Source organism: Falco peregrinus, chromosome 5, assembly GCF_023634155.1.
Source record: "Falco peregrinus isolate bFalPer1 chromosome 5, bFalPer1.pri, whole genome shotgun sequence".
Lineage (NCBI taxonomy): Eukaryota > Metazoa > Chordata > Aves > Falconiformes > Falconidae > Falco > Falco peregrinus.
The window spans coordinates 60,486,802-60,775,159 of NC_073725.1; the positions used below are offsets into that span (position 1 = coordinate 60,486,802).

The 288,358-nt window shown below is 40.4% G+C and overlaps 2 protein-coding genes across 5 annotated transcripts; one reads left to right on the forward strand and one right to left on the reverse strand.

Annotated features, from left to right (window-relative positions):
- Positions 1 to 5,115: 5,115 nt before the first annotated feature.
- On the forward strand, positions 5,116 to 146,022 carry ADCYAP1R1 (ADCYAP receptor type I). 4 transcript variants are annotated; one of them, XM_055806718.1, is made up of 17 exons: positions 5,116 to 5,403; positions 38,075 to 38,242; positions 60,420 to 60,525; positions 88,693 to 88,800; positions 102,806 to 102,841; positions 103,484 to 103,525; positions 105,337 to 105,440; positions 105,998 to 106,095; positions 106,613 to 106,745; positions 108,933 to 109,086; positions 112,540 to 112,600; positions 116,722 to 116,791; positions 118,833 to 118,924; positions 132,952 to 133,035; positions 138,945 to 139,074; positions 139,297 to 139,338; positions 145,159 to 146,022. In XM_055806718.1, the coding sequence occupies exons 2-17, from the start codon at positions 38,192 to 38,194 to the stop codon at positions 145,366 to 145,368; spliced, it is 1,521 nt and encodes a 506-aa protein (XP_055662693.1). In that variant the 5' UTR covers positions 5,116 to 5,403; positions 38,075 to 38,191; the 3' UTR covers positions 145,369 to 146,022. The 4 variants fall into 4 exon arrangements, with proteins under 4 accessions (XP_055662693.1, XP_055662694.1, XP_055662696.1 ...); XM_055806719.1 differs by having other exon boundaries at positions 145,172 to 146,022; XM_055806721.1 differs by lacking the exon at positions 132,952 to 133,035.
- A 13,381-nt stretch (positions 146,023 to 159,403) lies between these two features.
- LOC101924295 (vasoactive intestinal polypeptide receptor-like) lies at positions 159,404 to 191,377 on the reverse strand. The gene is made up of 14 exons (XM_027791778.2): positions 191,362 to 191,377; positions 190,490 to 190,554; positions 180,713 to 180,812; positions 176,940 to 177,047; positions 176,099 to 176,208; positions 173,224 to 173,321; positions 171,598 to 171,730; positions 170,998 to 171,151; positions 168,999 to 169,059; positions 167,038 to 167,107; positions 166,076 to 166,167; positions 165,115 to 165,244; positions 163,721 to 163,762; positions 159,404 to 161,246 (listed from the first exon to the last, which is right to left on the reverse strand). Exons 1-14 carry the CDS (start codon positions 191,375 to 191,377, stop codon positions 161,058 to 161,060), a joined length of 1,368 nt encoding a protein of 455 aa, XP_027647579.2. The 3' UTR covers positions 159,404 to 161,057.
- Between the last annotated feature and the right edge of the window lie 96,981 nt (positions 191,378 to 288,358).

The window sequence follows — 288,358 nt, forward strand, 5'->3', positions numbered from 1 at the left end:
ATATTTATATCGGAGTCAGATGAAGTGCCTGGTGACCGGAAAAAGGGAAATTTGCACCCATTTTAAAAGCAGTAGAAAGGAGAACCCTGGGAACTACTGACCTGAGCCCCACCTCTGTGCCTGGGAAGACCAGGGAACAGATCCTCCTAGAAGCTCTGCTGAGGCACACGGAGGACAGGGAGGTGACTCAAGGCAGCCAGCACAGCTTCACCAAGGGCAAGTCCTGCCTCACCAGCCTACTGGCCTTCTGTGGTGGAGTGAGTACACCAGTAGAAAAGGGAAGAGCTACGGATGCCATCTATCTGGGCTTCTGCAAGGCCTTTGACACAGTCCCACACACCATCCTTCTCTCTAAATCAGAGAAATAGGGATTGGAGGGGTGGGCTGTTCAGTGGATGAGGAACTGGTTGGATGGTTGCATTGAGAGACAAGTGGTCAAGAGCTCAATGTCCAGATGGAGATTGGTGAAAGTGGTGTCTCTTGGGGGTCCATATTGGGCCCAGACTGTTTAATGTCTTCATCAGTGGCATGGCCAGTGGGATTGAGTGCACCCTCAGCAAGTTTGTAGGTGACACCAAGCTCTGTGGTGCAGTTGACATGCCTGAGGGATGGGATGCCGCCTGAGGGACCTGGACAAGAACAGGTTAGCCTTGCCTGCACTGTAAACCAATTTTAATGTGTGTTCTCCCCTCATTTTTCTAAGTAGTTAACTACAGCATCTTTGCAGAAGAACATGTGTGAGCGAAGTGAGGGGAGTTGGTGAGGGAAGGTTGCAGTTGTTCTCCAATAAACCTCATTACAGTGCTGGGGGAGGCAAAGAAAGGCTCCATACGGGAATCAAGGAGGTTGATTCAATTAAATTCCCTTTGAGGAATTTGATCAACAGCCTCCTGTCCAGTCAGCTGGGAGTGAATTTACAGCACTTCAGCTTCTTACTAGTGGCTGCTATGCCACCTTCCAGCAGCCTGAGGTACACATCTCTGTGGGCTATGCTGCCTTACATTAACTAAAAGGTAAAAGTAAGAATACAACAGGATACCTGCTGCTCTTTAAGTTCACACTTGAAGATACTGCCTTCTAACACAGTGATGTAGACCTTTGCCTACACACCAAGTATGTCCCAGTTAATCATAGCAAGTGGGGTATTTAGCATTCTGCATTCTTCCCGTCTGTGGACACAGTTCCACTCATAGAAATGTCTTAAAACAGTACAGCTCGTTTTAACAGCTAGCAAGGGAACACATTACTGTCATTGTCTGCATAAATAGCTGTTTTCTCCTACTCTCTGCCTCCACCAGATCTTGTCCTCAGGAACCAGGAGATGTCTCTTTCTCACTGTTAGAAATCTACTGGTTGGTAGGAAGTGACTGAGGAATATGCAGAGCAGAGGGCTTCATCTGGCATGAGGGATTTCTCAACCTCACACCTCAGCACAGGAGATCTTTCTTTTCCTCTGGGCCTTTTTTTGATCCCCAGTACAGCTGATCATCACATCAGGGGATCTGCAGGCCAATAGGGTATGGCAGGTGGGATCTCAGGGTAGGTGGGAGGCTGTGGCACTATCCAGGGGTAGTTCTTGTCCTGGCAGAGGAGAAGCTGCCAGATGGGTGAGTCTCAGTATTTCAGGCTTGTCAGCTTGATAGTGAAAGAGGAATTAATCTCATTAAACCTTAGACGTCTACTTTGTGGGTGTTGCCAAGCTGGGCTAGTGCTCCCCTTGTGTCTGATGTCTGTGGAGAGAAACAGGTACATTTAGGACACAGTTCCTCCAAGCTTTCAATATCTCCTTGGGATGAGATGGATCTTGCCTTATATTCCTGTGACTGCACTGATCAGATCTGACCTTACTATGAAGGGAGAGATGGTTAGCCCATGCAGACCTAGCTATTCGGTTAACTAAATCACACCTGAGGTGTCAAAATAAAAGAACAACGACAAGGACCTTCCAGCAAAATACCTTTAACCCAGTCTCAATACACACTCCAGCAGCCAGCTTGCCCATGTCTTGCCCCTGTGCAGGATGGCAGATGGATGGCTCTCTAGGTCATTCAGCAGTAGCTCACATTTTTCTCTCAGGAAGCCGTCTCCTGCCCCTGTCAGTCTCTCAGGCCAGCCAGGGTAATGGCTATGATGCTTTACACACACTTAAATGATGAAAATCTATTTAATAGATGGCTCGTGAGGATAATAGTAAAGCCTTGTTTGCCTGAAAATGGCTTAATTGTTTTCTCCTAAAGAAAAGTGTCTTCTTCAGAGAACAAAGTTCTTAGGTAGACTCTCCTGATTACTTCAGTAAGAAACCTGGTATGAATATCAGCTGAGATCATCTAGGGCAGTCCAACTGCAGCTGGATATGGGCCACTAGATGATTCTTTTGGCCCATTGCCCTTCTCCGGGGAAGGAGAGGGAGCAGATGTTGGAGCAGCACATAATGTATGAACAGCTGGGAGCCTTATTCCATGCTTAGTAACCCAAGACAACATTTCACAGTGGGGCTTCTGGTTTTTGAGGTAGGACTGCCATAAATTCTGGAAGTTTTGAGGTGACACAGCTGGGGTTTTGTTGTGGGTTTGGTTTTTTTGCAGGGGGAAGAGATTCTTTAGGTCTGTAGAGCAAACATAGATGTTTTTTCATGAGTAGAACAAACAATTTGCTGTAGAGGTTTCTTTGTCCCACACCTTACCCTTTAGGATGCAGAAAAATAAGGCTTGCTGAGATACACTTGACTAACAACTCGGTGTCTGATTTAATTAATCTTGACTCCCTCAACATTTCATGAAAATATAGTCAGGTGTTTTATACTATGGAGACAGACAAAGTAGGTACAATAGATGACATCCTAGTAGTGCCTCTCTCATTCATGACTGTATAGAGTACACAGGCTGAATATCTCAGCTATACAATGTAAATATCTACATCTTTTGTCTGTTTTCTTTTGTTCCTGTCGTATTTAGTGAGGTTACTGAAAGCTGTGAGATGCGGCTAGAGAAGATGGCATAACTGGCAGAAAATGTGAAAAGGGAAGCTTTGAAAAGTCTAGCTGATTCTTTTTACTGCCCCATGGTGCTGGAATAAAACCAGAGCTGAATGCATTCACAATGTGTCTGTGCATGCTTTTCTGAAGAGAAGGCATCTCTGCAGCCAGGGGGCTGTTACGGTGCCAAGGGGCTGGGAGCAAGGCTGTCTGGTCTAGTGCTGCTCTTGTGGAGCTATGCCCCTCGGGCTCCTGCACCTGGACTGAGAGCCACAGGGACTGTAAAGTACAAGTAAGTAATTGGGTCAGGGATTTTTACACTGGACAGGTAATGGATTTAGATGTTTTTATGACCAAATTGCTTTTTTTGTCTCCTTTGTTTAATCTAGGAGCAGGGTAAAGGCATGGAGGATTTTATATTAATATACACGCAAAGGAAAATGGAAGATGGGAGATGCAGAAAATGAAGGGCAATGGGTAAAAGATAAGCAGAGGAAAGGGCTTCTACAAGAGGAAGAGCAACAGTGTCACTATCCCAGGTGCTGTGAAATTTCAGGGTAATTTGAAAAGCCTCATCATCAGGCAGCCGCTCTTACAGTGCGGGTGTCTGAGAATTTGGGGAAGGACAGGGGCATTCAGCATGTCAAGTGCTTGACATGGGTCTGTGGGGCCTGAGAGCAGCATGGCTGGCAACAGCAAAAGCAGTGTGGTGCCAAGTGTCTCCACGGGATGCCCTGGCAGAGGGCTCCTCGAGGCCTGCTGTAGATGTTTACCGAGCATTTCCCAGGTCTGGGGAGCTTCCCCTTGAGTGCTACCCTCTCCAGCCAGGAGCAGCGACTGAATACTTTTGTGCGCTTACCTTGCAGGAGTCATGTGCCACCCCATTCTTTTCCAGATACAAGTCCCAGGAACGAGCTGGACATCCCTTAGGCTCTTGCTAATCGTCTCAGCACTCTCTACAGCTCCACTTCACTGGTTTTCCTGCAACAGGTACCACTCCTGCACTGCCTTTGCAGGAATGCTGTTGCTGTGTAGCTCTGAGGCAATGCAGGACAGTGCAGATGCTGCTGTTCCTGTGCAGTCACTTCCCTTCCTGTGTGTGTGTCTGCTGTGGGAGGGGAGGAGATGCTTTCCACAAGCTCAGAGGGCTCATCCTGGACACGGGCCACCTGCCTATCCGCAAATACCATCACCAAAATGATGCTTCCAGGTGAAATTCCTGCTCCACTTCCCCTCCATTCCCCTCCCTGACAACTCCAGCTACTTTATAATTTTTTCTTTTTGCAATCAACTATTCTGCAGCTCAGGGAGAAATTGCCTCCCTTCTCCCTCGCTCCCACAGCCCCCTCTCCCTTCCAGCAGCAATGCCGTCCTCCTTCCTATCACCGCGTTTTGCTGACCTTGTCACACTAATTAAAAAAAAAAAAAATCTCTAGGACGGCAGAAACGGTGCTTAGGTGACAAGGAGAAAGAATTTGGGGGAGGTAGGAGGAGGAAAGGGAATGGGGGTGGGGGGGTGTTTGATTTAAGAAATTTAATTTGAATAAACCCCTCCTCCTGCTCCTCCTCATTGGTTTCCTTTTCTTCCTCCATAGTAATGAGACCAGGCAAGGACAAGCTATTGGTTCCATATCCCCGTTCCTTTCCTCAGGCACTTGGGGGAGGAGGTGTTTGCATTTCTCCGCAGGACCAGCTCGCTTTGCAGAGCATTGTCTGGCTGTGAGAATCACACACACACACACACACACAGAAACACAGGGGCGAGCACACCGTAGCCTTGACTCGCAGGCAGAGCATCTGATCCAGTTTGGAGACCGTCCTCCTCCCCCATCCCACCCCCTACTTCCCGAGCACATATAATCTCCACTAAAAAAAAAAAAAAAAAAAAAAAAAGGGGGGGGGGAAGTCAGGGGGAAAAAAAGAAAAGTTTGCAGATCTCCTCTCTCCCTTCTTGATTTGTTTGCTTTTGGGTGGGGGTGTTGGCTTTTGGTGTTTTGGTTGGGGTGTTTGGTTTGGTTTTGGGGTTTTTTTTGGCTTTTTTTTTTTTTTTTTTTTTTTGTGGTTTGGGTTGTTTGGTGGGGTTTTTTTTGGTTTTGTTTTTGGGTTTTTTTGTTGTTTTTAATTTAGCTATGGCAAATTCCTTCACGGCCAGGAGCTGGCCCATCCCCTGAGCAAAGGCAGCCTGGACATGACCGGCAGGCGAGGGAGGAGGAATTTGGATTCCCTTCGGAGGCGCCGACCCCTCCTCCGCCCGGTGCGAGCGAGGCGGGGGGAGCCCGGCCGCGGCCGCTCACTTCCAGCGCGGGCAGCCGGCGCTGGCCAGCTCCTGCCGGGGACCCGGCCAGTGTCCCCCGCGGCTGGCTCCCACGCCGCCCGGGCACCGAGGGGATGCAGCATCTCCAGCGCCGGGACGGATCCGTGCTGCAATGGTAAGTCCTTTTCGTCGGCCTCTCCCCCTCCTCCAGCAGGGGTAGCATCGCGCCGGCTCCGGGTACCGGGGTGGCAGCGGCTGCCCGGCTTTGCCCCGCTCGGGCCGGGTACCGGGGGGCAGCGGGTACCGGGGGGCAGCGGCAGCCCGGCTCTGCCCCGCTCGGGCCGATCCTGAGATGCCCAAGCGCCGGCTCCCGCAGCCGGCGAGGGAAAAGGAACCGCCGGCTTGTCTTAGAGTGACATTGATTTATCGGCTGTTCCCTCATCTTCCCCAGGACCTGGGAATACTTCTTTTGGAGGGGACTAGCATGCAGGCTTTCTGTCTTCAGCCAGAACTGCAGGCTTTGAGGATGCGTCCGCGAGATAGATTTGGTTCTTTTCAAACACATAAATCTCCTTTCGCAAGTGGTGACAGGTTAACGTGCTCGGTATGGGGATCACGTCTGTTTTTAACACAATATGGCTGGTAAATAAAACCTGATTGCTAACAGACCCGGTGCTGCTGTTGGCATTTTCGAGCTCAAGGCTCCCTTTGCAGTTCTGCATCTTCACCTGCCGCAGAAACTCTGATTCACCCTTCAAGCAGTGCACCAGGACTTCGCCGTTTTTACTGTGGGGCAGTAGTAAAAATTGCCTTAATTTGCCTTTGACCTCTGCTTGCATGCCTCTGTGCACTTCTCCTTATCAGTATTTGAACAGCTGGTTCTAGTAATATCTTTATGTAAAGCACATCTTAAGTCAGAGAGACAGCATACAGGACAGTGCTTACCGCTGGGCTGTGGATTGAACACGGGCACAGTTCAGGTGTGTATTGGAATCTGAAGAGTTTAGGGCTAAGGAGAGAAATGCAGCATGCTGTTCAGGACTGGCAAATGCATGGAAAAAAGAAAAGAGAGGTGGTTTTGTTTAGTGTCATGCCGGTGTTTATGGCTAGACGAGCATCCCACTTACACAGAAGCAGGTTTGGATGAACTCCCTGGAAGTCAGTGGCTTTCCTCTGCATCTAATCGGCTGGTAAACAGAAGCCTTTAGCTTGAAGAATATATTGCAGTAGCACTAGAGGTAATTATAATTATAATAACAATAATAAATTTTCGACAAAGTGAAAAAGGCAGCAAAGTGACCTGATTCTTTCCTAGGGTATTATGGATTACTGTCTGTCTTGTGTATTTTAATTACATTGCAAGTTTTGGACTGGTATGGCAATATGCGGTGTAACTGAAGCAGCTTTTTGGGTGGTGTTTGGGTTTTTTGTTTGTGGGGTTAGGTGGTTTTTTTTGTTTCGGTTTGGGGTGGGTTTTTTTTTTGGTTTTGGTTTTTTTTTTCATCTGTTGGAGTCAACAAACAGCAAATGGATTTTCCTTTGCTGCTATTTGGGTACACAGCCATCTCACTTCTCCATTCAACCTATGCAACACTGGTCAGGTGTGGGGGGGAAATGTTTCCTTGGCTAGCATACAGTAATCAAAAGGCATGTATGGTTACTTAGGGTTACTGTCAGTGACAGCATGAAGGCAAACTCCTTACAGTGAGAGTGATACAGTTACAGAGAAAGAATGCATTATACAAACACCTATACTTGGCTAAAACATAACACCCTGGAGCTGCCTTGAAAGAAGTTGTCCTATGGGTTGAGGCAATACTGCTCCAGAGTTTGATGAATAATTAAGGAAAGCTATTCAGTGCAGTAATGGGAGTTGGATTAAAGTTGACGTATCTGCTTGCATGTCGATTACAGTTCTGGGTTATGGTCTCCTACCTTCCCCCCCCTTCTATGTGCTGAGGGCAATGTCTGCTGCTTTGTTGTTCATTCAGGGCAGCTACAATACACATATTTGTCTTTAAACAGGGAACTAGCTTTGTGATAGCTTCTTGGCTTCAGCCTTCCATTATTTGTTGGGGTCTCTGAAAGAAAAGAGGAGGGGGTCCTTCTTCCCCATAGATTTAAGATGTCTGCTGTTTGCATGCTGGTGCCACAGCCGCATGTAGGTCTCTAGATCTTCTGTTGTCAGTGTATGTGTGAAGCTTGTAAACACGAAGGCAGAAGCTTTGTTGTGGGATGCTACCAGGGAGAGAAAACCCGAGATTTCTGAGATTGTGGGCTGCACTGTTGATCACGTTCAGACCTTTGTTCATCACATCTCTCTTCATTTGGCTGACTGAGCCAGCATCCTGGAGATATTTTTTCTGGGGTTGAGTTCCATATGTGCCTACGCCTTTGTTAAGTTGAGACCCATGTCCCCAAGCTGATTCATTTCAATGTAGCAGATTTTGTTTTCCTTTCCTTCCTTCTGAGCACACTTAGTACAAACAGTCTAATTCCTAAATTAGCTCAGATTATCTTTTAATGAAACCAGAGTATTTGAGTTAAGAAGCACTGAGAAAAAGTAAACTCAGGACAGGATCATGCTTTAAATCATATCTGGCATTAAGATGGGCAGAAATGTCATGTCTTACAGTTAATCCTGATTTAACAGAAGTGTTATTTATTTGCCAGAGTTCTCAGGAGAGGTAAACTGATATCAGCTTATAGAAGTCAGTGGAGGTACTGAATTTTATTTCACCCACCCCACTACTTGGCCCAGAGAGTGCAGCCTCAACCTTTAAGTCGGCAAAGTGTATTTTTGTGTTGGCTTATGTTTCTTTGTTTCCATCCCCTTTCTTTCCACATGCAGCCATCCCATATCACTTGTGAAGACAGTGGGGGTGGGATTCAGTACATGCCGCAGTCAACAGGATTTTGGAGTGAGTTTTCCACACCAGTGCAGAAGTGGAACAACTCTACTGAAAGGGATGCAAATGCACCAGTGACTAACTTCCTCTTTTTTCCTATCTAGAACTTTAAAGTCATCTTTGTTCGTAATGTATCATCAAGGACAGCAACACCACTCTGTTTCGGAGTATCCTGCTACCCAATATATACAGCATCCTATGATGGGATACTTTTCCAGTTCCCTCAGTGCTGAATTTGTTTGTTCTTAAAAATGCTCTGCATACAGAAAGGTATTTGGTAGTCTTCCACAATGCTAACAAGTACTAGAATTCATGTGTCTGTGGTAGCTGTTGAAACGCTGTTTGGATTGTAACTGAGTGGACACAAATATATGGGAAGAAAGCCAGACTTTTTTGCAGAGTACTTCACGGCAGAATGTCAAGCCCTCACCCCATTGCTTTGCTTGTGCTTTATTCTCTGACCACCTTTGCTCTCTCAGTTTATTGATCTGTCTTCTTAGGCTTGAACTTTTATCTCCACAAGGCAAACTAGGAACTTTTTGTTGTTTAAACCTTGTTTACGTAACTCATTGCTGTTCATTGATTGTATCTCTATGCAAGCTAATGGGCTGATCTGTAGAGTAGCAGGACTAATAATTTCAGGGTAGAACTTCTCAGGAGGCACTAAATCATTCCATCTCCTGAAGAAAAGGTAGAAGCCTTGTCACACAGAGCATTTAAAGCTAACATGGCTGTTGTGCTAAGGAGTATTCCCTTGGAAAGGGATTCCTTGGAAAGGAAATATTCCCTGCAGAAATACACAGACGCAGTTACAGTGACTCTTGTTTGCTACTCTGGTTCTTTCTACAGTTGAATCCAAATTTTTCTGAGATAATCATCCCATAGAATGAGCTGCTTTGCATTTGCCATTAGAATTTATCTGCTCTGGAGACATCCTGACAGTCTCATTCCTGCTCATTCAGGTGTCACATTTTACTCTTGGATGGTTTAAGGTAGGACTATATTCTGAAACTGCTCTGATCTATTTAATAGACAGACTGTTTCAGAAATAAAGTTTTAAAAGGTATTTAAACCTCTGCTTAATACCACTGTTTAAAAAAAGGCAAAAAAAAACCACAAAAAAAACCCAACCCAAAACTCCAAACCCAACAAAATAATTCTAGTTTTTCTTAGCATAACTCATAATTCACTCTAGTGCTAAAGGGGCAAATATTTATCTGGTCTAACTCTTCTTCACAATAGTTATGACAATAGCAATAATAATAATAATTTATTTTCTAATATTTTGGGAATATTGAAGTCTAAGTACTCCTTACTGAATATACAACCTTCTGCCACATACCTTTGCAGGTTTGTCCATCCCATGTTGATGCATTTCACAAAGAAGCCTCAATCACAGTGGCTTTTGCACTCCATTAGAGATGATTGGGTCATGATTGCTCAGGAGCTGCAAATGGAAGGATAATTATAGTCCCTTATCTGTGATTTGTTGGGCCTGCTAAATGGAGCTGAGGATTAGGGCAGGAAAAGCCCTTTTAATCTGCATGGTGGGTTAATAGGCTAGATATTTTTATTTTTATTCTTTAGTTCTGCAGAATGAGGCAAGTTTTGCTACTTTCATTTCCTGCAGGGGACAGTATATTGTCCTAGCTGATTGGGTGGGGATTCTTAAGGAAAAATGCCCTACTGAAGGGAAATGTGACAGAATCAAGTTCTTTCATAGGGAGTAGATGTATCCTTAGGTCCATCTCTGAGGAGTGAAGGAGGTATAAATTTCCATATTCTCAAGGGGAAAACTTGGCCCCAAAGGATGCCCTGGCAAAATTACCATTCATTTCATGTGGAGGAAGGCTTTCTCGCTCAGAAGTGTTAAGCAGCCTGGGTGATGTTCATCTACTCTCACTTAAGCATCTGAAAACTAGGTGGTCATATCCAAGCTAATCACCCCAATCCACTATATGTGGGGAGGGTGGTTCATCTCATCCTGAAGTCAGCTGAATCACCCCATGGAGGCTCTTGCAGCAGCATCCACATCCAAAGTCAGTGGGATTAATCTTTCTGTAGTATCTCGGAGTGTAATTCCTCTCTTGCTCTCATCTGTGCTCAGGTGAAGACTGGTAATTTTTTGCTAGCTCATAGCAATAGCAAATTGTGATAGATGTTAATCTTTCTAAAAAGCCCAAGCTCTCTGTGGTAGCCCCCACATCTTCCTCACCCATATCTTCCCTTTATTCAACCAATGGCAGTCTCAGGCTGTCCGTTGCAGGGAGAATTCATGCCATGTGTCCCAGGCAACATCCTATCTATTTGTCTTTTTTTCTTTTAATTATTATTCATTGCTTATTTTAAATCTCAGTGGGTTCCTTCTGCGTGTATCAACACTTTCTGTCTTCAGAGCATCTCCAATTACAAAGACAGATTTGCCAACTGAAGCTTGTATATAATTTTGTGAACGGGGGGAATACATCAACACAGGCACACATCTAGGATGGCAACATGATTTTCTGCAGGCAGATGCAAGCTTGTTTTGCTTGTTCTCTGAGCTAGCCAGAAACTGTGCAATGCTCCAAGCTTCATCTAATACACCCTACTTGTGAATAGCTACACTGTAAGTTGCAAGAAGATGGAGATGAATGCTGACTGGACCTTATTAGCTTAGGGTTGCACCTTGTGAAGTACATTTTGACCAGCTTGGAGCACTTGACATGCTTAGGATTACATGATCTAAAAGCCGGCTTTTTGCCATAAATCAATAGCTCGATGCTTTTTTTTAATAATACATCTACCCTCTGTCCTAAGCTAACAAAATCCCCCAGTCAGTTGAAAAATTGATTTAACTAGCACCTTCCTCCTTAACTATGACATTTAAAAATATTTACTGAAATCCACATAATGAAAAAAAATATATCTGAACCTCCCAGAACACATTGATCAGTAGACTGGAATTAAAGTTGCAGTAGTAAGAGATACCCTTCTCCACTGCAGAAAGAAACTATATTTATTTAGAAAGGCAGTTTAAAAAAGCTAAGATATCCTTAACTATTAATTCTTTTTCCTGGAATGGTAAGACTTTATTAAGTCACAGCATTTCTGTTTCTGCTCTTACTGTCGCATTTTTGAAGTAGGTTTATAGAAGCTTTTTTCATTTCTAGCAAAACCATAAAATGGAACATTATGGTCATAAGTAAAAAGCATTTCCTTTTAAAAAGCAATTTTTTTTTTTGTAATAAGGACATTTATATGTGTATCTAAAACCTTAAAATAATGTAACTAGTACCAAAAGTCAAATATGAGCTTGGGCTTAGTACATTTCTGAGATGCTGGACACACAACAGAACTTCCTCTCTTAAGAGCTGGCCTAGAAACAAATTATATAAAAAAGCCAGCACAAGTGCATTATGTAAAAGCCCAAGTTAAAGTTAGTAAAGTTACTCATTTCCTGTGTTTTAGAGAGCTGGATCTTTGGATTCCTTCCAGGAGTTTTGTGCTCTAACTTAAGATGCAAAGGAGATGAGAGAGCATCAGAAATACCGCAGATGCTTAAGCTCTTCATGACTAAGGCTGTGAATGTGTCACAGCTGTCACTGGAGCCTTGGATTCCACAATCCACACTCATTCATTCGAGTTGCGTGGAGTTTGACATCTTGGGTGGTTTTGTGCTAGTGAATGGGTTAGTTAGCCAAGATGATTATGTACAGTGGGCGAACAGCTGGAACAAACTTCATCAGAGAATAGTACTCGGTGACTGCAGAGGAGAGAGCAGCATGAAAAGCCATCATGAGCCATGTTGAAGTTGTTTCTCTGCAGCAGTCAAGTCTCTGGACACTGCTCTGCATTCTCTTGCTTTTTGTTCTCCGACTTGTTTTTTGTACCACAGCTGGGTGTAGCACTGATGGTCATGGAAAAGAGCCTTCAAAGACTACAAAAGTCTGCATGTTATTCAGAAAAGGAGAAGAAATTAATGTCACCAATGTTTTGGTTCCCCCAGCAAGTGTACCCCTGACAGATTTTTACCTCTGGCATTCAGCTTACTCCCTTTCCTCTGTTTGGAAGACTTGCATGTCTTTTTTTGCTAGGATTGTTTCTACCATGCTGACCAGAAATGGGATTCAAGTCATAGATTAAGACACCTAAAGATAGGTGTGTGTTTTGAAATGGTTACCCGTACCTAAGGACAAAAGCCTCTGCTATAGTCAAAGGAGATTTAGGACATGGTTCAGCCCCCTGAACATAGGTGTTAGGTGCCATCTGAGGTTCCCTGGGGTATCTAAGATCTACCAGGGATCTGTAGGTACGATGCTTATGTACACCACATCTTTTACCCTCCGTATAAAGGCAGGTAAAATACCCTGGGGCATTGGTGACACCAAACACCAGCATTCAGGCTACTGATTCTGGCCCCAGGCCAATGCCTGATGTTGAGATAAACATAGGTATCTACTATAGAGTGAGCTCTGTAACTCATTAGCTTGGAAAGTCTTCAATAAATGCCACGGAGACAGTTTAATCTGCAGTCTAAATCCTGTCCTGGGTTTCTGATCCCTCCTGGTGATTTCAAATGAGACTGCTCAAATCTTGGCCTCAGTGCTCTTACCCCACACAGAAGGAGTTCAGCTGATTTTCATATACTCTGATGCAGGACTTGGAAATGCCCTTTGGTATTGCTGTCTTGGGACATCACAGTTAAGATACTGAACCACAAAAGAATTACTACATTGCAGGTCTATCTGTATAGCTCCACATTGTTCCTGGAATTATTTTCCCTGAGGTACCTTGAGACTGCATTCACCTTTCTCCAGATTCAACTACCACAAGCAGCTCCTGTGACAGAATAATCTAGAACATGTTTTTCTTCCTACATAATTTCATGGATACATAGAATGGTTTGAGTCAGAAGGGACCTTAAAGATCACCTAGTTCCAGCCCCCTGCCACGCGCAGGACCACCACCCCCCCCCCCCGCCCCCAGCCCCGGTGGCTCCCAGCCCCGTCCAGCCTGGCCTTGGGCACTGCCAGGGCTGGGGCACCCACAGCTGCTCTGGGCAGCGTGTGCTGGTGCCTCGCTGCCCTCGCAGGGAAGGATTTCTTGCTAATGTCTCATCTAAATCTACCTCCTCTTAGTTTAAAACCATTACCTGTTGTCCTGTTGCAAAATGCCCTGCTAAAAACTCTGTCCCCATCTTTCTTATAAGCCCTCTTTAAGTACTGAACGGCAGCTATAAGGTCTCTCTTAGAGCCTTCTCTTCTCCAGGTTGAACAACCTCAACTCTCTCAGCCGTTTCTCACAGGGAAGGGTTTCCATCCTTCTGATCATATTTGTGGCCCCCCTCTGGCCCCCCTCCAGCAGGTCCGTGTCTTTCCTGTGCTGAGAACTCCAGAGCTGGACACAGCACTGCAGGGGGGTTCTCACCGGAGCGGAGCAGAGCGGGAGAATCCCTTCCCTCGACCTGCTGTCCATGCTGCTCGTGATGCAGCCCAGGATTTGCTTGGCCCCCTGGGCTGTGAGCGCACATTGTCAGGCCATGTTGAGCTTTTTGCCCACCAGCACCCCCAAGTCCTTCTCCTCAGGGCAGCCTCAATCCATTCTCTGCCCAGCCTGTACTGATACTGGGGGTTGCCCCATCCCAGGCGCAGGACTTTGCACCTTTACAGCTGAAATATTCTCAGCCTATGCTTCATCTTTTATTATGTTGCCTTGTACAGCTCACTAGTCCATGCTGGCTCTGTCCTGTTACCTTAGACATTGTCCCTCCATCCATACATCATCACTGTCCTAATCTCAAGCAGGGGAAAAGGTCAATCCATGGCAGCTGTGCCATGATCTGATGTCAGTTTACATTCCTTATGACAGCCTGACTGAATATTCTCATTTTATCTTGGCACTTCTGGGTGTCCAAGACACAGATCTTTTGCTGTCCAACTTTCTTTCCCCTGTTACTTCTGACTAAATGACTGTATATTATATGCTGCCTTTATAGGCAGTGGAGTCCAGATCTCAATTTTTTTGATCCCAAGTAGGTTTCTAAAATAATTCATGTAAATTGGGCGTCCTTTTTACCTCCATTAACTATGTGGGAATACTGGACAGTGAGTGCTGTGGAAGAGCCAGGTAAGCTAGACAAGATGATCTAAAAAATTTAAATGAGATCTACTGACTTAATCTGAATTGGCCAGATTGAAGACTATGCAGGCATGTCTGACTGCATGTCCAAGCTAATCCATATCACTCTCTTTAGCAACATGTACAAACTTGCATTTTGTAAATCAGCTTTGAGAGCTTTAACCCGAAATGTTAGAGCTTGTGAATCATGGGCTGGTTCCAACCTGTAAAATTTTTCTATGCTTTCTGCTGTGTCCTTGCCATTTCCAAAATGCATCACCCTAGTGTGCTACTACTTCTGTGTGTCCCTGAAAAATCACCAGCTTTAATGCCTCAGTATTTACGTTTAGCCTGGAACAGGTGAAAGGTCAGCCTGGAGATATAACCCGTACAACAGAAAACAATGTGCCTTTGTATCAGGAATGACAAAGATGAAGATGACAGACTTGAAGATGGCTGAACTTATCTTGCTGTTTCACGTCTCTGCAACTGCTCTCAGCATAAAATAATCTCCATCTTTCCTCAAAATGCATCTCAAGACTTAGCTTCCTTGGCTGGTGGAGCAACTTAGATCAGAATGTTGTCCATCATCCTGCTGCCTTAACTTTCAGCACTTCTAAACATTGTATTAACCTTTGTAGCAGTTTTTTCTCCTCTAAGATCAAGAAGGCTCAGAAAAATGACTGACGTAAGGGAACACAAAGAAAAAAAAATCTAACAACATGCTCTAAATTGAACTGGTAGTAGTGACATCATCTGAGGCTGACCTTAGCCTTCCACAAAGACTTAGTCCCTAAAAAGATATAAATTCCTCTGTGCTCAGCGAAATGAACCATACTGATTTGCCATCCCATTTAATAATCACATGAGCAAAAGAGCAAACAAATGCACATTTCTCCAAGTACTTTCTGCTCCCTTAAGTGCCAAGTTTGTCCAGTACCCTTTTTGCTGTGTGCCCTCTTTGTTCAACTGGGATTCAAGCTTTTCTTACCAATGTTGTGACTTCAGCCAACATTAAAATGAGATCCATGGCTGGCAGCTCTGTATTATCGTGCCTGGCTTTACGAAATGTTCTGTACAATTCCACACCTTATTCTTTGTCATCTATATCTGTAGACTACTGTCTTTAGCGACCCCATAAGTAACAACAGAAAGCAGGCAAAGTTCAGTGTGACTTACGCATTGCTCCACCTGTTATTTTGCATTTTAGCTTCCCATGAGCAGTTTTGGAAGAGCTCCTACACAATGTTTTGCAATGAGCTAAGGGAAGGAACCATTGTTATTAATGTCAGCAATGTTGAAATGTTTGTCAAGTATATTCTTCTTGCTTGTTGCAACTTGGCCTTGCTACAATACCATTGAATCAACAAGATGACCCTGATTTCTTAATATGTCTGTCAGTAGACAGTCTACTAATGTTATTTTAATTCTTTTAAAGTAAATAATTTAAATAAATCAGTCTATATATTGAAACCTGTTTGTTCATTTGGTGATTTCTCCAACATGTTGCTCCAATAACAATGAAGCTCCATTGCAAAAGTGCAACACCTTATGCAAGACTCCTGGAGAGCTTACAGTTTAAATAAATTCCTACAATATATCTACCTGAGATACATCGAAGAAGCATAAGAATATAGGGTTCAATTAATTTTTTACCTGAAACAGTAATTTAAAATAAATCAGATGATGCCCCCAAATGATGTTTTTTCTCCACTCTCCATTAAGGGAGTCTGCGATCACTTGGTTATCTACAAACATCCACAATGTATATGTTTGAAGTTACTGGAGGGAAATCCGCTTTGATTTGCATAAAGACATAGAGAAAATTTGAATAAAAGCTGACAGCTGAGTACAATTTCTCTGAGGTTTTGTGTACTGTTGCTATCAAAACAATCTCTTAACCCTCTTTACAATACAAAGGCCTTCCATGTAAAGGATGAGGCACTAGGGTTAATAGATTTAAAGTAAAAAAAAGGTAAATATATATATATGTATGTATGTATTTCCTTCATAGATTTAGAGAATTTAAAAGTGGATACTTACTCTTCTTCTCCCAAAGGATTTCTTGAAAGTATCACTGTCATTATCCTAAATTGGTAGTTAACGAGGAATAAGCTGTGGAAAACTCACAACCTCAGAGCTCTTAGGTGCTCAGAGAAGCACAGACCCATTGCCAAACATTTATCAATTGCTTAGGTATTGCAATGTGCCTTTTTATTTTTATTATAGGGAAAGTCAGAAATTTCTGTTGTCTTTTCAAGATAAAACACAACTCCCTCTACATGGAAGAAATAGTTTTCAGTAAGATCTGTTCAGCAATGGTGCATTTGCTAGACTTAGCATTGGCATGAATACCAATTAGACTGAAAATGGTTAGGAAAACATAATCATTTACAATGCTGTAGTATGGGAGGGAAACAGGAAGAATCTGCAGTAACCAGGAGAATCTGATTTCCAAATGAGTTTCTCTCTATGCAGTGTTTAATAAATAGGATATATAAGAAATAAAGGCAAACACCACAATTACAAACAATGCTCAGGGAAAATCATGGCCCAGAGGGTGTTCTCATAGGCAGTTTGGGTGAGGCCAGTTTAATTTGTGGTAAAGCAGTTTAACAGGATGGGTAAAAATGATTACATGTTACTTGACCTCAAGGTCAAGGAACAGTCCCAGACCCTATGTATTTAGCAGTGTAGCTGTAACATTAAAATCTGGGGTTTTTTCCTCTTCTGCTATGAAACCACCATTGGTGGCTGTTGGCTACTCAGTTTGCTTCTGTGAGCTCCTTATACACAAGCAAGGAGCTGACAAAACACTTTGATAAAAAGATAGATGATGAATTCAACATAAAAGCAAAGGCTCCTGGCTGGCTGGGCACGTAGATTTTTACCTTGGTAAAGGGTTGCTCTGTGGTTATTGAATTGTTGCCATTGACAGATGGATTCATTGTAGTCCAGCTGTTTACTTGGACATAACAGTTTTGCTTTTAGACCTTTTAAGCACTTTTGGTCTAGAGGCCATAGAAAGGAGCGTTACAGAGAGCCAGGTTACACTTTTTACACAAGAGGAAGTGGAAGAGAAGAGTAGAGACTGCAAGGAGCTAGGGGCCGCACCAGAAGTAAACTTATCTACTGGGAGATGTTCTGGTTCCTGGGGAAACGTAACTGTACATGAGACCTCCTTGACACTGCCAAGGAACCTTAGGAAGTGGGATCTGACATGGACTCCCGTCAGTGGTAATGAGAAAGTATTTTCAAAGCTCAAATGCTCTGAAATGTTTTTATATTGGTGAAGTCTTGCCATGTATTCTATTTGGACCATTGTCTGTAAGTCTTGGCTGAGTCCCTGGAAATTAGAGCAAATGATTCTGTTCCATAGTTGCTGCCTGTTATAAGCTATGTCTCTTTTCAATGGATTTAACTGCTATTTCATTTGCAGTCTGCAGGAGAACTGGTGACAGGGGATATCTGTGTGCATGCTCCTGTTTGAATGTGTTTCAGCAGAATATGTTGTTCATCAAGTTCTTCGGGATACAAGGGGCTCTAGGACTATGGAATACATTGGCTGTGCCAATGCTGAGAAATTAAAAACCACTAGGGAACATCCTGGACCTCTCAAATTTGGTCACTAAACTGTTATTAGATTATTATTAAATTAATGTTAAATTATTTGCATGGCATGTTGAAAGGGTTTGCAGACAGGTCAGCTAAGATTCTTCTTTATAATGCCTGCTCATGGTTCAGAGATTATCAAATTCCGTATATCATTCCCAACAGGCAGTTTGTGGATGGCTACTCTATTTGAAGGGATGAAAAGGTTAAATAACCTATACATACCCTCTTGACCTCAATGCAAAAAAAAGCATGCATCTAAATTATTGGAGGGGCAGGGGAAGAGGGGGTGAAGTATGGCTGAAAACACGACCACAAGTGAACAGACAGAAAAAATTCTGCCTTGTGCCTCCCACATTCCCTAGCTCCTGTGCTGCTTTAGGTCTCCTAACCGTGCTGTTGGACTGTAGCGGGGAGTATCTTAAGGCAAAATCCCTTGGCTTAGTCATGGCTTTGTTTTGATATCTCATGTTGTGGCAAATCTGGACTATGGCTTTTCTGGAGCATTAGAGTTCAATCTGCTTGTGAAGTAAGGACTCAGCTGAGACAGAGCAGGAGAGAGCTCCCTTGGTGGGCAGAACTGATTCTCCAGAAAGCTGGGAAGCATGTTGAAAGAGAGAGCTGGCTGCACATCAAAGCGTCTGTATACTCAACTTGCAGATTCCTAGGAAGTTGTTTCCTTAGTGACAATAACAACAAGAACAATTTTAGAGTATTTTCTTCATGCCTGTTTTAGTGTTTGAGATATGTTCAGATGTCAAAGATTACAAATGGCACTTCTCTGCAGAAAGGGGTTTTTTTTTGGTTGTTTTTCTTTTTTCTAGCTTACACATAGGAATTCTTGTTTAGAATAGGGATCTGTCTGTCTAATACTGTTAGTATTTTTAAATCCACAGACACCGTGGGAGCTAAAGGAACAGATCTTGCAGGATTCTTAATATGCCTAGTAAATGGTAGCAAGTTGGGAGGTTATCTCTGTAGTGTGAGTGCTATGGGCCTTGTAGTCTAGACATGAAGCTTACCCAACTCCAATGACAAGGTGCTCACCCACTCTCAAAACCAGGCTTCTAACAGGAAAGAGTAGGAAAGTGAGTGACATAGTAAAACACAACATTGTGTTTAAGAAACAAATCTTGACATAAGCCAGCAACCTCTGTATTTGCCACTATACACAGTAGATTTTGAAAACAAATTTTGGAACCTGTTTTTTGGGGAAAAAAAAGATAAATTAACTGCAGAATGGGACTGCTCTACCAATGAGACTAATTTCTTGGTTTAGTGTATGCTGAAAAAACCTGGTAGGATGAACACCCAAGACCCTGAGCATGAGCACAATCAGAGGAATTTAGTGTTGATTTCCAAGAAAAACAAGACTGACTGAAACTGGCACCAAAAAATGCAGTTTGGAACCTGGGAGAACTTTTAGAGGTTGCGAGGTGCCAGTGAAACAGAGGCATAACAAGGAAAAAAGTAAAAGGATTTGCAAGCTATGCCAGAAGGAAATCCTAAGGAGTGAAACCATGAAGATGGTACTAAAGAGCAAATTCTATTATCATGTCTGAATTAGGAGTGCAGTCAGTATAGGATTCCTCTTTAACCAAAGAAGAGAGCTAGGCATCTGCAAAGAGTGACTGAAGTCAGAATATGATTCATGCAATGGAGGTGTCTGACTTTTTATTAACAATGGAATTTAAAATATCTCTGCCTATAATTTAAATGCTAATAATTAACTGGAGCGAGCTCCAGTCCTGGTGACCAGAAGCAGTACAGTCAGTTTACTCACACCACATGATACTTTCTTTGTTCAGGACATTACAAAACTATAAATAATATTCAGTGTCATGATAAGCTTTAGTTTTCCTCCCTCCGTCAAGGTAGTGGGCCTTAACACTGTGTGTGTGTGCATTTCCAAATGTGTTTTTAACTTCTGTTCAATTCTGACACAGTAAATCATGATTAAATTATCAATTGTATAAACTTGTTCAGAATGCATCATATGGCATGGTATAATATAGCAAAATGAATTTTAAAATATTAATTAAAATATACATCCATTTAAAATCTTCCTGAAATACCTTCCCCAGTTACCAAAAAGAATTTCCAAACTGTATGTCCCAAATCAGTTATCATCAACCTTTCTTTTGGGGAAAAAAAAGCTAAAAATATAAATGACAAATGGAAATAGTACTTACGACTAAAATATAGATTGGCTATTTGCTATTTTAACACTTTGATTTGAACCATTAATTTCAATGGAAATCCCTGATAACTAAGCGGCAAGGTTAATTAAACTCAAAGTCCTGTTTTGGAGTGCTTCTGCTGATAGTCACATTTCACACCAGTGTTTTGGAGCCAAATTTCAGTCTCTCTAGTGAACTGTTCATTGCTCTTATGCAACTACTTTTTTCAGTAACTCACCATTGTTCAGTGGTTCCAGCCTAGACTTAAATTTTTATCCTTTCATCAAAAATCTGATCAGGTTTGACTTGGCTCTGAAAGACACGGATGATAAAATCTGAGATTACAAACTGTGCACTGCATGTGTATTTTACATTAAACCACTCAGTAGTATCTAAGAAAATGAAAGTGATTTTTCTTAGCTTCAGCCTTCCGGGCTCTTTCATGGGTGAATGTATTAGAGCAGAATACCAAATTAGGAATTAAAAGCTTTACTAGGTTAAATCACAGAAAACCCACATGGGATGCAAAATGATACGTTAGTTATGTATTGAGGAAAGGGGAAGTAAGTGGGATGAAAAAAAAGAACCACAATAAGAGTTTAACAAATTAAACTGAAAATGGACCATTTAATGTACAGGATAAGAACACATTGATTAAATGGCAAATGAAATAGCAGGAGAATATGGTGCATATTTCTTACTGAAAAATGTTTCTCATCACAAAATTAGAATATATGCATGACGAAGACCTTTTTTCACCTGCTCTATCAGTAGTGGCAGAAGGAATCTACTAGTTGATAGTCAAAGTTATGAGCATCAGGAGTAAGGAATAATACATACATGAAAAAGGAAAAAAACACCACCCAAACAGTTGTGTATGGGAAGACCTTGGGTTTATGAGTTCTGTTGTCTGAAGTCTACGCTACGGCTGTGACGTCCTGTAGCTGTCTGAAGACATGACCACCTTTAGCCAAGTCCACCATCTTGTCACCACCTCTTGAATCTGCCAGCTGAGTGCCTGGTGTGAGTGCTTCCTAACCTGATTGAATCACATTGACCTTGGTTAGAAAAGCCTTATTATTTAAGCTAACCCAATTTATTTGGAGGAAATTGGGTTAGGCAACGCTCCTAGGATCAGCTCGGCAGGCAGATTGGAGGCAGTGCAGCACGGATTAGTGTCTCTAAGCTAACTGGGAGTAATGTTCTTTTCAGCATGGCTACAGCTGCAGAGAGATGTCCACAGCCTAATGCAAGTGTCAAGAGCTGGCAGTTGTTCGAAGCACTCCTTGGGGATTTATACACGTTGGTTGGCATCTCATTTCTACAGAGGATCAGCAGAAGGAAAGAATTCATGTTTTCATGGAGAAATCAACTACCTTTCAGCTAATGCAAATGAGTTCTATTAGCTTGCTGGAAAATAATCAAAAAGGAAAACATTTTGAAAGAATAATAAAGAGAATTTTGTGTTATTGCCTATATTGGTGATCAGAGGAGATACAGCTGGTATTCAGAGCTAAATTAATCCTGTGTGTATTGGTGATACTGGAGCTATCTAGACATGAAGTACAGGATGCCCTCAGTTCTCACTCATGTCACTTAGCAGAAGTTGCTACATTTGTTGTCAGAAATGTGGGTCTTTTATTTGCTTTATATCTTTGTTGACAAGCAAAATAGGAGTGGTAAGCCTAGGGCAAATATGCACTATATTTTAGTTGAAGATATATTCTTCAACTATTCAACAACTTCAGTCTATTGAATTGTTGATAAAATAATCTTAAAAGACTGCCTTCAGGATGACTTTACATGTGTAAGCAAACTGGGGAGGGTTTTTTTGCTTTGGGAAACAAATTAAAAGGTCAGAGTTAAAAAAACCCCACGTTCATTTCTATTTTAGAGACATGCTGATCTGTTTTAGAAGGCAAAAAAGGTGCTGGCCTATTGAACTGGAGCTGGATGACTGGCACCAAATAACATATTACTGTACTTGGGATTTATTCACCTACATGTTTATGACCTGGAAGTCCTACTGTTATGGTCTGGTTTAGAGGGTTTTTTTGGCAGAATCATTTCAATTTAATTCTGCATTATTTTGATTTAAAATTATGATTATTTTCATTACTGGCTTGAAGACAATACAGAATACCACCAGTCCTTTGCAGAACATAACCCAGAATTATTTCCATAAAACCTGTGCTACTGCCCATCAAGGAAGATTTTGTGACCAATTAGAGCCAAGCAATGCTGGATGAAATTAAACAGTCTAAAGGACATCTAAATCCATGCCACAAAAGTTTGGTTTCAGCTAAGTGGGAGACATGCACACACCCAAAATGTGCAAAATATTATTGGAAAAATTATTCTCTGCCTCACACAGTGTTTTCATTTCATGGCTGTTTCTGAATAAAGCAGCCCTCAATAAAACATCCAGTTCTTTGGCCATGTCTAATGGCAGCCAAGCTGTGCCCTGGAAAGTCCTCTAGTTCATTGTGCAGTGACTGGGTACCAGCCTATCCTGACTCCCTCACAAAATTCATTCTGCTTGTCCAAAACAAACTCACACTGTGCCGACTTCAGGTTATCAGACATTTCATTTTATTTGCCAAGAAAGGATCGTTCTTTTCTTTTATGTGTCCCTACCCTGGTCTCCTCAGCGAGTTACACATTTCAGAGCAACATACAAACTCATCCCATGCTTCATTTAGTCCCGCTGACAACAAACTCTAGGGACAGAAGTGAACTCTAGGACGTGGTGAAAGAAATACCAAAAAATGTGAACTCACTTTTCTACTGCATGTGAAAGATTATTTTTCTTTGTGTGTGATTTTTTTGTTGTTTTGGGGGATTTATGTTTGTGCCTTTTTTTTTTTTTTTTTTTCTTCCCTGGTGCCTCAAATGAAATGCCGGTCTTTGCTGCAGATACCCTCACAGGGAACAGCAACAAGAGACCCTAAGATGCCAGTTCACTTGTCTGGGCTGAGCCAGAAAATAAATGTAAAGGTAATTCATAGTTATTCAGAGCTACCACTGCCTAGTTCCTAAGGTTGCTTCCATGTTTAAAAGCAAGGATGCCTCAGAGGTTCTCTGGCTATTAACCACTGCACAGATGAACCATTCAGCTCTGGTGTATGTTTTCTAGCTGGCTCTCATATGTCACTGGTGGTCTTTCCTTTACTTTTGTTGTCCTGGTCCATCTTTAATTCCCTACCTTACTGGCAATGAGAAAAGCCAAGAAGACTACTTGCATGCAGCTCTCTGCCATCTGCAGGCATGAGGGTCATTAATAATGCAGCCTGCAGAAATGAGGGCTTTGGGACATCTTTATTTCTCATCTTAATAAATTGCATCCTTCGGAGTCTGCTGAAGTGGATCTCCCAGTGCTAGAGATCAATATAGCTTTCCCCTTCCAAGGCTGCTTTTCTTTTTAAAATGTTTTTGTCAAGTGCTGAGTAGGATGGGCAGGTACGGTGTTTTTGTGAGAAACCAACCTGTGAAGCGGTGCCTGCCCACAGCGATGTTATTGTGGTTATTTTAAGAGCTTAGAAGAAATCCTCTCCACAGAGCATAAAGGGAAATAGGAGAATAATGGAGAACTGCTGTATTATACACTACAGTGAAGTTGTGAAATCTTTGGCCAAATCTTTTGACCTAATAAGTTTCCAAAGGGTCAAAGTTTCATCCCTGAAGTCCTTGAAAGGCACATGATGATCATCACCATGATTGAGCCATACCAGCACTTTAAGGCACAGATTTTAGTTAGTTTTTCTCAGCAGCTAACATAAATATCTTTGCATGACTGCATCACCTGCTTCTCAAGCCGCTGTTCCTTCCGTGTCATTTCTGCTGAGCTTTAATTACAAATTTAACTCAAGATGGGTGCAGAGGGAGACCTGAACAGAGTTTAGACTTGGTCTAATGTGTGGAAAGTGAAGGGAGGAGGTTAAACAACAAGAAAAAAACTTCTGTTACTGAATACTTAATGTTATTTGACCTTAATTTGCTGCCCAATATAAGATGCCACTAATCAGCTGAGTGTAGCTTTGGCAAACTTTTACTGTTTGGGCTGAAATGTTTTATGCTGTGTGTCTGTCTTAAATCTCTCTCTTCCTTTCCCTTGCTTCCTCTCTCTCTCCTTCCTGAAAGAAAACATAGAGATATAGGGCACAATTCATCTGATGCTCTGAGATACATAATTTAGGATGATCTAACTTGTGCTCTGAGCTCTACTGGATGTGCTGGCTATGTCTCAGTGACTATACAAGGAATCTGTGGAAAGTAGCTCATTTTCAGAGGGATACATTTTAATGAAATAACTCTCATCCAAGGCTCTGAAAGAGCACCCATGGGGAAGAAGCATTTTCACTGTGCCTTTGAAACATGAGTCAACCTATTTAAAACTGAGCAGTGGGCACTTTGGAGAAGGCAAGGATTTCAGCCTGATTGAATTTACATCCTTGTATCCTAGGTTTTACTGGTGTGCATGACAATAAAATGTCAAAGCTAGCCAATGGAAAGCAATAACATTTTGGTTGTCTTCTGGGCCACATGGAATATTCCAGTTCCACATGATTTTTGAAGGAAAATGTGAATCATACCAAGTTAGTTGCATCTGATCTGATGACCATCCTGTCAACTTTATCACCACACATCTTACTATCTACAGTCAGGGTTTTCAGCTTTTACCTCAACAGCCAAGTTCAATATGGCAAAATAACTCACTTTTTTAATGGAGCCCATTGACTTCTGTTCACACAGCCTCTGTATATAAGAAGAAACCTGCTGTAGTAGATTGGAGTTCCACAGAAGTAACAACAGTGCTATAATGGATACAACTGATCTCTTCTAGTTGTGTTTTTGTGCATTTCTTTTGTTTGTTTTTGGATATCTCTTGAATTAATAGAAAAGGAGAACATATACCTTGGCTAAAAAATTTTGCATGTAATTGTATGTTTATGTGTGTATGTGTGTTTATATTGAACTGTTTTGATCCTGAATTGTTCAAATCCTCCCAGGTATTCACTTAGGGCCATATTATGCCACCTTATAGGGCACCATAGGGCCAACTTATCATGGAAATCCATGAGCAGATCACGAAGATGAATACAGAAATCATCAGTTTAATCACAGTCTGAGAAGGTGATTAAAGGGAAATGAATAATTTCCATTTATTTGTATTTACTTTTTTCCTAGGGGTGGCAGTGCTGTATTTTTTCTAGAAGCAGTTTAATTCAGAATAATAGTGAAGCAGTGGTGTATGAATTAAGCTGAATGTTTACATTATCCAGATTTTAGTTTTTAAAAAGTAATGTCCCTAAGAAGCTTCACTGCTGTAAGTCATGGGTATTCATACCTTTTTAAGGCACTGGGCACCCTGAAATGTGACCTTGGCTAAGATATCTTAACTACTGTGAACCACGGCTTGGTAAATCAGTTTTACAGTGTGGAATAACTGTGCAATGCTACCCAGGTTATTAGGTTTTCTTTTTCAAAAGGCAAACTATCTAGAGACAAGGTAAGAGAGAGGGCTGAAAGGGTTGGAGTTACCTGCAACATCCTCACTGTGTCACCTGAGTGTCCTTGCTTCATGAGACAGGATGCAAAGGTCTTTGTGACCTGCTGAAATAAAGAAAAAAAAAATAGAAAAAAGAAGTCCATAACATTTCCTCTAGACTCATTTCTTTCTATGTCAGACCAAAGGACTGTGTGTGTACTTACACCTTGCGTGTAAGTAGGAGCTTTCCTAGGAAGGACTGAACTCCCTTGCCTGTCCATATGTCTAAGCTACCATCAGCCTCAGCACCCACTACCAAAAAAGCTCTGCAGCCTTCACTGCCTCCAGACTACAGGGAGCAGGAAAGACCAAGAACACGTTGCAGTCTCCTCCTGAGACACGAGTTCACTCTGTGCTTTAAGGTGGCTGGATGGGAGCCAGCTGTGAGTCAGAGGCCATGTGACTGGGAACCTATGTCTATTAGCACTGCAATAATCTACATATCAGTCGATTTACAAAATATTCACGTTACATAAAGTCCTCCTTTTTTGATTATCCTCCTACTTCTGGAAAGTACTTCCAGGGCCTCTTTCTGCTGATGGTCCAAAGCTTTCTTCTAATTCCCAGCTTAACATCTTCTTGTCCCAACAGACTTTAATTTCAATTGCTTTTCTTCCTCTTTTGTTTATACTTCTGCTATGCTTTTGGCTGTCCCTACTCGACAGAGTCTTCTGAGCTAATCAAACTGGTTTTCTGCTTTATTAGCTCTTTCTTTGCAGCACAGTGTCCCAGAGCAAGGCAAACCCATGTGCTGCTGAGGTGAATTGCTCATCTTTTGTTCACTGCAGAGGGAGCTAGGGGAAACTAGCTTGGATATAGATGTTTCACTTTTAGACAGCCAAATTTATGTGACATGAATTCCATCTCTGGTGTTGCAAGAACATGTGCTGTGGAAGGTCCTAATATTGTCCAAATGTAGTGAGTCCATTAACCAGAAGATGGGATACAGCTGGGCAAACTTAGGCTGTTTGAGGTGCAACAAAAAAGAGGACAATAGGATATGTAGGTGGAAAAAAAAGGAATTATGCAACTTGCTAATGCTTATGCAGTGACTTAACCTTATCCTTCAGTGTAGGAATGAAACTGCTGGGGGGGTGGGGGGCAAATATTTTCATGTTCCTAAGGAGAGAAGAGGCAGAGTTGTATTCTCAGGCTTGTTCTGGGACACATTTCCCTGAGAATTGGACATTATGAGCTTGAAGAATCGCAGTTGTAAGGGGATCATTTTCTCTATCCAGCAATAAATCAGGAAACATATTATAGCTGAGGTTTTGGGTTTTGTTGTTTGGTTTTTTTCAAGATGGGCTGAACCTTGGCCCATGAAAGCTTTCTATGTTGTTGTTTAGAAGTGTAGTGGAGGCCTATGGATATTCATCTGGGACATCACCATAGGTCGCCAGGTCAGAATGCTCAAAGAAGTACATGCTGTTGTATGCAGAATGGCTCTGCTGTTTGCATTGAAAAATGAGAAGTTCATATAAGGCAAAGAAAGATCATTTGGTCATCCTTTCTGAACACCCTGGCAATTTTTCCATACTTCCAAGCATCAGTCTTTCAATGCCAAGGTTATATCAGACTGTTTTCTGCACACCACCACATATTTATTCCTTTGGCATCAGGCAATTGCTCGTTGTATTTACCACCTTTCAAAGTAACAGGTAACTCCCTTTCATTGCTTATTTTACTACTATGGCTCTGCTTTCAGATGAGCAGGGTAGACTTGTTTCCCAGAGACAATATGATGTTGGTGTGCTGTTACTGCAGTTCAGAGACTGTCTCGCCCATGGGTCCATCACCAGCTATAGGGCCTGGAGTCTGCCTGTACTAAATAATGGAATGCCTTGTTAAAGATACCCCTGATATTTCCTCACAGCTGAGAGCACGTAGTACCTTGCACAGCGACTACCTTGGGTCTGGGGAGAAATGATAGTTTCATAATGGCAGCTTTATCTCAAGATAATCAGTTCAGCACATCAACAAAGCTAATTAAGGGTGTTAAGAGTGGCATCGCACTCCAGTAAATATATTATTTTGAGTTGAGTTTGAAGGTGCTATAGAAGTACTGCACTTAGGATGCTTTTCAGACACAATGGGAGTAAAGGGCTTTGGTCCAGAGGTGCATTTTTCTGCTTTTACTCTTTCCTCTGGCTGTGACAGATGTCTGCTCAACAGTGACACTGTTGAGCAGACATATATCCAGCCATATATGTTCAAAGCAGAGAGTGATGGCGATGTTGATGGATGGTTAAAAAAGAGTTCTTACAAGTTCCTATGTAATACTGAAAAACAATAGTGAAAGCTATAGCCAGGGCAGAAAATGCAGATCACCACTTGAGGAAAGCAAATGAATCAAGTAGCTCTTGCAAAACTTTGATATGCCAGATAAAGAACACATTTTACCGGTAGCAGAGTAATGATTTTGAAGGACTTTGCCAAGCAGCACTTAAGCTCTGCTGGAATGGAGCAGCACGTAGTTACCTCTATGTTTCCATATTAGTTGTATATTAGCTATAAAGTTCCACATACACCACAGATGCTTCAAAAGAGTAATTGGCCTGCCTATGAAGATGAAAATTTCTCATATAATTTTTTACTTTACCTACTAATGCTTCTTAAATGCATGGTAGTTTATAAATATTTCCCTGCGACTGAGTATCTGTGGTCTTTAGTTAAAAAAGTCATGCCATTTCACCAGGTCTCTGGGGACGTCAACAACATAAGGCCACAATAAATCTGATAGATAATACAATAGAGAAAATAATTCCAATCAAGGCAAGAACTGCTGCATGCATTTTATGGGTGATGTTACATGGGAAATCTGCCAAGAATAGCAATCGTATGCACAGGGAGGGATGAATTGTGTTCCATAGTCTCTGCTTTCATAAGTCTATAGCTGCTCTAGTTGCAAAGACAAGCTAGAAAATCCTGATCTGTAGATGAATGATCCATTCATGTATGCCTGAATTTTCAGAAAACCTGAAGCAACAGTTCCAACAGACGTCCAAAGTCATTATAATGTCAAAATACTCAGATAGCTAGAAGAATTCTTTAGATGTCAATGACCTTCAAAGTTTTATCATACCCCTATGGGTGAAGCAGCATAATATAAAGGAGAAGAATTGTTATATCATTTTTTTTTTTTAACTTATAAAAGCCAGGCATTTTAACTGGAGTTTGTTTAAAAACCTCAAGTGCTGCTTAGTTTTACACACCATGTCCAGAAAGGCATAAAATTTCAAAGTTTAAGAAAGGCTGGGTTTTATGGTCACACATATGAACGGATGAGATATAGTGAATTTGGATTTTCAAAAATTTTTTGATAATATTCTTACTGAAGAAAGCAGGCATCAGCTGGGATCAGAAGAGCCGAGTGGCTCACATGACTGATTTACTTTGATTTAACACATTTCCAAACATATGCTTACCTATGGTAACTTCTTATGTGAGTTCTTTGCCTATGGTGAACGCAGAAGAATGAAACTTAGCTTACCAACAAAACAACCAAAACTAAATGATCCTGCCTTGAATTTGATGTAAACCAAGAGCTACATACATATTTACTGTGCATCATCTCTGGCATAATAAGTTTGCAAGCTGTAAAAGTTTTGCTATGTGTCTGACCCCTAAATAAAGGGAAAACAAAGCAGCAAGAGTGTACAACTCTTTCTCAAAAGTAATACTGAATGCCACAAGGAGCTATGCTAGCCTAATCTGGTGTAAGGTCTGAAAGTGAACAATGTGATAGCAAAATTTGCAAATGATCAAGAAATGTATCCAATCTTCAGAAAGTGTAAATTGGGATATCTTTCTTAAATTAGCTGAGTGACGCTCATTAAATCTGTTCTAGAATAGTTTTGAGAGGTTTTTTTAAATGTTAGGAAAATTCTATAAAGCTAGAGGACTAGGAAATTCAAGAGCTGTCAGGTTATACAGAAATGATAAGGAGCGTACTTTGTAAGGACAAATTATAATACTCTTACATCTTCAGGGAATATCAATTTAATTGAAACCATTCAAAGAAAAAGAAAAAAAAACCACACTCCACCAAAATTATAATCAGGGACAGCTGAAATAAAACATACATGGAAGTTATTAGGTTGTGTTAATAAAAGGAATAAAGATAGTACTGAAAATAACAAAAGGCCATGACACAGATGGAAGTCAGTGATCTGTTTTGCTTACCATTAGTGCCTTGGTGTCTGAAATGTTGGATATGGAATTTTCTTTGTTTGCCCTCATCGGCCTTAGTAAGCAGAGGAATGAAAAATAGACTCTTTCCAGGCAGTAACTCTTGTTGTCCAAAATTAGTTATCTAGCATTAGGGTATAGAATTGCTCCCTGAGGATACTTACCATACTTACCTCTTCTCCACTGACTGTAAAGAGAGCCTGGGTAGACCGGGCTGAACTATAATGTCTAACTTTTGAATGTGACCAATGCTGTTTAACGTTTTCATTAATGATGGGATGATGGAGCAGGGTGCACATTCAGAAAGTTTGGGAGGAGTGGTTGGTCATACTGTTATTCAGAGGGAACTAGACAGGCTGAAGAAATAGGCAGAGAGGAATTCAAGAAAGATAAATGTGAAGTCCTGCACCTGGAGAGCAAAAATTCTATGCACATGGACAAGCTGGGGATCAGCTGGCTGGAAAGCAGTTTTGCAGAGAAGGACCTAAGGCTCTTGGTGAACATGAAGCAGATCCTGAGCCAGTAATGTGCCCTTGTGGCAAAGAAGGCCAAAAGCATCATAAACTGCATGAGAAAAAGTATAGGCAGCATGCCAGGGGAGTTGATCCTTCTCTCTCTCAGCCCAGTGAGACACATCTGGAATGCTGGGTCGAGTGCCAGACTGTGAGTACAAGAGGGACATGAACACACTGCAGTGAGTCCTGCGCAGAGCCACAAAGATGATTAAGGAATCAGGAGGAGAGTCTGAAAGAGCTGGGCTAGCTGTTCAGCCTAGAGAAGACTCAGGGGGATTTTATTAATGTGTAAAAAGACCCAGGCTCCCCTCAGTGGTGGCCAGCAGCAGGACAAGAGGCAACAAGCACAAATATATAGGAAATACAACTGCAAGATAACAAAACACTTTTCTATTGTTAGAATGGTCAAGTACTAGAACAGGTTGTGCAGGGAGCTCATGGAATCTCAACATTTGGAGATAATCAGAACCTGATTGGAAATGGGTTTTGGATAACCTAAGCTACCTGCTCTAGCTGACCCTGCTTTGAGCAGGGATGTTGGACTAAACAATCTCCAGGGTTCCTTGCCAACCCCCAGTTCTGTGAATCCCCTGATCTGTTATTCTTCTTGCAAAACTGCATTGCTCTGATTTCTTTCCTACACAAGTCCTCACAGAAGACAATGAAATTGATAATCCTACTTCAAGTAGAAATATTCAACCACCTGGACTCTCATATACATACAGGAGTCACAGCACCTGCAGTTTACCAATTCCTATTTTTGTAATCACATCTTTATCTTCATTTTTAGAAAGGGAGGACTAGAAAAATTCATAGGTGTTTTCTGCATGCTGTGCAAGGAAAAACAGAATTAACCCCCCCCATATTCCTCCAGATAGAAAAAAGACTATTGCTGAGCATTACTGACAGACTTGGTTATTCTTTAACACTGAAGTGTCTAAGCCAGGCAGCAGGTTGAATATGTTTCTTTCAACTATTTCCATGCAAAATTACTGCCAGCACTGTATCAGCTCTTTTTTAAAAATTTTGTTTCCTGAAGTCAAAAGCAACAATTTTCTTGAGCAGTGAAAACACTGGATATTAGAAGAGACTACCGGTTTACATCTGTCATTAACGGACAGTTTGCAGCACTTGACTCCACATCAGTTTGTCTTAGAATGATGGCTAGATATCCTACAGTCTCCATTCCTCCTTGTGGACAATCCTGTGACAAAATCCAGGTTCCTGGTTGTAGCTCTTTCAGGTGAAAGGGTGGCATTTCTGCCTAAGAGCCCCAGGATATTCACGTGGACCTGAGAAGTGCTCACTCATTCCTTTCTGTAGAGGGATGAAGGCAGTGGGTTGATCAGCATTGATAACATGCAGCTGTGGCCTGGCCTCGAAGGCAGTGGGTTGATTGACATGGATGATGTGCAGGTGTAGGTCGTTCCCCCTAAGTAGTTAAATAGCTCTGAGGAGTGGGGGAGAGGGAGTTGGATGGAGGAGATGAGACAGTATGGTCTGACCTATAGAGGAAGGAGAAACAGTGTGGACAGTAGACTCTGACTGATGGTAAAGCCTTGTTGCAGCCTGATAGCTTGCTTGTGCTGCAACACCTTTCTGAAAATCCACATCTTAGACCTCCTGCTGTAGCTGCCCTTCAAATCCTGTTTTGTGATTGACAACAGACATGGTGAGTGGAAACAAGGAGACTAGGGACTCTTCCAGTGAAGCATACAAAGGGATAAAAGTGAATAAATGACTCTTTGATTTTTAAAAGAAAGATAGAGTTAGATTCTCAGCTGCTGTGATCCATGCAGATACTTTAATTTCAGTGAATTTACAAAGATTAATGAAAGTAAATGAAAACAACCCAAAATAATTAAACTCCAAGAAATGAGAAGTGGTATATTAAAGATACTAGAAAGGCTACAATGTTAATCTTTTTGTTTGCTCTGATAAGATTGCTTTTTACAGGCTAGTTTCTAAAGGAAACTTTAGAGCTCTTGCAGTCTGATATTTAGTTAAATTTTCTTTTAGTTTTTCTGTTATCTTAAATATTTCAGTATCAATGTTTTGACACCCTAAACAGTCTAATTCCTTCTCAAGCCTTTATGGTAGGTCAAACTTTGCTATGTTGGGTTTCATATTGCTGAATTGTATACTTCAGAAAAGACTGGAAGTGGGGTTATTCTGTACGAATTTAGATATCCACAATGTATATGTCAACATATGAGGTAGCTGTTAAGAATTCCTTCACACTTAGGGAAGAGAAGTAGAAAGTATAAAGTACATACCTAAAATAGGTCAGACAATTTGCTTCCTTCATATATCTACTTTCCTCTGTTGACTACATAAAAAAAGACTTGACAATGAGCTCATATGTGAGTATGTGTCTTCTAGGTTTCTAAAATTAGGTGGTGTCCCAAGTCTCTGATGGGCTATTTCCCCAACCTGCTTATTTCTTGCTAGCAACTGTCTCAGTTGGCATGAGGAAGGTTCACCATGCCATTTAACATAAATTATGAAGCTGTTATGCTACATTTGGGAAGTTTTAGGAGGGAAATAATAAAATGCACTGGATTTCACACTTGGTATTGAAAGATTGTAGAAGACAGAGGATCATCTATATCAGTATAATTACTTGTTCATATATAAGCCAAAGATGCCCATCTGGCTAACTTTGTGCCATAAACAACTGTGGAGTTCCCTTCCTTGGGAAGAACTTTGAAATGCCAAGGGAGCGGTCTGTGAGCCAGACTGACTGGTGAGGGCTGGAGTATTCTCCTCAGCACCTTTTTTCCTTTGCACCCCAATGTTCTCTACCCATGTGTGTTCTGCATAGGGAAATATTCCTCATGTCACTAGGAAGTACTGGGGTAACTGTGGAATGAGTGACTTTGTGCAACATAGAGTATTCAATGTGCAGAAGCTCGGTTGATCCTGCATGTTGTCAGAAGCTTTCAGATTTCCACACTTGTGTAGTGGCTTGGTGTGCAGGAGAAGGATGTGGGCAGCCTTGACTAGACACAAAATTAAGATTAATTAAGTAATGAACTTGCATTTGATAACTGCTGGTCTAAGCCATTGTGGGTCAGCTTTGAAATTTATTGCCTTCTTTCCAAACCACTGGCATGCATCCCAGAGGACCATACCAAGGAGCCTAGCAGATCAGCTTGTTTCTTTCTTTTGGGTGAGAATGCAGTTAACAGCTCATAACTGCCTTATAAAGTCACTAAAAATCATCTTTCATTCATCCTACATGGGTATGTGCTGTCTAAGATGCTGCATAACAGTTCCACCCATTACCTGAGATGGTGAGGTTTTGTTAAGAGGGAACCCACAAGGTGCTGCAGTTACTGGGGGTATCCCTGCTTTTGACAGGGAGAGCCTGCAGAACTGTCTGGTAACAGTTCCTGCACTTCCTACTACTAAAAATAGTCATGTGGTAGCTTTCCCAAAGGGTATCTTGGGAAAGAAAAAGTCTTCTCAAGAAGTCAACATGTAGAGCTAGTCTTGGTTAGCTCACTTCTGACAGCGGGAGCCCTGACTTCAGAACAAGGCAGTATTTGCAAAACAACTGAAAAGAATAACTGATATGACAGGTAGTGATGTATGGCCCCCTGGGAGTGGGCACATCCTACTTGGGAAGGACTCGCTCTCTGTTTTTGTTGGTTACTGACATAATGTTTTGTACTTTACACTTGAGAGCTTCTGACTGTGTAATTCTCCTCATCATCCTTTAGGCTTCCGTAAATTAGTCCACATATGAGCTAAGCACTCCAGAGCTCCTTTTTAGATAGGGGAAAAACGGGCACTTGTAGCAGAATGGGTTTTGTCAAAGTTTTTCCAACCTGCCCTTGGAGTACCTCACCACTGAATAATACAAAGAATCTGCTGTGGCACTGAAAGTGTCTACAGTGGACAAATCAATCCACCTTTGTAGGTGATGAATTTTTTTCCTTAAGTCATTATGTGACCAAAACAAGTCCTTTTTTTGGCTGAGTGTTTTTTTCCTTCTTCGTATGTTTCAGCCATGCTTGAAATAGCTCCCTGAAGCCCAGTGCCTCTTAGTAACAATCAACTGATTTTCATTGTCAGAGACTTCAACAGTTCTTCTGTTTCATCAGAGATAAGTGAAGTTTTTTTTTTTTATATTGGGGAACTGTTTGCATAACTGAAATGTGCAGCCCCCATGCTATTGGCTGTTCTGACTTCTCCAATTTTAATTACAGTAGCAGATGCAGGTAAAACAACAACATGGAGCACTAGTAGCTCTAATTTTCTAATGAAATTACAGGACTTGGCTACCAGTGACATCAGAAAACAATATGATAATTCAAGCATTCTTTCCAAATCCCATATTCATATCTTTATTTCTTTTTCCCCAGTACTGAATGGAAATGCTTTAAGAGCATTGCCTGTATTTTTAAAAAGTTTATTTTTCTAGTATATGATTGTGAGATAACAAGCCTTTTATTGGTAGTATGTGGACTCTGCACCTATGTTTATCATACATGCTAGGAGCTGCTAAACAATATATACAAGTTCACTTCAGGTCTAGGGCATAAGTTCACAGAACTGGCAGTTGTTATTACCTAATAAACACTTAAGTCTCTGTGGGCGATATGAAGGCCTCAGCCCAGTTTTTGATGCAGGTTTCCATGACTACCTTGAAGGCAAAAATGAAGTCAATTCTTTTACTTTTTCGGCAAAATGTGAAAGAAAGTCAATGAGATGCTTTGCAGATGTTCTTGTCTTCTCTTTAGAAGTTTTTTAAAAACTAAGATAAAACAGAAAGCATCCACTCCACATCTCCAACCTAGTGAATGTCAGGGAAAAGTAAAACAGGATCTTCAAATATTGGAAACAATGTATTCTAGCAGTTACCACTTCCTCATGGGGTATCTGTCCATCTCTTTAGTCAGGCATCTCGTACCCCTCCACTGTATTTAAATCTTATTTTTTCTGATGCATTACAGTAGCAGAACCCAAGGATAGAATTCAGTCTCCACATCACTCCCGCCTTTCTGGAATGGCCTGCACACAAGAGTGCAAATGATCAAGAAATAATTTCAAATCCAATGTCTGCTAATGCATCTTTTGTTTTTCTGTTGCTTCTGTTAATGGAGTGACTTTCTTTTTCCATCTCCTCACTGCTGAATGTCACCATGGATGTTTGCTGTCCTCCTCAGCTGAGATCTTATCAGTCCCTCATTATTTGATAAACCATCAGAAATACAGTTAAGTAATTAAATTCTGTACCAGAGCAGAGCAAAATTGACTGATTGAGTGAGGATGGAAGAAAGCAGATCAGTTTAGAGGGAATTTTATAAATCATTGTTCTCCATTTAGTCAGGGTCTTGATAGAGAAGACAAAAATTTAAAGAGCTTAATTTTCCTTCTTTTATTTTTTAATTGAAAGACTCCCTCCTTTCGAAATGCTAGTGTCTTGGCAGTATGTTGCAGTCAGTAAAAAAATTGAGTGTCCTGTGATCATAAAAGTTCTTTTACATTTGCCTTTGTCATTTTTTGTTTACTTTCTGTTTTCTTCTCAGTCTTTTCTCTGTTATATTTCCTCGCATTCCCTCTGATATTTTAAATGTTTTTCCAATGTACCCTTGTTTTATTCTTTCTCTAATTGTTTGTGTCCCTGGTTTGTTATTATCTATGATCCCTTTTCTTTTCTCAAATATTTACTTACTTTGTTTAAACATTTCTCTAGCTGTGAAGATGTATGTCAGTTGTGTTTATGCCTGTGGAGGTCATAGGTGATGGTATGTAGGAAACCTACATCAAACAAGAAGATTTTACAAGGGGCCTCAGCATTCAAAAGCTTCATTTGCACTTTGAAATAAAACAGATGAGACACCATTCTCTGGCTCCAAGACAAACTGGTGTGGCACAGCTCATGCCAATGGGGCTAAACTCTCATACCTTCCTGAAGCAGAGAGCTTGCACCTAAACTGCTGTAGACATTGCCAAAGGACTGCTGGCTGAGCTTACCTTGGAGGAATTAAGTCTATAGGGTAGAGATGCACTGAAGGGGTGTGGTGGGTTGACTTTGGCTGGACACCAGATGCCCACCAAGCCGCTGTGTCACTGCCCTCCTCAGCTGGGCAGGGCAGAGGAACTGCACCCCAGGCTGCTGGGCCGGGGTATGGGCAGGGACATCCCTCAGCAATGGCTGTCGTGGGCAAAACAGGCTCAGCGTGGGGAAACCGCTTCATTCATTACCCATCAAATCACAGCCAGATAATGAGGAATGAAACAAAATCTTGAAAACACTTCCCCCCCCCCCCTCCCCTCTCTTCTTCCCGGGCTCAACTTTGCTCCCCATTTCTCTCCCTGCTCCCCATCAGCAGCACTGGGGCTGGGGAATGGGGCTGGGGTCCGTCCATCACGTGCTGTCGCTGCCACCCCTTCTTCTGCAGGGACAGGGCTCCTCACCCCCTGCTCTGCCTCAGTGGGAGTCCCCCCCATGAGTGCCGTCCCTCAAGCCCAGCTTGCCCCAGAGGTGTCCCCGCAGGGTCCCCAGCCCTGCCAGCAGCCTGGCCCCAGCAGCACAGCAGCACTGGGGGAGTCCCTGCCTACCCCTGCCCTGGCGTGGGGGGCTGCAGGGCCGCTGCTCCCACACAGTCTCGCTGCTGCCCTGGCTGCAATCGCACAGGTTCCCCCCTGAAATCTCTTCTCCCCCTGGCGCTGCCACTGTGGTGGCTGGGCTGGGCCTAGGCCGGCTGGCATTGGCTCCTCGGGCACGGGGGAAGGTTCTGGCACCTTCTCACAGACGCTGCCCTGCAGCCCCCACTGCCAACACCTTGCCATGCAAACCTGATACAAGGTGATCCATCTCAGGCAAGGGAGAACCGGGGAAACACAACTAGTGAATATGAAAGTATAACTCCATGTTAAAAACTAAAAACCTGGCTGTAGGTAGGGCACCAAAGGAGATCTCTGTGTCACCAGGATACCAAGACCTGAAGCAGGATGGTGTTTTACGCTGTTATGAGGATTGCATCCAGCCAGAGATTAAGACAAGAGAGGTTCTCTTAAAGGAAAAAATGTTTGAGGAACCATCATGATTTGGAACGAGTGGGAATGTTTAAACACTGTTTTATGGTGGGAGGTGCTAGGACAAAGCTAATGTCAGGTGCAGAATTGTGTTATATCCTGGCCACCTGTCTAGCTTCTTGGCAGAGACCAAGCAATGGAAGTCACAGACATGCATGACCTTGTCATCCACATAAGTCAGTCCTGTCTAATGTCACGGATGAATCTTTAGCCCGGCTGTGTAATTCATTCTTTTGCACCTCTGTTGCTGAGTTCTCAAAAAGCTATCAGGCTGTTAACAGCTCTGGTCATGGATTTTGTTATCTGAACAAGAGATCTCTGGGAGTAAATTATCATGTCATGCAGTCTCCTAAAAAAGCCCCCAGACAGTTGTGCTTTTGAGACACTACTGAAAATCATGACGGGCAAAATCATGACTTCAGAAATGAAGCAGACAATTAGGTCCTTTTTCTGGTTAAAAATAATCCATCATATCATTTCCTTGGGGTACAATCTAGGTCTTCCCAGCTACAGAACCTTTTTCAGTAGTTTCTATGATACAAGTTACTCATCATACAGACATTGGCTTTGAATTAAGTATCCAAGACCATCTATAGCACCTATCATAGCAGCAATCCAGACAAGTATGGTTGATCTCTAATGTACAGCTCACAGTTCAAGTGCTGGGTTCTCTGTTTTCTGTTCATTTCTTTTTCATTCTCTTCATGTTTTCCGTATTTGTAATAATGTTCCTCTTTCACTGCAGAGATCTGAGCCTTGACGTGAAGACCTTAACAAAAAGATCTTCAGAGAGTGTGTGCTTCAGCCCTAACAATAGTATTAACAAGCAAAACGTGACCAAAGCTGAACATTAAGAGAGACGATGGCTGTCAATTGGAAGATCTGCTTCTTCGCTCTCATATTGCTTCCAGTGGTAAGGAAAGATTTTTTGATTTCCATTGTACTGATATACTGGTCTGAAGGCCAGCACTTGCTGAGAGTGAAGGATCTGTTGCTGACACCGATTCTGGCTTTTCTGTGTGACCGCATAGCCTACATAAAGACTTTCCCTACTTTATGGATGCCCATCCTGTAGAAGGGCAAGTCAGTTCCTTGAGGGGATTTGTTCACTGTTTGTACTTGAGATTAAGAATAAAATAAGGTAATAATTTTTTTTAAAAAAGTGGGGTTTCTGTTTCAAATCTGTTGGTTTAAGATATTTTTTTTTTTCAGGCAAAGGGAATAAAGTTAGAGCTTCCCATCAGCCTGGTGAAACCTAAGCCTTGAGATATTTCAGCCAGTGCTTTTGGGTGCTTTTATTTTCAGAAGACCAATTTCAAGTAACCATAACCTCTAAAGATACAGGCACTCAAATTGTTTGGTCACATTCTTGAAGATCTTCAACTCTTTATGAAGATTATAGGGATTTTTTTTCATTGTAACTCTTTACTTACTATGTAACATGTTATCCCGCGAATCACTCAGTCTGAACACATCTGAGGACTGTAACACTGTTCCTGCCCATTATCCCCCTACACATTGCGGCTGTATCTAGCCTCACATGACAGCCATAAGATCCCTGAATAAAGCATGCTTCTGCATTTGCAGCTGTGAGGTATGGTACACAACCCCTATAATAAACTCATCTTGCATTTCAATCCAGTTCTTTGCTGGACTATTGATCATAACTGTGCCCTTCATCACTTCTCAAGAAGCATTGCACAGTGAGATGCTATGACACTAGTATTTAAATCCTTTATCTTGTTCTCATTAATAACCTTCCATAACTTCCATGCAGATGCTTTACAATTGCTTAATATACAGATACTCTCATGTTACTGCACTTTAAAAGCCAGGTATTTCTAAGAATTCTTGATACAGATTTTGTTTTTATTTTTTAAATGAGGACTATTTAATATGGTAGTCATGTGACCCCAGTTATCTTTCAGCAGATTTTACAGTTTCTTGCTCATGTGTATTGATTGTGTGACCTGTCTTTTACAGTCCATATTGGTCAGCATACAGGACTTATTTTTATTTTGGCACACAAAAACGCACATTCTTTCCTCTTAGGTCTTACTTAGAAGCAACTTTAATTAACTGCTTATCAGAAATGTAGCCTTATTCAGCTAAATTCTGCAGAATTGGATTGGAACTGCTAGTATACTTCTGTTCATCCAAATAATACAGTCCCTTACTATACAAATACCTAGTCTTTGAATTTCTTTCTGGTACATGACTCTTGTGAGCATTGCCTAGTTTTCCTGGTGAGGTAGAAAGCATTACTTATTAACAAAGTGAATGTGTTTAATTTTTACACTGTATCTCTGAAGTAGTTACACTAGATTTCCCTAAGCTAATGCAGAGGGAAAACACCTCTCTCCACCCCCACCCCCCTTTGACCTGTTTTAGATGCTTATGTTAGCATGAGATTCCTGTATTCTTGACTATAGAAGGAGGTTAGCTCAAATTCATATGCTGGGGGTTTGGCCATACATTAGATTATATAAACACACCTTGTTGCTTCTGGTTTGAGACCCAGAAATGACAATTGTCATGTCACGGTCTCTTAGGAGCTCCCATCTTACAGCTAAGCCTTTCTCATCAATATGTGTTGGTCAGACACATCCTACACCAGATAAAATTGCAAAGTAGATTGGTAAATGGCCATATGAATGGAAAGGCAAAAGCCTTTCTTTTTAAATGACCAGTGATCTTCATAGTTTCAAGATTTTTAGTGTTCAGCTTGAGACAGCTAAAAGGTGTCATTGTATTCAGAGGTGAACAATTTTTAATTAAGGGAATAGATGTGCCTGAACATACCTCTTGGGCTTTCAGATGGACGACCTTCCTGGCAAATGTGGAAGGACAGCAAGTTTCCAATTCCTAGCATTTCAGGACATAACTGTGATCACTGAGCTGGATAATTAGTGATCAGCTTTAGCTTTTGGAAAGAACAGCTCTCTAATGAAATACTAGGAAGCAAAACAGAGCTAATAAGAACAAGTATGCCTTTATATATGCTGTTTCTGCAATGTTTATGAGCGTAAGGTTTTATTATGATCTCTTGCAGGAACCCAGATACTAAAGTTAACGATTTTACACACATGAACTTGTACACACATTTCTTTGGCCTGTGAAGAGATTTATGCCTATGATGGATTGTACCATAATTTGTATATAGTACTCATTCCTTGTTACATACCTTAAGTTTCTTTTCACTGTTCAGGAATGATATGTTATTTATACTTCTTCCCTCACTGGGACTCTTTTATAACACTTGTGTTAACACATTTTCTCTCCATTGGGACACACACTTTCTCTTCAAATCACCTTTAATGTGCTGTGCTGATGTTCTCAAATTGGTACTTTTCTGTCATTCAGATTTTCAGGTTTTCTACAAAGAGAGAATCTGCACACCTGCTTGGATGCCCAGGTTTTGGCTTCACCAACAGAGGCCCATTTTACCCACAGAAACCCAAAGCACTGGGACTAAGGGCTGCATTCATAAACAGATCAAGAAAAGGCAAAAAAAGGACAAACTGCATTAACAGAAAATTATTGGTGGCTTCAAGTATAGACTCAGAGCAGACAACAAGAAAATAATATGCTAAGATATATTTAGAAAAGGGCATGTCAAGCCAGTTCTAATTGTCAGAGACTAAGGCTGGTTAGATTTTTTCACGTGTTTAACAGGCTGTTCTGTATTTGCTGACCACAAAGGTATTCCACCTTATTATTCACTTGGGACTGAAGGCAGGAACTAGAAGCATGATACCTGCTAGGCTTTTTAGAGGAATTCTTGAGCTTTATTTCTTTCCCCATTTACTAGGTATAAATGCCTATGTTGCTATTTCAGCTCTTTTTAATCCATTTTTTGTTAGCTAGCCTGCTTCTTTTCAATCACTCTCTTTTCTTTGTTTTCTCTGGACATCTCCTTTTTTTATTTGCACATCAGTTTTCTTCATCGTACCTATTTTTTGCTTCTGAATTCACTTTCACTGCCATTTTGATTGATTTCTCATTCTATTCATCTATGATAACAGTGGGCTTGGGGTTTTTTTTTGAAATATTAACAAAATTCATCATAAAATTGTTGAGGAGATAGTATCCTATACCATCGTTCCTTTGTCTGGTTCCAAATGTACTTGAGAAACAATGAAATTCATGACTCACAAAGTTGGCTTAGTATATGAACTGAATTTTAAATGTAACTGCAATGCAGGTGTTCTAACTGTCTGTAATAATTCAATCAGATGTATTTCTTCAGCTAAAACTTGGAGTTTCTTGTGGATGCATTTTTAATATTAATAAGCTTAAATGTTTCAACTGATAAGACAGTCTTTGTAGGGTTTCATTAGCTGGCAAACATATGTTCACTGACTTCCTTAAAAATATATATGTATAAAAGAGAGAGATGAAAAAGAACAGTGCAAGTGATGTCTGTTGTATATCAACATTGAGTTGCGATCACTGTATGAGGGTCAGCTGGGCAAATACAGATTTGGATACACAGACAGCATCTCACAGAACAGAGTATGAAACCTCGATCTGATTATGTTTAAGCAATATATGAAGAGAAAAAAACTACATCTGTTTGCTCAGACCCTGTTTACTGAAGGGGGTATATTTCTCAGTCTTTTAAGGATGTGTATAATTTACAGAGCAGAGGGCTGTCTGGATCCTCCATTATTCATCTGTAGCTGTCACTTTCAGTGCCAGGCTGTGTTCAAATAGGATCATCTACATTTCAGTCTCTGTCATTTTTTTAAAGATGAGAGACAGTGTATTCAGACACACTATTCCATTAGTTTCTCTCCAACCCTACTATGCTTGTTAGAGCATCCATTTTCTGCTGCAGCTCAAATGTGAGGTTCTTCAGGCATGGATGTAGATGGTTGTGTTGGTCCCGGCTCTTTAAGCAAACCATTTTTTTCCATGCAGCACTTAATGAGACAGCTTTTAATGAGTTTATCTGCCTTATGATTTGTAACATCTCATAACCCTATTAGAGAAGTCAAGTTCTCTGTAGGATTGCAACTGCCTCTAACATAATGCATAGTTACATGGGACTTCCCTGTTACTTATGTAATGCAAACATAATTATGTACAAATATAGCTAGGGAACTGCTGGGAATGTTCTCCAGAGGAGAAAAAAACCTCAGCTAGCCAAGACATTACTGCTGCTATAGCTTTTCCTTTTTAATATAGGGAGATGGTGCTGGGACAATCAAAGAATATAACAACCTCTTAAAAGCTTATGCCTGGTTTAAAAAAAAAAAAAAAAGAAAAAAGAAAAAAATGTCTCAGGGTATGTAATATTGGGTAAGGTAGTTTTAAAGAGAAGGTTCAGAATTTCTGGTAAGTTGTATCACAGAAAGTATCTGAGAAAATTGGTGTTACAAAATGATGACAGTGCCCTTGATACCAACCAAGTTCAAGTACCTTTCAGAGGTGCAAAATTAGGATTCTAGGTTCCAGGTGGTCCTTAGCCTGTAAGCTAGGTGGGATAAGTACTTACAGAGACTGACAGAGTGATAGGTATCTCAGGGTGCTATCTTCCTGGGCTTTCCTGAGAAAGCCTTACATGTTGACACTCCTGTCTAAGGTGTCTGAAGCTGGTGTGAGACCTTGATGTTGTGTTGGTGCTCCGTCTAGTACACTGGCACTTGTAATCTCACACTGAGCACATCAGGTGTCAGTTATGGTTACAGCAGAAGCTGAAACTAGACACAATTTGTTAAAATGTTTGTAAAGTTATTAAGTTTATTTGCACAAAACATGAATGACAACCAAAAAAGGGAAAGTCTAGAAATACACATATTCTACCAAAACGTGGTTCACAACGCTATGCACAGGTATCTACAAGCAACTTTCTTTATTTAAGCAGGCAAGATATCTAGGTCTTAGAAATGCATGGCAGCAAGTTACAAAGCAGAGAAAATGGTTGTTCTACATTAATGTGTTGACTTTTTTGCCCTCTGGTACTAGTAATAATTTCTGTGACAGGCAAATAGTATGATGACAACATTGATTTAAGGACATTAATATGATTCTTGTCCTCGCTGGTTTCGTATTCATGAGTTTGGAGGAGAGTTGGATAAGCAGTCAAATAACAAATTGGGAAATAAAAAAAAGATTTCTTAGAAAAGGAGCCTGTAAAAAAAATAAATCGCAATCAGTGATTTTTCATGTTGCTCATCTATTAATATCCAGCACCTGGAGGGATATTATTTAAGTCTCTAGCAAGTGTGCTGCTGGTCTGCTCTTCCTTCAGTTTGCTGAGTCAGCAGCCTAAGAAGATTTACTGTGGAGTCAGCTTGAAGAGATAGCTGTGATGCAGAACCCAAGCTGTCTTAAAAGGATGGGGGAAATGGAAGCAAAGGAGCAGGAAGAGAGGAAAAGAATATTAAAAAAAAGACAACCACATTTGTATCACTGCACTGTTAGGGATTTGGTCTTTTGTATGCCCTCCTGCCCCTCTCACCATGGCTTGAAACAAATACTTTCTTCCCAATCTGTGAAATAAACTCTGCTGCTTCTCAGAGTGAATGTATGTCCTACGGCAAGAACTGGGGCCGCCTGGAGGATCAAGTAGCTCTGCTGTAAGCCTGCCTGGGGGAGCATACAGGATCAGTGCTTGCCCCAGGGTTACACACCACAGGGCCCTCCAGATGAACTGTCCAGACGTAGTCTATACAATAACCATGGGGTTAGGAAGTAGATGCAAGCCAGAGTGTACAGTGCTTAAGGCTGCTTCCAGGGCTGCTTTTGCAAAGCAGTTGCTATTTAATCAAAAACTATGAGGCCCGTTACAAAGCACTGCCAACCATAAAAGCCTAAGTGTTGCTATCCTTGCAGTCCCCAAGGGCATGGAACCCAACTCAATAAACCCCTCTTTGTTTCTCTGGGCAAGGGGTGAATAGCTCACTCCAGGCTAACTTGTGCTCATGCTCCTGAAAAGAAAATCAGGTTTCCCTCAGATTTCTTTTTTTTTCCCCCATGTGGAAATCACTTGGAAGTGAGGAATTTGGAGATATGGGTCCCGTTCTGTACAAAAATACAGTAATTCCTGTGATATGCTTATTCCATGCAATATAATGCTAGTGGTGCCCAAAATGGATGGGACCTGCCTCTGCACTTTCCTGTGCATGTTAGAGGTGAATTGTGTCCCTAACTGATATCAGAAAATATACTTAGACCAATTTTTAGCCGGCTGAATGTCTAGATTATTTACTTATATTAATATATACTAATAATGTTTCTATACTCAGTGGCAAGGGCCAGAGATCTCTAGATATTGGTATAACCCATTCTGAAGTCCCCTAGTGCTCTCCATACTGCAAGTTCATCCAAAATTAGCTTTGACTAGACTTTGGTTTATTTAATATTTAGAAACCTCATCTTCATTGAGTAGTATGCTACATTTCATGAATGTCATGTGGATGATGAATAGATGACTGTAAGTCACTGCTGCCCAATTGATTGTCTTGCATTATCAACATCTTGTGACTCATCTTTGTAGGGCAGTTTGCAAGGTTATCACAAATCCTGTTTATTACCTTTCCTGGAATACATTTTTAAAATCAAGTATTGAATGTTTGTGCTTGTATGGGTGAGGGCAGATACCAATGGATCACTGTGTCTGTACTGAAAAATAGAAAATATATACCATTAAATATTCAGGATTTTTAAAAAATGAAAGAGGAACCATTTTAGAGAGAACAGGAAAAATATTTTCCCCACATTTTAGAAATACGCTGTACTAGTTTGATAGAATTATTCTTTCTAGTAAAGTTTAAAGAATTTAATCTCAATTTCAGCCACTGCCTCCCCCTTTTTTGTTCAAAATAAAATTTCTAAATAAATATTGTCTTCAAACAAGACACTATGGAAAGGGAGCACTTTATAATTCTCCCTCTTTCTAAAAAGGAACAAATAACATTTCCACCACCACCACCACTATCAGTACGGTTTAGACTGTAAACTTAATCAACATGCCGTCTCCTGAGGGAAAATACTCTCAATGAACAACATCTTTCAGCCAGACTGCATTTGTGTCACTTGGTGGGTTTAATGGTTTCCCAACCTTTGTACATACTCATTGGCTGTGGTCATTGTTCATATACTTTATATATGTACACTTATGCTGAAAAATTCTGTTGAGGATTGCAAAGTGATAAAGGTTTTTTACTGTTCCTGGCCTTCCCTACAACACATTTATGAAATATCCTTTTCTGTCAAACGTTGCTCAGCAGACTTATTTTGGAGCATAAAATTCTTATCAATTCTCTAAGAGCTTTAGACAGAAAAAGAAAACACTTTAGCTTCTGTGTACACTTCTCAAAAATGCTTTTGGTCCTACAGTCTCTCTCTGACTCAGCATCTGTGGCCAAAGGGGTTATTTAGACTAAATACAGAGTGTTAATTTGGTGGTTTGAAGACTCCTGAAACAGTTTCTCAATAATTTGAACTACAAGTATTTGCAGGTTTGGGAAGGGAAAGTACAGAGATATTTTGTTTTAATTATTCTTACTTGATAGCCACTTCTGAGCATGTTATATATTTTGGCATAAAACTATTTGGGACCTTTATTATTTGCTAAGGGCTTGCAGATAACTGATAATGCAAAATGCATGTTGGATAAAATTAGAGGTATGATAAAGCTCAGGGATATAAATTTGTGTTTACTTCCTCACAAATATTAAAATGTTCTTTCCTGTTGCTGCCCTCTGGCTGAGCAGTTTTTAGTTATTATATCTGTTAGCCAGCTTTATGATAATTTGCCCCATTACTTAAAAAACATAACAAAATACATGACATGTTTGCATTGCAATAGAAACTAAATTCTCTTGCAATTTCAGGCTAAGCTGCTCCATTTTAGTACCTCTTCCAGCAATGCAGATGTACAAAACCTAAACCTTTTTGGCCATCATGTGTTGTCTCCTACGTCTGAGCTAATGCAGAAACACCAGGTGAACAAACCGTATGCTAGTTTAAAACAACTGTTGAATCTCACTGCATATTTTTAGTCTAAAAGCTTTGACATCAAAAGTGATGAAGTTACTATTATCCTGTAACTGCCTGTAGCTGTAGGCATTCCCTTGCACACTCCCATTTGCAGAGCAGCTGTGGGAGCATCAGGAATTTTTACAGGCAGGCAATATCGGTGGGAATGGACTGTGAGATGCTGAAGGGCCTTTGATACCCAAAGGAAAGCAGACTAATGTGATCACATCTATGCTTATGTATTTATTTTGCTATTCCTTCAGGTCATCTATTTACTCCTAAATCCTGAATGTGATGGGTGGTTTCAACTAAATTTGACAGGAGGACTACATTCTCAGACAAACTGATTTTCTAAGTTTCATATGATCATTTAAGCAAAGACAGAGGTTTTGTTAATTCCCTGCAGAAAAATGAACTTCAGCGTAAGCTCAAGCCTTATTGGACAGCAGAGTATCCAAAGAAGAGCCCATCTAGAAGTCACTACTCCATGCAATCAATGGCTAAAGTCTTGTGCTACCACTCACAGAACTCATCAGCTTTGGTGTTTTTTTTTTTGTTGTTTTTTAAATCTATCAACTAATTCAGGTTCCTAGCAATTCAGGATTACTGGCAATTAGGGTATTAACCTAAGGCATGAGAACTTGGAGATCAAATGTTCTTATTGCCCCAGGTTAGTGCCTGACTTGAGCAATGCTGCAGCTTCTTGTTTCTCACTTCTCTGTGTCAAACAAGACCAGCTGCACTGCCCTGTCTCTAAAAGGTGTAGAAAAGATAAATCCACTTTATGATAAACTATGCTTAGGTATTAGAGCAATGATGCCAAAGACAGATGTATGACATATGAGAAGTTTGGTTTATCTTAGTGATGCACTATGGAGAAGCATGTGCTGGTGAGCTGCCTGGAGATCTGTCCGGGGTTAAGGAGCTCCGTGAGACACTTGGCTTCCAGAACATTCTGAGATTCATATCTTCAGTTAATCTGAAAAAAAAATAATAATGTTGGGTTCTGTATTCCATGCATTTTGCAGCTCAAACCATAAACAAAATCATCAGTCATATCTGAGTGAATCATGACATTATTTCAACAGTTCACTATACTGAACTGATGATATCAAGGATCCCGATTTTTCTTCCTTTTCTTTCATATTTCTTTGTACATGAACTGGTGTCTAACTTATTCTCACCCGTAAGATCCATGTTCATGTATAGTACATGTCATAGCAGCAGGGAGGCATCCCTGGGTGCTCTGGAAAAAGCACAGATGGGGATGCCCAGGGCAGGGCACAGTGCCTCTTGATTTTCTAATACTGGTGTGAAGTCCCATGTAAATTTTCATCTGATGAATGCCATAGAATCATAGAATCATTTAGGCTGGAAAAGACCTTTGAGATCATCAAGTCCAACCATTAACCCAGCACAGCCACTTTTACCACTAAACCATGTCCCTAATTGCAACATCTACACGTTTTTTAAACACTTCCAGGAATGGTGACTCCACCACCTCCCTGGGCAGCCTGTTCCAGTGCTTGACCACCCTTTCAGTGAAGAAGTTTTTCTTAATATCCAGTCTAAACCTTCCCTGGCACAAGTTGAGGCTGTTTCCTCTCATCCTGTTGCTGGTTACCTGGAGGAAGAGACCAACCCCCACCTGCCTACACCCTCCTTTCAGGCAGTTGCAGAGGGCGATAGGGTCTCCCCTGAGCCTCCTTTTCTCCAGGTAAAACACCCCCAGTGCCCTCAGTTGCTCCTCATAAGACTTGTACTGATGGAAATTATATTTTTCACTTTTGTGTTCATGAATTTTTCCTATATCTCTGTTAATAATAGCACCTTGAGGGTGACGGTTAAAATTCAGGGGGCAGGTCATCTTGTACTGAGGTCAGCTCCCCCTACATGGCCCTGCTTACGAAGGGAGGTTTTGGGATGCTGAGCAATGTGAAGTGGCAATCTTCTAGCTGTGTTCATGGTTTTGGGAAAAACCAAACACCAAACATCTGCAGAAGCCATTGTAAAATAACACCGTTAAAACTGTGGAAGAATGAGATCCTGTTCAATGTGTTATAACAACAAATAAAGGGAAAGTGACAGGGATGTGTATGAGCAACATTTGTCTAGAGAAAATTCTGTTTTCAGTACTTGTGGTTTGCATTTGGAGGCAGTGGCTTTTATTGAGGTTGGTTTTTGTTTTTGGGGGGTGTGTGGGTTTTTTTTTTTTTTTAGTATGTAAAAATGTGAAATATCTGTATCTGTTGTCAAAAGTGTAATGCAGAAATTTAGAACACAAGTAACCTTGAAACTCAAATGAATCACAGTTAACATACACTGGAGTCACCCAGAATAACACATGAGGGACAATATAAAATAGGTTTCACCAATTTTACTTTCAAATCTCTGTTTACCTGAAGTATGACAGCAATTTGCTCTTGTGGCAAGGGAATTGCTTCTGTTTCTCATTGTCAGTATGTATTAGACATACAGTATTTACATGTGTTAATTTTTTCTGCTGATAGCAGGAAAACCCAAGCTGTCCAAAATATCTGCTCCCATGTCTGACCCTACCTTTCTCCATCGAAAATGAAACCACCTTTCTTCTAACTTCAATCTGAACCAAATTAAAAGATTACTGCAATTTAATGTTGCCATATCAAGGGTTTCAGAGCTATATTTCCTTTTTTGACATACTACAATTCAGAAATAATTGGAGAGAGAATGCTTTACACGTCTTTATTCCATTGTGCATTTATGGCTGTAGGATGGTTGACAAGGGTCTCAGCTCTGTGGCAAGTAAAAATAGTGAAAATTGATATCAGTAGAGAGCTGAAAATGAAGCTGTTACAGTTAATAACTGAGAAATTCTGGCCACTTCAGGTCCTGGCCAGGCATTTATGTGGGAAAATTCATCTGAACCTGAGCAACAAGCTTTTCTGAGGCTTTTGGCTTGCTAAGAGCAACAATGGAGGGAAAGACACAGGCATGAACTCGTGGCTCTCATGCAAAGCAAGGCGTGTTTTCTGAGGTCGTGTTGCAGGTATTGTGTGGCTTTCACCCGCCACCACTGCTAACTATGGAACCAAAATGTGACTTGTACTGCTGGGATGCATACTACGTCAAGACACATCAAGATGTGAGGTAATCTAGCAAGGCTGAAGGTTTCCGAACGAGTTATCAGTGAGGCTATGGTGTGGTTATTGTCACAAATGAAGTAGGATCCAACATTTTCAAGCCCAAATACATAACATTAGGCTCTCTTAGTCAACATACAAGGATGCTATTAAATATGACATGTATAAATACTCCAGCAGAACCCTTATGTCTTTCTCTAGGATGCCAGTTTAATGATTCTTCCACCCATTTAGCAAATTAAATTTGGGAAGAGAGGCTTGAATGTATTGGCCAGCACTTACTATCTTTAGTGTAGGGTAGCAACCATATATGCTTGGGCTTTAAAGGCCCCTTTTTTTCCTTTCCTTTTTTTTTTTTTTTTTTTGACGCTGAAAAATTGTCTCTTGTTTAAATATGCAAAAGATTCTGAGTCTTAAATGTCTGCGCATTGCAGTCAGCTGCAAACAGCACAGCTGAAGCATCTGTTAACCTCAGAGAGAGCCCCTGTGCCACCAGTTCTGCATCAAGAATGCCCTTGTACCTGCCAACCGAGGTGACTGGCTTAACACTTCAGAAGCCTGCTGCATTTTGCTGGAGCTGAAAACAACAGGAGGTGTACCATGTTAATAAAATGCATCCTGAATCTGTCTTTATTCAGTAAGATATTCCTTATCTGTGCAAATTTCTGTATAGCAGCAGAGCAGAAAATGCTGGAGCAGAATCTGGGTCATGACAAGACTCTGAAAGTGAGACCTGTGTCTTATCTGTCAGGGTTTGAAATGCATCCAAGTCCTGCTGGTTTATTTGGAATGAAGTCACCCTTTAAGGGGGAGATCTGTTCTTAGAAGAAGACCATCTCTATCACTGCATGTTGTCCCTCCTTAAATCAAATCCTACCCTGCAGTGATATAAGTGTAAAACAGGAATTTGAGATAGGGTAGGCAACCTGGCACTGTGTTTTGTTGTTTTGTTTTGTTTTCTAGTAATTTTACAATGTTATTTTTGAAACACGTTGTGTTTCTGAGTTACCTGCAACCTGCCTGAGGTTCAGCTCATGAAATATATTCTGGTCACTGGTAGGATTATCTAAGAGCACCTCACGAGCAGTGCATATATTGCTGCATGCATTTTATGCTGCTAACAGAGCACTTAGCAGAGCAGAAGCTGGGTCCCACCTATTTTCTACCCACATGATCATCTCATGGGCAGTCGCTGTGCAGCTTATCTATCCTCATGTGATGTGAAGCAAAGCTTTTGGATAAGGAGTCATGCAGGGATATAAATGACACTTTTTGGAGGAGATGGCAGCATTCTTACATCATGGTTCATAAGAACTTTGAGTTAGAGTTTATAATGGCAGAGTATTCTTGATACAAGTAGTAAATAATAATATTAGCAAATAAAATCTTGGGGTGGGTGGGCAAGAGGAGACTTTGGGAAGGAGAAAGAGGGAACTGTGTGCCTAACACATCTGCATCCAGAAATGGTTTTAAACACGCCATTCCACACCAGCTCAAACCTTTTATATAGTGTATTACCCTTCCAAAACACCATCTTTGCTTTTGGGGATCCTATCCCACAGCAACATGAACAAAAAACCCAAAACAAAACAAAAAATAAAAAGCAGGAGTGTTCAGGGTTGGTTTCGAACAGGGAAGATGTACTGGGGTGTAAGAAGGCTATAGCTGGCCCCCTGTCAGTGTGTGGTATTGCTGAATATTCTGCCTAGTGCGTGATGTGGACTGGAGATTTCATCACACATTGCTGGTTCTTATCCCTGCTTTCCTTCCATATAGCTACTGCTCTCAACTTCTCCGAAAATGGATTTAGGTTGGTGGATCTGGATTTTTTATAGTGTGTAAAAAGAAAATCCCGCATGTCACACCTCATCTAAGATGTTCTAGAGTTCTGCTCTTGTGATTAAAGAAAAGAATCGGGTGTGATTGTATTTCTGCATCTCTCAAGGTCCTGTGAAAATGTCAGTTATTGCTGTCTGCCTATTGTGGTTTTATTGTGGCTAACATATGGATCCCTGCTGATAGTGAGTCTGGGCATGTGCTTGTCTTTTATGGCATATATAAAAGCCGTATGTTTTTATTGTTCCTTTGAAATATCAGGAATAGGGAACTGAGATCCAAAATTGTACTCCATCACTCATTCACTGCATATTCTTGAGTGGGGCACATTTGAACTGCATTAAAATCGCAAGGCATGATCCTAGTTCAGAGGTGCATGTTCTCAGGTTTCGAAAATGTTGTTCATAGGATTAAAGGCAGAGGCCAAATCTCCCATTGTGTAAGTCCTTATTTGTCAATATACAGTAGCTGAGAAGTTGACTCCTTTAAGGAGACAACTACTATACAGCAGGTAATGTGGCTCCTTACCTTCAGTGACGCCCAGGGCATCTTTAAACACGTATCATTTTTGAGCTTACAAATGCCCAAGGCAGAAATGTTGCATGTGGCTAAATTGCTACAAATGACGAATGTGCCAAATGCCGTCTGCTGCCTCAGGGGAGGAAATTGTGTTGGTGGAAATGATCACCCCTTTAGCAATCACTTGTCTACCCAGAACGAAGCTACTCACTGTCACGATATAACTGCATATCACCAGAGATTATGTTTTCTAAGGATTACGTTTAAATGTTAAAGAGCTCTTGCCAGATATTTAAATACTGGTGAACAGCTGTGATTAAATTGTGTGCCCAATGACAGTGCAATATTTTTGCTGGCCTATAAAATGTGGGGTGCTTAAAGAGGAAAACCAATGCAAACACTACAGATTCCAAGCAGGATGGGGATGAGATTCATCAGTGCAACATCTATAGCTGCACAAGTCACCTTGGGCTCTTGTTTTTGTTACTAGCAAGAAACAAACACTGACACTGCAAGTCTTTCTCCATACCATGTCTTTCACCCAGGTAACTCAGACCATAAATATTGATCAACATAGAGTGTCCAAAACATTAAATAGCTGTGAGAGGAGTATCTGCTGATGCTTCTCAGCAGCACGGCATCGATGCAGGACTGAATACACGCAGATAAGGTACTCATCATCAGGCAGACAACCTATTTTATTAAATCACCTAATAAAGGTAGCATTAGCATCATTCTCTGTGGTATAAACCCACACCGAAGGATTACAGTGGTTAATAACTTTATACAAGAAAATTTTTGAATCTTCTATCATGTGGAAAACTCAGTTGTTTCAATATCTGTTGTCATCCTGCAGGAATATGTTCACATATCTAGACCTTTTTTTTCCTCTTTTTTTTTTTTCTTTTTTTTTTTTCTTTCTTCCCCTCCAGAGCAGATTGCATCACGTTTTAAAATTTTTATTCCAAAATAATAAGATATTTCAGTGACATCTTTAAGCAGAGCAAAAACTTTCCATACCCCTGACCTGGATTACTTGAATGACATCTCAGTTCCTCGACTGATCAGTGCAACATTTTATATCGTATTTTGTGTTTGTATCAATGATATATGGCTGTGAATGTGGCCAGCGCACAGGAAAGCGCAGCTTCATCATATTTTTGACAGTCTTAAATTGGGAGGTCAGAGGAACAAGGCACTTTACAGCCATTACCGTACTTTCTTCCCAGGCAATGTCCATAGCCCAAGGACAACCAAAGCTGGTCATAAATGCTCTTAAGGTGACTTTTCTCTTTCTCCAGTAATTTGTTGGTGTTCTTTTTCCTGTGTATGGCCTCACCAGTCATCATTAGGAAGTTTTCCTACATTGCCTCTCTTCCTTTCTAATCCCCTCTGCTGAGTTCCAATGCTGGCTCGTCTCACCCTGTTGCTACTCTGGCACACCATTCAGTCTGCTCCCTTCTTTCCTTCATGAATATGTACTTTATTCCCCTCCTTGAGTTTTTACAGCTAAATAGTGGTGAAACCCTCCAGAGACAGGAAGGAGAAAGAAGAGTTTGTTGAGAAAGCTACTCTAGGCACAGTCTTTTGTGCGAAGATTTGATTCCTTGTGGGATTTGAGTGGGTTTTTTCTGTTTTGGGTTGTGGGTTTTTTTTTTCCCCTCCACTTTGGCACAATATGTGAACCAGCGTCGCTTAGCACTGAAAGGAGGAGGGAAATTGAGAATGAGCTTGCTCACTTCCCATTACCACTGCTGTAATGAGCTCTTTGCCTCCCTTCTTCAGAATTATCCCCAGTCCTAAAGCCTCTCTGGGGAATATCAGTGAGAGCTGTAGCACGACTTGCTGGAGCCGCCTGCGGGGAGAAGTGAAAGGGAGGAACGTGTATGATAGTTGAGGGCAAATAGCTTTAATTTAATTAGTAGATTAATTAAAGCTTTCTCCCTTGGGTAGGGTATATGTGTGTGTGTGGTGAAAGTGTTTCTACACCCTCCTGTAGCTGTTCATCACACGTTTCTGTTCCAAGTGTGACTCGGGGTTTCTATTGAACTTGCTTGGAGCCTGCACAAAACAAATTTCCTGTCTAAGATCTTTTCTCTTCAGGGTTTTGTTTAAATGTAATGAGGTATAAATGGGCAAATAATCACGAGTAATAACAAGAACTTGCCTTGCAAATGAATGTGGCAACATGGCAAATGCAGAACTCCTAAAAGCTTCTCTGTTTCGCTAGGTCCCCACAGTGAGAGAAGTCTTACATTAGCACAGATTCCTTCAGCCTTCAATGAATGAAAATCACCAAAAGTTTTTTTCAATGTGATAAACCATTCGAGACTACTTCGTACCCTTGCCTCTGCACGGTTTACATGGGTCCTGAGGAAAGGTTAAGGCCAACAGTGTCCTGGGCTGTATTAACAAGACAATAGCCAGTAGATACAGGGAAGTGGTTAATCCCCCTCTACGCAGCACTTGCTGGACCACTTCTAGAGTATTGCATCCTGTTCTAGGCTCCTCAGTGTATTAAAGATATCAATCAACTGTAGCAAGTTCAGAAGAGGGGACACCAAGATGGCCTGTAAGGAGAGGAAAATGGGCTTGTGTAGCTGGTGGAAGGAGAAAAACTTTTGGGACAACCTAGTAGCAGCCTTACAGTGTCTATGAGACATCATCAAGAGGGAAGAGCAATGCTTTTTGTCATGGTGATGGCAGGAGACAAATGGACTATGGTCATAGGTTGAAACAAGGGAGGTTTGTACTAAAGAGAGGCCTTTTTACCCTGATGATAAAGATTCTGGGAACCCTCAAACAAAAGGAAGCTTACAGATGTGGAAAAAGGGACAGGCGAGTTGGGAGGAATATAGGGATGTGGTCAGAACATGCAGAGATGCGACGAGGAAGGCTAATGTCCATTTGGGATTTATCCTTTGAGGAAAGAAGAAGGAAGACATGTAGCATGTGTTATTTGGAGTTATACTTCTAGATTTTTATCTTTGGAGAAGAAAGTCTCAGGAACAATAGGAGAAAGCCATTTTACATAATATAATCAGCAATCAGAAAAGGCTACTGAGCCTTTAGTTTCACCTCAAGCACATTATGTCTAGCAAGATTTAAAAAAAAACTTTTCCAATTAGTGGTTGCATCCTACCAGTGCAAGGCTTTGAGAAACGTTGCTTGGTATTGCCTGCTAATAGAGATAATAGGCTAAAGGTACACACTCGTTTAACTCAAGATGTCAGTTCCTGTGGAAGTTATCAACTATACTGAGAATGCCTCACCATACTCGGAAGGAGGTTTTTCAACTGATCTTCAAGATAAGAAGCTAGTTAAGGCAAACCTCGTGGTTTAACTCCAGCCAGCAACTAAGTACCATGCTGCCACTTGCCCACTCCTCCTGCTGGTGGGGTGGGGAGGAGAGTTGGAAAAAGGTAAAACTTGTGAGTTGAGACAAGAACAGTTTAATAATCGACATAAAATAATAATAGACTAATAACAATAATAATAATGGAGAAAACAAAAAAAAAAAAAAGAGAGGAGTAAACCCCAAGAAATCCAACCGATGCACAGCACAGTTGCTCACCACCCACTGACCGATGCCCAGCCAGTCCCCAGGCAGCAATCAGACCCCCCAAAACAACTCCTCCCAGTTTATATACTGGGCATGACACTCTATGGTATGGAATGTCCCTCCAGCCAGCCGGGCTCAGCTGTCCTGGCTCTGCTCCCTCCCGGCTCCTTGTGCTCCTGCTCACTGGCAGAGCACGGGACACTGAAAAGTCCTCGGTTTAGAGTAAGCACAGCTCAGCAGCAACTAAACCATCAGCGTGTTATCAACATTATTCTCATCCTAAACCCCAACCGCAGCAGTGTGCCAGCTACTAGGAACAAAGTTAACTCTATCCCAGCTGAAACCAGGACAGCAAACTCAAAAATAGATTTACCCTATGTTGCATAACACATCTTTTGTCCAGAGTTACCACTTGAGAAGGCATCCATTGAGTGAACTGTTGATTATGCTGCTGTTATTTTCTAATCTGCAGTGAGACATGCATCTCTCTAGGAGCCATCAGTGTAGAAAAGTTACCATAACTTAAATTCATGTAAGACAGTTTGAAAGGGATCAGTGCCTTTTTTGGCAGTGTGCTCTGTTTGTGGGTTTTTTTCTGCACAATTTTCTTAAAACATAGTGTCAAAACTATGCTGCAGATTGTACAACTGTGCCTTGGTTTGAATAACTTCCTAATCGTTTTACCCTTTCACTTAGTCTGAAGTGTTTTGAAATTACAGTAGTTTGGGTGCTATTTACACAGGCAGACAAAAACGCAATCAAGCAACAACGTAAGGCCTTCCTGGAGACAATTTGTTCCACCGCCAAGCCAGTGTTGTGTGTACCAGTAATGATGTAAATCAGTTCTGAAAAAATCCAGATAATCAGAGCTCTTTCCCAAACACCTCTATTTTTAACACAACATTGTGCAAGTCTTGGCCCTGGTTTGACCAGTTGAATCATTGCTTGATAAGGGATTAAATCTAGTAATGTTTCCATGACAAAATAAGCTTCTTTGGGGAATGCTCACATAATAATGTATCAGTTTTTAAGCTAACTTTTTAAAACTGAAAGTCATGTACCAAAGTTTGTACGATGCTGTGCCTAATGTGAGGCACAGCCTGCGCTACACGCTGGGAAGAGGTGCAGAGCCACCACTGTGCTCTGTAGATCTTCATGCACCGAAGCAGACAGCTAGGCATGCTGCCTTTCCAGTGGAGGAGGAATCTTGGGGAAAGGAAAAATTGCTGTCCAAGTTACCTTCACTTGCCTTGCTCCCACTGTTTGATATACTTCAACCAAAACAAGAAGAAAAAAGTTTATTTACATTTCCTGATGGAATAAACTGGCAACATGTGTTTACTTCCATGAGCAGGGAAGTGTATGATGCTCTTCTGATCCGCACAGCTCCTCCCATGGGGTTCTCTCCCTGGACCATCTGTATATTTGAGCAATTCCTTGCTTAAACATGACTCTAAAATTTGCTGATCTGATTTACCTAGCTGGGGCAGGTCTGGAAGCAGCAGAGATGTGTTCACCTGGTTCTCTGCTTAGGTGTATGTACCATCAATAGCTTTCCTAGTGGAACAGTTCACAGTAAAGCAGTACCTTGAGGGTATGTGTCAGAGAATAATGTAGTTTGTTACCTAATGACATCATTGTTATTAACTTTACCGTAATGCCAAGGGAGCAACAAAGAGTTAAGTACTATAAGTTGCATGCAGCACATGCCGGGTTATTTTTGTGGTGGCCACCTTAATAAAAACAAATGAAGAAAAATGAAAGTTTTTAATTTGTTGTACAGCTGTAGTGCGGTAGCTAGCTGCTGTTGTCTTTTTCTGTTCCCTCACAACTAAACAGACGTCAATTCTATTTACTGTATTTGTATCTAGGCAAACATATGTCTTTTCAAAACAGGTGTGAGTCAAACTCCTTCACTCCACTGAGAGTAATTTTTTTTTTTTTTATAAAAGAGTGAATTTCATGCACTATCTTCTTAGTTTCTTGATTTTTCTAGTATGTGTCAGAACATTCTTTAACTGCACATATCACTGATATCTTCTGGGAAACTGAAACCAGACTGTCTCTGCTGAACTCAGGAAATTGCAAATGTCCTTGAGGCAAAAGAAATGAAATCAGGAGGCCATGAAGTTCAATCTCACACTTCCATTTGAATTGTGCTCTGCAGGGCAGTTGTTGAAGACTGACTTGACAGATTAAAGGCTCTACCAGTACGTAGTTAATGAAGAAACACAAAACATGTGGATCCTTTCAGGAAAACGTGAAAACATTAAAGGATCTCTACATTCAACAGCGAAACCTTTTGCTATTAGGAATCCAAACCCTTTTTTTTTTTTTTTTTTTTTTTTTTATTAGCAAAGATGACAAGCAGCTTCTCTGGCACGGAGGTTAATGTTTCCTCCCTTTCTCTGCTTTTTGTCTCAGTTTCTGTGTTCCCCAGTGTTTTGGGGTTTTTTTTGTTTGCTTTATTTTTTTCTCCCCACGCCCCCCCTTTTCCCCTCGTTGATGAAGAGTGCCACAAAATGGCATAAAAATGATTATGGGAAGTCACATCAAAATAGTCTGCCAATAGTGAAAGCTTAGCTACAGGGGCAGGTGAAGCCCATCTCTCTAGTGCTGTTTGTGCCCAGCTGTCTGCATTTCAAATACCTCCTGAGCCAGACTTACTCAGATACAATTGACTAAATTTAGTCAGTTCAGTCAGAGACATCTGACCAGATGTGCCCGTCTGCGAGGAAAACAATAAAATCTGAGCTCTTATCCTTAGGCTTTCTTTATAATCAAATCCTTAGGCTTTCTTTATAATCAATCAAGTCCTGGCTTTGGCTTACCTCTACTAAAGCAAACACCAAATACAGGAAGGATAAATAACTCTTTTGTCTTTTCACTATAGATTGAACTGATACCTTCTCAAAGGTCTATGAGTGCCCCACAGGACATCAAAATCTGGGCATGGTGGGTTTCTTAGTGTTTAGTATCCTTTGATGAACTTTGCATAAATACATACATGCATATATATATGTATATGTTTTGAACTCCTGTAACATTGAACATTCACAATATCAAGGTGAAAGGAGCTCTTCAGGTTAAAAATAAGTGTGTGAAGAAACATTTCTTTTTGTTTATTTGTATCCTGCTTGCGTAGAAAATATATATTGTAATATTACTATTTCAATTTTTATTATTATGACTACTATTACTACATGAGAACTTTTCTAACCTGTACAGAAACTTCCATATTCATGTACTGAGACAACCCTTAGATGCTCCTTTCAGACCTGAGTGAACCAGCACCAGAACCCTGATTTACTTGCTATTTCTCTCTTATCTTTTTTAACAGACATTCTAAGAACTTGAATGTCAGCCAATGCAATTTTCCCAATCTTCTCTGAGGTTTAGGGGACGATGTAGCAAAAGCCCTTATGTTCTTGGGAGATCCTAGAGATCTGTGACAATATATATTTTCCAGGCCCATGGGAGCCCTTAAAACAGAACAGTGTTTGTTTTGAAGATAAACGAATATAATATGGTTATGCCTGGTGCATCCCACGAGGAAAATAGCTGAAATGTATTACTGGGATCTTGGAGATGAGACTATGTAGCATTATCAGTTCTAACAAATGGTGAGGAAAACTTCCCAACAGAGGTTCCTAAGGAAACCGTCGCTGTCTTTGAAATAAGGCTGGTGGCTTATAACTGTTATAAGGCCAAAAGTGTGCAAATGGCTCCACACCTCCTAGCACACACAAAAGCACAACGCAAGCACCACCAAACTAGGATTACTTGTGCCTTGGCATTTACTGTAAGTGTGTATTGAGTGTATTGTGGCGTTTCAAACTGTTCACTCCATTCTGCCTAATGGGAGGCGGGGGAAGTGAAGTTGTGTAGACGGGGCTCCAAAATAAATTGAAGAAGATTGAATTCGGGTATTGCTTTCCCCGTTTGTTTGTTCCTACATAGCAGGCAAGGCAAAACAGACCACTTGGCAGGTCAGGTACGCTCTGCTTCCTCTGTAGTTCTCTATCGTCAAGAGTGAAGGAAATGGGATGGGAAATATGAAACAGCAAAATTGTTTCAGTGAACCAGGGTGACCTACCCCATCTTCAACCAGTGCACTGATTTTCACGGTGCTTTCCGCGGTGTGATTTCAACCTTAACAGTGCCCCTGTAAAATGATCTAATGAAACCTGAGATTGTATTGCCCTTTAATTGATACACTCTGGCCACTGTCTGTGATAGGAATGAAATCTTGTATTGATTTCTGGGAATGGGTCACATTTTGTTGCTGCTTTGGGATTGCCTGCACTCTTTTGGCTGCAATGTTCCTCTTATAAACTAATTTCTTTTTGTTTTCATTTGCTTTCCCCCCATTTTTTTTCTTGCAGTGGGCAGCCTTAGAGCCCTAAAGATGGCAGGGGGTGGGGACACGGCGGGGAGAAAAAGAAGAGATTTGGATCAAGTCACCTCACTTTAATTGGCATTGCATTCTTTTTTTGGCAAGAAAATTGCCTTGTGTTCACTAGGAATAAAGGAAGAAGGAAACATTAAGGAATGGACAGGGTGAAAGATGAAGAGAAAGAGCTTTTAATTTAATTCTGAGTCCTGAGTGATGTTAATGGATTGTGCAAGACTCATAAGAAACTGGTGTAAGATCAAACTGAGCCTCAATTGATTTCTGATTCTTCTTTAAATTATTTCTCCATTTAGAGGTACCTTTGCTTCAGCCTTATATGAGGAAGGAATAAAATAAAATAAAGCAAACACATTAGAAATTATAGTTTGGCAGGGAGAACAACATAAACCCCCCCAAACAATTTATAAAAATTGTAATTCCATACTTTGGCCTTAAGCCTCCTGGAAGAGGTATTGAAATAAAGGAAAGAAAAAAAAAGGAAGAAAGGTTTGTTGAAAGGTTTTCTGCACTTTTCTCTCTTACAAGGATGCTTTTATTTCTTTCGCATTTTAGAACAGGACCTCAAAACTTACTGATGTTTCCTGATAAACTCACTAGCTATTTTTAGTTTGTAATTATTCTTTCTCCACATTTTTTCCCCTCCTTTCAGGTTACAGCAACCCATTCCAATTGCATCATTAAAAAGGAGCAAGAGACCTGTCTAGAGAAGATACGGAGGGCAGCTGCCCTGAACCCTTTCAATGACTCTTCTCCAGGTGAGTTGCAGCTGGGGACAGACCATGTACGTTGAAGTCATGCGTTCGAAACATTCCTGTCATGTCTGCAGGGGGTTTCAGCAATGTCCATGCAAACATCTTACGGTAATAGGTGCAGTCACTGCAGCTGAATGAGCTTAGAGAGACATTATAAGGACAAAAAATCAATCAATGGGGATGTACCAGAACAATTGCTGGTTATTATCAGAGGTCAGGAACTTGCTTCTGTACTTTAGGTGATGCAGTGACATATGACTGCAAAATTAATTCAGAAAAAAAAAAAAAATAAAAGAAAAGAAAAGGAAAAAGAAACAGTATGCCTGGAGAGGCCTTGGTAGTGTTTGTGTCCTCTGCTTGTGCAGGTGGCAAAAGTTATTGGGAACTGGACATAAGACTAAGTGCATCGTTGGTCTGTTCTGTGACAACTCGTTCCCCCTCATCAGCTCAGTGATAACTTGTGCCTGCCTCTCTCATGATCTGAAGACCTTTACAGGGATTAACATTGTGATGACCATAATCTTGATGAAGAATACTTGTGCTGTTGCTGAGCTAAGAAACTGAGGCAGCAAGAAAAGAAGAAATTAATAGTTTAATATCCTGTCTCATTTCCCACTGACTGCAGCAGCAGCTGCCTATGGCCAGTGCCAGTGAGAGAAGGGCAAAGAATGACAGAGAAACTAATTGGAAATCAGGGTCCATTTTCTGAGTCCTGTCCAAACAGCTTCTACTGTGACTAGAATTGGTAAAGCTGCAGAGGAAAGCAGATAAAACACATAGTGTGTGATAAGAAGGGAGATTTCTCTCCCCTTTTCCTCACCATGTATTTTAGCCCAGAAGCAAGGGAAGGCAGGATGCAGATATCTGTGTTATCAGAGCATCCTCTGAAGCAAGCTATTCCTGCATTTTAGCTGCTAGTATTTCCATCAGAGTCCTCCTATTATTCAGCTCATACATAAGGTCATTTTTGTTCTGCTTCCCAGCTTCGGGGAAACGAACTGTGTGGTTTGGCGAAATTGAGGAAAGCATGTACTGCAGGCAGTTCATTTCAGCCCCAGTGATGTGGGTTTAGGATCCTCTTTGTTCATTACAGAAGATCTTCCCAATTCTGCTGAGGTCCAGAAGTGGCTTATGCAGGGACAAAAGGGAAAAAACAACGTGTTCCTCCTCCTGTACCCCCAAAATAATGTCAGAAGCTGACCATGAGCCCTGCTTCTTATGATTATGCAATGACTAAGATTCAAGAATTCATAGATTTTCTCAGTTCAAGAGAGACCATTTTACCAGCTAGCTGGTACTTTATCACTCAAACCCAGAATAACCCTGGCAGTTACGCCTGTTCCAAACTAAAGTCCATTTCTACTGTTGCCTACTAGAATGCCTGTTCCAAATCCAAAGCACACAGCTCAGAGATAGAGGAGGTCTGGAGCCATCGGAAAGGCTTTTGCATCTCCATGTGATTAAAATGTATCACCTACTCAGGCAGGCAGGGACTGAATCCTTTCAAGTAGTAGCTCAGCAGCAGAATCCAGATGCTCTTTATTCTGTGCCCCTAGTAGTTTTAGATTGAATTACTGTATAGAAGATTTTCCCAGGCTTATTGTGCATCTTTCAGTTGTTCACCACATCCTGTGGCAATGAGTTCCACAGTTTATGTGGCTTTGGGTAAAGAAACCACATCACCTCCAAGGCATTTATTTTCCAGTGAAGAATTCTAACATGTTTCTTGTTTGAAAGACATTTCATTCCATGGATCCTGTTTGTTGCTTTTTCTCTCTACCTTTTTAAAATTACTGTAGATGTGTTTTATAGGTATTTCATTTCACCTCTGGGACTACAGCATTCCATTTTATCCCCTTTAAGTCCTGACCTTCCAGACTCACCTTTCATTACATGATACTTATTTCAAACCAGATCTAGCCACCATCACTCCCAACAAAGCCTTATCTCCATAGTTAAACGATGGGACATCAGCAGAGCTCTACCACCCTCACTGTTTGCTCAACATCCTTGAGATACTACTTACTGTATTTGGAATGACACCTTGCTGCTGCCTGCTAACACGGGGTGTATCAACATGGGATACTCCATACATGATAGGTTCACATACCACAGGATTTAAGAAAATACCACAGTTATCTGTTTACTCCAAAAGCACTTTTGCTCCTGGTCTATTACTGGAATGGAGCACTATTCACCACAACCGATCCTGGCTTTTAGGTTAAGTTATCAAGCATTGGTTGGAGAAGTTTTGTTATGAAACTCCCCGAAGACATAGTAACTGCCCATAAATTAAGCAGCCTTGTGCAGTGTGTTGATTCCTCTCTCTTTTCACTTGCTGCAGACAACCTATTTTTCACCTGGGAGAAGTGAAAATTGCCCAACATTTGTTTTTTGTCATTCATCTGTAGCAGTAAGACATGTTAATGATGGCGGGTAGGGGAGAAATATGATATTAACTTGTTTCCTTCAAAGAAAGAGAAACATAAGAAATAACTCCCTTGCTTGTCAGAAACAGCTGAAAGAAAGAAGAAATCCCTCCTGGCTGATGAATAAACTTCTGTTTATTTAAGAGCATGGAGAAGCACAAAACTGCCTCATTTCCCTTTGGACTATTTCTGCATGCAAATTTCCATAGAACATTTCAATATATATGTTTTTTTCTGAGGATTTATTTCTCCTCAAAGGGGCTGCAGGGTATAAAATGGTATTGTGAGTTTTTAGGGAGTCTGTAGAGGTTTGGGCACATGTTCAAGTTCCTGCAGCTTAAAAAAAACACCCACCAAATCAGCTGAACTACAGTAACCCATGCAAGCAAGGTAGCTACAGTCTTCTGTTGCATGTGAAACAAAGTCAAATGATCATGTATAACATTTGGGTCTGGGACATGGACAGTCCTTGTGATCTGTATTTCTAGTGTCTAGAACAATAATATTACACATCATGAAAATTATCGCAAGGTGCCCACGTGGTGCAAAAAATAATAACAATAATAGTAGGTTTTCTGCTCCTGTTTGGGGACCTTGTTTTCTGCACTAATATTTCTCCTGTTTAAAAGTACTGCATGGAAAGCAATGCACTTTGATGTCAAAAGAGAAGAACATCTTATGGCTTCCTACATTTTTGCAGTAATTCAACTCTCCTGCCTTTGCTTTGGCCCCTTGCTGTGCTCAGCATCTGTGAACACAGACATAAACTAAATGGTTCCCCAGAGTTCCTCTGGGTGAGGTCCAACCCAAGCACAATGTTGATGCTGCAACTGCAACCACAAGTCTTGAAGAGCAAGGCTGGCACTGTATTATGGAAGGCATCCAGCCCTGACTTGTCAGGGCTCTGATGTTTTCCCCTTTCCCTCCTGCTGTACCTCACATACCCAGATGTTATGCTCATTACTGTTTTATTCTTCACAGCACTGTTTTCTCTCCTTCTGCTGCTGTGTAATGCCTATAATGCTTCAGAGACAATGATTGCCTTGAGATTTCTGTTTGTTTTTTTCCATGAGTTTTATGACATCTTCTTCCTCTGAAATGCTTTAAATTCTTTAGGAGCCTTCATATGAAAAGAAATAAGGGGTATGTGCTGACCCTAGGTGTCCCTCCCTGCTCAGCCATCACCTACAGCCTGAATGAAAAAAAGAATTTGAAGAAAACGAAATCTCAGCAGGACCCAGAATCGGAGTCTTTTGTTCTGGAAAGGGAGTTAAAGAGATAAAGGGGAATAATGAATGAAAGCCAAAGGCCGAAAAGAAAGGAAGGAGGGTAATGATTACTTCATACTCAACTTCGCCAGGCAGTGGAGCCAGGCTATTTCTTACATCAGTGTTTCCGATGTCCTTTGTTTGAATTTTTGTCTTTGTTCTAGTGTAGAGCTGCCCCAGCTCCTGCTGGACCCTCTTGTAGCTGTCAGCAGTCCTCAAAGGACATTCTGCCAGATAAGAATTGATAAAGCTCACTGACAAATCATATGCATCCTTTTTCGTTTTTATTTTTTCCCATCCAGACTCTACTGACCTGTTCCCTGCCCTGGGGCTAGGAAAGAATGGCACAGGAGTTACTCAGATACTTAATGACAGTTTCCTGGGCTGTGTACACTTAGCATGGGATTCATCTAATTAAATGTTGATACCTGCAAATGCATCTGCACTATGAATGATGAAGTCACCTTGCTCATTTTGTAGCTCTGGATATCTAATAAGTAGAGCCTGAGACATAATTCATTTCATCCTCAAAGTAGATTAGATGATGCCCTTTTTTTCTCTACAGACATATGTGGAAGTAAAGGTGGCTATCTCAGCTGTAAATATTTACATTGTTGATGTCTACATTTTATCAAACAAATCCTACCTTTAGCATCTGGCTCTGCTATACTGAGTAGGTCACGCCAGAGGTCTGGATTACTCTATATTTACCATGGGATGTTTTGATGTGTAGGTGTCTTCTTTATGACATCCATGTACTAAACTGTAGTGGATCTACTTAGACTTGTGTAAACAAGTTTTGCAATCAATGTTTCCTTGAGTGGTGACCTCCAAAGACAGGCAGAGGTGTTCAGCAGCCTGCACATTCACACTTGCCACACACATGCACTGACAAAGTCAAGCTCCCAGCTGTCTTCCGCTTCCAGGTGGGTTTGTATCTTACCTAGCTGTAATTCCAAGGACCATACACATTTGTCTGGCTTGATCTGGGATCTGCTGAGCAGTTTAATCTGATACTGTCCATGGGGGCACAGGATCACAGCCAGCACACATGCCACTCAGAGAAATCCCATAATGGTAAGAGCCCTGTTGATGAAATGTAGATTTCTCCAGCAGTAGTTTGGCATAACAGACTTTTCCCAGCCTGTTACCTGTTTGTCTTTGCACTGTTGGAACTTGTTTTTCCAGACTTTTCCCCTGAATGTGGTGCTGTCTCAAATCGTGGGGGAGTTCCTTGAGTGATCTGCAGATTTGGGCCACTGATTTAGTGTTTATAGTGCCTAAAATGCACTAATCTGGAATGAGCCAAGCTATGATAACAGTGAACATAGTGCAAGAATTTGAATAGAAATGGAAGTGACGAGGACTCATTGGTGATTATGTGGTTCATGACTCACTGTCAAATTAAATTTTAACTTGTAACCCTGGTAAGCTAGTCCCACTTCTGTCCTTCCTCTGAAAAATGTTGAAGGGCAGTTGCACTGCCAGGCAAGCCAAGAAATTCAAATGAAGTACTTGCAGGGATGTGATGTCTACAATGATCTTGGTTAAGAAGAATCCTATCAGCGAGTTATCCCATAAACCAACAGGAGGGAAACTGGTAGGGACACCAAGGGGGTAGGAGGCAGTAATTAGAAGATAATGGTGGTAATGCAGGGAGAGTAGATTCTGAAAAGTGTTTCCATGTTCATCTAAAGATGGAGCAGGTTTCTTTAGTTTTAGATTTTTATTGGGTGTCTTGTCAGCCTCCTGTTCTTTCAGAGCCTTTTAATTATCTGCTCTTATTTCCCTTGGTGCCACCAGGAAGACATTACTTTGTCGTGTGCCTGCCTATGTGTGGATGTATCTCCCTTATTGATGCAGCTGCACACAAGAACAATAGAACTAGGATTGTTCGTCTCACACTCAGCTTTTAAAAACTATTGAAATCCTGGAGCTGGGAGGGTATAGCTAAGAATATGTCTCTGTACTTAATTGTTTTCTACTTGGCTCCTATTTGAGCCAGGATGCTGACCAAGATAGCTTTGATCTGCCTGGATACATCTGTCTTTGGTCAAAGTGGCTTTTTCGTGCTGATGGATTTAGCCATGTGACACTGCATAAAGTGTCTTCTACTAACCTCAAGTTAGAGATGGTAGAAACAAGCAAAACGTTCAAGGTAGATGTTAGGGACCATGTGGCACCAGGGTTAGGATTTGTGCTCATTTCAGACATCTATACTGTAGAGATCTGTATCTGAACAGGGCACCCATGCAACCATCTGTACCCAAGTTGTGATCAAGCTTTACTCTTTCTCAGGCAAATGCAAGAAAAAGAGCTTCACTGACCTCTGTTTTCCAAGCATTGCCAAAGATTAGCTCTTTGCTGAATGTCTCTGAGTTTATCAACACAACACTGTTTGTTCATCAGCTGCAATGGATGAATTAATGTTCCCTAAGTATGGGTTTATAAAGTAGAAAGGCCTTTATCAATGCTAGTTATTTAAACTGTACTTACGTGACTTAAATTTGCCTTATTTTAGACATCCATCTTACATTAAGTCTATGACGAGTGTCCATTTGTCTCCATTGCCTCTTAATGCAATCATTATGGAGATCTGAAGTTGGGTGGTATGAATTCTATGGATAATAATGTAACAGAACTGGAACGAACAAAATCTTCACAATCCAGGCAGAAACCAAGCTGCAGGCTCTATAAAGAATCTTGTTCTCAAATGCAGCAGCAGAAGCTAAAAAGGATGTTATGAGCCTACTATGAATTCGGTCACATTAGTGAAGCTGAAAGCCTGGAAGGGCACTGTCATTGAAAAAGTTCAGGATCAGCTTTGGTAGGGGAAATAAAGGGTGCTGTGTCACAGCCAAACTGCTTTGGAAAGATCTATGAAACTTTTTCTTGCTAGTCACGGCTGGAGAAAAGAGAAATCTCCAGTGGGTGAACCACTGGCATGTTCCTATTTCTTGGGAAAGCCTCTACCCTGCTTCTCATCCCTCTATAATATACAGCCAAGCTATACTTCTATGTGTGGTCTGACGGGGAAGACAAATAGTGTAAAAACAATAATTTTACTGGTGAAGAATTCCTAGTAACAGGGATTAAAAACCCATCCATGTACCCTAGATATAATATGAAGCTGCACGTATTAATGCCAGTTGAGCTGGGGTGTTTATTTGGCGTTGTAACTCTCAGCTGGGGTCCTGGTCCTGGTTGCAGGAATAGTTTGCTGCAGGGCAGTGCTGTGCTTGTGCAGTCCTACAGCTTTTGCGTCCAGAGCTAGCTGGGTTGCCATTAGACTGGGGATCTCTGTACCTAATTCTTCATTAGCAATTACAGAGTCTTTGGTAATCTCTACGTGTCTCAGTGTCAAGAAAATCTTTCCTTAATGTACTATCCCTTTCTTTTCAATGCCATGTGCTACCCACAGTATAATGCTAACCCATGGCAAATTGGTGGAGTGTGTAGGGCCATAGGTGCATCATGCAGAACCAGAAGAGAATTCTGCCATGGATTTTTTTACAGCACATATGATAGGTATAGATACTTTAGTCTCTGTCCTGAGAGTATTAACCCCAAATCCTACTAGTTCTTACTCTCTGCTTTGTCTCCAGGGATGTGTTTTCTCTTGATTTTACTAACTAGCACCTCAATTATCTAGTCTAAACTAAGTCTAAGTAGCCACTGAAGAGTTGTGGGTCATTCCTTAGCGTTATTCCTTTCAAACTCCTATGAGTTCCTGCCATTTGTGGGATAAATTGTTCTCTGGAATGACCTTTTTCTTTTTACTGACTCCAGAGGAAAGCCAGAGGACAAGTTCAGCTAGATGGACTCTAAGAAAGTTAAAACTTAGGCGAGGTGATCATCAGCCTGGGAACTGTCAGTTAAGGTGACTCAGAAAAGATGCAAAAATTGCTGTAATGGAGCAGATATCTCTATTATCTCCTTGGGCAGCATGAACACATTCTGCCAACAGATTCAGCAGCATTTTGGTGGTTTAAATGAGGACTGCCTCCTTTGCAAGCCCTGCTAATAAATCTAAGTTTAGTCATCTTCTGAGCTTTTGCTGGACTTCCATTCAGATGGGAAACGAAGGGAAGGAAAAGTACTGGAATTTAATGCCTACAGCTCTGAAAGCCATTAACTGCAAAACATGTGTATAAGCTACTATTCCCATCCCATAGTATATTCATTGCAATAATTCCTACTTGGTTCTTTCAAAGCTATTACTTTTGTAATCTCCAGAATTGCCAGGAAGTCCTTCTTTAATAACTGAGGAACATAAGTTAAAAGAAAATAAAAAGCGGAATGGAATTTGTCTAGGCAACTGGGTAAGATATTGACTTAGATAAAATTAGTTTCTGGGAGCAGGGCTGTATAAAAATATTTTTCTGCAAGCAGTTTAGTCATTGAAAAATGCAAGTTCAGGTTAAATTCTTAAATAATTTACACCGAAAAAATAATAATAACCATTAAGAAATTTGGAAAATAAAAATCTATTGACATTTCATGACAGAACATTGTTTCAGAAGTATTGCTGGTTTAGTTAGGGTTAAAAAATCAATAAATGTTAAAATTAAAAATAAAAAGCTAAAAATAACATTTCTTATCTGCCTATCCAACTCTGTATTTCACATCAGCCAAAAAGGAAGAAAAAAAATGTCACTTAATTGAATAGAATGAAGGTTTTATTCTTCTTTTTTGTTTAACCATTGAAACAAAATATCAATTTACACAATTCCACTTGTGAATTGTGTAATTCAAACAGTAGTTCATTGTTTCTATGGTGACAGCTAGTTCATTAAAACACACCACCTCTCTTTTTTTGTCCAGAGTTTAATAACATCACAAAGTCTAGTCTTACCTTCTGCTACATGGCACACACCATGTGTAATGAGAAGCTGATCTGGAGTAAGCAGGGGCAGCTTCTTTACAGAATATGCAGAGGCTATCAGTAAGTGAGGGTTTGCTCCATATACCTGTTTACTTGGTTTGGGGATTTTTTTTTATTTGTTTGTTTGGGATTTTTTCTTTGTATTTCTTTTTTTTTTTTTTTTTAATGAACATTTTCAAATGCAAAGTGTAGTAGATACATTTGCAACAGATTTCACCTGTGGGGCAGGGGAATTGTTTTAATTCATGTTGCCCCAAACTGCAATTGTGAGCATTACATGTAAACTACAAGCATGATATAACCAGGTCACTTTGGTTAAAAAATGAGCCATGAATAGCAGTAAAAGTTATGCAATGAAATGAGTGATGCTCTTTTTTGTGCTGCTGTGACCTGTTGGTATCTTCAGTCATGGACAGCTGGCAGTTGTGACAACCTACAAACATTTAACTTTTTAATGTCTACAGTACCATGGCAGAAAAAAATACCCAAAAGTCTATTAACATGTCACCTGAATTATAACTGAGTGACCGTCTATGATTTTAGTTTGATTTTCCTTGGATTTTTATAGCTCTTTTTAAATTATGTGCTTGTGCTATATCCTGTCAGGCAGCTGCTGCAGTCTTCTGCAGAACCAAATATGTTTCAGAGCTGAATTAGTTTCCTTGCATGCAAACTGTGTTTTCAGGAAGGTCCTAAAAACATGTTATATTTCTCTAAAAATGAGTGTCAAGTGTCAGACCACTGGATATTCTTTTAAAAGGTAATTCTGTGAAAATACTCTTTTGTTCCTATTCCCATGGCATATCCTGTGGCTGGCTGCTGTATTTTCTGACAAAAGTGAGTCTTTATTGCTTCAGTAGATTGTCAGTCTCATCGAAAAAAACACAGCAGCAAGAGTGAATTCGATTCTTGCTGGAATCAATGGCACAGTTGACTGGTTTCAAGGATCTTTATTTCTAGTGATGGAACATGGATTAAGACAGCACCGACTATCTTTGAATTTCTCTGCACTGGCAGTGACTACATTTCAGAGAACTCCTAAATGAACCCTAGGCTTTGCCTGTAAATTTTAGTGTCCAGAAAGTTCCTGAAGCAAAGGAATTAGGGAAATATGTTGGAGATTTTTAGGACCAGCTTCAGGTACACATAAACAGCAAGTGTCTCTACATTCCTCAGTGTATCAAGACATTGTGACACGGGGCCTACAGAAGATCTGTGTCTGTCGGGACTAGCAATTCAATCTCCTGAAGCATCTCAAATTGCAGTAAAGCCCTATCTTTGTGAAAATAAATCCTTTACAGTGGAAATGTTTGATGTAGCTACGTAAAAATTCCATGTTCAGTCTAAGTTTGTCACCCCGTCTTCATCAATAATCAGTGATGAAAAACAGAAGACTTCAAAGTGCAGATCATTACCCGCAGACACCTTCATTTTATCACTGGAATTACTTCAGGGCTTCAGTAAATACATCAGCTTGGTGGGCTATAGTGGAACCTGAGACACTGGGGAAAGTGTTTTAATATATAGAGTCAGATATTCAGTGTCGTCTGAGATACCCACACAGTGCTGGAGGAAGTGGCACAGGCATACTGGAGTAACAATATTGCAGTAGAAGCAGGAGGTCACCTCAGGTGGCACTGAGGCAGCTGAAGCCCACCTCAGCCTGCATACAGACATCTGTATTTAGGTTTCTTAGTCTGAACATAAAAAGCTATAGGATTCACTGAATCAGGGTGATGAAACATTGGAACTAGTTGCCCAGAGAGACTGTTGATACTCCATCCCTGGAAACACTCAAGGTCAGGCTGGATGGGGCTCTGAGCAACCTTATCTGGTTGAAGATGTCCCTGCTCGTTGCAGTGGGGTTGGACTAGATGACCTTTAAAGGTCCCTCCCAAATCAAACCATTCTAGGATTCTATGAACTTGATGGAAAGAAATAGGCATCTCCAGAGAACCAGTCATGCTTCCTAAGAGAGCCCTCTCAAAAAATGAAGGAAGGGTTGTTTGCTGAAGGATGTTAATCAACCTATGCAAAAATGCCTATCTTTTTGCATTGATTGCAGAGACAAAGAAATAATAAAAAATTACTGAAGTATTCTGAGCACTGACTAACAGAGGTATGTTTGGTTTTAAACAAAGAAACCACAGGATTAATGTGCATACAAACCCACAAAAGTTTGGTTGTATTAGTCTTACCTAAAGAAAGGAAAGGACAGTACAGCAATTATTCATGATCTCTGCTTGAGTTTCTAAAAGCCTAGAACGATGCGAAAGATACTGGTACATATGGTGATAGCTAATAAAGAGAAAATACAAATGTTGATGCTTTCTATAATTCCTTAGTTTTGGGCTTCTGTTGGTAACGATTTCATAAAGTATGGCCATGGAATATAATCGGATCTACACATACAGACTGAGAGTTGGATTCTTGGCTGTGCTAAGGGTATGATTTATCACCCTTGTATGATGAAGGATCTGTAATATACCTACTGATTCCCATTCTACCCGACAATAGCTCCTCAAGATAATGTTTCCTGTTGCTGGTAATGATAATCAGGATCCTTGTTCCTTCTTCTGGCTCTGTGATGGAAGAAGCACAAAAAGGGAATAAAGACACAGTGTATGACACTGGTTTTTCATCAGCTGACAGGGCTATGAACTTGTGGAATGCACAAAGCTTTTCCAAGGGAAGTGTGTGTGGGAAGCAGTGCTCCAGCCTGGGGTATGTTGCAGAGAAGCTTGACCAGAATCCCCCTTTTACTTATACATGGTGACTGTGGACATTTGCATAAGATGACAATGACGGTCGTCAAGCAGCATGTATTGTCCTCTTTCTGCCTTGTTTCTCACCAATCCTTCATTTAGTCTCTCAACAGAGGTAGATTTAATAGGCTTAGCAGTGGCACAGCCCAAGAAGCAAACTGGTTGGACCTGATTTTCTGGGATATAATGGGACTTTTGTGAGCTTGCTATGAAGGTGGTGTTGCTTGAAGGTCCTTTGTTATTCTTCTGTACTTTGATATGAAGATGAGAACAATATCAGCGTTTTCTTTCTACAGTGAGACAGCATGGAGGTTTTCTCATGGAACCTGAGATTTCTGTGCTATAGGTATTTTTATCTCAGCTGTTGCCCCAAAGCTGCCTTCACGGTCAGTGGACAAAAGTCGGCTTTTTGAGGGAATGACTCTTCAGACCTGTTTCAAATGTCTGCTTTCAGATGAGAGACATTGTTCTCTAGGATTGCCTGTTTCTATCTATTCCTACAAAAATACTGAGGGCTATTCAAATGTGGAATTGGCAACTGGTCATTTGTATCTCACTCTGGAAAGCACACTTGCCAATTACTGCTTGCTGTGTTAATGGGAGCGGTTGCCTGCACTTAGACCACTAGTGGGAGAACAGTAAATGTGATGGGAGCAAGAAGGGGTTAGAAAAAACTCCAATGGCTTTCTGTTAATAACTGTAAATGGAAGAACTTCTGTACACTCCTAAGAATCACTCCCTTTTCGCCAGTGTATGGGCTTCTGCAGGAACATTCTGATATACCATATTTTCTATATTTAAATTTCTATATTTAAAATCACTCTGTTTGGTATCTGTGTGGATTGCAGGATCACTTGGAAAGCTCTGGTCATGGATCAAGTGTTGTTAGACCAAAGACTCCAGAGAGTCATTTTAGCTGGTTCTTTACCGTGAAATGTATTTTTTCTTATAGGGCTTCAGCAAGTACTGATAGTCTCACATAGGTGGCCAATGACTAAAATTGCCCAACTGTACAATTTAATTTCTTTTTTCAGCTTATTCTGAGCTTCATCCACTACTTCTTAATATACCTTACAAACTTAAGCCAAGAACTTTATTACAGGAAACTACCTACTCAATAATACATGCAATTGAATAAATGTAATAATTTGGACTCCTGACAGGTTTTGCATATTGATTTTTCCTCAGCAAAACAAAACCAAAGAACAGTAAGTTAAATCATCTTCAGACAGATAAGCAAGTTACAGTACTATAACAAGTTATTAAATACTCCATCTGCTAAGTGGTAGAAAAATACTTGTACGTACTCCTCTCACCATGGCAAAAAGGACATAATTCAGATTTACTTACCCTCAAAAGCAGAAGTACGGAATAGCTCACATGAATAACAACACCTTAAATATCAACTCCTGAGCTGGCCCTTACTAAGCTCCATTTTTTCCACAAAGTTCTTCATATTTCTACTTCATTAGACACTTAAGCTATGCCATTTCTTTGGTTTGAAATTAGAGTGAATCAGATCTTGATCTCCTCTGCAGGATGCTGAAGAGATTTAGAAAGTGGAGACAGCCCTGCAGTATCTGCTGAACTTTATAGCCTCTTCCATCACTGGAAGAGTAAAGCAGCAGGAACTGCATGTCCAATATTAATTTTATTTATTTATTTATTTATGCATTCATTTATTTATCTATCTATCTATCTGTCTATCTATCTATCTATCTATTTATTTATTTATTTTAGTTTCTTTGGCAAGGGAGGGTGGGGGTGGGAAAGGGGGATCCTTGGCTTTGTCCATGAGCTGCTAGCCAGCACTGCTGACTCAGAATGTGCATGGTAATTTGCTCCTGGCAAAAGGGAGGAAAAGAAAATGTGCAATTCTTTCCCCAAATTCCTCTCATGAAATAGAAGGAGCAGGAAAGGAAAAAGAGAAATACCTCTCAATCTCATGCACTTTTCCAGCCTTTTGTAAAAGAAATTAATAAAGAAGAGCTCTTCTCACATGTTTTGTTTTGGGGGACATAAAGCTTAATATGCTGAAATATTTAATTCTAGGGAGAAGGATTTTGTGTGCTATACTAGAAAAAAATTAACTTGGCCTGTGCTGCTGTTATGCTTCCCAGCTTGAGATTTCATTTTCCACATATGTATTCCACCATAGAAATAAGTTATTCTGTGGTGCAGGAACACTTTAGCAGTACCACGCTGAAGTCTGAAGGTGAAATTAATCACACATTAGCTGGCTGAAAGCAGAATGTTTGCTTAAAGTGGACATGTAGGGTCCTCCATTGGGGGAAAAAAAAAAAAAGAAAAAAAAAAAAGGAGGGGGTTTGACCAGCTTGTCTTTGATATATATTTTAAGATAATTTGCTAATTTTAGATGCTTCAGAAGTAGGGTATTATACCTTCTCTTCTGTCAATACGTGATCTGTTTTTTCTTCATTTCATATCTAAGGGAACATTGAATGCTAGAGTCCAATCCTAAGTCAACTTTTGGTTTCGTTTATTTTTGCAAACATATGCATCATTCCAACAACATAGTTGGAAAGGAATAGAATTTAGAAAATTTGCCAAGCAGAATTCAGAATACTGTCAGTTAAAATAGATGTTCTTTCTTCCTAATGTTATTTCTGAATTTTGCTCCTGGATGCCGTGAAGACTCATGATTTTGACAGCTTGATGAATACATAGCATTTTATAAATTATTTACAGATGAATCAAAGTAATTACCTGCCTCTTTCACCATACTGTAAACATGTAGTTTAGAGGCACTTTTGCTTCTAACATGGGTAGGTTTGAGCCTCAAGCCATCAGGAAATCTCCAAACAGACTCGCCTCCCAGCTAATAATATATTTATGACTACAATCGGCTAATTTTCTGAAAAGATCACTAACAAACTACACTTTTAAGACTTTGATAATTCTTAAACTAAGCTCACTACCAAAATAAGAGCAGCAAATACCCAGCCAGTGTGGGAGGGTTCTGCTAACAGCTCTTACCCTTCTCCCGGTGTAATTCTGCTGCTGTCAGTCTGCAGCCTCAACCCCCACTGAATTCAACAGGCATTTTCAATACATGTTTCAGCAAAGAGAACTGTACCAAGCTCTGTATTTAGGGGAAAATGGCCTCCTTGGGGAACAATTGCATCACTGGATGTTAGACATCTAATTTATTGGCTAAATTAGCTGGCTAGTCTCCTAAGACTCCTTGTGGAGTTGATAGATACTGAGATTTACATTCAGTTTACATATTAAAATATCTAAATTAAGGTGTCTTAATATGCAAGCTGAGTCCCACTCAAAGTGTACCCATAATCTCAAAGAGTTTAGCTGCCTATTTCATTTCCACAAATCACTATTTTATTTTCTGTCGCTTTTTTTTTTTTTTTTAGTAGACTAAATGGGATCCCTACTCAACTAGTTTTGCCAGGTAAGGCAAGTTCCTGAAGCTAGATGATGCAGTGTTCACCCTTCAAAAGCAGATAGATGAGTCTTGTGGACAAGCACCTGGAGGTGCTCTTCTTATTGATCCTTTTCTTTGCCTTTCTGATTACGCTAAAAGCTGTTTCAAAGCTGTTTCAGGCTTCCTGAATGCCTGCCTTCCCAAATCGCTTGCACTTTTGATAATCAAGCCATAAATTTCATGCTTACACAGTTGCTAGAATTGATTGGTTTGCCTCCCTTTCAGAAAAACAAATCAAAGGAAGAACAATGAAACAAGGCTACCAGAAATCACAACCAAAAGACAAGGCAAGGTTAGAATAATCCATTATTGAGTGACTAACCAGGACCTGTGTGAAAAATAATACCAGACATAGAAGTCAACGCACAATTAAATGCTTTAGAAGAGAAAAACAATTATTAAAGTGTGCAAGAAGAGTATGCCCAAACCATGTGGCAAGAGCAAAGCCAAACTGAAATAATGACCACAAACAATTAATTAAAATGCACTGAAGGACAGTTGTATTTGAGAAATTGAGTTTGTATTTGAGAACATGCCTCACCTTTTTTCCCCAAGATGTGACAGTACTTGAATCTTCTCCAGGTTTTTGGTGATACAGCTAAATGACGAATATAATCCTACCCCTCCTCTGCTACCCTGCAAACTACTTAAAACAGGACCCATTGTTAGCATAATTGAATAAGCTAGAACAAAATTAAATACAGAACTACCAGTTAGTAGAACTATTTCAGAGTTGTCTTCATACAGGATATACCAAAATCACCAATTTGTTTCCATTATTCTTCTTGATTGAGAACTGATAAAGAAAAGTTCAAATGGTATGATAGCAGCAGCTGATCGTTCCTGTCCACATGAATAAGATTTCTCATTTGGGTTACAAAGGAGCGTTTTTTCCTGCACTTTCTAATTTTTCTTCTACATGTAACCTAAGCAGTATCTGAGGATATATGTAAATATATAACTCTATTCTATACCTGTATGAATACATACTTATACCTCTAAATAACTTCTACATCTAACTGAGTTTTACAGTAGGGGTAAATTTTATATCTGCTAAGTAATGTGACCTCTGTTCACTCTCAGTATATCATGAAGGAATTTGTTACCATGTTTATATATGACACTGATGCTATCAGAGTCCCTGCAAGTAAAAAATTATCAAATGATTCAAACATAAAGAAACTTCTGGACCTTTAGTCTGTAATTCAAGCATTCAGAATTGTGCCCTGTAATGTACTTTTCTCATCCTTTGTCCAGCTAATGAATGTCACAGACAGCGAGAACTCCCAGACTTCCTTTTAGATATTTTAGTTATGGTTTATTTTTCCTGGGTGCAAGGAATAATCTCTATGAACTCCACAGGTCCCTTTAGGCTTATTTTCTGTTTTTCTATAATTATTCTACATTACAATAAATACCACAGTGAAAGAATATTGATTATATGTATTCAAATTTTCATAGTTATTTATTACTTCAGAAGGGAGTGTAATTACCTGCTCACATGTATTTGTGAGTAATACCACAAAATAATTTCTCTTCCTAATAGGTCTTTAACTTTTTGTAGTAAGAAGAGAGGGATAAAGAATAATATAGTTAATGAATTTTTGTATTTCTTTTTTAACCCATCTCTAAATTCTCTACACCAATCAGTCTCTGACTTATAGCAGCTTACAGATGTTACATAGGTATGTCTCTGACTTACAAGCAGACTTATAGATGGTGTTGAAGAAAATCATTGACCATTGGAATTAACTCCTGTCCTCATTTCAGCTGGGATAGAGTTAACTTTGTTCCTAGTAGCTGGCACACAGCTGCGGTTGGGGTTTAGGATGAGAATAATGTTGATAACACGCTGATGGTTTAGTTGCTGCTGAGCTGTGCTTACTCTAAACCGAGGACTTTTCAGTGTCCCGTGCTCTGCCAGTGAGCAGGAGCACAAGGAGCCGGGAGGGAGCAGAGCCAGGACAGCTGAGCCCGGCTGGCTGGAGGGACATTCCATACCATAGAGTGTCATGCCCAGTATGTAAACTGGGGGGAGTTGTATTGGGGGGTCTGATTGCTGCCTGGGGACTGGCTGGGCATCGGTCAGTGGGTGGTGAGCAACTGTACTGTGCATCAGTTGGATTTCTTGGGGTTTACTCCTCTCTCTTGTTGTTTTTCCTTTTTCATTACTATTATTGTTGTTGTTATTATTACCATTTCTATTTTATGTCGATTATTAAACTGTTCTTGTCTCAACCCATAAGTTTTACCTTTTTCCGACTCTCCTCCCCATCCCACCCAGGGAGGGAGGAGTGAGCGAGCACTGCTGGTACTTCACTGCTAGCTGGGGTTAAACCACAACTCCTCATTTACAGGAGTAAGCACAAGGAAAATGAGGGTCTGCAGACACTTTTTCCCCAGATGTGGTTAAAATCCACATTATTCCCAAAATACCACTTCCTGCGATGACTACTGTAATGGCTTTTATGGAGGTGGTGACTAAACCAGCAGTGCTGGAGGTTTGAAGCATATCTCTATATGTTACTGATGTTACTGGTCATCTACCATAAATTGTTAAGTAGCGATGGCAGCCTCAGTACTCTCTGATGACTATCCCCTGTTTCTTCCTGTATCCTTCCAGCCTTTAGACAGAGAGACAGATCCACCACGCTTGTTCTGATCTAAGGGCAAGCAAAGGGAAATTATCTTGTCTGTAGTGATTCAGATTTTGCATTGCCACCACTGTAATTTTGGGCCTTTCCGTGTCCACTTTCTATGGCTTTCTGGGCATTTTCAGTTTCATCTAATGTTTCATGTGTCTAAACATCAGAAATGTTTCTGACCTCTTCCTGTGTCTCATAATATTTATGGGGTTTTGTTTTTCTTGTTCTTTACTACAAGCTCTTGGCAGATTTTGTATTTTGTACCCTACACAGTAGAATTGTGAGCAGTCTGTACACATTTACTTTTTCTGGATTAAATTTATATGGCCTCTGCTTGCTGGTGATAGTGCTGGTCTGGATGTGATGGCACCTCTCTTTTCATGTATTGATACTCCTCACATTGCCTTTCCACTGATTTAGGATTGTAACCTGTCCAGAACAAGGTGTATCTCTTTATATACATTTACTTTTGACAAGAAGGCATCTAGAAGTTGGGAATTTACTGAATATTAATATAATTTCCTTTAGTTTCTTTCATAGTGACCAAAATTTCCCAGACGTATGCAAATCCTTGCGAGGCTGGATTGCATTTAATTTTCAGTGTTAATTTTTTCTACTCTCTGAATACATTGTGGGCAGTCAGAGAAGTTTGATATGAAACAAAAGACGGGCTTTGTTAAATTCTGACATTGTTATTGAATCACACCTTCGCTTCAAGATTTCTTACTCAGTTACTCCAAATGCTTGAACAAAATACGGCTTCTGTCTTCCTGTGATGTGTTAACATGCCTCTTAACAGAGTATGAACTGGCTTTTTATAATGTATTTATTTCCTTTGTTTCCTCCACTACATCATAAGGTCCCATGGGCTCTAATAAGGAATTTTTTGACTCACCAGTAGAACAATTTCCAGGAGAGTTTATGGAATTTACACACTGGAAAAAATTAAGTTAATTCAGTCATTGCTCATTCTCAGAAGATTTGAAGGAGTAAACAAGGAATAAATGCCTCTCAGGAGTATCAATGTTGGCATCACCCTGGTTACATCAGGAACGAATTTGGCCCAAGATCAGTTATAAGTTATCTGCTACTACAGAAGTGCCTTTTCCATAGATATAATTTTATTTATAAACAATAGAAAAGCAAGAAAGTTGGGATGACAGGAATCTGACTGTGAAGGGGCAGCTTGCTTCTGAGCTCGGTTACAGCTCTTCTTCTAGAGATTGTTTAGCTTTCAGTGCACCATTTGTTTTGTTTTCCAGTTGTAAAAAGAGCAGAAAATCTTCTTACCTCCAGAGCTACCATGAAACCTTAATAATGATACTGTGTAAATTCCTTTGAGGTAACTTTGTATATGTATAACAGACTTTAATATAAGATTTTAAATTATCTGTGATACAGACTTAAGGTCAGTTGTTATTTTCAGTTCTTTCATGTCTGTCTACCTTCTTTGGTCTAATTAGCCTTTAAGAAACAAGTCATAAGTCCTGACAGATGTTATTGATTAGGCAACTGTTGATCTCAGCCTGTGCCTGAATAAGTCCTCTTGAAAATCCTGTTCTACTACATTGGGATTTTTCTAAGACTGAAGGGAAACCCCATGCCCAGAGACTGTTTCAAGATTTGTGTCCCATTTTAGTCCCACTTCAGTGCTGCTGTGAGATTAGTTGGAAACTAACGAATCAAAAAGCTGTGTTATAATTTTTTTTCATTTGTGACAGAACAGATTTGAATCCCTGAATTTGTTACTGGGAAACCTCAATGCTCAGCAGACCTGCTAGTAAATCGTCCCATCTTCTCCCATGCAACCAAATGGTCTCTCCATTTTCAAAGGCAGGCATACTCCAAAACACCAAAAAGATGCTGCAAAAAAGCTCTGCTTCCTCTATATCCATAGAAACTAGTTATCCTAGTGATCTTTACAGATGTTTTCTTCACAGGTCCATAAATCTCATAATGGGCCAAGTATCACGACTCAATGGGTGGTGCAAGTGGCAATGAACTGTTCAGCTGTACAGCTTGGAAAGATTCCTTACCTACAGCCCGAGTTGAAAGCCAGGGTTCACTGTGAGGTATTTCAATACTTGTGGGGAAATAGATAAAAAAAAAAAAAAGTTTTAAAATATATATTATATATAAAAATTATATATAATATAAATATAATATATACATATATTTATATATATTAAATTCTATCCAGCTGCTCCATCACCACAACCAATTCTAGGCTTAGTTAATATTGTTAATTGAAACTATTCAAAAAGGTAAGATGCAGCTGATGGCACTACAACCTGTTGTCCTTAGTTAATCGCTTTTTATGGGGCAGGTTGTGCCTGTGAAGGGGAGGATCTATTCGGGTAGGAACTGACAGAGGAAGATAAGGCTTTGTGGAAGAGGAATACATCTTTCTAGTTCTTACTCCATTGCTTTCTTCTAAACTGTGTCTTAAATTTGCAGACTTCAGCCAGTATTTTTACTGTGCTCTTCCCAGAAATTACTGTGAGCCCAGTCACTCCAGGACTAAAATTTGTAGCATTGTGGTGTCTTGCGAGGCACTGGTGGAATCACCTCCTCTTGTCTCAGCTTGGAGAATTAATGAAAGACAGATTTGATAAAGAAAATTCTTTGATCTCCTCTTCTTCTAGGAAGGGAAGGAAGTGAGTCAGAATGGCGTGGTGCTGGGGTAGAATGACAGTGGTTCCAGCTGCCACCAGCAATTAAAGAAGTGAGGGGTACCAGCTGCTGCCAGGCAAGGCTGCCTCCAGCAGTACCCCATGATCTCACATAACCCGTGGCCTGAGTGATGCCAGATCACCTGCAGCTGGTGAGCTTGGCACCAGCTCAGGTTCTGGCAGCTTGTAAGTGTCATTCTGTCCTCCAGCAGTGTTGGAATAAAATCTCCCAGGTTTTTGGAGTAATTTCACGGTCTCTCTACCTCCAGAGCAGCAAAGTGGTAACATTCTTGTAAGTGAATAACCAGTCTTTTTTATTGTATTTAAAGAAGGTTTGTTTTGTTGGTGGTGGGATTTTGTGTGTGTGTGTGTGTGTGTGTGTGTGTGTGTGTTTTGTGTGGGTTTTTTTGTTTTGTTTTGGGGGGGGGTTTGTTTGTTTGTTTGTTTTAAATACCTCTCCATTTCCCAGATTATTGGCTTTTCAATCTTCTGTATAATTAGACAAATAAATGTTCCAAGGATTTTGCCCAACTGAAGTTTCCCTTTAAAACTCTCCAAAGCTCACCTAAGGCCAATTGGTTGGCAGCACTTAAAGCATTCTGGAGATTTTCTTGGCAAGTAACAATGCAAGAACAGCAATAAGCATGAGCTTAGAATAAATATCCTGTGATTGTAAAGAATTAAACAGCTTTAGAAGAAGGTTTATACCTCTCTAATTACAGATAACAGCTCCTGTCATTTAAAGGCTGATCTTTTTCATGTATAAAATGTTCAAGGGGAAAAAAACCCCACCACCTTGGTGTTAACATTTCCTTTTGAGGTGTGAATGTTTCATGTGGGACATAGACAAAATGTTTCATCCTTTCGAGGGCGGTAGTTCTAATGGTTCAATTTTTATACGAATGAGGTCTTCATTCTCTTTTTGCCTCTGTAGATCATGGTCAAACGGTGACTTGTGTGTGTATTTGTAACTACTTTTCCCCCCACAAAAATAGTAGGAATAAAGATAGAGTTCTAATTTATAACGTGGTGTGTGGCTCAGTCCCAAGGTGGTCAGAAGGTGAACCAAGGTCCCCGAGTGATGCAAAATATCCAAACCAGGTGACATTATCTCTCAAACTCTGGTAAAAATTACTAGATTTCAGTTCTAAAATACGCAATTTATGCTTGGCAAATGCAAAGCACTGTTTGGGAGCTGAAGCCTGCTATCTTCAGCTCATCTTTTTTAACTGTTATACTATGAAACCCACCATTCCAATCAAAGAAAAGCCATGTTTCTATTTCTTTCACTTTTAGTTTTTATATAATCTAGGATTAACTTGGTACATAAGAAGAGAAATATGTCAAATAATTTTGTCCAATGTTCTCCTTCATAAATTAAGCTGATATTTTAAATAGTTCTTTGAAAACAGTGCTGCATTTGATGTCTTAGATCTCTGAAAATGTCATCCCATAAAACAACTCACTTTACTGATAATGATGTACCAGTACAAAATGCTATCATAGTTTATATAATTATCATTATGTACGCAGTTGCTTCTAAATAGATATCATATATATGGTTGCATAACTTTATACCAGTGGCAGCAGCTGTCTAAAGAAAGGTAATGGAAAATATTAAGGTGAGCCGACTGCTGGTAAGCTTTACCACAGTTTATTTTTTTTTCATGTATGGCCCTAGCTGAGTCGCACTATATATGTTGAATTCCACAGATCTAATTACAGCTGTTTTAAGCCTAAGATTAAGCTTTCTCTTTATGCCTCTTCTAATCAATGGAAGAAAATATGTATTGCCATAAGATAATTTATCTTAGAAACCCTCTAGCAGTGCCCTCCAGAGATGTCTGTTTTTCTTCATGCGCTGTAAAAGCAATGTAGAAGAACTCGGCTCAGGCTTACATATGTATTTTTTTATATCATTAAGGTGAATGAGTACAACTAGACCAAGTAACAGTACAACAGTAACAAAATTTGGACAGATGACATATATGCTGAGAGAATCAATAGGCTTTGTTCAAATAATTCCAAAATCTCCAATCGGGAGCAGAACTGGGAAGGAAAAAACCTGTCCTTTTTCGCTGCTCAGCTTCCCCTTGTACTCAGTTTTTCATGCCAGCTTTTTATATAAGACATTTTAAGGAAGGAATAACTTTTCTTTTTCCCTGTACATGATCAAGTATTCTCTTTTCCAACGTGAAATGTCTTCCTTTAGTGTTTTTTCCCACTTTGTGTGGGGCATTTTTTTTTCCCCTCCCCTTTTATAACTTGGTCTAGAACTTCAGTTGATGTTTCTTTTCTACTCTCTTATGGCCTGGACTTTCAAAAGAGATTATTGAATCTGAAAGTGTTATAAACTTGCTGCCTGACTCAAAACACTTATAGAACCACCACCTCTGTAATAGAGGCTCCTATAAGATACCTTTACTTTGAAATGTCAATTACTTTTGAAAATCTAGGCCCCATATCCAGGCCACACTTAAACCTTTATTTATTTTGGTATTTACCTAGATTTATGAAAGAACAGAGAACATCTAACCCATATTCCCCCTCTCTGAAAGGCCTGATATGTAGTATGCCCTTTAAAAGTTATTGTGCATCGCATAATTCAGTTTAATATGCTGGCTTGTAACATTACGTTTCCTTTGATATGACTCTCCTGAAGGCAATATGACCTTGAACGTAATATTTTAAACTAATAAATGAGAAGAGGAACTGAAAATCAAACCAAATGCTGTAAGCCAAAGGGATGGATTTTCATCTCTAGGCTTTTTTTCCATACACGAAAAATACAGACGTCTAACATTTATGTGTTTAATTTTTTTCTTGATTTTCCAAGGAGAGATGTTTTATGCAAATTCTTGTCTATTCCCTTTTGTCTGTGTATGAATCTAGAAAACCCTTTGGCCATTGTCCTGCCATCCCTTTTTTCATTTCCCCCTTCCACCCAATAATTTTGAGTCCACTGAATAAAGCCAGCAACATCTGACAGAGGTGAACTACTCTCAAAGCTACAAATTCCTATATAATTTGTGAAAATGGTGTACTGAGTGCAAGAAAGATGTCAAAATAATTATTTTCATGGAGAGGGAGACAGGCAGGACTTTTACCTGCTTTATTAAGAGGAGTGAATGGGTGAATAGTGAATTACTACCCAGGGTCTTGCCATCCAAAAAAATACATCACTCTTTTTGCACGTTCTCTTGCCAAAAAGCAGAGGCGAGAAGGAGGCGTTTTGCACTAGGGCAGGATAAAGACCTGGGAGGATGTCATGGATACTGTAAAGAGGGTGGAGTGTAAATGATGGTATTGTGGTAGAGGCACCATGAGAAAACATGACACAAATCTATAGAAAAATAAAGGTTTGTACATAGTCCTGGTGGTGTAATGACTCTATGCTGGGGGAAGAAAACAGGCTTTATTATCAGGGGCTTTAAAGTGAGGTCTATTCCTTGAACTCTGTGAACTTCAGCTATGTGGCTGCCTAAAACCTGGTTTTAAAGCTAGCCACTCTCAAGGCAGCCCTAGACAGAGGAAAAAAAGAAGGTAAGGGACCATAAGCAATTTCAGAAGAGCTCTTTATTACTGCTATTCTGCCAGCATGGCTTGTTTTGCGTTTTAATTTTTTTTTCCTCTTGGTGCTTGTCCAGATCTTTCAGGTAAGAAGGGAGCATTTCAGCTACTAGAAATAGCACGTTCAAGAGAAAGTGTTTTGCTCAGAGGTGCCTAATTTGAAGCACAGGATGGGATCAAGGTTTGTGTAAACCTTCATGGAGAGGAGATGACTAGAATGGTTTTAGTGCTAGGTGTAACTTTAAAAATGCATAAGAAGATCCTGAAAACAATAAATAACATAGTTTCCTCGTTATGAAATTTGGCCTTTCTGTGAAAGTGTTGTTCTATTTCAGTGGCTGCCAAGTCAGGTCCATCCTTAGGTATATAAGGCAACGCCTCAGCTTCAACAGTATTGAATTTAAACTTAGGTGTCATGGGCTTCATGTGAAATCTATATTAAATCCATGTTGTGCTTCAGCTGAAATCAGGACTCTGTTTTTTGCAGTACATTTCTCAAGAACAGTAAAAAGTGCATCCAGCCACAGGGGCTGTGCAGTCTAAACGCAAGTTTTATCTTGCGTTTACAAGAAGAAGCTTGAGACAGAGATGTAGGGTTTATCATGTGGCTTTTTGTAAGCAGACACTGTGGTTTGCCTGTGGTTCCGATAATAGCTCAGGAGCTGTATAGCTATGCTGGCACCATTTACAGCCTGCAGCAACGTGTCTCAGCCCTCACCTGGACTCCTTCGCTCAGAATCAGAAGGTGGCTAAGGGAGGCTGCACAGCCACTGGCCAGCCCTCTGCCCAGAGGGCACAGCTGGTTCCTGTCTCCTCCAAAAAAACGCATAGACCCTATAGGGAATACAAACTATATATAGGGAATACACACTCCAGCCATTTAATAGGCAGCTGTCTAGACTGCGCTATTCCCTAACCTTATTCTACCAAGTGTAGTCAGTGGAGAGATGGAATTAGACTTTACAGGGTGGTTCACCACCAATGCCACCTTGAAAATGGGGTTATATCTATCTGGAGTTTCTCTCTCCATGAACAACAGAGGAAACCTTGTTTAGCTGAATAGGGTAAAAGGGTAAGTCTTAGCCATCCAAAGTTAAACCAATCCTGTGTAAACCTATAGTAGAATCATCATTTTGTGTTTTCTCAAAAGTCGGTGACAAGGAATACGGACTCACAAAGAATAATCCAGCCCATGGAAGAAGAGGTAACTAGCTAAATAAGATGAAGCATTCTTCTGTCCATGCTACAAAGAGGGCATAAGTACTTACTCAAGACCAGATGCCAAGCTTTACACCACCTATGTTAGCTGAGATGAATCACACAGCGTTTACCAAACGAGAATTTCAGTCTGCAGGTTGCAGTGCAGACATGGGAAAGGAAGCACAAATTCTGCCTTCCTGCACAGTAACTTGTTTTCAAGACCATCCTATAGTAAGGTCACTGCTTTTAATTTCTTTTTTTCACGCTGGTCCACATGAAATCTTAATCTTTAGAACTATTTCTTGTTACTGATTTCTAACATGCTAAGAACAAGGAAAATTTGCCCACTTGAGCCAGCACCTTGCTGCTTGCAGTATCTGAGCTACCTCTTTCGAAGCTAGCTTGGGCATCACTCCGTCACACGGCAATGGAGACATTCTGTCAGTGCCAGAGGAGAGCCCCGCTGTGCAGTTTCACACTCAAGTCACATTGATTTCCGTGGGCAGATTTCACCCAGCAGGAGTTGCTGGCTATATCATGGTTTACAAATGTAAGGGGATTGTGCATGCTGACCTTTATTCCATGTAAATTTTTTGTCATCTTTTTGCTCTTCAGAATTGTTTGTTTCAAATATACTTTTCCAGCCAGGATCAGGCAACATTCTCACTGACAGTGAATTCTTTCTGATCTCCATCACTCACGTATTTTAGTAACAAAGACAAATTACTTGACTCTCTGCTTCTCTCTCTCTTCCAGTGTCAGCACATCAGTGCTTTCTAGCACAATGAACTTATAATGTCTTTTTAAATGGGGTTATTTCTTAGCTCTGCATGATATTACCACAAAAGCAGCCACCTGGCATAGCTGAATTTGATACACAGTGCTATAAAATATGTATTCCATGTCTACGCTATCCTTTTTACAGTATGAGGATTTCTTTGCGTTTCTCTAGGAAGATTTGCAATATCTATTAGTATCACAGTGTTTGGAAGACAACCGATGTCAAAGTAATAATAAGGAAGCTTTCCCTATTCCTATCAAGCCCATTTAATTTGAGCAAGCAAGGCTAGCAGGTGTTTCTCAGAAGATCTCATTAGCCACGTTGATTGTCTCTAACACCTCTTGTAAGCAAATGTCTCATTACCATGGATATTTACATATCCTCTACTTTTGTACAGATTGCCATACATCAGTAAACTATAAACCTATTACTGCATGTCTTCAGATTTACATGGTAAATACAGTTCCTACTGTGTGGACAGACACTAGCTATCAAAACCAATAAAATCTAACAGCACTCAATGTGATCTTGATTTCCATCTTTAGTATATTAGCTGTATCATGAAACTTTTCAAACGCCAGTGTCTGAGCCTTTTGGAGATATTCTAGTGAATCACAACACTTACACAATGAGATCCTCAACTGGCAAAGGAAACAACCTGGGGTAGGAGTAGAAAAAAGGGAGGAGGAGGAGAGGGAAATGTAAAGGATTCCTTTTTGCCAGCTCCTGCGAGGATTTAATGAATATTTTTTAGTAATATTTTATTTTGGTGGGTCTGGCAAGGCTGAGGGATTTTTATCGAATAGGGCCAGGATTTTATGTGGTTATTAATTTATACTATGTAATCTGACGCTGCATCCTTTACTTGGAAAGCGTGATTATCAGCTGCTTAGCATATGCCATCATTGTGACATCCTAACAGTGTTGTTTGACCCTGACATAATTCTTAAACACTGTAACTGCCCTATCTACCACACATGGTAGTATCTGGCTTATGTTTTTGTGAGAAAACACAGGGCTTGATTCCCTGCCACTGAAGATGATGGAAAAAATACAATTCCAGCTCTGTCAGCATACATTCTCCACTGACAGAAATCTGCTACTATCACCGAAGTTGAGAAAGCCCACACTGTTTTTATAAGTTTATCACCCATACCTCATTATATTGTACTTGTGCCAGTCTGAAAGTATGACACTTTGAAGTAGTATCCACTTTTACCAAAGATCTTATTTTTCTTGGCACATAGCCAAAGAGAGAGCATATTAACAGAAAAACACTTAGAAAATCCTGGAGCTCGCAGCTTTTAACAGTTGATAAGATGATGTTATCTTAACCTCAAATGCAAATAAGCAGTGGAGATATTCAGATGCAGTTTTCCTTTCTTTTCCTGCTGAGGTAGAAGATGATTCTCATTTGAGATTCCTGCACTAAGTCATTTTTGTAAACATAAATAGGAAATCTGAGAGATTGTGCTGCATTTTTTCTGTGCAATTCATCTGTCTTCTGGGTTTGTCAGCTTGGAAGATGGAGGTTTACAAAATTACTGGAGGGCTTTTGCTTCCTGAAAGGTAGTGATGGTTTGTCACTCTGACACAGTGATCAGAAAGAAGCAGGAGCTGGGCTTTTTTATTCTATTTACAATAGCACATGGGACCTGAATTTTTCCTGTATACTAAACTCCCATCCACAATGGTATCACCTCCTTTTTCTGCATGCATGTATCAGGAGACTGGTTCTTTATCCCTCAGTTTTTAGTTCAAAACTTGTTACCTGAAGCCTAATCCCTGAACAGTTGTTAAAGGCATGACTCTGGTTTTAGCTTGTGCAAGAAACCATTAGAAGTCAAAATCATCCTTTTGACATCGTGAGTTTATAGTCTCTAGAGCAAAGACCACAGTAAAGAGAGTGAATGATATTATAACAGTTCTTTACTGAGGAAGGATGTTTCTATTCCCAGTATTTTTTTTAAAGAAAATAGCATGAAAGAGGTGATCTTCTCTCGCATATCCACAAAACTGGCTGCAGGATGAAGCAGAATCAGTTTTTCAGTTTCCAGTCATCTCCCTAGGTCAAATTCCAAAATGTGCCAGTACCCAACTTTTGACGAGGATTAGGGCCAACAGAAATTCATAGAATTTAAAGCAAAGGTGTGATCCATAAATAAAGACGCCTTAACCCAGCACTACTGAAAAATAGTTAAATGGCAGCAGATTTTATGCTCAAGGGAAATTTTTTTCCTAGTATATGTTAGAGTGATTTAACTGGGACTAAGAAGTGTCATATGTGAGGGCAGAGCCTGGCCATTAGTGTTCCATGCATCTACATATTTTATGCTATTTCTATGCTATTTATTCCAGGGATAGCTTATTAGAAAATTATTATTCTAAACAAGAGCATTTTAATATATAGAAGAAAGAACCAAGTATAAAACACAACTATGTGAAGGAGTGAATTTCCATCACTAATGTATATTATTTCTCCTTCACTTCTATAGGATGCCCAGGAATGTGGGACAATATTACATGCTGGAAACCTGCAAGTGTGGGTGAAATCGTCTTTGTCAAGTGTCCTGCACTGTTCAGGTTTATCATCTCTGAAGATGGTAAGGTGCTTTCTCTTTGTTCTTTGCCTCTGCGTGGTAAAGCTGCATGACCAGCATGAGTGTAAAAACCTCACTTAGATACTTGCTATAAAGGAAATCCAAGAATACCACAGTGGCCTGGATCTGGGATTCAGTTAAAAAAAAATACTGTAGAAACCCAGGATGTTTGTGTATAGAGATGTGTGTGTGTGTGTGTGTGCAAGGCTGGGAGGGAATGTGTGAAAAAAGTCTTCACAGACTATACAACATGAAAATACCTCCAACTCCGGTTGCTACAGGGGGTGTTCTGTCCTCGAGTCTCCAATGAAATCAATGAGACCTGAAACCGTGTTTGGGTGTTAGATAACTAATCACATTCAAACCTATTTTAGAAAATAACTAAAACTCAGAGTGGGTTCTGCTCATGCTTAAGGAGAGCATAAGCATGAGATGATCAATGTGAGGAGCTCCCATGTTGGGAGTCCAGGGAAGAGTCAGTGGGAGTTAAAGATTCCTGGAGAGATGCAGAAGGTCCATCGTGCCTTTCTGTGGTCTGTAGAAATTAGACTTCAGCGTCCTTCTGTCCCTTGCAGCTGGCATCAGCAACTAAGCAAGCAAATGAAAGATCGGAAATGTGGGCTGTTCCTGCTTCCAGAATGCATCGCTGTCTAACAAAGTTGTCCCTTGTCTTGCAAAAAATACTGCAGATGGTCAGCGAGGCTGGTGCATTTTCTTCTGCTACCACTTCAAGCCTGGAGCAAAAGTCCCATGCACTCACCATGCTTGTTAAGCAAACTCTATTAGACCCCAGCTTCAATCCATGTACAACCAGTCACTGTTCCCAAATGAGCTGGTATTAAAAGGAGAACATATCTTAGCAGTAAGACTATTTGACCTAGTTAATAATATTATGTAGTGCTTTTTAATGGGAAGCATCTCTGTGCAAACTACTGTTTGCATGATACAAAAAAACCCTTGTCCTTTCTCGATTGTTTTCTAATTTTTTATTTTTATTTTTTTACCTTTGAAATGCATGAAAAATTGCCAGGGAAAAATGCGGATATGTGGACAGGAGGCAATAACTATTAAGTTGTTCACAGCAGATATATAGATTGATTAGATGTTCTTTTGAAATTTTTTTTTTTTTGTGTGTGTGATTTCATGACATCTCCTTCCCAGCTGAATGACTGAGAGAGGCTGTCCTCCCATCAATGTATCTAACAACAAGCTTTTCTTTGTAATTAACACAATTTTGTCCATCACCTCCCAGAACCCATCTCTGCTACTGCAGATCACTTTATTGTCCATTGAGAAACAAGTTCATCGTTGTCCCCAAGGATCCTTTTCCCTAAAGATTATTTTCCCAATTAATTATTCATTTATAGTTTTGAGTCCAAAATTTGCCTTTTCTGCATTGCCACACACAGAACGCTATTTGTGGGAGATGGTGTATCATAGACAGCTCCAGGAATGCTGAAATCCTCACCTTTACATACATCCATTTGAACTCATCCAGACACTGAAGCAAGTAGAAATGGTCTTGTGAAATGGAAAGGAATTTGATGGTGATCATTATCTCATCTAAATTTGACCATATGAAACTTGAGGGGTTTAGCTATATGAGTCCTCTAGACTCCATCTGCAGTCAGTGGAGAGAAAGAGACCCACAGAGGGCAATTTCTGTTATTCCAAGAGACACAAGGCGAATCATGCCTTGGAGATACTTCTTTATCCAGCAAGTACTAAGGGCAATTTGCTTAAAATAGGCACCTAACTTTTGAATGGGCAAAGATTAGTTCCTCTTTAAATGATCAGGTATAAAAATATACTTTATACTGTAATTCTGTGTGTTTTAGTTATAGCCAGTATAATTAAACACAATCTTTATTGCTGTAATATTGGTTTAGTATTGACTTGGTGGGTACAATAGCACTTACTGAGCTATCTGTGTTTAGCGATAATAGAAAAAAAACATCATGCCAGCATTCATTAGGGTTTGTATCTAGTGTGGGTAAGGAAACGTCCATCCCTTTTTCAGGCTGGTTGCTTTTTGGTGGGTTTGGGTTTTCTCAGTTTCAGTTCTCTGTGATTTTTGTAATCAATTTTTGTTGACTACTTGTCATTCAGCCTGATGGTCAAACCAATTCTGGTCATCCTTAACGCAGGATACACACCCAACCAAAAGTTTTCACTATCTGGTTAACAGTGATGCTTGCAGCCTGCAGGCAAAATACTTTAATGTTATTTATTGCACATCAGCAGATGGCTGATACATTGTCATCTTCTGATATAACTGCAGGAGGCCTGTTGCTCTAGACAGTCCGTCTGAATTTCCATTAGGACCTCTCCTTTTCAATGGTTTGTAATCTAAATCCCCTACATACCCTCAAGCTACAGTGTGCTAACACATGGTAACATCACTTTTCTCTCTCTCCCTGCCTGTTTCGGATGCAATGCTTAGCGTTATTGCTAATTTAATACTATGGAGAGTAGTGCCATGTACATCTACGGCACAAAAAATCTCCCCCGCTGCCAACCAGTCCACACAACTCTGCCATGGACACTTTAACTATTCTCTATTTCAACAGATGTCTCTGACACTTTTATTTATATTCCACACAAATATGTTACCTTTTCATTTTTACTGAAGACATTTATTTTGCATGGTGCTATCATTTCTAAAATAGTTAAGGCTATGAGGACTCCTGAGAAATGAAAAAAATAATAGAATATTTTGGGTTGGAAGGAACCTTTAAAGGTTATCTAGTCCAACCTCCCTGCAACGAGCAAGGATATCTTTAACTAGACTGGGTTTCTCAGACCCTGTCTAGAGCGCCTCAGCCTTCTCCTCATCCACTGTTACCAGTTTGCCAGTCTTGCTCATCATGGGGGATACACTTTCTTTGACCTTCTTTTTCTCACTGACATACCTATAGAAACCCTTCTCATTATTCTTTGCATCCCTTACCAAGTTCAGCTCCAGCTGTGCCTTGCTCTTCCTGACTTCATCCCTACACAACCAGGCAGTGCCCTATACTCTTCCCAGGATACCTGTCCCTGCTTCCACTGCCTGTGCATTTCCCTCTTGCCCTTGAGTTTGGCCAGCAGGACCTAACTGAGCCATGCCAGCCTCTTGCCTTCCTTTCCTGTTCTTTTACACCTGGTGATCAAGAGCTCTTGCACCCTATGGAAAGCATCCTTAAAGATCTGCCAGCTCTGTTCTGCCCCCTTGCACCTGAGGAGCGTTTCCCAGGGGTTCCTATTAATTCCTTGAACAGCTGGAAGGTTGCTTTCCTGAAATTCAGGGTTCTGACTTTACTCTTTGCCTGACCCATATCCCTCAGGACTGCAGACTCCACCAGTGCATGATCACTGCAGCCCAGGCTGCCCCTAATCCCAACATCACCAACGTCACCTAACCCATCTCCCTCCTCAAGGACAAGCTTAGGTCACTGTGATCTGTTCCAGAGCTTAACTAACCTGTTAACAGTTAATGGGACTTTTTTTTTTTTAAAAAAAAAAGTAATATATGCTTAAATATATATATATATATAAAAATGAAAAGCTCTTCATAACTAGAGCTATGTAAAGTAACAGGCTGAAATAATATTTTTAAATTATTTGCCTAGGATTTACAGACTTGTTCAAATACTGTACTTCCCATTTGACCTGTAGCAGGGTGATAGTATGACCCTAAGGGAGGAGTAGTCAGTCCAGTGTAAACATATGTCCAGATTTTTTCATCTCCTTACAGGATCATGAACAAAAGCGACAGCTGTTACCTCTTATAGTGCTGGGTTTGAGGGGGTTTTGGACATCTGTTCAGTAGGAACAAACCCAAGATTCATAATTCATTAGATAAACAAATAAACATTTAATCTGGAGTAGTTTGAAATCTCTACCGATCCAGCTGGATTTGCACTAGTGACCCCAAGGTGGAAATATCTACATCCATAATCACTCTTGTGGTTGAATCAGCATGAATTTTTACTATCGTTGTTGCTAATTATAATTAGCTGAGTATATTTGTTTCAATGAGGGCTTAATGAAAAAAGTCACATTTTATGACGGTTCCTTAAATAAAGGGTTATTAGATAACTAAAATGTTTCAAAGACACAGCTAATCACATTTTATAGATTGTTATAGTATCCTCTGGCTGCTGCTATGTTTCTAGAATATGTAACTAGGCTAGGCACTGACACTAATATTTAATAATAGTGCCTTCATTTTTTTTAATACAGCAAAATTTTTATATGACCATAAATCATTTTTACAAATAGTAGCAATAACTTTAAATTATACTTTTAAAAAGTTTGTCCTATGAAGCACTGAAGCACCAGCTGCTTGTATAGGCAAACCATAAGATATGTCAATCTTAAAGAGGGAGTAGGACTTATGTCACTTGGTTTTGGATATCTCTAGGTTATATTTGTAAGTCTGAACGGATCACCTGAATTTCTAGTTTGGTAAATGGAAAGCAATGGGTACTTGTAGAAGATGTTTCCTCTGACCTATCTCAAAGTTTTATCCTAAGATGAAGGAAATCGCTGGAAGGGGCTGTCTGTTTTATGAATTTCAGAAAGGAATTTGGCTGCCTCGGCTCAGATGTCTGAGTTCCATATGCAGTAAAATGGGAAGGGGAAAAAAAAAAAAGACTGAACTGTCATCTGGAGAGGTTTTTGTTGAAAAAATATCTACGGATTTGGCTAAAACTACCAGCTGTTACTGCTTTTAATTTTAATTAATAATAATTATTTTAATGAACAAAATAAAATGAAATAAAAAATAATAATTATTATTAATAAGAAAATCCTGCTCTAGCATTCACTGCAAGTGAACTGCGGAACAGCATTGGAGCTGCTGTCAACATCATACAGAAAGCCTAATGTTAATTCCCGTGTGGTGTGGTTGGTGAGCCTTACTTGAAACATTTCATTTCACCTCTCTACTCCTCCAAAATCCCAGAATTTTTAATTTCTTTTCAGATGCAGAATGTGAACAAAAAGATCATTCTCAAAATATCTCCCCATGAAAAAAACATATTGGGTCCTGAGAGTTTTCTCATCTAGTAGGTTAAGGATTTACAGTGGCATTCCTTCTAAAGGGTTCTTAAATATTAATATATTTTCCACTTCAGCACTGATTCCTTTGACTGATATACGTGAACTCAGTTTTATTCTCACTGGGAGCTACAACCTCCATGGTGGTGCTGTTGTATATCACGCTTTCTCTATGCCTTCCTGGTACTGACTCCAGAGACGACCACTCTAGAACTGGGTATATTTAAAGCATTCTAAGGCATCTTTGCAATGAAAGGGAAAAAAAATAATTGTGTAAAGATGTGATGTTGCATTTCAGTATGACATAGCAAGACCTAGAGATGGTCCCAGCATAATGATCTGTGTTCCCAGCTGCAAGTTTTTCTTTGTTTTGTTCTTTTTCCCTTTTTCCTACAGACAGAGGTGATACTGCATGGCAGTGGAAATCTACAGAACAAGTCTGTGCTTTTCTTTCTTTGCCCTGCGCAGCTGAGACATTCTGGAACATACAAAGCCACATGACTCATATGGACCAATGGAAGAAACCCAATAGCCAGATCAGAAATGAACATATTTTTAGATCTTAGATTTGTAGTAAAAATGAATACAAATTATAATAGGAAATTGCTGAACTCCACCCTGAGAAAATACTTTCATTCACAAATTCAAATAATATGATTAGCTGTTACTGAACCTTCCAGCAATTTAGAATATTTATCTAGTGCTCAGTTTAGGACGCTACCTGCTGCACCCAAAACAGTATTGCTACAACACCTGGTGTACTATGTAAATGTACATAATTTTTACCAAAGACATAAACCACATCTTATCTTGATACCAGGATTAAGGGGTCCTAATTAAAATCCAGTAGAATGAAGAATGTAACCAGGTATTATAGAATTTCAGAAGGAATTATATCCTGTGCTCACCTTTTAGAACCAAAGCGATTGGCTCGCTGCTATTCTGGAAGTTGTATGGCTTCCGTGCTCAGGCAACAAGATTTATTGTCCCTGTGAACAAGGAACTGAAAACAAACTGTTACTGATCCCATCAAAACCACTGGGAGACACTCAAGTACTTTGTCATAAGAACATCAAGCCTCGTACTCTGCGCTAGAGATACCATGGGTGGACCATGGGATTTATGAATCAGGGTTAATTGGATTTGGGAAGCTATCTGTGGGCTTGTTTTGTTTTGTTTTCTCTCCTGTCTGAGTTTAAGTGTTATCCCTAATCAAACAGAATAAGATGACAAGAGAAGAGTTAATGAGAAGGGAAGTGATATTGCATGTTCATATGTGAAAAGCCTTTCTGTATCATTTCTGGGGAAATAGTTCTGGTAAAGTCTGTCACTGCTGTCTATATACCACTATGAAAATAGTACCTAACTCCCAAACTGGGTGAAAAGACAAAAGTCATTTTCTTCCCAAGGTGAAAGCTGCTGAAAATATTTGCAAGTCATAGTTTCTATTAGTTTGGGTTATGTATTGATATTTTTTGATACAGAGAGAAAGAAAAGGTGACTGTTAAAGGTCAGGGGCCTTCTAAAGAACAAACTGTATCTGGAAGATTGTGCATTTATTTTCTACTGAAGTAGAAGATGTAGGTTCTCTTTGCTACTAGCTGTAGCATCGCAGCAGACTGAAATTGGAAATTGCGTTTGCCTATCAAGTAGGCAAGGCAAAAGATCAATGCAAAGGTCTAGATTTCTATTCAAGTATATCTTACCCCTGGTGGGTATTTCAACATCCTGCATGAAAACCGAGGGAAGGAAAACACTGGAACCAAGCAGTAGTCTCTGAAAAACAGACATGACCCATTCCCTAGTGTTTTCATCATGGGAATAATAATGAGCCATCAGAGCTTTGTTAGTCTTTGAAGCAACCAGGACTCTGTGCATACCTTAGTTTTATTCAGAAGCAAGTTCAATACAAAAGTATATGGGTTTATATATATATATATATGCGCACACGTATATATCCACACAACAGCTAAAGGTTTTTGGCAGCTTTCAAAGCTGTCTGCAGATTGCATATGTGTTATTGTCGCTTAGTGTTCAGCAAGTCCTAGAAAGAATTGTGTGAAGAACAGGTACAAGAGACCTACCAAGTGTGGATGTAAAAATAATGCCTTGCCAATAACCAAGATAATAGTGCTTACTAGATAACAAGTCCTTTCCTGCTGGTTTTCACCCCAAGGCTTTTCACAGGCAGTAAAGCCATGGGATTATTTCAGCTTTTCCAAGGCAAGGAAGACAACCTGTAATTAAGCATACCACCTCAGTCACAGCACCGAAGTCTATCTGCAGTGCAGAGGGAAAGGGGAGGAAAACATTGCCATCAAAGAAGAGTAACTTTACCTACATGTCCAATCAAGTAGTTAAGGCCTTGCAGATGCTTTTTACAGAAAAAGGACATTTTATGGCCTTTCCAAACAACTTATGGGAACATAAGACTCTGGGCTTCTGATATTCGAACATACAATGTGACCAAGAGCATTTCAGCTAAAGGTCAAGTCTTTGGTCTTGGCAAGAGGACATCCTGCAGTGGCCAGGCGAAAGCTGTAATGGAACTCAAGACCTTTGTCAATATGATTTGAAAGCTATTTTGACCCTGAAAAATAAAAAAAATCATGCTCCTCTGGGAAGCATGCAAGGGTAGAATGTGCTGAGAACCGCTGAGTAGTTTGTGGAACACCTGGACAGCAAAAGGCAAAACACTGAAGTATCACTGTACGTGCAACATGGGCAAATGCTTCAACCTTCACTAGCAGTCTTTGCTCTATCCTTGTTTCTCCTCTTTATTCAAATAAATGAGAAAAGAGTTCCAGTTGATTGCAGGATTTTAGGTATGGTGGGCACACATTCTTTCTTGCCGTTAAGCACATGATATAATATGCTTTCTTCTCTGGGACTTATTTCATAACTGATAATCTTTGTTGGACACATTTCTTATTTTCTGTGTTTCTTGCTTGAAAAACATTTGCTTTTCTCTGAAATATGACCCCTGCCCTCTTCAGAGCTAGAAGACCCTTCAATAGTATTTGTGTTGATCTTGTACAATGACGGACACTCCTGTGACAGCCAGCCTCGCAGGCAGGATACAGATAATGTTTAGATGATGCCTAGCAGTTGCTATGGTGACCTCAGGCCACTGCTAGTTTCATAGCTTTTGATAGGAGAGAGGAAGAAAAGAAAGTCGTAATTTCTCTGACCTGTTATTGATCATAGCTGTATGCCAATCCTGCCTCAGCCAGCGCTATGTGCTATGGCCTGTATGTTCTCCGTATGGGACTTCCCTGGTATTCTTCTGTGATCTCCAGGCATGATTCACTGGGTCTTCTTGTCCCTATGTCATGAAACCATGTGCCCTGAAATTTGTATGACGTATAGGAAGAAAGGGCTTGTATATCAGTTCCATCACTGCCTTTACTGCAGTGTTTTGCACAAACCACTGAAGTAACAAAGTTGCGGAAACTAGTTCATCTCATACTATGGTAGATGTCTAAAGCAAACCACTTAAAAACAAACTTCTGGAAGTACCAGTCTCTTAACCCTTTATGGGAGGAGACGTAAAAAACCAGATAAACTTACCTTCCGCTGAACAAGTTGGATGGAATGAATTTGCCCCATGGGACAAGTTCCTCAGATGTTCTTAGGCACCTGTTGCTATTCAAACATACAAACATGGACCAGGCTTCCTAATCTTACCCTTAATTTCCCTCTGCCTCAGTTTTCTTGTTTTCTAAATACATTTAGCAATTCTACATACTATTTAATAATAGTATTTAGTATTAAATACAATAAAATAATAGTATTTAACAATACTATTTCATTTCATGATGTCTCTGTGTGAGGACTATGTTCACAAATCCCTCTGACAAGGCAAATGGCAGTATACGGTAAATGCCAAGTGACGATAATGACTTGCAACCTGTAGTTTAAAGTATTATCTATAACGCTGGAGAGACCAAACCCCCTGGAAATAGTGAAGGGAAGCACATAACATAAGGAAAGGTGTGGGAACCTCTAAGGCCATGTACTCTGTAACCTTGCCTGGCTGCCACTTTCCACGGATCCAGTTAATGAGATTAGAAAGACCTAGCAGCTGATCCTGGATCACTTTCCCCCAAAAAAAGAGTTGTAATGAAGGGACTGGGATGGTTGGATAGTGTGCATGTGGGATCATCTGTGCTCAGATCCAGGACTGGGCAGAGGGCATTAGGAGCAGCGGGCAGAGTATGCAAGGCGGTATCTGTGTGAGGAGCTCAGAAAGCCCCAGAAAAGCTGCTAAGTAGACTGCTGTTCCCAACTGCGGCTTTGCCAGCCGGCTGAACAGATTGCTGGTGCATAAGAGCAGCATGCAGCAATGAGGAAGGGAGTGAAATGGCGCAGTGTGGTGGATGCTGTGGAGTCGGGTGTGAGAGCTCGCCGATTTATTTCATCATTATAAATTAAATGTTAAGCTTCTAATCAGTGCTATATAAAACAGGAAAAAAACGGAATTCCTGCCTCACCAGCTCATTATCCACATAGCTGAGCAGCACGATAACAAGTGATTGTAAGAAATGTTTTCTGTAACCTCTCTCTGCCCCACTCTCTGCACTTTCTGAAGGGACAGAATTAACATGCAGTAAAAACAGTGTGAGCTTTGCCCATTGATCTCAGTGCTGTCAAAATCCAACCTTTTGGAGTCTAACCTATGTGGACCAGTCCTCCAGCTGATAATACTGAGACGGGAACAACAGGATCAAGAGAAAAGTGTGGGCAGGCTGTTTCAGGCCAGAATAGTTCTGGAAGCCCTTCTTTCCCCAACCTGCCACTTATAAGGGACAAATGCTGGAACAAAAGGGTTAAATGCAAGTTGTGTTCAGATAAACAAACCTATGGGAGATAAAGCAGTTGCCATGCCAGCTGACACCAAAAGCAGCCAGCACAAATTTGGCACAAAGAAGATCTAAAAGGCAGCACTGAGCTCCGAGGCTCATCGCGCACAGGCTGTTTCTTGGCTTTAAGCTTTGCCAGTCCTGTTCAGTTTAAATCAGAAGCAACAATTGCTTGCATCAAATTTCTTATCAGTTGGAGGATAGTGAGGAGGTAGTTATGTTTTCTGGGACTCAGCAAATGGAAACCAAGAAAGTAAGTCCCACAAACATGCAAGAAAAGGGCATGAAAGATCTGGGTCTCTGCCACTAACTCTATGGGAAGCCTTTGGCAAGTCCTTTGACTGGGTTGTTGGGTTTTTTTCCTTCTTTCATCTCTTCATGTAGAAAATAGAAATTAGCAATATTGTATGTATTTTAATTCTGTTTTGTCTTTGGAACTGAAAATTCAGCATTCTGATGGATCTTCTTTAGGTCTCTAAGCAGTACTGCAAATAACATCTAATTAATCATGGCAGTTTAAATACTAAAGGGAGATTTGCCTTACTCCCCCAAAAGTGACACTTGCCTGTTCAGACTGGTCAAACAGTAAATTACACTATCTGTCAACACACTGGATAAACCATCCTTTCTCAAGGATAACATTAGCTTCCTCAGGAGTTTATTGACTAATGTGAGCAAGTATTGATTTAATAAATGGTGTTCTAAGATACCGTTTAATGTCCTTCCTTCTGTAGTTTGGGCTGTGCCGTTATTTAACCACATGTGAGGAGCACAGGTGTCATTCACAGAAGCCAGGAATGTAATCCCTGAAAAATGGATTTGCAGTGAAAATGCAGATGAAAAGCACATTTTAGTTATTCTTCATTTCTGGGAGAGTAACATATTCCATCTAGCCTGTTGTATAATCATCTTGACGGGCTTTCTCTGCGTCATCAGTGAAGTGTAATGCACCAGTTTCTCATTGTTTATGTCCTGAGTAAGGCAGTGAGAGGACTTGTGTGAAAGCCCATGCAGTGAGGTGCCCTACGGTTTTGCCCATGACATCACTGACACCAGAGTAAATTTGCTGAGGTCTTTCTAGAGTCAGAAAGGCACTCAGGTGAAAAAAAACCAACCCAAGCTCAAAACCACAAAAACCGAGTTTTTAATCGGAGAAATGAGAGGAACTGCCCTATGTCTGGACTTCCTACAACCCCAGCTCAAATGCAAGCTCAAGCCTTCTCATATATGTAGGCATCTTAAATATTAAGCACAGAAATAATGCAAATTAACTCCCTTCGCACTGTCATGCATGTGAGCAAACATAGCCATTGGCACAGTTATCTGTCATGTAAACATCTGTATTCTGGTGCAGGGGACATGAACATGTGGTGTCAGAGAGAAGGGCAGTGGCAGCACACAAGAATTTTAAGTCAGAAGGTGGCTGCATGTTCCCTTGTGTACCTATATATATATATATGTGCATACACACACAAATATAATTGTGTATGTGTGTATGTTATCCCAACACTCATTAGACAGACTTTGGCTTTTAGTTGTAATTCAGGGCATAATGTTCAGTGTAAATCTAATTGACTTTCCAGTAGCTTAATTTATTATTGAAAATTAGGGTGATGGATCAAGCCTAAAAGCCTGTATAGCAAAAGGTTGTACTGGAACTTTCTTCAGTACGTTAACAAGGACTCAGATGTAGAAAAATATGGTTAAAAAAGGCCAGTTTGCTCCTACAGCAATCAGAAAATTAACATTATCAAAAATATTAACCTCTTCCTAATGCCCAGAGTTAAAATGCAATCATTATTTAAGTATATATTAAAAAAAAAAGCCTCTTCATTTCACAAAACTAATATGATATTTTGACTGTTATCACAGATGTAATGAAATTCAAAATGAACTAAAATCTAATATTTTAACATCAGTGTGACTACCACCGATTATTTAGAATGAAATCATGGAAATTTTTATTTCCTTCTTTTTAGATTATAGGGGGAAAAAAGCTCAATTTAAAACATTTAAATTTCAAAAAAGTTTTTTTTCTCAGTCATCAGTGTAATATGCCAGGATGCGAGGAACATCAGGCTTCAATGTACTTTAACATTGCCTGGTCTTTCTCCAACAAGAATTATGCAAAGTTTATAGTATCATGTCTCAAGATGTAAGCCACACTGTACAACTGATAAACTGAAACTGGAGTTTTATGAGTCCAGGAGGTTTTGCAGCTTTTCTTGCAGCTTCTTTTTACCCTGCTTCAGTGGGTCATTGTAAGATACAGGCTAGTGAGTGAGGTGACATCACGTAGGAGCCAGTGCCATTATAAGCTACTTGATTTGAGTGGCAGCAGGCTATGAAGAACATTATGAAAGGCAGTGATAAAGGAACAGCAGCTTATTCTTTGATACTCTAATTGCATAATAAAACCACAGATAAAATTTCCCACAGGATATCCTAAACTTGCTATTCTGAATTCAGATTTTAGCAATATAAGCATCTATATCTGAGCTAAATCACTGTTAATAAACCTGGGGTTTGGTAGACTTGGGAGGGAAACTGATCTGTCCACAATACCCTGCAGAGGCATCCCTGTTATTCTGCCAAGAATCTGGAGCACAGCCTTAGTGCTTCTGCAGCATTGGTAATTTAGACTGATGCAGCAGGTTGAACAATCTTTGCTGGAAAATGTTTGCTCAGAGCATTGGTGACTTCTCTTCAGAATTAGTGGACTTACCCAATATTTGCAAACATCCAAGAATTCTCAGATATGAAATCTCGAAAGCAGCTGGAGTTGGGTGGAGAAGCCAGGAGACCAAGGGTGTTCTCACCATGGTTTTCAGTATTAACCCTCTAAAGTAACTGCCGGGTTGAGTGTGTAGGTTTGATGTTGAATACATCCACTCAAAGACACGCTACAGTCTGCCTGATGCTGCAGCTTAGTTTTCTAGACTCCCTCCATGATCTTCACACTAAATCCTCTGCTTTCTGTCTCAGAAAATCAAAGAGCATATCTGATTTATTTTAGAGGAGAGAGAGAAATCAATGAATTTAAAATTCTTACATGATAAGGATTTTGAAAAAAAGTATAATAAAATAGGAAATGCATTTTATGCTGTACTGAGAAGACTGCCTTTACTGTTTTGTTTCCTTAGATGCTGTCTCTCTCCTTTCCCATAGGACCAAAATCAATCTTTGTTTGTATTTTACTTTAAATACAAACCCTCTCATGCAAATTGGTGAATGGCTCTTCCAATCCCTAGTTAAGACCTGACCGTATGTTCAGGGTTAAAGAACAACCTGAAGCCCTGTGGTTACTCCAGAGGATACAGAACTAAAGCTAATCTAAACCTTTAACCTGCTGTACTGGTCAATGAAATGTTGGAAACAGTTTTGTGCTGGTGGGAGGGCCACTGGCAGAGCTATTTGCAGGCAGCTCAGTGTCTCTGTGCACGATGCAGCAGCACCACTCGCTGGCATAAGGCAGCTCCTCTTGGTGCATCTCCCTACACCCAGCCTGAGCCAAAACCCACTGAGGTGTTGGGAAAGTCTGACTTTGGTGCCATTTGTGTGAAGTATTTACTTGGGTGTGGGGGAAATTGGTTTGAGATAATCCCCAAAATATATTTTGGAAGGACGAAAGAAAGGAAAAGGGAAATTTTTAATGCGAACTTAAACTTTTTTATCATTACCATTGTAATATTTTTATTTTTAGTACACAAATCAGCATGGATTTCAACACAATATTTTCGATATTGGTAGGTCTTTCTTATTTCAGAACCTCCCCCCTCCTTTAAAAAAAAAAAAAAAAGAAAAAAACCCCAAACACAAAAATGCTTCCTCATCTCTTTTTCCTATCTTTCCTAGAGTCTGATGAAAGTCCGTGATAACCGGAGATTTAACAACACAAAGCAATCGACCATCTTCCGAAAACTGTTTTCCAGCCATAAAGATACAGCACTGATTTTGAAAAATGGATTTAAACAAAATTTTTTTGCAGTTCTTCTCTGGCCTCTGCTATAGCCATTCCTCATATGGAAAGCAAACTGTTATCAAAATCAAATTGCAAAGCATTATCAAGATCAAATTAATTATTTTTATTCTTCTAATTTCAGGTTGGGAAGTAGACAATTTGGGCCAAACCCATGCAGGTAAGAACCAGTTGTGCTGAGTGCCTCCTAAGTACCTCTGTTCTCAAAAATTGTATGCAGTACATAATTTCAGGTTATTGAAAAGTTGTGTATCAACCATGATGATGATGAATACATGTAGCTGGTTGTAACACCGATAAAAAGTGAAAATAAGTATCTAATAAGTTTCTAGAAATCATTGTGCTCTAACCTAAAACCATAGAAGTATACTATCTCACTTAATATCAATTAATTATTGCTTTTTGTCATTGATGGATGGAAATAATTTTTCATTAATTCTGTGAAAATTGACCATACTTAAACATCCATGGATTATAGATGTAAATTTCTAAAGATACAATATTTGACTTCTATATTTTTACAATAAAATTGGTCCTGGTTTGATTGTATGTGTTTTTAGCTATGTGCTCACTGCTTGTCATAGCAATTTTCTAATTTCATAGGTTCAGCTTTGATTTAAACTCACAAGTAAAACTGTGTTTACCTCCAGAAAAGACAGTATCAAGTATTTATTGCCCTTGGGCCGGATCCAAATAAATAAAAATCAATTGGATTCTATTCACTGATTTCCACAGAGACCAGTTTGGGTCCTAATAGAAAACACAATCAAAACAATTTCATACCAAATTTCCACTTTTATAGGTGATTATGACCTGCTGGAAAGCACAGCCCAGTCTCCCCTAGGTAAGAAACAGAACCGCGGAATGTTTCTCTTTTTCTTTTAACACTGTTAAAAAGGAAGCTCCAAGATATTTCTCCTACCATTTAGGTATTATTTTCTAATCAGTTCTAATTACAGTGACACATTTTCTGGTATGTTACTTTTAGCAGTATTATGAAAATTTATTCCTCCACTATTAAGCCTTGCAATCTAGCAAGTATGATGTTATAAATTATATCTACCTGTTTAACAGTAATTACTAAATGGTGTTAAAGAAAGTCAACACCATGATTCAGTGGTTATTTTCCACAGGAAAACTGGGGATGAATGTGCAAGAGCAATTTATCAAAATTTGCCAAGTAATGCAATGTTCTTAAATGAATGCTGTGATTAGATAGATATATTCTGCCGCATGGATGGCAAACAGATTCTCTAAAAATAAGGTCACTGCTAGTGTTATGAGCTACTTGACTAAACTGCTCTAAGAATGTGAAGCAGTATAACATTAATAAATAAATAATAATAATAATAATAAAAAAACAACAAAAAAAAAACCCAACAAACAAAAAAAGTCCCTACAACTTGGAAATTTCCATCCGTTTGGTCAAGGTACAGTTCATACTCCAGAAACTGTAATAGTTCGATAAATGGAAACTGTTATATCACACTGGAGAGCAATAACTGCAGCCAGCAGCCCAGCTCTAATTTTTCAACCAGGTCACTGAGCTCTGGCAAGAATAACGGTGCTTAAAGAGGGCACCACGGGGGCCATCCCACCTCGGGCAGCCTCAGCAGCAGTGTCAGTGCCAAGAGACACTTTCCTCTTCTACCCCCAGCTCTTTCTTCTCCTTACAGTTATAAGCCTTTTCACGGTTGTAGCGAAAGCCATTTAGGAGCCAGCCCTCATAGGAGATTAGCCAAAGAGAGGAAAAAGAGAGAAAAAGAGGACGATGTTTTCCCTGAGCCAGTTTCGAGCCTCCTTGCAAACACTTGCTTTAGAGTAAGGTTGTAAGCTGGGATTGGAACGGATAATAGGCAGAAGAATGTGAGAAGCTCTGAAACAGTTTTGAATTGTCAGCTGAAGCCACACTGGGCATCTGGAGATGTAAATGAACATATTGCTGTGAAAACAGAGACGGGAAAGAGATTCCCACTCCATCTTTCCTTTGTTTTCCTACAGACCCTTCTCACAAAGTCACTCTCAGATGAGAGCCTAGGCTTGAAGATAAGTGAGTGGGATACATCTCATCTGGCTATAGGAGAACAATCCAGCTGCCTCACCATAGATGTATAATAGCTATTTCAGATATCCTACAGTGTCCTGCCTGGCTTCCAGCAGCCATTCCAAAAAATCACATTGGCCTTGTGGTTTTTGCCAGTCCCACACATATGCCTCAGATACAGATCATATTAAATACCGCAAAGTGCCTGTATTTAAGCACTGGACTTACCTTTTAGCCATCTGAACCATAGATGTCTAAGTCAAATCTGTATTCCCTATTTCAGAGTCGATACAGGGAGATGGACTGACCCCTGTTTTAGGTACCCACTTGACAATGAGAACCTTGGTGGCCTGGAGGCACTGACTACACTGCTTAAATCACTGTTGCTCTCTGGTGACCAGCTTTAGCAGTAGACATCAGTAGGTGCCTGTTGTAAAACTGGGACATTAAAGATGGCATTAAACTTTCAAGATGCCATTAAGGTCTTCTACGGACAGGCAGATAAATAGCACCCCCAGTAGTACTGTGGGGTTTTCTTTGGTCATGTACCAAAGGGGGGTGTCCTGGGGTTTGCTTCAATGATATCACATTCACAACTGTATTTGGCATAGGGGACATCAGCAGAAATTGCACTGAAGATGGCTGGTCTGAACCTTTTCCTCATTATTATGATGCCTGTGGCTTTGATGAAAATGAAACAGAGTCCGATAACCAGGTAGGAATTAATCTTATAACTAAAGACAAATGAAGGGGGGGGAGCGGCAGGCTGCTTTTTATCCAGCCTCTAGACATGTTCCGATTTGTTGGTGATGAGAATGAAACAAACAGGTATTTATGGGCATAAAAATTTGAGAAACAAGATTTAAATCCTTCCTAGCCCTGTACTGAATATTGCATCCACAACATGAGTGTTTACTGTTGATACAGCTTGTAACTTCTAGAAGCATAGGTTAGCCCCCAATTCTTCCCCTGTTGACTGAAGAATCCCTTAGCCAACCACTTTTTTTCTACAGATACATGCACAGTGGTCAAAGAAATATAGACAGCCTTTGCTAGCTCACTGACAAATAAGCTTCACGGTATGCAGACCCAAGGGCATGCCAGGCACAGAGGAAGGCTCTAATATATGGTGAGATCTCAGGGGAGCCAAGAGGAGAAAACAACAGGCTGCCCAAGAAACAAATCCTGCTGGTGGTTGCGCCTGCACGTTGAAAGGGTAAAGAAGATGTGGCCGTAGACAAATGGTTTAACGTGTGTTGTTTGCCTCCCAAGGATTACTACTACCTATCTGTGAAGGCTCTGTACACGGTGGGATACAGCACTTCTCTTGTTTCCCTCACCACCGCCATGGTGATCCTGTGCCGTTTCAGGTGAGTCAGGACATGAGCAGTGAGCTGTTCAGCCACTGGAGGAAAAAAAATTGGAGCTCATCTGCCCAAAACCATGTTTAAGCTTTTAACTCACCAGATGTAAAATAAGAGAGAGACAACCCCTTAGCAACGTTGTTCCCCCTGCTTGGACACACTCCAGCAGTCACATTTCAATAGACTGTAAATGCAGCTGCAGAAGCTGTGGGTCTCTTTTATGCAACTGCAGAAGCTGCATCAGACTGGGTCTATTTTATAGACCTTTTATATATATATATGTGTGTGTGTGTATGTATACATATATATATATATATACCCCCTATATGCTTTTGCAGGAAAATCACCAAATCCTCCTCTTAGCCAGGTTTAGTGTCAACACTATCCACAGTCCTGGCTTTCAGACACTGCTATTCTTAGCACCAAGGTGCTCTGGCCACGTGTGTTATTTCCACAAAAGAAAAGTATTGCCTTTTTTCCCCTCCCCCTCTTCTTTTCCTCTCCCTTGCTCTCTCCTCTCTAGGAAGCTTCACTGCACTCGAAATTTTATCCACATGAACCTCTTTGTTTCATTCATCCTACGTGCAATATCTGTCTTCATTAAAGATGGGGTTCTTTACGCTGAACAGGATGGCAACCACTGTTTTATCTCAACGGTAAGTAAAACCAAAGCCAAAACGTTTTCCTTTAATTTTTCCAGCATGAGATAACAAAAAACAGTGAGGCAGGCAGCAGTCTGTTGAGTATCATAAGATGAGAAGCTATTGGGGGAGAAGGTTATTGGTGGTAAAATTCCCTCCTGGTTCACAGCAAAACTGTGGATGTATCATCCTGTGAAGTCCTCAATGTGCAGCCGTCTGTCCTTCAGGACAAACCTACGGGTTTTGGTTTCTGTCTCCAGTCAGGTTGTTTCTCCCTTTCACAGATCTGCACAGTGACAGGTGGGATGAGAACAGGCACAAGCAATTTCCTTCATCTGAAGGTCTGGTTTTTCTCCAGAGCCTAATTTTTTCTGGATGTCAGGCAAAGTCATGTGTAAACAGGGTGACCATTCAGACATAGAAAATACTCCTGACAGTCACACTCTCAAAAAATCATTGGTATTAGCCAAGTGTTTGCCTCTGAAGTGTGGTTTCATGGAAAGCAGTCTCCCACACAGATGCACCTGGGTATATATTACATGTAAATCCCCATTCCTTTCACATTTAAGGCTAGTGTTTGATTTGATAAATCAGCTTACTGAGTGTAATTATGGTGGAATTACAGTGAGTTCCCAAACTGAGATCTCCTTTATCCATCTAGTTATGAGCTAAATTCCCTGTGAGTCACTTCCACAAGGAAAGTGCAGCTGTGTAATTTCTTCGTCAGCCTTTTCTTTGTCATTTAAAATAGTTTTTGCTTTTAATTCTTCTCCATAATAATGCTGAAGCCATGTTAGATCTGTAGTTCATTTATACCACTTTTCTGATAGTGGCATCACCCCTTTTTTTAAAAACACTTGAAGGATAAACCACATTAAAATCAGCCATCTTGTGTCTAGGTCTTCATCTGTGGTACAGCTTCTATGAAGAAACTCAAGATCTGATATCTCTAAACATACTGGTTGTAGATTTGGCCCAGAGGACGGAGTGCAAGTAGGAACTAGTCAAAATTATCAGCCTTCCACTGCCCCAACCAGGACTTTCCAGTTTACACACTGATTCTGCTCTGATCTGTTGAAAAGTCCTACTTTTGTAGGATTAACGATGTCTCACTGGGATGTAACACTGGAAAAGCAAGTGTGTCCTACCTTACAAAGTCAGGGTAGAGCTCCGTTTCCACCTAAGACTTTCTATCACAGAAACACAGAATTGTTTAGGCTGGAAAAGACCTTTAAGACTATCTGGGTCCAGCTGTAAACCTAACACTGTCAAGTTCAGCACTAAGCCATGCCCCTCAGTGCCACATCTACTTGTATTTTAAATACCTTCAGGGTGGTGACTCAACCACCTTCCTGGGCAGCTTGTTCCAGTGCTTGACAGCCCTTTCAGTAAAGAATTTTTCCCTAATAATCTATATCTCTCCTGGTGCCACTTGAGACCATTTCCTCTCGTCCTATCGCTTGTTACTTGGGAAAGAGACCCCCACCCGCGTGCCGCAGTCTCCTTCCAGGCAGCTGCAGAGCGATAAGGTTGCCGCTGAACCTCCTCTCCTCCAGGCTGCACAATCCCCATTTCTCTTCCCCGCCCCCCTCTTTTTTCCTTTTGTCCGCTGCTTTTCCTCCCCAGCAAATGAATGAAAGCTGCTATCAGTTTTTTACAGTAAATCACTCTGCTTTCTTTACACTTCAGCTTACTTTCATTTTCTGTCCCTGAGTGACAATACCCACAAATAGCAAGGCAGTGCAGTTCTAAACCTCGCACAGGAGGGAGCATCTTTTCTGATCCCACTCCCAGGGCTCACCACAATCATCCTGCCATTTCACATCCTTCCTCAGGTTTCTCAATACACAACTGGATTCTTTTCTTCTCTGCACTTAATCCTTGGAAGGGGCCTTAAATCTAGCAATTAGTGTTCATTGACGATGTGAACTCCCACTAACGCATGATGTTCTCAAGCTGTCTGCAGACGCTCATCGACCACCTCCCATGGGTAAAATTGGCTACCTGCCCTTTCAAGCTTTGCTCCCTAAGTGGCACCTCACATTCTTCTCATGCTTTTAAAACTTTACTGTTAAAAGTCTATAATACTAGTCCCAGCTGTGTTCCATTCCATTAAGAGATTTGGAGAGGCTGAAAGCATTTTCTCTATCTGTTAGGAGGAAACAACATGGAAATAACTTTGTTTTTCTTGATTCTCTGCAGGTGGAATGCAAAGCGGTGATGGTGTTTTTTCATTACTGTGTCATGTCCAACTACTTCTGGCTTTTTATTGAGGGATTGTACCTTTTCACTTTATTGGTAGAAACCTTTTTCCCAGAGAGGAGATATTTCTACTGGTACACTATTATCGGCTGGGGTATGTGCCATTTCTTCTCTAAAATGTGTCTCAGTGTGCAAGAGATCTCCAACAAACTACCTAATATTTCCACATAGATTTTCAAAGTATAGTTTTAGTCTTCATACAGAAGTACCACTGCAGACCGAACCGTGTTTTGCTTTTTTTGTCTGTATAGAGTTGAACTGCAATCTGGACAACTCCGCATCTTTTGCAGAGATGTAGTCCACAACTGAAAATTGCCTTCTCCAAGATATGATTTTAATGCCAAGTTCTTTAGCTTAATCAAATCTGAAATGCTAAGTCTGGTCCATTTTCCAAGACTTTATTTGTGCCTTTCTTCCAGCTAATAGCTAAACTGTAAATGTTTCCAAAGGGTAACGACATATGCTCATCCTACCTGGATGGGAAATGGAAACTTGCAGTGGAAAGAAACAAGATTTGTTTCAGAAAGGCCAGCTGTATGATGACAACAGATGTAATTATTTTTCGTTCTGGCCTTCTGGAGATAAACTAATTCCTGCAATATGTTATATCAAGCAGTTCTTTGCTGATGTTTCTGTGCAGCAGTCAGATGGTGAAAGCAGAAGAATACATTCATTTTCAATGTACCCTAAGAAGGTTAAGCTCAATTTTTATAGTTAAACAAACGTATTTTTTAAATAATCTGGAAATAATCCTGTGTATTTACGTGTAAAGTCTACAAACAAACCACATGCCTTCAACTATTGTCCTTTGAAAAAAAACCATCTGCATGTAACCTGAACCTTCAAGTAATCCACAGCTGGTTTTGGGTTTTTCCCTCCTGAAGCAGCTGTATATACACAAAAATTCTCATCCTGGCAAAGTCTTCCTACAATAAGAGCAAAGGTATAGAGAAGAAATAAGAGGGTAAGTGATCAGAAATAACCTATGGCACAAAAAGGCTGTTGGGAAATGATGGCTGTTGGAAAAGAAACCATTGGAAAAGGATGTTCAAAGTTCCCTTTGTACTATCCACACATGTATAATCACATTACAGCTGAGATATAAGGCTGTCTTAAAAGACAGCTTGGGGATTATGTACATGAAAATGTAACAATTACAAAAGAAAGCAAAGTGTAAATCTTTGCAATATGAACATAAATCAGAGGTTGAGTTCCTTTAATTAAGTTTGCACAAATTTCATATCTGTAGTTTTTTCTGAATGTCAGAATATTGCAATATAGCATATTAAGTGAATTATTTTTTTAAAAAAATCAGTCTCTGTAAAGAAAGAACTACACAGATTAATTCATTCGGTAATGCAACCTCAAGATATTTGATCTTGAGTTGAATATCATAAATAATTTCTAGCTGTTCAGTTTATAGATATCACATCATATTCAAAGCAGCATCAGTAACATCCTTTAGTGACGTTAAGAGAATCTCCAGATGTGGATGGTTTGGTTTGGTTTGGTTTGGTTTTGGTTTTTAAACCACATTTTCTCAGCTCCTGCGTATTTCACCTTGAATAGCAGTTCCCCTGACCTGACAGGAGCAATTGGCACTTGGCAAGAGCAGAAGCACTTCCAGACTCTGGATGCGAGCAGCCCCTCAGCTCAGAGCTGGTGTGGAGGGGGTTGCACTGAAGCAGCAGTAAGCAAGAGCTCGGCATTTTGCAGCATCTGGGTGTTTATCTGTTTCTTAAAATGTGCTGAGCACGTCAGCACCCTCATTTGATTAATGAGAACTGCATATGGCTGTGCTGATCCAGACAATTTTTTCCTCTTAAATATCCAATATGCTGGAAAGTTCTCCGGATAGACTGTTGTCGTTCTGGGATCTCTCCTAATGCCCTCTCCTAACTCAGGGCAGAGTCAGAGTCAGCAAGAGTAGCTCTCTTCTCAGCCTTTGGGGCTTCTCTGTTTTCTAATGGTACTTAAGAAGCTAAAAAGAGTGTGATAAAGTTATGTATCTGTCTTTGGATGGAGAGAAAAGTAATGTGAGTATATGCATATTCATATAGCAAATGGTTCAGAACTCCAAGCTGATCTAAAATGTGCTTTTTGAACTATATTTTTATGAAACATTTAGGATAAATCTGTCTTCCTGACCATGTTTCAGACTTGGAACGCTATTCATACCATCCAAATTTCAGTAGTGCAAATCAGTGCAAATTCTAGATAGCACATAAGACTCAAGTTTGATTTTTATTATTTTTATTATTGTGTATCTGTTAAGAGCGCAAAGATCTCTATGTTTTCTAGCTAGTCTCATGTGAGAAAATCAGCCTTCCATTTAAATTAAATATGCATGATTTCTTATCCCCAAAACCTATCATTTTTTTATTCTTATCATTTTCCTTTCAAATATTTCTCTGTGAGCTTTTTTAAAGTAGGAGGGCTTCATCAGTCACCTAGGTCTAACAGGGATATTTTTATTTCTGATAGAAGGAATATTGGATTTGACAGAGACTCACTTAAGTAGATTCAGTCAAATGACTAATTAATGTGACATCAACACAGCCTCGCAAAATGTATGAAACATAATTGTTCCTGTCAACTGACGACAGTCTCGCTCACAGCCGCACGCTGGGGTTATCAAGGGCCTTGTTCTGTTTGCTTTTTAGCACTTTATCATTCCAGTGGTGCCTGAATAGATGTAGGCAGCCTCCTAGTCAAAAATTTTATTTGCCATAAAATGTAGATCCAACTTACCCAGAGTTGTCATGCGATATTGCACTAATTTATAAAAATATTTCCAATGAAAAGCCACACTTTAAATGTTTTCAGAAAGAAAAATAAATCCAGATTTTTCAGTGGTTTCTATTGTTTTGATTTAATTTGTATTTTACATGCATTTTTTAAGGAGTAAGGAATTTTCTGAAATAGAAATTAAATTCTTGCCCTCAATATTCTCCTTTGGGGATTTTGGTTTGTTTGTTTTGGGTTTTTTTTCAGGGAAAAAAAATGAAATATTCCTGTGAGTAAAGGAAAACTATCCTCTATAGATTTGGTTTGGTTGAATAAGTAAAGAAAAATCAGTTTTTCACACAGTAACAGAGAAAATGCAATATATGCAAATCATTTACAACAAAACCACATAAGAACACAAAGAATATAATAATGTCATTACAGCTCAACATCTGCCACTCTGCAATTATTGCATAATTACAGTAGCTCTAGACACGGGAGCTGATGTCACTGCTTTTATTTTGTACAGACTATGTTTTACTGTTCGTGCAACAAGATGCGGTACAAAAACTTCAAGCACTAATGACCTGAAACATCATTCTTCCCCCGTGACCAGTTTTGCTTCTTCAATCCCACCAAGACTAACCTATCCTCTGGCTGAGATAGATGTTTCTAGAATCCTGAATTAATGCAATGCATTGTTTTCATGCACAAGTGCTATTAGGAAATAAAACCTCAGCGGAGAGGCTGCAAAAAGTGCTGATTGCTAAGTATTAAATGTGTCTAGACTGCTAATGATATCACCATCTTACCCCTGCAGGTACCCCAACGATTTGTGTCACTGTCTGGGCAGTGCTGAGACTTCACTTTGATGATACTGGGTAAGTATCGCTGCATGGGACATCAAGTGCATTCAGCATGGTGGCAAGGATGAAACAGAAATATGGTGATCGAAAGACATGACTAATTTCTCCTTCCGTTTCTGACATTGATTTGTGTAGTTTAGGTCCAGTGTTCAACCTGTTTTCCTATTCATCTGCATAAATAGCCATAGTTTGGGGTTTATGGCCCTATTGCACCAAGGAATTCATAAAAGAAGATGTAGGCATCTACCCTGTAACACACAGCTGAGCCAGTGGCCCTGCGTTCCCTGCTCAGTTAAATTAGTGCAGCCCAGGATACGGTTTATCTCATCTTAACAGATCTTTCAAGTGAATCACACCTGTGATATCTGCTCCTTTCCAACTGATTATGAAGGAAAATGAAGGTGGTGAGCTCCGCTGTAGAAATTACTGCAAGTATCTCTGATGTGAAAAGTGAAATCTGCACAAGGTGGTGCTGAGCTTTGATTTACAAAGGCAATTAGGAGTTTAGCTTCCTCTGGAAGAGTTCTTTTCCCACAAATCTAGTTCTGGAGATGAGTAGGGGTGAAACAGAAATTCACACCTTGTCTTCTGTGCAAAAAAAAGAAACAGTGAGGGAATGGAATAATTTCAGAAAGAAATCAAAAGGGTAGAGTTCACCCAAATGGTCTCTTTCTGTAGGGAAAGGTCCTGCAAATGTCCTGTATCCTTTTCTAAAGGACCAGCAGGAAGGGCTGCTCCCAGAGCTGGTCCCGCACCTCCCAGTAGTCAGTAGATTGCCTGGTCTGGTAAAGCAGCAGACATAGCTGGTAGCAAAGAACGTGTATGTACACTCTGAAAATACAAACTTAGCAATGTTTTTTTCCATGACAGCTATGTTTGAACTTGGTGAAATATTAGAAAAATGCTGGAAATGAGGGAAGCTGAACAAAACTTCAAAAATCCAGCAATGGTTCTTTGAAAACCCTGATTTGAGTGGAAGACATCATTATGTACCCCATTTCCGAGAGATTTAGGTTTATGTTTTAATTTTGCCTTATACTAGAGATACCTGGATCCAAAATTTGCACAAGACTCACTGTTCTGTCAGGTTTTCTTCAGGTTTTCTTCATCCTTCTTCTTTCATGCTCTTTTTAGAAAGCACATAAAGCCCTTCCTCCAGTGGGGATGCTAGTGCTTTGACCCAATGTTCTATTTTGACTTTAAGACAAATTAAATTATTTCTTTCCATGCAAAACAAGCCAGAAACCCCTGTTGTGTCATTATTATGATCACAACACTGGTCCTAAGTGCATTAATTTCTTAGGAGCCCAAACAGTCCTTGCATTTTGCGGGTAGGGGGAATGTCTCACAGAAGGAAAAAGGAAGGAAAAAAAACAACCAAACAAAAAAACCCAAAAAACCACTTTTCTTTCTTTTAGCCAGAGAAGCTATTTAGCATGCAACACATTTAGACAGATTCTAGCTGAGCGTCTCAGTGGTTACTTTTTAAAAATCAGGAAGCATTGTTTTGGGGGTGGGGGAGAAGCCAGCATGAGCCTGAAAACATTGCAGAAATTACTGAACTGGGAAACCACAGTCGCAAAGGCATGGACTAAAATACAGACTGAATCTGAGTCTGCTCCTGCTTGTTCCTTATAAACCTGGCAGAGCTCCCTCGACTTCAGCTTCTGATTCACATCACTGTAAGTGACACTTCTGTGGAGATAAATGCAACTGTCTGTTTATCCAGAGCTGTGCTACTGAATTCAATGAAGTTATTCCAGATGTACACCAGAGATGTAACAGAGATCAGACTCTGGCCTTTTTAAATGAAAATCGCATCCCTCCCCCAGCCTTCTGGCTCCCTTCATCCACTCTGAAAGAGCTCTGTGTGTCTGACCTCTGCTGTAGCAATGCATTTGAAAGAAATTAAGGAACCTGTTTACGTAGTACAGCTTGCTGGCTGATGCTACAGACTGATCTGTTGTGCATTGCTTGTTTTTCCTTCCGGTCATGTTCCATCTGAGGAGAAGATGGTGTTTCTTCTAGCACATCTATCCTATAGGTGTCTCAGGGACTGGATGGAAAAAACCTTTGTGTGAGCTTGATCTGATTCATTCTTGACATCTACAAGGTAGAAATTGGCAGCTGAATTTTCTGGGGACATATCCTGTAAAAGGAAAGGAATAGGTCTAAAAAGAACAAGCATTTGTAGAGGATGATATATTGCCCCAGCACACACATTTAAAATACATCAGTGTGGAAAAAAACCCACCCAGCCTCCAAGTGTCTCTTTTTCTTTCAGGGTAGGTATAATGTGCACCTTAGAGAGGCTGAGCTCTGCAAATAGTGGGTAATTTTCAGAAGAAGCCTATTTTATAAACACATACAAATAATTTAAAAGATAATTGGTGATTTTAGGTGCTTTTGTTTTGTGGCACACAATTGTTGATGACTCGAAAGAGCCTGCTTTCCAGACTGTGGTTGACTGTGGGTCACCTTTCCAATATTTTAACTTGAGCATCCATAGTAAGATCACTCAGAAATGTTACGTTGCATTTGAAAATCTCAGCCATCAGTCCTATAGATTTTGGGAGATTTTAAGTTTCTAGGCTTTGCAGACAGAAGCAGAAATATGTAATTCTGTGCAAATTTGACACCCTATCTCCAAATTTTCATTCCTCACCAGCTCTACCACACGCATCCTTCTTGTTAGTTTTATGGGAATCCAGTAAAATGTTGTTCAACTGAAATATAATATTGCTCAGCTGAAAATATATGTTCCACTGAAGTTTCTAAACCAGACATCACCCAGAGAAATGTGGGACTTATCTCACATGCACTTTGATGATGGAATTTTAGCTCTGCCTTCTCACACTTACACATGTATATAGTTTTGTTTGAAGTAAGGATTTCCACTTTTCCCCCAGATGCTACCAGACTACCATTTAAATGACACAGAAGTTGCATTAAGCTCTTATAAGATCAGCAGTGGTTTATTCCTCTATGTTCTTTCAAAATTGTTTCTTGGCATCTGACAAATGCACCATGACAACCACTGCTGGGACTTTTGGCTGTTGTCCCAGTGGGAGGGAAACCCTCCTTCTCAGAACTGCAGGTACAAAGCAGATACTTGTCTGTGATTTTATTGGGTTTTTTAGAGGGAAGCATGAGGGGAAGAAAGAGAAGACAAACAAAAGAAAAATTTTAACTGACAATCAAATTCTTAATGACTTAAAATAGTGTAGTGGGGGTGGCGCAGTGTGACAGGGGAAATAAGATTTTTTTCATTATTCCTGTTTTTCTAGCTTTAAAAATATTTGTTAACTTTAAAGCCCTTTATGTATATGGGTCCTGTAATTCGCTTTCTTTACAAATGACTGTCCAAATGCACCTATATGGAATAAACTTCTGAAGAATCCTTTGGTGAACACAGAGGAAGATTTTAAATGCTGAGATAGAAATGTCAGTTTACTTATGATCACTCACTCCCAACAGCTTAAAAAAGCAGCTGATATTCAACTGTTGCCCAGTACTTGAGCCTTCTCAGATGAATCCTGGCTCCTTGGTAGGACTTGAACCCAACGACTGGAAAATCATTCCTATATGTGAATACAACCAGTATCTAGTACACCCTGGTGTACTAGATGTGTGTAAGAAGACTCATGTCAGGACCAGGAAACGATATTCATATCTGTTAATCCTGGAAAAGTAACTGAGACATCAAACTTTGGAATAACCTTCTCTTACCCTTTGAGGTATCCCTATCTTTCCCTGCACTCCCACCCCCCACCCCTGCCTTCCCCTTCTACAGAGAAGTTAGCTTAAAGGGAAAATGCTACAGTTGCATTGTAGACACAGAAACACACATAAAGGCTTTTTCCAAAATGTCTAAAATATTTAGTAAAAGGTACCATGGAAATTGCCACAAAAATATTCATTTTACTTTCAGATAAGTTGGGTTAAGGCTGCAAATGAAAGCTACAACATGGATAAGCTAAAGAACCTTTGAACTCAAAATAATGTAGCTACAAGACCAATCGTCTCCTATGCTCTGCTCCCTTAAAAATTGTTGTAAGTTTATTAACTCCCTTGTTATATCTCTATCTTATCTTTCTTTCTCTTTCCCCACCCCATCCTTTCATTAATGACTGCAGCTGCTGGGACATGAATGACAACACTGCCTTGTGGTGGGTGATCAAGGGTCCTGTGGTTGGATCAATTATGGTAAGTAGCACTTGGAGGTGTTTCCTCAACACTTCTGAGGGCAAATAACCAATGCAAATAGCTTCAGATGGCTTTACAAACTATGCTGCATGAGCTGGGCTGGACTACTGGCCAGCTTGTCTGAGTGTCCATCATTTGCCATCCACAATGCCAAGTAACTCCCTTGTCGCAAAGAAGGTTTAGCACAAGTTAAACGATGGTGCACTGCCTACTGCCTACAAGCAAAGACTATGTAGACAGGGAGTATTTCAGCTTCTTAAACATAGATACCAAATGCCATAAGTAAGACCCTAAAGTATATGGAGCATTTGCCTGGGGCTGGCAGATATGACATAGGATGTATGGGGATCCTGTGCTATTTGGGGTGGCAGCCAAAGGGCAAGTGGGACGACCCAGGGCATCTAAAATAATACTAGATACCAGTGACTAGGAAACTGGACTGGGAGTGGTCAAAGGAATTAATTTCTTAGCTACATTTATTTATCTAATATTAGCTTTATAATACTCTTCTGAACATAGTGCAAAATGCTCAATTGTCCACAAGGTGTCTAGGCTCTCTTTAGTTGACGGAGGTCTTGGATTTGACTCAAATGATGCTGGATACCTGTGTATGGATGACTGAGAGGTTCTGAAGTACCCTGTTCAGGCTCCAGCTGCTGCCACAAAAGAATACGGGAGTTTTTAAATGGTGTCAGGCTCCTCCAGTTAGGAAGTTGAATTGAGCCCCTAAACAATGTGGTTAGTGGCACCTGAAAAGCTGTTTGGCTTACCACATGTAGGTGTCTACTGTGGGCATGCTAAGCTGCTCTTAGGCCAGTGGCAGCATTGACAAAGTCTTCATTGACTGTTGTAAAAATCCAGACATGCAGCTCACAGGTAGCTGGCTGCAGGTAGGGGGGTTTGTCAGGTCAGGTTCCTTTTAAGTATTTGGACAGTTTTTAAAGTACAGTAACCTTCAGACACATTAAAGGCAATTCAGCCAATAACACTGGAGAGCATCAAGACGGAGAGGGTCCACTGGCCTGTTTTTTTTGTGAAACTGATGTATGTGAATTTCCATGCTTTACAGACATATTCTATGAAGGATCACATTCTAGCTTAGGGAAATCAGTTATACCTGCTTCTGTTGAAGGCATTAAAGATTAAAGCAACTAGCAAGGAATGACTGGGTGTCTCCATTTGTCTGCAGTTCTCAGATTAGATAGAAAATTCTGTAAGAGATGCTCACATCTGGTTTCAGTTCTTGGTCTTCTTACAGGAGCAAAAGGTTGTTAAGAGACCAACTTAAAGACCAAATTTCCCACTGTTTTCTTCTTGCATTAAGAAACTATGGAGTTGGTGACAGCCAAATCTGAAGCCAAAGTATCAAAATAAACTGATATTATTAATCTCCAGATTTCTAAATCTATACCTGTAATTACATGAGTCTATGAAAGAGAAGATGCCCAGGATGACATAAAACTAAAAGACAGGAGGATGTACATTAACACCCATGCCCCCCCCCCCCCCATCTCCCCTCTCAAAAATATGAGAGGCCATGCCATCCTGGGCCAGATTCAGCCAAGCAGAGGGAAATTGGCACAGCTTGGGACTTTCAGGAAAGGGGAGACACTAAACTGTGGCAGATAAATACTGCTAAACTGAGAAGGACCTGAGTTCAGAGAATGGGAGTTAAAGATGCTTTTACTGTTGAGATCTTTGCTATCTGGTTTTGATATTCAGGGATCTTTCTTTTTATTCTTTGCACTGGCTGATAATGAAAAACGTTGGAATCTTTTTGTTTATGCTTGTCTTATCTGGTGCTTGGGACTGAAGAAATTCTGTCTTGCTTTAGCTGCTGCAAGGGAGATATTTTTGCCTGGAAAAGGGGCAACAACACCCTCATAAACTTACCCCATTACTCTTGACCCTGTAAAACTTCTAGTCTACAGTTTGGAGAAGAATAAGGCAATGGAGCCAGCAAGTCACTGAGAATGTCTCATTCTCATACTTTAAAATAAAAATATTACTGTCATCATTTTTTCCTTTCTTTTTCCCCTAGATAAATTTTGTGCTTTTTATTGGCATAATTGTGATACTTGTGCAGAAACTCCAGTCACCTGATATCGGGGGCAATGAATCCAGCATTTACTTGTAAGTACAAATAAAGCACTAATCAATTTAGATTTCTAATATACACATAGGAAAAAAGAAAAAGTAAAAAAGACACCTCAGCTGAATCAATCTGATTTTCAAAAAGAGTCACAGGATCTATTAAATTGCTTTGGTTGATTTTTCTTTCTTTTTTTTTTTTTTTTTTTAATCCAAAGGCCATTAAAGTACATTTTAAAGTACAACTTTCACCATTATTTAAAAGGCCTAAAAAATAAGCATAAACAAAAGATTAAAAAAAACAAACAACAACAAAAAAAAAAACCCACCCACCCAAACCTGAAAATTCTTTACAGGTCAGTTATCTGGAAATTAAAATGCTGACCAGGCATAAATATTATACTCATGGGACAGTCTGCTGTGCTTCATACTTTTCAGGGACATTTTGCAAAATTCATTGAAAGCAATAAGATTTGGTGAAAAGATTTCATTAACTTTGGACTGAGTTCTACTTGGGGAAGATCTCCCGAAGTTGCCTATGTTCATGTTTATTGCAGCCTTGTATGCATTCCACTTAAAGCAAACAATTCCCCCAGACACCCAGAATTGCTTAAAAAATGCACATCAAATCCTAAAATCTTCCTTTAGAACGTTTAAAACTTTGTTTGTGATTTACATTTTTTTTTAAAGCCAGCATAATTTGTATTAGTTTCCACGTCATTAGAGGACAGAGGCTGGCCATTTGAGATGGCTGTCATTCCCATTGGCAGTCATTCTCCATATACAATTATATAATAATTTTGAATAACAAGGATATGTGGCAGCATATTTGGTGTTTCTTGGCTTTTCAGCCTAAACATCACACACATTCACTTTGCAATTTTTTGTGAGCCCTAGTGATTTCTAGTGCTCATAAACATAGGTAAGGCTATTTGATTTAACACTGATTTACTAGTGAAAAAAGGCAAGTCATGCAGACCTTAAATAAAAATATCAGCTGCCAGGGTAAAGTAGGAGATGTTTATTTTGTAATTTACTTTTTTTGTAAATTACCCGGTGATCAGTTTCACCCCAAGTAACCAAACTCATAGTAAAATGATGTCATTCATGTAAATGACAATTTTCAGGGAAAAATATGTCCTCCAGCTGGCTATTTTTCCCCCTTTCTTTCATGTTGTCTTGTTTGCATTTACATGAAATGATAATACTTTATACATCACTTTTCCATGTCCGTAGTCAGACATCCACTTACTTACCGGAGTGCCCTTGAAGCTTGCTCTAAACTGTGTTTCCACAGACAAAAATAATGCTTTAAATTCATTCTGCAGGTGGATATATCTCTAGAATTCCAAGTCAGGAGAAAGTGTAGCGAATAGGTTAACTGTATGCATGGTTTGCCTAGGGCTTGCGTGGGGACTTCCCATGTCTCCCACCTATTCTTAGGTTGTTATTAGCACCCAAGATGTGCAGAGCTAGTTCTGGTTACGACCCAGTGAGTGCATGTTTGGTGCCTGCTGCACACCTCTCACATATGAAGCAAAGCATGCCACAGACTCCAGTGATTTACCTAGATAATAAAACATCCTTGTCATTTTTGATCAATATGGTGACTGAGTTTTACTGATGTTTTTCCTATGTGTATAGTTAGCCACCAAAACCAAAAGAAAACATCATATTTTCTGTTTCATTCGCTGCCATTATTTTTCATATTTTTTTGCAACTTTATAAATGGGTGTGTATAAATTGATCTTGCATTTATGTATGTGTTATGAAGTGGAGTGTTGTTTATCCAAACAGATTCAACAACAGAAAAGTCACACAAAAATGATAAAAAAGAAATGCAAACAATAAGTCTGTGCAGATATACAGCAGACATACTCAGTATTTGTGCACACATCTCCTGTAAAAAGAAGGCTGTTGTAATGAAGGAAAAAGACAGATCATAGTATGGTTATGTCACCATATTGAAATCTCTGTGGCATTTAGACTGTGGCCCATATTAAGCATTTTTCATGCCCTACTTTCAGTCTATTAAACATCATGCCATTAGAGCAAATTCTCCATCTGGATCTTTATTCCACACCATATTTAAGTACTTTGCCTTTAGCATGTGAGACAGCCCTGTTGTGGTTGAGGAAGGATGTTCAGCCTGTTTCTGAAGGTTATATCATGTGGTATCTGCAGCAGTTATTGAGATTTACTCTACTATGAGTCTTCCACTTTCTGGAATAAGGCTTTATCTAGGACTTCCAGCATCAAAAAAGAAAAGACCCCACAAAAGCTTGAATGACTTTGCGTAGGATTTATTTTCTTATATGTGTGGTATATGTTTATGTTCAGGTGCTTTTAATGATCATTTTTCTTAGGAAAATCTACTCCAGTTCTATTTCATAGACACCGTAGTCATGGTTCTGCAAATCACTTAAGCCTGCATTTGACTTTAAAAAGCCTTGGGGATGTGTTTCAATTCAAAGATTAATTATATATTGTTACCACTGTGCATTCCTACTAGCGATGTTAGCTGCGAGCTAGGACGGGCACGCAACAGAGGAGTGCACTACTGGGGAGCTAATGCTTAATTAGTACAGTGTAGCCAATACAGAACATAAGACTTGCTTTAAAAAAATCGAACAATAAATTGTATGATTTGCAGCACAATAATGCGTGCTTTACTCCCCTAAACAATCAGACTTTAAATAACCTGATGGTCATTATATGCAATAGCCTTTACCCTTAGGCTGACAAAAACTTGGGAACATGTAGCTAATTCCTAACAATTTTCTGCAGCAGTCAGATGCTTTAGGGATTATAAACTTCCATTTTATCAGCTTGTATGTTCAGTCATTCATTACCAGTCTCATGCCCAAGCGACCTTTCTTCACACATTTAGCTCCCCCTCAGAGCTGCCTGCATGCTGCTGATCCCATTTCAGACGGAACGGCTCAAAACCTGCCAGATGCTGAGAGAACAATGACCCCATCTTTCTTTTACTGATGTTTTAGATAGAAACTCCTCCCTCTTGCTGAAATGACTGGGGGCTAGGCATCAAAAATATCTAAGCAGCTGAGGTAGGAATTAAAAAGGAAATAGAAACCACCTTTTTTAATATTAATTTTAATTTTATGATAATTTTTGTGTGTTTGTTTTCTCCCCCCCCCGAGAATCTTAAGCTACTTTCATACTTCCTCCCAGTAGTCATCATAATCATTATTTACTTGTTAGTGTCAGGAGTGAAGTGCCAAAGGCATAACACCCCACCCCACCCCGCCCATGTTTCTATTTCTTGAACTATGTTCTGGTTTCAGTTAATCTTGTGTCAGTGCTAAATAATTCCACCAAATTAAGCATCAAACCGAAGCAGGACCAGTGAGAAGTTCTGAGATCCTCAGGTGCTGGCGAGGCATAAATTGATATTGATTGTATTCCTAGTGTAATTAAGACAGCTACCCGTACAGTTCAGTCAGGTTTCTTGCCCCATCTGGTGAATGAATTGTAAAACGATTGTAATGTGCCATGTTTGTACACATGACACACTTAACCTTGTAGTAGAAATGACAATGTCTTGTACTTGTACCTGTATATTCCATCCAGTTAGATTTTATTTAACGGGCTTCCAAACAGAAAGCACTGCCTGATTATTAGCAATCTCTAATTGCACAATTTGTAAATATTTTGAAAAAGTGTAGATTATTTAGGGACACTGGTCCACCATACGCCGCAAGCCAAGTAGCACTACGACAGAAGCCCACGAACCCAACGTGCACTCGCAGCTCTGGGGACTGGGAACACGTATTGACAACCCTGCTACAGCCGGTTCAGCATGCAGGGTGTCACATCAGACCCACATCCTTTGCATGGATTTTCATACATCAGTTCCTTGTCTGGAATTTTAGGAAACGGATAATAAATTGGCAAGGTTTCACTGTTTTTTCCATAAGAAAAAGTGTGTAACGTGGTATGTCAGAATCTGCTTTCAGGCATCCTGGTTTTGGTCAAGTTGTTGTAGAGAGAATACATTCACCACCACCCCTCCACAAAAGCCATATCCTTCTAGAAATGCCTACACAAAGCTTAAATCCATGCTATTATTTTCATGAGCATTTTTGCACTGTTGAAAGACTCATTATAGGTAGAAAATCATCTAACACTATCACTACCATAAACCACCACAGTGTTTAAGTAGGTATGCATGATGTAGGTGCATGCTGGGATAACCCTTAAGGTTAAAAAGGCCCACACATTTCCATCAAGTCTTTGCTTATTCATTCGTTTTCAAGGATCAACACATTTAAATGAAAAAAATCTACTTTTTTTTTTTAATTTTATTATTTCCACTTTGTCATGAATAGTATAATTTGGGAGGGGGAAGCTTGTTTCTGCTTTTGCTTTAACAGATTCTTCATAAATTTTGTATCACATGTTGAAAACTCAATGAAAAGAAAATAAACCCCACATATATCTAGCTAATTCAGGTCTACGTCATTCCTCCACTCAGCATCTTGCTGGAAAGAAAGGAGAAACATGGCATTTATCATAGGTAGGTATGATTTTACATACGGTGCAACCTAGAGGGTTAGGGCAGGAAAAGCAATGTTGTAACACAAATGTTTTGGTAAACAACACTCCTCTACAGCTCACCTATGGAGTCACTGGACACTCAATGATTCATTCTGCTACCGCTTTGTCTTGCTGCAAGTGCTCAGACTGCCAGCATAAATAATTATTGACAGGGTCTTGATGCCAAAAATCTCATTTTTGATGAAAAAAATGGCAAATGTATGATGGACAGTATATTCGTTAGTATGGCACTTTAATTTCTCAACCCCAGCTACTACCAGTTGAGTGCTGGAATGCCCACTCACCCAGCAATGACAGGAGCTCGTGTCCCTGGGCTGATCCTTTTCTGTCACAAGAAAAGACAACAGAAAATATAGACGATGGTCATTTGGTATCAGTGCATGATCAGCAAGGACCTAGTTCTCATTTCTAAGAAATACTAGGAGAGCAGGTGTTTGCTACTGAGAGTAACACAAATTCTACTGTAGAGAAAATGCTCTTGTTCACAACTACTATACTTTTCATTTCCATTTCCCAAGACAAATTATTATTTTGGGTCTTGGCTTGAGGGGATTTTCATTTCTGTTTTGGATTGGGTGGTGGAGGTGGTATTAATTTGTGTCAAATCTTTTCGGATAGTGATTGGAAAAAAACTGAGTGTACTTATTAGGAATGTAAATTCATATAGGCTATGTACCATAATTGGCAAGAGTATAATTATACAGGGGTTTGTTTATTCTCAGATAAAGTAATTGAAAACCCTATTCTGCTTTGATTATCTGTCTATAGATTTGCTGTGTTCTCAACTACTATAAAACCAAACAGCACAGAATATTTAGTGTGTTTATAACATTCCTGTAAGCTGCTATTCCTGCTGAACAGCTGATACACAAAGGGGGCTACCCAAAATCCCCACCCCACACCTGTGGCAGGTAAAGAAACATGAACATACATTTTCAGTTGTCAAATCTAGCTTCCTAACCAAAATGCTGGCCTCTCAACCAGTATGCATCTTCAACATTCTTATGGTGGTCATGGGATCAGATCTAAAACTATGTCCACCTTGAAAGTGGTTTTGTTATTTCGTGGGTCACTTGCCAAAGAGATGTTCCAGAAGAGCAAATCAATATTTTTAAAGGAAATTCCATCCCTTTCCAGTGACATACAAGCACTTAACTGAAGCTTTGACAGGATCTGATTTGGAAATCATTGATCGCAAAACTTGTTTCTTGTGGTTACAAGATCATATGTGAAAAGTGTAGTGTTAAAAACTCCTCTGCTTCTGTAATTTGGAGATCCTCAGAAGGTGGTTAGAGTGCAAGTCCATTGCGCCTTGGCCTGCACAGGTGATGTCTGCATGACGGACGCTGACTCCTGTTATTTTCTATTTTGAAGTAATAATGAAAAATAGGATAACTTTGTCTTTAAACACTATTTGTGCACGTTGCTGTAGGGCATTTTGATGGGCAATTTTATGGTTTCAGTGAATACACGGACAGAGGAAAGGGTACAACACTGATTCATGTAGCTGATGAACTAGCTGACTTTTTTGAAATCTGCCTGAGTTTCATGCTTAACAATTCTCTAATGGTGACTTAACATTTCCACTTGACTCCCTGCTCTGGGGCAGCCTTAGAGAGCAAAGCTCTTTGTCCACAGATTGTGTGTAAATGAGCAAAGCACAGACTTTTTTCCCCATCTATTACAAGAGCAAGCCACAAACTGGAAAAGAGAAGACACTAACAGATGGTCCTTCTCTAGAAAGATCAAGGAGGTGCGCAGGTTAGTGAGGGAGAAAACAATGCCATGTTATATTTAACAGCGTGGTTATCTTGATAGAAATGTTCCTTCCATTGTGTAAGAAGACACAGTAATGCAATGCTCAATGTACCCTCAACAGTTCTATTAAGGATCGGATTAGCTCTAACAGGCTCGGTTTTAAGGAGGTTTAGGCCCCCAAAAAGGCTAAATAGTGTCTTATGAATTCCCCATGAAATATTAGTATCATGTATCTGGATATTTCAGACCTAAATGTCTTTCAAAGCCAGTACCTAAAACATTGTGGCTTGATTGCTGTAACTGGTTCAGAACAAGACTCATCTGAAGGATCAAGCCAGCGTGATTTATATGTAAGTGTTTGTGTCTGTTGAGTACCTGTGCAAATACAGGTCTTTGCCTACACATGTACTGTCTGAAATGCTATCTCTCTCTCTCTCTCTAAAATTGTTCCAGCACTGCTTTTTAAAAGTTCACAAACACTTCAGCAAAGTGCACAAAATAAACTGACTACACTTAACCTCTCTGCAACATTATAACTTTTGCCACATATTTAAGTTTACTGAGTAGCGAAAATAAAGTAGCCTTCCTAAAGAAAATGGGGTAGAGACATCCAATGTGTTTCTAAAGTCCCTGCAGTTCATCAAAGTGAATAACCTAATTTTGATCTGTATTGATAAACTTCAGCTGTCACGGAGCCCAGCAGACTAGAGAACATCCAGTGCCCAAGGCCAAGGATCTTTATGAATTACCCGTGGATTTGGGTGCAGTGTTGTATCCTTTGTCAGGGTAGCTTACTTACTGGGAAAGACAAAGGTTTGGGAGATACAGATAGTTTTTCAGAAACCTCAAATCGAGAGCTAACTTGGGAGTATCCAAATTGGGCCCTTCTGGCTGCTTTCCCTTTCCCTCCCATGTTGCTCATAGCTAGGTTTGCTGTCTTGACTGCATAGTTAGGCTGAAAGGGATAGATCTGGAATTTTATTTGTCCCAAAATCAGTTTGTAGCTTTGCTTCTTTGAATTGGTTACTTAGAGATAAATGCAGAGTTGAAGCAACTTATATGGAACTATGCTTATTATTATTATTATGCATAATAATAATAAAAAAAAAGATCTCACATGCAGCAGTTGTTGCGAGACTGCAGACAACGGGGAATAATTCTGACATCTCTGATCCTGAATGTGCTTTCAATCCATACCAAAGCTTGATGCACACCAGCATCCGTGGTCTTCCATTGACTTTTTTGCTACTATTCACATTTTTGCCTCTGCCATATGAGAACCCAATAATTTTCCCTCGGTCTCTCTGCTTCTCCATGCCATTGATCTCTTGTGTCTCACTTCAGCAACTAGCATGCTTCACATCCAGTGGTTTTAGTTTTACGTCTGAAGAATTATCAGGATGTACTCCAATCAGGTACATAGCCTTTAGAGCCTGCAGTGTGGAAGGGACAAGAAAGACGGTGCTGTCACAGTGCAGAAGGTTTTTTGATCTGGAAGGGTGAACTTCTCATAGGGCTCTTGTAACTAACACTGTGCATAAAAGGGACTGTGTGGTGTAAATGAGGAAATTGGTTAATTGCTCAGGAACAAATTCTCCCTGCCTTGGAGAGTACACACTCAAAGGCTACCAGGTCGCAATGGCTTAATATTGAATTAAGACTCAATGAAGGTGGTTTAAATAAATGTATACTATCCAGATTGGACATATCCAAAGTTGTGCATATGGTTCATATCTTAGTCTTAGTGCCTCATTTGCTGTGCACCTGTACCATTACTGAGACATTTCCAAACTCTAATTCCTGTTGTATATTTTCAATGGAAACACTGGAGATGTTCAGCTGATTACACGTCTGCAAGCCCAAGCCTTTTCAATAAAGGCAGCATTCTTTTTTTTCGTTAAGGAGGGTTATAGAGATGGGTTGAAACTTGGATCGTTGTCTGCGGCAATATCATGTAACATGTAAGGCAGGTGAGGCAAAGCAGTCTGACTGAAGCTTCAGAGCTGCAAATTATCTGCAGTCAGTGTAGCTATACTCATGCTGAGCTCTGCGGGCTGACAGGACCAAGACCTGTCTGTAATGCTTGAAAATCCACTTCTTGTGGCAGACTGTGACAACAAATACTCTGTGGGTTTTGCTCATTTGTTTAAGGACAATGAGCTAATCACATTCTCAGATAACTTATGACTGGATTTGGCCGGGCATATTGTTAATTCAAAAGAGTAAACCTATATTCAGAACCATTTAAGAATTTTCATTTGGTGTAGTACATTTTTCTCAGTAAACATGCTGTTGTCTCCTACGCTACTGTTATGTTACTGCACCTCCATCAGAATTATTCCGTAATGCATGGCATCAGCCTGTGCTCTGGAGTCAGTGAGAATAATCTAGCTTGTTAAAGCAGGATCTCCAGAGTTAATACAGAGGAACGATCAGGACACATAACCTTGAAGCTACAGTCCACTGAAAGACTGCTTCTGATGGAAGTATTCTGCCCTCTACTTTCTTCTTTAGAGCACAGCTAAATATTAAGCTTTATCTCTTCATTATTTGATCTCTCAGTAATAGCAATGGCTTTCTCCATCCTTGTATGCCCACCCTATAGAAGTTAGCAAAGCCAAGAACGAACAGTGTTGAGATGGTTTTCGGCTCTCTTTGAGCATACCGTTTCATCTTCAAAGCTCAGATCTGCACAAAGGTCAGAATTACTGGACAAAAAGTTCCAGTTCAGATTCACAGTTGTTAGACATTCGTTTCCAGCCACAGCTACAGTCTGCAAGCAGTAATCCATCCTCAGCCTCTGGAGAGGTGACAGTGGTTTCCTCACAGACACACTGTTCCTTTGTCAGATGATTGTTGTAATGACCACGCTAGATTTCAGTTACAATAGATTACATCTAACTTTGCTGGAATTAAAAGTACACTCATGTAAAGTGTATAGAGAATATTGAATGTTCTCTGTAATACGGGAGCTTTGAAATCCATAAAAGACCCTTGGAGGCTTCCTACATACACCCAAGGTTTTAGCTTGAAGTTTATTGACTTTACAAGTACATAGACACAAAAGATCCAAATCTTCTTTGTGTTCATCCAAATCGCTGAAGGGAAAAAAAAAAAGCAATCCACTGGGCTGTGTAAGACATGCCTACTCAAAAGTGAAGAGCTACTCAAAAGTGAAGAGAAGCAAAGCTGACCTCTTACATGTTAAACTAATGCCAGAGCCTTAAAAAGTAGCCACTAAAACATCAGAAGAAAGAAAATTACAGTCAACTGATTTGAATGCGTTTTGGATAAGGACAGTAAAGGAGACTTCACACTTTCGCTTTTTTTTTTTTTTTTTCCATCTTGTTTTCACATTATTCCCAAGTGTCAGAAGATGATCCTGGAATACCTCAAACCTTTTAGAGAGGTCAGGGGAAAGGTGTTGCTGGTTTTTTTGTTTGTTTGTTTGTTTGTTTTTTAATTTGGTGGTGTTAGCAGTAAAAAGTAGAGTTATAGGTAACAAGACTAAGACTTTTGGATTTGTTTTCAATTGAGGAGTGGAGAAAAAAAAAAGAGCTGCTTTTTTTTTCCTGAAGAGCCTAATAATGGTTGTACTTTTAGCAAGGCAGCATGGGACCCACCTGATTTAATAAAATAATCATACAGGGCTCCTTCCACAGTCAGTAGAGATCTACTCAGTCCAGAGAATACAAACATTAGTACAATTTATTTTGTTCTGAACAAGATGTTTAAAATAGGTCAGATAAATCTCACTGTACAGTGTATTTCTCACCACCAACTGCAAAGCTAGTGTGTGGTGACAAGGTAAAAGACTATAACATTAACTTCAAAAATTAGATGAGATGGAACTAGATAACAACTCTACTGGGAAGCATCCATGCTTATTCTGTGTCTGGGTGAGAGAGGTGATACGAGTCCACTTGCACAGAGCGGACTAGGGGCCATGGTCACCACTGCAGGACGGAATTGTATAGTCTGTTTTCTGCTCACAGAACCCATTCAGTTTTCCAAACTGCTTCCATCTGATCTGCAAGTCCAGGGTTTTCAAAAATGTAGTTGGTGTTCTGGCTAGGGAACAAGTTTGGCTTCAGGGAATCCTTGCGTATTGAGCAGCAAAGAAAAAAAGTCCCCCAGCCTAGAGCAGTATCAGCTGTATGCAAGTAGGTATGTAGAGTAACTGATAGGCTATATGGATCCACTTTTCAATTGTTTTCTCTCTCTTCCGTATAATCTTTCTACTTTCACTTTGGTTAACTTTCTACTGTATTTTCAGTACTTTATTTCACTGATTTTTTCCCCACATTCCTTCTCCTACTACTACATGGTTGCCTGTGCTACTTGTAGTGAGGTTACATAGAACTACTTGAGCAGGGTGCTCAAAGACTCTTCACGAGGCACAGTTTTAATTTGCGTGAATCAAATTCTACCTTTGCTGTGTCTCCTAAAGGATTCCCCTTCGGCATATTCAGAGACAACCCACAAGCTCTGCAATTCCCTGTGTGTTATTAGTGACCTAAACTCACGTCACTAGTTCATTTCATTTTCATGATGGACCTACATGGCCTTGGTAAGAGAGCATAACGTTGCTCCCCTGAATCAGCATGCTCATTTTAATTCTCTTAAGCACCTCTTAAAAAATTCTACAAAGTCTTTTGAATTGAATGGCAACTACTTTTGCCTCAAATTTGTGTACTCTCTCATTTGCATTAACTTGCCAGACGTTAACATGCTCAGTCTGACAAGATGGTTATCAGCCACATCATACATCACTCCTTTGACCCTGGGAATGTGTAACTGTTTTCTTTCCCCTTCCACCCTAGCACTCTCCCTCTTCCTCCCCGAGGCAGCTGCACTCCATGCACAGGACACATGCGGTGAGACTCAGCTTGTTTGCCTTTAGCTGTCTAAAGTCTCGTATTTAATCTAAGCAGTCTAGTCGTCATCTGTGGCGGAGCTGAGAGACCCGGGCACCTCTGTCAGACAGTGCATCCATGTGTCTGAGGTGCCTCTGTTACACAGGTCAGCTCAGCCTCTGGAAGTGGCTGTTTCTTTCCATGAGTGAGTGAATCAAAGGTGACAGTTTGGTTTAAATTCGTCTTAGGTACATATAGTTCAATGTGACCGACTCCATTCTGTGTGTGCCTACAGAGATCTAGGGATCCTACCCTAATTCATGTAGTGTTTTGATATTTATAATCTCATTTATATTAATTTTCTCTTATTTGGCTATTTTTTCATCCTTCCTATTTCTTTCTGGTTTCTGCATTTTCTGCCTCTTCTCTCTTTCTCCCTTTCCTTCCACCAATGTTTCTGCTTTCATAATAAATAAATAAATAAATAAACAAACGAATGAATAAAATAAAGAGGGTTTTTGAAAAAGGGAGGGGTGTGTGGAAGGAAGGAAAACTTCAATCAATTCTGTATTCAAAAGATTTTGAGTCACTGTACAATACCTAACATCAGACAGATGATTCTACCTAAATTAGATGAGTGGCAGAAAAAATGCTAACAGCACTAAAATATGAATGTTTTCCTGAGAAGTGCTAGCAAAGTTTTCCATCACAAACCCATGGGTAAATGTCCCTTCATTGGATAAGGAGCAATATTAATTCTTAGATAATATTTTCAAAATCCTTTTTTTTAATAATTCTTGCAAATATCAAGTGCAATATCATGTTAGGTTTACTCACTAGAAAAACCTGTAATGAAAATTAATCCCTGCCAAGTAAAACAAGACATAAGCAGTAAGGGAATCGTGGGTGGGGATTCTTTTTTTTTTCCAGATCACCACAGCAATATTAAGCATGTAACTGAAGAACACAATCCTTTACAACAATCCACAGCTAAGATTTTTCAAAGTGATTATTGATTTTTAGATGTTTCATCTTCAGGTTATGTACATTAAAATGCCTTCATAAGCACTGCTTTTCAGCACATGCTGAGCACCCCTCTTGTGGTAAAAATCGGTCAGATAAAATATAATTCAGATCAGGTGATCCAAAAAAGAGTGAGACACTCAAAATCCATAGTCACTTCTGAAAGTCTCAGTCACAGTAAAAAGCAACTCTCTCTAAAACTTCCCTCCTTCTTTTTGATTAGTCTTAGCTGACAATTAATTCGTGACTCAGCTCTCTGAAAAACAGAGGCAGTGCAAAATTTTACCACAGAAGTGAGACTGTAAAAGGAACAGTCATTTTCAGATGTACTTCCTTAGCATCATCCAAGAATTGAGATTAATTTTGTAAATTGGAACATAATTACCTTTTCTATTTGCTGGATGTGTGCATGCCACAATAGTCTGCTTTCTGGCTCTTAGGCTACAATCTTTAATAACAACACAGTTTTCAGGTTTTGATTACCCAAAAGGAAACAAAACAAAACTAAACAAAACTCTAGTAAATGGGATTAGCCTAAAGGAGTTAAGTTAATCTGTTTTCAATTCAGTCTATTTTACTATTCAGTTTATAAGCTGTATCTTCCCCTTATTTAGGTTAGGTGAACAAATCTTGGACCAAGCATATTAGCAGAGCAACAGAAACAGAGTTTGATTTGTTTGAATAAAGTTAGGTTTGCCTTGTAGGCAATTGCTTTTAAAAATCATCTTTTTTTCCTGTATAGTCAATGGTGATTTAGTCAGGATAAGCAGATGCCGTTCATCCCATCCTAAAGGGTCAGCTGAAGGAGGTCAGTTATAGCCTGAACAATAGCTGTATATTTCTCTCTTAACTACTTATTCTCTCTGATGATTCTCAAGGGACTAAGGATGTCCAGTTTACTTAGACATCGACACTGTAAATATCCAGTCTTCTCTGAGCTGAATCCCACCAAAACAACCATGTGTTGAAAACAAAAGAGAAAAAAAAATCCTCCCCTTAAAAGCTGACAAGAAATTAATGTTTTCAATTCTCATGTTTTTCAGCCCATTGTAACAGCTATAAAATCTGTTACAAGATCCCTCACAACGCCTTCCCATATTGTTTCAGATCACCCTTCTTGACAGCTGATGTAAATTAGCCTCTCTCAGGCTGGTTGTAAATGTTTCTCCATAGCAGCTCTTTCTAGAATACAACGTGTAGAAATGCTGGTCCTGGTTCCTAGTAGATGTGCCTGCTGCTTTTATGACCACACCAGTCTTAGTGTGTGTGACAAAAAATGAGCGGTCCCTCTGAATTACCAGTCAGACATGCAGTTTCTATCCTGAACTTCCCTCCCCCTGCATCACAGAAGCTGGGCAAAAAAAGTACTTTGGTGTCCTTACTAGTACTCTTCAGTAAAAAAGGGATCCACACTGTCCTGGGTACTTCCACCTGAAAATGAGGAACAGTAGATCCAACTTCATCTTAGATTAATCTTCATCCTACAATTCTATGTTACTCTCTGACTGTCCTGCAGAAGCGTGCAGCCAACTTTCCTTGTCCTGTCACCCTCCGCACGATACCAGACTGCCAAGGTCACGTGTATTTTGGATGCGTAACACTGCCCGCCTGCCTCCGGGCTGTTCAATCTTTGCTTTGTCTGTGAATCAACACATCACAACCGCCAGCAGCAGCCAGTGTATTTTAATTTTTTTGTTTCTTTTTGCTTCGGTCAAGCAGCTGGTGTTTGCTGTGATTTCGTTCTGTCGTATCCGCTTTCCATCTTTGTGATGTGTCTCATGAAATGTGTTGAAAGTGACCTACCTTGGCCTGTTCACAATATGCTGAAAAAAATGCTAATCTTGTCATATTTAGCAGCTGCGTTCAGAAATGCTACTGTAAACCTAAGAGGGCTAACCAGCACTCTTGCAAGATGTCAGAACTATCCACCATTACCCTGTAAGTGTATGCAAACCTGTGACATTACTGTGTGTGTATGACGCATGTTGCAAGTAAATGACTGGATAATTAGCAGAGGGGCAATAACCAGAGAGCAAGCCTTCCCTTATTTCTTGTTGCATGTAGAATTTTTTATTGTTCTGTGCTTTTGCTGATGCATCACGGTCAAGGTTTTTTAAGGTTGGTTTGGTTTTGGTTCGTTGTGTTTGGGTTTTTTTGTTTTTTTGTTTTTTATAATTTTGTACTTATGGCTGATGCTATTTATAGTTCTGGGTAGTGTCTGTATAGAAACTATTAATAGTTGCTCTTTATTATACAGCAAAGAGGTGAGCACTGGTCAAACTGAGAGTAAATGTTTCACCCAAAAGTTTGCTAGAACAACCAGGGCAGGGCAAGGCTGGTTGACTCAGCTGGTGTAAAGCATCTTATGTCCATTTAACTGAGTGAAGTTGTGTTAGTATACACACAAGGGTGAGGAAAGGTTAAGGTAAACCAAATACTAAAATATTATGTGTCTAGTCAGAAGGTGTTGTCAAAGCTACACCTATGGAGAGTGAGGCATCTAGAAAAGTGAATAAATGCCATTTAGTCTAGAGACATGTGGATTAATCACTCTCTCGTAGTGCACCTCACTCTCTGTGGCTTGTGTGAGAAGCCCACAGATTTGTTTAGCTGAGGTGTACCTTTCAGAAAGATGTTTCCTGATGAACTTCCCCCTGAATTTCACAGCAGCCTTATAAGTGCAAATCAACACTTTCAGAGATCTCCTGCCACACAGATCCAACAGCCCAGCATTTTGCTGAAGAATACTTAGCTGTTATCTTTGACGCCATTAAGGAAAAAAAAGGCTGTTTTGTAACACTACAGCTGCATATGTTGTTTTCAGGTAGAAAAAAAAGTTAAACATGAAAATAGATTTCCTCTGTGATTTTGCATCTCCTCAAGGTTTTTAAGGAATAGACCAATGAAGATGCTTAAAAGATTCAGTCAACAGACTAACACTGTGCAAAAGCAGATGGAAGAAACAGAGCACAGGACAGTCAGCGGGTCCGTGTTCTACACTGAGAGAAGCTTGAAGTCTAAGAGCAGTTAGGTAAAACTAGGACCTGCATTTAGGAGGAGACAGTTTGAAATATGAACTTTACTACTTAACCTACAACCTGATGCAGCACAGACTTCATACTGGGCCTTTGCAGAGAAACAAATTTCTCTAGTGCAGTGTTTCAGAAGGATGGCAGACTGACAGCTCTGTAAGGTGAAATCCTCTACCCAGTCAATGGGAAGTATTCAGCCTAAACAGGAACCCAGGAAAAATCTGTACATTTCCAATAAACATAATTAAACCTTATTTTTTTGTTAAAATAGGGAAACCTCAGTAAGCTTCCCCTGCTTTTCAAGTCCTTAGTCTGCAGATGTGATTTATGCGTTGGACAATTCAAAAGCCATAACCAATTACTGTATTTAGGTGTTACCTCAGGTCTTTGATCTACCGAACTAATGAAGCATTTGGAAAAGACATGTATCTGTAAGGGAGATTACTGAAGTTCCTGAAAGTCCTGTTAACCATGCTTAGCATCTCTGTGATAAAATAGCTACTTTGGTTTATTAAACACGCACTACTTTAAGCATTTCATCACTAATGGCATCCTGTGTCTTCATGGTTTGCTCTTTATCCTTCTATTTGAGATATAATCATGATTATTTTTTTTTACATATTCATCACTGAGTTACAGCCAAAGAGATGGGATTCCTCTAATCTAAACTACAAGCCTACAGTGCAGCAATTATATGACAAACTCACTCCAGATTTCCTCTGTAGTCAGTGGAGAGACCTGGGATGCGATCAGGCCTTCCTTAGGGACAGATGAGGGGCAGCTGATTCGTCCTTGTGCCTAAGCGCCTGTTACTCTTCACAGAAAATAAAGGGAATGTAGGTGTGGAATTAATTTAACTAAAATAGATATCATCATTGCAAGTATCTAACAACTTTAAGCTAGTAAATATACACAGAATAGATGCATTCAGTACGTACCCATGGAGTTTACAACAGGAGTCAACTCTTCTTTAAAAGCCATCTATAGCAGGCAAGAAATATGCCTTGAAAGTGCTTCTTTATTATTATTATTATTATTATTATTATTATTATTATTATTATTATTAGCTTTAGAGACACTAAGTTAATAATTTTACCATAGATTATTGACATACATATCTACATGATGTATGTCCAAACCTTGGTGCATGAATGCTGTTCTGCATGTCTACCACAGACCTTGACGTCTTCACTGCAAAAGTTTATTTGATCAAATTAATTTCACTTAAGACTTAGCAGACTACTACACAGTCTTCTTCAAAGGCTGTGGTTCAAAGATCTTTTGCTTCCTTTGACAGTCTGTGATATTTTGTCTCAAAAAAGTTGGATGGTGAGAACCCCTAAGACCAAGGCAACAAACTCTTTGCCAGAGTAAAAGTTATGCTGTATTTTATCATTAGCTTAATAGCACTGTGTCATCTGTCAAACCTTATGCAAGTTACAAGGGCTTTTTCGAGCTACACAACTTTGCAATTAGTCCAACAGAAGCAGCTGCAGTCTGAGCAGAAATGGCACAAGACACGTCTTCAGCGCAGTGGAGATACCTGGAACTGATGGAAGAGTAAGCTCAAAGCTACGATTTTCACCTCTCTCTCAGAAAAGAATGACAACCACAAATTTCCTTACACAATTACTTCTGGAGCTTCAGGTCTCCTGATGTAGAGGACCCATGTTTTCTGATGGCCTCCATTCATTCCAAATGACATCAGCACGTACCCAGCTCAGCAGTTCATACTGTTGTGTCTGCAGGTTCTGAAGCTAGAGACAGATCTTTGTTCCATTCCATTCACAGGAAGTGGAAGAATCTATTTAGACCATTTAGAATCCATTGTTCCTTGTTCCCTATTGCACAGTTGCTCAAAATATAGTTGTTGGGTGGGGATTTTTCCATCTGTTATACAGTTACTATGTTTGCCTAAATCACAGCATTATTTTTTCTTCTAGAAGCCTGTTTTTAATTGCAGAATAGGAAAAAACTGGAATATTCAGTAGAAATCACTGGAAATTTTACTCAGCAATGCCATGTGATTTCCAATTCGTGCCCAGTTTCATCCTATGTAGTATCCATAGACACTTCAGCAGTCTCCTTAATAACCATGGATGTGCAATGGAAAAATGAAGACATGGTTCCTTCAGATACTCGTCAAAGTTCAACAGCCATCCTACTTTCTATCCCTTTTACTATAAAGATGTCTTTTGATAATTCTATAGAGGAGTGAGACAAAACAGATGACACCATTATCTGTGTCTTTTTGTACTAACACTTTATGGAAAGGCCACATTCATAGTCATGCTATTGGAGAAAATCTTACATTTAAATTGTTTTTAAGGAAAATAACAGCTGAAAAATGTCAGCCTCAACAAAAGTTGAAATACAACCTACTTTTTTTAAAAGTAACCTTAAGACATTCCTCTACCTGTTATAATGTGATCAAGGCTTTTGCTAGTCGTTTTGGAAAACATACTGCTTCTAAACTGCCAGTTGGAGCCCACCTGAGTAATTATTGCCCTCAAAATTTTTTGATCTATCCCCTGAGTTTCTTGCTTGTCTGAAAGAGTGTAGGAAAAAAAGACAATTAATATCTTTGACTATTACAATCCTGAGAATTTTGCTCTATCCTTTAACATTTCACCATTGCACATAAATTTACATTTCTCACGGGTGCTGCTTTAAGTCTTCTTTCTTCCTAATGCAACTGAAAAAAACACAATTTGTCATCATCCACACAGTAATTAGTATCTCCCAAGATTTTCTTACCATTACAATCTTCTTCTCCACTTTATAGATCTTAATGATCTATACACTTCATGTGTTATTTCTTACTGTTCAGGTATTGTCTTCCTGACTTTTATGACAGTATTGAAGGCAGCATCTCAAATCAGTTGAAGACATTATATTTCATGATTCTACAAATGAATTGCCTGATTAATCAGATATAATTAATGCCAGAAAACTGACAATAGAAAAAGTCTTCCTCCACACTTTTCCCAAAGTTACTCTCCTATGATTGCGGTGAGATACAACATACTAACAAAAAATTCTACTCTGACTTTCAAATCAAAATAACTTTTATCCTTTTGTTATTGTTGTAATTAATTCTGAATATAAAATTTAACAGATTTTGAGAGACAATACTTCTTTGTCCAGTTTACTACCTCTTTTTTTTTTTAATTCCATAGCTAGTTTAAGACACTTAAGTTTTTTACATACTTTTTTTTTTTTTTTTATGGAGATAGCTGTAGTCTATAATCTTTTCCACAATGCTTCTGTTCCTTTTTAATTATCTGATTACATGTCCATGGAGAAAAAGCACTAGAAGGGACCCTGAATGTTTTTTTAGTCCATTACACTGTCCATTATACAGGTCCCTCCTGTATAGCTTGAATCTTCTAGAGTTTACCAAAACTGGAGACTCTGCATGATCTTCATCAGCCTCTTCCAGGGTTGTTCCTTTCTTATGAAAAAAACAAAACACTTTCAGTCAATGTCTAACTTGTTAATTCACAAGAACTGTGTTCTCTGGTTTGTTGGGTTGTTCACCAAGACCTGAGATTTGGTGCACATCAGATTAATGACTCATGTTTCGTAGAACCTCAGGGCAAGGGCTGTGATGTGTTTATCACCATTAGTGCAAAAAGTATGACTGAGGGACACCAGCAACGAACAATGTCCCATTTCCAGTTTAGTGTTGGGTGTAATATGTTCACAGAGTTCTTGGAGATGTATTATCTCTTTCAGTAAGACAAATACCTTGTTTGGGGGACATTGTTGAGCATGTATTAACAAATTCAAACATGTCTGCAATATACAATATAGATATAATCAGTGTGAACAGTTGAATTTTAAAAAGTATGCTGCTCTTGCAAAAATCTTTATGGCTTTTTAGCTCCCTTTGTCCTACATCCATCTCCTTAACTTACTTGAAGGAAATCAGTCATGTTTTTCCCCTGTTGAAAATGTCCTGGCAGTTATTTCAGGCCACTTTGTTTATAACAAAACACTTGCTTTATGTTCAAATCAACACTTGCCTTCTTTTGGGTCTTTTTTGCTGTTCAGTCAGCAAAAGACACAGTCTAAAACATGTATGTCTTGGCTGGACCCCTGTTTTGGGGGAATTTCATCCATACTGAGTTAAGTACTTACAGGTACATACCTTCGTTTCCAGCCCTTTTGTTTATACCTACTGAATTTGATTTCCCCCTGAAATATCTTTATTCTGATGCAATGGAAATTAGTTACACAGTGGAATTACACTTAGGTTTCCAACAGTATATATGACACCAAAATCAAGACCTTGAGAAGTAGTCATGAATATGAGAATATAGGGGGGGGGGGTGGTGTTTAGCTTTTTATATTGTATTGATGTTCTGGCATTTTTTGCTATGCAGAAATAAATTCACACACACACACAAAATGATTTAAAACACTTCACTGGGATTAAGCAATTGGGTGAGAGGTTTATTATTGTGTTATGGTAGCAGTCTGAATCCCTTAGCAAGATTACCCTTCTCATGTTTGGCACAGTAGAAAAAAATCCTGCTTATAATAATGCAAATTAAAATAAAAGCACAGAATATTAAGCATTACTAACGTGCTATTATTTTATCAGTGTGAAGAAGTGGGAGCAAACTACAGTGTGTGTGAAATCACTGTTTGGGAACAAATGGGAATGTTGTATATTTGTTTGAATAATTATACAGTGTATGTATTTCCCAATAGGCAGGCAACAAAATATTTTTCTGTTTTCTTCTTTAATTAACGTGCAAGTTATTTATTACAAGGCTGCATTAAAGTTCTTTCACTCTATTATAACAGGAGGCTGGCTCGCTCTACACTACTGCTTATCCCCTTGTTTGGAATTCACTACACGGTGTTTGCTTTTTCTCCTGAAAATGTCAGTAAGCGGGAGAGACTAGTGTTTGAATTGGGACTGGGATCTTTCCAGGTGATTATACAGTGAATTCTGCTTTTGTTAAAAAGAAATCTCTGTTCATTATAACTGCTCTGCATGCACAGTTCTCAGACTGTGTGTTTATTAATTTATGTAAATGTTTAATATACAAGGATTTTGGTTTTGTTTTTTGTTTCTTTGCTTTAACTCCAGCTATTTTCTGGCATTTACTGAAGCATTTGAATTACATTATTTTTTTCTCTCCCATTTACCTAGGGGTTTGTTGTTGCTGTTCTCTATTGTTTCTTGAATGGGGAGGTAAGACTTTTAATATTTAACCTCACCCACTCACCATCTCCATCCCATTTCCTTGCGGGAGTAACTGCTGTTCTAAACCTTCACTGTAACTCATCATCTGCCATATTCCCTTATACCTTAGGCTGGATCTCACAATGTCTCAGCAAAAGAAAGAGGATGTATGATGTCTTTATTAAACCAAAAAGTTGGCCCTGCCAGAGGTGACGGCTCAGATTAATGCTCCATGACAGGGGTAGGGACTGTACTGGTCTCTTTGGTCATGTCATCCCAAGTGCAGAACTTTGCACTTGTCTTTGCTAAACTTCATACAGTTCTTGCTAGCCCACTCTTCCAGCCTCTTCAGTTGTCTCTGTAAAGTGGCTCTCCCTTCTGACATGTCCACCTTGCCATCCAGATTGGTGTCATCAGCCAGCTTGGCAAGGGTGCTTTCAATCCTGTCATCCAGAACATTTATGAAGATGTTGAAGAGTTTGGAGTCCAGCATCAATCCCTGGAGGACCCCACTAGCAACAGGCTGCCAGCCTGACTAAAAAGCATTGTTCACCACCCTCGGAGTGTGTCCTGTCAGCCAATTTCCTACACGTCTTGCAGACCACACACCCAATCTGTATCTTGCCTGCTTGCTTAGGAGAAGGTTCTGGGAAACAGTGTCAAACACTTTGCTGAAGTCCAGGTAAACATCATCTCTCCATGCCAACATAAAACATTATTTTGCTGCAGAAGATGGTCAGGTTAGCCTGGTATGATTTGTCTTTGGTAAATCCTGGCTGGCTTTTCCCAATCACATGCTTCATTTGGTCTGTGGTAATTTCTGGGAGGTTTTGTTCCATTATTTTCCCAGAGACTGAATTAAGACTAGTAGGCCTTTAGTTTTCAGTTCTAGCTGAACCTTAGCCTTCCTGACTGCATCTTTACATGCCCTAGCAAGGTTCTTGTAGTCCTTGATGGGTACTTGGCTGCCTTTCCATGGCTGGTATGCTTCTTTTTTTGTTTTTAAGCAAAAGCTTATTGTTAAGACAGTTGGTCTCTTGTTCTGCCTATTTCCTTTCCCTTTGTAGGGAATGAACTCTTCTTGTGCTTCCAGCTTCTTTGCTGTCCATGGATACTTCCCATGGAATCCCTTGCAGTTAGGCCCTGAGCATATTGAAATTGGCTTTTCTAAAATACAGGGTCTTTGACCTTCTACTGGTCTTTAGTGGGCTCAGCAGCACCTTAAACTCCACAAAGTTATAATCACTCTCTCCAAGGCTAGCTTTGGTAGTCAGTTGTGCTGTGAAGTAAGACTCAATTTGTGAGCAGTAAATCTAGCAATCAAAGAATCGTTTAGGTTGGAAAAGACCTTTAAGGTCATTGAGTCCAACCATTAACCCAGCACTGACAAGTCCACCACTAAACCCTGTCCCTAAGTGCCACATCTACACATCTTTTAAATACCTCCAGGGATGGTGACTCAACCACCTCCCTGGGCAGCCTGTTCCAGTGCTTGACAACCCTTTCAGTAAAGAAATATTTCCTAATATCCAATCTAAACCTCCCCTGGTAGAACCTGAGGCCGTTTCCTATTGCCCTACTGCTTGCTACTTGGGAGAACAGGTCAACACTCACCTAGCTACAACCTCTTTTCAGGTGAACAGCAATGTGCTGTTCTAGTGGGTATATCCAGCATCTGTAAGTGGAAGAAATCCTCAGTACACTCCAGGTACCTGCTGGCACTATGTTGTTTTCCCCACAAATGTCTGGGTTATCTGAGTTACCCATGAGAAAGAGGTTCTGATGGCCTGAGACTTCTTTAAGCACCTGATGTAAGGTTTTATCAGCCTTGTCATTCTGCCTGGGAGGTCAGTAACAGATACTTAACAAAAGATCCCCCTTGGTGACAATTCCTCTGATCTTGATCCAAAGGCATTTCATAGAACTTTCATGGTCTCCATAATTCACCTCCAAACACTCAAATTTCTATTTTACATAAAGTGCAACTCCGCCTTTTCTTCTTCCTTTCCTATCTTCCCAGAATAGTTTGTAGCTATCCGTTGTGGTCTTCCAGTCATGTGAGTTTTCCCACCAAGTTTCTGTGTTTTCTATAATATCATAACTCTGTGACTGGGCATGGAGCTCCAGTTTCTCCTGTTTGCTGCCCAGACTACACACATTGGTATACACAAACTGGAGGTGATTGGACTTAGGGGTCTTGCCTTAGAGAGGGCTGGGGGACCATTCTTCACTACTCTGATAGTAGCTGAACGCATCCAACCTGCTGCTTATGACTAGGCAGATGTCACAGCTTTGGATACTGTTCTGCAAGTTCATTAGTTTAAAGCACAATTCACTGAGTCAGCCAATCTGCTAGTGAAGAGTGTCCTCTTCTAGGTGGGTGTATCCCATTCCTCCCCAACAGGCTGTATTCTTTGAAGAATGTCCTATGATTGTAAAAAACAAACCCCTGGCAATGACACCAGCCACAAAGCCAGGTATAGATCTGCACGATACGTTGACTCCTGCCTGCATCCCTAGCATCTCTGGCAAGACAGAGATCACTCGGTCATCGGTCCCTTTCACTGGCAGCTCCAGGGCTCTGAAGTCCTGCTTGACCTTTACCCAGGCTTTGTCTACTGTGTCATTGGTGCCCACATGGAAAAGAAGTAGGGGGTATTAGTCTGTGCTCTTAACGACTTGTGGCAATCTTTCTGTGACATCCTGCATCTTGGCTCCTGGCAGGCAGTAAAGTTCACCTGACTGTATGTCAAGCAGGAGCTGAATGCCTCAGTGCCTCTCAGCAGACAGTGACTAGCACTGGCCACTACCTTTCACAGCTTTCAGAATGTGCTGCTGGTGCAGTTCCTCCCTGTGAATATTGCTTATTGGTTTTGTCTGCTGACAAGGTTTAATATCTCTTGCTGGTTGGTACATAAGAAGAAGGAAAGTGAAGTGATAACCTGCTCCCACGGGTCACCAGGGACCATGGCACCTCATTCTCCAAGGTGCTGTCTGTTTGCTATTAAAGCTCTTTGTCCAGTAGTCCTTGGAGGTCAGTGCCGCAGGGCCCTAATATGTCTTTTTGCAAATTCTCAAATAATTATCTACTTCTTATTTACCCTCTCTAATATAGCATAGCCTGCTAACTTCCTCCTACAGCTCTTCCACCTGCTGCTGGAATGACTGGCTCCATGACAGCCCACCTTGAGCAGGTGCAGCTTCCACGCTCCTCCCCAGGAGGTGGGGTCGAAGTCTTTGCATCCCTCCACCTGAACAGCATCTTTCCTGATAGGAAGCTCTGGGTGGCTGCCTCCACTCTTCCCAGGCTAGCCTTGCTAGATAGCTGATTCCTGTCTGCTGCAGAGCTCAGCCCTTGCCTGGTCACTACCACTATGCTTCCAACAACCTCAGAGCACTGCTTATAAACCCTTCAAATTCCCTGGTGACCTCAAGCTGCTTGATGGGCTTTCAGAGCCACCAGCTAGCTTGGGTGACCATCAGGGCTGCAGCCTAAGCCTGCAGGTAAGTAGAGCAGGCAGCAGCCCAACAACTGGCAGAGTGCACAACCTTTCCTGCATGAACTGCTGCACAAACTGCTGATGCCACTCCCAACAGGTGCCATGTCCTGTTGCTGATGCTGCACCCAGCAGACACCATGTCTTGCTTGCACTCCTGGTTGCTGGTGTTCCCCAGGAGCCAGTCATATGCGGCTTTTGCATGGTTTGACCTGGCTGTGGGGACAGCGGGCACCACCCAACTGATCTTGTAAGACCTGCCACCTACCAGCTGGTCCCTCCACACACACAGCCCAAGGGTGTCAGATGCCCAGAAACCCCCTCAGGCACCCCCTGGATCCCTTGCAAACCTCAGACTCCTCTCAGCACATGGCAACTGCTGCTGCTGCTGTTAGTGTCAGCTTCCCACATTTGTTTTTTTTCTGATTGACCCATTTTGATCTGCAAATTGAAATTCCCCTGCCTTTGCTTATCAGACTGAGTACCTGAGATAACCATTTTCTGAGTTATTGAAAAAAGGCTCCCTCCTCAAGGCTGCCTTAAGAAGAATATCTACAGTTCATCCGTTCCCTCCTCCACTGATACACATCTATTGTGCAATTCAACAGGAGAAGATTTGTCCTAAAGTCACCTTCTTTTTTTCTTTTTTTCTTTTCAAGGAGGCTGAAATCATCTATTTCTACCAGGTTTAGTGCAGTAGGTGTTCTCTGCTTGTACACATATACATATGTGTACATACCATGCCATAGCTGGTCTCTAGTACAAAAGGTCTGCACCTCCTTGATCCAAGTGATCCCTTCTCAGATAAGCATAACAATCTCTAAGGTCATCAAACAAACTTATTGGTCATCTTTCCTCATAGGCTTAATCAAGGTGACTGTTAAAGGACTCGCAGGTCTGTTAAAGCACTATTCATAGCTCTGTCCTAAGCAGCTCAGAAGGTGAGTTCTGGATCGTGTCTTGCTGGAATTAGTGGCTGATTTCATACTTCACCAGCTGGTGTTACTGGATATCCGCCTCTCCCACCTACAACTGTTGTTTCATCTATTATCTTCCATGAGTGCTAAAAGCATAGCCAGAAGGTCTTGTCTAAAACCAGCGTGGAGATAAACACCTTCCAAGGTAACATGCAAAGTGTGTCAGCTATCCTGTAACCCCTTGCAGGGGGTGTGATGGTGGTTCTTAGCCAAACAAACACAACCAGATTAATTAAAACCATTTTAATTCTCAAGACATTAGAGAATGTCTTGTGCCTCTGCTGAATTGCTTAGGGTAATAAAGAGTTTACCTTTGGTATATTATGCTCTTACACATGCAAACACTTTTCTTTATACAAGAGTAATATAACTCCATACTTTACCTGATTTATACCAATCTATACTTTAACCAAAATAGGAATTTAGAGCTACTAGAAGGAAAATGTAAGTTTTCCTTGGACTTTTACTCCCTGTTGTTCGTGTCCATGAAGTTCAAATGCTAGTTTAGCATTTTGGCATATGCTGATCCATTTTGACAATTGTATTAATCTAGGAAAATTTAGCAATGACTGTTAACAAGAACATCTTTGACACAGCAGCTTGTTGGAGACTGGAAGAATATATTGGGAAAATATCTCCACATCCTTACTCATTCTTCATTCAGAAATATGCTACAGGGTCCTGTCAGGAATGAGTAATAGACCAAGTAAATGTTGGTCTGAGCTAGTATGATCTTACTGATATTAATAACTTTTATAACTTACATATAGACATACACACATGCACACCTAGCAGGATTGCCAGGAAATTGGTGATGAATGAAAAGCAGAAAAGCTGCAGAATTATGTGCTTTTTTTCCCAATTGAGCTTTCAACCGTGGATTGTTTTAGTCTTGGTGATTCTGTGGGTGCCCATGAAAAAATCTCAAAGGAAAGGAGGTCACAGGTGTCTATTAACCCAAAAGCTGTTGTCTGCTTAGACATTTCATTCCTGTCTAGTACCTTTTTGTTGCTGGTTTCTTTGGCTTCTTGTTATGTAATTGGTACTGGCCATTGATGAAAACAGGATCTAGCTCAAGAACGACGTTGGAGTTTGTGTAGAACAGGTCTTCTACGCACCTCTGGGCCAATCTTAAATTATCTAAAGTCAGAGACACAGAGCCTGGGTTGTTCCCCCTGCATGCCTGGATCTCTTTCAGACATGGAGAGGTCACTTCAGATTTTGCTGAAGTGAGGAGTTTGATAATAGTCTTAAAAATAGTTCTTCAATTTGTGGTTGTTTTTTTTTCTTCTAATCTTGATAATTTGTCAGCATGTCCTCGAGCAGCTAAGTACATAAAAAATGACCTTTTGAAGTTTCTCCCTAAAGGTGCAATCAGAAATAAAGAGAAAATGGAGGAGCTGGAAAGTCAACCGGTATTTTGCTGTGGATTTCAAACATCGTCATCCTTCTCTAGCGAGCAGCGGAGTGAACGGGGGGACACAACTCTCCATTCTGAGCAAGAGCAGCTCTCAGATTCGGATGTCCAGCATAAATGCGGAGAACCTAGCGACATGAGCAGCTAAGGAAAACAAATCAATCAACAAGCAAACCAAAAACCATCCCTCTAAAATGAAAAGAAAAAAAAAAAATCATAGTTTTGGTGGTGGTGTAGGTCTCCTTTCCCTTTCCCTTTCCCTTTCCCTTTCCCTTTCCCTTTCCCTTTCCCTTTCCCTTTCCCTTTCCCTCTCCGTCTCCCTCTCCATCTCCCTTCCCTTCCCTGATGTTTGAAGAGGTGAAAAAGCAAAAGAAACGTGTGTATATATCTCTTTTTAACAATCACTGTAAATACCCAGCCGTACTCGAGGCCATTAATGGAAAAATGTTTCAAAGACAGCCAACAGGCCAAGCCCACCCGCTCAATGATTTACATTTCAGAGCATCTGCAAGTAGTCCGTTGTCAGTCAAAAGTAACAAGTGATCGCTGTGCAGTTGTGATCCTCGGTTGCCAAACTGATACTAATCTGTGAATGGACATGACCATTGTTATTTTTCCAATTGGTTTCCATTATGGTTTGGATTTGCCTTTTTTTTCCCCCTAGTCAAACGTATCTCAGCCTGTCCCTGTCTTTTGGCATGTGAATTTCTGCAGTGTTTCTCTTTTGAGTCTTAGGATGGAGCTAACATGCTTGGGTTAACCAAACCAGCCAATTTGGGAAGAACATCAGAAAATTAAGTTCAGGGCTTAAAGAAACTGCTGTGCCAATGTGAAGCTGCATAGCTTCCTATCATCAGTCAGTGTGGGGGCTCCAGGCAAAAAATGGGATCAGCTGGCTTTTTCCATACCCAGGGATGCTTCTGAGAATGCTTTATGTTCTAGCTAAGCTGTGAATTTTCTAAAAGGGCCATGCAGTTGAGATATATCTATATTTTTGGCATTGACTGGCCGATTGATTGATTGATTGGATTCTTTGAATACTAAAAATAACTGTCCCCTCCCTCCCACCTTAAAAGCAAAAGTCAGTTCCAGGATGGCCTTTCCCCCCAAGTAACCTTGAAACCTCTGCATCTGTGTCCAAACATGGCACGGTTTTGGGTAGTGCTGTCACAGAGTGGGGTGCCTTTGTAACCTGGTTGACTTCTGTGTGTTGACTCTTCCCTGCCAGAACAAGAGGTACAAGGAGGACCTGGCATGATCATCTCGGAAGGTAAAAGTCATCTGCACTTGGTGAGCAACTAAAGTGAACAATAAGATGGTATGGAAGGAAAAGATAGACATTGGATGACTTCCCACACCTGGCAGCTTTCCCAGTCTGTGGCTATTCTGTTTGTTTAACCACCAATGGTCTTGCTGCTTTTCTTTGAGAGGAACTAAAATGTTCGTTCAACCTTTGCCTTGTAGTAAAAGCCATGACTGGTACATATCTACTTCAATCAAATGTCGATGATGTCAATTCTTAAAAGTCTTTATACAGTGCATAAAGGCTTTGAGGACCGTCCTAGAGCTCAATTCATTTTGGATTTATGAGCCGATATATATATATATATATATATATATATATATATATATATATGCGTGTATGTGTATGCATATATTAAAAAACAAAAATTAAAATGACATTTTAAATGTGAAATTTTGAACTGAAGCTAATAACAACCAGAAATTCAAAACTGAGATTTGTCCTTTGGTGTTACTTGACATGATCATGAACTTAAAAAAAAAAGAGAAAGACTTGGAATTTTAGTGTCAGCTGAGTGTGAGCCCTTAATTTCACTAGGTTTTGTTAGTTTAGGTAAAAAAACGTTTTAATGTCATTTTAAGCATAGTTTTTTTAAAAAAATAATGCTAGTTTCCTTATTTTTAAAAGGAGAAAAAAAAAAAAGGTCTCAAAGTTGTGAAAGAAATGTTAATTATAGTTATACTTAACACATATAATGCTCTATGGGACATAATCTGCTCTCACCTGCAGCAGTGTAAATGAATGTAAAAATAATTCAAAACAGACGGAAGAGTTGACTGGCAGCATATTGGTACAGGAGCATGCTCCTAAGAGATGCTTACAGCCCTGTCAGGTGAAATTACCCTTGAACAGAGGACCAGCAAAAGTTTAAACCACTTACATTATACTCCAGTATCTTAAGTGGGAGTTATATGACCCAGACAGTCTTTTTTTTCAAGTCTTCAGCACTGGTTTGCTGCTCTGAGAGCAGGATTTGTCCTCCTCTTCCAGACGCTCTGCAAAAGTCACTGAAGTATTTTTAACGGATAGATCAGAACTGCCTCTATCATGAGCTGCTGCTAAAAGATATTTTAGAAAGTTTCCCAAGGAACCATGCACTTTGCAGTCCAGAAAGATGCTCCCAGAAAATGGGAGATGGGGACAGTCAGATCTATCAGGTAAAGGCATACGTAGACATTTTTTCAATGAAACTGTCATGTTAGATGAACAGATAACATTTAGTTTTGTATTTTCTGCAGAATGAGCTTTCACAAGGTATTATATTGACAATACTGTAAGTGTATTATTATTTATAAAAAATCAAAAAGTATATTTTGCATGAATGGCTAGTAGCCAAATTTCAAGCATTAATAAATGACAGCTTTTGAGAAAAAGGTGTTGAATAACTGCCTCTAACAGGAGACTTTTTGTCATGCTTCAGTCCAGAGCCAGAAGGTATTTGGATATATATTTTTTTTCCTGTGGAGGCTTTTTCTGAGCTTACTTTTAGATTCTGTCGTTTTCCTGGCTATTGTACAGTGCTCTGCAATTTGAGTTGGTGGATCTCAGTCCAGTGCCTCGTGGGCAAACGTCCACATCGCCAAAACCACCCTCCAGACATGCACACTGGAGACCAGGTCCTCAGCTAAATTAAAATCAATACAGATAACCGTTATCATTAGAGCAAAATCAGCTCACTTTGGCTTGGGATTTGACCTTAGCACATTATTATTACTATTATTTTTTGATGGTCTCAGCAAACTTGGACTTGCCTCTTAAATTCCTAGAGCGAAAGCTCAGGAGCAAGACAAGTTGGAGGGCAGCGGAGGGGAAATTTCTGCTGTTGCAAGTCCCTGTGTTTCTTGTTCAGGGGACAAACTGAAGTCTTTGGTACCTTTCACCAGCACTGAATTTACTAGAAGAAATGGTATCTCTCAACATATTTAACATACACAACATTATACAAGCAACCCCTTTCAGTTAGGATTTTTTTTGTTGGAAGTGTTGATGCACTTGCAACTGTGTCTTTCCTTGGTCACTCAAACTTTCTTAGTGCTACTGGAAAGATCATACTTCAGGTTTATAGAGTTATTTAAACCAGACTGTGATGTCATCACACAAATTAGCTCTCAAGAAATTCATGCTGAATGTAAGCTGAAGGTGCTGGACACGCCTGGCCACCATTCACAGTGGCTGTCAGTTCTATTTGTTTCAGGACGGAGGAAATCAATGGATGGTTTGCTTCTAAGTGTGTGTAAATATCAATTAAGTGTAACAGTGCTTTGTTTGATTTTTCACTGTGAAATATATTTTGGAGCTAGAAAGACTGTGTTATTAAAAATAATACACAATTAAAAGAGAAGCAAGTGTGCAATGCTCCTTGAGCCATTTTTTCTACCATGTTCATAATGTATTTCTTGTCTAATTTTCTTATTTTGCTTTTGTAAATGTACAAAAACTTTCTGTGCTGCAGCTTTTGTGACTATTTACTGTATCTAATCACTGTTTGATTATTGACTTTTTGATGTGGAGTGCTGGTACTACAGGACAATTAACATCCCAAAATGAAACCTACCACCTATATTTCAAAGGTCAAGGCTTGTTTCATTGCTTCATGGTGACCTCACCTTTTACCTTCACTCACATTTATTATAGCTAGAACTCAGAGCCCAGATAATGAAACTTAAATGCTTAGTTGTGGGAATTTTTATTTCAGAGACAAAAAATACCCAAGTTCCTCTGCCTTATTTAAGTATTTGTATTTGAAAACCAGGTGTTAAAACGGGTGGTGGGAGAAGGGAGAGAGATGAAGGCAGGTGAGTCCAGAGTGAAATGCTAAAAGTGCAGTTTGGAAGTTAAATTCAGACACTGCATTTGCTGTCTAGCTCCTCCTTTTTAGCAGCTGTCCATCATTGCAACTAAAGAACTGTGTCTTGCAACTACAAGGCTAAATAACAACCAGAAGTGGGCAGGAACTGACTGTGCTGAAAATTTTAAACTACATTTGTAAAGATGACTGTCCCTAGACTCTCCATCATCAATGGCAAGTGAGAGACCTTCTAGAAGGGAATGCAGAACAATTCACAGAATCATAGAATCAACAGCCCAGGCTGGAAGGGACCTTGAACAACTGCCTGGTCCAACCTTTCATAAGAAAGGGAGCCTAGATGACGTTATGTAGCACATCTTGAAAACCTCCAGTGGTGGGGACTCTACCACGTCCCTGGGGAGGTTGTTCCAGTGAATGGTTGTACTCACTGTGAAAAATTTCTTTCTTAAGAAACCACTCCTGGTGCACCTTGTACCTGTTCCCCTTGTCTTCTCCTTGTGAAGAGGTAGCCTCCATCCTCTTTGTAGACACTCTTTTAGTATTGGAATACTGTGATGAGGCCCTCCCTGAGCCTTCTCTTCTCCAGGGAGAAAAGTCCTAACCCTTCAGTTATTCCTCATCGAGCAGGTTGTCTATCCCTTTGATCACCTTCATGGTCTTTCTTTTGACCTTCTCCAGTCTCACTGTGGTTTTTTTGATTTATGGGGACCATAACTGGCCACCATGTAGTGTTTGTTAGACTCTTGTTCAAAACCTGACCTGGGAGAATCTGATCCTTTTCAGCAGTGATGAAAGGATTAGTTGACATAATATGCCTTGTCCATGTCATTTTGTAAAATTGCGGCTTTTCATAATGTTCTCATATCAATGATGGATAAAATTCTGCTTCTGCATTGCATATGTTCTGTGCTTGCATATGAAGGGCTATGCAGGACCTCTGGTTATCTCAAAGATTCAGTTTGTTGATTTATTTTTTTTTAAATAAATCCCTTGGAGAAAATAAATCAGTAACTAAAAATATGCAAAACCAAAATGATCAAGAACTAAACATATTTAGCAGAGTTAGAGCTGTTGGACTCTGATCCTCCGGCGTTCCAGAGCAGCACAGTGCCATAAGGACCCTTAATCTGAAGGAAACTCTGTAACTGCCGTTATTTTCACAGTTTATTATTCTCATTCCTAAACTGATCAACTCCCCTTTTAAAATTTACCAAGCTTTTCTTATTCTCACCTTCTCCTTCCGCTGGAAAGTTATTATAGAACTTCACTCTTCTGGCACTTAGAAACCTTTTTTCTGAATGCTAAATTAAAATAATTCCTGGCTCGCTTAAACTCCCTGTCATACTAATCTCACCTCCAGTTCCTTTCTCCCTTCCTGAAATACAAACAGCTTTATTTCAGATAAAGTCTATAGTTTATCTTTGATTATGCAGCTGGAAGATAATCATGCTAAAAATAATCATGCTATTAAGATGCATATGTTTCAGCTGTAATCTCAACTTGGGCGGCAAAAACAATGCAAAGAAGCAAATACAGACATCCATTGAGAACAGCAGGAAAATTATCTGGAAGCAGCATGTGAAGCACCCTGGAAAAATAAAGAGGAACAATAAAAACTAAGAGAGGTATTTCCAGTTCTTGAATGTATATAAATGAGATTTGGGTTTTGAGCAGCTTTCATTCAGTCAGATCTAAAGGGAAATGATCCCAATCTTCTCCTTTTCTGGTTTCAGTTATAATCTTGCAAATGAAGCTGTATTGCTGCTGTTTCCAGTCAAAGTGAGAGGACACTCATGCAGTCTGCATACTCACACTGCAGGAAATCAACATTCAAGCGGGCAAAAATACACTGTGTCAACTTGCGAGGTTTTAGTGCTCATGTGTCTGACACTGCTACTAAATCCCTACTACAGCTGGCCTGTGAAGCATGCAGATATCTAATTTCACATTACTTTTCCAGCCCAATCCTGCCAGAAATTAGATATAAAATTTTCAGAGTGTATAACAAAAAAAATATGTCCAGAGTGACTTTAGTAAACACTGGCAATAAAAGAAATGCAAACCCCATTCATTTAATTGGCTTTATCTCGTTAATTACTTTTTTTTAAAAACAGAAACAATTTCAGAAACAATTGCTTATGGCAGAGGTTTTCGACCTGTGGTCTGTGGAGACTTCACAGCCCGTAGACTATTTCTGAAGTGCCCACAGAAGATAATTAAGGAAAGTAAGTTCATTCTTTGTATGTAGCAATATATGCTTGTTAAGGCTCCTGAAGGGCTTTTGTCTTACTTGCAGTTATGTGAATGCTCCTACAGATAAAAAAAGGTTGAAAAGTACAGCTGCAGACAGTTGAGGATGAGTTACAACAAGCTATTTTGGCAGGAGAAGCTAGATGATGGTTTTTCAGATTGTGCACATAGCGTCATCCAGTCTGGTGAGCCTCTCAGTGCCTCCCATCCAACATCCACTTCGACAAGTAATGTCAGAGAGGACGCGGCGAGGAAAGCGTGACCCCTGATAGCCAGCTATAATCACAAGGAGTATCTACATCACAACATTACCGAAGGGCCGGGATGAAAGAGCAGTGTAACCAGGTCCCTTCGTAGCCTTTTCACAGGGAGTGGCTGGTTTGAGAAGACACAGGTAGGACAGGTGCTGCACCCTGGATGAAGCTACTGTACTCACACTTCTGTGCCCTCAGCATCAACAGAAACATGCAAGCTGTGATTACACAGCTGCCGTGAAGTCCTATGGAGCCTTTACAGGATCCAAACGCCAAAGGTGATCCTCAGTTTCCACAGAGTGGATGCACCTAGAAAGTTCAACAAGTTAAGCTTTTCCTCCTCAGTTTGATTATCTGATTTCATGACATTAAGGAGCTTTTTTTTTTCCCCCCCCAGAGATTTTCTTATGTGGGCAAGGCTTCCAGAGAAATGTAGGATGCTTAAAACCATCTGCTACTTGACACTGCAGAGCAATAAATATGACCTCAGCAGAGCTATTATAGTGTGGAAGGTCTAAAGTGAAGCAAGACAAGGTAGTAAGAACAGATAGAGCAGGATATATGGGACACCTCATGGGATCCTGCTTGGCTTCCAGCTGCCAGACAATAGTGGCTCCTATAGTTCCTATTTCGTATCTATGAGCTCTGTGTGGATATCTAGGAAACTCAGATAAACCCATGGAGTGGGATTCAGCTTCAAACTCTTATAGCTAGACCTATGTGAAGGTAGTGTCTCTTGGACTCCTGAGTCTACAACTGTAGAAATGTACATAATGCAAAGATACAACCAAATATCCGGTTTAACCTGACTTTCTTTCTTAGAGGGTTAAATATCAAGGGCTATATTAAATATGTGTCCCTTTCAACATCCAGCACTTTCAGCATTAGGCATTCTGGCTCATAGGCAAAGTCCTGGAAAAGATCCTGTGTCACTGAGCAGACAGCTAAGGAGATATCCACAACACTCCACTTCAGACATGGGTAGTGAAGATCTCTTCCTTTGATCTAGTTTATCTACCTTGCCTTTGTAGTCCCAAGAGAGAAATGAGCAATTTTGTAGTACAAGCACCAAACGGATTTTTGAAATCTTCTCAAGGGTGATGTGATTCATACTTTGCAAGTATCTGTTCCTTTCCACCAGGAAGTCTTGCTGACCAGATCGGAGACAGATGTTGACACTGTGGAAGTCTACATGTAGATGACTCTTCCCCTGGCAATTTTGCCTGGTCACCGTTGTTCTGTTTCATGCATGCTGAGAAATAATGGTCTTGAAAAGCTTGGGGGTGGCTTCTGCTGGGTATTACCAACCAGATTTGGTGGAGGTGCATGCCTGATACAGTCTTGGTAGCTCTCACCAAGAGGAGTTTTCAGGAAGTCTTGTTCTCTTAGTCAGGTTGTGTCCATATGACCAGCTCTGTGTCCAGAAACAATCTATGGTATATAGGGCACATGCAGTGAAAAAAGTGAGGATTTCACCTTCTGCTTTTAGCAGTCAGGCACATGCAACCAGTTCAGAATTGCATTTAAGAGTAACATTAGGAAGATCTGGAGTATGCAGTAGTAGTTAATGATGCTCTGATGTTAAGCTCCATGTATATCTGTACTAAAAAAGCTAAGTTCAGCTAAATACACATTGTACTTTGTGTATGAAAACACACCAGCAGAGCTTGAACTACGTTTTGATCCTTGTGGTCTTACACCTTCTTATGATTAAAATTGTAATTTCCCATTGGCTTTCTTTTGGGGAATTCATCCATATCAAGAATTACTGTGTGATATGACACTGTGTGATATGACACTCTTCGGTGTCTAAAATGACTTAGGCTTCTGGACATGCCTTTCCCAACGGACTTTGTGTTTGCAGAGAAGTCTCAAGAGGCCTTTGTGTACCGGTATAATCTGTAAAAACAACTGTTTAGTGTGTTCATTCTCTTTCCCTTCTTCTTGTCAATTTAGTGGCGACGCAACATGCTATAGCTCTAAGAGAAGTACGAAGTTATGGGATGGAAAGCTGTATTTTGGCTTTTGACTGTGTCAAGGTAAAAACTTACTGGCCTGTTGGGTCTAATACTGACCTTTTTTGGTCAATTTGGTTTAATTGGTAATGGGATCCGAGGTTATTCAGCTTTGTTATGAGGTGGAAAGACAGATATCAATTGCTGCTTTCTAACTTTTTTGTGTTTTGAGAAATTGTTTTTAACATGTATACTGCTGTAGATGACACAATAAATGTATTACCATTTTGTATAAGTCTGTTCTGATATAAAATTGCACCAAAGAGAATTTTTCTTTTTTGTCTGTGAAGGTACAGGGTAGCTTATTTCTTCCTGAAGCAGCAGGGTGGAGCTCTGGGGGGCTAAAAGGGTTATCTTCCTTCCTCATGGGAAAGACTTTCTGGATTCTGCTGGGCAAAGTCAATCCTGGACAAACCAGGTGTGAAATCTTTGCCATTAGTGGGCCATGCACACTCCTCCTTCATCATCATTCAGAGCAGTTACACGACAAATGCATTCAGCACACTGCATCAGTATCAAGCATGGCTGTGGTCTAATATTGCTGATACAGATGCAGGACACTCTCCATCGCAATTAATAGCCCCTGTGGCTCTGAGCTTTGATCCACAGGTCCTTTGGGGCCTGCATATTATTCCTAAGAGGCCTAACAGGAAAAGAAAGTCCGTTGGCCTCAAACAAAGGCACTGCCCGTTGGTAAAGGTGGGAAAAGATTGGTTTCTATAACATCTGATATGCTTCAAGACTTAATTTCTTTTATAGTCAAACCTCAAGAGTTTTATGATCAGGTTCATTTTCAAGAGATCAGGTACATCCACCCTACTGGAACCAAGGACTCCATGTTAGGTGACCTGTTTCTGTTTCTTCTCCCATCTTCTTCCTTAGCTTCAGCTACAGTAAGACTTTGTCTGGCCCTCATGGATCTCTGAACCCTCCACAAAGGCCACATCTTTCCACGGCTCTTCTCCCTCATCGTTTACCCACAGTACAGGGATTTGGAACCTTGACCTTTCACAGGAAAGTGGACATATATCTATTGAAACAGGGATAGAGATGTGTCAGGGAGCAGCCAGGGCCAGCTGATCCTAAGGGATGGGAGCTGGGAGACAAGGGGCATGGCATGGGCCAGTCACAGCCCCTGTGAGGAGCCAAGAAGGGCCTGGAGACAAAGAGCGGGTTCAGCCAAGAGTCCCGGCAGGCAAGTTCGTGGTGTCAGTGCCAGGCCAGGCCAGGCCATCAGCCTATGGATCTGTCCCAAATCCGTGGAGCCCTTGGTGGGGCAGGGCTGTTGCAAAGCTGGAGATCAGCATCCTACAGCATCACTGAGGCAGGGCCTGGGCTGAAACAGGGTCTTGGGCCCATGGGCAGGTTGAGAGCTGAGGGGACAGGGCAGATGTATGGATTTTAATTTTTGCTATATTTTAAATCATTGTAAATACTGTATCATAATCCATTTATATGGATTTACTAGGTGATCCGAGGCAGCCTCAGCCACTTCTTTGAGTGATAGAGGACAGGACACAGGATGTGTCTCTCCTTCCACCATGTGCAGAAGGGCTGTATCAGTCATTCCCTTACAAACCATGGTGACCAGCAAATGTAGATTAGGGACTCTGTTAAAGGCCTTATTTTTAAAAGTTACATCTAGTCTAAGTGATTTTTTTTAGGATCATTTTATACTTAAGAGGCACAGAAAGAAAAGGCATCTCCAAAAGCATTTCAGGCCACTCTAAAAGTCCTATGGTAAGTATCCACAATTCTGAAGAAACAATAGCACACTATAGCACATTTACTCCAAGAACCAGACACTGGGAAAAACTCATTTACTGGGTCTGTCAACACACTGAGAAGAGTACTGCCTCAAATCCAGCTGTATTTTCTGAAATAGAGAAATTCTCATTCAGGTACTCAAAAATTTCTTTTACATATATATATATGTATATACGTAATATATATATACGTAGAGGGATTGTGGAGGAATGAAGGCAGGTTAATTAACATTGATAAAACACAGCTGTGGGCTGGCTTCAGGGGCGGTGGGCTGGCTGATGTAGATAAGATGCAGCTGTGGCTGGTTCCTGCTAAGTAGTTAAATAGCTCTAAGGGGGGTGGAAGGGGAGCACTGGGTGAAGGGAGACCTGGAAGAAGCAGAGGGAGGAGAGAGTGTGCCCTGGGGATGTGGGAGAGACAAGGAGAAGAATGCAGCAGAGGTAAGCAGGGTGGATTGGCCCGAAGAGTATGAAGAAACAGCACAGACAGTAGATGAACTTTAGAGACTTTGTGGGGGTTTGAGAGCTGTGCTGGGGCAAGGTGTGCTAACTACTTATTGAAGTAACCTGGTATGGGGTGATAAAAACCTTGTTGCAGCTTGATAGTGCTGTGACAGATATATATATCATGTAATTTCTCCCTATCTCTAGTATAAGTTTATTTTAAAGCACTCTTTAACCCTATGTTGTCAAAACAAATTAGGTTTCTGACTTTACCAAAGGACTGTGTCTGGCAACCTCTAGCTAGCAGAGCACAGCCATCAAACTGTATCTGGCAGTTTCTGTCACATGTTTCAGCAGCTGAGCTATCGGTGACCACTGGATTTCCAAAAAATGTTGGACCCATGTGCTTCATGATTTAGTCACTTATCCATCATTGGACTAAGCTCCCCTAAAGTCTGTTTGTAATCCTGGATGTGGATTCAGTCAGCTTTGCCTGCTCAACATGACTTGAGATGGAGTGTGTTAGGGAGGAGTTATTTTTGCACAGCAGTTTAGGAGAGGACAAGAAAGTCATAAGGTGCTTGTGATGCAACTGCACAGGTAGCCTGAATACACAGAAATCAAGCTGTAATGCTTCTTTAATGTGCTTTAGTGTAGGGTGGGGTTTGTCTCGCGAAGTAGGACCAAGGGAATAGGAAGGCACGTGCACACAGAGTAGGTGCCCAAGCTTTCGTTACAGTTAATAGGCACCAAAAGCAGGAACTGGCTGCTTAAATGCAAGTAGCTAGTGTGATTCTGGGAGCTGTGTGGTGTCCTGCCTAGCCTCCAGCTGCTCTTCCAGAAAATGTGTCCAAAAATCTGATCATATCTTGAGGACAGCACAGATGTCTTGGATTTCCCGAGATATCTCAAATGGCTTTTGGTAGTTATGTTCATGCAACAGAATCTAACTCCAGATCAATAACCAGTGATGTCTAGCCAGTTCAACAGCTGGCCAAAAGCAGGTGCTTACTTTAGGGAGAGCTGAGTGAGTGGCTCATGGATTTCACTGACCGGATTGCTAATACTGCCACCAGCTTAGACATCCGAACCATACACAGGCTGCCACACAGATGCCTAAATTTAGCTCATATCATTTAAATTTAGGATATGACCTAAATTGAGGTCATATCCTGGGAGCTGAACACCACGTTTGCTTTGCAGAAACAGTACGACAGTGGATATTTCTCATCACCACATTTCAGTTTTCCTCTGTCATGCCATGTGTACTTTTAAACTGACTAATTATTTCATCATTTACTTTGAGATGCACTGAAACATTTTGTGGTTTTCAGGCCTTTGTTTTTTTTCCAGTAGCTTCTACCATCCCCCTGTACTGCTCTGAAAATCCAGGTCTAGGCGGGTTAGACAACCTTGGGGAAGCTCAGCATTGGCAAAGTGGGTAAAGCTGCTTGCTGGAAGGATTACTTTGAAACTGGAGCCCACACAATCAAGCTTTCTGAAAAAAATGCTGACACTGTAAGGGTTAAAAATGTACCCTTGGTGAGAAATTTCATTTGTAACAACCTGTCTTAGTTGCAACACCAAGAAAAGGAGCTGGAACAGTTGTTTCTGATCTTTCCAGGTTTTCATGTAGTCTGTAAATGGATTTTAAAAATAATACTTGAAGAGCTAAACTGTGTAAAAGATGGCAGGGGATGAGAGAAAGAGCAAGCGGCTTTTCCTAGCTGATATAACTTAATGATATCGCAGCTGTCATCTGATCATCATCCCAATCTCATTCATGAGAGGGAGTATCCGCAGCTCACATGGGGCGCCCTGGCTGTGAGTGGGGGGCAATGTCTGGGGGCGCTGCCCGGGCTTCTGCTCTCCCCCCCGCCCCCGGCCGGGCCAGCACACAGGGTACCCCACGAGATGGCAGTGCCTCCACGCAGACCGCACAGCGCTTCCACGCAGCCTGCAGGAACCCTTGGCTGCCTTCACAATATATCCCTGAAGTGTTCCCTGCTCCTACGCGTGCCAGTGTCCTCAGATATGCCATCCAGCAGGGATCAGCAGCCTCTTCACAGCCCAAACATGAAACTTTTGCACCCTCCAGGATTACTAACTTCATCATCAGGTTGTCCCAAAGTGTGCCCTTTATAAAAATTATGTAAATAGTGGCTATATATATATGCACAATATCTTCCTATAGCCCTTGTTTCCAGCTTACGGCTTACACATCCTGATCCAAAATTTTTGGAAAGTAAAAGGCTTGGCAATGTCAGCAGCACTGGGAGGGATGCAGGGACAGTTTAGACAGAGGACAGGTAGAGCAGGTGGTCGTTGTATGGCTGAGGTTGCTGGAGAACATTTGAGGCACTGGATGGATCTCTGCGAGATGAGTTGTGAGGGCAACTGGAAAGAGCTTGAGGCAAAAGAGGTTATCTGAGGAGTTAATGCAAGCTGAATGCACATGGTGGTGGTATATGGGTACGGACTAGCTGGTAGGGTCTAGTAGGAATGGTGGGGTTGCTCAAGCTTCTGAATTTTTATGAAGAGGTTGAGCACTGAATGGCTGATGGAAAAATCCTTCATGGTGCACTGGGACCTGTCGCTTTTCTTTGCCATTGTTTTCTTACTCTGGTTCCTTGGTCCAGTAAAGACTTTTCCTAGTAATAAATGGTGTATCATGAGATAGTTGGCCTTAAAGTCACATGCAGGCCATCCTGGCAGCCCAGCTGGGAAGCAGGATTGCTGTGTGACACAAGATGGCTGATACATGCACCAAATAAATGATGAAGCTAGGTGGGAGAAAAAGTAAAGGGGAAATTGTTAGGGAGACTTCTTCTCCCAGTACATAAAGCCTTAGCCCAGGTTTGGGGTGTTTTGTTTTGGTGGGTTTTTTGGGTTTTTTTTTTCAGAAGAAATGTTCCCAGGTCAGCTAAAAGCAGAAACGTAATTCACTCTAACTTTGTTCCTCCCCAAAGGCAGATGAAGAGATGTGGGTCAATCTCTTTTTCTAGAGAACTCAGTAATGTTTACCACAACTATTTCCTCAATAAAATATTCAGAAGTAGTCAGATACCTGAAGTAATGGTCTTCTCTCAGAAATGGATAGAAGCAGGGCACTGCAGGCATGTCTTAGTGACAGTGTCTTTGATGGGGAGTGGGGCATTAACTCGGGCTGCAGGATCATGTAATATTTATCTTTTCTTGGATGGAAATGTCAAAACTGTACATATTAATTGGCTTCAAAACTATATCCATACTAAACACAATTATAAGATGGTCCTTTTTTATAAAGTCTCAAAAGAAGTATCCAAAGTGACATAATTAAAATTTACAGACTCACAACAGCTGTAATTATCACTCACATTTTATAGATATACATCATACAAATGTGTTCACATCACTATGCTAGGCAACAAATTCAACACAAGAGCAAAGGTCATTTCTACAGGAAAAATTATAAGGAGGTCAGAATAGACAAAGTAATGCCTTATAGAGGGCATCTAATTCATTGGGACAGATGGTTAAATGCCTAATTAATAAAGGACTAATCTGAATCGTATAGAAATCTGGACAATTAGTCTCTGCTCTAGTAATGGAACTAGAGATGAAGCACCTAAAATCAACAAAGAGGTTTCTGTGAACTGTCTCCTTACCTAAATTAACCAAGAGCAGAGTAAAATGAGGGGCTGGAGCCCTAGTTTTTGAAGCCAAACTCAAACTGCAGTTCACAGAAAGCCAACATGTACTTCAGTGGCCACAGTCTCTAGCAGCGCTTTCAAGCCTGAATGCTGGTTGTCCTGGGAATGGTCCTATCTTGAAAGGAACCGTAGCTATGTCTAGTGTACCTTGCGTGCCCTGTCTATACTTTTGGAGGGTTTGAGGTAAGAGTCCAGCTCGGTCCTGAATAAAGAAGGCAGCCACCCAAAGAAGCAATGCAAGCACAACATCGGTTCACTCTGGTTTACTAGACCATACTTTGCGTCACTAGACCACCCTGCTGTGTTGGTAATTCTGACCCCAGGAACATCACTGAGTAGTGTGATAATGAGCTGAGAGAAGATGGGCAGGACTGAGACAATCACAGCAGGTTAGTCCTCAAAGGGAAGTCTCCAAAAAAGCACAATTTAATTGTGTATTTTGATGGATCCAGCCAGTCTTCAAGATTAGGGTGGCAGAAGGTCTATTCCAGCTAGGCAAGGGCCAGCATCTGGGCACTGAGATAAATTATTTTTTATTTCAATTAAAAACTTGAATTTTGAGTAATTTAGAATAAAATAAATTCTGAGCTCAAGGTAGCCAGGCTGGCACACTGTATTGGGTTTGCTCTAATTTCTTCCTCCATATGCACATAATCTGCCTAATGTTCAGCTACTCCATGTTTTTCCACAGGGAAGAGAAGGTTTGTGGTCCTCTGGCCTAATTTAATCTCTCTGTTCAACAGGCATGGAAGAAAAAAATCCTAGCAGATAATGTAATTTGTTCTCTTCTTGTGTCACCCTTGAGACACCTTGAGATTCCTGTTGAAGGAGGTTGCTGCTCCATAGGTAGGTGCTTAGCAAGTTTCTGTGTGTAATTCCCACCAAACTGGCTCATGTTTTCTCAAAACAGGTAGTAAAATGACACCAATCACTATAGAAAAGTAATGGTATCGCCACTGTTTCAAATGAAGATTAGGAATAATGCTCTTGAAAATTGGAAATTTTGGGAAACACAAACATGCTGGGCCCGGAGAAGTTAATGTAGTTCCTCTCTTTTGGGTGCTAACCTGTTGATCCACACTAGCTTAGAGTCTGGCTTTTTACCACAAAATAAATGGATTTTATATGCTTAAGGGGAGAGAGAGACAGGGTTGTGACACTGATCTGGACCTGGTGAGAATAGCAGCTCAGACAAGAAATTCACAGAAAGCTCTTGACACCATGGAAAGCTGTAAAGGATCCAAGTTGCCCATCTTTTAGGTAGTATGTTACAATGTCACAACAACTCCTCCTGCTAGAAAGTCTCAGACAGAAGTTACACCATTCTGGCACACAGATATTTTCCTTTTTGGACTAAGTTTTTCAAGCAGTGACAACTGGGTGACATAGTTGACTGGGCTGTTTTCTCTGGACAAAGTCCCATGTTTGTGTGTGAAGTTCAGGTATTCTTGATACTGCCATCTGCACAGCTGTTTCTTCAGTTCACTTTGAACCTATGGAAAAGGAATTTAAAAACAAAGAATCAGAAAATGAAGTCCTGGTGGACATTGAAGGTAATATTTGCCAAAATGTCTGCCTGACTACTTTGCCCAGATGCACAAAGGCACCCAAATCAGTCAGGATTAAGACTTAACACATTTTTAGAACTTAAACTATGACCCTATTCACTTTTGAAAACAAATAGGCTTAATTTCCAAAATTCAGAGGGTGAGTAGCTTTTGACTGCAGTTTCTTTGTTTATAGTTGTAGGTCTGCTTCATAAATACTTTTATTTTTCCATATAACTTCTATTTTTTCCTCATACTGAATCTTTTGTGCATCCTGGCTATGCCCATGTATGGGTCCCCCTCCAGGCTGTCAATTTATCCAGATTGAAATCCCTCTTAAAGATCCCTTACTGACTCTGAAGGATGCTGAATCAACCACAATACATATTACACTTGAAAGAAATCTCAGGGATGCTCAAAAGCATAGGAAAACTGACTTTTACCACCTGACAAACAACTGACCCATAGGTTGACCAACCTGAAGGTCCATGGCTTGCTGTTGACATTACCAAGACTGCAATGAGGGGGCAGGGGGGGAGGTATGTCCTGCTGCCCTCCACTGAGCAGCTCACACTCAAAGCTGCAGCAGAAGGAGCACAAGCAGCTGCAGGAGACATCCAGTCCTTGTGACCATTCACACAAGCAGCCTGCTCCTGTGAATTAATTGTTTGCCATGCCCTGTTACCACTGCTCATGTTCAACTTCATTTCTATTTGCTTCTCCTGCAAGGGGGGTGGCCCTGCTGAATGTCCAACAAAGTGACTTACAAACCCCATCCTAAACTGAGAAGATGGGTCAAATGCTGATAACACAGCTGCCAGCTTCTGACTGTCATTAGTGCTGAAAATCCTATGATTGTCACAGCTGTAGCACCATTAGCACAAACACACTCCAAATTAAATGCAGAACTAAACTATTAAGTGAAACTGTGAATTGTTATAGGGGACATATGTAAGGAAAAATGTGATTTAAGTACCTTGAGCTTAGGAACTAATCTAGTAATTCTGTTACATAACCCTCTGTTAGGTATGGTCTTGACATACAGAAAAGAGGGTGGGACATGCAGAAGTACATCTTGGATGTCAGGGCTCCCTTGAAGTCACTGGCAGTATTTGTCATTGAGATGGCCCCTGTCCTGCCTTTATTCTCCCTGTTCACCACACAGAACATACTCTGTCCTCTGAAGCTTTCAAGACTCTAAAAATTAAAAGAGGGGCTTCCCCCACCAACCCAGTACTCCAGTAGCATCCCAGTAAGCTCAAGGCCCTTCAGCACTCCTGCATACAACACCCGCCTTCAGTTTAAGCCCATACCACCCTGCTTGGCTGCAGTAGTCTCTCACATTGTTGCAGATACTTTAAACCAAAGAAATACACACAGAGAGAAAATACTAATTAATTTTTTTATGATTGTAGGAAGCTGTAACAAATGCACTGCCAAGCTGTAATGAGTGGCCAACATTCCAGAAGCAGTTATCCCTAAGCAGCATGGATGCAAGCCAACCCACACCACTTAATCCTAGGGCCAGAGATCACTCTCTGCCTGTCCTTTTTTAACACCTAGTAGGTCTGGGTGTTGTGTGGTCCAATACACAAGCTATTCAAATGCTGTTGGCAAGGAGTCTATGTAGACAGAAGGCAGGTGGGGAGTAGAGCATTCTGTATTTACAGTAATCTTGAAGGTACTCTCTCTGAACAGCACTAGAACAGCCATTATAAATTGCTTTCCTAAACAGCAAACATATTTTAGGCGTTATTCATCCTTAGGTAGGATTAATTTCAATTAGCTATCCCTATGAGAGGTGTCCAGCCTAAGCTAGTAGGGAAACTGAGGCACTATTAGTGGGTCACTCTTCTCATTCAACCTACACACTTTTCTGAGGATGTGTTCCACGTTTTCTCTTGGCTTTTGATTCATTTTGCTTTTGGGGGGAAAGTGCAAGCAAATTTTTTTAGGTTTTATAATGATTGGTTTTCTAAAATGTACTGCAGGGAATTTATCCGAGAACCAGGAGAGAAAACCTTTGATCAAAACTACTGAAAATGCACAGGCTACCCAAGGAAAGGAAAAGTCACTAAGAGAAAATAAACCTAGAGAAAGGAAGGAGTGTTACAAGCTTTCCATTGAGATACCATCATGATAGCTATCAGACATAAAGCAGAAAAAGTCCCCGTCAGGAAAGTCACCAACTGTTTGTAAAGGGTCATTGCTTCAAAGCTTATTTTGTGTCCTTCTGTCAGAACTGTAGGAATACAAATAAAGTCAACAAAGGTACCAGGGGAAAAAAAAGATATGGGTATTTCATGCTTTCAGGAGCAGATCAAAGCACAGTTCTGTTCTGGAAATGGGGGGGGAGATGCAAAACAAGAAAGGCCCATGAGTTTAAAAGGTTTTGATAATCTAACGTACTTGCTACTCACCTCTGCATTTGAGAAGCAATATAGAAGAGCGACAACAAAACCCTAGGAGAGGTAGGGCAGGGGAAAAAAGCCAATCATCAGGATTTATAGCACAGAATCAGAGAAAGAAATCAGGTTTCATTCAAAATTTAAGTAAAACAGTAAAAAATACCTTTTTTTGGTTTTTATTGTTCCATTGGAATTCAGGTGATGTGGCACTATTTATTGGGTTTTCATAATAGTATTAAATTCCTTAATGGACTGGCAACACTGTATGTACATTATTGCTCTTGTGTGGAGACACTAAGGACTAACTTACTGTTTACTGTATCCTACAAACAAGTTCTCCCTCAAATGAGGTAGTAGGAACCTCTGCCTTGTTCTAGTCTATACTTACAGTAGTGAATAAAGTGGGTGAGGACCTGCTCTTGGTTTGCATCTTTGGTGCTAAGCTATATTCTTTCATTCACAAGAGGTTGGTTGGGTTCAGCCAACAACCTATTGGGAAAAGTCTTGGGTTCACGTTCACCCAGAACTGCAGTCGGGCACTGCCTGGGGCAGCGGGAGCCAAGCCGTGTCACAGGCTGTGTTAACACCGGCAAGCGCTGCACAGGGTTACACTACATGTGTAGTGATAGTAAACTGGGCAAGGCGCAGCCCTGGATACTGGCCTTTGCTTCTCTGTGTCGTTAAAATGTCAGCACGGCCCATGACACAGCTCTGGCTTGGGCCAGCAAGTATTTTCCCTAACAGTCTGGCCATAGCTGAGAGGTAAGTATGGAAGAGGGATGATTTTTCAATATGCATCAATGTGGACAAACTATTTGGGGGTAGAGGGGGAAAAGGGAATTAAAAAGACCTCAGCTATTTATTACAAAATGTACCATGCCCAGGCCCTGGCTCTCTTACATCCAAGACACTGTTCTGAACAGTGGTATAGCAAAATAAACAAACAAACAAAAAAAACACACAAAAAAAAGGTATCAATGTGGTGGATTCACTACTGCTAAAAGGATAAGGGTAGAACAGGTTGTTACATATTATCCTTATTTTTTCCTTCCTCTTATCACCTTTACTATATGTGGCATTAGTTTCAATCAGTTCACCTTAGTCCATAGACTGGTCTTCAGGGCACTCTGTCATTATTATTCAATAAAGGTAGATATTGTATTGTTTCTGTGATTATTAATATGAAGTCTGACTCAGAACTCTAAAGCAGTGTGATATTTCAAATAATAAGATAAGGGAACAAACAAGAAAAAGAGTTTGCAAAGGAATAAGATGGAATGTGTGTGTTGAATTTAGACGCATTATTAATACTACTCTAATAATCAACCTAAAAATGTAAAACTCCTGAGAGTCTGGTATTTTCAGACCAAACCTCTTAGGACTGATAAACATTTTGTCCATCTTACCTGGAAAGAACCCAAGCCCAGCTCAATATAAAGGCGAGCTTCCAGGCCGGTGCTTTCTGGGAAAAATGCAAATACGATGTAGTGCACTCCAAAGAGGGGAATTAAGAGTAATGTGGATTTAGCAAGTCTCCTGGCAAACCAAGAATTGAAGAACAATGCACTGTTAGAAACAGGGAATTATTGACAGCAATTATATGTTGGAACAAATGTTGATACAGAAGAAAGCTCCATAATGGAAACTACTACATCCAGCAAAGTTATGGAAAAATTATTTTCTGCCACTCCCACCATTGACACCTGGTGAACAAAGCTGAACAAAGCAGCATGCAAGCTTTCTGGATTGAACTTTAAAGGTTCTTCTCCATACTATACATGCAAAACCAGAGGCACCACACTAAGTACTCTGATCTGCTCTCCTGAGACTAAACTCCAGCAGGTGTAGGTAACCTGTGCCATAACCGACAGCCGTATCTTATGATGAGTTAAATAGCTCACTAGAGTTCTCTGACTGCAGAGATGAGATCCCCATTGATTGCCAAGGGGATCATACACAGGAAGGTCTAGGTTCAGTCATCAGAACATCAGCATCATGTTACTGCTACGAATTTTAAGGAAATTATCTGCAACTTTCTCTTGTGGCCATTTGTGTGGAAACGACTGGAAGCAAGATGGATGGATTACCTGACATTTAGCGTTTATGCTTTCAAGCTGAGTCCTTTCAGAGTTGTAACACTTTATATTTTACTTTTCTCATTGTTCCCAGCACATCCACCCCACCCTTCTTCCCCTGAAGAAAAAGAGAGATCTGATATTTGGGATGAAAAGGCAAGTTTACGTTGTTATTTCTTCTGGGGATTTCTCTTTCTATTAGTAAGGAGTAGAACATTCTGTGCTGCTGCCCATAGAACATTTCTTAGAGCAGCTAGAATGGGTCAGTATCAAGGGACCCAGAAATACTCACACAAAGTGGCTTGAATGGCTCCCTCCTCCCTCTTGAGATTTCAATTTATGGACTAGAATTCTGATCACATTAATAAAGATAATAAAATTAATCTGAAAAGACAAGACAAAACCTGTAAACTTACTACAAATCAGGACATATCTTCAGTTGATACTAATTAACTAAAAATCCCCAGGCATAGGAATTGCACCGCTATAAACTGGTGCAGATCTGCTCTCAAATCAAATCAATGGCATTAGAAACAGTATTCATTTTCCCCACCAATATGTAGCTATAAATAAAGATATGCTGAAAGTAATGTTCCATTAATATAGACCTACCTATCTCAATATTGGGTTACATCTGATATTAACCCCTTGTACTTGTTGTCAGGACCTAAGCAGATCTTATAGAGCCCCAACAGTCCTCCCTGTTCCCTTCGTTGTTTGTAACAGAAATTATAACAGATACAGACCTAAATAACATACTCTTTCCTCCCTGAGTTTAGATGGAATAAATGTGTGCTGGGTGTGGGTGTGTATGGTTGTCTTAAGGTTACATCCAAAGAACTCATTTTAAAAATATACTAGATAAAATTATGTATTTGTGTTTCTTGTATTAAATCAGTTTCCTGTTATCTAAGAATCTTGCCAATATGGATTGCTTTTCTTCAGAAATTACTTTAAAAGACACAGACATGACTGTAGTATGTGGAATGCAGGTGTCAAGATGATTCCATTATGTCTAGCATGATTCTAGAAAATATAGGATTTACTTTTTAGGTTGTGATTTATGGTGGGGTTTTTTGGGGAAAACCCAACAAAAACAACAACAACAAAACCACATGCTATACAATAAAGTCCCGCTATTTGAAATTCCATACCATAGCATGTGCTATTGCTTTTCTACCAGCTTACTGAAAGGAGATGCTAACTTAGCTTTCCCATTTCAAAAGAAACTCAAGACAAAATGAAAAAACATACTAATACAGTCAGCAGGATGGGGCCTTTGATGATCCATAGCACCACTCCATGTTCATCATCGTCCCAACATCTGAAACAACAAGGAAAGCAGTCATGTTATCTGTCCCATGTGAGATTTCCACAACACATGACAGTTCTGTCACAGAATAGGAAAGTGATGGACACTAAGTTTTTAATCACTATGCCAAAGCCCCTGCCAGTACTGGTATCCTGATAACTCTCTAAAAGTCCCTGTGCAGCCTGATCTAAAGGGAGTTTATTCAGTAAGAGGCAAGGGTTGGAGAACCAAAGCAAAGTCAAGGAACGCACATTTGTATTTTCAGGCATCTTTCTTATCAGCCTTTTTTCCTCCCTGTTGAAAAAGTTACTGTTTTACAGAGTACAGATTGGAGACTAAGCCACTGTGCACCCACGAATGTATTGACTTTGGGGTCTTGAGGAAATAGGCAAGAAAAATCCAGAGTCCTAGTAAAGGTGCCCTGAAAGGACAGAGCAGAATGGGCATTTAGTCTCTGTTTTGAAACTATTCATGTATTTAACATCAATAACAATGCAATTTAACTCCCTCCAGCCAAGTGCCATACCTGCTAGGTTATATTGTGCTCCCTCTTCCTGTATCTTCCCTTCCAGTTCTGTGACACTGAATATTTGGCTGCGTAACAAGAAACCTTACGGATGGTAGCTTATCTCAGCATGTCTGCACGTAAGGTATCTTTGCAAAGTGAGTTCAGACCAGCTGTGTCTGAAGAACTTGGGTTTCCCATTTACTAGGTGATTAGGTAAAAGATGAGTGGTTCTGGTAGTATAGGGGTTTTATACATCTAATATTATAAGACCAAGCAAATGAATGGAGGATCTGCAATGAAATTCCTCTGACTGTAGATGTCTTCATTGGACCTGTTCAGCTGTTTTTCCTTTGCAGTCAAAGAAGATCAATACAACAGGACAAAATTCAACTCATCCAAAATACTTCAGAGAAGTAAACTGAGCAGGTCAGTGCTTTGCTGGAAGAGTACCCGAAGTTCAGCCACTTTTCAGCCCCCTCTAAGCCTGTGAGAGCTTGTCGGAGCTTTTGTTCCTGCTCTCCACCTCCCTCTGAACTATGTAACTGGAGTATCTTGTGCCATATTCTTCTGCTACAGATCCAACAGATGAACCCAGCAATTCTTTGGAAAAAATGCCGTGGGAAAGAAGGAAAAATGAAATCTTCCTTGCACCTCTCCTGGCTACAAAAAGGAAGCATGTGGTGTGGAAATATAAACCACTTCCACTTATGAAACATTACAGTAGAGAACTTCTACAGATGTTCTCCAGTAATATTAAGAAAGGAAAACAGGATGTGTCAAGTGTAGTGGACCATAGAACTTACTGCTTCTACATCATTAATCCGAGTCCTGAGGTGTAAAATAATATCTTTTTGAATTGACCATTGATGTGAAATGACCTGAAGGCCTTCAGGGTATGTTTTAGTAAACAGTCAGCTGCTTTGTGCCTGGCTGTCATATAAAAGATAGAAATAATAAAAAAACCCCACCACCAAAACAAACCAACAAAGAACTGAATGGAAATGAAAGAAGAAACTGCTTATCAGGACATAATGTGGTTGTTTTGGGAAGTACTTATTTGAAGAGATTAGGGTTAGCAATTTATGGCTGATTTTTAACAGAAGCAGAAACTTTCTTAAAACATAATTATTTCAAGGACTAGGAATTAGGAAACGAAATGATAGTTCAGTATTCACTATGATGTTTCCAGGTTTTATTACTCCATATATGCACATCAAAACCAGAAGGACTGAAATTATTTTCTCACTTACTTGCCTATGAAGTGTAAAGATTAGAGGCACAACTTTGGAACAGTTTCTTCTGCCTGTTTTTTATATATACTCTTTCCCCACCAGAAAATCAAAATACAATACAAAATAGGATATCCTTGACTTCCTTATTCAAGCTTTAACTTACCCAGTATTTTGTTGATGGATTCTTGTGAGGACCCAAGCAAACATCACAGCAGTGGGAGCTCCTGGACAAATCAACATGGGACATAATATAACTGTTTTGAATACAATGTCCCATGGAAACTTTATTTCATGAAGTTTCACAGTGCAGCAGATTGGATATACATTAAAGGTCAAACAGTGGGTCAGGCAATTTTAAATAACATTACAACAGAACTGAACTTGCAGTTCAGGGAAAGAAAAAAACCAACCAAACAAAAAAGCAGGAGAATGATATCAAAACGAAGGCAAATAGGGGATGCTGTGAAACCATGATGTCAAAAATAGCAGCTGATTACTTGAAGGTTTGGCCATGAATTACAGGCATTTGTGAAGCTGGAAGAATCACTTATTTAGCTAGAGCTCTTTTATCTTGTGAATTGCAAGCATGCAACTCTTTGTACATTAGCTGGAAGAGTTCACAGTTTTGTCCGGAGGACCCTCTATTAATCATTCTAGACCCATCAGCCTGTGAGCATTCCATGAGAATTTAGCTAAATCCAGGATCTGGTGATTTCTAGCCTCACTTTATCACTGCTTACCCTTCTACATTTATGACTGAAGAGCTATTAGCTTTTTTTTTTTCTCTCTCCTCTTTTTTTTTTTTTTTTTTTTTTTAACAGGCCTATAAAATAGCAGTTGCTTCTGGTCTTCTCCTGTGGAATTGAATTCCCAAGGACTAAGTGACTTTCAAAGCTGCCACAAAAGGGACTCCAGTTTGAAGCGGGTGACATTTTCACTGATAAATCTATAGAAATATAGGTTATATCTTTCTAAGTATCATTTGAGATCTGTAGGAAAGGCCCAGAAGTTGTCCTTCCTAATTTTATACTTTTCTTCAAGGCCTTTAAGCTGGGACCACATTCAGTTCAAGTTACCTTTCTAATTAAGGAAGAGAAATATTTACATCCTTATCACCCAAAAGCTGAGTTGCCCCTGAGATGTAATAATCCTTATCTCCTTCTATAATCAATGGAAAATGAGAGACATTATTAATTGAGATGTTTCCTTTGTTATCTCAAGTTAGCTGTGATTAGTCAAGGTCTAAGCATCTAATTTCAGGCAATCATAATTAAAATAGCTCAAAAATTTGAAATAAATAAAAAAAAAGTCTGATAATCTGAAGATTAAGGATAAATATTTATTTCAGAAGAATTTGGATTCCATTTCTAATCCAAAAATCTCAAAGTCACCACTGAATTTGAGTGCCTCTACTTTAGAAAGCCAAGGTGAAGTGAGGTACAAGAACATCTGATCAGTGAAAGAAATGTAATGTATTATATGCATATATTTTGACCATCAGAGACAATATCAGTTTCTGCAGAAACTTAAAAGCTAAAAACTTAAAGCCAAGAGGTCTCTGAAAAAAACCCAAAATAAAGTATCATTTGATTACTAGGCCTGAACTCACATGGTTTAAGATTAATCTATCTAATTCTGCTTACTCAAAGCAAAATGTCAACTTGAAGTTACTCATTGAAATGTTTTTCGTCAGTGGAGAAAGGCAACATATTTCCAGGGTGTTACACAGCCACATTACTCATCTTGTTGGGAACTGGACTAATCACCACCACAGCATGCATGCCTCAACTGACTGCAGGAGAAACCTGGAGAGATCATTTGGATTAGATGGTTAACATTAAAATTACTGTAGTTGCAAGAAATTACAGCCAATGATAAAGATGAGTGCTGCAGTCTTTTGAGCAGGCATATCGTAGTGCTTCTAGTAACACATCCATCCTATCCCCTCCTTCAGATATTTGAAGGGTATAAGTATCTAACAAGGTAAGAAGAAAGACAGTACAATAGTATGGTTTTGGTGTAGTAGTACTAGATGAAGAGCCAACTTCTATCAGAAAGGTGGCACCTTTGATAGGCACCTTCTTACCTCAGAACAAATATTTTATCTAGTTCTGAAAGTAGATGACAATACTAAATAGCACAAAGCAGAAAAGAGTACTAACCCCAGCCAGTAAATATGAACCAGCATACATACTGCTTGTCCGAAACAAAGGTCAGCAGAAGCAATGTTTGCAGGTATATCCCTTCTATAAGAAGCCAGAAGAAATTGGCTAAAATGCTAAACTGGAAGAATGCCACAGCAGCTTTACAAGCAACCTGGAAGTGCAGAGCAAGAAAAAAAAACACCAACCTATTAGATCTGTTCACCATTGTGTCTGGATTTTCTACAAGTAAGGACAAAATTCAAAGTTACCACACAAGAGTGAAGAAATCATTACAAGATTATAGTACGTTTGGGATTCTATAGTTTCAATGGACTTCACTTTAGGTTTTTTGGAAGGGAACCACTGGCCCTTTCTTATAGATTAATTTCGTTACTGATAGAAATTGTTACAGCTTCATTAGAGTCAACAGACCTGCACCTTACATATCAAGACTGAGTGTAGCCATAGCACTTGGTCTTTGGGTTTGTGTAGTATTATTTGTTTTAAGATTTCACTTCTAGCAAAGTAAAGAGAAATAGGCTTAAGAAATCTCCATGTTCTTTTCAGGTAAAGAATTAAATGTCAAATCAAGGATGAGAGAGAGGCGAAATTTAGTACCGTTGACATTAGGCAGTGGTCCATAGTTTCATCTGCAAACAAAACAGCATCTTTGGTGAAAACAGCAATTGCTTTCAAGATAAAGGAGACAAACAGGTGCATATGGATGTAATTCCGTGTACAGTGGAATTTTCTGACATGGAAAGAGAAAATAAGAATTATTCTTCGGGAGAAATTTCCCACGGTCTTATCAAAACTGAAACAGGAATACACATGACTGCAAACACCTTCCAGAGAAAATAAATGATCTTTCACTATTTGAGAGGGAGCTAGACATAGGGGAGCAGAGCAGTTATTATCTGTTTAAGCTAATAAAAGTGCTAGTATAATTGTCCTTGAATCACCACACATTTAAAGGAGATGCCAGAAGAAGAGAGTAACTCTGGGACTCTTGAACTACATTACAACAATGCCTTTTAATTATTCAAAATATTATTTTTTTTTTGTTGAAGAAGCTTGCAACAGGCTCTTCAACCCTTTTCTGGCCAGAGAAGAGTACTGAATGGGTGTCAGCTGTGTGTTGTGGGATGGCTGAGAGGGATGTAGTTGTCTTTAGTCTAATGCATTAGTCTAATGAGGAGCACCTGAGAGCACTGGGGGGGGTCAGCCTAGGGAAAAGAAGGCTCAGGGGAGACCTTCTCACTCTCTGCAGCTGCCTGAAAGGGGGTGTAGGACAAGAGGAAACAGCCTCAAGTTGCACCAGGTCAGGTTTAGATTGGATATTAGGAAAAAATTCTTCACTGAAAGGATGGGTAAGTACTGGAACAGGCTGCCCAGGGATGTGGTGGAGTCACCATCCCCAGAGGCGTTCGAAAGACATGTAGATGTGGCACTTAGGGCCATGGTTCAGCAGTGGATTTGGCAGCATTAGGTTAATGGTTGGGGTTGATCTTAATGGTCTTTCCAACCTAAATGATTCTGATTCTATTTCCCTAGATTGCCCTGTCCACAGTTTTACCTTGAGCTGAAGGAATCTCCTTCAGGGTTTGAACATATCGCCTTCTTGGTCCTGGGCCTCTCTGTAAGTGATATGACCTTTGGGACTGCCAGTCCACACCAGTTAGGAAGCTGATTCTGTGCTCAGCACTCCTGTCTGCAGAGTAAGCTTAAGGCTTTTGTTCAAGTGCATTGGAACCGATCAAACCAGGATCCATTTCCTAATATCCATCATCAAACACAACACTTAAATTTCTTTAAATCTCTTTCTAGAGCTCCCAGTTATGGAAGCAATGGTCTTTCACAGAGAGAATGGACAGTTTAGAATTACTGCTGGTTCAGGGGCATGAGACATTGTTTCTGCAGGGTATGTCCAGCTATGCACTAGAGGAACAGTTCTCTTATGTTAACAGTGATAACAGGTTGGAGCATTTCCACTGTACACTGTCATTAAAGAGACTTAGGCAGACTTCCCAGCCAGCTTTATTGTTCTAACAGCTGCAGGGAAATGCTACAACATGAATAGAGAAGGACCCATTGCCATAACATCAACAGTGTTATGTCTGAGAAGGATTTGAAAAAAATTAAAAAAAAAATAATTCCCACAAAACAAAAACACAGAGGGTTTGAGGGGAATTAGGATGAGGCTCTCTTAAGACATCCTGGAAAAGAGACCATTTGTTTTTTTACCTGAAGGCAGCAAAGACAATTAGAGCTGTAGTGAGTGAGGTCACTGATGCTGCATAGCCAGCAGTGTAGACACGCCAAAATGCAGAATAATATGATTTCTATGAGAAAAAGAGAACACAGACCGATGCTGGTGGTTGTGCAGCATGCATGCTGGTGTGCTTATTTCACTAGGATACATTTTCCCCTGCTAGTCAGTCCCATCACCTATGTGCTGCTTTGCACGCTTGAGATCTGCTTCAGGTTTTTCCCTCTGTTGCTAACACAACTTTTTTTCCTGTTGAATCCTACCTAACCTTACACGAGACAGGTTTCACCACCCAGGTTCATCTGCAATAGTGACCCCTCTGAGCACGTTCAAAAGGAAAATGTTAACTTTAAGCAATCACATTTTCTCCTATAGGTACGTAAAGACTCTAGGGTGCTGAAACCTGCTGATGGGTGATTGGTGAATCCATCACTTTAGACCTGGGCCAGATTCAATAAGTATTGGTTCTCATAAACAGCTATAGATAAAAGAAACACAAAATTTACATTTTTCAGGTGAGGAAACTGAAACACTGTGAAACAGTAGAGGCAAGAATTTTAAAGCAAAGAAAATGACCTCACAGTCTTTAATTCTTTGGACAAACAGTTCATTCAGTTGTTATACACTATAACACTCTAAATTCTTTATAGTTAATTTGTTTGCTTCTTTTGTATTTAAACAACCAATATCCTAAGAAAAATGAAGCATGTTTACATTGCTTTATCTATGAAAATTTTATTTTGATTCACTACAAGATTAACTGATTATTTAATCCCAAGAAACTAAATTCTCTGAATCCAGGCGAATTTTCTCCTTGCAAATGCAATGGACACTTTGTTCTCTGATTAAGCCAAACTGTGTTTATCCAAAAGATAAACAATTAGCAATTTTAAATAGATCCATAAATAAATCATGCAACCCTGGCAACCTGGGAATCATCCTGATGTTTCTGAAATAGTCCTAATCTTTTATACAGTATTTTCAAAACCCAGGTGAAAATTAGAAAATGGGTTTCTCAATTAAACAATTAAGTATTTCAAGGCATTTTATCTGGTTTTGTATGGTAGCTAAAAAAGCCCACTACTATGTGCAGAAGACCTCATAAGTCCTCACTGCAGATACAGAATGCAAAACAAGTGGTTCTCTTAGAATATAAGTGGGATTCTTCTTACTTGCTTCCCTATGTTTACAATGCAGCAGAGCTTACTGATCTTATCTTCTGTTTGCAGATCTTGTGGGTTTGACTGGAATAACAAACTAAACACAGCCGCAGCACAGGCATGAGCTCTGCCCTGAAATCTTCTGTAATGTTAAAATGTAAATATAGTCCTTTGCTTGATTTCAGCCTAGGCCAGCTACAAACTGCCTGGCTTAGCACAAGCCAGGGACAGCCTGGAGAAATCCACCCTGGAGAGTAAGAGTTTAGTGGGCGAGAGCCATGCCATGGCAGCTGGCCCCAGGGCTGGAGAACTGTGCTCCAGAATACAGGCCACCTTAGGAGTCCTGCATCCTTTCTGAACTCTTTTGCATGGTTTCCAGCACCTTGCCAGAAGTTCTTTAAGCATCTATCTTTCTAGCTTCCCTGAAGTGTAAAGGAGTACAAATATTCTTAGCTCACAGGTGGAGAATTGAGCTCCAGCTGTCTATACTGTCTGTTACAGCTGTGCCTGAGTTTCTGAGCCCATGGAGCCAAATGGCTGAAGCCAACTGTGTCTACACTTCCTAAGGATTCAGATACCTGAACTAGTACTTCTGTGCTTGAACTCACATGCCGGGAGAACTGAACAGTTTATTCCAGATAACACCCAGATTGTTAGTGATGATAGCCCTCGCCACCTTACTGTGTCTTGCTCTGACCTGTGACAAATGGCCTTTTTCCAGTGTTGAGTCATGACTGCACACTGGCAACAAGCTATGTGACTTTTTTCTTTCCTACATTGGAAGGAGTCCACCGCTTCTATCAAAATACCGCAATAGGAGGAGGAGGCAGTGAGGTACCCCATCTGGCACTTACACAAGCTGTATGAGCTTTGCCCAATACAGACTGGAGATGAGGGGATGGAGACACCCCTATTCTCTCTTGCTGGAACTGCCCCATTTAGCAGAGGCCAGAACACAAAGGCAGAGGTGGTAAACGTGTCTTTGTTAATCAGCAACCTTCAGCCATGAGACAAAGTTCACCACTGAGGCACTACCACCACCACCAACGATGTGTGAGACGTTCCCATCCTCAGGCCCAGTACAATGACGACGAACATGGGAATTTAAATCATACGAAGTTGTGGGTGAAAGAAATGCTGCTGGAGTCTAACTGACATCAGATAGGAAAACCAGAGGTTCACTTCCTACTCCACTGAAACCAAAGATGAAGTGTGGCAATACTCAATGGCAGCCAAGAATAGCCTCCTAAAGATGTGCATCGACCACCATGCTATAAAGTTATGGAATCCTTTTCTCTGGCTCAAAGAAAATCCGGGAAAAAAAATCAGCAGGAGGGATCTAAAGGAATTTTCCCTGAAAAATTTGCCCCAGACAGGTTGGTAAGATTTCCTTGGGAGATGGGTGTGTGAGGAGGATTCAAACCACCTCTGTCAGAGAACCCAAGTCCCTGTTAGGCAGGACAAGTAAATTAATCATTACTCTACACATTAGGTGGGGACAACTGTATGGAGATGAAAGTGCTACCTGCTACCCCTTTGCTTTCTATTCAGCCTAAATGGTTTGAGCTTACCACTGAAGATGGGTCATTACTAGATTCTGACAGGCCTCAGGTGTGTGGGAGCATCCAGCTACTCAGCCCACTCAGAAGAGGGTGCTCTGGAGATGTCCACAAGCAGCAAATAAACTCACCTGTTCCTCAGGCCCTTTGCTGGAACCTTCATCAAATCCACAGGCAACAGTGTACGGTGGGAATGGTTCTGACCAATATGCCTCCTGTGTACAGTTTCTCTGAAGGAAGCCTTTAATGGTAAAATATATCAGAGAACGAATTATGGGAGAGTGTTCTTTAAGTTTTGGTGAGAAACAACACATTTTTATTCCTACTTCAGTTCTTAAGTTAAGCACTTACAGGTCTAGTCATGTTCAGCAAGATTAGCTACAGTTATAATATTCTATATATCTATCACTTGAGAAGTTGAGACAGATGTTCCCATTCATTTCAAGATGCAACGCAACTTACACATTTCACATAGGAAATTCATTCTGCAGATTCTTATACAGAAGAAATCAAATTATGCGGTTTGTCCTGCATTTCCAACATGATTTGTGCTTGTGGACAAAGGCCTGATCCACCTGATCTAGCTTTGAAGTTAGATACAATTTTTGAACTTGGTCCGGCTGTGACTGGAGGATTGGACTAGATGACCTCAAGAGGCCCTTTCTAACATTAATTACTCGATGACTTTATAAATCAGCAATTCTATGACAGATTCCTTTATAACCTTAGCAATGTAGTGCAATTACCCATAATTTTTAGACCAAAGAGACTAGACAATTCAGTACAGCATAACACAAAAGTGTGTCAGATATTGATCACAAACCAAAATGTGTATATGGATAATCACTTTGTGTCGACTGACATAAGACAGTATTGTGAACCAGGAAAATATGCAAGTTACTGAATCTTTAACTATTAGAATTTGGTTTTAAAAATAGGTAGGGATAAAAAGAACATGAAAAAAAGCCTTGCCGTGGATATTGGTGATTTCTTCAAAAAATCTTGGACAGGGCACTTTAACCACTTCCCCAAAAGTGGCTCTGGGCCAGCAGGTTAGCCCATCCCAATCTCTGGTGCATCCTGAAAAAAAAAGCGCCTTTAAATAAACACACACATACAGAACATCACACAGTTGATCTTCCACAGTGAGATTGTGGTTCCCCCACTAATTCACATGCAAGAAGAGCAACAACAGAACATGCAGCTTTGCAAATGAAGGATTGGATTATTTTCCTCTTCTTGAATGCCTTTCTCACATATGCCTTTGGCATTCCATCTGGACCTTCCCCCACCTTATCTCATGGCAGAATGTACCTGCAATTCAAGCAGGCACAATCTGAAAGTCAAATCAAGTGGAACTCCTTTTATTGTCAAAACAAAAGTCACCAAAATCAAAATACTGAATAATTATTAGCACTTGAGATTTCTCTTTATTGGTTTCAGATTCTAACTGAAAATCATCAGACTTAAAAATTAATCCTCAGTCTCTTGATTCCATGCTTAAAGTCTACCAATTTCACCCAACTTAAAGAAAATAAGGGCTGAAGTCCTGGTCTTAGGCAATCAATGGCATTTTTACAATGGACTTCAACAGGGATTAGATTCTTCCCAAACGAAGAACATATCCCAGCATCCTATAAAATAACCATCATCAGGAGTAGGTCTGACTGGTTGGCATTCACAAGGCTCCCTAAACTAGACACTGCCAGCTGATGTTGCAGGGCATGCTTCTAGCTACGAGTCCAATAAAAAGAGTTTTCAGAAGTTATAGTTGATCACAGCCTTGTGGCAGATGCATCACATTGAGACTCCAGGTGTGGTCATGCAGTGTCTGCTGGCAAGTAGGTGTAGGTGCAGGACAGAAAAATGATCAGCGCGTAAAGGTGCCTGAACCAATAAAAAAAAGCACCGTGTTGTAACTGAAACTAATCTCTAGGGGTCCTAAGGTGGGTATAAAGCAGTGCACGAGTTTCATTTGGGAGGCGTTATTTTCTTTCACTGATTCTTTTCTGTTTCATCTGTGACTGATGACAAGGCAAATCTAAAATTGTTGAGAGCTGAAACGTGGAAGCAATATTACTTGCCTGTAGCTGAGCAAAGTTACTCTCTGGCTTCCAAAAGGATAGTCCTGAGAATCTCCCACAGCATTATCCTCACATCACCCTTAGGAGGCTGAAATTCCTGGTATCCCAAATTTGCCAGATGGGAAAAATCGAACCCCTGCTTCATTATCTCTAATTTTAATTGTTTAAAATATGTCAGCTAATCTTAGCTATGTTCCCTCTGCAATCAGTAGAAAGAGACAGGGACTTCCAGCGCATGATTCATCCCATACATTAGCGGCTCCTTTCTGAGAACAGGATGAATCACCTACTGCAAATACCTAGGTCTCTCTGATGATTATAGCCTAAACTAGGCTGTTAATTTTCAAATTAATAAAGTCAGGTATTATGAGTCCCACTTAGACACGCAGTGGCACACACACTTCGACTTAGGGACTTAAAGGGTCTGTCTCAGAGGAACTATAATACCTTTGAGGAGCTGGGTCTAAAAGTCTATCGCATTTGGCAATGTGGGGTTAAAAACAAGAATCAGGTGACCTTATGTGGGAATGGAACTTGTATGTGTTAAGTCTTAGTTTCCAGTGACTTCTACAGTTTACATCAAAGAAACCACTGAGCACAAAAGCAGCAGGAGCATTTTGCATGCTGAGGCTCTCAAAAGACTAGCGATTGTCCAGGTCACCTGAGACTCCGTAAAGACAACTGCAGCAGGAACTGTATGAAGTAATGTTGACTTCATAGTTATTTAAGTCTTTTTTTTTTCGGTAACCCAGGGCTCTCTTTTTCAGACAATGAAGAAAAAGAAGCATTTTTAGAGCTTGATTCAATTGACCTATTTTACACATCTACTTCAAGATGACAGGAATTGCACCCTGGACTCTAACGATGACACTCATTAGACACTGCTCTGTACAAGAAGAATAATGTGGAACTGCTTTAAATTAAAAAGCCTGCAACAGACTAATTCCAGCACGGATACTCTGTGGCTACTGAGAAGTAACTCTGTACAAATTGTGATCCTTCAGTTTGTCTCGTTGCATTCCTGTAAACTGAAATGCAACCTAGGGACTTCTACCAATTTTATTCTAGTTTTAAAATACCCCAGATGAAATACTGGTGATGAATTGTTCTTTAGGATCTAGTGTTTCATTTTAAAATATATTGAGAAAGTCTGTAAATATCAGAACAAATTTTCATTAAAGTCTTTCCATCTCTAGAGAAAAAAAGTCAGAAAGGAGAGGTTTGAGAAGATCAGAATTGACAAGGTTGAAGAGTTATAAATAGTTTAAAGAATTTTGAGGGATTTTTATTTCTTTGAGTAACCTTTGCTACCAAGAGGATTTCAAAATCATGTAATTATTTTTCCAGTAAAGAGAAAAATACTCAGAATGTCATCCTGTAATGCATGTAATAAATCATTATTGAAAACACCTGATTTTTGCCAGAACATTTTTGGGTGGGTTACTGGGTATTCCAAGTGACAAATGTGTCCAGGAGGTATTCTCAGCTTGATTAAAGGGGAAGGGAAATACTACTAACATAGAGTAGGCAAGTACAAGAAGAATATCAGACACAGAGGGATTGTAAAGGCTCTAGGAAAATAAATATGAAGGTAAAGGAAATATCCTAGGGGTTAGTCTCTAAACTTCATCTAAATTTCGATGGGCTGCTAAAGGCAAACTGCCAGGTGGTTGCAATACTTCTGTTCATATCAAGCGCATGAGGCATCTTTGTCTTGTAACTCCTCTGCAGAAAATGAATATTCAATACTTCATGTAACTGAAAAGTCTCACTGAGGTGGATTCATACTTTTCTAAGCAAAATTGGCCAGAAAGAATATGACTGAACTTTTGAAAGAGTTTGAACATTTTGAAATATCACTTGGAATCAATTCAAAACATGTCTCCAGAATGCCAAAACCCCAGCAAAGAGAACCCCCTCAAACAGCACTTTAAAAATATTTTACAGGCTTTCTGAAATGTTCATTTTCAAAATTTATGTTTGAGCATGTAACAGATTTCAAACCACCACCACAATAAATCTTTTTTTATAAAAAGGAAACAAAGAACCTCTAAAAATATAGACACAGAATATTTTGAAGTTGGGATGATGTTTTTCTTTTGGTTTTCCACAAAGAACATTTTCACCAGATTGGAATGATTTGCAGCAGGAATAATTTCAGTGTTTTCTGTGGAGGCTTCTTGAGAGTTTTGGATAGAAGTAAAGAACACATCAAATACTTTAGGAATGTAAGACATGCCAAGTAGGGTTTTCCTGCCCTAACTAAGCATCTAAACTTGTCAGAATCTGAACTAATCACCTTAGTCTCGTTCTTTAGTTAGTAAAGAGAAATACTATTCCAGAGAATGATTCATCTCATTCTAAAGTAAGCATCTAAACCAAAGGTCATGAAACATATTCTAGGGACACCCATCTTCCTCCATTTACTTTAAGGGAATCTAAGACAACAATTAGATTGACTGACTTAGACATTGAGCTTTTAAAGATGTCTAAAATGAGGTAAAATCCCAGCCTATAGAAGGAACACTTCAAACTATGAAGAAACCAAATAAAATAAGAACAAAACCTTGACTCAAACGAACAAATGGCATCTTTATGTTGTGCCCCTGAAATTATATACAACGGATATTCACATCAGAGCTCAACGATCAGGACTGTTACCTTTCAGATCAGGTGAAACAGATTCATTCTTTTCTAAGCACAAAGCCTCCTCTTTGACCACCTGCTGGAATATCTTGCATTCCGGATGGATTCCCGCAACCTTGGTGAGAGAAAGACAAAACAAAGAAGTTCTGTGACTAGCAGAGTAAGAGGAGCCAGGTTTCTTTCTGTTTTGTACCTTGTGGCTGGTGCTTTGAGGTCTTAGAATGTGAAAAACCCAGATGAAGATTTTTCTGCAAATAGGACATGTAAACAACAGGAGGAGGCTGTGTTCTCATCCATTTATCTTTTTGTATATGTGCCTGGATATGCCTACTCATATGGATTCTTCAGTGTATCATAAAAGTTAAGGTCATGTAGCACCTCTTCTCCAACCTGGACATACACACCACCTCTCCTTTACACCTATGTTTTTCACAAAAGTCCAATAGATTTCACAGTCTTTGGATCTCTACCTCTTTGTCAACTGGCAAAATTGGATGAATCAATCAGCTACAGGAATATTCACACCGAGTGCCCCAAACATACATGCAGTCAGACCATATACATGTTTCTTCCCTGTAAAACAGAATCAAAACATAATTTATTTAAATAGACATGCTGTGGTGGCGGGGTTTTTTGGTTTCTTTAGTAAATTTTTCTGGTGTTCAGAACTACCTATTGGCAAAATATTACTATTTCAATTCTTGGGAGCTCTCTTTATTGGAGAAATTAGCCCCCAAGTGTGATAATAAAGTCTTACTCATACTTCAGGAGGGTGAGCCTCCTCTGCTTTGATGGTGATACTAATAAAATAGGCTCCTGGTCATCTTTGAAACCTTGAGATTATGGCGCCATAGAAATCACTCCACTGGGAGACCATGGTGTAAGCTCTTCCTTTGTGAATGCAGCTGGTATAATTATAAAAATAGAAGCAATAAATACAAGCTGATATTTCCGGGTCCATTGGGGCTTAAATAAGAAATACTGAAGTCCAAGAATTTAAAGAAAATAGAAAAATTGAAGTCTTGGCCATAATTTAATCTGAGTGATTACAAAGTTTTATCACCATGCTATCTGAAGATGCTACATGCTCCTTAGAGGCACTCTTTCCGTTTTACCAGATGAAGAAATGAGAAAAAAATCATGACTTTTTTGGGGAGCTTAAGGAATTTTATTTATCCCACAGATTAAGACACGTACATTTAAACAGCTAAAGGGATTTCTAGACATCAGTTGTTGAATGGGGTCTACATTCATCTTAAATACAGATATTTAGTGTCATTTAGCTGCTGTCATGTATTTTGCTCGGCCTCCATCTCACACTCCATAAAGTTTCATGTCCCCTGTAGTCCTGCATCATATCTGCTGCGACTGTGAAGATGTTCTTAATACACTAGAACACCCCCAAATTGCCTCTAGGAAGGCAATTAAATTCTGAGAAAATCTACAATGTCATTGTCTACATGTGATCTTCTTACCTGAGCTTCTTTTGCAGTCCATGGAAATTCAAAGGATGTTTCACTCATGCAGGAACAGTTAGTGCTGTCTGGGCTGCTATAAGATATCTCAACCCTCTTGTGCAGATAGATTCTGCATTAATTTTGCCAGCCCCCTACAGAAGTGTCAAATGCATTATTTGATGTCTGAGCCATTTCTACACACCCATGTTTAAGGAACTGAACTAAACCCAGAGACAATAGAGTCAACGGAGTCTAGAAAGCAGCGGAACTTTATTCAGACAACTGAATACTGCACTGAAGCCTCCTTTGGGATATTGGGATCTTCAAGACATAGGGAATCTTACATGGAGTAGAGCAGATGGTTTGCTCCTTTGCAAGATATGCTATTCAAGGCAGAGCCAGGTGCTCAGGGGGTGGTGGGTTTAATGGGAATGATGGATTGAAGGCTTTCCAAGACATTTCTGAGGAAGACTGTAGGCCATTCTAAACCTCTAATGACTTTGAAAACACAGTACAGATGAAAACATCACTGCTATATTGCCTGTTCAGTCTCAGGAAATTGAGTTATTGGCCTTCAGCATGTTTTGTGAGCAATGCTACCAGCACTTCTTTTAGCCTCCACAGAAACGTTACTGGAAGTCATGTGGACTGTTACATCTTAGCAATAACATCTGCCTAGGGGAAAAAAAAAATCAGACCACAACTTTATCCTTAAAAACCTTTAAAAACTCTGCCTGCAGTTGGGTTTTAAAGTAGCATAGACAGACTGCTTTTAATTATGAGGCTCTAGAGATTTTCCAGACATCCTAATATTAGAACAGAAAGAGGATTAAGGACACTGTTTGAAAAGAAAATTAAGACACGGCTTTTCTCATGCATTGTATTCCTCCAGTGGGTAATTCAAAATACATTTTATAAGTCAGCATGAGTGACTCTTAAAATAGTACTTCTTGCTGTTCAACTACAGTAATACAATTCCAAATTTTTTTTTTTTTCAGGTATTAATAGGATCCTTGCTCATCACTTTACATTTTATCATACATTTCACTTTGCATTCACCCTACATAACAAACAAATTAGTAGTAGCAACAAAATGATTGCTACATAAATCTCTCACTATTTCAGTTTATGAAGGTGGATTCAGCTGGACAGGAAAGAAGCAATTTCTGTGCTTTCTGGAATATCTGGACTCTGTTATTGCTGAAAAACTTTGTATTGGGAATATTCTTAGGCTTGATGTTTAAAAGTCATGACAACTTGATGTGCTGCTATACAAATTACCATCTACACTGAGTCCTCTGGTAAAAGGCTTGAGAGCAATGTCATTCATAACCCAAAATGAAATCCAAATCATGAAAAGGAGATCTGAAATGCCTTTGACAAACTAACACCTGGGAAACATGGGTTAATTTGACTCCCACCTCATGCCTGAGGTGCTGGAAATGGTGGAAACAGACACGTAATTAGTTATTAAAAGGTTCAGAGGAGGAAGGGTTATCTTTCTCCAAATGTCAACTTAAGCAACACATGCAGCTGATGCAGGTGGAACATAAATGAGGGACTAAGCAGCTGAGCTCTCCCAAATGGTACATCAGACACTGAATATGTACGCCAGACTGCCTGCTGCTCAAAGTAGGCTGCATCTCCTTTTTGCTCTCCTTTGGTAAACCTCCACACGCTGAACCAGACCCTCAGTCACCATAATTCAGCAGAGCTGTACTGAAATCAATGGAGGTCTTCATTTACTGTGGCTGGGGAAGCCCATACCCTACCCGTAGGGAAGCTGTACTACAATGGTTTTACACATGACAGAAGAATTGTTGTTACAGCTCAGATCCCTAGTCCATGTAGTCCAGGCCCCTGCCTCTGAAAGCAGTGATGAATCACCAGAAAACACGATTTCATGATTTCTTCTAGAAATCCTAACTGACTGCTGATGATACCAATGGTGAGCCTGTAGTCAATCCCACTGCCACAGATAGGTAAGCAATTAATCAGCATGTTCTGTTTGCTTCTGGGTTGCTGGATTTAGGGTGGGGGTGGCTATACCCACCAGAGCCCAGATTTTTTGTTATATGCCAGTGCACAGGTTGATTACTGACACTTCAGTGTTAGAAAAGCAAGTGCAGATGTAACCTACAAACGATCCTGTAAGAAGCAAAAATGAAGCTGGTGTTGTTACATTACAATCATGTAGACATACTGGCAGTAATCCCACTGTTACAAAAAAAAAAAAAGAAAAAAAGGAAAAATGACACATACACTAGAAACTGAGAACAGTGATGATGCTTCAATTTGTTGGTTTTCCTCAGGCTTTAAGAAGAAGAAAGACGTTAAGCTATTTTACAGTTAAAGAAAACCCTTCTGGGTGGAACTTTATTTGTGATTTGTTGTCTATGGCTTACTTATTTTTTGTTCTTCATCTTACATGCCCTGAAAGAAAAGTGCATGCTGTTGCCCTAATTTGCATACAAATGTTAGGTGACGGGGTTTTCTAGAAAACTGGGGCTCTGCATTTGTTACAGAGACATAGCATTGTGATTTGGGAGGCATCTGCTGTGATGTCTCAGCTCTTACAGGAAAAGAACAGCTCATGTTCCCCTTAGAAAAGGATAATTTAGGAACCAAAACAAAGCAGAGCTTTCTCAGGCAGGGATGTCCAATCTGGCAGAATCTTCCCTGCCACAGTAATAAGTATAAGAGGCTGATTTAAAATGCTACTTCTTGGATCAACATTTCCTAGTAGCTAGGTGGTAACCTGGCATGAATCTTACTGAAACCCACAGTGGGGTGCCTTCACCCCAAGGCTTATACAGAAAACTTAGAGGTTTCGTGCAGTCTTGTAGGCAGCACTCAAGGAATAGAGCTTTGCATTGCTGAGATCGTAACACAAAGATCTTTTTGCTGGCTTGAACATTGGTGACCAGCCAAAATTCACAGGGGCGTTTTGATTCTAAGTCCTAACCACAGAAACAACCTTGCCTGGAACAAGTCAATCACATAGTGAACATCAAAATGTTACCTGTGACGGGCATGCTAAAAACCTGAGACAGTTTAGAGAACCTTGTTTTTAATTTTAGACATTTTTAAAAAAAGTCTGTAAGGTTACTGCATTGAAACCTTAAGTGGTATACTCACTGATATTAAGTATAACATCATTTCATATTTCCTCTGTTACACAATAGTTTCTTTGCCCAAATCTGAACAGAAAAATCACAGAATGGTCAGGGTTGGAAGGGACCTCTGGAGATCATCTATCCAACCTCCTGCTCAAGCAGGTTCTCCTGGAGCAGATTGCACAGAATCGTGTTCAGGTGGGTTTTGAATGTCTCCAGGGAAGGAGACCCCACAGCCCCTCTGGGCAGCCTGTGCCAGGTCTCTGTCACCCTGGAACTTCTTGTGTCGCGGTTTGTGTCTGTTGCCCCTTGTCCTGCCACTGGGCACCACTGAAAAGTCTGGCCAAATCAAGCTAATGCTACTTTGGGCTTTGATCTGCTCTTGCTGGACATCAGACTTAGCAAGGCAGTGCTAGCAACTTGCTCCTGCTATACTTAATGCAACTTAGTTAAAAGCAATCTTTCCTGAGAGCCCACCCAAAGATGGTGCCCCTAGGCTGTTGCGGTAGTAGATAATCTTTAATTTAGATGTCACACAAAAGACAGATCTTCACTCATTAAGAAATCCATTAGCACACTAGGGGAAAGGTAGGGACATTTTCTGTGCTCTCTGAAAACAAAGGAATTGTTTCAAAGCTGAGCACCAAATAGATCAGTCACTTTTGAAAAAGCAGCTCAATGGGATCAAAAAGCCAGAAGTAAACTGATAACAGTCTTTTTGAAAATTAATCAAAAATTGAAGAAGTAGCTGAATTCATTGGCAAGATGGGAAGGTTTCAAGAACTTGAAGGGTGCTTCCAGTGGTCCAGTTTGGTTGCTGTGCAATCCTAAAACCTCACAAATAGGTTTTGCGTCAAGTGCATAAATAATTTACCAAGAATATTCATCACTGTTCTATTTGCCTCTGTCTCTACAGCTTGCATTTGTGTCTCAGATCTGCTCTGAAATCATCTCTGTACTCCCTGTTCTCCCTGTCTGTGCTTCCCCTGTTCAATTTTTCTGATGTGACTCTGATGCCTGGATATTTTAGCTCTCCCTTATACAAAACCAGAGTTTTCTGCCACTCACATCACATGCTGATTCCCAGCTTGGAGGATTAAAACTCAGCTGGTATTTTAGGATACAGAAAGGCACAGCAAAGATATTTAAAACTCATGCATCCCTTGCCGATTTATAACTGTGGATAGAGTGTTCAGTCAGTCCTGAATGTTGGCCAGTCATGCCAAAGATACCGTGCAGAGGACTAGGATATGCTCTGGAACGCATATATTTTTTTCAACTGAAATTTTGATAAACAGGAAAGGCTTATAGGATGGAAGGAAGAAAAATGTCAGAGAGTTTACACAGTTTGAACAACTGAAGAAGACAAATAAAACCTCAGCTTTTTTCCTAGACTTCTCAGTCTGCTGAATATATCTCATCAAAATTTTCCACAAGGCCTGTCTCCTACGATCTGCTTAACTCCCTTCTCAAAAAGCCAAGTGCTAATTAGAAAGCTGTGAGAGTGGCAAGCACAGGTCACCAAAGTCAGGGCCAATTTTCACACGTGCTTTGAAGGGAGCTGGGACCAACCTCCAGCTCCATAAGCCCTTGTCCATTTCAGTACAGCTACATCCACCATCATCGCAATAAGGATCTGCCTATACACTGTGCCCTGTAAGTAGTTCTGGGGTATTTATAATGTAATATATGTAGTATTATGCTCCATCAGAAAACTACAAGAAACCACCAAAAATAACCGAAGATTGACTATGCAGCAAAAAGCCACCACTCAAACGCACTTGTAAAAATAGACGAGCATCCAGTTTGTTTCTACCATATCCAAGCCACGTTTACTGCTCTGGATTTTGCCTGACTGTAAAGCATGAGGTCACCACAGCAGTGACATGACCCCAGCCACCAGCAACATATTTAGCTGTCTTAGAAAGTCCTGCCCTCTGGCACAGTCTTTATCCCAGAAGCTTTCAACCCCAAAGGCAAAGACCTATTTACAGTCTTTCTCTTCAGCCAGTTAAACAGATTATTTCAGGAGTCTTTTTGGCTGAAAACGACTACCTAGAGGACGTTTTCAGTGCTTGTTTTCTCTTTCTAACTCGATTACCTATGGAAAAAGAGAGCTGAGACACTGATTGCCTTACAGTCATTTAAAGGAATATCTTTTCAAGATTGTTTTGAGTAATGCTTGAATGCTCTTCTGTGTATTGGATTGTATTTATCTGACTGTATTTAACTGCATGGCCTTATACAGAATAGTATTTGTTATACATACAAATCCATGTATATCATTATATATATTTACTTGTAGGTATTTTGTATGTGACAGTACAGCCATACTAATTTATTTTGTGTATAAACCCTATGTAATTAGTACTATCTTGAGAAAAATGAAACTGAATTTATTAGCTCCATACTAAATTTGGTAGAGCGTTTAATTATCACTAAGACTTAAAAAATAACAGAACTCTAATAACTGAGGATCCTCATTTTCTGCTATTGCAAATATTCCTCCAAATTAAAGAGAAATTTTTCCCTTTCTGAATGTGTAGCACGTTGGCCTAAAGGTGGTGCTCCTGTCACCTGATCCCAAAGAACTGAAACCTAGATGTCAAAGTCTACCAGCAAGTTCCTCAACTGAAGCCATAGCCATTGTTCTTGGAGTGTTTCCACCTCTTCCCAGTAGTAATGAAGGAGGTTAAATGAGTGGCCTTAGACAAGATTCTTAATTTTAGATGATTAATCTGAATTCCCCCATCAAGCCTCCCTTAACAATCAATGAAGGCAGACAAGCAGTTGCAGGGAAGGATTCCTCCTGCCTCTCAGACACCTATTTGAGGACAGTGACTCACTGTACAGGAGCCGTCTCCTTCCATTAACTCCCTCCAGGCTAACGAAACGCCTGAACAAACTGATTCTTCCACACCTCCAGTTGCTTACGGAGGGCAATTTAAGGTCTGTGGGGAATGGATCCCTAGAAGAAGCATGTACATCCCTCCAACACAAATTAAACAGTCCTGGCTCTTGGGCACCCAGCTCTGTTTTATTGGGAGCTCAGCATCTTGCCATGCAATTGGATCCATATGCCTGTTACCACAAGAAACACTTTGTTAAAGCAAATGTATAGCTCAGCAATAACCCATCTATATTTCCATTTGTACCTCCATTAGATCAGGCTGGACCCCTTCCCCAGAAATGTGAAAAGCTGTTATGTGTTTGAAGAGAGCAGTTTAGCTCAGCAGGAAGGACAGGGAATGCAGAGTTCCCCATTCTGTTTCCTGAGACTCTGAACTCTTTAAGACAGAAAAAGTCATTTTTATGCATTTCAGCACTCACCACTGCTCTCAGTTCCTTGTCACTTACAAGTGAATGGTAATTTTTAATGTCAAGGGCTCTATTCTGCCAGGCACAAAGTATATCCTGTGCCATACAGCTCCCTGTGGAGCTGGTAGGAGGTAAAAGTACCCAGTTTCACTAAGGAAGTTTTCAAGATCACCCTTCTGCTTTATTTTCATATTGGAAGAACAAATTATTTGCAGAATCCACACTAGAATTATTTGTCTGCTCTGACATGATCCTTTGAAATATGAAAGGACTGTTTACTCAATACATCCTGTGGATCTCTAGCCTTCACTGTCTAACTTAGGGTGCAAAAATTCCCACGAGACTAGTCTGAGACACAAAAAGCACTGACATTTAGAGCACTGGCTCTTACCAGACATGCGGTTGGAGTTCATATATGAGCAACAGTTTGAGGCCGAAAGCTACGCAGAGCATGCCGTTTGTAGAATTTCTTTTATTATGGGCACAGTCTGCTACAATATGCTAAAATGTTAAGATGACGTGTGGCAGCCCACAGATGTGCATGATACATCACTTCAGGTTAGCTCCACTCTGCTGACAGCTGCAAGAATAAGTTCTGCCTTTATTATGGATGGAAAGGCTAGTCCAGATGCCAAAGTCACTCTACCTGTAGCACTGTAACACTTCAGGCTGACTAGATTTCCCTGAAAGAAGGGCGATACACATGATAATAACCATATGTGACAAGATTTACATAGCAAGGACCTATATCCTATCACTTGTACATAATGCTGTGTAAAAACAGAGGAAAAAACAAATCCCAGAGGATGCGAGCTGCAGGTGTGAAAATTTCCATCCCATCATCCACCTTTTAAAACCAAAGGGTCAAGACCAGTCTGTAACCATCTAGGCTCTCTCTATTACCAGTGGAAGAAATCAGGCCCTAGAGAAACATTCACCCATCTGTCTTCCTCAGGGCAAGATGAAATGCCTTGACTAGAGCCAGAGCCTGAATCCCAGCCTACACTAAACATTTAGCTGTGAAATGGCTAAAGTTAGAATTAATGAGTCCCTGGGAATCACACCCATAGGAACGTTTTCAAACAACTCTGAGGCTGAAGATTGAGGGGAAAGTATATAGGTATATAGTCTTATATATGTATATACTTGTACTTACACTAGCTTTTGCCAACCAGCCCAGGCAATGCCAGCAGTAGAGCATGGGGCTTAGGGAGGAATATACATGCTGGAACAGTGTCTCTGTGCTCATACATCTTCCCTGATATTTAACGTTACAATTTCACCTGCTGCCTCCAGGGCATACCAGACATAAGACAGTTTCTGCTCCTGCTCGATGGTATTATAAGCAGATGCCTTTAGCAGTAAAAACATCAGTGCTCTCTCAAAGAGGTAAATGTCCCAAATCCATCAGGCAGAAATATTTGGGTTTAGGTATCTTCTTCAAAGTTGCCTTTCTCAGGGCAAGTGGTACAGCAAGCTGTCCCCTTCTGTCCCTCTAAAGCCACGCTACAGCTATTCTGACCTAGGGATGCTTTTCTGTCCTTTGGAAACTGCAATTCTAGTGAATGGAATCAAAAGACATGTGTTAATAGCATCTTAAGGCTGGGAAATTTTAAGGAAAAGAGCTGTGCCAAACCTCTAACTCAGCAATATTTTTTCTTACCTCCCCTCCTACCTCCCTGTTGTCCTTTTTTAATCCTTTCTTTATTTTGCTTTCTTTCTACCTGCTCCCTATTAGGAGAAAAGTTACCCTGCCTCTGCAGACACCCCCACCACCAGATCCTGCAGGGCAGCTGCGGAGCACATCCAGCTGTGGTCAACGGTGTCAGAAGCCAGATGTGCAGTGCCCCACCCCTCTCTCCCCAGCCCCGGACCCAGAGGGACCGCTGCCAGGCACTCACCAGCGGCAGCAGCAGACAGCACAAACTTAGCATCCTCCGCAGCAGCAGCCAGGTCCTCCCTGCTCCTTATGCCTGTTGTGAAGCTGCCAAAAGCCGATGCTCAGCCCGCCTCCACCTGCCCAAGACCCGCCCCGGAGAGCCTTGCACCTCCCTTGCCCAACACCCGAGTCCCTCCTGGGGGACTCCAGCACCCCCCCACAGGACCAGGCTTGGGGCAGAGGGAAGGGCATCCTCCAACATCCCTCAGGGATTTTGGACCTAGCTCTATGAACCTGTACTCTGGTCACCTGCCTGCAAAACTGTGGGCAGCTGGGGCACAGACTGGTCTTTTTAGGGTGGATTTGGAAGCACATGTTTTCTGTGCAAGAAGAGATGCTGGATTCACCCCACCGCCTGCTAATGAGACTATGCATCTGGCTGGGGGTAGCAGGTTTTCAAGTGTTCTGGGTTTTCAGGGTCTGACAGTGTGGTAGTCCCTGGGGACTCTTGGAGATGGAGTTTCCAGGGTTTGGCATCCCCTTCCTCTCAGATGGAAAATTTTGAGCAGTGACAGAATTTCCTCCACAACTTACATAAGGTCTTTCTGGCCTTTGTGTTACAAAGGTGCCTCGGATGTAGCTTTATGTCTTGGTGCAACAGGTAAAAGCTAAAGTTCTTCTTGCCTACAGCTTGGATTTTGTGGGGTAAAAAACAAAGGCAAAAACATGATTTATTTTTTTTAAATGTCAGGGTTCATAGGACCTAGGCACCAGTTCTGGGGTTTTGCCACAGTAAAAATTGCACCAAGCTATTTTCAGGGCCTGGGAGAACAGGAAATGTGGACATGACAAAAACATCTTTTTTCTTGATAAGATTTAAGTGCTATTTCATACCTTGTTTATCATCCATTACTTCCCAGAGGTGTTAAACACAGAAGTCCTGTATCGTCAGAAACTCAGGGCTCAACTAAGTTACCCCAAAGTAGGCATCTAATACCATTAGAAGAAATATATATTCCTGAAGCTTTTTGCATAAGTGTATAGCTCTCCTGTAAGTCCTGCATGTTGTTTTCCAGCTCCATCTAGATATTTCAGACATACAAGGTCACCTTGAGTGGCATTCCTTACTTATGTCTAAGAAACTGAGTCATGTCAGTGGTATCTATTAATTTCTCTCTTTGCACCTTGATAGTCCTGACCAAATCACTCTGTCGTGATGGGAACCTAGACAACTTGTCTATGTGTGGACAGCTGTATTTAAATGCTGAATTATGAGTGCTTTGTATCAGCACGTACCCTACCTCAGTCTTGCAAATCAAAGGGATTTGGGTCTAAAAATCAAATATTATCCCTAGGTTCATGCTAGAGAGACATCCAGTTCTACAATCTTTGCAGACTAAAGAGGGACAAAGGGATAGGTTTGTGGGACAACATCTGTAACCAAACTCTCATTTGCCTCCTCTTCTCTGTTTGTTTTTCATTAGTGTATAATGGAATCTGATCGCTTACAGATAAGCCTCAAATGCTACTCCAAAAATCAAGTTTGTTATAAACCAAAGAGATTAAAAGCTCAAAAAATAATTTGAAGTCTGATTTTGGCTGGTTTTCCCTATCTGTAGTGAATGAGTTAAAGCTGCGGCCAACTTTTCAGTAAGGTGGTTCTCATCATAGTGGAGTAATTTTTAGGTTCCCACTACAAGGCACCCACCACATGGTATCAGGCAGTTCCTAACTCTAATGCAAAAAAAAATGCAAAGTAGAGGCCTATCAAATACCCCCAGGATAGGAACAAATTATAATTCCTGCTGAACAGTATTCAACCAACTTGGGTCTACAAGATCACAGAATAAAAGAACAATTTAGGTCCGAAGAGACCTATGGAGATCTGGTCCCCAACCGCCTCCTCCCCTCGAAACAGGTCATGACATGGGTCAAGTTGCTCAGGGATTTCGTTGCTGTGTTTCAAAAAAAAAAAAAAAAGATTGCTCTTTGAAGCTGCACTGTAAAGTCAAAGATACAATTAAATGAATATCAGCATGACATTCCAGTTTACAATATTTCAGATGGATTCCATCATTTAAAGCCTTTCATGTCACGCTGATGAAATCTTTTAGATCATCATAACCAATCTCCCTGTTTGGAGCAAAACCAAGTAAGAGCCATTTCTATCGGTAGTTTTTTGTGTAGTTTCTTGATATGGGTGTTCATAAGCTCTCATTAGAAGCAGACATTGCTTCTTTGACTAGGCATGATTTCTCAGTGCTTGCTTCCTTATGTATTTTTTCTACTCTGTCTGCTTTTCCTAGCTGATCTCCAGCTGATGCAAAAACCAGGCCACATTCCAGCCTTTGAGGTTTAAATTAATTAGCTGGAAACTCCTCTTGTGTTTTTGTCCATGCTAATAAACAAAACGAAGTCTGCTCTTGGGTTTTTGTAACATCTCACTGTAGTTAATGTTATAAACCTTGCCTACATTAACGTCTCTGAGTTCCTTAGTCTAATCCCTTCATTACTTTCAACAGATCCTTTTGTAGGTTAAAACCTTATTTAGGCTAAACCCTAATTTTTGTTTATCATGTTCATTTGCTTTATTCATTCTACTCTAATTTCTCTGCATGTACCCAAAGAAGATCCAATCATGAAATAATTCAGGAAAGCAACCATACTTCTCATAATGTCTTGTATACCCCAATGCATTTTGCTACTTTTTATCACACAGGAGTTCCTTGCCTGGTAAGCTGGCTATAACCAAGCATTTTTTTTTTCTTTTCTTCACCAATTATAGGATAACTAATCTAATCTAAGAACCAGCCTTGTCTTCCTCCTGCTCCACAGCACCAACCTGCGCTCAGAATATAACTCTGATGTGTATAAAAATGCCTTTTTGTTCGCATCAACAAGCAAGCTAGCCATCATGATGGAATGAAAATTAATCAATAAAGCAATAGACTTGAGATTCTTCCTAATCCCCATCATGGATATTGTGAATCAATTGATGCCATTTAATGAAAATGACTTGACATTTACTGAGCTGCTTAGAACCTTTGTAGAAGCTGGAGAATGTTTTTTCGATACCATATGCTACCTGAATAAGGCTTTTCCATAACAGAAATATTTCAGAAATGCAACTGCATTTCCTCCATGTGCATACACAAGCACCTCCTTAGACAAGAAAAGTATAGAGGACCAGCACCACGCCACAATACCAGCCATCAGCCAGAGAACAAAGGTGACTATATTGACATTTCTAAACAACCTTCTGATAAATCTGACTAAAGATGCAAAACAAAAAGCCCCAGGAGGGTGGGAAGAAGGCTGCAATTACTAAAAGCATGTATGGTTAGGTAGAACATGACATTACTGAGAAACATATTGCAACTATAATGACAAGCAAAACTCCGCTGTATCTAAAAAACTGAGGGTATATAAAAAGACTAGCTTTATTCCTGAGGCTGATCTCTGTGTGATGTTTGAGAGGGTGGGGTGAAAGCAGGAACTGAAGGAATTGGTTTTGAGATACTAAAGAGGTAAGGCACCAAGTTTCAGAAAACAAGTTCTTAGAGCTGCATGAAGATGGCTGGTCCAATTAATTTTCTTTGCATACGTTAGCTGTGTTATCTGCTTACTATTTTTCTTGAGTAAAACTGACTCCTGTCATGTCCTAGGCATCAGACTCCGTATGCGCCCATACTCTGTTACTGCTCCCTGGCCTGACTCCAGGGACACCACAGAAATACAGGCAGGGCTTTGTCAGGCAGTCATGGACACCTGGCTCATGTGGATTCTGTCCCACATGTTTTAATCTGTAAACTCAGTTCTGCCCGAGCATCTAAGATGTTTTCTGAAATTGAAAAATGTATCTTATCTGTACTTATCTACTCATCAGATTTTTTAAAAAATCAATTACTTTAATACTCATCAGATTTTTTAAAAAATCAATTACTTTAATCTTTTCAGGTTTTCCACTTAAAAATAAATATAAAAATCTGTCAGCAATCCCTTCTCTACTTCTACTTTACTTATCTGTTGAATAAGAAAGTAATTTTTTCAAACCTAAGGGAAGGTACTTTTCCTAGTGACACACAATGCAATCTTCATTCCTATTAATAGTCTCTGAAGAGTTGACAAACCAGCTGTTCCTATCCTCAGAAATAGTTCTATGCATTACATTATTCATTTTTTTTTTTCTTGCGTTCCTCTGGCTGTTTCAACTCAAATTCATTTCTGTTTGTTTTTCAAGATGAGTAGAACAACACTGATTTTAATTCACTAAAACGTTTTAAGACTAAGCTTGCTCCTCTTATAGAGGCCAAGAAAAGATCTGTGTTTCTCCTATATATAGGTTGAGCTTACAAAATAGAGGATAGGTAAACATGAGTAACATGGTTTTTATTTTTATACAATATTTTTAACAACATAGAAGTCAGTTACTAGCGTATACTGGTCTCTGTTTCTTCTATTTTTAACAGAGAGAAGGGCATCTTTTGTCAAGATTATTCTCTTTGCTTATGCCAATTCTTCCACAGGTTGTAGAGGGGGGTCAAACAGCTCGCTCACCCCACACCCCTATAATTCCAGACATTAAAAGTGTAAATGTGAACCGATTATTCCAGGTTACTTTCAGTCACAGACACTGTTGAATGCAGTTTGCCTGACATAATTTAGATGTCTACAAAGGACAAGATAATCAGCTCCTCAGGGCACACTCCTCTCCACCATCTCTGAAAGGAGGATAGGATCATCGTTGAGATGTAGATGCTTACTTTCAGTGTGAAATTTCACACACTGGTTTTGATACCTAATGCAGGCATCCATCTGGATGTGTAAGCTGGAAAAGTGAGCTCCTGCTGTGGTTAATAGCTAGTCTAAACTAATTAGCTAGGCTGCCTTTAGAGTTATGGAAAAGACATAGAAAGTTACTGCTAGAAATTCATGTTACTGTACTGTGATAGCAGGTACTGAGTCCTAAGCCATTCCAAGTGATTTTAAAGGGAGATGTGAGGTGGAGGTTGTTAAAGGCATTGAGAAATTCAGAGATCAACATGTGGACATCCAGATGCAGACTGGATGTTTAAGCTTCCATTGGGGTCAATAATAATCTAAAATGGCACCTTCATGTAGTCTGTTGAATGTTTTTTTAGACTCCATTGACTAAGATCCTGTATAATTCGGCCTTGAAGTTTACAAAGTTAAGTTGCCTAGTAATAGGTGACTAGTGCCAACTGAGATGCCTTAGTATACTAAGCATCCACAGGAGGCTGGTAGGTATGAAACATGGGCACTGAAGCCATGGCAGGTTGAGACTACCTGGTGTAAATGGAACTAGATTCCTTTGTGTAGGAAAATAAATTAAGTCCTGAAATCAAATAAGATAAATCCCGACCAGGTTGACTTTTAACATTCATCTTCAGTAAGATGAATCCAATGCTATGTGTTTCTTAAAGATGATTTGAATTCCATCAAGGCCTGGCTGCACTCCTTTACCTAAAGCTGGTTTTCACACCATCACAACTGTTTATCCTTAGGATGCTAAGCTTTGTGCGTGGTTGTATCATCTGGTTACCCTACACTTCACCAACAATTTCACCTCCTGTATTTAAAGCAATCTCTTCTATCTCACCTAAAAATACACACACACATATATATAGTCTTTTGCTATGGGGACATTATAATTAGATTTTAGTTTCTTGCTTATTGTATTTCTGCATATCGCAAGAAGCCACTTAAGTAAATTTTGTATTACTCACAGTTGGACTCCCAGTAAGAAAGGGATGGTGTCCATGACTTTACGAGCACACCGTTAGCCCCTTCATATATACTAAAGAGCTGAGAACATGTGAAGGGCCCCAAAGTGTATTTTCTTCTTCGGCTTCCTAGGTGTGGCAAAATACCCACTCATAACAGAATGTAGTTTGTGATGACTGTAAGGATGCATGGGTGTTAATACAAACACTTGCAGTTGAGTAAGTATTGTTGATGTCACTCATTTCTCTTCTTTCAATGGAAGATATTACTGCATACTTCTAACGATCCCAGTGCGCGCACAACGCACAAAAACAAGGCTTGCAAGGGTAGATGATAAGAAAAGCAGACCTGTCACAAGAGCTGTATCAGGAGATCAGTGGGATCTACAGAACTTTCTGGCAGTGGCAAGCCAGAGTGCTCTGCTGTCAAATCTGAGGGTAGAGCCATTGTTGCTGTGCCTCCCTGTGTTACTGTTCCCATTAAACAAGGAGACATGGTCAGCTCTGTCACGCATGTACACCAAGAGACAAACCCTTCTCTGAACAATGAATAGGATACTGGCTTTCCACCACTGATTTTTCTAAACAACAACAAATGCACTCCTGAACATCATTCAGGAGATAAGGGCGCAAATATATTTGCAGAAGGTTTTAATGTCTACAAGAAGCATTACTTCAGGGAGGAACAGTGTAAAGAAGGTGATATATGGGTGTGATGCAAACACCTTATGCACAAGTTAGATGAGTTGGCCAATTTCTTAATAGTCATAGGACAGTGTAAAGAAAAGCCATCTAGGAGAATGATTAGCGAAGAATTACACACAGAACAAGATGGCAGTATGTAAACACATTGATTCTTTTTTAAAGGACCAGTTACTAGGAAAATAATGCAAAATATCTAAACAACAATAAATTTGGACACCGTTCCCAGGCGATCAATTCATCCTTGATCCCAGAAATATAAGTTTTTATGTTTTAGACATGTACATCTGAGCTTCTTGTGCCATAGCTTTATTTGTAATGAAAGAAGAAAAGCAGACATGCTTAACTGTCTTTTTTTCTGATTTTTTTTCTGATATTTTTATTTTAGCATTAGACCAATTGGATCATGTATGCCACGGGCTATACTGATTAAATTAATCCAATACATAAATCCTTTATGTGATCTGCCCCTTGGAGACTCACTATACTGAGTGCTGGCATTTTGGAAAAGAATTAAAGAAAAATGAAATCATAAGAGGTACCAAAAGCTTTCCTGTGAGGGAAATTTTGTGGTGCGCAAGCTAGGCGTAGGGGGAAATTAGTTTACAGTTTCTGGGAGTGCAAAATACTGTGAAGATTTCCGAGTCACAATCCTCAAATGGGACAGAATCTTGTAGGGATGAAATTTTCTTGCAGATCTTCCAGCTAAAGTTGTAGTAATCAGAGCACTAGGTATTTGCCCTAAAAAGTAACTACTTTGGGAAATCAGGAGGGCCATCATTCTCCAGGATTAAACAGAGAATTATTTTGGTATCTATGTAAAACACATTCACATCAGCCTACTCCCTTCAACATAAATATTTGGCCTATGGAAAGAGAACTGTGAATTACATCCATTTACATTTAATCTTGGATGAAAGTCATAAATTAGTTTCCTCTACAAAGGCCCAGTCCCCAGGAATGCCAAAGTTAGGCTTCTGCTCTGAACTTTGTGGAAAGGCATCTCTCTCCTTTTCTACTGACTGTGGGGCACCAAGGGAGACCCTCCCCTTCTGTAACACATCTCCAGTTTGACAAAGTGGATGCTACAAAGTGTATTCCCTAAATGCTACTCCAAGGAGCATATGTGAGTAACTGCACAATCCAAGCCACCACACATCTCAGGAATAGCAGTCCCTCCAGCCTCTGAGGAGCTGAAGTGTTTTCTCTTTCACAAATAGTATCTGACAGGCTAATAATGAAAAAGGATCAAATATAAAACATTAAAAAAACCCACCATCAATTTTTACTATGAAAACTACTACAGGGAGACCTTTTTTCTCTTTTATTCTCATCCTTATTCCCCCCTCCCTCCATTTCTTTCTCTTTCATTTGCTCGTATACAAGTTTTCCCCCAACCAGGGGAGATTAAATACATTAAAAAATATATCTTATGGCTGTCAAAGGGTTTTCAAGTAACTGCTTTTAGATTTGATGAAAACCGTATTTCAAATAACACATCTAGCTAAAACCACAATCCAAACCAATAAGTAATGAACAGGTCCATTTGTTAGTGGCAGAACAACTTCATGAAAAATCCATGACAAAAGCAATATGGAATCCCTTTTCTGCCCCCCCCCCCCCCGCCTTTTTTTTTTTTGGAGCTAGGCTTTTGTTTCATGTTAACACAAGTGTGGTGGGGCCAGATAATTATCACCTTACCCCGATACATAAGTGCAGGAGGAAAAAAATCTATGAACATCCTCCGGGAACAGACCAATGAAACAAAGAAGAGTTTTTATCCTTCAAAAAATTTTGAACTTCCAACAGTTTAACTGATCTGCAGGAAAACTGTAAAAAATTAAATTTGTCACTATTGCGGGGTTCATGAGGAAATTAAAAAGAAATCTTGATTTGAATCAAAGTGAGAATATTGTTTAAACTTCTGGCAAATCAGTAAGTCAAAATACCCTCCGAGGTAAAAATTAAGGCTGTAATTGCTTAATTCAGATTCTGTTTTGAGCAAACAGTATTTCAGAAATATAGATTGAATACTTTACTGCTGTGTCTGCTACATTTTTTTTACCATTAAAAATTTTCTGTAGTAACTGAACAGTATGAGGTATTAAGGGTAGAGTGGATGCAATTTTGAATGCTACTTGGAAACCCTTATTTTAAGAAAACAGTAGTAGCAGAAGTAGAATGCCACGTGAGGTAATACCGCAACTCAAGTGACATTATTTGAATCCTATCTAACAAATTGACCATTGCTTGATTTAATAATTCTCAGTGATCAGAATCTAACTGTACTGGTTTTTGTCATGGCTATGTGGGGTAGATGCTCTTCTCTAGTTATGTTTTTGTGTAGAGCTTGCCCCTTGTTACCTTTTCTCACACAGTTTTACGTCTGTTATTTATAATGGCCCCTAGAAAAATAAAAGTATCAAAGCCATTTTCTTGCTATTAAAAAAATCATGTAATTCAAACATAAGGTGGTTAGGGGGTTTTTTTTCTTTGCAAGAACTGTGCAATAGTGACAGTACTGCACAATTATATTCAGAGAATTAAACTATTTTCTACAGCATTAGTTGAATAATATGAGAAAATTCTTATTGTAAATACCAATGAAAAATAGTTGCATGAAAACCAAGCCAGCATTAGGATTGATCTACATCCAGGAACTAATGAATAGAAACTACATAAAAACTAACTCAGCATTATAATAGGTTTACATCCAGGAGAGCAGGGCTAAGAAGCAGCATAAGTGTACCACAAAGCACAAAAAGCAGACAGACACACAGACTTACCCTCTGGGATTGTGAGGTTTCATCTTTTCAGAGATCCTATCATACAAACTTGGTTATTTGTCAAAAATTCACTTTCTTTTAAAGGCAGCTGTGATTGCCTTCCTCTACTTCCTCCAAAAATATTTCCAAACTAGAAAAAAACCCATCTGACTTATGATAGTCAAGCCAAAGCACACACAACTTTAAAGATCCTCTTACGTAGGAGTAATTCCATTTATACTTATAATAGCTAGTTTTCCATGCTGAACAGTTCATCATTTATACATATTTACTGAACCCCTTTTCCTGTTACTTTTTTCTTTATAAACGGGTTTTAATTTTCCTACATTAATTATCTGAAATGCCAGAAGAGGAAGAGGAGGAGGAGGAGGAGGAGGAGGATGAAAACTAAGATCACACACCACCCTTAACAAATACCTGTTTTTAATAGCAGTTAATTGTCAATTTATAGGGCCAAATGGATCAACAGGTGCTCAGATGTGACCAGCTGAGCCTAATATATTGTGTTTAAGGTGATTGACTTGTGTAATAAATAATTAAGGCATTGACCAATTTGGCCCAGAACATTTTCAGAACTTGCTGAGCTGTAGATTGCTGGAAGTCAGCCAGATATTCTTGGAAGAATCACTGCATAGCTGTTGTGCTCTTATACCTCTACTGAGTTTTCTGCTACAGCCACTGTCAGGGAAAATAATCAGCCATTAATGCCTTTGCACTGAACTGTACCACTGTTTTTCATGCTCTTCAGTTTTAAAAAGGAACAAAAAACCCCAACCCCAACAAGCCAATGTCTTTTCTCATTTTAATTATGCCAGGATTGGCAGGTTGATTCCACTATTTAAATAAAAGCTATTTAAGCAATAATATTTTTAATATTATTAAATAACAAAATAAACAAAATAATGTTTGCCATTAAGAGATCCTGAATTTTTCTTTGAGATATTATTTAAGGAAACAATAAAACAACATTCCTATTTACACTCTGTAGTAGATCTTCCACTCTTGATGCAAACCTTAACCATCAAATCAAATTAAATAGAAGCAGAATGTAGGAAATGGTGAATGCACAGGCCAACACAGGCTGTTCTGCATTGTTTATTCTTAGAATTGCTTTTCAAGCAGGCATATGAATCTTGAAAAGATACATGATTACATCCTTGAATACAGGTCGGGCCTGGGTACACATCTTCAGATCTTTTCTTGGAAACGTCGCCACCTTAATTCAGGTTGAAATGATGCAGTGATTAGTAGGTTATTTCTGTAGCTTCCAATTACAAAGGATATAACTGTCAGTTGCAAATACAATCCTCTTCTCAGAAGGACCAAAACACCTCCTGTGGCCTCCGTTAATTAATAGATGGCAATGAGCGTTGTATCAAGGACTTAAATGTTTCTTCCTAATGCAGGGTTTGTTGTTATTATTGTTTCTCCTCCTGACAGTGGAGAGCTTATTATAGTGGAAAAGCTACTGAGGTAGAATCACCGTAATTAAAAAGACATTTCATGAAACACCAAGCAACAACAGGAAGACTGTCCTCTTTTGTGTTCATTAAACGTAAAACTCCCTAGTGGCCTGAAGAGGCTGAGGGGCTGGTGGTATGTGCCCAAGTGCTGTTTGGGGTGGTGTACTAGCTGTGATGATGAATTAAACAAAAAGAGATTTACACAGCAGAGAATTCAAGGATCTAGTAAGAAAAAGAAGGCAGAGCTGGTGACCTTTAAAGAGGCTGATAACGCAGGCAACCCATGCAGATCCCCTTGCTGCTGCTTAGGGCATGTTCTCCCCTGTACGTTGCCTTCTGCAGCGAGCCCTGACAGGCAGGTGGGTTGGCATCACCTCTCGTTAACAGCTTTGTGCTGCTTTGCTCTCAACTGCCTGTGTAGAGACAAAGGTCTTACATCTGACAGGGAGCTGACACCTCAATCGTGTACTACCAGAGAGCAAGTGCTGTTGGTTAGGAAGGAAAAGAAAAAGAGTATGCCAGTTAGGGCACTACTGAACTGAAATTTTTGAACTGGAGGAGCAGGAATAATTTATTTTACAGCTTGCTGTCAATTCTTATAAATGGAGAAGGTGTTCAGGCCAACCTGGCTGGTTTTTCCCCTTCAAGTATACCAGTGAACCAAAAAAAAAAAAAAATCCAAGAAAATTATAGGTCAGAACAAGTAGGAATAGTTTGCTTAGATTGTATTAATTCTCTGTTTCTTAAGTAAAGTTCATGGAAAAATCACAACATGTGAAATGTTGCATGATAAGTATCAACATACTGTAAACTGAAAACCATACATAAATCCTCTCTGATATATTTATCACCTTAGTTTATCTCCTAATACCTTTGCAAAGCTAAAACAAGAAACTAGGAGCCAAATACTGCAAAGTGTTAGAATATAAATGCTATATGTATGTGCAAAACTGAGATGGGTCAAGCACTTGGAAAGGTCTTACGAGCTCAGAAAGATGCAAGAAAAAAGATGGTTTATTAGCATGCAGTTGCTAACAGAAATCACATGGACTAATTTTAAAACTGACAAGTGATCATCTTCATTGTGGAACCCATTACAGAAATTTAGGTACACCAAGAAACATCCACGTAATGCACATTTATAAATATTTACTGAACCCCTTTCCCTGTTACTTTTTTCTTTATAAATAGGTTTTAATTCTCCCAGATTAATTATCTGAAATACCAGAAGAAGAGGAGGATGAAAACTGAGATCACAGTTTGTACGAGACCAACTCTTTAAAGATTTGCTCTACATAAATGCTAAAGACAAAGGAAAAAACTACAGACAAAATTAAGTCATAGATAAAAGAATCATAAATAACTGAGGTTTTTTGAGAAGAACCAATTAGCCTGATAACAAAAAATAATCATCAGATTTTATTGTTGTCTGGGCTTTTCAGAAAGGGTGTAGGTATCCCATCCACGGAAAGCATTCATTCACACTTTGAATCCTACATGTGCAACCAGACCAACAAGGTGATATTTGGGGACACACCCTATGGACTATGTCTTGCTCATCACTGTACCTTTAAAGTATGATTTTTCTTCTGATGCAGTATCCAAAGCTAGATCTGAAGGCAGTGGAAGTTGGTTATTTTTTCACTGGATCCAGCAGAACACCACCAAAGGAAGGCTGACTATAATCTAAATGAAGTGTCATTTTATCTTCACCCCACTTCCAAAACAACCCTAATACAAGCACTGTGCTTTAAAATTAGATTATAAATTTTCCAACTAGATAGAACTTTTTTTTTCCTCCCCCAAATACTGTAACTTATTTGTCCATGTGTTTTTTGTGAGTGCTTTTTTTTCCTTAGGAAAGAGTTCAAATGCGTCACTGAAACCCCCCCAAGTCAAAACAAAAAGGCAACATTCTCACCACAGATCTGAAAAAATAATCTTTTTTTGGTTTTCTCAGGAAACTGCTTAAAGAGTAATTCAAGTGCCTAAGGATGGACATCTGGCCCCATTTGAAATACATGAGGACATTCTGCCTGGCCTCCAGCTGGGGCTCCAGAAGGACATACAAAATCTCCGTTGAGATTCTGTGGCAGGATGGGGGAAGAGAATTGGAAGGGTAAAAGTCCAGAAATTCGTGGGTTGAAATAAAGACAGTTTAATATGGAAAGCAAAAGCTGTACACAAGCAAAGGAAAACAAGCAGCTCACTCACTACTTCTCACTGAAAGGCAAATGTTTAGCCATTTCCAGGAAAGCAGGGCTCCATCACACATAATGGTGACTTATGAAGATAAATGCTTGTAGAGGAACTGGAGAGGAATTGTAGAGGAATGAAGGCAGGTTAATTAACATTGATAATACACAGCTGTGGGCTGGCTTCAGGGGCGGTGGGCTGGCTGACGTGGATCATGTGCAGCTGTGGCTTATTACTGCTAAGTAGTTAAATAGCACTGAGGACAGAAGGAAGGGGTGAAGGAAGCAGGGAAGAGAGCCCCTAGATGTAGGAGAAAAGGGGTGGCTGGATGGAGGAGGAGCTGTGTGGTCTGGCTTCTGGAGGAAGGAGAAATAGCATAGACAGTAGGTGAACCTTTGAAACCTTGTGGGGGATTGGTAGCCATGCTGGGGCAAGGCACGGTTTCTATTTATTGATGTTAACCCAGTATAGGATGGTAAAAGCCTTGTAGCTGGCTAGTTTTGATAGTGTGGTGACAAATGCCTGAACATCCCCCCCATTCTCCTTCTTCCCCTGTATAATTTTCTAACTGTGGTGCTGTATCTATTTTCCTTGTGGAAGCCTCTGAGATGTCCCTGGACATCAGCAATGTGATAAGATACTCAATTTTTCATGTCTGAACTGCTTCTGTACTGTGAAATGGATCATCAATAAAAATGGTTTTGATTAGAAATAACTGAGAAAAAAATAAATCCATATTTGCAGAAGTAGAAACCAGGCCTTCTAATAAGTTCCAAGTACTGGAACAAAATCTATGAGATGACAGCAAAATGCAGGCTGAAATTGGTACGGAGCATCTTAAAATGAAAATGCTCTGTGATCTTTTCAGTGGTTTCATGGCAGATAGAATGCATGATCCCTGTCTACTTGTCTGCCCTCACCTGTTCTCTCTGAAAAATTTTAAAATCCAATGTCCCATTCCAGCCACTTCTCACAAAGTAACAGAGGCTGAACAGCATTAGGTTTTGCCCCTTTTAATAACAAAAACCCAACATATAGGGGAGCATGACTTTAGCACTCTTTATTGAGAGAAAGAGCAGTGCATGAGACCAAAACTTAGAAATCACAGAAATCAAATGAGAGTTCAAATTTTCAGGCTCATTTTCATTAAACACCAACATGTCCTTCACTGTTTCCGCTAGTCACAGAACTACTTGTGTTATTTAGGCTCTAACCATTGAGTATAAGGTGATGAACTTTTTTATTAGGAAGTACTACTGGCATAGAAAAAGATCACACAGCAGTATCATACATGTCAGCAAATCTTTGTCTGCAAAGACACCCTTGTTATTCATGAAATATCTGGTTACTTGAAAATGGCAGAAACTTTTTATTTATGTTTGCATTGAGGCACTGTTCACTGTTTCCTCTACCCAGTTTTTCTGGGGGAAAATACAGAAATAGGCTATAAAAATAAGCCATTAATGGGGGGGAAGAAGGTAAGCCTGTCATGCTAATTCATTTAGAGATGAATTGTCCTTCTGACAATCTGAAACTTCAGTTTGATTGACAGAACACTTTTGTGAAATAATGGTAACTTCACCATTTTCTTTCAGCTGAATAAACACAGAAATCAGAAGAAATATTGAGGGGTCCCACACTGTAAAATCTTTTGTTTTTAAGTCAGAATAAGCAACTGCTCAAAATTTTCTGCTTTGCTTTCTCTTCTGTAATCTTTGGGGAATTTCAAACCTTGAGTTTGAAGAGACCAAAAAGAGCTTCAGATCGAAATGGTACAACCTTTCAAACATGGAAAAAAACCATCAGGTATGTTCACATTTGACTTTGACTTTAAACCCAATGCTTTTCCTAATTTCTTAGTAATGAAAACTAAACACAAAGTCAGTTATTTACATGGCTGTATTTGCACACACTGAACGAATACCACTGGGTGTAAAATCAATTTTGCTTCAAGTTCGAAGTCCGGTACGTCTGACCTCTGCCTGCCTGTATATATCTTACACAGGATTGCTTGTACATCTTCATGGTCATAGGAAGCAACCACAGATTTGGGAATAATTTGGCTCACACTGAGCTCAGTGGCTTGTTCTTCTCTGCATAATGTCATTGCTTCAGAGGAGAATGGAGGGGAGGTGCCCCTAGCAAAGGGCAGCTCACTGCCAGCAGCAAACCTGCCTCACTGGGAAAGGCCAATTTGAGTCCACACAGACTGAGGTGATGGCTGCTCTGGGCTATCTCCCAGCACGTGTGTGTGCTCTAAATAAATACCTATTTCTTTGAAGGGAGAACTGCACCTCCAGAAGCGTTCTGTACCCTGCATCATTAAGTGACCTCAGAACATCTGCAAGCTCACTAGAAGCCTCTGAGAAGGATGTCAAAGAAATTTCAGTGTCAAAGAGCTGTCGGTTTGGGGGTCTGAATTGGACATGATGATGAAGGCTAAAACTCCCTCAACACAGGAAGACTGAGTGCTTCTAGGAATGAAAAGAATAATTAAAACCATGGTAATTTTTTAAAAATCGTGTGTTTATGGAGTTCTGGCCTATTCTGTACAGGGATTTTTTTTGGAACTGTAATTTGGACATTGGTACTTAAACTTTTATAGTTTTTCTGTGAAATGGCTCCCCTCTCCAGGGTTGAGTATCTTAGGTATGTTCTATAGTTCCAAGTACTCAGCCTTGCTCCCACTGAATTCTCATGCTGTGCTTTCCGCTAAAGGCCCAACATGCTGTCCCTGGCTAGGAAAGCTCACCCCAACGGTACTGCACTCCTGTGAGCCGCTCCGTATCTCCAGTTCTTGTAGACATCAATTATCCCTTGCAAAGATAACGGGGGGGGGGGGGGGGGGGGGGGGGACACACGACACCTGTAGTTGCAAGATCTTAGTAAGATAACCCTTTCCGAAAATTCTGTTCTGGTTACGGGTCCCCTCGCTCCGTGTCTGGGTGACACTAGATGGAGCTGCGGACCCGCTGAAGGCGCCGGGCTCCACCGCTCCCGCCGCCCGGAGAGGGCACCCGAGCGCTTCCCAGCTGCCCTCGCCCATCCCACAGCGGGATCGAGAAACAGTCCTGTGACCGAGTCAGGGGTGTGGAGAGGGGGGGACTGGCAACAAGTTTGATTCGGTCCCTCTGAACGGTGATGGTCCCGAGGGGAATTTTTCAAACTGGGTCTTGAGCAATCCGCATTTTTGGAAAGCGACGGGGACGATCAACAAGCACAAAGCCTTTGCTGTGCAAGTGTAATGTATTCGGGTAAGCACGGCTTTGGGATGCTTTCCCAAGATGAAGAATGCAAGATGGGAAAGCAAAGTACAGGATGGCTAAAAGCAGGGTGTTTCAGCAGCTGCATCTTTGCAGAAGTGTGGGAGGCAGATGGATTCCTCCCTGCTTCCCCCCACCAGCATGGCTGGGGGGACAGCCCTGAATTGCCATCCCAATGCCTCTGTTATTCCATCCTCTCTCTTTCCTTTGCCACTTTCCACCAAACTACAGAGCCGGCTCATGCAATTCTGTGGTCTCAAGTTTATCCACAGCTCCTTCACCTGTGTGCAAGGTCTCCAGAGACCCAAGATACTGGTCCATCTCAGCACTGCCCCATTTCAAAAGGAGATGTGTGCAGCTGCTCATCACTCAGGTCCATTTCTAGTCTTCCTACCACCTGGTTATGTCTATTGGGTTTGCGTGGCAAGGTGCTGGCAGTGGGGGCTGCAGGGTGGTGTCTGTGAGAAGGTGCCAGAACCTTCCCCATGCCCAAGGAGCTGATGCCAGCTGGTCCTGCTGCTGGCCCAGCTCAGCAGCCACAGTGGCAGTGCCGAGGGGAGAAGAGATTTCAGAGAGGGGGGAAATAGCAGGGGAGCAGTGAGACTGTGTGGGGGCAGGGGGCCCCAGGCACTGCAGCAGAGGCTGCCCCCAGCCCGTGGGAAGCCCCCGGCCAGGCAGGCTGTGCCCCCAGCCCGTGGAGCTCCAGGGGAGCAGCTCCTTCCGCAGCCCAGGCAGTGACCCCCGGGGCAGGGGGTGCCCGAGGGAGGCCGTGACCCGCGGGCGGTGGCGCTGGGGCAGCTGCGGGCAGGGCCTGTGGCCCCGCGGGGAGAGGGGCCCGGGCTGGGGCCTCATTATCCAGCAGTGATTTGATGGGTAATGAATGAAGCGGTTTCCCCACGCTGAGCCTGTTTTGCCCACGACAGCCATTGCTGAGGGATGTCCCTGCCCATACCCCGGCCCAGCAGCCTGGGGTGCAGTTCCTCTGCCCTGCCCAGCTGAGGAGGGCAGTGACACAGCGGCTTGGTGGGCGTCTGGTGTCCAGCCAACGACAACACACCACTCAATAAAAGTGGTGGAACTTGATAAAGAATGGACCAGCTTCAATAAGAGGGCTATAAGGTGATCAAAGCTTCCAGGTCCGAATAACATGATGCATGATGATAATAAGATACAAAATGGCAATTCTACAGCAATGTTTAAAGTTTATTTCCCATTTCCAAAGTAAATCAGGCAGATGCACTTTGTCCTTATCAGATGATAAAAGCACTGTGAAAAGATTTAATGGCAGATGGCCCTGGTAAACCATACACTTTGTGTAGTTAACTAGTATACAAGCTATACAAATTGTATAGGTCTCTGTGTGCTTTTATCCATGTATATACACATTTGTACATATTTACCTTCCATTGAAGATAAACTTTGCCATGCTTACGGCTTATCCAGCTTAGAAACAGCAGTCACTAATTAGAGGATATGTTTGTGGAAGAAAATTAATTGACTCTATTGCTCTGTCTATCGTGATAAGGAAGTTAAGCAAACTTGGCAGCTGTTGGGGAAGACTTTTGCTTTTTCTTTTGCTGCATGATTCTGATGTAATTTTTTGGAATAATGTATAGGAATTCTCATTTTGTAGCCCTCAGGACATTTTTTTCCACTGACTTCATACGCAACAGGTCTCTGCCTTAATGACATCCAATAGGCCTCACTTTGAAAAGGGCATATTTGTGAGTAGTTTGACTCACACGTCCATTATCTGTTTCGTGCATGATGTTCAACAGCAAGACTGCTTCCAGCTTTAATGAAGCAAAGCCTGGAAACACAGGTGAAATCTTTCATTAGAGTGGCAGGCACAACAGGAAAAGCAAAGATTTTGAGCACTCTCTTTTCTTCAAGTCTGAAACAGCAGTAGCAACAATGTTCAACCTAGGGAGAGCTAGTGGACAGTTCTTCCATGTTCAGCTTAGTTGTGCTAATCAGCCTTAACATAAGCAGGCCCTGGAAAAAGGGAGAAGTCATGTTTCTCTCGGTGTTTCTTTACTCACTTGCTGGTAAATTAGATGCCTGGAATGGTTTTTTTCCTTAAGTGTGTTCATTTTTTGTTTTTTATTTGGAAAAGATGATGTCATTAATCTTTTTAAATCAACCCACATTTGGTCTGCAGGCCAGGTCAGGTGGTTTGTACCAATCCAAGCTGTATTTACCTTTCCATTATGTAAAGTCCTTTGGACAAGGAAATAATGAGTCATAGAAACAAAGTTCCTTTAGAAAAAGGAGAAAAAAAGAAAAGAGGGAAATGCCTTTTAGCAGGAACTCTAACAAGTTACCAGGCTGGTTTACTGCCTTCAACTTCTGTACTGCTCCAGTGCATCATAAAAAAGGCATGTGTTGCTGAAGGCACCTCAGCAGCACAACCAAAATCAAGTGGTTTGTCCCATTCCTTAAGTGCTAAAGCCTGATAGCTCCTTCAAAAGGAACGTAACACTAAAGACCAAAGAAACACAACAGGGGAGATTCAGAAAACCAGGTTTCTGCATTCCTGTTGCTCCTGGAGAATAGGAAAAGTGCTCCTGAGGCCATGGAGCAAGGGCTACTGAAATGTGTTGTCTCCCCACAGCAGGGCGGCTCCTGTGCCTCCAGCTTCTGCCCTTCTGGGGCTAAGCAGGTAGCAGAGCCTTAGGTTCTATTTCTCTCTGTGTGTATTGGAATGTTGTTTGTCTTTAGGACACTTCACTTACGCCTTTAATTGGCTAATATTTGGAGACTGATCTTTCTTAAACACCAGGGAAGTTTTTTCCCCAGCGAGTCCTTTTTTTTTCTTGTAACTGAACATTAAACAACAAAATACAATTCCAACCAGTAAGTCCAACTATGATTTCATGCCATCAAGTTAATTAGAGGAACAATTTAATAAGCTTACACAGGATATGCTCAAAATACGGGGATGCTAGAGACTTCGGAGAGAAGAGTCAATCAAACAAGTTATGGATCAGGGAACATGTCTTGGTTTGTTTTAACTCTAATGGGTACATTTTTGTGCTGAGTGCTGTGTGAACTGACTCTTTTTATTTAAGCCTTCTGCCTGATTGCTTTGAATATCTTTTATATACCTGCTCGTTGGTGAAGCAGGAAAATATTTCGTTTTAAGAGTCTTTCCTTGCATTAAAAAAAACATTTATGCTTTAATCTAGGATGACCACTGATGGCAGGAATGGAATTAAGACCCTAATTATAAGGAACCCATGCTGAGTGAGGCACTGATTTCTCTTGCTAGCAAGACTCTCAGAGATCATTTATGTTTCCAGTTTGCCTGCTGATGATTAAGGGCAGGTTGGCAGAAGAAGGGACCAAGAAAGAGATCAAGCTACATCCATAAACTAGCACAGTTGATTAAAGCAAGGCATGTGAGACCTTGATATTTTTAAATAAATTTTTTAGAACTTGCTATGTTTCTATTCATTCATTATTATTTTTATTATTTTATTAAGTGCAAGCAATTTTGCAATCTTGCTGATTATTTTTTTTCCTTTCACATCTGCCTTGTGTTTTCAGGAAGTTGATATAGAGACATAACAGTTTTTACTGTATATGTTGACATATAAGGAAAAAAGCTGTTCTGTCAAACCCCAACACCATCATAGCTACAGCATTACACTGCAAAAATAGATTGTCACGGTGTATTTCCTTCCTTAGCGAAGCCCACTTCAAGGTGTTGCCTATATATTGCCAGACCTTAAGCTCCCTTTGACATTGAAGGGATAGTCCCAAGTCCAGACTTCTCTTCCACATCTTTATTTCTCACTGAACTGAAGCCAAAGAAACCTAAATCTATCCAACCAGCCCATAATTGGGGATTTTTTTTCCCCAAAAACAAGCCTATGTATTTGTGGATTTTGAGTAGCAGAATGGAAAAGCAGAATTAATGTATATGACTGCCTTTACTGACAGGCATGGAAGTTCATGACCTCCTTAGCCCCAGGCAGTGTATTTGTCTTTCTCAGTGCTTTGATGCTGCCTTCATACGTCCTGTCCCTGTTGTTGACAGTTATTGTATCTGCAGCCTAACACAATTCAGATGTTAGCAGACCTTGAGTCCACCATGTGAAGTTACCACCAAGCAGCTGTTGGCTGCTGTTCCAAAATAAAATATGAATTCTTTCAGTCCTGGAGAGTCACCGTCAAAGACAGACAGAAAGCTACATCAATTTGTTATTAAAATAACATGGACACCTCCCACACCAGTAGAACTGGACAGAGACAAGGGAAGTCAAGTCCAGTCAATGTCGTCTTATTGATATTTTTGGGAGATTTTGGTATGTTTCTATTTTTGTTATGTATATTCTTTATTTTTGAAAAATAGAACTGGGGGGAAAATAGACATTTCCTATCCAAAAATCAACAGGGTGATAAATGTCATCCTCTCACACAAATGGAGTGAATGAGGAATATTGAAGGACATGTTTCAGCTCTTTGTTTTAAACAATAATAACAGATTTGTAACAAGGATAAAATCTGGATGCAAGGTCTTTAGGGGAAAAGTAGTAGTATTTATTTTTCCAGCTGTGATGAAGATAAATGAAAGCTTGTCCATTTTTTCCAGCTGTATCAGCTGCAGATACTGAATGCTGAAAGGAATCTCGTCTAATTCTTGTATCTTTTCCCCCATGTACTGGAAACAGACTGGTGTGATAAATGAACTCTTGGTCTTGAATTTTATGTTCTTACAGTCTTTCTTGCACTGCTTACTTTATATATGCAGATGAACAAATCCATGCATCCTTGAAAGCATGCATATGTCTAAGACAACCGGTTAGACTAGTGTGTTTCCAATAAACTCCAATATTACATTATGCTAAACACATTTGCATATCTCCATTGCTAAACCCACGTATTGGGATTCTTCCCATTGCTGTGTCAAATCCAAACACAAGTATCTGGAAAGGGCTGAGACAGCAGTCATTTTGTCTTTGCTGGAGAATGGTGAGGTCCAGCTCTATCAAATCCATATAACCACTTGGTAAAACTTTTTCTGAGTGCTAATTTCCTCTTGCACTAGTCCAGACAGCATACTTCCTCCAGCCAAGCCCAGTAACTCCACACACCAGAACTGGATGTATCCTGTGACTGCTTGGTAGCCATCACAGAGGGGTTTTCCTGGCTATCCCCAAAATCTCCAAGAGAGGCTTCCAACAGCTCAGACTAAGCATGAAATTTGAAGCACCTTAGGAGGAAGTCAGAAGGTCTCAAGCCCCATCACCCGTTCATGAGATGAGAGCAGAATTTATCGTTTAAATATGTGTCTTGAACCCTTATTTTGAAAACAAAGTCAAGTAAGAACTTCTGGGGCTGAAAAAGATGTTCAGCAGATTCATTAGAGTCCTCAAGTTGTGTGCAGGCACAGAAGTCCACAGTGGGGATTTTGCTGGCAACCTCCAAAGTTGCAGAGATGGACATATGTCAGCTTGACCTGAGTGCCAAAAGGCACATGCAGGAGAAAATCACAAGATCCTTTAAAAAGTAGAGGCTGTTCTTTCTGGCTTACAACTTTTAGTAACTAAATATTCCCATCATTTTACTATTGCCTTGATAATAAATAGCCTACACTGTTTCTGTTTTGTGCAATTTTGTTCTCTTAATCATCTGTTAGTTTACAAGCACACACAAGTCTGATACAGATTTTTCTGTTGCCATCCCCACTTGTTAAAAAAACATTAGAGCTACTGATAATGGGTACGTCCTTTTGTTTTACTCTAATTTAGATAGTTGCTGCTACTGTGCCTTTTGCTTTATAGCATCCCATCTGGTGACCCAGATTAGTTGGCTTTTTCCCAGACTTATCTCACTTCTGCCTCATTTGCCTAAAATATCTGGTTTATACTAAGCACGTTATCTCTTCTACCAAACACCAAGACTAGGCTTTTGCTGAGGGCTGCAGTAACTTTCCAGAATTAGCCACATTTTTTCCCCCCCGATGAAATCCAGAAGCCCTCTTCAGAATAATCCCCTCTATCTAACCATGGGCAGTAAAAATGAGGAATAACCATCAGGGATGCAACTGATGGAAAAGACTCCACATTTACGTGCACCACTTAAATTCAGTTCTGGTGTAAAAAAAAATAAATATATGGACCTGCCTCAGCTGGGTCACTGGCTGAATCTGTTGGAAAAGCTAAATGCTTCCCTCAAGATCAAACATACCAGCATGAAAAAAAAACGTTAATGGGCTGTTAATGATCTGTTAACATTGCAGCACTGTAAGAGGATGCCCATGGGACACTGAATCCCTGGGTCCAGGGATAGGTTAGCACAGCCAGCCCTCTAGCACAGCTTGCTTGGGAGCTGTCGGAGACACACAAGAAAAGAAGCAGCATGGTCAACTTATGACTACATTTAAAACTTTATGGCCTCCAAGACAAAATCAACAAGGAATCCTGTAGAGAAGCCTCTACAGGGAGAAATACAGGTTTACCAGGACTGGTCCAGGCTCCTTGCAGTATGTCAGTGCAGGGAAAGTGTTTGGCACTATTGTCCACGGTGTTTCAGAATATAAATAATGATATTAAGGAATGATTAGGCTTGATAGTTTGTGCCTGTCTCCTAGTGAGGCTGAAGGAGGGACAGTAACGATTAATAACCTATCACTGCAGCATGGACACTCTCTAATTCAGTAGATGGCATCAAAACAAGCAGCCTTAAGCAGACATCCACTACTTCATTGCATGCTGAAGTTCAGCCCCCCACATCCATCTCTAGCTTTTAGATACCAGCCTGTTCCTGCTGTGGGCTGCCATTAATGTTTCTCTAACCCCACTGATCTTCTTGCCACCTCCTTGCACCACTTGCAGATTCTAATGGGAGTTTTGGCTATGGAGGGAGAGAGGGGCTAATTTATCAGGTCATTAGGCTTCTATTGGGGAAGCCTCCTCAGCTGTAGTATCTATTTAGTGAATTGTCTCCAAGCCTTTGGTCATACTGGTTTAAGGCAGTTAATATTTTAGGGAGAGGAGACACGTGCTGAGCTAGGAGACAGCTCTAATTATGGCTGCTGACATACAGAATCTTGCCTGAGGGTTTAAAGGTGGGGAGGAGAAGAGGAGGACCATCAGATACATACTGTCATAATCATGATTTCCTTAGCTAGCTCATTTAGTCAATGAAGTGGTCTTTGCTGTCCAGGGGACCTTAATAACATTATCTGATTCTTTTTTTCTCCATTAAATTGTTTCATTTCTAGCTTTTTACAATTTTTTCCCCGCTCAGTTACAAGTTGTATTTGCACCTCTCCTTTCCAATTTCAAAAGTTTATATTCTGCCCTAGCCAGAGGTTGAGCTAATTGCCTTCCAGATTTGGATATATTTCATAGCTGCTTAGCACACTCCAGACACAATAATGAATTAATATTTTCCTATTTACTTCTTGAAGAATAGTAGAAAGATATGAAGTGCTTCTTTATAGGCAAACATTTGCTGCAGTTGGGCTTTTTAGTGCTTCTTTATAGGCAAACATTTGCTGCAGTCGGGCTTTTTGGTGTTTGCTTCCTTTTTTTTTTTTTTTTTTTTCCCCTCCCCCCTCTCCTTCCCACCCTCTGCATAACTACTGTTATGATACTGAATATGAGAGCAAAAGCCCATATGAGTCTCAGGAAGATCCCTAAGGATACAGATTCCAACTTTGGCCAGGTAAGAGGAACCACTTTGAATTAACTTTCGTGTCCCTCTTTGGCATGCTTTGGCATCAAGGCGCCTGATAAGTTCACAGCACACTGTTAAGTTGCCTCATCCAAGATATTTTTGTCCTTTTGGAGAAAAGCACTTATTTTTCTGGAATAAAAGTGATAGTAAATGCAGGACCTAAATGTTGATAATGAAAGCTACTCCAGATGAAGTGTTCTAGCAAGTGTCATAGGGCACACAGAAGAAAGACTGAGCAATGTGCTATTTTCAGCAAATGGTGTTGTCCTGTCAGCTTCTGTAGAGAAAAACAAGCCTGAAGCAAGCTTTTCTGACGCTGTGACCAATTAATAAGGGATATAGAGCTAGCATTAAAGCCGCTGGAATGATAGACACATTCCCCTGCCCACTCGCACATTAAGTGACTTTCCTTGCACTCTAATGGGACTCACTTGGCCTGCTAATCTTTGTGGCTTGCTTCTGAAACAGCTCCTCTGAATTTTATTTATTTTGTTTCTTTATATTTCTGTTATTTTTTATTTTATTTATCTGAGTTTTATTCAACACTTGTTTCCTCTGCTGAGATAGTGACCTGCTTGGGAAAGGGCTCACAAGCCTCTGTTCAGCTTTTTTTTATTTGATTGTTTGGGGTTTTTTGCTTCTGATTTGCTGTCCCTTAACATTCATTTTAATTACTGAATTTGAAGTAGCTTGCAGTGTAATTGGCTTCTTGTGCAGCCTTTACAATTAGTTAAAGATTTTCACAGAGGTGGACCACTGGTTGAAAACCATTGTTGCATGTGCTTACAGCTTGATGGACTGTTTCCTTACGCTGGAATGTGCAAATGTTGTCAGATAATCCGCTAATTTCAATGAATATGGCAATAAAATTGAGCACCTACTATTCTGTGATAAAGTCCTAGCAGACTGCTTTCACACTTGTCCAAACACAGAGAAGGTGCAAACAATTTCTAAGCAAGAGGAAGAACAGAGTTCTCCATCTGTGGCATGTTGCACGGAAGGAGAGAGAAAGAAGATAAGAGTTCAGTGGAGTGCTGTACCATAGGCTTAAAAAACAATTACAGGACATGCTTACTCATTCTTTGTCCTTCTCCACTGGTTTCCACTTGAGGAAGTTAAAGCAATTACTCCCTATATTTCATTAATGGTGAAATCTACAGAATTTTAACGTTTTAATAATCAGACATTGAGGTTTTTTGTTTTGTTTAGAAACATTGATCTGTCTCAAGTGATCCACACAAGACTGCAAAAATGGATAGTGACAATGCCAATATTTACCTGCTGATCTGCACAGAATCACATTTCAAATCTGATACACATCTAAAAATGCAAGATACTTCCACAAAACCTAAATAATTATATCTTGGGATAAATCAATGGGAGCCAAACATTAGGTTTGTATGTCTGTATGCTGCGATGGAGAGACAGGATGCAGCTTGATGCAAGCAAATGTCAATTTCTTGTACAGAAGCACGAGTTTATATACACTTTCAGAAGCTGCGCGTTTTAAACAGATTGGTTCTTGAAGCTAAGCATTGCATACTAGGCCATCCCCGATTGGTGGTTAACTACCATCAATTAACAGCAAGGTGTTACCTTTCTTTGGCGCCATCCGTCCCCCACTCCCCCATGCTCTCTCAGCATGACTCATCCTGTTAATTGTTGTGTCTATTCACACTCCTTGTCCTCCCAGGGTTCGATACCTACAAGCTCGAGCACATTCCCCTCAGCTAACTGATTGACACACGTGGTCCTAATTTCCAGCCCGCTTCTGCATCTCTAAGTCTGAGATCTACCTAATGACGACCTCACTACATCTTACATGCATAATGTGCAAGCATGTCGACTTTTTAAAATCCGTTTTTCAGCAAGCAGCTTCAAAGTGTCATTATTAATGAACAGAAAAGATGGAAAGCATGTTTAGCAGTAATAGTGGCAACACCTTATAGTTATGGTGTTCTACAGAGAGAAGCAATAGCAGGTTTGCAGGCAGAGGCTTTATTAGCAGTAAAATTTTATTGGACTAGATAGTATAATAAAGAAAAAGTAAGAAGCTCTTCAGGACTTCAGTATGCTCTGCTCTAATGAAAAAAATCAGCTTAATTGATAAACTCTTCTTACATTAGAAGTCATTGTTTCTGCCTCCTTGTCTTAATCATGAAAAGATTTTCATTATTCTATTCTGTTCTGTTCTATTCTATTCTGTTCTTATTATCCAATGTCGAACTGTGGTATGCCATTAAAGAAAGACTGGAAGAAGACATCTTCTGCATAGTTACAGGTGTGAAAGCATTTTATGAATCAGCTTAGGAACAGGGACATAAGGCTTCATTTTTTTTCCCTACACTGACATGTTATGACCCAGAAGACTTCTTGAGTCTCCACGTGCTCAGAATTTTGTGTGAGGTCTCTCACTGATTCCAAGTAGGAAGGAGTATAAGGGTTATGTAGCAAGAACACTAGCTCTAAATTTGATCCAAGTTCCCAAGTCTGATTGATTTGAATAGGTTCAGAAATATTTATTAAACATCTTCTTTCTTGAGTTGGTGAAGGCACAAAGATGCAATTTAAACCAAGCATAATAAAGCTGTCAGCAAACTGGGCCTGAAAGGTAAGGTAAGAAAAAAAGAAACCTTATTGTGTGAAAGAATCTATGGTATGAGCAATTAACATGCCTTTTGATTTGTTTGCCTCTAAGCAGCCATCAGAATCTGTAAGACAATTATATTCCTTCCCGCCTGTGGTTTATATCTAGTCAACCATCCCTAATCAGTATTTCCTGGAAAACACCAGTAGCCTTCTGCATATATAGTTTTCCTGCTCCTGTCAGAAGGAGCATAGCAAAAAAACAAACATCTCTGCAAGGAAGCCAGTTCAGCCCCTGACTGACATAAATTAAAGACAAAAGGATTGATTGTGCTCCTAGACATAACTGTAAAGATCAAAGGACCTTTCAGAAACTTGTGCTGCCTGCCTTGAAAAAATCCAGTACTCTTATTCCGGCCACATTCCCAGGGGAAACATTACCCTATTTTATGCAAGGAAAGGTTTGGACGGAGAGGTATTAGTTTTTTATGAGGCCATCCAAGACAGCTGGAGAGTACAGGCGAGGTGTTTGACACTCCTGCCTTTCTCTGGGTCCGAGGAGCAGCAAACTTCAAACAAAGAGCAATTGATCCGAGTTTAAATCAAGCAGGTTGGGCAATGAGACATTTTGAAAGGAGAAAGTGGGAGATATCTGAGGGACAGAGGGATGTCAGCCAAGGGGGACTGAGAGAGAGGAGACAGAGACAGCTAAAGAATTGTCATCTCCATGAAAAGGTTGCTATGTACTTTATTCTATGAAAGGTAAGAAAGGGCTCTTCAGTCCTGACAGAAATCAAGTGGAATAAAATTGTTTGTGGTCCTGTGGGTTGTAACCATGATTAATTTCAGGGATGTGATCTGTGAAGACTACTAATATGCTTTAGCCCTTTGGCAAAGTTAAGACCCAAGGGACAACTCTGAAATGGCACCTGAGCAGCATCCGGGTGCCTATGTTTAAAACTGCCACCCTGAAAACACCTGCACATCTGCTACTTAACCTTCTCTACGTTTCCATGCTGAAATGCCTCAGGCACCTACACTTATGGGCTGCCTGTCTCTCAGCATCTAGGCCTTGACAGTGCTAAGGAGAACAGTGACTGTCTTACAGCTCTTTTCCTTCTGACAGGCTTCATCTGATAAGACCTTGCTGGAACTACAGATTATTCGCCATGTGAAATGGTGTCCCAGTTTCCTGTTCCTCTAAAACAGGGCTATAACCACACTAATGACCCTTTTTCTCCCCTCAATATGAAATAATTCATAGGGGCACAGTGTGGTTGGTTCCCTACTGGTGCCTCAGTGAATCTGTTCTCGCATTTCTGTGGAAAATGCTGCAGCCATGAGGATCTGAGCTGAAGAAGCCTGTATTGCTTTCCTATGCAAATCCCTTTCATGTTTTTCTCTGGTACTAAGTACACTGGCATATTGCTCTGTGACTCTGCTACTCTACGTGAACCTGGAGTGAAGCTTTCAAAGTGCCTTACTATAAGCCAAAAGTTTCAGGCCTGAAATACCTTGGGCTCTATCCCTGTAATTTGTGTTCCCTCTGCTTTTTAGTTTAAGGGGCACCCCTGGTTTTGTCATGAGGCTAAACCTGAATAAGAAATCAATTTCTTCTTTTAACAAACTTTTTGACTCAGTTTATCTTTGAAGCACTCTCAGTTTGCCTAAAGTAATCTTCTCCCTAAACAATGGAGTTAATGAAACAATGGAACTAATTATCATAATTCCGCCTCAACCCTAATTATCTACAGCTGCAATAATACCTACTTCTCCTCATTGTAATCCTCTATCCATGCCTCCCAGCCACTACTTCCTAAATACTAGGAAAGCACAATCTGTATGATGATTAATCCAAGTTACATATGTATTGATTGGATTGCTAGCACTTGCAAATTAGATCAAGTGAAATAACAGCTGATCTTACAGGGAAGGTCTTCTTGTGATGTGAGGGGTGAGTTTGGGTCTTTCTTCATTGCTCAGATTTTAGTCTTCTAAGACTACAATAAGATAAGATTTATGAGCGTTCACTAAGTGGATTTAGTGGTTCTTGGGAAGTGGTAGTGCATTAATACAGGTTTCTGAGTTTTGTAATTTGTAATTTGACACAGGTGTCAAATGCGGTTTGTAATAATTGTTGGTCTAAAAGATGTACTCAGACATTTATATTGTCTGTATAACTTAACCTGTATATTGCCTTTTTGGACATCGGATGAGGTGTGAAGAGGCTGACATTATCTAAAAGTTTTTGGGAAAGGCGTTACTCATGTCCATTACCACTTTGTATGGGATTCTGGGGTTTCAGTCTAGTTGATAAACTGAAGCTCTTCCATCCAGCTGGTTCAGCTATTGGTATTACCACGGACCAGTTCTTCTCTTTTTTTTTTGCTTTTCCCTTTTTCCCTTTCCCCCTTCCCTTCCCACCTTTCCCCCTTCCCTTCCCACCTTTCCCCCTTTTCTTTTTTCCCCCTCCTGCCCCCTCCCTCCTGCCCCCCCCCCCCCCCCTTTTTTTTTCCTTTCTTTTCCTGGAAGTTGACAGAAATATTTAGATTGCTGGATGTTTTTAGCACTGTAAGTGAAAATACTGACTGTCCCAGGTGAGGCTGCTGTCGGTGAAGAATTGAATGAACTTGACAGTACAAAAGGCTCAGAAAACCTGAGTGCTGTTCTTGTGGGACATAGTTTATTGCTATCACCATACTGTTCCCTGCTCCCTCCGCCGGAGCTGACAGCCTCAAGAGTTTCTTATGTTGCTACATCTCCACAGGTGTCAAATGCTTTTTCTTTTGAAGCACCTAGCTAGCATAGGTCAATGGCACATAGATTGTACGATTCCACTCTTCTCAGCATCTATTAGGCTTGAAATGTGCTACTTCTGTTTCAGATCCACTTTGTTTTGCAAAAAGTAAGGAAATGTGAGTTGTCAGGCCTTCAGGCCTGGCTTTCTTAACAGGGTTTAGTTGTTTGTTCCTTCCATGAACTTTTTAATGTTACAAAGCAGAAGTTGCATGTCCTTTGCTCATTCTGTTTTGTCTTTGATTTTAATATCACTACTGATATTGACATTTATCCAAGTAATCTAAACTCAGTTTGATCTTGCTAGATTGACTTTTGTATTTATTGAGAGTAACACTAGGAAAATATTTGTATAGCTTAAATGGATCTGTAGAGACATGCTGGACTCTCCACACAGTTTTTATACAGTTTATCAACACTGTCAGTTCTTATGTAATTCTGACACTTACATGGTCCCATTATTGGCAGATCTGAGCATTTTTTTTTTTTATCTTGACAGCTCTTTTAAGAGAGAGGGGCATAACATAGTCTCTCATTTACAGTTGGCTGAAACACATTAAGATAAAGCCCAGATTTACTAACTTATTTTAAGCAATGATCAAGTTACTGTGTTTCTCTGACTCAGCTATTCATTCATTTAGGGACCACAGTCCAATTAAGAAGCAGATTCTGAAAGGTAGGTAGCTTTGCAAAAGATACAACAGTGTGAAATATTTACATGGAATTTATCTGAAATGTCTCTAAATCCTGTTGTTGGTTTTTTTTTTTTTAAAGTAAAATGTTTTTGGAAAAAAGGGATTTAAGAAAATATACAGTGCTTCATCATGCAGTATTGTAAGACCTGAGAAATCAGATTTTTTAAAAACCTGGTCCCAAGTGGCTTGCACAGAATAATTTGGTAATTCCGTTAAAAGTAACTGGATCTGAACTTTTGGATTAACCACTGTTCCAGTCTCTGTTCACATGTTTTAATGTTCCGGTCTGGGGCTGTGTATCTATAGACAGGGTGCCAAATGTCCAATTCCTCCCCTTATCATCAGTCTACATCTTACCTTTCAGAACATCGAGTCCTAAAAGGTTAAGCAGAAATGACCCCACAACCATCGTTACCAGAGTGGCCGTACCCTCCCCGAGTAATTACCAACTGTCAGTAGCTGATGTTTGCGCTTGAACATGACCAAAAGCATCTGCAACAAGCATATGTTGCTTAGACAAAGTTATGTCGCCTTGTGCTGCACCTTCAGTTTTAATAGCCGAAGCCTGAACTTCAGTATCTACCAGGAATGTTACTGGTACCAACTTAGGTTCCACAAAACAAGTAATTAATAGATCACCTCGGTGATTTTCAGTGAGCTGCCTAGTATGTACCCACCCTTCACTGCCCCGCTCGCTACAAGGGCCAAAGGTGTTGGTTTCCCATCGGCCCGGGGGATGCGGTTGGCTTTGGTAAGGGGGCACTGGGAACTGGGCTCTCGTTCTTAACCGGTGGGCTTTCAGGCCATCCTAACACCAGCTTCTCCAGTTTGTCAGTCGGCAACTTGTTTGTAAGATCTCGGGGAATACCTTTCTGCCACCCCATGGTCCACAGAGCCTTACGTCTGTGTCCTATCTCTCTCCCACTTGTGATGCTATGGGAGGCATCCTTTTACTGTTAGTTATGTGTGGGGAAGGCTTTAATTCTGTGAGCCTTAAACCTTCTGGGTCCATTTTGGTGCATGGAGCACGGACAGGGCTGTACTTTCATCCAAAAAATATTAAATCTTGAGCAACTTCTCCCCAAGTCCACATTTTCTTTTCCTGGGGTTTGTGATTAGGGGTCACTACCCCTTCTAATGTGGTGACAGCCCCTTTGCCCGGGGATACCACCTGTATTTTCCCCTGTAATTGAATACCAGTCGCTTTGGAGTTATTCTGGGTTGACCGGTATCATCACTGGGGATTTCTGTTTAGGCCTAAGCTCCCAGTCATACATCATTTGCAGACATGCTGCCTTCTGTCTGTTTTCTACCAGTGGGTCAGCTGTCCCCACAACAGCAAGCGGATCCCCCTTTCCAAAGGGCAAAGACCCCCAGCCCAGCAGGCTGCTCTTTGGGTCAGGGACCAGAGTGCTCGGTAGTTCCCAGTGGCTAGGAATCCCCTGGCCCCCAGTAGCCCTCGGCTTCCTTTTTTGCTTAACAGTATCTGATACCCCCAGATAGTGACACTCCCTCAAACATATTCTGTGTCTGACTCCTTATGAGTCTGGCTAAACTCTTTCTTCAATTTAGCCAACTCACTAGCAGAACATGGAACTTTTTTACTGGTAATTCGAGGATATTCATCCTCACCACCCTCATGTTTAAGCTCAGCCTTCACCAACGGTTGCAGAGCACAGTTGGGGACCTCCATTTTGTCCCATTTTGACTTTGCTTCCTCCAGTTCATTACTGGGATAGTATTTTTTGGGGGGGAGCAGAGAACTGTCTTCGCCCATGAGGAGCTACTCTCTCAAAGCGGATTGTATATAATCTGCCTGGGCTACTTGCCCTTTCAGCTGTCCCTTGCAAGGGCTGGCGCAGGCCTTGTGAATATTCTGTGAGTGGGGATCCTGCCTCCAGCCTCCACAGCACTGACTGGGTGCCAGCGTGGCACAAGCTGCAGCTTTCCCCTTCCCAGCTCGAAGCCCGGTGCTACAGTCCTGCGCACTCGGTCACACTGTGCAGCTGTGCCCTTGTCCCTGTGCCCAGGATGGGGGTGTCCCCCGGGTGCTGCACTGCCCCGGTGCGGGGCCGTCATGGGGGTACTCGGCTGTTCTACAGCCCCCCCCGAACAGCCCTGAATGGCGCGCACCTGGGTCAAAGCAAGTGACAGTGCGCGCTCGCACCTCAGGGCGGCCGCCTCTGGGGAGCAACTCCTCAAGCACCCCCGGCCCCAGCCGCCACACTCGGGACCCCGAGCGGCTCATGCCCCAGCGGGCGCCAGGCCCGCGCTGCCCATGTAGCGTTCCGGTCCGAGCCGGGGGCTCGGTGTGACACCCGGAGCGGGATGCAGCTGCAAGCGGGGCCAAACGCCGGCAGTCGGGAACGTTTCCCGGCGCAGAGCGGCGGTGGGAGAATGGCGGCGGGAGAGCGCGGGGAGGGCTGAGGGGGCGGGAAGGGCTGAGGCGGCGGGAGAGCGCGGGGAGGGCTGAGGCGGCGGGAAGGGCTGAGGCGGTGGGAGAGCGCGGGAAGGGCTGAGGGGGCGGCGGTCTCCGGATCGCCCCGCCCCGCCCTGTGGCGCGGCCCGCGAGGGAGGGGGGAGCCCGTTGCCCTGACAACGGCACGTGCCGCCGCGGGCGCGCGGGTTCTGAGGGGGCGCGCGGCGCTGCCTCGGCGGGCTGAGGCGGGCGGTCGTGCCCGGACGCGGCCGGCCTCTGCTGTGGGGCGGCTGTTTGCTCCGGGCCGGCCCGTGGCTGCCGAGCCCGGTAGCAGCGCCGGGAGCCCCGCACCGAGCCTGACGGGTGTGTGAGCCAGCTGTAGGATGGTCTGCTCACAGCATGGACACATTGAATTGCCCTGGGTGATGAATCTGAGACACTGCACCAATGTGGTACAGCTGTCCCATTTCACAAACAGGGAACATAGAGAAACATCTTGAGCTCTCCTGTTTCCCAGTTTGTGTCCTTAGGAGGAGTTCTTCTCATCACAGCTGCTTCCTTCTTCAGAAAGTTGTATGGGCTGGAGAAACTCTCACTCCTGTCCTTTTGCCCCCGGGGCTGGGCTTTCAGTCGAAGGAGTGATGCAGTTTGGCAACATAGACCATTTCCAGTCATTTTTGCCCTTCAACTTGTAGGTTTTCTAACACTCTCCACACAGAAGGCAAGAGCCAGTCTGTCACGAGGGTGCTGTTGGCGAGTTGGTACCACAGGCTTTTGAAGACTGTGACCCTCCTCTGCAATCTGTGGGGCTGTAGAGACAGAAATACAAGGGCATTCCTGAAAAGAACCCTGTAACTAAGCTAAATATCTTTTGAATTTAATGTTGGGTTAGGATCAATGAAGAAGGTAGCTTGTATCTCGTATAGTCACTTGGAACCTAGATTTCTAATCTAAGATGGTTATTGAGATTCCCTCCCATTTTGATGGAGAACTCCAGAGGGTGACTGATCCCAAGTATGTAGACTTACAAAGAGAGAGCTGTATGTCTCCCTACACTGTTTTTCTAGGCAATTGGTTTGGCTGTATCTTCTAGGTGACGTCCTAAATCCTGCCCTAAGAAAAAAGTGAGACAAATAGTGTACACAGACTTCCACAGTAATTACAATAATCCATACTGGTAAAAGTTTCTGTCTGAATTTCTGCTGAAACATCATTTTTTTGTTCCATAAAGGTCAAGCAAAATGATCAGAACATGTGAAATACAGTGATTGGGCTCCTTCTACTGAATAAACAAACTATTTTAAAAGAGGTTTGGGGTTTTTTTTTAAGAGGTTTGTTTTTTTTTTTTTTAATCTGCTTTGACTTGTTCTCTGAAGCTGTGTAATTTTGCAGAAAGCAGCAATGAAGAGAGTGAGAAATATGGCTCAGGAGGAAGCCTTCATTACTATTTCTCTTTTGAGATACGGACATCAGGCCATCTCTGTGCTGTGTTACGCTCATGTGCAACCACGTATGCTCAGTCCCTTGATAAGAACAGTGTTTATGACTACATAGAATGGTTTGGGTTGGAAAGAACCTTAAAGATCATCTAATTCCAGCCCCCTGCCATGGGCAGGGACACCTGCCAGTAGACCAGGTGGCTCCCAGCCCCGTCCAGCCTGTCCTTGGGCACTGCCAGGGATGGGGCAGACACAGCTTCTCTGGCCGACCTGTGCCAGTGCCTCGCCACCCTCTACAGTGAAGACTTTCTTCCTAATACTTAATCTAAATCTATCTTCTTTCAGCTTAAAACCTGACTGTCTCACTGAAAGAGTAGTTATTAATTATTTGAAGTGGTGTACTGTTGACCTGACCATGGTCGGTATGCTTTTTATATCTAATAGCTTGCCTCAACTGGTGTCTTTAGGCTGCAAACTTCTGCTGCAAGAAACAAAAACTGCGTGTTTGCAGTAATTGCACAGTGGCATTCAAATAAAGTTTAGCGTTCTCCTGCAAATCATCATCATTGTGGGGTTAACAGTGGAGGTTTGATTGGATCGTTTATTCCCAATAAGAAACTTTGTTTTCTGCATGTTACTTTTTTCAATCTGTTACAAAAAGTACTTAAACCAAACCTTATAATTTTGAGAAAATTGAGACTATGCAGCTGCTGGAGCTGACAGTGTCTGACAAATACTTCTCCTTCGGGGTTATGTCAATTATGTTGTTACAGAACATGCTGAGCCTGGATCCATCCTGTCTTTTTTTTTTTTTTTTTTTTTTGACATGTCGCTAGAACTTGTCATTTGAAATGATGGATGAAATGGTTACATTCAGGCAGCACTTGCTCCAGAAAGGAAAACTTTCTTTAGAAAAATCGGTGTTTAATTGCAGGTTGGAACCATTGTAGGTTTTTTTTTCATTACACAATCTGGTAATTGAACAAGCACGGCTCTTAAAATCTATGACTGTTTGGATAGCTGCACTAAATAGAGATTCAGAAAGCTGCAGTGTCCTTTTTCCACTCTGAAGCTCTTCAGAATTTCTTTTGTTCTTGTTTTTGTTTTGTTTTGTGGTGGGTGTGGGTTTTTGTTTGGTTTTTTGGTTTTTTTTTGGGGGGGGGTGTATGTGTGTGTGCGTGTTTGTTGACTTGGGGGTTTGTTTTTTTTCAGGCTTTGGTGATTTTTTTTCCCCCCCACTCTGGATTTCTGTAACCGATAGCATTCTGAGATGAAGGCATAGGACTTGATCCAATGCCTTATAATTTCATTGAGCTTCCATTTTTTTTATTGGGTCTAGGATCAGAAATGTCCAATAGTTTGGGGTTTTTTTAAATCAGATGTCATAATTTCTGCTTAGCCAGTTACCCAGGGCCAGGGTAGAGCCCAAGCATTGACAGGTTTGATTACCCATGCTGCTGAATTATTATTTCTGGCATTGCTTTGGCCATGCATTTGAAACAATTCCTAGATTTGTTCACTTTAATTAGCACAAGCCATTGGTTATTTTCAAGAAGCAGTTTGGATGAGCCCATGTGCCCTGAGGGAAAGGTTTTAGGATGGGAGAAACATTAGAATGGGAAAACAGTACCTGCCCTATTGTTAGGTATGCTACAGATGGAGCCCCATAGTCTAAACCACAGTAGCTCATAACATTTTCAACAGATCTCAATGAAAGATAAGAAATTTTAGGACTGAGGTGCTTAAGGGGCAGGATACCTTTCTCTTGCCTTTAGACAATCACAGGTATCTCCACCAAGGCCAGTCATGTTGACTCCTTAGGCAATAGAGAGAAATGGGCATTTTTAGGCCATGATTTGCTTGATTTAATTTAGTCTTGTACACTAGGATGAGAGAAACCACACATACAAAGTTTTATGATCAGACATGAGAGCTGGAAAGGACCCACCAGAGGTAGATGCTGTAGTAGTGTATCTAACTCCCTGCTGAGGATTTGTAGTTGTCTGGATGACACAAATGGCACCCAAAAAGTTTGTTTCTCAACACTATTGGGGAAGTAAGTGGGGTGACTGTCCTGGATGCTGCTTTCTCTTTGGAACTGGAGCCATAGACTTTTAGGAAGGTGTTTATTTTAAAGGTAATGTGTTAGCTGCTTCATTCAAAAAAATCCCTCAGTCTGGATTTGGAAAAAGTCAGGACGCCTACATTCGTTAAAAGGAATCTGTGCGACTGTGCAGTTAGTTTAGAGACAAGATTAAATATTTCATTCCTTCTGGATGTCTAATATCATTGTTATAAAACATAGACAACACTGTATCCCAGACCACCAGAGTGAAGGCAATTCATCAACAAATTGCATGAAAGGAAGAGAAAAATTCCTGCAAAGTGTACTGTTACTGTAACCAACCTCACACTGCAGTTATCTCTGTGTAACAGCTTATAGGTAACTGCATTATTCCTGTGCCCTCTTCAGATGTTTGCCACCTGTTTAAAATTTCCTTAGGTTGCTCCCTTTGAAATTCCTACCAAGTGCCAAAGCAGTGAATCCAAAAACCAATGTGGTATCAATCAATTTCTTGGCATCTTCTTTCTAACCACAAGATATGAGAGTTCCGCAACTCCTCGTGACACATCCTGTCTTGCCTTTTGTTGTCTCTGTCTGATCTCTTGTGTTTGCTTTCTCACTTACTTTGTGACTACATGATGACATTTAACCCTCCTTGAAACATTAATGGTATAAAAGAAGAATAGCTCTGCTCTTAATTTTGATTTGGTAGCATTACACTGGTTCCTGATGTAAACAAATCTCAAAATAATTTGATATGTAGAATTTTTCCCTTCTTGATACAAGAAAAAAATATGAAAATATAATGCTCCTGCTTACAGTTAATACTTGGAATGATATAGCATGACAAATCTGTGAGAAAATTCTGAATCTCACATTCATCTCCAATGCAGTCAACTGGACAAACCCCCAGATGCTTCTAAAAAGCAAAATTTGTGGGCTCTGTTTCTGTGGAGAAAGGAACTTCTATCCTTAAAGTAATAGTCCAGGACTTGTAATTCGTTTCATATAAATTTTTTTCTCCTTACAGTAGTTCGTCCTGTGACACTTCACATATTACTGATATTGTAAGCCTGACTCACTGTTTTCCTTCTGTTTTCATACCTTCTTCATCAGGAAAGCCTTTTACCACAAAGACCACTGCAGTTTCTCCACACTACCTTAGCAAGGTTACTAGCTTCGCAATAAATGCACCCAGAAATTTCATACAGGTCTCCATCCCACTGTAGAACAGATAAACAGTTGGAGAAGTTTAAGGCAGAAGAACATGTGTCTCTAGTCAATATGCATATACACCTCTGATCTCACAGATAAAGGCAAGATACTCAGGCTGGATTATTCACTATTGTGAGCAGTGATGTGTATAATCTCTCCTGTTGCTCTTGCATAGGTACCTGTTGGAGCCCTGAAACACAAGCTATTATTGCAAGTAGGGAATAAGAAAAGTGATTCTTATTGGAGCAGATTTTTCTATAAAGTGGAACCAAGCAAGATCTTGGTTCATGGCTGACCAGCTCAGAAGCGTGAGCAAAGAAGCTCACAACCCTCTGCTTCTGCCTGTTAAAGCCTACCCAAAGCCTAGCCTGGGAGCATTACAGTTCTTAGAAAGAAAGTGCAAGTGCAACTTAAAACAACAAAGCTTAATCAAGATACCTGACACAGCTGACAGCCTGATTAACATAAAGATAAAACTGGAATATTAAGGTAGTAACAAAGGATTATTTTTTTTAACAGTCATTTTTATGACACAGTAGGTAAACAGATATGAGGTATCCAATAATTGCCACCTATTTGTATCCGTAAGTAACTGGCCCCGCAGAGAAATCATTTCATTATACCTATTTATCTGACAGTCTTTGTAGGTTACAAATTTAAGATTCAAATAGTCTGTTCACTATTATGAGACAGCAAACTGCATATGACTTGAATGGGCCACTTCAAGAAAAACTATAGAGCATGAAGATGTCCTCAAATGGACTATAAGCTTACAAATCTGTATTGGGAACTGGCTCACGGTAATGCCCTGTTTGCTTCCTAGGATCCATGTCAGTGCAAGCTAATTCCAGGCCTGAGTGAGGAAAGCTCTACCTTTCTCTAAGCTTACCCTGAGTTCAGCCAGAATTAAGGTGCTCGCTTCTTCTTGAGGCATGTTGTCCTCAGTAAATCCCAGCAAACATTCATGAACTGCTCCTGCTGGCAACCTTTTTCTTGTTCCAGTTTTAGGCATTTTAGGGTATGTGGTAGTTGGAGACTGTAATTGCTGCATAAATGCCCATCATGTATATGTCTAGTGAGGAAAGCTCTTTGATAAAGTAAATTGGGATTTAAATGTTGTTGGGTAAGTTTCATCTCATTTAGCTTTAGATGCCTGCAGTTGATAGCTCAGCTGTTCCTCCTGGGAAACTCACAGTCAGCAGAAAGAAATGAGTACTTCCAGAGTGATTCATCACGCCTTTTTAGATGTGTACGGCAAAGTGAATTGTACCATAGACTTCACTGATGGTGTTGATTAGATCTCCCATGAAGAGAGTGCTGGGTCAAAAAATAACTTTCTATCTACATGGGCATTTGCGTTTAGTCAAATGCTTTTACTTTTTAATTCTTCATATCTAATAACAAGTAGAACATACATAGAATTCATGGAATCATTTAGGTTGGAAAAGACCTTTAAGGTCATCAGGGCCTACTGTTAACCCAGCACTGCCAAGGCCACCACTAAACCATGTAACTGAGGACCACATAAATGCATATTTTTTAAACACCCCCAGGGATGGTGACTCAGCCACCTCCCTGGGCAGCCTGTTCCATTGCTTGACCACCCTTTCAGGGAAGAAGTTTTTCTTCATACCCATTCTAAACCTCCCCTGGGGCAACTTGAGGCTGTTTCCTCTTGTCTTGTCACTTGTTATCTGGGAGAAGAGACTGACCCATGTGGGAAAGGAAGATGTTACTGTTTCAGTGTTTATGGGCATATTGGTTCAATCACATCTGAATTCAGCAAACACAGTTTTAACTTGTTTCACTCAGAATTTTTCTTTAGTTTTGCCTCGTGGTTAAATGCTATGATTACTAGGCTGTAGGCTATCCTTGAGAGTAAGATTTTGAAGAGAAAAATCTAGCCTGCATCTCAAACTATCCTTATGAAAACATTTTTTTGATGTTGAAGTAGTTCCATATAAGTTTGCCTTTACAAAAATACATGTCTGTGAGGGGTATGGGTGTGGACCCTAGCTGTTTTGCTCAGTAGTCACTTTTATACAGCTATTAGCACTAGTATGTATTTGGGAACAAGAGGCAAAAGAGAAAAAAAAAATCCTGGACTTGATCCATTCAAGACTTTTATTTTACCTCAGTCTTGGAAGTGACTCAGACCATAGGTTATTGGAGAGCTTGATATTCATGGAGAACTTGATATTCACTGTTTTATAGCACAGAAATAAAGAATGCTTGTGAAGGGTAAATATGCTCATCTAAGCCTACCAGTTTTAACTATCCTGCTTGCAGCTTTCTTTTGGAAGATTATGCAACATCTTATTCTAGTTCGCCTAAGGAAAATTCCAATGAAGTCTAAATGACCAGTAGAAGCCCCCAGTTACAACTGTTTACATTTGTTTAGCTGATATTTGCTCTGCAGGGAACTTAGACCCAGACCTTTAAGTACAAATCAGCATATCTCCATTTCATTATTTCTCTTTGCAAATTGATATGATGGCTGAGTCTGGTCTAGTGTTAATTGATTCTTACATAAGTTACTGCTTAAACCAATGTTTTCTTAGCATCACTGAGGCAACCAGGCTTCATTTATATCTGGAATGTTTGCTTAACAGAAATTACTCTGTTTTTTCATAGTGATATTTTACATATTTAAAGAAATAGAAACAGCCCTGTGTGGTCTCTTCTCCGTCACATACTTCATCCACCTAACCTGCCTTAGAAAAATATGTCACAGAAAAGATGTCTCTGTGTTTCCTTGGAAAGCTGAATTCATTCCTACAAATGTTATAGCCAGTGATACAAAAATCCGTTTATTCCTTAAGAACCTTTGAAAACGTTGCTTTCCTAGATCTCAGGCAATGACTACCCAATTAATTAACTGAAACCCCAAATTAATCCCTACAAGTTATTTAATCATAGCAAGTAGACTTTTTCAGATGATCCAAACAAGCCTGATTACTAATAATTCAGTGGTTTAGAACAGAAAGACAATGGACCAGAGGATATAAGTCATTTGTTATTCCTTATCAAGCTTACAGCCCAATTTTACTGATCAAGGAAAGATGTGGCAATCCATCCATTTCCATTTTCTGCTCTTAAGTGAGCACTAGATATTAGAAAATTAAGAATGGCCCTAGAAAGTTTTCCCAGAAGTTACAATGACAGTAATCTTAAAGAAAATATGCATGGCTCCATGGTTTTCTGCCTCATTGCTGATATCAAGAGTAAGAGGTTTTGGAAAACTTGATAAAAAAATTAACACAACTGCTTATAAAGTATATCTGTGCTCTGTGCTCTAATTGTATGTAATGAGCCATGATCTGTACGGTCAGCATGTTTATGAATCTTACAGGATGTGTCATAATGAATAAGCACTGGGACTGTTACTTTTGCATGCTGAATATATACACATACTGGAGTGAAAAAGGCTCTAGTGCATTTTCCTCATGCTCATCCTCACGGGCAGCTGACTATAACCGTTGCCACTGTACTGGCCAGAGCAGAAAGGGAATGGGATGTCCTGAGACAGCCCAAGGGGTCCACAGTTCTGCCTAAGCCAAAACGGCCAAATGGCTGTAAGCTGTAATTAACTGTCTCCCAGCAGCCCTCAGAGTCTGAGGCAATAATGCGTCCCATACCGGGGAATCCCAACCAGTGGTCATTTTTCTTTGTAATTGAAGGTTTGCTTCAATAGCTATTCAACTCACCTGCCCATTTGAGGGAGAGTGGTTTAAAAACACATTAGAGAGGATGTCAGGACTCTGGCCTCTTTTGACCATGTGTCAAATGAACCATTTCCATTCTGCTGTACATTCAACCTGGAGAGAAAGAAGTCCATTAGGGATAAGCTACCTCCTGATTTCCCCCAGCTTCCCCGTGATAGAAACAAACTTGAAAATTGCTTTGCTTTAAAGCCAGATTGCTAGAGTCTGTGCTGTCAGGGAAAAGACAGCATCATTTTCTAAACAATGAAACAGCCTCACTTATGGGATGTGGGAATGAAGCTGTGTAGCCAATTTAATCCTTGCAGAGCTCTTACTTTATCAGCCTACACACTATTATCCCTTTCACCACTGGCTAGAGCCTGCATTATAGACTTGTCACTCCAGCGAGGACCTGGAGGGATTATATTATCTCTTGGGCTGTTGCCAGGATTCCCAATGACCTAGCAAAACACAACCAGGTTGGGTTTTCAGCTTCCTTCTGCAGTTGTAAAGGCAGGTTCTGCTGTAGTTCAAGACACTGTCCTTGTGCGATCATCCTGTATGTGACATTTCTGTTAGGAAAGCAGCAGCGGGGTTGGATTCCAATTTAAAATGTAGGTTCTAGCCCTTGCACTCTGAACTCAGAAGATTATTTTCTACTTCTTGCAGCAACCCGACCTCCCAGTTTAGAAACTTATAACTTGCTGAATGGTAAGAGCTTAAGTTGTAAAGTTCTGTTGATATTATTTGTTTCCATAAGCTTTTCACACTCCTCCAGCTGTGGCTGTTCACCATGCCTCACATTGCTTCTTGTTCCCATTTACTTCCATTTCATGCCACTTTGTTCTGCTCAACACCTCTTAGATGGACCTGTGGTTGTGGTAGCTACTGTAAATTCAGAAACTTTGCTAACCATTATTATTTCAGGTAATAGAAGAAGAATTAAACCATCTCTCAGGTCACAAGAAAATCTAAACCACTTTTTCCTGTCCATCTGCTTACCCTGAGAAAGCTTCTCACACAAATACGTATGTTTTCATTCTATATTTTATGAACTTTGAATCTAAACTTTATATCTCTGTGCCTTACAAGGCATGACTAACTTGTCATTTCATGGACATGTAGATATTGATAACTGCTCTAAACTTCTAAATGTTGTTGTAATTGTGTAATGATTAGATCATTTTAACAGAAATACCTTTCAAAACAGTGAATGTGTAGACAAACACATTTTAGTTCTGGCCATTGTTTTTCCTCCCACTTCTCACATTGATTGCACCAGGCAACAGAATGCCACTCTTTGTAAGCTTCCCACTTGTAGCTATTAAGGTTTGTTTTGCTTTTAGGCATCGGACTTGCAGATGGCTATCTGCTCCAAATAATATCTGTGCATTAGATCTATTGTTGAGTCAGCCTCCACCACAGGAAAATCTGACTTCTCCTTTTTATGCCTGATCTGCAAAACTGCCTTGGCTGTAACACTTGGTCCCCAAAATTGGTGAAAGGCTTGGAGAACAGGGGATGGAGGAAGAAGCATGGTTGGGAGCACGTTAGGAGTTAGCAAGGGTTGTATGCAGGAAAAAGGGGAGCAGTATTTATTAGTACTGGTCTGTGAAGGATGGGAAGGGGCTTATGTGACCAATGTCCCCAGTGTGATGTTATTATTTTAAAACAGCTTGTTAGGACTCTATTGTGGAGCAAAAATTATTACAGATAGACTATTACTTTAATAAATGTTGGATTTAGTAGTCTGATTAAAGGTTTAAAAATTTTAAATTAAACTTCTAGTATACTTGATCCAACAACTTCAGTTTGATTCTGAAGGGATGCTATAGATAGTCCAGAGCGTATAATTCAATTTTATGTAGAGCACAGGTTAAGCCAACTAGTTCAGGTGAAGATTCCAGGTCTAATGACCCCAGCCTAGACAAGTGTTTAATTTTGCATGTAACTGACCCATATTCTTTTTATTTGTACACCGCAAAAAAAATCCCACAAACCTGCAGATGTTTTTTGCATCTCTAGATGGGCAGAATGTAGCCCCCTTCCTGGGGTAGCATTTTATTTGTATTTGGTCATATTTCCAAACAGGAATTGCAGTTTCCTACTCATGAAAATCATTACAGAGTCACTCCAGTAAGCTCCAGATTTGTGTCAGTTAAGGATATGACTATTTTTCGTCTGAGCCATTATATTGCTGTCCTCCTCATCATGCCAATTTAAACCAGTGCCAATCTATCAGTGTTAATGGGGTTATGCCTGATTTATAAAGTTGTGCCACAAAATCAAACTGAAAACCCATAAAACTTAATTAATCATTTTAACATGCAGTAATCAATGTAACCTACTTTCATGTGAATTATTTTACTTAGAGAAATAGATCATCATGAATTAATTCTGTATTTCTTCAAGACAGAAATGACTGCAAGCTCTTTGCTTGTGCTCAGGGTGCTGAAGGACTCTGCAACGCTTCTGCATATTCCTTATCTGCTACAAGTGATTTTATTCAGATTTTTATACTTTCTGCAATCTACAATAATTTCTTAAAAATGTCATCAACCTGAATAATTCAAACAACATGTTTCATCTTCTTTAGCATTAACCTTTCAGCCTCACTTTCCCATTTTTGGCATCCACTTTAAGACAATAGAGATATCCAATTGACTGAAAATACTTGAAGAGAATAATAAGCTTTTGAGATCAAATACAGCGAGGCAAGAAATTGTGTTTGAACTTTGTTCTTTGCCCTTGATAGCTTTCTAATCTTTTGTCAGGCAATCTCCATCCATCCAAGTCATAGAAATCAATAAGGAATGCTGGCAGACTCTGTCTCTAACTGGTCCCAAAAAGACGATTATGTACCCTGAAGTTCAGCTGGTTCGGGGTACACTACTACAAGGCAGTTGTGAAGCTTCAGCACCATGTAAGATGGTGGTTGCCATCATCCGGGCTTCCCAGATATGCCATGTGGTGTGGCATTGCACTGCAAGTGTGTCTGACCTCCACTGTTCCTCGGCTTCTGACATGGATTCTTAAGTCCAAGAATAAAGCAGATTAATTCAGCTAGTTGGTAAATATTACTCTGAAAGTCAATTCTTTTTCAGTGTTTAATTTCACACATACATATGTAATGAATCACTTTTCCTCACTGAGACCCCAATGTTGTTTCATCTTAGCTAGTGAAACAGAAACATTCACAGTGAGCAACTAAAAATATCCTAATAGTGAAGCTGAGAAAAATGTGCATTAGTAAATTACAACCAGACATGCTCTCCAACTCCCAGTAAAAGCATGAATCCCTATCTCTTCTTCACAGTTGCTGTTACACTGGATGCTTTATTTTCTTTCCTCAAAGGACAGAAGCTTCCAAGTCACCTTGTCTTTTCTTAATTGTTGCTGTTAGAATGACCACTGCAGCTTTGCTCTGTTAATTCTACTTCCTGATTCCCAGCTGTAATTTTAGTTACTGCTGTAATCCTTTTCACCATTAGACAATGCACTTTTATTTATCCCTTGCCCTGCTTGCATGGACCGTGGGGAAATGCCAACAGTTGTTCTGGAGAGTCTTCTCAGGCCACAGCACTTCATAAACATCATTAAATAATGTCAGTTTTCTAATGCTTCTGCAAAAGTTACTGGTCTACCATAGTAAAAGAAGCAGAAGATACCAAGGCAGTAGTCCAAAAGGAACACTGCTTATCACACTAGACAGTTTTAAACCTACCAGATACCTTGACTCTAAAATTTCGTATGCATTTAGAACTCTGCTTCTAGAGGAACCTCCCAGTGCTTGCGCCATCCCTGTCTGAGTACAAGGGAGTCCTGAAGCTACTTGTCCCTGTGCCTCAACTGCAGCAAAAGCCTAATTTCCTCATTTTGCATAAAGCATAAAGTCTTTCAAAATGGGACTGCCTGCAAGCTAATTTATGGCCATTTTATTTTAAAATGCACTCAGGCTAGCATATATCCTTACAGCTTAATGACTGGCAAAAATTATTATGAATGGGGAAGGTAAAAGCTCAAGTCTCCCTCTTTGCTTTGACAGACTTAACCTACGTCTGAATGTCTAAGGCCAGTTATAGTCTATATAAATACGTATTTCCACTAACCAACCTTCCCTGTGATCAGCCAGCGAGTGGAACAGGATGAGACTCTTGGTACTGTCTGTGCTTGCACAAGTGCTGTGTTTTCTCTCCGTGATGATCTGTATGGATTCCACATGGTTTATACATGTGTGTGCCTATTGGAAATACACGCCCAGCCTTGCTACTGACCAGACCTGGGGACATGGGTCTGCAGCAGCTTCACCTCCATGAGCTACCAGATTTAGCAGCTCCCTTGCCGGCAATGAAGTTGCAGTTAACTGTATTTCCAGAGTGGTCCACAGGAGTATGTTACATATAATAGCAGCACATATTATATGTATAGGCAGAAGAAAGCTTTAAGCTGGACCAGAATATTAAATTTTAAGAATATGAATACTGAAAAAGGTAGAAATGTAAACAAATTCTTAATACATTCTTTTACCCTTCTTCTGTGCCACCTAGTACTTTTTTTTCTTCTGGAAACATTCATAAAATCCATGTTCCAATAAATAGCAAAAGGTCATTTCATAATTATTATGATCATTTTCATTAAACTGCCCCCATCTAAACAACCCTGGTGTGACTGATGCAAAATGAATTACCTTTTCTAAATTAGTTCTACCAAAAGCTAAATAGACTCATATAAAACCAGAATGAAAATTAATATTAGAAGAGATTTTGTATGCTTTAAATACTGTTGTGATCAGCAGTTTTAGGACAATGTGTGCCATTTGGGTCTGCAATATAATTATAAATGCAAGTTGTACTAACAAAGGTAAACAACTGGCAGTCCAAGGAAGTAGTTCTCAATCATCTTCTCAAATCCACCCCTTTACAGCATGTAGTGCGGGTCTGCGTTAATTTGCACTTTACTGGGAAAGGAGGAAGAAAAGCCGCACAAGTGGCAAACTCCTGGGTGAGAGTATTCATGCCCAATGCAACAAAATTCAGATGCTGCAGAAAGCAAGAGGCAATAAATCTATAAACCATAAGGGAACTAGGGACCAGGAACCATGATGAAAACCCTGTATTATTATTACTTTTTTTAGCAGAAGAGATCACAGGCATTTACAATTTGAGCTAGAGGAAAAATTTACGGGCTTATGCACAGCAAGTATAGTTTATTCCCTGTGTTTCAGAAGTAATTTTCCTTCACACAAGCACTCCTTGAAAGTACTTATATTGCTATAAGGTGAATAATGCAGTTATAAGCTGGTGAACTGAGACACACAAACCTAGTCTACAGTTTCCAAAACAGTATTTCTGCTAGTGAATTCAGCAAATGTTTTAAAACAAATTCTGCTTAATCCAGTCTATTCAGTAGGAGGTTCCCATGTAAATACTGGGATTTAGTAACACTCATGGGAAGTATCAACAAAGTTTAAGCCCCATCTTACTCAGGTTGGTTGACAATAGTCTTCATCAAGCTTCCTTGTTCAGACTTTAAGGACTGTAGTAGTAATTATCAATTATCAAAGCCAATTATTCCTTTGCCTCCTAAAGTAGGTGAAAACCACCATATTTTCAGAGCTTCTGGGCTTTTTTCAGTCCTTGGCAAGCTGTTGGCCAGGACAGCATCACTGGAGTTGGTGACATAAAGCCAGGTTGTCCTGCCTCTGTTCACTGCTGGTCACCTTCTGCCATACCTGCTTTTTGATTCTCTTCCAGGTTCAGGCCAGGTTGTGTGGGGCTATGAACAACCTGATCTGGGACATGTCCGTGCACATGGGCATTGGAACTAAATGGGCTTTAAAGGTACTTTCCAACCCAAACCTTTCTATGATTCCTTAGGAAGAATGCAGAAACAGGGGGATTCATATGGAGATCTGTCTGTGGTGGAAAACTCCCTGAGCAGAATCTGTCCTTTAAAAATAAATTAATAAAAATAAAACTCCAAACTTACTTTCCCTACAACTTTTCACCCCAAAAGCAGAATCTGCAACTTTAAATGGTGATTGCTTTCTTATGCAAGACTGAGATGTTTTCTCCACCTAAGTGTGACTGTAATTGTTAGGGTTTCCTCATCTTTGCACATATGTTCCTTATAGCAATATTGGAAAGTACTGAAAAAACAAGGATTAATGTGTTTTAGTTTGGGTCCATTCCTGTGAACTTTCCATCTTAGTCTTCAAAATGTCAACGGCAAGGATTTCCTCCTGCGTAGGGAGGTGAAGTTGCTTTTTTTTCTGTTTCATAACATTAGGCTTCTATCAGTTCATTATTCTTTCTGCACTGCACCTGTTTCCAAGCCTTTTTTTCTTCCCAGTTGTTATCATACAGTATAGCTCATACTTTTTAGCCCACAGAAGTTTTTAGTCCCAGTAGTATTTTCTTAACAGACACTGTCATGTACCTAATCCTTGACTGCTGTATTTTTTTTTTTCTTCTGAGGAGATATGGCCAAGTTATTAATTTCTGTACAAGGATGATGCTTTCTGTTACATTCCTGTTCTGCCAGAAGGCAAACCCATTGCCATGCATTGGATTCAAACATTTGCACTGGATGTATAAAATTGATGTGCTGGACCATGAAAGATATTAATTATCTCCAAGGACTTGTTGCTACTTATTGCTGATGACTGATTGTCACATAGGCTAAGAGCATTACACACCCCTGCAACTTCTTTTGCAACATAAATTGTCCCCACCAGTCTGACTCCCTCCTAATGAGTATCTGAGGACTCAGACAGAAGTCAACAACACTTTGAGCAGCCTTTTGCTGAGAAACCCTGTTGTATAAATAACTGGAGAAGCAGAGAAACTTCAAAGGTTCTCACTTTATACCTGCATGGTAGAAAATCAACTTGAGGTCTCTTACAATACTCTGTTACTAGATATTGGTTTGTTGTGACTATGAGTTACTTGTAGGAAGAAGAAAATAAAATTTAAATTAAAAAGAAGATTCTCTATAGTGGGAAAACCAATACATTGCACTAGCAGTTGCAAGATCCCTGGGGAAGATCAAGATAAGCTGTATGAGGCAAACCTTTGCTTAAACCTTTGATGCCTCTGCTCTAGTCAGGAGACCAAAGACATCGCATTGACACTTACAGGCTTTTTGTATGTAAGAAGAGAAGAATGAAATGAGTCTGAAGGATGTCCAAAAGGGATCTTGGGAGGCAGACCTCTCTGCTGAAGATAGGCATTAAAAAAGAACAAAATGTTTGTGTCAAAACAACCTTTTTTACTTAGTAATGAAGTGATAAGAGTACTCCCCTAGCAATTAGTATGTCCAGGTCATAGTCAGTACTGTTACCTATACCCAAACTGAGTTAGATGAGCCCTTCTGTTCCAGCTTTTCAGTTTTATCAAAATTATCTTGAAAGCACAACAGCAGAGAGTAGCAGATTTTGGACCCATGACGGTGGTATATACTGATCACAGAAGTTGGGTATATTTAATATAGTCAAGCTTTGCTGCTTAGCACAGTTACTATTTGAAAATTAGTCTGGGTTTCTGCTGAGCTGGTACTTCAGTCTACATCCTTCAGTAATTTAGTAGAAAGGACCAAAGCAAATACACGCTGCTTTCTCCTTCTGCAAGGCACTACCAAGCCATTTTATTCATTTCTGTGATCCTATCATGCAGTTTAAAAGGACAACAGTTAAGACATCAAGCAAATTTGAATCAATGAGATTCAGAATCATGTCTGAGTTGACTAAGTCTGGGACTTTCAGAGGACTCTAAATAAACAAAGAATAGAACTTTCTTGGTATTTCAGTGGGACTTTGAGAGTCTGATACTATAAATGATGGTCTCTCATACCTTCTATGCTTCATCCAACATTGGAATCATCTGTTGTATTATTTAATGTTGAGAAATGTGATAACAGTATTTGCCATCACCATATAGTTTTGCAGTACCAAAACTATTCACTATACTATGCTTATTTTTGTTGAGGAAATTGTCTCACTGGTTTTTTGTTGTTTTTTTTTTTTTTTAAGCTGTAGATGAGGATGCTGTTTAAACCCTAAAGGAAAGGAAGGTAAACTGGCTGGTAGTTCAATTCTATTAGATATTATTGAAGGCAGTTAAATCCCTAGTCTTGGGAGTCTTCAGCTTTTGAAACAGGTTTTCCAGCTCTGGGGATGAAAAAGAATGAAGCCTGTTAAAGTGATGCATGTTTAATAACAATGTTTAATTACCAAGAAGATGCACACGTTGTATTCTACAGTTTCATGCATGTTAGTTTCTTGTTCACTTTAATTGATTCCATATCATACACAGGTTAGAATATAAAATTTTAATGACTAAAATATTATATGTAGTACTTACATGTCTGTGTTGTCAAACCTCTTTCTTCTCAAAGACCTCTTTTCAAAACTGTTTTCAGCTGAACTGCTTGATTGGAGGAGGATTAATTTCTCCCCAAGGCTAAGCAGTTTGTAACAAATCTTATAAAAATATTCAGGGATGCATGCACTTTTACCGGGATTTTTTGTTTAGAAAGACACAGGGGCAGAAAGGTTTCATTTGACTCCTACAACACAGCAAAGAATTGAAATACTAAGAAGACATGGAATTTATATTACACTATTCATTTTCAAAGCACTTGGAAAATATTGCAGGTAATTAAATTCATAACACTGCTGTGGAGTTAGAGAGTAAAATATTATTGTGCTGAGGACGTGAGGGTATATGAAGGCAAGATTAGGGAAATGCTACTGGATGAGGCAGAACCCCAAGCCTGCACTTGTAGCACTAACGTCTCTCTTTGTCCCAGAAGACAATCAGGAACAAAAGTCAGGAAAATTATTTCACAGTTCAGTGTATAGTACCTAGTTAGCTTAGATAATAAGAACACTTCATCAGAGGTATGTACTAGCAATCAAAAAGACCCCTGTAGAAAATAAAAACTGAAGTACTTCAGAGTTCAGACACCACTTGGAGCGAGCTCCTTTGAGGTCGGCTGAAGAAGCCAAAGACCTCAAGGTGGTGTTAGGCTTTTATAGGTACGTTGGTGATAAAAGGAAGAGTAGGGAAAATATGGGCCTTTTCCAGAAGAAAACGGGAGACCTGGTTACCTGGGACATGGAGAAGGCTGAGGTACTCAGTGTCTTCTTTGCCTCAGTGTTCACCGGCAAGTGGTCCAGCCACGCTGCCCGAGTCACAGAAGTCAAAGGCAGGGACTGGAAGAATGAAGAACCACACACTGGGGGGGAAGGTCAGGTTAGAGGTCATCTAAGGAACCTGAAGGTGCACAAGTCCACGGAACCTGATGAGATGCATCTGCAGGTCCTGAAGGAACTGGTGAATGAAGTGGCTAAAGACACTGTCCATCATATTTGAGAAGTTGTGGCAGAATGGTGAAGTTCCCACTGACAGGAAAAGGGGAAACATAATCCCCATTTTTAAAAAGGGAAAAAGGAAGACCTAGAAAACTACAGGCCAGTCAGTCTTACCTCAGTGAATGACAAGATCATGGAGCAGATCCTCCTGGAAACTATGCTAAGGCATCTGGAAAATAAGGAAGTGATTGGTGACAGTCAACACGTTTCACTAAAGGCAAATCGTGCCTGACACAATTGGTGGTCTTCTATGATGGGGTTACAGTGTTGGTGGATGAGGGAAGAGCGACTGACAGCACCTACCTGGACTTGTACAGAGCATTTGACACTGTCTCGCACAACTAACTTGTCTCCAAAATGGAGAGACATGGATTCAGTGGGTTGACCACTCAGTGGATAAGGAATTGGCTGGATGGTGACGCTCAAAAGAGTTGTGGTCAAAGGCTCAATGTCCAAGTGGAGACCAGTGACAAGTGGTGTTCCTCAGGGGTCCATACTGGGACCAGTGGTTTTCAACACCTTTATCAGTGACATGGTCAGTGGGATTGAGTGCACCCTCAGCAAGTTTGCCAGCAACACCAAGCTGTGTGGTGTTGTTGATGCTCTGGAGGGCAGGGATGCCATCCTGAGGGACCTTGACAAGCTGGAGAGGTGGGCCCATGCCAACCTCATGAAGTTCAACAAGGTCAAGTGCAAGGTCCTGCACCTGGGTCGGGGCAACCCCCGGTATCAATACAGGCTGGGTGGAGGATGGATTGAGAGCAGCCCTGAGGAGAAGGACTTGGGGGTGTTGGTGGATGAGAAACTCACCATGACCCAGCAATGTGCACTTGCAGCCCAGAAAGCCAACCAAATCCAGGGCTGCATCACCAGAAATGTGGCCAGCAGGTGGAGGGAGGGGATTCTCCCTCTACTCCACTCTCATGAGACACAACCCACAGTGCTGCATCCAGCTCTGGGTCTCCCAAAATAAGAAGGACATGGACCTGTTGGAGTGGGTCCAGAGGAGGCCACAAAGATGCTCAGAGGGCTGGAGCACCTCTCCTGTGCAGACAGGCTGGGAGAGCTAGGGTTGTTCAGCCTGGAGAAGAGAAGGCTCCAGGGAGACCTTGGAGCAGCCTTCTAGTACCTAAAGGGGCTGACAAGAAAGCTGGAGAGGGACCCTTTACAAGGGCCTGTAGTGATAAAACAAGGGGCAATGGTTTTAACCTAGAAGAGGGTAGATTTAGATTAGGTAATAGGAAGAAATTCTCTACTGTGAGGGTGATGAGGCACTGGCACAGGTTGGCCAGAGAAACTGTGTCTGCCCCATCCCTGGCAGTGCCCAAGGCCAGGCTGGATGTGGCTTGAAGCAACCTGGTCAGGTGGAAGGTGTCCATGCCCATGGCAGGGGGTTGGAACTAGATGGTCTTTATGGTCTCTTCCAACCCAAACCATTCTTGGATGCTCTGGTTCTATCTTTGAATCCTAAGTATAGTTTTGGGGACACCTGAATCTGGGGAGGTATCTAGTGAGTGAACAACCTCCTGATCTCGTGGAATGTGTCCCTGCCAATGGCAGGGAGGTTGGAACAAGATGATCTTTATGGTCACTTCCAATCCAAACCGTTCTGTGACTGTGATTATGGTCTGGACCTGTATTTGGAATTTACAATCTGTGATGTCCTTTGGAATTTACAATCTGGGATGTCCTATTTTGCCATAGCTCATGCAAGCATAAAAATCTGCACAGAGTACGGGAGGAGGAGGTGCAATGAAAGCCTAAATCTTCCTGTGAAGAGTTTGAAGATTCTTTCATGTGAATGAAAAGATAATGGGCTACTTAATCCATTAATGGGCCAATAATGGATTAATTAATGGATAGCCATTAGTATATAATGGATCTATCTCACAACCAAAGAAAGGACCATACTGCTACGGTAGCTGAAGATCTCATGTCTGCTACTGTATACATCAACACTCCCATTAGGCAGGGGACACACAGGCACAGGGAGATTACAAGACTTCCATATAGGGCTTTAGATGGAATTGGGGCACCAAGCCACCCCACCCCTGAACTTACGGTATTTGAAGCATTTGAACTCATATCATCCCTGTAAAAGTCCAGAAACACTCTTGTGTTCATGGCCTCGAGCAAACCAGTACCTTGCTTGCACTGTGGCGGCAGGTTTTGTCTTTTGCTTACGTGAAACAACCTAATAGTCCCTCCTGGCAAGCAAAAGCTGGGCTCTTTCTGTAAGTATTAAATATTTGTTTATGATACACACAGGAGTCACATCCTGGTTGATGTGCTCTACTTCAGAAGCTGGTGCATCTTAGGAAGAGATTTACACACCCACTGTGCACACAAGCCACAGATCCTTTTGCTGCCACGGGAAGCCTAGAGTCTACTGATGTAAGATGGGACAGAGGACTCCTTTCCCTCTATTTTGCTGCTGGTTTGTTGGACAGTTTGAATAGGATGTAGTGTATGTTTCTCTCTGTCCACCTTGCATACCTTCCACACTTCATCTGTAAGAGCATACAAAGGTGTCCCTTGGTTGTCTGCCGGGGGGGAAAGAGAAAAAATATAAATCATACAAAAGAAAGCAAGAAAAAAAACAAATTTTTAAAAAAATAACATAAGCCAATTTATGCTAAGTGTAGTTATTTGGGGTGGAAGCCTGGGACCTTCTTTGGATACTAAGACATGACCTTCTGTCCTCAGATACCTGCAGCAAGTGGGATATAATTATTTTATGAGAATCAGTAACTGGATTGACATAATTTATTGGGGTGGCTCTAGAAAACTGGGGAATGTACTCAAATTCTTTAATAATGTATGAATCCTGTGACAGCTGCTTTACCAAAATGCTTCCCTGACTCATCCATTGTAGTCTTCTGTTTTTGAATCTGAAAGATAAACAGAAAAGAAGAGAAATTTTAGAAACTTACAGATTGTGATCTTGGGCTCTTTGGATTTTTGGAGAAGGATTTTTTATTGCTGAAATTTTTTTCCCTCTTTCTGTTGCAAATCAGTGAATAACGTAGATACTGAAAGAAGCTACCTTAAAATAAGTAGTCTGTAATCAAAGCTAAAAGCAGAGGGTTGTAAAGGTTGCATCTGCTTACATTCTACTTTGAAGTCTGTTACCCTGTTTTATGTATTCAAGCCAAATCTATTAAGCTGAATAATTTGAGCTTTTTGATTGACAGGCTTCTCAGCATTAGGTTTTATTTCTGTTCATATTTTCATATTACGAGTATTATCACTCCACCAGAATAGAAAGAATTTCACTTTTAGCTGTGCTTCAGTGCTGCTGAATCATAACAGCGGAATACTACCTTCAAGCCCATCTGTCCAAGGAGAAAAAGAATCAATTTGAAGTTTATCTGTGCACAAACTGTTCATAAATCACTGAGTTACAGAAGCACCCTATCAGCTTCAGAAACTACTTCATTATCATTCCATTTTGTCAGTCACAACTACTAAAAATATATTTATATTTAAATAACAATGGTTTGGGGGGAGATTTTTTAAATAAATCTTGGGATTTTTCTGCTTAATACTCCCTTCTTAAAACTTGAGGCTTTTATTACACCATAATACTTACCAAGCTTGTCTCTGCAATAGTAACAGTTAAAAATTTTGGTGGTTGTTGGTGGCTTTTTATTTTCTATGGTAAAGTTACTGTTTCACGTTATTTCATGATTTCAGAAAGTGATGTTTCTAGAAACACAACAGCTGTCAAGCCTTGAGGAAATCTCGTGATTTCATCACAAAACCAAAAGTGTGTCTTGCTCTGCTTTACTTGATCTCTTGTGGTGCCTTCAGTTTCACGGTTCCAGGATTGCAGACTTTTCTTTGCAACAACCAGAAAAACAGCAAAAACCCCTAATGAAGGGAGAGATAGATGTAAGCGATGCAAAGCCTAATCCAGTGGTTCACAGGAGAGGTTTGCAGCAGATAAGTGATTCAGACGTGTCCTGTGGACTTCCCTTGATCCTTGGCTTCAGTGGACTCTCCATGGTGTCAGTTGGTGTTCACACAGCACAACGGTCCCTTCCCAACTTACCTCATCTTCCAGTGAGGAACCACACAGCGAATCCAGTTCTGCAGCTTCTTTCCCAGTTCAACTTAAACTAGCATTAATCACTGTGCTAAAGCATGATGCTGTGGAAATTTTAGTTCACTCCATGGCAAGGAAAACTCTTAGCCCTCTGCATAATACTTTTCCAGTATCACAGGATATCCCACTAAAAGCATAGGGAATTAAATGATGCAAACCCAGCAACCTGACGTGGATGTATTTTAATGAGATCTTCTTTACTAAATAAAGTTCAAAAGCCTTCAAAAACCCCAGGTTTGTAATAATACATTTGAAGGAAATTACACTGTCTTAAATATAAAGCAAATTATTCCCAAGATCTACCTGACTTGGAGACTGATCTTTATGGCTTCAATGAGTATGTGGAGGGGAAAGCTGCAGACAGGGAATCTTCTTACATGTTTAAGAAATATAACTGCTGGTACATTAGGCCTTCAAACAGTTCAGGGCTGATTTTCCAACCATTCAGTATCTTCCTTTATCAGATATTGATGTAGGCTGGAGAAGCAATCTAAATTTTCAGACCTGGGATGCTGTGAAATGTATTTATGCTCATTTACTGTTGCTAAATATCATTGGGAAAAGGACAGAAAAGCATTGACAGAAAGATCTGCATCACCAGAAGAACCTTGGTATATACTAATTAGACTATATTTTAGATACAGAGGACAAGAAACTTCAGAAGTGAGGACATGACTGTATATTGTTTTTACAATTGAATTTAATCCTACTTTACTGAAATCCGTAACTGAATAAAGGATGCAGTGAGCCTAAAATATTAAAATAGACTGCTTGGTGTTTGAAAAATTGCAGTGTACCTCTACTTTTTCATTTGCTAAGATCAGTTAATCAACATGACCAAGACCATCAAGTACATATGCAATAGCTGTATGAAAATATCTCAGTATTAAATAGTACTGAACGCAGTGTGATATTTCAGCTTGCATACTGACATTAATAGAACTCCTCCAGGCCATGCTAAATTATGTTTTATATGCTCTCGTATAAGGAACCAAAAATAGCTCTGATAAGCAAATAGCACAAGTGAAATATAGCATACTGAAAAGATAAAGAAAAACTTCTTGCACTTTGTATCCTACACAGCCATGGAGCCCATATAGATTACTCCATCAGCTCTTTCACCGCTTCTTGAAATCATGATTTAAAAAAAATACTCAGATATATGGAATTCATCTGCCCACATGTGGCTGGTACTGTGTCTTGGTGTAGTAGTAGTAGTGTTTGCCACCCACTTCTCCCTTTGTGGTCAACAGAGATCTAACCACTGTAATGAATGGAGACTTCAGTGAAACTCCATGCTAAAGTAGATATTTTGCTCAGATGCTCAAAGGCAGAATAATTGTTAAAATATTGTTGTTGTTGTTGTTGTTTTTTTTAAAAAAGTTAGGATATCCTCATAGGACAATGTTTACATGTGAAATCAAATCACTCAAACTGGACTACTGTTTGCTGTCATATGGTCACAGGGGTCTGTCTTGTAAGAGACCTTGCAGCAGCATCTTCAGCTGCATCTGGTGAGGCTTCCCAAATCACTTCTCTGTCCGCTTACAATCTAGCTGGCCTGTGGTCCTGTGTGGCCACCCGATCTCACCTACAATCCATCTTTATCAATAATATTAACCACCTACAAAGTGTGTAAAACTCTTAGCCACCTATAAAAGACTGTCCTACATGATTATTTCTACATCCACTGGAAAGTTTGTGTTGCTTGTTTACAAGTATCCGTACACCTCAATAACATTGGCAGCAAGGAATTGCCTGGAAATCAATGAATCACTTTACGCAGGTTGTTAATCAACACACTGAAGCGTAGAAATTGGACGGGGCTGAGTAGGGTGTGCCTGGTGTAATCTCCAGAACTGTATGAAATTCCTACCTGGAGGGCTCCCATAACTCCCAGTTAGATGATTCATCGTTCAATCGGTCCCCTAGCTTCAGTTCTGTCCAATGCCTCAAATCAGTCCGTTATCTCACCTGTGCAGGCAACTGGCTGGGCAGCCCCTGAAACAGCCAGGGAATTAATGGCTTAAATGCACAGTGCAAGAGCAGGCACAATCCCGATACGCAGCTACGCCATGAGTGTAACTAAAGAACAAATTTTAATTTTGTGCCTGCAAGTAATTTATCGCTCAAGTCCCATAGCTCTTGCCACACCACCAAAACCTGGGCAGAGGAATTGCATACAGAAAGTGCTTCTTTCTCACTTTCTCACTTTCCCTAGGGAGTCCAGAATAACTACTTAGCTGCAGATACTTCCACTGTGTATGTCTCCACTTAGTCTGAGTCCCAGACACTGTGACTTTCAGGCATGACTCACTGTTATTTTATGACAACTCTGAACCATATGCTAACGTCAACTGGAAATTAAGATGGGAGTGTGAAAGTTTTGAACAAACACAGAAGGAAATTGCTGGAACAGCTTTCTGATCAGAGCAGTGCAAGCTAAAAAGCTGACAGAATTGTCATTCTGTGATGAACTTCTATTCATTTTTAAGGCATGGTTGCCTATGTAGTAGGAATCAGAGTATGATAAGCGCATCACTCCAAGTAGCAGTGTTTTGTGGTGCTGGGACACAGTTATCAGTGTTGCTACACTGCTGGAATGGTTCTTGACATGTCTTCCTCCTGGACCAAATAGCAGTCTCTCAAACAATTCCCAGGCACAGGAATCAATGTCTATATCTATATTAGCAAGGTGCTCAAGTCAGTGGAAGGAGTTACGTAAACAGAAATATTGTGATGAGAATTCAACAGCTAAAGTCTACACCAGCGGGGCTGCATCAGATTAAGTCTAGTCTGGTCCCGTGGATGGGGCTGCCTGTTTAGTGATGAGAGCACATTCGTTACACTCTTGGGAGTCTTCAGATTTAGCTTCATCTGCAAGGACCAGAGCTCACGCTTTTCAAGACCCCTCTACAAGGTGAAACAAAGCACAGGCATGGGTCTGATCAAGGGAATCTCAAGTAAATGCCTGAGCCAACTGTAGAGTTCCAGTGACTATTGCCAAAAAGCAGTTTGGAAGAAATCATTCTGGTTTGGAAGCTCCAGGAATCAGCCAGCATAGACGCACACACTGCTGTTGTGCCAAGTGACCTTGATTCCCAAGGACTTTTGTCAGGCACATGCAGCATGCTGGCATAGACTCCAACCACCGCTGACAGTCCTTTCCAGTTTTCTATTGATATAAGCTGAAAACCTGTTATTAAACTTCATTATTTCTGTTACAGAAATTGAAACTATCAGTTAAAATCTGGGCTTCTGAAGGGTCTCAGAGTGATCCAGGGTGGATTTCTGGTTTAAATACATGCTTAATTTTGGCTTAATTTGCTCATTTATTTCTCTGATGGGGAAAGAAAATAATAAGTTTTTGTATATCTCCATACCTCAGGGAGTACCATACTGGTGAAGTCTTGGTAAAAGAGAAAGGAGAAAAAGGGAAGCAAAGTCTCTAATAGTCTTATTTGTTGTTCAGAAGTTCGCTACAAGAAGCAGAGTTACAAAGGCATTTGAAATACTTGGAGATGAAACAGGTAGCAAGAGACAAGGCAGAGACATGACTGACAGTTTATGATTCAGTGTTTAGAACAACTTTAGTGGTCCAAGACTGATAAACGCACAAGAGCTATCCCCTCAAATTCTCTGTTGCACAAGTAATGTTTTATCAGAAGTCTTCAGAGGGTTCTGATATATATGTTCTCAGTTATTAGGAAATGGATTTAACATGATGGATGTTTGCTGCCTCTGATTCTGTCCAGGCATCGCTCCACCCCCCGCCCCCACCCCACCCCCACCCCGAGAGATCAATGATAAACAATTTTCTACAATATACTGGAAGGAAGGCACTTTCTTACGCTCCAGTTTTCCTCTCCCTTGTCACTCATGTATTGCATGACATCTAAGGAAAGATCTAGTGTGTTATTGTTTTTTGCTTCCTTTTTAATAATTTTCTTTTATTGATTTGCCCTAAGGTTTCAACAGGAAAACAGAAGTATAGAAGAAGACTAAAGAGCATCAAAAGCCTGACAAAGACAAAGCACATAGAAAAGCACCGATCAAAGAAAGTCCAATCTTCGTCTTTGATGATGGCAATGAAATACTAAGAAGATCTCGTTCTCTCTGGGGTTATATTTATCATTTTAATTCATGTCAAGGGAAGAAGTGTGAAGATGTATTATGTCTGGATTTGCCAATTCAGATCCCTGACTGGCTAAGCCACAATGCCAACACCTTCCTGAGACTAACAGAGTCAATGCTTCTTGGTTTCAGCCAGGAGGCATTAGAGGAATATTTGAGTCACATTATGTGCAAGTATTTAATATCCACTAGATTTGCATGTCCTGGTTTTAAGTATGACACCGAAACTCAAAGCAAACTCCAGCTGAAACTACCAAAGCATACCTTGTTTCTAGTTCAAACAGTAAGGAACACTTGGGGTTCTTGCTGTATCTTTAAAGAAAAATCAATTTTTCTTCCTACTAAGATTAATTTTATAAGTACTTTATAAGGCATGAGTACATTTCAGTATACAATTTAGCCTCTGTAATACATAGCTGGCCAAAAGCTACTGAGAAAGGATAACTGGAAGCTCTCCAAGGATCCAAAAATAATGACAGGTGCAGAGCACTTAAAATGGACAGCTCGCTACCTGGAAAATGTCACAAGTTCTCTAACTTCAAGAGCTTCTCCAAGCGTACCAGAGAAGAATTTGTACCTATCAATAACACAACTATGGTAACAGTCACTTACCTCAAAAGCAATTTAGGCAATTTAGGAGCAACACAATGAAAATGTGAAATGCAAGATCAAGTGTATGTTATATAGGACAGACAGCCAAATCTGCTGTGTTCAGATGTGGATTTTCAGTATGTCACAGTCTGCAGGCTGATTGTCAGAGCACATGGTCTTTACCCAACATTAAATGTGAAGCTTTTTTCCTTTTGTCAAAGAGAGAAAAGCTACTTTCCACCCAAATAAAAGTAAACAGATCCCTGTTGCCAAGTAGTTAATGAGCTCTAAACCTGCATCTGAAATGGTTTTGTGTGCAAATCACTGGGGGTCCAGGCTTCTATATTATTGATAAGTTTCCAGACATCACTGAGGTATCCTTCACTGACTTCTGGCTTTGTTTATTTTTAATAGGGTATGAATAAAGCTTGATAATTAGGAAGACAGTTTTTTCCAGACAACTGCCCCTTACAGAAAGCCATGGAAAATGCTTCTGAGGGTGACTGTGTCGTCACTGCAGTCACTTCAGTCTGTCCAGACACTAACCTTCATGGTAACTCTACTCCTGGATTTCCTTTCTTGTTTTTAACAAAAATGTTACTCAGATATGAATGAGGTGACCTCCATTTGTGTGTTTGGGTTGTTCTTTGCTTTTCATATTTCTTCTTTAGTTTGTTCCATCCATAAACTAGCATCATCAAACAAGATTCGAATCAGAAGTAAGAAATGCAAAAGAGGTATTTTGTATCTATGAATCACCAGAAAAATTTCGGAACCTTCTAGGAAAAGTGGCATCTGCAGGAAATGTAGGCCAGGTATCTCATGTGTTCTTGCCATTTTGACTCAGAGCAACTGCAGGGTTTGTTTTGAAAAAGGGAAGAAAAAAGAGAAAGACTTGAGAGCATTGCATTTCACTGGATAATGATTTCTACAGAATCATGAGTAATGCTTATGACAAAAAGGATGTCAACATATTTAAGGCCAGCATCATGGTAAGCATTATCACGGGATGTTTTTTCTGCTTCTGTAGCAATATTTTTTTACTCTGACATGATGCCATGCCAGCTGAGGTGGAGGGGTGTTTCCATGGTATTACTTCTGGTTCTGTACTACGTTATACATACTTGGGAAAACTTATGTTTTAAGCAGACAGCATGAGGTGAGTGATGTCTGTGAAGTGAATGACGTTAAGACTTACCTCCTCCATAACACGACTTAGCCTTTGCATGGAAAGATGACGTACGTTGTGTCAAGTGTGTTCTCACTTGGCAGTCCGTGGGGTGACAAAGCTCATGTACTTGGTGTCTCATGCACAATTTGTCTTCCAGTGCAAACACAAAGAAGATGTAATAAAGATAAGTCATATTGTAGGAAAATAGTATCTTCTAAGTGTTTGATGAAACTACTTCTGATCATGCTTAATCCTTCTTTATGGAGATTGTGCTTACCCAGTCATGGAACAGAGATACCAAGTGACTGGAGCTGGCTGAAAATCCGTCATTGAAATTGCACTATTGAAAGTTCTTTTTTTTTCCCAGTGATACAGCATCACTCGAAAGAAAAGGAATGTATGTCTGCCTTCAATAATAACACTTCACACTTCATCCAAGAAGAAAAAAAAAGGAATACTACACTATTTCTCTTCTGGTTTTTTTGTAGTTTCTGGGCACAGCAAAACAGTGAGGAGAAATTAGTTTCACTGTGAGGGAGCCTGAACTGATTCAGCTTTGGTCCTAAAGCCAAGTAGCCTTGTTAGCTGGGCTTCAGCTGAGTGATATTTGCTGTCTCTCACCAGTGTGTATAATATCATTATAGTGACACTCCTGAGTCCTTTGACTTATGGTCAGAGACATTTTTTTTGCACCCCCACTGTGTCGGAAGGCAGAATCATGGAAGGTATAGCAGACAGAAACTTTTTCTTGCAGTATGCTAGAAGTGCTACTTTAAATGCTGGTTTGGCTCTTGGAAAATATTTTCATTCAATATTTGGTTAAGAATCAATGCTTTCTTACCAGCTATTTCCATGACAAAGACAACCACATGCAGAGTCACTGATGACGAAGGGGTGGGTACATTTAGCCAGCTCACTCCATCTTTTGAGCAAGATGCCTTTTGAAAGGTGTTTTCTTTAACTGTGTATCAGAACTTTTTGAAGACGAATCAAATTATTCTCAAATTGATCAAATGAGTCTGCACTATGTCCAGAAAAAAGGAGACAAGAAGGTAAAGGCCATGCCATTTTCTCATCTTCAGTGATTCCTAGATTCTAAGCAGAAGAAAAGTATTGACAATTTTTGATCAATTTCTTATTTCACAAAACAGCAACCAATTTATGTCCAAAATATGTAGAATAATTATGAGATGAATTTTAAACTAGATTTTTTCCTGGTTATCATAATTTGATTCTAATAGAATTACTATCCTTTCCTCCCTGCCTCCCTGCCTTTTTTTTTTTTTTTCCTTCTGGTCATCCACTGGCAGTCCTCAGGTTTTATTTCATTACCAGATTGCCATCAAACTTCACAGCCATCCTGCTGCATATATTATTCCTTCAGCATATGTTATTCCTTTTTGCAGATGTCAAGGTGTGCTCTCATCTTTGCCACGACTCTTACACTAGCATTACATTTGTATATGCCATATTTCAGCAATTCAAAAAGTTTTTACTGTTTTTTGTCATACCTCAAAAAATCTTGTCTTCCTGGGCTCTTTATTGTTCATTTTATTTATTCAGAACTGCATTTCAAATTAGTTTATTTTTATCACACCAAAGTACGTATGCATTCAAACTTTAAAAAGGAGCAATTACAGCTCAAGGTCAAGTCTCAGAAAAGTTTTGATTCAGACATTGTGCAGTTCTGAAAGATTAGTTTTCTCTTTGCAAAATGCCATTCGCATTAACTGTTGATTTTGCTCATTTTTCTTTCTTTAATACATTTGTCATTCTTGTAAAGAAATCTCTGTTCCCTTTCATTAGAGATGAGCCATCAAATGTACTGGTAATTCAGCTAATGTTTACATCGGTAATCTGTTGACTAGAAAAAGCTGATCTTTTAGTGAATGCATTAGCAACATGAGAACATAAAGCCACTAAAAAATATTGGTATTACTTAGTGTGACACAACTGGGATTTACTAGTATTCTTTGTTTAGGGGGAAAAAAAAAAAAGAAAAAAAAAAAACAACACCCAGAAGGAAAGGAAGGGGAAATTCCCTGAGGTGTGTTGTAGTGGAAAAGAGACAGTATTTTTTTTTTTCTGCATGCCTATGGTTTCTGTCCTGCAGACCTTCAAAATCCAGGTTGGACCACATCCCTAACATTTTATGGTGTCATAAATTGAAGCAGTATGCAGTGTCCTGTAACATGGGAAAACATCTTTACATACATCTTAGAAATCTGCACAATTATATGATTTGTACTGTGCTGTACATAACACATTTTTTCATTCTCCTTTCCTAATCTAGGCCCCAGTAAATCTCAACATCTCGAATGCTACAGATACAGAACTAGGAATCCTGTCATGGAATTGACAAATGTCAATTAAGGAAGTTAAATTAATGTAAAAATTTAATTTTGCTTTATCATTGGAATTCAGTTCCAGAATAAAAATGAAAAGTCTGTATTATGTGAATGAAAGTGCTTGGTCTTGGTCCCTGTTACCATGTGTCAATAGTGAAGCATATGGACCAGTTCATCTTGTCCTAAAACGGTCCTGAAACCATCCTGAAAAAGATTGGTTTGGTCCATTAATTGCAAAGGGACACCTGGGCAACCAGGTGTGCAGGCTGGGATTGTCTAGCACTGGAAAAAGATGTCACATCCAAATTAATAATGTAATTATTCAATATCCAACCCCACCTGTGTTCTAACTGTGCCCAGACTGGCTTGCTAGATAGTGATTTTGGGAGCCACAACTGTCACATATAAAATTAAACATCTGGACACTTATTTTCTAAGGATTCATTGCCTGCTCAGTACTAGCACCCTCCACTTCTGGATGCCAGATAGCGACAGAGACAAGAAGAGAATTAAAAAAAAATAAAAATGTATGTTATACCTTTTATATTTATATACAGTGGTGGACTTGGCAGTGTTACGTTCACAGTTGGACTCAGTGATCTGAAGGGTCTTTTCCAATCTAAATGATTCTATGATTATTTGCCTGTGGTTTACAAATCCTGTATTTTTTACGTCTTCAGCACAGGCAGAAAATTATTTACTCACCATCAGCTGAACCCTAACAATTTGGCTTGAAATAATAACTTTTTCCCAACACCCTGGTGATTGTTTCAGTTCATGAGAGATATGTGGAGCTTTTCTGTCTGTCTTTCTCTGTCTTTTTCTCTGCCTTCTTTAGTCCATGATCTCTGAATTACAAACCATGTGGCTTATGCAGACCTAAATTGGTTGGGAGGAAGAAATCATTCCATCAGTACGGTAGGTGTTGTGGTTTTGCCGGTTTTTTTTTTTTTTGGATTTGCTTTGGTTTAAGATGAGTGATTTGCAGGTTCTATATGCAGTTCTACAGGCCAACAACAAAATATTTCCCCAATATCGTCTTAATAGAAAGATTCTTTTGTATAAAACAAACAGATCAAATGGCTAACTAAAAAAAGTCTTTTAGCACATGCCAGTATCATATTCACAATAAGTAAACATGTCTCTTGGAATTAACTGTGGCTATTACACAGGTGTCCAGAAGGCAAGCAGGACAGATTTGAGTGCTTCCACAACTGAGAATGCCAGTTCATTTTCCTGGATCTAAGATCTGAACAAATTATGGTGAAATATCTTTGATTTTGTAAGCATTTACTATCTTCTCCCTCGTTAAAACCCTTCCATATGGAGAATGGGCTTGCGTAACTTAAACAAATAATTTCATGAAAATAACAAAACGTTGGTAAATGCCTTTTTTTAGTAATTGTTAATCGTCATCACTCATCAGCTGTCAGTTCAGACCCAATCCCTAAATCTAGCCCAGCGTTCCTAGCCCAGTATTCCCATGATAATGAAAAGTAAATTCACCACTTGGAGCTAAAAGCACACTGAAATATTGCCATGAAATTCCAGTAATCAGGCATATTTATCTGCTCTTCTGGACTTTTCAGCTGAAGTTGCAGGCCAGGCTGGAGGAACTGATAGCAGAGATATCCAGGTCGGTCAGGGGAATGGGCGGCTCTTCAGGAGCGAGAGCACATTGCACCGCGTGTGCTCAGCCCTGCAAAGCGAGGGCTGGGAGGAAGCACGCTGGGTGAAAGCAGGAGGAGCGCCGTTTAACTGAAAAGCGAGGTAGGGTCAAGGTAAAATGGGTAGAAATGGAATATGAACGCATGTAAGATGGAAATGACAGGGTTTTTGGTTTTCAGGGCAATCAGGTTTTGTAACAGCCTCTCAAGGAGAGAAGGAGGGATGAAGGCCAACTACATTCAAAGCAGAGCACAACAAGTTTTTGAAGGTAATGATATTGTATCAAGGCTCTGGCAAACAGAGCTTGAAGAGGATTTTTGAGAAGTCTCCTATTCTTCCTTCCATGTCCTCAAATCAGAGCACTCCAGAATTATTTAACTGGGAATAAACCACTGGACTTTGGGTATAAACGAGTATATATATTAGAACAGGCTGGCCAGGGAGGTGGTGGAGTCACCATCCCTGGTGGTGTTCAAAAAACATGTAGACACAGTGCTCAGGGACATGGTTTAGTGGTGGGCCTGGCAGTGCTGGGTTAACGGTTGGACTTGATGATCTCAAAGGTCTTTTCCAACCTAGGTGATTCTGATGTTCTGTATGGAGTGTGCTTACCTTACGCCTTTTTTAAAAAAACCCAGCCATGGGAAATGTCCTAACTGCAGTGGGAATGCAAGCTGCTACCCCACTAACACCAGGGCATGATGTGTACTTCCCACTGAATGCCAGTATACAGTTAATATTCAGAGTATATCAAGATATGATATATCAAGGAGGTCAGAGAGCAAAGGGCCTCTAAATCAGTGAGATTTCTTCAAAATTTCCTCAGAAGCAGAGGACTGATAATGGCCACATTTGCACCCTATTACAGTTAGGGAGATTTTAAAGGACCCATTATTCAGTTTTAAAGCAAAACACTGGGACTTCTAATAATATTCTAATAACTGTGAAAATATAGAATCAGAGATGAATTAAAGACAAAAAAGCTGATTTTAAGGCAAGAAATGTCCTAAACACAGCCCTCAAGAAATCTTTGGATGTATATATTTTAACAATCCTTTGGCACATTCCAGTCTGAAATTTCTAGTGAAATATTAGCTGCTTGTGGCATAATATTGTTTGACAACAGTGATACAGTATTTTGATGTAACACCTCTCACCTAACTACTGATGAACATTTATAAACAATTAATTGGGACAGACCATATGTCTTAGGTGGAGAAATATTTTTGTCCCATTTTTAAACTATGAGATTTCACCTGTACATCCATACTGGTTAAATATGAACTAAGTCACAGAAGTAGTGAGACAGGATCAAGCACAGGACCGAGTCCAGCTTTAACCTCCGTGTAGCTAAAATCTGACTGATGCAAAATCCAGCAGGAATATGTGCCCAGCAGAACATTCCACAAGGTTCCTAATTCACACTTCACAAACGAGCAACAGGTGAAACAGGGGGAGCTGGCTTCCCATTGCCAAATTGCAGTAAAAATACAGTTAGCAGCAGCATCCTGCTGTTTATAGGAAATGGGAATATTTTAGTTTAGAATAGTGTCTGCCAGGGATTGCCATGTCCCAATTCTTCCTGATAGCCCAAACTGCACCTTCCCTGACCTACTGAAGTCCTTAGCCCTGGAGAAGCTATAATCCAGGAGAAATCTTGGCAGCCAAGGTGCATTAAGGGAAGGAAAAGGTAAGGAAAATTATAAGCTTTAGTGGAGAACGGGATCTCGAGGTGGTGGATCTAGACCTTCCAAATTTGTTGAGTGTGAAGGAATGATTTAAAAAAAAACCTAGATATTGATTTTATTTTATTTTTTTAATTATAAGTCCTTGATTTGTTTCTAGCGCACAGTTTCAACAGAAGATTCTGTTTTTTATGGTCCTACAAATGAGTAGTTTTTAGTTTTAGGTGGAAGGCTCTCCTAAACACAAGGGAAAGAAGCTTAAATACTATAAATGCTTCCAACACTACTTCTTGTTACATTTTCATCTTTCCCAATATAAATTAAGGGTTGTCACAGTAAATGTACAGAAAACAGCTCAGAGCAAATCTGGGTCACTGATTTGTGGAAAGATCTGTTCTCTGTCTGCAGGTTTTTGATATTTTTATAAATAACTATGACTCCAGTATTGAAAATTGTATATTTCAAGCTAATAGATGAAAGCTTCAGAAATTAGGAGTAGCAAGATAAAGAAAAGCAGGAACAATTTAAATACAAGATCAATGCTATAGGTAGAAATGGGCTCTAATTCAGATAAAGGTAAAATATTCCCCTGTGGATCAAACACTGACAAAGAGCATGTATTATATGAAAGAAGATGCTAAAAAAATTTGGAGAGCACTACAGAAAGAAAATAAAATAGCACAAAACAAAAGGAGATGCTGCATGGATGACAGAAGAAAGGAAGAGCTAAATAAACTTTTGTATGGAAAGAAATTAATTGGAAAATTCCAAAATTTGTTAGCACTAAATCCTTCTTGCTTCAAAGTCAAAGTCAAACCTGCTGTTGGTCAGGCCAAGAATGAAATTTTAAAACTTCTGGCTATTTATAAAGAATAAATATATAGTAATTTCAAGAGGAGATTTGATGGGAGATGACGGAGTTTTGCGGGAGTATCTATTTTAATTAAAGACAGTAGCAAATCCTACTATATCAATCACTTTTGCAAGAAAATGTTCTGCTGCCAGCTCTGACTTCCAGCTATTTTAGTTTAGACTAAAAATATCACTGTAAAACAATGTTCATTATTGCTCTGATCCGCAGAGTTTGAAGTTGTCAAACATTTGTTTTCTGTATATTAAACATCTGCAGTTATGATGAACTCTGGAGAGCAAAGTGCTATTTTACTTTGAGGCTGCTGCAGCCTGTTATGAGAGCAGACACATGCATACACACATGCTGGCTTGTTTTTTCTCATTTTCCCCTCTTCAACCTTAAATACCTCATTTAAAACTTGAAATTCATGATCTTCTGTCGCACTGTGCCAGACCGAGGACATTCAAAGGCACGTTTTTATTTGGAGGGTCATCACCCACACCTCTTGCTCACGCATTTTTATGACTGCATTGCAAATAAAGGTCATGATTCAAGTGAGTTTACCGTGTAACATACAGAGAGATAAAAAGGAGGATGTGAGAAGTAGCCCTTTATGAGCATAAATAGTATCTTGGTGTTCAGCACATTTTTGTAACTCGAGGGTGGATTTTTTTCCCCAGTTTGAATCAGGGCCTCACACTCCTGAGAAATTAATATTCCACTCTCCAATTTGCATGTGGGTAAAGTGAGGCAGAGTGAGATTAGACAATTTGTCTTGCTTTGCAGAGGCGGTGCCTAAAGCTGAGGAACTCAAAAATGGTTCCTATGTCTTGGGTTTGCGTGCATTCCCCGGCTGCATCCTTTCTTCCAGTTTTGGTCCTGATGCTCACCAGCCTTGCCTCCAGCCCCGCTTCCTTCTGACAAGAAGATAAATAGATACAAAGACCAGAGAAAATCATGGGATGCAAGAATTACAGTCACAGAAGAGCAGATATTGTTCTTTGAGGTTTTCCCTTTTGATTTCAGACTTCTTCCACTATATCCCCTGCCTTTCGTAGTAGGCATTTAGGAACTGGTACAGACAGAAGACTGAATTTGTGGTAGCATGATTTTGATTCCTACCTGAGATCTGAACAGTGCAAATTTGCCAGTTTTGTACAGTTCACCACTTTAAATGCAGCATAACTGCACAGAAATCAGAGTTACTTTAGATTTGCAGAGTTTAAGGGGGTCAGGAACTGACAAGAAATCTGTCAAAGTAAATCAAGCTGTTCTTTTCTGTGCATAAGAACTGAAGAGTCTGCCTAAAGCAATATTGTGTTCTGACATGAAGTAGGGCAGCTTGGATCAAAATATATTTGAGAGCGGAAGCAACAAGGTGTTTTCTCTTCTGCATTTATTCGCTTCATCTCCTGTGAAAGAAAACTTTCCTCTTTCTCTTCTGTGCACGAGTGTCAGTACGTGCACAAATGCTGACATACAGGCATTGGTGCCAGGTGATGTATTTCAAACTGCTAAGGAGAATAAGCAGGAATACAGAACATATTCTGGTATTGTCAACAATATATTGTGGAGGCATTTGGTTGGTGATTGCTAACAAGGCCTTAAAAAGTGAGTTTGTTTCAGTATTTACTGCTATTTTGATGGTAGGCCTGCTACAGTCATCTAAATCTCTTTCAGATTGGATCGTCCATGAGAAGAAATCACGCTGGGTTTAATACTGAAAGGCTTACTGGAATAACAGGCTGTAAGTGCAAAATGGTAAACGAGGCTAAACCATCTGTGTTGCCTTGATGGTGATCAAAACCATGGTGAAGCACACATGTGGTCAAGAAGTAAGCAGCAAGCACTAGCTCTAGGCTCCAGCCTCACAGAAATGAACTTATCTGAGAGATGATTTACTAGGGGAGGTAAGAAAACTTGCATCCAGAGATTATTCCACTCTTCTCTTTTCCCCTTCCTCTCCCAGTTAAGTGCAGTGATGTCCTACATGTTGGGGGATACACACATTACTCTGGTCTAAATATCACAACCTAAGCATCCACACAGCACCATCCTAGGAATGCCTGGTACAAATTACTGTCTTGGTTTACATCTTTTATGTTCCTGGCTTGGCTTCAAGCCATAAACATAGACTGATTTAGTTTTAAAGGGACCTCTGAGGATCATTTGGTCCAGCAGCATGCTACAGTAAAGGCCACTGAATGGGAATACATAGAAACTGGCAAAGAAGAAAACTAGTCCCAATGGCACTTGAAGGACCTGTCCCTCAGTCTCCCCCGAGCTTCTTAAGCCACCTCTCTGCCCCAGTCTGCCCAGCAGGATACGCTCTTGCACTGTCACACAGGTCGAAATAGCTTTGCCTCTGCTCTCGGAGCAGAACCTCTTTCACAGGCAGTTCTGGTTTCTGTGGGGTCACTCAAAGAGTAAGTTGTCACTTAGTTTGCCAAAGGTGTCACATGCTGGCTTAGACTCTACAAAGAAAACACCTGAAAACAAGGAGAGCCATTATCTGGCAGTCTCCATCCCCGTCTTGTGCAATACCTTCCACTTTTATGCAACACTGGTGCACTCTGTGTTGTTAGGAACAGTGCTCTGCTTTTCTTTGAATCAATTGAGAGAAGATAGGAAAGTTCACACTGAAGGTGAAACTCATTCAAGCATAAAGAATAAAATAAAGGTGTGTTTCTGCACTTTGAAAAGCAAAATGGCTTAAGCACACACACGCTCATATGGAATGAATCATTCAGATCAAAAACTACCCTAGAAACAGAATAGCTCCTTCTGCTCAGCACACCGAGGAGCCTTGTATTCCTTGTAAGTTTAAGTCACTTTTTAAATGTTGCATTACATAATGAAAACAGTGGGAGGGGGAGCCAGTGCCCCAGCACTTCATGTCCCTCCTTACATTTCAGTTCAGTGATGATCCATTCCATTTGAAACTGGAACAGCCTTCCTGAAAGATTAGAAGAGCTTGAAGCAAATGGTAGCATCAAAAGTGACTGTGGCGTTACATAGAATGGACTGGATCAGGATGCTCTTAAGATACAGCTAATTCTGAGAAACAGAAAAGGGGTAATGTAGTTGCTGTGGGGCAGATCGGTGATCATTTCTTTCCCTTCATGCATATTGTCTATGATTTCTAGCAGACCACCCAGCTCCTGAGAGGTGTGTAAGCACTCGCTTCCTGTTGGAATACGTTAAAGCCAAGAGGAACTAGATGCAGAAATGATCTTGAAGACCTGGGTCATTTCTGTCCCTGAATAGAAGGATGGTAACTCCTAGCCCCACTGAGGCATGCCAGAAACTATGATACCCCAGGGTCTTGTGGGGAGCCAGGATTTTGCAGAACACCAGGTCACTGGGCAGATGACGTGCAGAAAGGTGCATGGATTGGACAAAACAAAATTCAAGCAATAAAAGGATGCCCATCAGGGTATGGGTGTGATCAGTATTTTCTGTTTCAAGATTTTGCCTGGAGACAACAGGGAGGACCTATCCTTTTCCAAGGGGGTTACCTTCCTCTTCAGTAAGTCACAGTTGGGTAAAAGCACCCTTACTTGAACAAAAGTCCTTATGTAGCACTCATCTTCAGAGACACAGTGCCCTGAGGCGGTCACCTGCAAAATGAATGTAGAGATGGGGCCAAACAGAAACAGCTGTTGGAAGAGACAGGTCAAGCTCTGAGGAAATAGGTGTAGGTTGCCAAGGAAAAACAGGTCAATAAATTCACATATATGTATGTCTGTGTGTATAACTTTACAAGTATGTGTCTATGTTTGTGTTTGTATATATGAATGCAGTTACAGATACATAAATCACATTGCTGCTGAATTACAGGTTTTCTTACAGATGACGTTTGGGTTATACACACTTAAAATATTGTAATTCCACCATGAAGAATTGCAGGAATGTCAATGTTTAGAACCATAAAATAATTCATGGGACTTGACCTCTGGAAGTCTCTAGTCCAGCCTCCTGCTCGAGGTGGCATTGACTACAGGGTCAGTTCAAGGCTGCTGGGGGCTTTATTCAGTCCAGTCCTGAAAACCTTCAAGGCTGGAGACGGCAAAACCTCCCTGGGCAACTTGTTCCCCTTCTTGACTGTCCTCATGGGGAAAAGTTTCCTTCCTATACCCCACTGAGACTTGTCCTGTTTTAATGTATGAATTTTTGAATGCATTTTGGCCTCCTAAATTTCAGGAGGTTCCTGTTGATCAATTTCCTTGTCCATAGCCCTTTGAAGGAAAGCCTTGCCCTTAAGCATCCTGACTGCACCCATTTGTGTCATCCACAAACTTGATTTCAGGAATTCAGTCTTAAAAGCAATGTCTATAGCAGGCCTGGGTCATGCAACCTGCATAAACATAGCCTTGAATAATCCTTCCATTCTATGGATTTTCTTCAGAGGAATTGGTTAAACTCTAAACACAGAGGAATATGTTTGTGTTTGTGCCTCGGGCAAGCCTGCATTTGCAACATCCCATTTCTCTGAAGTTTAGAGAACCTGTTGGTTTGGGGGTTTGTTTTTTAGGGAGTTTGCTTGCTTTTGTGTTATTTTTGACTAGGTTTCACCCAACTCCTCACCTCTAATTTTCTTAGGAAATATAATCAGCATATGCTCCTACTGGCTAATTTATAGCTTGATAATTAAATCCCTGGCATACCCACAAGAGAGTAGAGGGAAGAACATTTCAGATATTTTACCACTTGATACCATTTTCTTGGGTGAGGATGAGCCATATTTTAAGGAATACAGGTGTTACAGAGACACAGAGACACTCTACATGGCTCAGAGTCAAAATGAGTTGTGAAGGGCACAAAATAATAGATGCTGTTTCTCCGCAACTTAATTTTGCCTACAAATTTGAACATGCTATTTTCCTGAGGGAAAAAAAGAAAAAAAAAAAAAAAAAAAGAAAAGATGGAAGAGCAAGGCCTTTTGGAGACAATTCAATCTCTGTCAACACCTTGTCCCGAATATTTAGCCGTGTCAGTAAGGGCACCATTGTTAAGTTGTTATTAAGTTGTTATGCAGGTACATTGCCATGAGAATGATCCACCTAACTGTTTTAAAATTTCAACATTAAATCTGAGTAAGCTTTCTGTACTTCCTTTTGATCCTTGAAGAGAAATAGCTCCACACAGAAGGATGGGTCAGGGGCCAACAAATTGGAAAGCAGCTTGTCAGAAAAGTCCCTCCGAGTCCCGGTGGACGAAGAATTGACCATGACCCTGCAATGTGCCCTGTGGCAAGACAAGGCCAACAGCATCTTGGGCAACACTAGGAGAAATGTGGCCAGCAGGTCAAGGAAGGTGATCCTTCCCCTCTGCTCAGCTCTGGTGAGATACATCTGGAGTGCTGGGTCCAGTGCTGGGCACCCAGTATGAGAGAGACAGGGACATACTGGAGTGAGTTCAGTGAAGAATTGCAAAGATGATAAAGGGATGGGAACATCTGACCTACAGGGACAGGCTGCGAGAGCTGGAACAGTTCAGTCTGGAGAAGAGAAGGCTCAGGGGGATCTATCAGCATGTATAAATACCTGATGGGGGGAGTAAAGACAGACAAAGCATCTTCTCAGTGATGCCCAGTGACAGGACAAGAGCTAACGGGCAGAAACTGAAATACAGGAAATTCAGTTTAAGCCTGAGAAAAACCTTCTGCAGTGTGAGAGTGGCTGAACAGTGGAATAGATTGCCCAAGGGTGTTGTGGAGCCTCCAGTCTTGGAGATGTTCAGAACTGAACAGGACATGGTTCTGCTCAAGTTGACTCTGCCCAAAGGAGGCCAGTACGCTGGAACCAAACCTTCTCCAGGGGTCTCTGCCAAACTCAGCAGTTCTGCGTGATTCTGTTTGAAAATATACTTGAATAACCACGCTGGAAAAGCCCAACTTCCCAACACCCATAGACTTTTGGGTCTCTGTAGCTGAGTGAGATGAATCCCACTCAACAATAATGAGAAGAATCGCCCCCAATGGGACTTGCTTTCTAAACAAAGGCTAAGTACAGTGGGGGCACACTAACAAACAAAATGAATAGTGAAAAGGACATGTGCCATTTGGAAAGCAGTGCTTATCATACACCAATTTTTAAAGTATTTTATACATTTTTTTGGTCACCTGTGATTGTGTTCAAACAATGAATATGAGCTTTCTTTAAAAAAGAAAGGCCTAAGCAAATACTTACTTTTATTCTATTACAGCAAGAATGTATCATCATCTTCCTGAGGAAGAAGGTTCAAACTGTGTTTGAGTATTCACTTTCATATTTTCAGCCAATAAAGTAATTGAAAGTAAACCAAAATGACTGAGACAAGCTTAAAATGCAACAAAGTCTCTTGCAAAATTATTGAATTTGTTCTCCAATAGGCCAAATTCCTGTTGACAGAGCTGACTTCTTTAGATTTATATTCTAATTTTGCAAACTGTATATGATTATTAAAAATGCAAACTGTTGGGGTACTTTTGATCCCTTTCCACTCAATTAAACAGGAGAGAATGAAACAAAGTTTATTTAATATATTTAAAAATCTTACAGATTTTATGACCCAAAGTTGCTGTAGACCCACAGATCTGCCATAATCTGGCTCCATGTGATGACTCTCTCTGGTCCTCAGCATCCCCCGCTGCAGACACCCCACATAGGTGTAGGTATATGCCACCTTATGTCCTCACTCCCCAGGGGCAGCACCACGGCTGCGGACATAACCGCTGTTATTTCTCAGGCTGTCAGAAAAAGAATGTCAGAAAGAGAGATTCTAGAGGAAAACATATAAAGCAGCTGAATGGACAAATTTTAAAGAATTCTTAGAAAGCTCAGCAGACACGTTGTTCTTGGTCACTTATGTTCTTCAGATCAAATCAAGGGATTGTTCCCCATCTGCTGAAACCAGCTTTCACTGTTTGGTGTAGGATGAAAGCCATTTGCTTTCTTTCCTTTTCTCTCAACAGCTCACAATATATTCTTTCAGTGTAGGAAATACAAGGAAATACTAAAATAAGTCATACTAATCACTTCAACAATCCAACATAAAACTGGAAAGTGAAGAAATAAAATACTCTTCTCTGCATTCCCCTTGGCTGTCTGTCACCACCACCACACCATTTTTCATGCAATATATTGGTTCATGAAGTTTTACATTCCAGAAAAAGATGAATAAGTGAAGAAAAAATGTATCTATCTCACCTTAAAAAAACCAACCAAACAAAAAACCTTAATAGAACCCAAAAGAAACACCAAAACAAAACAAAACAAAAAGTTTTCTCCCTTCCTTAAAAAAGCCCACAACCAATATTGAAATCAGCATCCTTGCAACCAAGGAAATACTTAAAAACTGAACTGTAAGGATGAAATTGATTTCACCTTACTTCAGTCATCTGCAAATTACATGCTTTGGCCTTTTTAAATCATCTACTCTTTCTTTGTAGACAGGGAAAAGAAAGAAACCCCTCGCAAAGATAACATCATCCATTTTCAGGGACAAACCATTTGCTGTTACTTTTTTACTCATTTTAGTTGTTATAAAAAATGTCTAATCATTAACTCAGAAAATTGGACTTCATAAGGATTTGGGTAAGTATAAAAAAAGCCCTGGATCTCTGATTTTCTAACTTAGCCTGGAAAATTGTGATCTGCTGTACAGACCATCTACAGGGCAGTATCTTATGTGAGAAGAGGGAGCAGATGGTGGGAGAGGCACAAAGGACACTGGGATCTCGGAGCAGGGACCAGGTGGAACTTGCTGCAGATACAGACCTGAATAAATAAATATTCAACTAATGGACAATCCTTAATCTTTCAGTTGAAAGGGGATGCTGACATCCCTGGAAAGCATCCAGTAAAACACTTTTCATCAAAAGAGAAAACTTGAATCTGGTCCAAAACACTTTATGGAACTACACAGACTTGTCAAAAAGTGAAATGCAAGGAGAAAATGGTAAAGGGAATGATTTTGGATCAACTTTTTCTATAATGTCAAAATATTTATGTTTCATTTTAACTGTTAGCTTTTGGTTGTTTTTTTTTTAATATAAACTTATATGCTGTATACATTTTATACACATTGTGTATTATTTTATGTCTTATACTAATATTATGTTTTGAACATTGCAACAGTTCTGGATGAAAATGTTACGAAATTTTTGTTCTATTTAAAATATAAAATAGTTTTCTTTTTCTTGTTCAAAACAACATTTGGCTTATAGTAATCCCTAGGAAAAGAGGTTTCTGTTTCCACCTAGTTTGTATGTAAAAATTCAACTACAACTGAAGGGTGCCAAGTACAGAGCACTTTAAAACACCAGACAAAAATGGATTACGTGGCATTTCATTCGGTTACTGCTGCAGCAGGCGGTATTTTTAGCAGCTGCAGAGACATTTCCACAACCCTGACAAGCACTAAAAGCAGCTGTGATAGAAGACAGGCTGATGATGGTTTAACCTAAATATACATGTAGCTACTTCACAGTCTTACCTTTGTGTCTCTAAGTTATTTATTTGCTTTCTTCTGGTTCCTAAAAAAGAAGGGACTCACTACAGAGCTGAACAAAGTGTAGAAACTTCTGTTTGAAAAAAAAATATACCCGTTTTTTACTCCTGTTGTTATCTGCTCTTGTTCAGTTGCTTATTTTGCGTCCCTTCGGTTCTGGCAAGGAAAGCATTGGGTAGTCAGTGATGACCCTGGGTGACAGGCTGCATCAGCCAGGGGACAGCTCACGTGCTCGGGCTGGCGCAGGTGACAAGGCAGACTCGTGCAGTGTTAGATGGAGGTATCAGCACTCATAAAGCATAGCACTCCAAGTGGAGAGATTCATGCTTATTTAACACCCTAAAAGCCATTTTTTGCTTTCTTTTTAGAAATTAAATTGGTTTATTAAAAGAAAAATCTCAAATGTTTCTTCTGTTATTTCAACGCCTAACTTTTCCCTTTCCTTTAGTCCTACCTACCACTTCGGCAGCTGAAACTCCAGTTTCCATTCCAGAATGCAGCAATAATAAATAAATAAATAAATAAATAAACGAACAAACAAATAAATAAAAGTAATATGAACCACAAAACCAACAACAAAACCAAATCAGCTCTACCCACGCTTTCACAACGATTGATGAAAACCAAAGAAAAAAAGTCTCTAAACCCCCCCAGCTTGCATTTAGATCGACATAGTCGATCTAATTTCTAGATAGAAACTAGACATAGTTTCATGATTATGTCTTCCAGGGTACGTAAATCAAGTTTGCTTTATTTCTATAGCTGCCACAAAGCAGGGGATCAGTCTCAGGCAAATTGTTCGTCACTTTTGGTTTTCAACTCCAAAGTTTTGAAGTTTGTGGTAGCAGTCAGGAATTTATTGATTCCAAACTTATATATGTGGAGAAGAAATGGTATCCTTAGGATAAATGTTTTCCACTTGCTTGTTAGTGACTGACAAGCTGTTGATATGGTCCTCAAATTTAATTTTGCTACCAGAGCTCATGCTATTAGGCTGTGGGATGAAAAGCTCATCCCCATGATCACAGAGGAGCACAGAGGCAAATGGCAAGCAGAGGAGCATCAATCACCCAGCCAGAGCCAAGGGACCCCCTGCCCTGGCTCTTCCCCGGGCTGTTGGATGCAAGACAGCCTGCGGTCCAGGGTGATGCCCATTGCCATGAGCCATCCAAGAGGCTTCCTGGAGCACCCCACAGACTGAGAGGGGGTTCCTGGGGGGTGCATATGGGGCTTGTTATGGGATTCAGGGAAAGAGCATCTTGGATTTGTGCAAGGCATTATCAGATGTTTAGGGGAGGAACAAAGGTGGGGAGAGGCAGGGGTAGAGATAGTTTGGAGAGGCACCGAAATGGAATTACTGGATTCTTTTGCAGGTGTTTCCTTCATATCAGAGCACGGTGTTGTAATTCACCAGGGCTCTGTGCTTACAGCGGGACAATGAGGGCATATTTCACTCCTTGACTCATGGCAGGCATATTTGTGAGTGGGATAAGTATTTGAATGTAGAGACCTTGCTGGGATGGCACTGAAGGACTGCTTCAGATGAAGGGGAGCAAAATTAGACACGGTTCACATCCATAACTATTTGGAGCTAATTGCCTGGAGTCAGGTTCATCTTGCCAGCAGCTTCAAGATGTTTCCTGGAGGGAACTTGCTGGCTTGTTCAGGCAGGAGGCCTGGGAGCTGGTGTGCAGTGTAGATGAGGCTGTGACTCCAACCAGGCAAAAAGAGAGTGGTGGCTGTAGGTCCCCTAAAACCAGTTCTGAAAACAGAATGGAATGGGAAGGCTGCAGGATGTATACCAACATAATAACCACTGAAAAGCCTTATTATTTACTGTAGATGTCTGAAATTATTCTAAATTGCAGTTCTAATCACTGCACATATAAATGGTTTACTGCATTGTGACAGTGTTCTATATTAAGTCATGACAAGAGGATCATTATTTCTCTTTGAGTATTTACAAGACACAGAAGTGAAGAGCTAAAGACTTATTAGCAACTTATGCACAACTTTCCTGTTTACTGGCTTTCCTGGAAATTCAGAGCCCTGAACAGTCTCAGGAGATGCCTTTGGGGCTGTACTGGAGATGCTGGATTTTTGGAAGGAAAGCCCTGGCAGTTTTTGTGTGGAAAACAAATGTTCCTCTGAATGACTGTGCCTCCCTGGGAACTTGTAAGGAATTAAGTTCTAGGAAGTAATTCAAATCTGACCTAATGTTGTGCATAATATATTTCCGTAGCTGAGATTTAGTTTGGTGGATTCTATGAAAAGAACAGATGAGGTCAGTGTAGACCTCTTCAGTGACACACTGGAAAAACACCTACGAAATGGAAGAGTCCATGTTACTTTTACCCCATGACGATGGTAGCTAACGTCTACTTTTATCTCTTTTATCATCGAGTTGTTAAGGAACTAAGACTTCTAGGGAGCAAGATACCTTTTCTCTTCCCTTCACAGTGAAACCTCCAAAACCTCATGTGCTGGTTTTGGATGAGGTAGAGTGAAATTTCTTCATAGTAGCTAGAAGGGCCATGGTTGGGATTTCTGCTGGAAACAGTGTTGATAACTGAGGGATGTTTTTGTTATTGCTGTGCAGTGCTCACACAGAGCCGAGGGCTTCTCTGCTCCTCACCCCACCCCACCAGTGCTGGCTGGGGGGCACAAGGAGCTGGGAGGGGACATGGCCGGGACAGCTGCCCCCCACTGACCAAGGGGACATTCCATACCATACCACGTCATGCTCAGCACATAAAGCTGGGGGAAGTTCTGCCAGAGGGGCCCTGCTCAAGGACTGGCTGTCAGGTGGGCTGAGCAGCTGTTTGCATTTCTTTCACTTGCCTTTCTTGGGTTTTATTTATTTCTCTCTCTATTTTATTGTTATTTTCCTTTTGATTTCAATTTATTACTATGATTACATTTCAATTATTAAACCTTTCTTATCTCAACACACAAGTTATCTCACTTTTACCCTTCCAGTTCTTTTCCTCCATCCTGCTGGGGGGGAGTGGGCGAGCGGCTGCGCGGTGCCTACTTGCCAGCTGGGGTTAAACCACGACACCCCAGTGCAGGTGAATCTAGATATTTTCAGGGAACTGAAATCCCCATAAATGAGAAGTCCAAGCAGAAATGCTCAAGCAATTCCTTGAGGTAAAAATACAGTAATCTTAGGAGTGAAAAGTGAGCTAAACCCATAAATTTCCAGTCGATTACTGGATAAGACTCCCACAAGGTGTTGACAGTGCTGCAGAACCAACTGAGGAGAATGGATGGAAAGGGGCGGTGGAAGCTAATGAGGAAGAAAAGAAGAACTTTGCTGGAGTTTCTGGGACTGGACTCTGCAGACTTTGAGAGAAGACATGTGAGGAGGCAAACACATCGCCGTAAGAAGCTCTGGAGACATGGAAGAAGCAGGGGCAAGAGACAGGCTCCGCTTTCCTTCCGTAGAAGGCAAGGCTTGAGTGCGTCATCAAGTCTGCCTGAAGAGCACTTATAACACATGCTGAAATTCTGGACTTGTGAAACCATCAGTAAAATTTTGTTTTACTTTAATAAAAGAGGGTCCTCTCCCAGCATTTATGTTTTTTTGAGGGCTTGTTCAAGGACTTTAAGTGCCAGGAGTCATCAATCTGCCAACGCTATAATCAAATCATGTTAAAAAAACCCTAGGTGTCGTAATTTTGTTCTCTCTGTACAAACAAAGACAATAAAGAAACGGAATGTTAAAACATCAATAGATGCTTGGCTCTTGACCTCTGATTTCTGTTTTTTCTATTAAATATGTGAAAACATATTGTTGTATCTGAAAAATAAGAATACTCAAGAGGCTTCCTGGAAGAGTCAGTACCTTCCCAGAGCAAGGACTGTTATTTGTTCCTTTCCTTAAAGATAAGGGAACAAAACAAAAAAGCAAGCAAGCACACAAACAAAAACTAGGGTTCTTGTGGAAAAAAAAAAAAAAAAAGATGATGCAGTGTATAAGAAGTCACAAAGAAATCTCACTGTGTGATTTACCTGTTTCACCATGGGTGGTAAACCTTGTGGTCATAAATTAAAATGTGTTTCAGGAAAACAAAGTGAGCATAGCGAGCTTCTAATTAAAGCTTCTGAGTATAAAGTTTATTTCATGCCTTTGGATGTCACAATATCTATTTCTTATTATCAATTCAGGATAGAGTATAGTGTTGCTAGATATGTTGACAGGGATTTGTAAAGCTTTGTGTGGCTTTTTGGTGTTTATTGGATCAGAACCCCAGGAAAAAAAAAAAAGTTGGGGGGATGGGATGCAGAGGAAATGAAGTTGCGTGGAAATAGGTCAGGGCAGGCTTAGTGAAGTGATCTGAGAAATCAGTGGAGTTCAAGGGAGAGAGAGGAAAAAGTATTTGAGTTACTAAAAGAGAATACATTATCTTTAGGATTTTGGGGTGAGGGAAATGAGGATACAAATAGAAAGGAAAAAGGAAAGGAAGCCTTAGGAAACAGTGTTGAAAACCTGGGTAAGGTAAGATAGATCTGCTGAGGGAAGGATGTCTCCCTAAAGACCAGTCTCATCTGATATGGTGAGTTTGGATTTTAAGATGGAGAAAAGCACATGGAGGTAGAGGTGGTTAAACCTCCCCAGTCTTTGGTTGCTCCTGCAGTCAGTGGTCTGTCTGCTCCATCTGGGTTTGAGCCAGCTGTGAAGCACCAAACTACTTATTACAACATCTAATCCATGGTTTGATCACATCCTTTTTATCAATCAACCTTCGTCAAGTCCGAGGACTCTTCCAGCCCTGTTTGGAGAGGAATTCCTGAGCACGTTTGTCAGCCTGGGGCTTGTTGTCATCTCCCCCGGGGAGGACCCTGAGCAGGGTTAGGTCATCTCCAGTGATCACTGCTCTCTGCCAGCTGGGGCTCTGTAATGGTCACCCCGTGGCAGCCACACTAGTTTCAGTCCAAACCATATTTGCTGATGTCCTGGTAGAGCTCTAATGCTTTAACCTGGTGAGATAGAACCAGGCGTGTGCAGCAGCATTATTATAGCTGCCTAAGGGCCACTCTGCGTAGATACATTTGCCATTTGTATCCTTCCTAATCATCAGGTCGTATATGCCTTGTTATATCTGCAGAGCTTCAAACAAGTCAGAAGAAATGGGGAATGGCAGGAAGCTTTGGCAAACTTATAACAGCCTATGAAAGGCAACTAATTTGTTTCTAGCATGGAGGCATCCAGACAATTTCACCATATCTTGATCTAATTATGAAAGCAAAACGAGAACTTAAGCCACATTTTCTCAGAACTGGAGATGTGTGCTCTAATCCTGGCTAATTCTGTGAAGCGTCTTTTGACATCTAGAGAAATTATGGCAGTTTGTTCACTTTTACGCTGGATGACACCCAGTTATCTAGAAAAATGTTGTTGTAGTTTTTACATGGGTAAAATTCTGAAGTTCTTAGGAAATGGAATCGTTCCTGGTTATTCAAACTGGGCCATGGCACGGGATCAAGACCTACTGCGTGATTCTGCCTACACCCTTCACATGTTACCATGCTTCTGGGTGTGATTTCTCTTCTGTGTCCACCAATGTCCCAGACCAAATAGTGTTTGGGTATCACCACCCTGTTCATAGGGAGGTGGAGGGCAGTGGAATATTTAGTAAAAAAAAAATATGCCTAGGTGTCCACACATAGTTGATTATATTCAACAGAAAAATTGCTTTTTTCTCCTCACAGATTTCCCAGACACTTGAACCCGTTTCCTTGTAAAGCCAAACTGGTTTTTCCTCTGACTATAGTAGCAACTGAAGAACTTATTTTCTCTCTGAGATCAAGAGATAGGGAGTAGGATACTGGTCTAGTGTGTTTTGACTGTGTTTAATAGAAAAATGAAAGATTTAGTATGCAAATGTCATTGTTTGACCTTCCTTAATAGCAAAGTAGCAGATGCATTTTGCACACTAACGTGTTTACTTTTCTAAATTAATGTCACTTTCCTGTCTCAGAAGAGTATTTGTTTGTTGCTTATTGTTTCAAACCCCAGAATTCATTCTACCTTTTTTTTGTTTTGTCAAGAATACCACATTTACTAAAATTACTGTTGCTTCCATTATTCACACTATTTTGGATGATAAATAAACATGAACAATAAATAAATGGTGTGTTAGACTGAGAGAAGTACTACGGAAGTTCTTGAGCAGGTTTCTGTCACATTAAGCCACCAGCTGGATAACTAACTGGATAACTGGATAACCCACAGGTAAAAGAAATGACTGTAGAATAGTTGTTAGAGATTGAAGGGCTTGTAATAATAAACTTCTATGAGTTTGCCTCTAAGCAAGGGCATGGTGCTTTTTATACAAAGAAGGAATAAAACAAAATTATCATCTAGTCACCTTGACAAAATGGTATTAATATTAGTAATTCCTAGTCTTCTTTTCAGTGTTTGGATGGGCCTTTGGGGCAGAGACGGGCTCAAACTTAAAATAGATTACGAAGCAAAAAGGAAAGTTGCTAGTTTGTGTAGGAGTCAGGGAAATGTCTTTGAAGAAGAGTTTGTAACTCACAGTGTTAACTGGACTTAGTTGAACTCACCGATATTGCAATCTTTATCCAAGTGAAAAAAAAAAAAAAAAAAAAAAAAAGAACTGATCAATGTTCTTAACAAGTGCTTTGTTTTGTTTGGAAGTGACAACATTCATTACTGCTTCTCTTGTAAATCACTTTACACATTAGCGTAGCACGATAAATTGCTTCTTGTTCTCTCTGAGAATCATTAGTAACTCTTCCCAATCTAAGATAATTATATCTTAGGTTTTTTAAACAACACCTGTGTCACTTTTAAAGCTTTCTAGAATAAGTTTTTTGGGAAAAAAAAAAAAAAAAGAGGACAACTTTTCAAGTCTCATTTGCATATGATTCCCATCAGCTTGTTCTCCAAGAATTCAGTTGAAATACAGCAAGAAAATGCCTTAACTCACAAAGCCTTATTGGAACTCTCCTTCCAACTGTCAGAGTAATAACACTACCTATAGTGTTATACGCTCCGGAATACTAAACACTGCCTTCAGCCTCCCTGCATTTGGTTTTGTTTTGTTTGAAGTTTTGCAGTGGAAAGAAATCTTTCTGCTTTAAAGCTCTCTTGGCTTTTGTACTGCTCTCCTTAAATCTAGCTTCTGCTTCTGAAACCTTGGAAAAATCCCTTTGGCTACTGAGTTCATATAACAAAATATAAATCTATAGCTAATTACAGGGATATGCAAATGGCATTAGGTCATCTAAATTTCTTTTTGGCTTTGATTGACTGAATTGCAAACATACCTACATTCTACTCCTAGTTTCCTCTGGAGAGTACTGTACCTACACACCCATCAGTGTAACTACTTGTATAATCATGTTTAGCCCTCCACAGTCAGGAGGAATCGGGTTGGAAAAGACATCTTACAGAACACATTAATGCTAATGGCATCAATTTGAAAGAAACTGGTTAAGGAACAATTTGCACAAGCAGTGGAAATGGCAAAAACTTTTGGCCACAGGGGCTGAGTAGCAGCTGATATCAGGATGGAGAAAGAACATGAATGAGCTTCAGCATATCAGATTTCAGCATCATTTAATCTTCTGTTAATCTAAGGGCCTATAAAATAGACTTTCAATTAATATGACTGAAACGCTAACAATCTTATTTCAAAGGCATGACATAAAAAGTGTTAATTCTAATTCCAGAAACGCTTTCTTTAGGTATCTCTAACCAAATATCCCCGTGAACACACACATAAACATAAAAGAACACAGTATTTTTAAAAATACTTAATTAAATTGCTTTAGTTTGATTTCTGTTTTTCAGCAGTTAGAAACAAAACGCAGAGAACATTCTTTCCAATGCAGCTGCTTTTCACCACTTACATTATGATGGGAAAATTTTACTGACATGCTCTATCTATAAAAAATATCTTAGAAAGCCTTGATCAGTATCTATAAGATGTTTTGAAACGCTTGGATGAAAGGTACTATAAAACTAAAAAGTATCATCCTTTTGCTCTGACACTAATATTTACCTTTAAGCTTGGACTTTGGCAGAGTTTTCAATCTCGGTTCCCATTTCAGGAAAGCAATTATGCACAGCTTTCTGGTGGGGGAGAAACAGAGGGAATGTTCTCCATTGACTGTTCTTGTCAGTTATACATTGTTCCCTGTTAACATCCTGACCTTCTCAAGAGTGCCGCAGAGACATAATGCATCAGAATAATATTTGATATGCTATCATATAATTAATCTCATTGGAAGGGAGAATAAAGAATACTTTCGCAAGAGAAAAAGCAGGTGCTTAAATGGCCTGAAAGAACATATCACGAAACATCTTCTTGTCCCTTCCAATCCAACCACAATGAAAAAAAAAAAAAAAGGGCGTTTTATATACAGACATGATGTACAAAGTAACAGTAAACCCAGGAATACTTTACAATCTCAGCTCACTCATGAGAATAAGGAAGAAATGTGTGTAGCTGCAAGAACAAATGGTTCAGCTAGGGTTTCTGATTTCTGCCAGTGTTCTTTTACAGAATTATTTGACTTCTTTGTGCTCCAGCTTTCCTATCTGAACAACAGAGAAATCAGTCTTCACCCTCCTGGCAACAGTTGTATGAGGCTGATTTGGCGTTTGCAATATGCCCATCTATGGGAGGCTTTTTAAATGCAAAATACGTCTTCTCTTGTGTCTGACTCATTTTGTTAATGCATTAGTGTATCGCTTCTGAATTCTGTGGTTTAACTGGAATAACCTTGCATCAATTTGCAATCCAATATGGTTTTAGTTACGCTAGTTTTCAATCTGCTTGAAGTATGCACATGGGTTTATCAGGATTCACAATTCATCTAACAGAGACAAGCTGAACTCCTTCATGGTTTAGGATGACTGTCACAGTTAAATATAATCTTGTCTAAGCCCTCCTGGTTTTGTCCTTGACTTTGTAACACAGACTTTGTCAAGATCAACCTCTCTTCCATTAATCTAGTGTTTCCCAGGGACACTTACTAAATCCAGTTGCTTTTCCTCACCTCAAAGCTTTCTAAATTCCATCCATCTCTACAGCTCCACTCGGCCCAGATGTAGATGTTTGATGTCCCTCATCACTGCTGTTTCATGCTTTAATGCTCTTTAATTTAATTAGCTCTCATAGCATGTTCAGAGAATTTCTAATAAAACATTGCAGTATCTTTTCTCACCCTCTGGCTTGATGAGCCACCCATGGAGGTGATCAGACACCACTCTGATGGGTTTGATTTCATTCCAGTGTCTATCTTCTACTTTTTGTTTCAAATGCAAAGCACCTCCCCGCCCCGCACCCCCTTGCCTTGCAACCTTTCTCCGACTCCATTCTCAGCATTTCTCCTCTTTCTCCTTCTCTGTGCCCACAGATCTCTAAAGGCATGGAGTGACACGGGGCTGGAAAGGAGGAGTGGGGAGGAAAGGGATGAAGCAGTCAACTACAACTCAAGGCTACGGGTGTGCTGCGCAGTGGGTCATGCCAACACTCTCAAATCCTCTGTTGGAGAATTGAATCATGATTCTTCCCAGGTGACTGCCTTCTCTTCATTAAAGCTGTGACTAAAAGACAAGAAAAGCAATCAAATCCCTATATTTCTCCATGTTTATCAGCAGGACTTGTTGCTAGCCCCAATAAACACTGCCCGGATTGGAATCACTTTATCTTCTCTACCCAGAGAGGGAAAGGAAATGAAGTTTTACATGCAGCAAAGGAAGGCAGAGAGGGGTAGTTTGAATCTGGGCTGCAAGGGACTGATAAAGCATTCATTAAAAAAAAAATTGTAATCTAACTCCATATATATAACATATACCAAATAAATGAGGCTGATGTGGCTCATGGTAAGCAGGTTGGACAAGCTGAACATAATGCTTCTTGGATGGCTCCCACCGTGGTAAGAGTTTCTCAAACTTTAAAAGTGTCTAAGCAAATGTGACTTCTTCCTGATGTTAAAGAAAATGTGTTTCAAATTAAGAAATTTAAAGTGCTGAAGCAGCTAAATGGCAGAACCAGGCCTTGTCCCTTGTATAGCCCTAAGCCAAGGCTGGTTTAAAATCCAGTCAAGTTAATTAGTAGGAGAATAGAAAAACAATAGATGATCAATTTGTGTACACAGGTGCTCTCAGAAACGCAGGTGTTTTTAGAAAAAATAGTGTATGTGAATAGGAATTGCTTGCTCAAAGACTAAGTGTGCTTGAAGGATGGTGTGAGTTAAAGCAGGTACGAAGAAGATCATGTTCCAAGGAGGAGCTTGGAACAGAGGCAGAGACTGGAACTGAAAAGATGAATCAGCTGGAAGTCAGGTGATGGAGTCGCAGAACTGACAAGACCAAAGGAAACTTCTAAAGATTTCAGACATTGACTAATGATTTGATAAGTATATGTAAACTGTGCTACAACCCTTTGTTCTCTGCCACTCAATGAGGTGGTGGCCCAGCTCTGAGTTGTGATTAAACGGCTGTGTGAATTTTTCCTTTAACACCCTAACTGGCACCTTCCAGCCAGAGATGCAGCTGTGGGGGTGATCAGTGTAGCTGCTGCTCTGGGAAACTCCTGTGGGGTGGTGAGCACATTTTTAGGTATTTAAAATACATAAGAATGAAGAGGGAGCGTCTCTTTAAGCAGGGCTTCTGGCAGGCATTTTGCTGGGTAGAGCTTTTGAGGAAGAGCTGGCGTTCACTGAGGAACACAAAATGACAAAAGCAAAGCTGCTCCCACTCTCGTTGCCAACTATTTCATCCCGCCACACTTCTTTTACAGATTATATGGGATCCTCTTCATGATACTGTCAAAAACAACAGACCACGGCTGTGGACACTGTGGGAGATTATATATTTTTTGCTTCTGTTTGTGGTCTCATACGCCTGCAGTAAATAAGCTGTTCCACTGTTCCCTGTCACACAAATCCACATCTTTGGTCCATGTATCACGACAGGGCCAGGCTGCTGGAACACATGCCTCTTGGACAGCCTGGAGACATAACAAATAGCCAGAATCCCTGCAAAGTCATAAATGCCGCACACCCCAGAGCTTGAACTGAAGTTAATACTTTTAGAAGAAATGGTAGAAATAGCACAACTAAAATTTTGTGAGATTGAGCTAGCAACGCCATGCCACTGACCTTGCGATAACTTGCCAAATCGCTCCTAACTGGATGCGAGAGAAGGATCCGTAGACTGTAACTATGGACGTAAATAATAAAATATGAAAATGAATAACATATCATGGCTCACATATAGATGACTGAGTTCAGTTCTCGCCCCCCAAATGTGGTCACATCATGCATCCTGCCCGCTGGGAACAGCTCCAGGACAGTGCTGCTCCTTAGAGCCTGTCTGGGGAAAGCCTGGGAATAAGCTGGTTTGTAAGGGATGGAGCCATCCCTGAAAGAAGGATAAGAAATTAATAGCGTTGGCTATCATATGGCCATGCTCAAGCCTAACCATGAAGCCTAACCCTAAAACCTTGCCCTATTTATTTTGCTAGTTTAGCATTAGTGCAATAAATAACTAAATAAATTTCCATCAGTATTCACCCTTCTGCCCATATGTAAATAAGATCAGACCAATCTTTCCCAGCATGTCATACAGCCATTTCTGGTTTGCCTACATCAATCATGTTACTTGTAATTGATTTCATAATTAGTCTATGCCAGCTCACAAATGGTTTTGTGCTGAATTTTTCAGTCATACTTTTTTTCACACGACAGCAGAGAAGACTAATTCTGCCCACCCCAGGAGTTACTACATTAAATGATTCAGTTTGAGCTCAGCCAGTATTTACATGGTTACAATGGCCCCTTGTGGGCTTGCAAGTACAAAAAATGGTCTTGAAATATCTCTTGAAACAACCCAGAGGGGTTTTTTTATAATTATTATTTTTTAGGATAAGTTTCCTTTATAATGCTATATTTACAATATAGTATTTATGAAGAATATCAGTAAAAATGTCCTTGAGTTAAATGGATACTTGTTTATAATTGCCCAGTATGTTTTCTTTTAACATATTAGGATGTAGAGCAGAATGATTTATAGCACATCAGTAAATACAGTAGATTATCTCAGCTTGGAATAATAATAATAAAATATGAATAAATGCATGCAATATTTTGCAGTATAATAAGAACTACTATTTAAATAGCTTGATTTAATGAGGCACAGGCTATCCTGGTTTCAGATGAATACTATGTTCTTTCCTGAGGCATGTAAAAAAACCACCCTGTAATGTAAAAAAATGAAGCAGTAAAACCAAATCTCTCCTTACGCAAGCACTTTCAAGGTTTCTCGACTATTTATGGTCAGCTTTATATTTAGAACTACACTGAGCTATTTTATTAAAAAAAAAACAACACCACAACAAAAAAACAACCAACAAAAAAACCCAAACAAACCAAAACAAAGTTGAAGCGCAACACTGAAATTTTCAAAGAAAAATACTTAGGTTAATACAAACACTTTTCTTGAGACTTCACAAATGAAAATCAGGAAAATGCCACCTTTTGGATCAGATTTGGGCTGAGAAATGTCTTTGTGTCTAAAACTTAGAATTTTTATACAGAAGGAAAGCTAATTGCCGTAGAATTAAGTTTAAGAATGTTCCATTTTATAGATGCAATAGACACAGCACATTACCTATAGAACTAGTCATCTCCAGAAGGTTTTCCACTCAACCTCTCTTGGATGCCCCTTCTAGGGTAATATCAATTACTCCCTGGAGGTGCCTTATCCTCTCCTTCAACATTAAAGATGGCTGGGGTGATGAGAGGTGTTGGACAGCTAATTTCACACACCTGTGTTATGAATCCAGTCCCTAAGTAAGAAATAGTAACCTATATATGCACAAAGCTCTGAATTTAATTTCTCTTCAAGTTGTACGGGATATTTCACACAAATATAACTGATGATGTGGAAGGAAAATCATGTGTGGGGGGAAAGTCTTTAATTCTAACATTTTTCTGCTATTAAGATGCATCTGTGGGGTGAATACTCACCTGGAGGAAGCAGGATTGCAGTTTTCCCTTTGCACACTTAAAACTGGACTGCAAGTAAACACTATATCTTTCTGGAAGCAACAGTTGAGGATCTGTGGCGTATGCTGTTAGCAGATTATTTGGAGGTCAAAAGCAATCAATGTCAAAGTCAGCAGCAGGACAGCTACGTTATGTAAGATGCGAAATGCCTGAAATAGCACTACCACAAGGGCTCTGTGAAACTGTTGTATAGAAAAAGCTATATAAAGATGAATCATTATTTATTTACTATGTTGATTCCACTTGATTTTGCCTCAATTTCTTCTCAAAATTAGGACAAGCAGGTAAGTGCAAGAAAAAAACAAACCAAGCCATCTATTCTGAAGTCCTTTAGGGGAAGCTGTTTCTCTCCCTTGTGATTTGTGTTCATTACTCATTACATGGACCATTTTAAGGATACAGGACCTAGCCCAGAGCTGTTACAATATAGTGCTGAAATGGGTGTAGGTGTGCCTGAATGCCCCTGAAAATGGTACAGCTTTCACTAAAAAGCAGTAGACGGTCTGCTTATAGCAAGCTGCAGATAAGCTCCAATATCAAACCTAATAAAGGTCTAATAAAACTGTACCCCGGGTGGGTCTGCTCTGCGATGCAAGCCCAGGACACCCGCACAGGGCACAGCCAGCAGGAGAGCTGGGCACGAGCATCACAACCAGCCATACCACAGCAATCTGCTATGCCCAGTGACTTTAACTAACATTTCTGCTGGGAAGTGAGCCCCTTCTCCTCCTCACTAAGAATAAACTATTTAAATAGCTTTATACTCTGCTTTTGTCCTCCATTTTATTTTATTTTAGCCTCCCTAACAGCATTATCACAAATTCCGATTCATGATTGGTATACCAATAAAACCCTCATATCTTTAAGAACTGGGTCAAGACAGTCTAAAGTAAAAGACATGGCAATCACAGCAGCGTGTTTCATACCTAGAAAGAAAAAGGGAGCTGCATTTGCCTTCTGAATTACGAACACCCTAATTAGGTCTGATTGAGATCCCTGCTTCCTCAGTCTTCTCTGCCTCAGCCACATGGAACCCATGAGAAACACAGCTCAAACACACAGAAGTGTGTTTTAGTTCAGGGACTCCAGAATCTGTGTTGTCATTCAGGAAAGCAATTTCAAGGGTTCATTTCTGCACAGCTGCTGGAGTGATCAATGAAAGATAGAAACTGATGTGGGTAAATTGTGCTTAGTATCTTTACAGTGCTCCCAGCAGAGTCTAAGAGAAATAGCACAAAAGCAAGGTCAGTGCCTGTGACTCACAAGATTCAATTTTCTTCAAAACAAGGAAAGAGCAGAAAATAAAATAAAGAAAAAGAAGAAGAAGAAATTGTACTTTTCCTATTAAAAGTCATGGAAAGAAACAAAGACCGTGATTATTTTTTTTTTTTTTAAATGTTCAGAATTCTAAGATGCTGAAGAGCTGGAGTTGTCTCATCTCCTTGTAGATGTACACAGCAGAGATACTTTCAGTAACCAAAACCGCCAGGTTGATCAGCCTTTCTGGAATCAGTAGGAAGGAATAGGCACCTTAAAGATGCACTTCACTGAACGTGTGTTGGATTTCTACCTTAGGACCAGCTAAATCTTCCTACATGTTACCAGATGAACTCCAAACTGAAATCTTTCATGAAGGTTACAACAAAAAATATGGAATGATAAAATGTATTGGGAGAATAGCCTTCCCCACAAAATCCTCTTGTTTTCTTTGTGTTGATTCCATAAACAAACAAGCATGAAGAAAAAAGTAATGGACTGAATCGTTGCATCACCAAGGCAAACGGCTCCAGTGCTGGCACGATCCTGATCCAGGGAATCTTAGGGGAGCTGAGACAGCTGCCAGGAGCCCACATCTTGCACAACAGGAGCTGACAGGACATGGTGGGGCCAGCAGCAATGGTTGCCAAGCCTCTCCCTCATAAAAGAAGCCCCTGGGGAGCATGAGCAACCAAGAGAGCTGTCACCAGGGTGGGCAAATAAGGTCTGGCATGGCAGCAAGGGCATGGTGCGTCAGTTTGCATGGCACTTAGCATGGAAGGGTGTGCAGGAAGGGCACTGAAGCTCTGCCAGCTCCCCACTGGCACCGGGTGGGAATTCCATTGGGAATGGAATTTCTGTGGCACATCACCCAAAGCTGGGGTTATACTCACTGTTTTCTTGTTTAGCTCATATTTAGCTCTCAGCTGTTGCCCTTTTGTTGCCATCATTTTGCTGAGCTGAAGACCTGCCATGTCTATTCAACATATTTTGCTGCTGCACCAGTTTGGCAGCATAGGAATTCACGAGGATGGACAATTACTTTGACCTTATTGTGGTAATGGAAAATATGTCAAATGTATCGATTTGACTGCTCTCCTATTATAGTGCAAGGGAACGAGCCCACTACGGCAAGTGTTTTCCACTGCACTAACAGACAGTACAATGTGTTCTAGTACTAGATAAGAGCTTTACCTGTAATACTGAGTGCCCATCCTGTTAGATGCAATCAATAGTAGACTTGTTTTCATTTTAACAGAATGCACGAAGACCGTAGCACATTCTGAGTGGATTAAAACCATTAGCTAATTGAAGCCACAAAGCAGCCCAAGGAGGAACTTTGTTATAGAAACGCACCTAGGAAAACTCAGAGACAAGGATTGCTGTCAGCATTGACTCCAACAGCGCAGGGGTAAGGGCAGATCACAAGAGGGGCTGGTACCTACGTCGGGATGCAGACCAGTATTCTGAACCAGGCTGCTTAGCCCGGGTTACTGGGAATGTGACATGGCCATCCGTGAAGTTTCAGAGGCTCAGCTACCATAGTACTAGAATTCCTCCTGACACATACTGCCCGAAAGTCTGTTAGGTGCCGATAGGAACAAGCTGGAAGATGCTCTAAGGCATGCATTAGCATCTTAATGCACTGCCTTGACTAGCTTTGTCCTGTGTAGCCTGGCTATATCCACCCCAGAATTCGACTGGCAGTTCTCAGCTGCAGAAGTCTGGTCAAGGTGATGATGAGGTCCATATAAAATAAGATGAAGATTTCTGCTCAGTTACTGGTGGAGGTGGAGGAAAATGGACAATGAACTCTAGCTGGTATTTAGCCTTTTAAAATCCTAATCCTAAAATTCAAACAAAATGTTATTCAAATCCCATCAGAAAGTTCATTAACATTTAGATACCAGAATGGAAAGGAGAGGATTTTGGAAGAATTAAAGATAGAAACATTTTGTTAAGCTGCAGCAGAGTCAGAAAAGAATGAAATTTCAGAAGGAGCATAGTGGTGAAACAGACTGCTTAACCTGGGAGAGACTATCATCTCAATAAAATATTCTATATTCTCCTTCAATTGACTTCAATTAATGGGATTTTAGGGGTACCATTAAAACCAATTTTATAGTAATAGTTCTGGCATTCTGAAGTACTGTAAAGTAAAATCTAAAACAGAAAAAAGCGAAGACATAGAAATATATATTGTTCTGCTGTTAAGAGTTAAGGGCTGTGCCAGACCATCTGTCAAGAAATAAAACCTGAGCAGACATAGGTAAGGCCTAAAGTATTATTATGTGAGAAAAATAGCAGATCAAAAGGTCAAAAGTCCTCCTCCGCACTGTTTGTTCAGGAGAAGACATGGCGTGTCAGCAGCCAGCAGCACTAACAGAGCAAGGCGGCTGGCGTTACATTCGGCCACCTTTGCCCAGTGCCTCGCTTCAAGCGAGCAGCTGCCCACTGATGGTTCGGCTGACTGAAGTAGTCTTTGCCATAAATCAGTGATGTAAACTCGGCTCCCACTGGCATTTTTTTGCATGGTCAGAAAGTTTAATCACCAGTCCCTCACCTTCCAGCAAGATTCTGAAAGGCAGGAATGTTTGTGTTATACCGTAACGAAGCCGATAGCAGATCTCATTGCCCCAGGAAACTGGGAAGTGGAAGTTTCAAAGAATCAAAAATTTATTGGAAGTATACATGTATTTTAGAAATATTCAGGGTTCTCATCATGTATGGTTAATAACAATGTATTAATAATGAAGAATAGATTAAAGGATAATTGTAAACTATATACTTTGAGGCTCAGGCTTGTACAGGGGCACCAAAAAGACCTGTTTGTACAGGTCTCCAAAATAACTTATGCCAGGGGTTTAACATACCCAAGATGCCTGCCAAAGGGTGCTTGCCTTGTGCCTGAATGAGCCAAGGTGTACATGCTGTGGGAAGCACTAGCAAGGTCTCAAGCACAACGTCTCTTCCCTGCAGCAGTTCAAGACGTTCCCTGCAGTAAGGGTAGCAGGGCAAGGCTAGGAAGTCACCTCTTCCACTTGCACCTCTTTTGGCCAGGTTCATATCTGCAAGAAGGAAACTGATTTCAGCTCTTAGAAGGCGAATGTAGGTTCACATCCTTTTCAGCATGAACTAAGCGCATTTCCACCGAATTCCTGATGCTCCTAACACCACTCTTCACAAAGAGCTACTTGGAGAAGCTAGAGGACAATGAGGTTATTCAAGTAGCATTCAAAATCAGAAGACCATTACACATTGATTTAAAAATCAGAATGTCAGTCATGATCTCATATATGTCAGCTCTAAACAAGATGCTTATTCTGGGGGGAAAAAACACCTCAAAACCCCTATCCCAAAAGTCAGAACTTACTGTGTGTCAGTACAAATCTGGTGAGAGGTGGGAGAGGACTGCAAGGTCTGGCACCACTGTCTCCCATCTTCAGGAGCTTGAAAAACAGTAGTTTTTCCTGACACCGATAGAAACAGCTGAACGGGGAGTCATTGAGACTGAATTTCATGGCATAAGTAGCAGGGAACATGTTATATTCAGAGCTCTCTCCCCTTCACAGTAAGTAAATAAATAAATAAATAGAGTCATAAATGAATAAATAAAAGTCTTGGAAGTTATTTCACATCTCATTTGAGGGGACAGTACTTGATACCGCTCTGGCAAGATGAACGGAGCTTGAGAAAACATGAATTGCTTCCACAGCAAACTTAAGTCCTCTTTAGTTACAGGAGTGTCATCCCAGAGCCTGTTTGTGCCTGAGAATCACGCTCTGTGGCTGAAAACCATACATCTCCTCCCCACCCTGGGACTTTAATCAAGAGATCTCTTAGCCCAGCAGTGATGGGAAAGCATAGAGAAGCCCAGTTCCTTCAAAGGTGGGATAAAGTCATGGTCAGCAGCATGATGAGGACCAACTGGTAAGCAAAACCAAGATACTTCATTGTGGAAACTTAAGTAGGAAGGTTTGACCTAAAGCCTCTGAAAATAAATGCCAATCAAGAGACTGGGGGCATACAGGGCCACTCAGAGAAGAGGTGCAAAGTATTTCGTCCTACACTTCTGGTTTAAAGAACTTAGGAAAACCCTATCAAAATATTCTGAATTGTCCATAGAATCCATCCCCATTCACTCTAAAGTTGTTATTTAGTTGCCTATAACAGGTATTAAAGTGCTACTGAAAATCTCCATGGATAAATTCAGCACCTGTGTGGGGCTGACAAGTAGGAGCACAGACCTACAGGAGATCCAGAACCTTCTGGCAAGCAAATGGAGGCCCAGAGGGACATACTATGTTATCTCATATGGAACAAGATGCCCATTTGAAGCAAATGAATCCATCCATAGGTGCATGCAGTATAGGCATACATCTCTGAATTAGCTCACCTACCTTGCTGCTATGATCAAGGCAATGAACAACATGCTTCATGTTTTAACAAATGAAATGTTTGTGTTGTGCTTCACCTGCCATGCTTCAGATGTCTACTTCAGGATGAGGTCAATCATGCGATAAACTCACGCTGCCTCTGCACAGACTGAATCTGGATATCTTTGGGCATGTGGCAGATGTATTGAACCAGATACAGGAAAATTGCTGGCATATTTTTTGTGAACTAAACACAATAGAGCTCTTACCAAGCCATCCTGTGGTTGATTTTCTCTGCTCTTCTTTTGCTAGATGATATTCATGTCTGTCCAAACAATACCTAGTAAATCCTTTCTGCCAACATCTATCAAATTTCTGAGTAACAGAAGGTGACCTTTTGTTTTGGATGAAAAATGATATTTGCATTAGTTCAGAGACTGATATTTCAAAATGGAACTTAAATCTTTATTAAAAACACCTTAAGTAAATAAATTCTACCAACAGTAACAAAATAAAGATATTTTGCTCATTGTTTCACTGCTAAGATACTGCTTAAGAGTTTATTACTATTAAGACAGGTTTTCAGTGCTGGCACAAAGATCCCAAGGCCTTCACATGCATTTTAAATAATGAGAATGGGTTACATTTAAAGTCCACCAAAATCAGTGAAAGGTTCTTGGCTTTTAATGAAACTGCATGGCCAGCAGGGCCGGGGCAGTGCCCGTCCCCCTGCGCTGGGCACTGGGGGGGCCGCCCCTCGGATGCTGGGCTCAGTTTGGGCCCCTCAGCACCAGCCAGACCCTGAGGGGCTGGAGCGTGTCCAGAGCCGGGCAGGGGGCTGGGGAAGGGGCTGGGGCACCAGCCTGGGGGGGGCTCAGGGGGGAGCTGGGGGTTCAGCCTGGAGAGAAGGGGGCTCAGGGGGGACCTTCTCACTCCCTGCAGCTGCCTGACAGGGGGGTGCAGCGAGGGGGGGTCGTCTCTGCTCCCAGGAACAAGCAATAGGATGAGAGGGAATAGCCTCAGGTTGTGCCAGGGGAGGTTTAGATTGTGTATTAGGAAAAAGTTTTCCACTGAAAGGGTGGTCAAGCACTGGAACAGGCTGCCCGGGATGGTGGTGGAGTCACCATCCCTGTGGGTATTTAGAAGAGGTGTAGATGTGACACTTAGGGACATGGTGTGAATGGTGGACTTGGCAGTGTTAGATCAATGGTTGGACTTGATGACCTAACCTTAGATCGTCTTTCTAAGGTCTTTTCTAACCTAAACAATTCTATGATTCTATGAATGAGGTATGCAGCACACCACGAGCAGGGAAGCAGATGTGTTCAGGCAGCAAGAGGGACAATGCACAGCTGTTGATGCACACAGCTCTTTTGACAAAGCCCTCTTATGTGCTGGTAGGTTTGTATGGAAGGTGGAAGATGGGATGCTACTTCTCCCATTGTCTAAGGAGATAAATGTGACTCTAGAGGAACAATATTTTTGAAGTGATTTAGGAACTTTGAGGAGGTAGGTGCCCTACTCTGTGGTGCTGTCTCCAATCTAAGCCCGTGCTTTTCCAGATTTCTCCACAAAAATCTGAATCACTACCCAAGTAGAACCCTTTATCCACCATCATATCCATCATACTCTTCACCCTTGGGCTTAGAAGTTATATATAAGAAAGAAAGGTTCTTACTTTCCCTGCTTCAAGAGCTACATATAAGCTGAGTATGAAACAATAGTTTGAAAGGCTGCAAAGCAGCCATGAGAGAGCTGGAACACATGATTCACCTGCCAGATCAGTTTCCATATCCTCAGGCCAGAGAAAAAGTTGTTGGATGTTTTAGAGTTTGCAAATCCCTAAAAAACATCCTTGTGGAAGAATAAAGCTGTGCCTGGGGAATTTAAGTAAGCTTGGATTTCTTGGTGGGCTTTTTCAGATCCCTGGGATACAGTAGCTGGATCCTCTAGTAGACTGCAAGCTGAAAATTATTGACCTAGAGAAGAGTCTTCACTCTCACTTGCTCATTCACCAAATGAATCTGTCAAGACTTTCCACAGGAAGGAATGATATCACTATCAAGAAGACTTGAGTGCTACCTCTCTTCCTAGGTTAGCAAGTGTTAGGAATATTTATATGGAAGATGGGGGTTCATAAACCTACAGGCAAAGGAAAGAAACCATCTCCCACTTCCTGGGACTAATGAAAGCCACATCAGAACCTTATGCCAGTGGTCTAGCCAAAATAATTCCTTTCTTCTCAGACTGAGGTCTTTTATTGAAATTTAGCATTAACAGAGCTCTTCTCATTGAATTATCAAATAGAAGAGGAAGATTGTTTTGCTGTATTTTCTGCTGAGTTCCTCGCAGAACACATAATGGATGAATCACTGGAGAGAGGTGTTTGGAGGCAAGCCCATCCTGCTGCTCTGCACTGGTGATGGGACGGAGAAACCCAAATCTGCTTGGGTCTCACAAGAGTAGGACACTTGTAAGCCCACTAAGTAGACAAGATTAGGCATCTGTGAAAAAGAAATGCTAAAAAGCTTGGCTCCTTTGGACTTCAACACTTAGGTGGGATGGTAAGAGCTTGAGTGGGCATTTTCAAGGATTATTTATACTTTGACAAATATACTTACACTTACATGCCATTTTGTGAATTCAGAGAGATTTGAAAATTTCTCTCCATTTGTATCCTTAAACTTTTACAGGTTTACAAATCTTGTCCAAAGACCTACTCTATTCCTCTGGATGCATGCAATCTCTTTAATAATAATAATAAAAAATAATTAAGTTTCCATTGGTCAAGAAGGGAATAACTTGTGCTTTCAGCAAGCTAAGGATCAGTAACAGTAGCCTGCAATGCAGCAATGTAATCTGGGGTGAGTAACCCGGCCATGAAGATACAGTCAGTAAAATAAACAACATAATACAATTTGATCAAATATTTATAATAATATTGAAAAGTTACAAAGTAAAAAACAAACCCCCAAGAGTAGTTAAAAAATTAAAACAATTTTAAAATTACATTTTATTTGTGTTTTTTGTTTCTTAATAATCAATTATTAAAATGACATTTAAAACATTTTTAAAGTGTGTTTATTCAAAAGCAAATAGTTGTCAAATCACCAATCCCTCTTCTTTCATGGTCATGCAAAAAGTACTTTTATGGACAGTCATTTTATCATAATGAATCTGGAGGAGGGAAAAGGCTGTGACTAAGGAAGTTATAAAGGTAAAAGCAACAACAGGATGGAAATTTGTTCTAAAATGACTTCCTGAAGCCTGCCCTTTCGGATGAAATTGCCTTTTCTGCACACAGTGGATTTGGATACCAATTGGAACAAACTGCTTTGGAGATATAAAGGACTTCAGACATGCAAAACAGGATCTTTTTTTTTTTTTTTTCATTAATTTGTTTTTTCCTCCATCATAAATAAGAACTAATTGAACAGGAGTTAATTTAGGAAACACCAATGATAAAAGCTATGCAGAAAATTAGCCTAGATGACTTCCATGGTTTTTTGGATGTGATAATCTGTGAAAAGATTGTGCTACATACACAGAGTGTTTGAAATAGCCCAGCATATGAGATAAGAGCAATTCAAAGAAATGTTCCAGCACTTCCTGAGGCTGGGAAATGAGAGCTCATAATAGCATATGTTATCTGTCACACTATCTGGCACTTCATATTTCTACACCCATCACATGAGGCCATATGTGTGTGTTTGGGAGCAGAGGAAAAAGTCTGATGTGTCAGAGATTTACAAGCTGCTTCGCTTCCTTGGATGCATACGTGGTAATAAGGAGTGTGTGTGTTGTGGAGGTAGGGGGAAACAGCTGGAGCTCTGCTGAGATTGCCACTGAGAGGAGTATTCAGATGCAGTAAAAAGAGAGAGGTGACCCATCCTGCAGACCAGACCCTACAATAAAATAAAAAATAAAAATAAAAGGTTAAAAAGGCCTGGATTGCACTGGTCATGCCTTCCTTAGAAAGCAGCTGAGCACACTCTCAGCTGTTTTCTCCCACTGCATAA

What these genes read in the sequence shown, in the direction of transcription:
- ADCYAP1R1 (XM_055806718.1), top strand. Translation starts at nt 38,192, where the DNA reads ATGGCTGTCAATTGGAAGATCTGCTTCTTCGCTCTCATATTGCTTCCA. An exon ending in CTCTCATATTGCTTCCAGTG is followed by an intron (nt 38,243 to 60,419) that starts GTAAGGAAAGAT and finishes CCCTCCTTTCAG; the next exon opens with GTTACAGCAACCCATTCCAA. An exon ending in ATTGTTTCTTGAATGGGGAG is followed by an intron (nt 139,339 to 145,158) that starts GTAAGACTTTTA and finishes GACCTTTTGAAG; the next exon opens with TTTCTCCCTAAAGGTGCAAT.
- LOC101924295 (XM_027791778.2), bottom strand. An exon ending in ATCCATCAACAAAATACTGG is followed by an intron (nt 167,108 to 168,998) that starts GTAAGTTAAAGC and finishes TTGTTGTTTCAG; the next exon opens with ATGTTGGGACGATGATGAAC. An exon ending in CCATCCTGCTGACTGTATTA is followed by an intron (nt 166,168 to 167,037) that starts GTATGTTTTTTC and finishes TTGTCTTTTCAG; the next exon opens with ATTAATTTTATTATCTTTAT.